This window comes from Pleurodeles waltl, chromosome 3_1, assembly GCF_031143425.1.
Source record: "Pleurodeles waltl isolate 20211129_DDA chromosome 3_1, aPleWal1.hap1.20221129, whole genome shotgun sequence".
In the NCBI taxonomy this organism is placed as follows: Eukaryota; Metazoa; Chordata; class Amphibia; order Caudata; family Salamandridae; genus Pleurodeles; species Pleurodeles waltl.
In genome coordinates, this window is record NC_090440.1 from 434,812,293 (window position 1) to 435,100,650 (window position 288,358).

Consider the following 288,358-nt stretch of genomic DNA (forward strand, 5'->3'; position numbering starts at 1 on the left):
GTGAACTTTGCAGCGTCTCTCCCATCAGCAACAGCTTGAGAGGTGATAGCCCGGGCCTCCTCTGGGATCTGCGGCAAGACTTGTGCAGTCGTATCCCACAAGGAGTAGGTATAGTGGCCCAAAAGGCATGGGGTCTTTACTGACCGCAATGCCTGACTGGAGAAAAAAAAAACATCTCCTTTCAAGTTGGTTCAGTCTCTTTGATTCCCTATCCGAGGGAGCAGAGGGGAATGCGCCGGAAGAAGAAGTCTGAATCACAAGACTTTCAGTCGTTGGGTGTTGGGAAAGGAATTTAGAGTTGTTCGTGGCAGGCCAATGGCAGCGTGCGACTGACCTGTTCACAGGAGCCCCTGTGCTGGGTCTTGACCAAGTACCCAGAAGGACATCAGTGAGGGTTTCATTGAACAGGAACAGAGGCTCTGAAGTGAAGGCCCCAGGCTGAAGCACCTCCCTCAGGAGATTAGTCCTGACTGCTACAGTGGGCAGTTCGAGGTCAAGGACCTCAGTCGCCCTACTGACCACCATTGAAAAGAAGGTTCCCTGCATCATTGCCACAGTAGGAGGGGAAAGCATGCCAGCGTCTGGGAAGTATCCAGACCACTTGCCTCGCTCAATTCCTGTGCCCAGTCCATGTTAGGGTCATCCAGCTGGTATTCATAGGGGTCCAGCAACCCCTTCAGTCCCTCCTCATATTCGTATCCATAGGAAAAAGGGTCCAAATCCGACCTGGGGTGAGTAGACACCATTGAAGTTGAAAGCGGTGTGGGCTGATACCATTATGATTGGGTCGACATCAATTGTGGGCCCCAACTGACGTCCAGAGCGTCTATGACTTACCCGCGGAATGTCGCAATGGCATGACAGGCGTCGGCACAGATCCAGTATCAATCCGGAGGGGCCCTCGGAGGCCAAGGCCGAAGCAGTCGGGCCAGAACCCAAAGGGCCCCTAGCCGAACCCCCAGGCCCACACAGAGCCACAGGGGGGTTGGACTGCCAAAATATGAGACGCATGGACACACAGAATTCCTTGAGTTGGCTAGGGGTCACTTCGGCTTCTGGAAACTCAGGGAGGCTCCTTGGACGTAGGCCTGGAATGTCAACGCTCCTTCCACGTTGCATCAGTGGAGCAACAGGGTGAAGTTGAGGAATGCCTAGCCTTCTTCACCTTCTTCTTTTTATCAGAGTGACCCGAAACCTTGGAAGAATACGAGTGGTGGTGACTCCGCGAGCAGTCTCAAGACATTTCTTTTGAGCAAAACTAGAAGCGATGCGGAGTTGAGCGGCGGGCACCAGGTGCTCTTTTAGGGACCGCTTCCTCAAAGCTTTCGGATGCATGGCCCGGTACTTTACTTTGGGACATGGTCGCGCTCCAAACACCATAATCAGCTATGGTGCGCATCCGTCACAGACATCATGTGTGACAGTTCTCGCATTGTTTGAAACCGGTCTTCGGGGACATCCTTGATGCACCAAAAGTGGTCAAAACGACAAACAACAAAAGGTAGCTCTCTCCGGATCAGCGCGTGGCGGGGAAAGAAAAAAACGGAGGTAACTGCGCCGAAGCAGCAACTATGTATGACCCCGACGTCATCACGGCGACCACAATGCCAACAACAAACGTGGAGTCGACAGATGCCACCTGACAGCTCAAAAAGGGTACTGCTCAGAGAAAAGTCTCTGGATCCAGTCTGACGCCTGGGGGAAATTCTAAGGTAAGGAATCTGCAACTAGACATCTATCAGACAGCTGATTGACTGGTTAGGAGCTGCCGAGTACCTAAGTATCTTTGATCTCACATCAGGGTAGTGGCAGATCACCCTAACAGAAGCAGCAAAGAAGAGGTGAGCCTTCTCCACCCCAGAAGGCCACTATCAGATTAGAGTTATGACCTTTGGATTGAAGAAAACTCCTGTCACCTTACAGAGGTTGGTGAACCAGGTCCTTGTTGGGTTGGAGGAATTCTCAACTGCCTATCTGGAGAACATAGCTGTCTTCAGTAGCAGCTGAGAGGAGCACCTCTTTCACCTCTGGCAGGTGCTTCAGGCCCTGCAATAGGCTGGCCTATCAGGGCCAGTAAATGCCAGATAGGCCAGATGTTGGTGGTGTACTTGGGACACCTGGTGGGCAGGGGTAATGTACATCCTCTCCAGGACAAGATTGAAACTATAATGGCCTGGAAGCCCCCTAAAACCTAGAATGAGGTCAAAGCGTTCTTTGTCCCACTGGGTACTATAGGAGGTTTGTCAAGGGTTATGGCACCAATGTTGCCCCCTTGACTGGACTGACTTCTAAGAAGCAGCCATGGAATGTGATTGGTATGGAGGCATGCCAAAAAGCATTCGACTTCCTGAGGCAAGCCATGTGCACAGCCCCTGTGGTCAAGGCCCCTGACTTCTCCAAGGAGTTTACTGTTCAGACAGATGCCTCAGAGCATGGCATAGGGGCAGTTTTAACACTGCTCAATGAAGAAGGCCTGTACCAACCTGTAGCAATCACCGTTAGGAGGTTACTTCCCCGGGAATAGAGGTGGAGTGCTATTGAGAGAAGCTTTTGCTGTGGTTTGGGCCCTGAAGAAGTTGAAGCCATACCTGTTTGGCACTCGCTTCCTGATTCCGAATGACCACATACCCCTCGGGTGGCTAATGCAAATGAGGGGTGAAAATCCAAAACTGCTGAGATGGTCCATTTCCCTACAGGTTATGGACTCCAGGGTGGAACACAGACCTGGGGTAGAACATGCCAATGCTGATGGTCTAGCTATGTTTTTCCACCTCAGTGATGATAGATTCCTAAAGGCTGGGTAGCTCTTGTCACTTTCAGCTAGGTGGGACTAGTGTTAGACCTGGTATTCTTAGGGTGGTCTTAACCAAACTTTGTCTTTCACCTCCTGTTTTTAAGCTGTATCTTTTTATTGGACTTGGGACTGAGTACTTTAGCACCGCTAACCAGTGCTGAAGTGCCTATTCGTCTTCCCTAAACACATTAATATTGGTGCATCCATAATTGGCATTTTAATTTACTTGTAAGTCCCTTGTACAGTGGTATCCCCTATACCCAGGGCTTGAAAAATAAATGCTTACAGCACTGATTGTGCCACTCACACCATTAGCCCTTAAACAAGTCTCAGGCCTGCCACTGCAGAGCCTGCATGTGCAGTTTCACTGCGACTTTGACTTGGTATTTAAAACCTCTTGCCAAGCCCTGAATTCCCCTTTTCTTACCATTTACCATTTATTTAATTGTTATTAGCCTATCCGGCCTTAACAATAATCACACAATAGATATCAATCCATCAAACTCAATAAAAATCACATTGAATAAAACATCTCAGTAAAAAGGAAACTATGCTTGAATTTTTGATTAAACATGTACCAAAATGTGTCCAATTTACCACACATATCGTAAAACCTGATTTGACCATAATTTACATAAAAACTTAACTTATCCTAGAAAAACGTTATAAATCTAATATTTAAAATGTCTTATTCTGGAACGAATCATTTGGGACCTTGCAGTGCCTTCCAACCATTTAATAAAAGCCCGAGGCCTAACCCAGTTTTACACTACCCTGCACCGATTTCCCAAGCTACATAGCTACGGGATAACATAGGCTATTGTGCCTATGCCAACTGTGGGTGCATTGCTAGACGTTATTTCCATGCTTCCAAGATAAAAGTTGAGACCTTTGTCACAATGTATTTCTCATCTGAACGCATACATAGCGCTTCCGCCTCCTTGCACTTCCTAACTCCGTAAGATCTGAAAAGTGGACGAAGGTACAGTTTACGGAGTTTGAGCGTAAAGTGGCATAATAAAAGGAAGTGGGAAAGTGTTTCCGGACCACCATGAAGGCATGGACAGCATTCTAATCTACCCGGCGAGCGGATTGCCATCTGTTGACCACCGCTGTCACTGGTAGTGTGCCCATACGGAATTTAAAGTAGAGAGCCCTTTTTTCCTCCGGATAAATACGGTCTATGAATATTGCTGGTTTAAGCTCTTGGTTAAACAAAATATACCGCTTGAATAAAGGGCTAAATGACTCGCACGTAGTCTCAGTCTTTCTCTCCCAATATGCCTTTTTTATAACAGCTAGACTAGTCCTTCCGATTTTTTCTGGATGGAGCCAAAAGTCATCCTGGCCGATAGCAGCCAGGATAGTTGAGATATGTTTGAACCAGGGCAGTTTCCGATGGTTTTGCAACTTCATGATGTCCTTAAGTACATCTCTGAATGGTTTGAGAGCCTCTTTTGTCCAAATACGGATCCAGTATCTTACTGGAGCCAGAGCAATGTAGTCCTCAACCTTTCTCATCTGTAAATCAATTCTTATTGCATTCATTGGTGTAGCATTACCTAGACAAAGTAATCGGCGTAAGAATTTGTTCTCGGTTACTTGTATTGATGGAATCTTTCTGAATCCCCAGATCTCTGCGCTGTAAAGTGCTGCGGCTCTTGCTTTTGTTTTGTATGCAAGCAGTGCAGAGCTCACGGAGTGATTGCCTGTAGCTTTTGCAAATCTGAGTACTGCTCCGGCTTGTTGGGCCAAGGAAATTCTGCTTTTGTAGATTTGTGGTTTCCATGTCTGTTTTTCATCTAATCTACAGCCCAGGTAATCATAGGTGGCCACTCGGGCCAAAGGCTTATTATTTGCCCTAAAAGTTGATTGCAACGTCTGTTTTTGGTTGAGAATCATAAACTTTGTTTTCCCCTCATTGATTACCATGCTCCTTGAGGTACAAAAAGATTCGAAGCCCCTAAGTAGTCCATGCATTGCTATCTCTGTTCTTGCCAGTAATACGGCGTCATCAGCAAAGAGCAAGATAGGTATACTTTCATTGGCTAGTTTTGGCACATCCAGATTTAATTCCTTCAAAACTTGACTTACTTTATTTATATAACAATTAAATAAGGTTGGGGCCAAAACGCAGCCTTGTTTTACACCTTGCTCAATTGGAATTTCGGCCGTAAAATCATTTCTTGTAGTATATCTGACCCTTTTCTTACATAACTATGTCACCCCTAAGGTAGGCCAGAAGTAGACAAAAGGGCAGGGTGCCATGTAAGTAAAAGGCAGGACATGTACTTGTCCTCGTAACAAAAAACTCCCAGAGTCACTTTTCATTACTGGGAGGCCAGCTCCTCTCATAAGCCATTATACAGAATTCCTTAATATACTTTTAAGCTGTAATTCCTGGTCAGAAAGGAGTAGCTACATCATGTTTCATATCATTAGAATGGCAATAATAAATCATCTTTACTGGTAAGGTTGGGGATTTATTATTACTGTTTTAGAAATGCCACTTTTAGAAAGTGGACATTTCTCTGCTATCACTGCTCTGTGTGCCTGACAGCCTGTCTCGAATACACGTCTGGTCTGGGCGACAGCAACAGTTGTTTATTTCCTCCAGATACCCACAGAACACTCAACTGCACCTGCATTCATCTGCATACTGATGGGTCTTCCTGGGTTGGAAAGGAGCTCACACCTACACTTCAATAGAGAAGTGCCTGTCCCCACACAATGGGCTGATTACCCCCTACTGGTAGGTTGGAGCGAGGGCTGGGCTGAAAGGGAGACCTGTGCACTTCAGGGAGATCATCTGAAGTCATCCCCCACATCAAAGGCACATTTGAGTACAGGTATGGGTCTCTGACCCACTGAAATCAGTGTACTACTGACAACAGGACCTGGAAGAAACTCTGCTGGAGTAAAGGCTTTTGTGCTGAAGGATTGCCACTCTGCTGTGCCTGCCTGTTCTAAGGAGCTGCTGCCCTGCTTTGTTAAGCTATCCTGTTGCCTGCTAACCTCTGCCCATCTAAAAGGGACCAACGACTGAACCCTAGAGGGACTCCAAGGGCTTGATGGCTTAACCGTTCTCCCTGTGGTCTCAGGGACATCAAAGACCTCACTGTCCTTCTTGCAAGTACTTCATCCATTTCAGAGTTTTCCCTATTGAAACTGGCACCCTGCTCAGAGAGCCAAGGGCCTCATGTGGTAAACCAGCATACCATGTGTAGCTGGCCATTACTTTGCTTGTCCGGCCTATGATCGCCCTTTACTCAGGACCGTAGTGACCAGCACCTCCGATCTGTGTGTAGCAGAATCACCATTTCCCTGCCTAAAGAGCCGCTGCTCTCCGAGGGGAAACCCTTCTCTAGCATTGCCCCCCTCCCAAAAGGGGAGATGTGAAAACCTGTGCCAGAATCCTGTGTGAAGGCATCACCTGGTGGCTCCTTTCATTGTTAACGCTCACAAAATGAAACCCCCCTCAGTACGGCCCCCTCACAACAAGGAGGCTGCTAAGACAACACCAGCACAGTTGCCACTGGCCTAGGAAGAGTCCAAGAGCAAAGCAGTGCTTGCCCCAGCAAAATCCAGCTCGACACCACAGCCCTGGCAGCTTTACAGAGAGCTGCAGCTGTGCCCCACAGCTGAGAATGACATTGGCACCTAAATCATCAAGGCACCGAGACTGGTGGGGGTCCACTGGACAACTGCTATGGGTCCACACCGCCTTGTTTAGGCCTAACTTGACCGGATGACCAGTTCTTTTGCTTTTACAACATTCTAAAGTTATTTTTGACTACAGTGGTAGACAGGATATTCTGCAGTAACACATAGTGATTAGGCATTTACTACAGCAGTAACATTATCACGAATGGGATGACTACTGATATTTTAAGCACTGCTGACATTTATACTTGTAAAAAAATCATATCTTGTTAATATACTAATTGGATTTTTGTCATTTTGGTCTTGATATACTCTGATAAATATTCTCTATTTTTCTATACCCGTGTGGAGTATTTTTGTGGTGTTTTCATTGAGTTAATTTATTTGAAGTGTTGCATAAATACCTTACACATTGCCTCTTAAATTAAGTCTGACTGCTCTGTGCCAAGCTACCAGAAGGTGAGCATAGGGTATTTATGGAGTTTATCTGTCTTTACCTCAACTAGGATTTTGGTCCCGACTTGGACAGGGTTCCTCTGCCAACTAGAGGCCCATTTTCTAACAGTTATTGATCTTAGTTTCATAAGGCTACTCCTTGAAGTTGTATAGAAAACACTGTTGTTCTACTGAGGTTATGGGGTGATTATTTTTTTTAGCCATCAGGAGGTTAATCTGGATGGATAGATTTGTAGCCTTTCTATAGTATGATATAATCATCCCACTCTTCATTACCCACACCATCTGGCAGTCCATCCGTCCTCCTCCAAATCAGACTATACTTAATCTAAGGAATCCTTGGCTCCCATATGTGGGCAGGACTAGTTTTGATGCAACTGGTCTTGGAGACGATCAATCAGAGGTGAATGAGGTGGGGGTGGTGTAGGAGGTGCTGGTGGCGGCAGAGGCAGGGAGGAAATAGGTGGGCCTGGCATCTGTTGATGGTTCAGTCAATGAAAGGTGTCTATCATCTCTTGCAAGGCTGTCAAAAATACAATAGGTACTTGCAAAACCTCAGAGTCCATATAGCCACAATGAGCTGGAAAGGGCGCAGGGTGACCTGCTATGAACGTCTGTAGCTGGGAGTCATACTCCTGATAAGATGCGTAATCATCTAAGGTGTCTTCTTCATTTTCTGTGATGTAATGTACAAACAGACATCCAACTGCCTAGGGCAATAAGCTGTCTCAGAGGTGTCCTGGTCACAAAGAACACCTTCCAATACAGAACCCAGAATCTGGTTGGCAAGGCTTGCTGTCATTTAAATTGGCAAAAATGTAACTGGTGTGGGAAAAACTGTTGTTGTAGAGATCCTCAATGAGGTAGTGATCGATGTGGGGAGTAGTGATATCCCAGGGTCTTAGTTAATAATGTTGTCGATGGCTGTCCTAAAGTCAATGATGATGTCATTAAAAAAGTTCTGGTATTGCCCTCAACTGTGACGCTGAGGGTGTTGTTGACGACGAGGATCTGGTCGGATTATGACAATTTTCTTCTTTGCCAACGACAACAATGGATGAGGCTAGAGCTCACTGAGGTTTATCCACGTAGCTGGAATTTCACACAGTCTGGTGTTCATTCTGCCTAGAGAGTTATTTTCTGAAGAAACTCCAGTTTTTCTGTGAGGAGGTGGCTGCAGGTGCTTTAGGATGCAAGCCCAGCTCTTAGAAACCTACATGTATCTCCTATTGCACCATCTTTGTTAAAGCGCTTGGTGGAACACTTTTCACAGAATCATCCCCCGATGAGGGGGCATCCATTTTTCAGCACATATAGTGCAAACCTCCTCTCTCTAGCCTTCAGAGCCTTTGATGGAAAGGTATTGTAAATGTCACAGTATGCTGGATAAAGACAATAGATACATGGGCCATCAGTACAGATTTTCTTCTGACCACAGGTAGAGCAGGACTTAAATAGTGATATAATATCTGTCAGTCATGCTAACAGTTGGGGGCAGTGATAGGTCTAACTGGTCCAGAAAAAAAAAGGAACCAAGGAATTTACCACCAAAATGCAGTGTCCCAAGAGCTGAATGTGGGGATGATGAAGCTCCAGGATAGACCAGAAAATACTAAGGTAAGGTCAGTGAAAGTTTAGAGCAGAGTTTTTCACAGGGACTGCCTAGGGTGAGAAGGGAAGCTAGCACTCACATCTCACTGGCTGAAGTTCGGGTTGCTTTAAATGAGGTGGATGTGTGCTACTAAACAAACATTGTTGATGCCTAAGGCTATTTCAACAATTAGATTACTGCTATTTAAGATTACTAGTGATTCCCAGCCTGACTGGAAATGATTAAAGCATGCACATTTATTAAAAATCCAGTGCTGGAGAAGTCATGCATCTAAGCATGTGCTTTAATGTGCATTCTTACAGCTGGAATGAGGTGCCATGCGCCAGACAAGCATATCCTTTATAGTTCCAAGTTCCTGCCCCCAAATTAAATTCTGGGCAAGGGAGGCAGCATATGTTTGCTGAAAATCATTCCAATAGTTACCAGCGCTGGTAATCACAGGCTTTCAAACATTGTGGACCTAACCTATCACTGTGCCGTCCATTTGAATTTCTCTTGCATTTCCACAGGGAAATACCAGGGTCAGAATTAACAATTCAGCTCCGCATCTCCTTGTAAAATAACTGGGATCAAAAGCTAAATACATAAGAATGGTAAACAAACAGCTGGATGGGAATTAACACGTCCTTTTGCACATGTTTTCCCAGATTCTTGGGGGTTTAACGCAGATATTCACCATCTGCTCTGAGCAGGTGGTAAACATTCATGGGAGGTTGGTGGAGTAGGGCGGGTGTCAGAATAGGTGTCAGAGAGTGTATACTCTCCAGAGGAGCACAGGCTGTTTCCACAGAAGTACCTGAGTGGGCAGGCTGGGTATGGCTGTACCTCTGTACTGGAGATACTGCCCAGGTTTTCCTGAGTGAAGACCTGCACCAGGTAAAAACAACTGTTTTTTTTTTTTACCTGGAAAGTTTGGGCAAGAAAAAAACAAAAAAACAGACCACTAAGAGCTGCTGATAGCTTTATCCCCTGTGAGGCTACTGCTCTGGGCAACAAATAAGGGAGATCCATGGTTCAGAGAGAGAGGAAGATCCTGGTGTAAAGGGGTATTTAGGCAAATGTGACACATTCACACCAAAAAAACACAACAAAACACTTTTCAAATGAATTTAATGGAATGCATAAATCACACCCCACAATGACTGAAATAATGTTATCATTTTATTCTTTAAAGAAATTCAATCCAATTGAATCAGAGTTAACAAAATTATAATTATTTTTTTGTTTGTGGTCATCAGAACACCACAACATATACAAAACAACGAAAATCAAATGCATACAACACTTTAACAAGAAAACATAAGCATATCTAGAAAAATTGCATTGCTAGTTGCAAATCTCATTCTCCAGATCTGCCAGGTCCTATGGATTGCTCCGATAAAAACTGGCACTGTTAGAGGTCTCAGAACACAGCATACCTTTTCAGGGCAACATTTAAATTAGAACCAGGAATGTGGATTGGAAAACAATGTTAATCCCTAAAGAAGTTAAACTGACAATGTGCCCAACTGTGCCACTGAAAGACGCACCACTGAGGCTCAATGCATGTATGTCTTCAAACAAGGCTAACACACAGACCTCTAACTCAATGTCTTAAGGCAGCTGCAGTGAAAGAAATCTGATAGTAGACATATATATTACCATTTTCTTGCTCTCTTTGCAGCTGCAAATCTGCAAACACTATCGTTCATAAAGGAATTGTTTCATAGCGGTCATGGAAAATTCAGTTATAGAGAAATAAAATTATCTCAAAAGGAAATGATAAAACTGAATGGAAAATACAAGATATATTTCAAAGATACATTCAATAGCTTGGGATCTATTGGGTTACAAAAACAGATCCACGCTGTGTTTTACCAACATCACAACATTCCAACAAACACACTTAGCACCTGGACAGAAGGTAGTTCTGTGTATTTATGGCTTAGTAATTCACAACACCCCAGTTTTGATAGAGAAAATATGTTGTCATGATTATCTAATAACCGTGCATGAAGTAAAATCCTGGCCCATTAAAGTGTGTGGCTATACAGCAGAGGTATACCACAGTTAATATTTGACCAGCAACTAGAAGTAAAGTCAGGTGAGATAAACACATTTTAAGGGGCTAGGATTCTACTGCAACTCGTCAAACCTCAAAGCCATGCCCAGGCACACAGCACAATTTACTGTGTGAAGAAATCAAATTTCTTCAGTCAGACAGCTTAAATAAGGGAAGGATTACCTATGGTCCAAAAAACAGTAAAAAAAATGATAAACATAAGTCACACCGCAATTGTAAAAAGATTTTAGGAGCCATTTTCATTAAAACAACAGTGCTCCTTATGCAGATGGTCATTACATCAAAATGATTTTCGCCACAGGTCCAACCAAATTGAAGTGCATAATGAAAGGGATGCCATTTATAGTATTCTAATATCTGAAGCTACAGCCTTTGTGGCGATGGGGTTTAAATTGCTAGCAAAAAAGATTGATTACTGGGCTCATGTTTTTTTTTCCTTTTTCTCAATCTCACCAGAGTGAAACCATGAAGTATTCATCAACATTAAAAAAAAACTATTCATTGTTTTTAATAGAATTATTTGTCCCTGGTCTCACCATAAACGTGTGCAACTTCTATACCAAAAAAACAGTGTTTGATCTGAAGTCAGCATGGTGAGGGATCTTGTATGAAGACAACATTTCCTGCTCAGATCTTATATCTATTAGTAATGTACACATTTTCCTGTGGACATTTGAGAGGACTAGATTGAATTTATTGATATTGAAAAATGAGAGAGAATGTAAAGGCCTTCTGCTTCCAAACAAAAAATGTGTCTGTATAAAGTAGTGTACAACTGCTACCTGGCTTGCAGGGGTGAGGTAAACTGGCAGTAAGGTTAGCATTTAATCAAACTTATGCCACAAGCAGAAATAAAAAAGAGAAGAATTGTATAGGATTAGCATCTGCTTGGGTAGTGGTATCTGATCCAAAGGTCTTGCAAATTTAGAGGTCCTAGGCAATGACTTTTTACAGAGTAGTACTCATTACATATGGACAGTTAGTGAAAAATCCCTATGGAGTTATACTGCCACTCTATTCTTTTAGGTTGATTTTGTAGTAGACTTCTCTACACTATGCCTCACTTGCTGAAACACCTGATTTCCTTCCTGTGGGGTCATAACTGGATAACAGTACAAACGGTCTTAGTTAATGTAACCGTCTATGCGTTGGTTTGTAAAGAAGTAAAATGACTGCTTCAAAGGAAAGGCCCAGGCAATTTGCTATATTAGTACCAAATTGAGTTATGTTACACAGAAAGATTCTTCAATAACTGTAATTAGGGTAGGCTAAAACAAAGGAAACTGACGTGTGGCACATAAAATCACGCCTTGACAAATCTGCTTGAAGACAAGTGATGTGATAAACTCTACTCAAAAGAAAAATAGCATTGTCTCAATAAGCACACAAAGCATTGGAAAACAATACCACTACCCTCAGAATGTACTTAAGATTTGTATAAATTGCACTAATAACTCATTTGGCGGTAGGGTCAGGTTGAAAAACGTTAAAGGCAAACTGATTTCTCGCGTCTGCCATTTAAGGATAGAGCTATTGTATGGTGGCAATATATGTGGCATGAAATAAAGCCACAAGCTAGCATTATTTCATGCCACTTATATTGCTATCTGCAAGAATGGGTGATTAAGAAAAAGGTACATAATTGTAAAAAAAGAAAATTACAAAAAAAAAAACTATAAACTGCCACCAGGTTTTAGGACTGTTAAAGAGTTTCATCACAGAAATGTGCTTTAAACTCTTATTATGAGTGTCTTGTTGTGTCCCATTTATAGATAGGTTACAGAGAAAAGATGCGTAAAAAATAGCAGTATCAATTACCTTTACATAGGCATTTATAATAATAAGCTGCTAATGGCAAAGTAAAGAAACACATTCCTGCGAATAAATTTGCACCCTGACCACTCAGTAGATATTCCATTAAAATGGGTGCACACTAAATCAGTTAGTGACTGGCTATCCATCACAGGGACAGGCTTTTCCATTTATGTGTATGGAGTACTTGTAGACTGCACAAGAGCTGTGCTGAGATCTCTAAATGCCAGAACAATGTCACCATTTGTATACCTTTTATTAGCCTGCATATTAACAAAACTAGTTTTATGTTGCATGCCTCAATATGTCATCTATTCTGAAACAATGTAAGTGAATGACTAACATCCAAATTCATTTTTAATATTACAGTAGGGATCATAAGATATCTTAAATCCCTATAACGTCAATACTTATGCTTTCAAAAACTTGGGTTACAAAGGCAATGCTGCTGCTTAAAGTCCACTTGAAAGTAGTACCACAACATGCCAATATTAGTTCTAAGGTTATTCTTTGGGTCTCACACAGGTATGTAAGACATAATGCCACTTCAATATAAATATCACAGATGAACAACTGTGCCTTAAACTTGGCATTTGGACTCCACCTACAAAACCAGTTTCTATGTGTGCCTAGAATGAAAGATACAGAGGTGACAGTGAGTTATGCATTTTGCAATGAATGCTTAAGATTCACAAATGTAATAGCTTGTTGTGCACAAGCATTCTCAAGTGGTTGCAAAACGACATGACATTTGGGAGAACCTTTCTCGTCTTGAACCTTTGACAAAAATAAAGAAATAAACAGTGGGACAATGGGTAGGGAGATGTAGTGCTAGGGTTTTAAGAGGAGTCAATATACTTCTGTATCTTCACATACTTAATTGCTTAATAAATTGCTTACTGAATTCTGATGAGACTAGCCTGCCACAGGTGTAACCAAAAAATTGAAAGCAGGCGGGGGAACAGAGTGGATTGTTGGCATATTCATGAAAAGTGTGGATGACAACCTATTTATAGTATTCAAACAAATTTGTGTTCAATCATTTTCCACAGCACCACATACTGAATAAATGGCACCAATGAACTGATCGAGCAAACGTGCTATAAGAAGGCAGAAGCAACAGACAACAATTCAATCAATGGGAGTTCATGGCATTAAATGCCACTTGTGTCGAACTAAATGTGAGTTTGCCTAATTTATTCTCACAGATGTTTAAGGGCAGCAACTGCCAATTCACTCATAACTACAGTTTATGGGCACATGGCAATTTGGAAGAGAACATCAAAATGCAAGCCAAAGCAATATGCATAAATTAGAAAACCATCTTTCCCAGATTGTGCTTTATGCTTGATATAGTAATTCTTTGGTGCCGTGACATATTAGCTGTAGATAGGTTAGGTCCACAGAAAAGATTAAAAAAGGGAGCTTGGCAGAAAAGAAATGGCAGATATCTAACATTTCACCTTTTTGTAAAAGATCTAGAAATTACTTAGAAGAATGCTCTGATATCTTGTAACAACATCTCTGTTGTCAAAGTTTGAGAAAATCTAAACATACTTATCAAAAAATCTTCTTGCTGCAGTGTGTTAAGTGCCTGCAAATCTAGGAAAGTGCACAGCCAAATGATGGAAACAGTGCACTGCCTGTAAATCAGATAAATAAATAATTCACCTATATATTGGAAATCTTATCAATTGTGGATACAATTTTAAGTGTAATGTGACTAAAATGAAAATACATACAAGACCAAAGCGGTTCCCACTAGATCTGTATTGTAAAGAACTTTATGTGCTCAGCAAAAACTCAATATAGCACACCCAACCACTAAATCTGCCACCAATGTCTTGTTAAAGCTTTTCCAGTTTGAATCTTCAAATTAATTTGTGTCTTCTGGCCAATGTGTTTCTCTTAAAATGTGATTATGTTCTGTAAGTAATGGGATTTAAAAAATATACACCTTGCACCCAAGCAGTTAATTTTCTTATTACCTTACAAAAATACTTTGTCTTACATATACTGATCCTAAAGACTGAAACCACCAACTGGCAAAGTATTCATAAACTCTACCAGCAGCTATCCTTGAAACTGAAGCATTCAATTTAATATAATTTACTATAACTTAACTGTATATTTGCCTCAGTGGGCTCAGAACCACAATGGTGCATGCCAGAAGTGCTATCCCAGAGTCCTGAATGAAGGGGCAGACAATCCACCCACACAAGGCTAGTTTTTCTTAGAAATAAATGTGGCGTAACATGTTGTTGGAGGAATACATAACTGGAACTTAACCATAAAGCTACATTATGTTTACCAACCCATTAGGAATAAGCTAATAGTAATATTCTTATTTGAATCTACAAAAGACGGGAGCACTCAAGACAAATTTACAAATGTAAAATTGATATGAACTGCTTCCCCTAGGTATGAGAAACACAGGGAATGCACATGGGTATCTCAATTTCGAAATGTCAGTGTGCATTATTTTGTCTCTATATTTGGGGTTTGAAACATTGCTTACTACTTAAAGTCATGGACAATTGTTTCCCAATTTTAACCAGTAAAAAGCTGGCATGATAACAGATGTATTCTTACCCTTCTCACATTTGCTGCTGAACAGCAGCAGATAAAATATTAAATCTTATTCAAAATATACACCAGACTGTTAACGGGAGACTGTCTGGAGAATATTGCAGAAAAGGAAGGTAATAATTATATTTACAGGTTTAGGAGAATGTGCTCTATTCAATATGTGTTCCCCTAGCCAGAGTACAACAAAAAAATCTAAAATTCTAATTTTAAATGACAATAGAAGGATTAAAAAAAGATTATGGAGGAAAAAAGCAGAAATCTAAAAATGTACAAACATTGGGAAGTGGATGTTGCCAACTTAAGTGAAAATCTAAACTGAAAGTGCCTGGCATTTTAAAAGTAAAGAACAAAATGCTTATGCTCATTTACTTGGTAGCTTAGTGTATGTCTACAGCATCAAAAAAGCCAAAAAGCATACTCACATACAGATTTGTATAGATATTCTTTTTATCCAATAAGAAATTATGACCCCACAAATGAAAACCAATAAAAAGTGCAAACAAAATTGGAGCTAAATGTGCATGCTTCAAATTTCACTATGCATCACCTAAAATTGATCAGAAGTTTAAAGTTTCTGTGTCCATTACCACAAATGTGACTCTAGGTACAGTAGAACAAAAAGTAACATGCACGGAGAAGCGAAAGTAAAATGATAAAGGAGAGACATATGAAACAGTGCTTGTTTGCAGCCAGGAAAATGTAATGGGCATGTCAGCGCACGGTAAGCAGTGTTCTTTGTAAAAGTGCTCACTCTGAAGGCCAATATTTGCATTACTGCTCAATGTTAATCCACACAACTACTTGAAAATTATACAGAATTTGGTGGGGTACTTTCCAATTGTTTTATGCAGGGATGTATTGACTATGATGTATGTAAGAATAGATGAAAGCACACACACACACACACACACACACACAAACATACATGGCAGACACTATGAAAACCCAACCTATCAATTTGGTTCAAATTCAGGAATGTAAATGCTGGACAAGATGAAGGTGTAAAAAGAATATCAACGGGAATCTCCAGCCCCACACTTTTTTGATATTAGCCTTGGTTACTAAAATTCTTTATGTACGTTCCTGGTCATCTTGGCCAGTAGGAGTTTCTGGCTTTGACACATCACGTAAAAAGATGTCTCTATAGGAAGTAAAGTGTCCAAGTTAAAGTGAGCCCTCCAAAATTTTGCAGCCCAGAACATGCACCTATGGGATTTTGTGAACTGTTGGGCGACATTTTAAATGTAAAATTCAAACTAGGGCAGTTGTCCTCATGTACGATTACAATTTTAATTAAATGGGCGTCTGGAACTCTTTTGCTCAAAAAAGTAAATCAGATGTTACTAAAGAACACAAGTGCATGTCGTTTACATACGCTGCTGTTAATTATAAACAAGCCAAATTTGCGGCATAAGGCAAGACGGAAGGAGATCATCACACCTGCTATGGTAAAAACCTACCAGCAGAATGAACGTTAGCTACAATAATTCAATATTGCTTTGCTAAAAATGTTCCTAAATGTTCGCTCATAGGTGGCATAGGCCGTTTTCAATATTAATCATATAAACCAAAAAGCTGAAATCTTAACTTAGGCCAAAACTCAAAGTGCAAATCATAAGAGGAGCGTCAGCGGAATAACTGCTTACAATATTGTAGTACTGCAGGAAAAAAGGCTGGATTATACGTTAAGCAAGTTAAATTTGACCGCCAAGTTATATTCTATTACTATATTAGTGCCACGCTATATCATGGAATTATATTTACAAACTGTTTTACCGTTAGTACCACCTCAAGTGATTGTCAACAACTGTGTAGATACTATTCTTTCTTGTATATAGAGTGGAATATATGGAAGCAACTTTACAACTGAACGGCCAGGCTCGTTCAAAAGCTGTATCAGTGTACTCCACAGGAGCCAGAGAGAGGCTCAAGGTGACAGGTGATAACAAGTGCTAGAATGAACTTCTATATTGCACTTCCATCCAAAGATACTAAACGTTTGGTTTTTCAAATTCTAATCCCTCTTTCCTCAGTCAGAATAGTCAAATTTGTCACTGATCTATTATTATCAGGTAGACCAGAAAACATATGGAAAAGGAAAAAGTATTTACATTAAGTGAAAAAATGAAATCTACCATAACTTGAAGAGAACACATGGGGAACCACTTCTGTGTAGATTCATTTTAAAATACACAGCGCATGAGTACTGTAGTTCTCCAACAACGTTCAAAAACGTGGCTTAAAAAGTGCTACCCTGTAGGAAGAGCTCTGTTCACATATTCCATCATACAACTTACTAAAGTTATTAAAGTGTGGTAACTACCTTCGACAAACATTTCAAAAGACATCACGATAATTAGGTATGCTTTTGCTATAAGGCGCAAAAGGTTTAGTGCAATGGTATAATGAGAATAAACTTTACAGCACAGAACCATTTTACTTCTCTGCAGTTTTATCCATCCAAATGTAACTAAATATGGGTACTATTTTTGATTAATACATTCGAAACTGCTGGTGTCATCGGGAATAGAACTGAATATAGGCTGCTCAAATCTATAAAGCAATGGATTTTGGAAGGAACAGTACATCTGATGTACCCCAGCAACTCCACAGAAACAACCAAGAGGTACATCACGTTACAAGCTGATTACAACTCAGAAAGTGCTCTACTACTTAGTAATATAACTGCACAAAATAGTTCACTTCTACTTTGCTTTGTACGCAATTCAACTATCAAAAGCAACTATAAGTGCTCCGTTGTCAAGAAGACTCTAGCAGCAAGGAGTGCCACTGATTAGAAAGCCTTGCACTTCTAATGTAGTTCACAGTGGAAACATGGCCTCTTCCCTGTACTTCAACTACAGGAAAATTTGGTCAAACCCAGAATGTGAATGCAGAGAACGGCTGAGAGTCAAACAGCAGGCGAAGAAAAACGATCTGTGCCTTGAAAGAAGAACCTGTGGAGTTTTTAGATAGTCTTTGGTCATTCATATTCAGCCTCTGAGGACTCCACATCTGTGCACTGCGATTTGTTTCGTTCCCACTGACAAATGGCATTGGCATACTGCACTATAAGCTTGTCCATCCAGGTTAACGGCTCAGGAAAGAGTACTGCCCCTTCGAAAAATCCAAGGTGGCCACCGTGAAGAGGTAGGACCACCATGACATTATCTTTCTTTTCTGGAAGAAAGTAAAACAAGAAAAAGATTTTAAAGTCTCATCGGTAAATATCAATTGAAAGGTAAGAGAAAAAAGATGGTGGTAAGGATTGAAACAAATTGAGTGTGTCTAGGGAAGTGGGTGCTAAGTACAACCTTCATGCTGCCAAATAAGTAGTCGAAAGGTGCATTTTACAATATCTTGCATCTGGAACAAGTGCTCTACCCAGAGCACTGCCATTATCTCACCACTAAGCAATTTCAACATATAAATAAGCACCTCTTTCTAACATAAATGACCTCCTACTTAAACCCAAACATGCTTACCGATAAGAATGGTCATCAACATCCCTGACTCCATCCCTTCTCCCTCAAAATTAAATTCTACCACCCTCAACTTCAAAAGGGCAATCCTAAACGTTCCTACAGAAGTATAACTGAACCCCCATATGGTGTATTGTCTTGTCACAGAAGGCTCCCTCTGGGTACAGAATTGAACATAACAATTCTTTCCCGCACTCCAGAACGGTGCTGCCCACCGACTTTCTTCTCATTCACATTTTTTTTTTTTTACACTTCACACATGTCCACTTACGATAGAGACACTGGCTCAGTAAATGCCTCTTTGTGTCATGGTATGTTTTAACCGTATCACAGGGCCCTCTTAATAAAGAACTGGGTTAGAGTTTGCTGGTGATATATATATATATATATTTTTCGTTTGCTGTCCTAAAATCCCGTTTAGAACATAGAGAATATCACAGTGCTCCCTCCCACTGCGAGGCTGAGCACACCTGGTGGTAAGCACCTTACCAGGAGAGGGCCCGATGCTGAAGTATGCCACATGATTAGCATGAGGGTGAGAGTTCTATTCGAACACATGTACTATGCCTGGTGAGCACTAAGGAGCAGGGCATAGTGACTGCTTATTTTGGGAGACACCCCCCCACTTTTGGTTTATGTATATTAGTTCAGAGAAACCGAGGCCTTTCCCACATAACTGTTCGCCTCCTCTTCCGTTGGTTTTGGCATTTGTGTACCTCCTCGAGGGGTCAGGCAACTAGCAATATTCTACTCCTTGAAGCAGGGGTTTCTCACCACTATAACTCGTACACTCAGTCCTACTTGCTTGTCCTCCAATTAGGACATTATGTAATGGCACACAAAAAGGAGAGTAGGTATTTGGGTCGTCTCGAGGAAGGAAGGCTAAGGACTAAAGTACTCACTATCTTACCAGCAATTACTTACTAGCAACACACGGCTAAGTCATTTTGCACATTTTTAAGATCAAAAATAACCAACAAAAAAATCATAAATATGTAGAAGTCTCGAGGTGTTTGACTTTAGTCGGTTGATGGGAGAAATTAATGGAAGGGTCTGAGAATCACCTTACATTTCTCCACTCTCCTCTTGTGCCGATAACGGTATTCAAAGAAAGCTCATAGGCTACTCTCCTTCAGCTGTATTCTTAGAGAAGGAGAATTCCACAAGGCACACAAACTAACGATTTACGTTATATCATGAAATTAACTTGCTTTCACCATTTTAAGCATACAGATATTTAGATGGGCAAAAACATTTTTAGGCATGACATGTTCAGAGTCTCTATGCCACAACATCCAAATTACGAAAAACGACCTGATTACCAACAACCTACTATACAACTTAATGGAAAAACAAAGGAAGAGTCCAGAAGACAAATGTACCGTATGGTTTACCAGCAGACAGTGTGCAATTCACTTTCATATCTGCTTTATTTAATTGCAAACAAGCTCTAAAAAGACTTCTGCCACACCAGGTGCGAACACTGTTATTGTGAAAATGAAAAACAAGACATGTTGAAGTATAAAACTGGATGGAATCTTCCAATCTGAGGATACAGGCGAAGGATTCCTTTTAAAAACACAGATCCACTATAAAGTGCCAACAATGCCAGTTCCACCAATCCTTTTGCAACTCACTGAAATTAAGGATGTAATAGGCTTCAGGCAAATAAAAAGTGAAACATAAAAATCATAGCAAGTCACTAAGGAACGGAGTGAGACGGGGAAATTTGTAGAGTGACAAAGGAGCTATGGGAAATCTTTATATCGAACATAAAGATTGCCAAAGTAAAATTGCTCCTTTGTTAGGAGAAACTTGTTCCCCAGATTCTAAAACAGTCTGTGAATGGAGGCGGGTTAAGGTCCAAGTAGTTATTTGTCTCAATAAGAGAGCTCTGGAAGGCAGCCCTACCAAATTGGGAGTCTGCTTTATTGGACTTGGCGAATGTAGAATGCACTACGGCTCATGCAGCTGCCAGAGAAATCATGTGAAGACGTCAAATTGCAGCATTTTCCTCCGGGGAACGAACAGTAAAACCCTTCAAGGTTCTTTCCTATGTGCTTGCAAATAGACAGCCACCTTCAAGTTGCCGCTTAACTGTTTTCCTAGATTAGGCACTTCATTGCTCACAAACAGGCAAATTATTATCCACCTCGATTTTATCTGTTAAATGTATGTAACAAACTAGTTGTCTGGGCTCGAACTCGTATTGCCTCTCCTACTTTGAGGAGAGAGAAAGGTCCACTGGCTTTGATGTCTTCAGATAAATGGAAAACAAACTACTTTTATAAGGAGTGTACTCCTTGTTAGTTTCTCTTTACTGAAAATGTTTAAGGGAGGCCGTAATAGTATATAGCTCTTCAATCCTCCTAACATAAGCAATGGGTAAAACAAAAGCTGTCTACCAAGCCAAGATGTTTCAAGTAGGAATGAATGGAGTCACACAGGACCTGGCGAGGAAAAGCTATACTAAATTTAGATTCCGTGGAACAACCAGTAAAGTTACTGGTGGAACATTAATCTGCAGGTATTTGAAACCCCTAGCTAGATATGCAGTGTGACAAAAGTCCTGGTTTGGTGAATAAAACAGGATTCACAGCAACCAATTATAGTTCCAAAGTCTTTGTATACAAATTCTTCAGTGCAGCAGGACCTGCAAAAAGAAGTATCACCACTACCTCAGCTTTCAGTGAGTCCACTAATCGACAGTGGCACTGTTTGGAAAATACAGTCCTTCAACTCAAGTATGCTGCCTTTCTTGGAGGTTTATTAGCTGCCCAAAGAACACGAACATAAATAACTCCGGAATTACAGAGATAAGGTCACCACTTAACATTCTAGGGATATCGACGTAAAGTATGTAGGCTGAGGAGTATATTCTCCCGCCTGTACTGCGATAGGAGGATCTCTGTGGCAGAGGCCAGGCAAGTCGAAGTACAAAGGATGTCTGGCCCATTTGAGGCAACTATGATCATGTGCTTTTTTTGGTATTTATTCCCTAGTGTGCTGAATTAACTCGACTTCAGGCACAGTTGGCAATAAATGTTTTGCAGCAAACAATATGACATGCTCGGACTCATCAGGGTTTTTGCATTCATACATTTGACCTTTGCACACAAGTTAAAAAAGACCAACTAAAAAACAACTATTCTGATAGTGTAAAAGAATGGTTAATTAAAAGAGTGGAGAAATGGGTCACAGAAAGAGAAAATACAATAGTCTCTAGATGTGCCAGACAGTTGGTACACAGAGTCTTAGCACCTATCTGAACGGAAATAGATCCAGGCTGTACCTGAAAAACACACAAGATCGGCCTCAAAGGCAGTGGTTGGGAGACACTTTTTTTTATTTGGTAAAATTTTCCTGCAGCATGGATCAACTTAGTTAAAGACTCACTTGATTACCTTTACAGACCACTCTTGGTAGAACTTCTCGTCCTCCAGAACCTTTTTTATTTTGTTTTAATTCTTCCCACTTTGGAGAACATATGTAACCTGGGTGGAAGGGGGATTCGAAGCAGCACTTCATTCATATACACTCTATATAGATGACAAAATATGCAACAAGTAGCCACCTTGGCCTAATGATACTCCATGGAGTCCAAGGATTTTCCCGGGGCACGCTGTTCTTCATTCACTTAAAAAACCATTCCATTCCTGATTAACACGGATGCTACATTGGAGACCAAGATGTGCCAGTCACATAGTAGAAAGGATACTGGTAAAGCGCTTCCCTTTCATCCCACTTGTAAACGTTCCACATCTGGCAAGACAGCAAGAAGCAGTACAGGATTTGTTATTCCTTCGCCATTGCACCCATAGCGGTTACTCGATTTAAGTTACTGACCTGTAAGGAAAAATTACCTTTGATTGCAGTTCTCCAACCTTGGTACCTTTTACAAACTCACATGCTTGAATGTTTACCACCATTGCGCTGGTAATCCTCAGTGGTCAATGCAAAATTATTAATGCCCAAACAGACTCAAATAACAGTGAAACAGTCAGGGGTATTGTAGTCAATTCATCTTATTAGATGATCTCAACCCCGGCCAAAGCGGTAAAAGTAATCTGAACTCGAAGGGGTGAGAGATGCTCAGATTTTCACAGCTAGTCAACACACAGCACAGAAGAGGGCTCATTACCAGGGAAGTGGGCAGGTCGCACATGAATCAATGGAAGAAACCAAGATGGAGAACTCGAGACACAGGTAGGTACGTTTATTCTTCGACATTAGATCTTTCAAAGATTCACATATTTACATGATTAACATTATAGAAGTAACAGTATATCACATAAAATGAAAAATCAGTAAGGAGACTTATATTAAACAGGTTGAGCTTGGCCCACTGCATTCTCAAGGGAACGTCTGGAGGACAAGGCAGTAATGTTTTGCAAAGGTGAGTGTTGAAAACCAAGTTGCTTCCTTATGGGCCTGTGATGGGCACACTGGTAAAGACAGCAGCCTTGGTTGCCATACCTTTGGTGGAAGGCGCTCAGACATTGCTTTTGAGTTGTCCGACAGAATGTTTATTGAAAAAATGATGTATGCAGAAATTAAACGGGGCGTGGGAAAGTGATTCATATAGAAATACAATACACTATGCCATGCAGGGTCGACCCCTATGGTAGGACTGCCGTATGATACAAAGAGCTGATTTGGTGTGGTTTGTCCTGTCAATATACAATGTACAACTTTGTTTCAAATCTATGAGCAAAGCCCCTTCAGCCAGAGTCACTGGCATCGTAATTCCAGGGGTTCATCGTAACGATCCTGACTTTCATAATAACCATCCTCGATGATGTGGATCAGACTCGAGCTTCATTACATACTAAATCTTCAGTTGACTTGAATAGTCAGCAGTCAGGGATAAGGGATTGGTCCCTGTCTGCAAGGACGTCCTCAGTCTTCTTCATCTTTTGTATCCAAGATATGGTAGTGGTGGAAAGGGGTAAGCAATTCTGTGATGTAGGTGCCTACCCATACTAAAGCTTTAATAACGGAGTACAGCGCCAGACTCTAGCAATTTTTAAAAAATAAATCTTCAGTAGCATAAAACTGTCATTGCGGCAGATCTCGCCCTCCCCCAACCCCCCCCAAAAAAGGACTCCCAGCCCTCCTCCCCCCAAGACTCTATAGCAATCTTGAGCATTTAAAAAACTCAGCATATGTTTGAAGAGCAACAAGAAAGTAAAAAAACAGAAACCCCAAGAGAAGAGGTGGAGGAAAGCAGGAAAGAAAATGGGGAACGCAAAACAAAAGGGGGAAAGCAAAACCAGGGAAAAGAAGATGAAAAGCAAATGATTTAAAAGGAGAGAAAACGGAGGTAGGAAAGTAGTACAGGAAAAAGAAAAGTGGAGAGAGAAGAGCAACAAGGAAGAGGGAAAGAAAGAAGGAAATAGGAGAAGAAAGAAGGAAATGGGGGCAGTAACAGCAAAGAGAAGAAAATAAAAAATTAATAAAAAAGAAACTCACTGAATTAATGTTCTTCCTTAGAAAACCTGCACCTGGGGGAACGGCTGAGGAAAGCCTGAATTTGCTAGAACTGAAGAGGGATATTGTGGAAGAGGGTACCATAACTAGTACCACGCAGGGTCCTGGGGGTCTTACCAATAACAAACTAAGTATACAAGAAAGGAAAAAACTAACCATCAATTGTCAACAAAAAGGTTCCAGAGACACTTGACTCTGCTGGATTTAAGCTAACCGCCTCAAATTTCGTGACACCACAGGCAGGCAATACAACAAAGGGAGCTCTAGAAACCGACGGTCGGCCACAGGAAGAATCAAAGAGCCATTCAGCTCAAAGTTAGCAACTGCTGCTGAAGGAATACCACTCGAAACCAGAGTTGCATCTCCCAAAAGAGAGATTTCAAAAGTTAGCAGCAAAGAAAGTATTTAAAGACAACACACTGTTCACAATTTTATCACAGTCACCTTGGGGGCAGGCAAATAACTAAAGTTTCCTCTTCCCAATGAAGAATCCATGTGAAAACTCAGAGACATAAAAGGAGTAGAGTAAAAACGAATCAAGTGAACAAAGCATACTCCAACCAGGTTTGAGATCGATTTCCAAAAGGTAAATCAAAGTTCGTTTGTTAGCTTTATTTCGGTAAAAGTAAATACCATAAAAACACACCACAATTCACAGTTTTACAAAGCAACAGGTTGTGTACAAAAAAGTTTCAAATATAAGAGGTTGGGTTACATAAAAAAATATTAAACATAAGGATTTTCATTCTGGAAGTTCAGATCGTATTATAAAATCATATAATAGTGCAAGATTTGGTATGTTAGACATCAGAATTCAAATACAAGCCTAACCGAACATGTCACAAAAAAGGGACATTTCTATTTAAAAATATAAAATATCTAAACATAAAAAATACTTTTAGACAATAAAAGTATATATATTAAACATAAAAATATTTCCCTTTAAAAATTCAAGCCAAATTATAAGATCGTACGTGAATGCAAAATTTTGCATAATAAATATCAAGAATCGGATGCAGACTTAGCCAAAAATATCTAGACATAAAAAATACTTAAAGCAATAAAAGATATTCGGTGCCTACATTGAAATTCACGGATGAGTTCATCAACAGCCACTCCCCACGTCTATAGTTGAGTTTACCTCTATTTTTTTGAGTATGTTCAGTCTACAATGCCAGATGGAATCTAAATATTTTGCCAGACAGCAGGCCACTAGAGCGGATGGGTCGGATTTAAAAATTCTCAGGGCCAGTGGACAGTTCTTAAAACCTATTTTCCTACACAAGGGGATAATCCAACGAACTCTCTGACTATGGTATGCAGGACATTGAAAAAGAACATGGGTTATAGATTCTTCGCTGGCACAACCCATTGGGCACATCTTCGAAGTGCAGCTAGTGTTGGCCCATTTGTGTGTTAAGATGCGCAAAGGGAGAGAGCCTATCCTAAATCTAATATACAATGCACGTGCACGTGGAGAGAGAACTATGTCCATGTATTGCGCGGATTCATAATGGCATTTTATTTGTAAGAAACTGCCCGTCATGGAAGATGGTGAAGCAACAGCCAGTTGTATAAGATGCATATGGAGCCAAAATGCATCCTTTAGTGTCTGTGTTGCATTTTTTGGAATAGATAGCGGATCCTTCCAGTAAGACCCCAAGCCAAGTAGTGTGAAAGTCCCTTCTACGTACGCACACCACTTGATGGCTAGTTTTGTTGGCCATCAGGTTAACTAGCCCACATCTATAGGGAATAAGAGAGTCTAATGACCATAGGCGGATCCAAAACAACAAGGGCCTGAGAGCAGCAATCTGGCAAATGGGAGGCAAATTTAGGTCCATTCGTATGGGAAGCATTGGGGTACTGGAAGGAACTCTTAGCAAAGACCTTAAAAAAAGAGTTTTCCACCTTTGTCAAATTATCTAAATTACAGTGGCCCCACAGTTCGGCTCCGTAGAGGGCTCCCCCCCTTGCTTGTAATTTGTAAATTTTGATTGCGGGTGTCACAACAAAGCTAGGAGATCTAGCTGCAAATCTTACAATACCGCTCGTCCGTTGTTTCAAGCGGAGATTTGCTTTCTGGAGATGAGAATACCATTTGTGCAAATCTTCTAGTTTCAGGCCTAGATATTCGAAACCACCAACTCTTTCCAATGCAGCGCCCTCTAAATAAATGGGGCGCTGCATCCTACCTTTTTTTTTCCCCAAACACCATACGCTTAGTTTTGGATCGGTTGATTACTCAAAGTTCATATTCAATTTGGGCTGATATGCTTGAGCGTGAACCCAACTACCCTCTATATGCTTAGTATTCCTGCTCACTTAAAATGGGCAGCTCATTAATCAACCCTCTCAGATGCCTGAAACAAATCAAATACTTGAAGAGTAACAATGGAGGAAGTGGTGGGAAAGGAACATAGGGGGGGGTGGGGGGGGAAGGGTCGTTAAATCAGAAAGAGCCAAACACTAAATTGATGTTTATACAGGGCCCGCCTAATATATCAAAGGTTGGGGTAAAACACAACCAAACTCCGCTCCAATACTTGTCATATCAGGAAGCACGATCTGCCCTGTACTCCACTGCACCTCTTCACTTCTGCCTAGCCACAACAGAGCCAAGAACATTGAGAAAAAGGCATATGGAATGGATCCTCTTCAGAAGACGAAGCATGCCATCCTACAAGCAGAAACCTGGGAGGGACACTATTAAGATGAAGAAAAACTCACAGTAAGCGGGCTATGCCACACGCATATTGAAACAGGGATTAAGATTTAGTATACTCCACCACTCTCTGTACTTAACATGCACCAGAGATACTGAGAAGTCCAAGGACGAATCTGAAGCCTCCCAACCACACAATAAAAAGTTGTCAGGAGGGAGAAAATAGGTGACTATCTCCTCACATGAAAATTGGTAAACAGTCTCTAAAGGAGGCTTCAAGAAGTGATAAGAGAGCCCCATCAGTCCAGACACTCTCAAAGAATAAGTTACTTAACTTTGGTAAACATTGTTTCTGGTGGGCACTTTAACTGCAGATTTCTTACCATTAGAATTTCCCAGGTGACAGACTGGATCTGTTGAAATTCAACAACAGTGCTCTCACATACAGATAAGTGGGCTTGTTGTGGCTCCTCAGTGGATACGACCTCGAATGTGACAGATTTGAGCTGCACATAAGCGCCACTGTTGTGCACTGACATCAGTTTGTCTGTTTCCTTTTTTGCATCCTCAGATAGAGTGTAGAAAACTGTTTGTGAGAGTGAGGTGAACAACTGGTTATATGTTACACAGGGCAATCTAGGTGGAAAGACAGTGATGAATCGGCGTTTAGAGTGATCACCAAATCAACGTTACTGAAGCTAAATAAAGTTTTTCTTCTGAACCTGTGAGATCAAGCAATCAAACCAACCTCTTCAGACTTGCAAATTAAGTTGCGCTACATGAATGTATGTACCAACTCCCAGGTCGCTGCTTGAGAGGTATCATCAACTGTCACCCTTCATACCAATGCAGTCATACCAGCGTAGGCCCTGGTGGAGGGCTGCTTTTCGGTCAGTGAGTAGCAGATCGTAATGAGGAAGACATCCACCTTGACAGGGTTATCTTTTGCAGTGCACGTCTTTGCACTTGACAAGCCGACAAGAGCTGACTGTCTACCCGATGACCTTTCATCTGGTTGATTTAAAAGCTCAATGCCTTCTTTGGATCAAGCCAGTGCAGATTCTCTTTCCTCTCCTCTTTCTAGGGATGAATCAGAATGAAGAATGCAGGCTAAGAAAGGCATCACAACCTTGGGGAGGAAAGCTGCTGGGATTATCAACACCAACTTGCCCAGGAAGAAGGTACTGTTTGGCGCTTGTATTGACAGCGAGTGCTCTTGGCTCATCACTCACACTGAGTGCCGACAGGATGGGAATAAGAAAGACTGCTTCAGCGTCACCAGATTTAAGGAAAACCTGTGCATAGGCTCGAGGGGCATGCCTCATCCAGAATGTCAAAACCAAGCTGAGGTTCCAAAGGTGCATCACAAATGGTTTGGGAGAAAACATCGGTCAAACCTTTTATGAAATGTATCAAAACAGTGACTTAAATAAGGACGTTGGTCTGTAAACACAGTTGGGCAGTCAGGGCTGAAAAGTAACCCTTCACTGTGCCTAATGCAAGGGCTTGTGGGACTATCAGGGGACAAATAAAAAGGACCTCAGAAAATTTAGCATGGAAGGTGTTTGTGTCCCAGGTACCATACAAGGTGAGTAATTTGTGCCTGCGCCCAGCATAGATGGACTTAATGGAAGGGTGTCTGGCAGCAAAGATAATATCCACCAGCTCGGTCGGCAATTCAAATGCATTCAACAGCCAAGCCTCTGAATGATTTGTAAGACCTATTTCTCTGATTTAATGGATCTCCAGCCGGGGTGAAGATGTTGAAACCTGTCTCCAACAGCCTGATAGGAGCCACTGAGGAAAAATTTAAGTAGATTGGTAGCTGCTGCAGAGTGGGAGGTGGAACTGGATGACTTAACTCTGCTGCCCTGTGGGGTATCTGTGTGTGCCATATCCACAGCCTCAAAAGGACTGGACTGTCTGCTCTACCACTGTTTGGGAAGGCTAATCTTTCTTATAGGCTAGACTCCTCAAGTAGCCTCTGAATTTCCTGCATTGATAGTGCACCTTTGGACGAGTCAATAACCCCAAATAGCATACCGTGGGTTATCTGTCTTTATATCTCTCAAGTGCTGAGCCTGCTTTTGCCGCAAAGAGTCGGGAACACAGAAGGAAACCTGGTCATCTCTGGGAAATATGTGGTGAGTCAAGCTCCATTTTAGGGGAGGTGTCTAGCCTACTGGCATTTTGTAAACCAAGTACAGCGCATCATGAGCATGGTGAAAGGGGAGAAAACCATCACCCTACTCATCATCATTATTATTATTATTATTATTAATCCCCTGGGGCATCTCGAGTATTTCTTGTATATGGTCTGCGTCAGAGCCAACAAAGACAGTTGCTGATAGTTGCCTTGCGGCAGAGGCACCAAGTTTGAGTTAGTATGGGTTTAGGATTGGATCTCAAGGGGATAAACTGCATCAGGTAAGGTCCAGCTGGCCATACATTTATTGTAGGCCCCTGCTTCTTTGTGAGGCCAAAAGGTGCACCCGAAGCAGTTAAAATTGCACTTGATATGCAACATGGACATCTTGAACACTGCTACCTGCTATGGGATTAACAACAGCCCAAGTAGCTCAGAGCATATAGGGAAAAGCTCTTGTAAGGACCCTTGTATCTCTACAAGACTGGTAGATTAGGGGTGGCAGTATCTCTGATTGAAGGTAACTGAGTCACTTCCACAATAGATGGCAACACACACACATATCTATATTCATTCATTCATATTTCTCTCTCTCTCTCTCAAAGTGCATGTACTCTCTTCCCAATAGCATGCTAACATTGGTTCATACCCAATTGGCATATTTAATTTACTTGTAAATCCCTAGTAAAGTGCAGTACATGTGCCTAGGGCCTATAAATTAAATGCTACTAGTGGGCCTGCAGCACCGATTCTGCCACCCACATAAGCAGCCCCTTAACCATGTCTCAGGCCAGCCATTGCAAGGCCTGTGTGTGCAGTTTCACTGCCACTTCCACTTGGCATTTAAAAGTACTTGCCAGGCTTTAAACGCCCCTTTTTCTACATATAAGTCCCCCCTAAGGTAGGCCCTAGGTAAACCACAGAGCAGGGTGCTATATAGGTAAAAGGCAGGACATGTACATAGGTGGTTTATATGTCCTGGTAGTGAAAAACTCTTGAATTCGTTTTCCACTGCTGTGAGGCCTGCTCCTTTCATAGGATAGCATTTGGACTACCCTCATATGCTGTTTGAGTGGTAGAGTCTGATCAGAAAGGGGTAAATAGGTCATATTTAGCATTGCCAGAACGGTAATATAAAATCCTGCTTATTGGCGAAGTTAGATTTTATATAACTATTTTAGAAATGCCACTTTTAGAAAGTGAGCATTTCTCTGAACTTAAAATCCATCTGTGCATTTCACTCAGACACCCACAAACACAGGATACTCAGTCACACCTGCACTCATTCTTCCACACATCTCCTCCTCTGCGGTCTCCGTGTGTGTTATTTTTGATGCAAACCAGGTACTTTGTGTAATCAAGTAACGACTGTTGATTTTTCAGATTTAAGACTTTTTAAACTTGCAAAAGTGATATCTCAACTTGTACTTATTGGATCTTAATCGCTTTTTACCTTATTTTACCCAGTTAAATATCCTATATTTTTCAAAACCTGTGTGGTTTATTTTTGTGGTGTTTTCACTGTGTTACTGTATGATTTATTGCACGGATACTTTACACATTGCCTTCTAAGTTAAGCCTGACTGCTCAGTGCCAAACTACCAGAGGGTGAGCACAGAATAATTTGGATTGCGTGTGACTTACCCTGACTAGGATTGTGGTCCCTACTTGGACAAGGGTGTATACCTTTGCCAAATAAAGACCCCATTTCTAACAAATCCACAGCAAATCTGAATAATCAGTTAGAAAACTGGAGACTTCTTAGGAGTGAGATGTTTATCTTGAAGTTCTTCCACCTTATCTTTTGAGCTACGGTGTTAGGACACGTTTCAGTCCTGTTTGTTTTTTCGTGCTTGTACCTGGGCTTAACTGAAGACTTCGAGCAGCAAGTGCATTATTTGTGCGAATAGCCCAGTATCGAGGACAGGGCCTGCAACAGAGAGAGGGAGCAAGACCTATGCTTCAACACAACATTTTTTAGTGTTGAGCGATATAGAGTTCCCATTCTCCCAGTCCTAGATTGCCTTTGGGTGCCTGAGAGCACTTATGTCCCACGGCTTGAGGTGTGACCAAAGCTCAGGTATCAGAGACACACCTCAATTCTCTAGTCTGTGATCTGCCTCCTGCAGTCTTAAAACAGCTTGAAGCCTGTAGTTTTCAGTGGACATAAGCACATCATCACCATTTCCTGACAAGTTCCCAAAGCAATCTAAGTACAGAGCAGAGCTCCAGATCCGCAATGGAAGAAGTGAAAAGAAAGCAACATGTCAGCATGCATGGGTGACACCTATATGCCGGTACACTCCTTTACTGTAATGGTGGTAAAAAGCCAAAGCAAAGCCACATGATGCCACCTGTCGGCACGCAGGAGCTATATAGAACTTTCAGCGCACTGGAGCTTTTATTTTTAAAGGTGAGGAATCTACAGTTTGAAATGTCCATCAGAAGAATATATCAGAAGGGGTCAAGGACATTACAACCTACCAAAACATACATATGGCCAATTTAATTAGCTCTAATGAGAAAGACAAGAGAAGACTGAACTAGGATGCCAAACAATGTATGGAGGTAATATCAGTACAGCACAAACACCACGCTGAGGCTTCATCAAAGGGGCATTCTGTCCAAATTTTCATGAATCGGAATGCAGACAGATGACAAAAAAGCAACATTGATAAACTGTCAGTCCTGCAGTAACCTCAGAAACATCTTACACTTTGCCTGCGAACAATGCCAACCAGGAACTGCTAACCAGATGCAAGAAAGAGCACTGACACCATCCTTAGGAGAAAAAGATGGCTATAGATAGGACATACCATCAGAAAAGAACAAGACTATCACAAAAACAGTTCTCCACTGGACCCCCAGAAGGCAAACAGAAGAGAGGCAGGTCAAAGAACATCTGGAGGCGAACTGTGTAATCACAAATGAAGGCCTTTAACTACAGCTGGAGCCCCGTACAGTACCATGCCCAAGACAGAAGTGGAGGGCCTTCAATTCTGCCCTACATGCCAGTCAGCAAGATGTGCAGTAGGTAAGCAACAAGGAAGTGGACAAAGTGGATGAGAAGGGAGACAATTTATCTGAGCGTAGTCTGCAATCAGAAGAGAAATCTCAAAGCTGGAAACCCTGATTAAGACAGCTGCCACAAAGCATGATAGCAAAATTAAAACCATGCAGAGAAAATATTTAGATTTAAAAAATCATCTGGAAGAGCCACATATCTATAGCAAATATTCCAGAGGATACTGAAAATGCTGCTTGAACCACAAGAGTAACCAGTGGTAAGACAGTAATACCATCAAATGGATTACAGAACGTCTGCAAAAATGGGTCCTGGGCAAAGTAAGTTCTATTTCTGGAGGTTCTTAGCAATGCTCGTGCCTATCGAGTACCCGTTTCTGCCTGCTAAGCAGGGTGCTCTTCCACTGTCATTTATTGCTTATTTCCAAGGCTATCAAAGAGACTGTCCTGGCCCATGCCAGAGAGGACAGACTATTACCATCACTATCAGCATGATTTTTTAGTTTTTGCTGATTAATCTCGGCTCCCTGATATACCTCTGTAAAAAAAAATGTTGTCCAGACATTTTGATTTTTGATCATTAGGGAAGTAATTTACCATGGGTAGACAGTGCTGATTCAGGACATTTTTCAGAACCACATTTTTAACAATGACAGATGTGTTGCAGTGATGGTGTAATATTTCAGGAACCATGAGACCTATATACTTCATTTTGGTGTCAAAACATAGCTTTTGGGGGTCGAGACAGAAAATAACTCCTCAGAGCAACCCGTCTGCCATTTTTCAAAATGGCACTTATAAAAGGAAGATACATATACAGAAATGAAACCCAAAACAATGGTTTTTAATCATTTTACATATACACCAAACAATGTTTATGATCTGAATATGAAAACAAAATATTTATCACTCCAGTTTTGGGCATATTTTCATAGTTCACTTTGTTTTGGCAATCGCACAGGGTACATTTGCAGAATGTTGAACATTTGAGAAGAGGATATCGACAGGGACATCTTTTTTGTAGCACAGGTTTTACAAGTACATGTAAGTTCTGTGGGTAGGGGCTTTAGAAATTTTGTAGGTTTTAGGACCCCATCAATATCTTTTCAACCAAATTCATACAGGTCTTTCTCTACATATGCATGATCCAAAATAATTACACATCTTCTGATCAAGAAGAACGCTCTTTTAATGTGTCCACGCACAAAATATGACAGTAGTGGAAGGTCACTTAGTAGGACTGATCTCTTGATCTCACTGTGCCTAAGATCGTCCAATGTGAGTCAAGATTGTTTTCCACACACACAAAAGGTACTTTTCTACATCTTTAAAGTCACATTCTTCTTCTGTCTCAGTAAATCCTTTTAGAAACTTCACAGATTCAGCAGCTCCAAGCTTAGTTCAAATTTTGCTCGTAGTATCACCACCAGTAAGAATATGTGCCTTGCATAGGGGCATCTCTGGGGCAGCTCTAAAGTGACGGATTTTAGGCATCATATTGGTAATTTATTTTAATATCGTTTTTCTTTCAGATTCTCTATTGATTCAAAGTCATTAACATGAGTGAAGCAGGTGGTAGCAGAGGATCTTTACCTCCTGAGTGTTGCTAACTACAAAATGTGAGGACTCCTTCAATAAAGAAAAATTTCATATACCAAACTAATCTGAAAGAAATGCAACCATCAAATGCGTCTGGAAGGAAGAGATTTCGAAATGCTGCAGAAATAAGGCAAGACGAAGTTCACAAAAGATTAAGGATCAAATATTTTATCATTGTAACAACAAGTGTTACAAATAGTATATACAATGGAAAAAAGCCTGGAAAAATATGTTAAAAAAATAGCAGAAACCAGTGAATCAAAACAAACATTTGTGTCTTCTGAGAAAGCGATGACAACCATACTCAATGCCCATCCACTTAGAAGATCGATGGCTTCCCCTCGTCCAGCTCCAACAACTGATCAGAAAGCAGAGGATCTTCAATGTGTTATCTGTGGTTTCGCCAGACAAGGGCAAAAGGGACTGACAAGAGAACTAAGTACAGAGTATGAGTCTCAAAGGGCAAACGTGTAATTTTTTTGGATCATGCATTTCGAGAGAAAGACCAGTATGAAATTGGTTGAAAAGATATTGATGAGGTGCTAAAACCTAAAAAATTTCTAAAGCCTCTACCCACAGAATTTACACGTACATGTGCTTGTAAAACCTGTGCTACAAAAAGGATGTCCTTGTCAATATCCTCTTCTCAAATGTTCAACATTCTGCAAATGTACCCCAGGCGATTGTCAAAACAAATAAACAAATAAAGTGAACTATGAAAATATGCCCAAAACAGGAGTGATATTTTGTTTTCATATTCAGATCATAAACATTGTTTTGTGTATACATAAAATGATTAAAAACCATTGTTATTAGTTTAATTTCTGTATATGTGTCTTCTTCCTCTGTTATAGCCGTCATTTTGGAAAATGGCAGACGTGTTGCACTGAGGAGTTATTTTCTGTCTCTGTAAGACTACGTGACCCCCAAAACCTATGTTTTCACACCAAAATGAAGTATATAGGTCTCATGGTTCCTGAAATATTACATCACTGCAAAACATCAGCCATTTTTAAAAATGTCGTCCAGGAAAAAAAAAAAGAAAATCGTCCAGGATTAGCAATGTCAAAATGATACAAAACACAAATCAAAAATGAAAATCTATAGACAACATTTTTTTTATGGAGGTGTATCAAGGGGCCAGGACTATACCTAGAATTAAACACACTTAAGAGAAAATACATCTTTAATAGATTTCAAGCACCAAGGAATTCTAGCTTGGATGATTGTGAAAAACCTGACAGGACCCATTCCATAACACTTTCAAGTCTGCTATACCAAAGTCGAAGGCACCAGAGAATTAAAGAACCAGATTTTGAATATTTATTTGAACCATGTTACCAAGGTTGGATTTGAAAGTTATGACTAAGCTTTTTGATTTTGATTCATTTTCAATTTCCAAGTAGATGAAGGACAGTGGAATTTAGAGAAGGTGCTTTTTTCTTAGTGATGGGTAGCTGTAGTCAGCACAACATTGCAGACATTCTCAGACACGAAAGTCTCAAAAACATTTAGGAAAGGGCAGATTGTGGAGGGAGAACTTGAACCAGAAACAATCTCAAAACACCTGGCAGATAGTGAGAGATACAGGCAACGGCAGAGGAGTAGACCTCTGCAGCCCTAGAAATTGTGGCTCTTCATTTCAACCTCTAAAGGTAACTGGTGCAAAATCCTTATGTTGCAGGACAGATATATATTTAGAAAGGGTCTAGGGCTTAACCTGAAAGAACAAAAAGGAAAGACAGATCTCAAGAGAGCTTATGGTCCTGTGCCTTGGCAGCACCTAAAGGATGTGCCATTATTTTCCTAGGCATACTGGGGGGCTACAGATCATAATGCATGAGACTGATCCTGAGGTTGCTGGATCACAGCCCATATAAACATTCAAGGGGATCCTTTGACACTTGTTATTATGGCCCTAGACTTCTCCACAACACATAACTAGATAAAATCCTCAAATCAAATGGTTATGATGAACATCCAGGAACAAATACGGCAAGTACAAACAGATAGATATTTGGACAGCTAAGCATCCACATACTAGACAATATAATAATAAAAAAAGTGTAATTGTTTTTAAATACAAATCTATATACGTTAAGTTTATAGGTATACAACATTTCACAACTAGGTGGCCTCCATACACATGCGGGAGTCCCATCACACGTGAATTATCAACTGTACAATTTCCATCAACTAATCGAAAAAGTTACTTACCTTCGGTAACAAATTATTTGGTAGAGGCTCTATCTAGCTGCAGATTCCTTATCTTAGAATTCCCTGGCGTGAGCTTCGAATCTGGAATTTTTCTGCTGAGCAGTACCCTGCGCGCCATCGGTCGGATCCACGTGTGTCGTCCCGCTCCATGTGGTGTCGTCAGCGTTGTTGGAGCCGCCTGGGACGTCACAGTCTTCTACATAGGCACCACCCCGGCGTGCGTACGGCAGTTCTTTATCACATCTTCCCACACCAGAAGTGCAGAGTCATGGAAAAAACAACTTTTAGCTTTTTTTTCTTTCTTTCTGATTGTCTGAACAAAAAGTCATGCCTTGGAGGAAGGGTAAAAAATCTGAATAATATATAACCGCAGAGTAGGGAGGCTTGGGTGGGTGTAAGTAATCTGCAGCTAGATAGAGTCTCTACCAGATAATTTGTTACCGAAGGTAAGTGACTTGTTAATCTGATAGAGACTTCTAGCTGCAGATTCCTTACCTTAGAATAGATACTCAAGCTATAACTCCTGGTGGTGGGTTGCGAAGATATACTTCACACACGGAAGTCCTTCAGGACCGAGAGACCAAAATGCTCCTCTCTTCTAACCTGGCTATCCAGGCAGTAGTGTCCTGCAAACGTGCGCAAGGAAGTCCACGTTGCTGCCTGGCAGATGTCCAGCACCAGCACGCCTCGAGCTAACACCGTAGTAGCAGCTTTCCCTCTGGTAGAGTGAGCTCTCAAGCCCTCAGGATGCTGCTGCTTTGCCAAAGCGTAGCACATTTTAATGCAGAGAACGACCCAGCACGAAATGGATTGTTTCCGGACTGCCCGCCCCTTCTTTGCACCAACGTACCCCACAAAGAGTTGGTCGTCCACCGGTACTCTTTTGTGCGGTCAAGATAGAATGATAACACTCTTTATGGGTCCAGCCGAAGGAGACGCTCCTCTTCTTTGGAGGGATGCGGTGGAGCAAAGAAGGTGGGCAGGGTGATACTTGACCCGGATGGAAAGGGGTCATCACCTTGGGGAGAGAAGAGGCACTAGTTCTGAGGACTACCTTATTAGGATATATCGTGAGATACGGCAGTCTCGATGATAAAGCCTGCATCTCACTCACTCGTCTGGCAGATGTGATCGCCACTAATAAGGCTGTTTTGATAGTGAACAGCTGGAGAGGACAATTATGTAAGGGCTCAAAAGGAGCACACATCAGAAAAGTAACCACTAGATTAAGGTCCCACTGGCTCATGACAAAAGGCATAGGTGGAAACAGATGTTTCAAGCCCTTTTAAGAACGGAGCCAGGCGTGGCGACGGAGGGCCACAGTCGAAGAAATCGCCCTACCCAGCGAGTCGGTCGTGTCCAAGCCACACCTGATAGTAAACGTGGCTGCATCTCTCCCATCCTTGACAGACTGGATGAGAGTGTCCCGTACGCCCTCTGGGACCTGGGGCAGCACCTGTGCGACCGTATCCCATAAAGTATGGGAAAACCGTTTCAATAGGCAAGAGGTGTTTACTGACCTCAAAGCCAGGCTGGGAGACAAAAACAACTTCTTTCCAAGTTGGTCCAGCCTCTTGGATTCCTTATCTGTAAGAGTGGAAGGGAAGGCACCACGGGCAGTGGAGGCTTGGACCACCAAGCTCTCCGGGGTGGGGTGTTGGGTGAGGAAACTAGGGTCATTTGGAACAGGCCTATGGCAGCGGCCAATTGTCCTATTCACAGGAGCCCCTGTGCTGGATTTGGATTGTTCCCAAAAGGACATCTTTGAGGGCCTCATTGAAGGGTAACATCGGCTCCGATGTAGCAACCCCCAGCTGAAGCACCTCCGTCAGGAGATTAGTCCTGACTGGCACCGTAGGCAAATCTAGGTCCAAGACCTTAGCTGCCCTACGCACCACCATGGCATAAGATGCACCCTCTTCCTTGGCCACAGCAGGAGGAGAGAGCATGCAAGCATCTGGAGAATTATCCAGTCCACTGGTTTCCCCCAGATCCTCATACCAGTCCTGTTTGTGCTCCAATCTGTACTCTAAAGGGTCCTCAGACCCCTCCCATTCCTCTCCTCTGCCTGGCTGTTCTGAATAAGCCTCAGGCACTGATTTGGGCCTAATCGACGCCGCTGAAGTCAGAATCGGCGTTGTACAATGTTGTTCCAGCTCCGGATCATCTGGAATGAGGATGGGGCTACCACCACCAGTGGGCGCCGGTGGTGGAGGGAGCATCAACTTCAGGCCCGGCGCAGGAGGAGGTTGACTATGAGACAGGCGCCGGTCCGGATCCGCTCGGGGTCCCCAACGGCACTGAGGCCGAAGCCGCCAACGTCAAATCAGATGGGGCACCTGCTGACCCAGCGGGGCCCAAAGACCCACCAGAGAATGCAGCCTGCTCAAAAACAAGGCACATAGCCGCGTAAAATTATTTAATTTGAGCGGGGGTCGCTTTGGTCCCTGGAAAAGGGGGAGGACGCGGCGTCGGCCCTGGTGACGGTTCCGCAGAACCGCGCTCGGAACGTCGACATTCCCTGGAGGCCTCGTCGGCCGACAGGCATGACAGAGTCGAAGTTCGCTTGGACTTCTTCTTCTTGTGCCTATTACCTGAATGCCCCAAAGACCTAGAATGCGAGGAAGATGACTTGGGGCTGTGCCGCAACCTCCTCCTAGAGCAGGACGTGACCTCCTCGGAATCGCGCTAACCGAAGATTGCTGCCGGGACGCTAGAACCTTGAGATATCTCTCTCTCAAGGCCTTCGGAGCTATGGCCCGACAGTCGGAACACGACTTCAAATCATGGTCCTTTTCCAGGCAACAACGTCACACCTGGTGTGGATCCGTAACCAACATGGTGCAATGACATGCACCACATGGTTTGAATCCAGTCTTCATTGTTCAGACAATCGAAAAGCTTCGACAAAGCCGTTGAAAAAAAGGGTAGCTCTTTCCGGATCTGCGCTTAATCGGCATGAAAGGAAAAGAACTGATGCATGGGCGCCAGGGTGGTGCCTATGTAGAAGACTGTGACGTCACAGATGGCTCCAGCGATGCACGGATCCGAACGACGCCACCCGACTGCACATGCAGGGTACTGCTCAGCAGAAAAATTCTGGATTCGAAGTGGGCACCAGGGCATTCTAAGGCAAGGAATCTGCAGCTAGAAGCCTCCATCAGATAACCTCTTTTTGTGCACAACAATTGACTAGTGCTTGCCAGTATATATATATATATGACATATTTTACTAGGGTCAACAGAATCTTATTCCTGCCGCCTCATCATTTAGAGGAGTCAGGTGGCTGGCTACTGATTTGAGTCCCAAATGTCCTGTCAGATACCCCATATCCTTTCAAATTTCTGTGAGCAACATCGTGCTCTGTACACTGCCTCTTCAGCCTACATACAACAGTTCATATTTTGAACCCACTGTGCCACTTTAGGTACTTCAACACAACCCAAATGTCTTACCACATCCCTTTTGCCCGGATTACACAACCGTAAGTGCAAACCTTGAATGTTTTTTTTCTCCCCATATCCCTAAACATACCACCTGTCTAGTCAGTTCCCACTTTAAGTCCACAGCTCTTGCTATTGTTTGCTGCAATCTGGACCAAAATCACTGCAACACTGGACATTCCAACAATATATGTACTAGCAAACCTGTTTGATCACATCCTCACAGGCATCTGTCTATCAGTTTCCATCTGACCCATTTTAAACAGGAAAGTGCAAGTGTAGTAGGCTCACTGCAATATGTTAAGTTGTATCAGGTGAAACCAAGATCTAACGGCCATCTTCCTTGGGTATTTACATTAGCTTCCAAGATTCAAAGATCTTGCTCCCATTTATATTTTAGTGTTTCTAACATTTTGTAGATTTGGGGTATTGGCTGCTTATGGCAGGGCGCATCTAACAGTTCTATACTCTAATGGTGATTCATCTGCCATATCTTGCAAGAAGGCTGTCCAGCTGGACAGTGCTAGTCAGATTTCAAGTATTTGTAACACTGGAACTCAGCTAGTTCATGCTGCCGTTTAAGTGCATCAAATGCCAGCATGTCTTTGGTTCCCATAGTACCATAGTAGTGTCTTCTGGGTAAACTGAACTCCCCACCACATAGCTTGGTTTGCCCTCTTTCAAACCCCCAATAACCGTTATGGTCTGCGTATACATTATCCCAGTGCCCCCTGAGCCATACAATTACCTCCAATATCTATGCAAGTTTGTTGCCCTTCTATCAGCCAACATAGAAGGTTGCCTTTGGTCTGAATATTCCCACTCCTTTATCAACAGCAGCTGCCCTGCCCAATAGTACAACTTTAGGTGACAAAGCTATTCCTGTCATTGTATTACACTCTTTTCAAAAGTAGATAACTCAGTCCTTGTACCAGACCAATAATCTAGTGACTGCACCTACAGACTAAAAACAGATGTTGGGTATCATGTAAGATATATTTTGCAGCACATTCAAACATGTAAGTAATGTGACCCTTTTTTATAATGCTGCCTTCCCCATTAGTGGTAACAGAAGCTTTTTCCAATGTTCTATGTCAGATGTATATTCTGCAAGCTTTCTCTCTACATTTTGACATATCAATTACTTGGGGCTTTAAGTAATAATGTTTATTAAGTATTTGAATCTCTCTCTTGCCCACTGTATTGTCCAGGTCCTACTCCTCAGCATGGATGTCGGGTGGGAGGGCGATACGGGGTCCGGATATGCCTCTGTTTTCTGCTAATTAATATGTATAACTGTCTATCGGGCGAATGTGTAAGATTTTTAAACAAGACAGTATATTTTTTGTATTTTTATGATTCCCACCTGAGGCTTGATCATACTTCGGTTTGGAAATTCCTGATATACAAGTGGCACAAACAGCCCTTAAACCTGCCACATTTTTTTTTACCACTGTAGTATCATAACGTAAGTACATATTACTAAGGCTTGAAACACAAAAACATCACAATGTTGAGGTTTAAAGGTCCATCAATGAAACAGACCACACTTATAGATAGGCCATGAAACCTAGCCAGGTATTCGGTGAGGAAAAGACAGGAAGCAATATGGTACAAATGGTCTGAGACTGCGTTAAGGCTGGTCCATAGGGGTCAATGCATTGCAAGAGAGGTTGCAACAAAAATAGAAAATGGAGACTAATCTATAAAGCTCTAAATTAGATAGTACAAATATGTTACAAGATGCTTAAGAAGCTCTGGCAGTACTTTTTATGATTAGGAATAAATCGTAAGCGCTGCTTCGTATAGACAACAGTTTTATGAAGAAGGGAGTGAAGTCAGAAAGTTCCTTACTTGGAGGGCTAAAGATAAAGAGAACCAGGAAGAAACTCATGAGCACAGAGGAGTCCACATGTAAGAATCTGGTGATAGGACATGCTAAAGTAGCAGCCATGTTCCACCAATTTAGACATTTTTAATGAAATGCCCTATCCTTCTACCAAGTTTGAGCCCCCAATCAAAGGAAAAGTAATCATACGAGGTATTAAATACCCTGTATACCACACACTGGGTCCAGATACATTTGGATAAAAGTTCCTAGAGGTACTTCTTCGCCCCATTTCTGCAAACTATATTATTCTAGTGGGACTCTGGTATCTGTCTTGACTCTTCCACAGAAGGTTCAATATGTGTTTTTCTTAAGACTCACAAACATTTGCTGCAATGTAGTTTATACCAACCCCTCACGCTGCTAAGCCTGGATTATACATATTTGATGAAGATTTTATCTAATACATTTGCATCCGTGGCTGGGAATGTGGTGGGCTCAAACTAGTTTTATTTCAGACCACAATCATTTTTACTTGAAGGTATTTGTTACCTGTGCAAAAACGATAAACCCAGTTTAATAACTTATGAATCCAGAGAAGACATTTGACCTGGTGAGCTCAGATTTTCATTTTTATTGGGTAACTTTAATGGGAGCCCCACCTATTTCATCAGGTCAACATCTCAACTTTAAACTGGCCATGAGCTGCATTGACCATCAATGGGAAAACTGGAGAGACAAGCTTCATCCCATGAGGGACTAGACAGAATTGTACTTTGTCACCATTATAGTTTGTGCTGTGAATAGAGTCTTTTGCCATCAAAATAAGGAATTATCATATGTTACAATAAACCTGAGGCAGCATCATGATTCTGAATGTCCCCATCCGGAGGGAAAGGTAAACGTCTCGGAGTTCGAAACCAGATCTCAGGCATGTCTGTCTGTCTCAGGAAGTACATGGAATAGCAACCCAGGGTCCTCTCTGCTACAGTTTCAGTTCCTCTGCAAGCAGCATCATTTCTTCTTGGGACGAAATACAAGCAGAATCCACAGAAGTCTGAGCTAAACCTGGAGGCCATACTTTAGCCAAAAAGTCTGAAGGACCCATTAATTCAGCCCATACTGGCCCCAAATGGCAGAATGGACTTGGCAGTGCAGAAAGAAGGGGTGGAGAATGACTGCTCTCGTGGACACTGGATGCAAGAAAGTGGTGAATGGGTTGCGATAGATGCATCCCACAACATAAAAAGCCCCTCAAACAGCCTTGGAACTTGAAATATTGAGGGAGGAACTGGCTTGGGGTGTGGGAGGGTCGGGGGGGTTGGAGAGGGGGAGTAAGGGAGATCCGGGAGTTCACCACTAGAAAAATGCCCTGGTGGTTCAGCCACTTCCAGAGGTGCAGTGCCTTCTGGTGCACGGTCCGAGTCCCCATACTGCATGGTTTATTACAATACCACATGGCAGTGGCAATGTCCATGAAAATCTGAACCAGCCTCCTGTTGATGAACGGAGGGAAGGCTTTCCGCACCAGCGGATGGTCCTCAGCTTCAAAGGTTTGATGTGGAGCCAGGACTCTGCCAAAGACTAGAAGCCCCTGACATTCACCTCCCCAAATGGTAGCCCCAACCAAGAAGCAATGCAGTAGTCATCACTTTCCGTTCTGGGTGGGGTACAGCGAGAAAGATATCTGCTGTTGACCTAGTCGTGGTTCAGCAAACTACCACTGCAGGTCTTTTGCAGTCTCTTCCAAAATCTGGACGTGGTCGGAGAGGTTACACCTTGATGTTGGGCCCACTGGGACTTCAGATTTCACTGCAGGCCTCGCATTTGCCGCCTGGCGTGCTCCACTAGCAGGATGCAGGAGATCATCAGTTCCAGCAGCCTCAGAGTTAACCTCACTGAAATCCAGGGCAGAGGCTGAAAGATTGGGATCACAGCCTGAATGTCCTGACCTCCTTTTTCTAGGGACAATTCCTTAAAACGAACTGTGTCCAGAATGGCTCAGATGAAGAGAAGCAGCTGAGGAGTCAGGTATTACTCTGGCACATTGATAGTGAACCCCAAAGATGACATGATGTTCCTCATAGTCTGTAGGTGGCAGACGTATGCCTAGGGAGAGCCAGTCTTCAACAGCCAGTCGTCGAGTTAGGTGAAGACGGACATCTAAAGGTGTGCTGCCACTACCACCATCACTTTCATGAACATCCGAGGGACGCTGATGAGAGAAGGGGAGCACAGCGATCTGAAAAATGCACCTGTCCGACCACAAAATGCAGACTGCGCTGGTGGACCAGTAGGAATGGTATATGGAAAAATGTTTCTGCTAAGCCAACAAGACATGGGTCAGGGTGAGCATTTTGAATTTCTCCTTCCAGAGAAAGAAGTTGAGAGGGAACAGGTCTAGAATATGGCAAAGGGCCTTGTCCGTCAAGGGCAACAGAAAGTAGCAATAATAACAACCATATCCTACTTCTGGCATCAGCACTCTCTGGACATACCCTTTTGGGCAAAACGGCTTGCACTTCCTGCTGCAAAATGGTGAAGAAAATGTAGGTAATTGTCTCTGAGATCATGAAGAAAACTCTGAAACAGAGTCTGGAAGTACAGAAAGAAAGGAACTGACGTCAGTGTGCATGGGTGCCGCCTATGTCATTTCTGGTATGAGACAGCTTCAATGCACAATTCAACCTGACAACTCGCTGAGATACTGCTGAAGTGTACAGATCCACTTTGACACCTGAGGATTATTCAAAAATTGGGGAATCTGCATCAAGACATTTCTAGTAGAATAGAACAGACAGCATAGAGCTCTGTCCAGGGACTCCATCACATTACACATTCTGTAGAAAATCTGAGCTTTGGTGGCTTCTATAGGGAGTGAAAGTGCATTCACCTCATTGGCCAAAGTTCAGGTGCATTTAAATAAGGTGAATGCACTACTAAAAGAAACAGTGTTTTTGGTCGATGGCCATTTTAACTACATTAAATGCTGTTTTATCTATACTTATTGTTGTTTTAAGCTACCAGAAGTTCCCAGTCTGACAACTGGGAATAATTCAAGCATGTGAATCTATTAAAAAAGCAATACTACAGCGCTACTGTTGTTTTGCATTGCCTTGCTCTTATCAGTGGGTAGAATGCAGAATATCCAGTATTGGTGAGGAAAATCTACCTTGGTCGCCAATGAGGTTAAGTAGTTTATCATTTAACCAGTGTGTTACGAGTTTCACATCAAGCCAAATAAGATGACATTATAATTGTTGCCTTTATATTTTACAGCAGGTGCAACTGCTGTTTTAATGAAGATCCAGGTATGAATATTATCTTAGTCAGACTAACTCTGAGATGGATGTGCCAACCCTAACTTCATGTTTGACAATTTTTCTGTGTGGGTGAGAAGATTCTGAAATAAGGAATTCAGACCAGAACGTGTCAAGTAGCTCATGGGGAGCAACTTCTTTGTAATGCAAAGCAAGCTACAGCCTTCTTGCATTTAGTGGTCTTAGAATGATAATGGATTCCACTTTCAGAAGCTCTGGTTGAGTTGACTGAAGGAGTGTTAGGGATCCTTTTTAAAATGTCCTTCACACTATTTGACCAGTTGCGATAAGACTCAAATTTCAATTAATTGTTCCACTATACCACCTATTTGGCATTAAAGATATTTTCCAAGTAAGTTGCTCATTTTTATTTACTTTAATAAAGACCAGTGAAGATGATAAACAAATTACTTATCTATTATATAAGTTCACCAGGGTTTGCATCTTTCATAACATAACTTTTATTTGTAAAGGGCATGTTAATCCTGAATGGTAACGTGGGGCTGAAGAAAAGTTTCTTGGTGAAAAGTTCTACAGTGGAGAGCAGGTTCATAATGACACTGAACAATCTGTCACAATGAATGTAGATAGTATTACATTCCTGTCATTTTGGTCGAAAAACACCAAAACTTCAGGCAAAGAGAAGTGCTCTGAACTCCACTCCCCGCTAAAGATCATGATAGCACAGATTTCAACAGGCGAACGTGAAAATTCCAGAAAATCCTCTAAATTTGTGATCATGGAGGACTGCATGCATATCTGTGAAAGATAACAATGCAGCATGATTGCAGTTTAAGTAATGTGCTTCTTTTTCAGCATTGGGTCTTTCATCCATTCTGATGGCCTTCAAGTAAATGCGTCGGAGACGCAGGTACAGGAGTCATGGTGTTACCCGAGGCACCTGAGGCAGATGGAATGAGGGTCTGTAATGGACATCTGTTCATCATAGTCCCTACAGGGTTTAAACCCTGATTTTTTTGGTGAAGAAATGGTACTTTACAAATCAATTTTCAGTGAGGAAGATCTTCTCAGAGACAGCAAGCTCGGAATCTGCATTGAAGGAGCAGAAAACAGAGAACTGATGTTGTTATGCCAGGCTGGGCACTATATGGCTTCAGTGGCGTCACCTGACACCACTTCTGGCATCAATGAGACGCTATGGGCCCACACTAGCCTCATGACAGCTTTGAAGTTTCCAGATCCAGTCTGATTCCTGGGATTTTTCTACAGGTAAGGAATCTGCAGGTGGAAGTATCCTCAGAACAATTAATACTGGATTGTTGTTGGACCTGGCCCTTCATACAGGGTCCTCCCCAAACTTTTTGCCTTCCTCCTCTCCTCCTAGCTTTTCTGACTTTTTGTTGGCTCTAGGACTCTGAGCACTTCATCACTGCTGATCAGTGCTAAAGTGCATGTGCTCTCCCTTCTAAATTTGGTATTATTAGCTTCCACCTAATTGGCACATTTAATTTACCTGTAAGTCCCTTGAACAGTGGTATCCCTATACCCGGGCCTGTAAATTAAATGCTACTAGTGGGCCTGTAAATTAAATGCTACTAGTGGGCCTGCAGCACAGCTTGCGCCACCCACAGAAGTAGCCTTTCAAACCTATCTCAGGCCTGCTACCACAGGGCCTGAATGCGCAGTTTACTTCCAGAGGGACCAGGTATCTAAATTGACTTGCCAGGCCTGGAACTCCCATTTACTACATATAAGTCACCCCGAAGGTATGCCCCAGCTAGCCCTATGGGCAGGGTGCTGTGTATGTAAAAGGTAGGACATATATATGTCTTTATGTACTATATGTCCTAGTAGTGACAAACAGCCTATTTGGTTCCTCACTACTGCGAGGTTTACCTCTCTCATAGGATTGCATTAGAAATGCCCTCACATATGTTCAAGTAGTATTATCAAATCTATGAGGGGTGGTGTAGGCATGTTTGGTATGGTTGTAATGGTACTGAGAAATACTGCTTACTGGTGTAGGTGGATTTTTATTACCAGTATAGAAATGCCACTTTTAGAAAGTGGGCATTTCTCTGTGCTTATGACTCTGAGGCAAAGTGACTGCAGGGCTTTGTGCATACTTTTCAGACATCTTGTACACAGGGAGGGTGGAGGTGTCATAAGAGTGCATCTGCATATTGAATGGTCTTCCTGGGCTGGGAGATGGAGAGGCTGGGCACACCTGCATTTGTAAAGGATGTGCCCTGACCTCAAACAAAGGGCTTGTTTATCCCCTATGTCTGGAGTCAGTGCTGGAGGAGAAAAGGGACATTCCTGGAACCGGTTAGTGCTGGCTGAAACCCCCTCTCCCCCTTTGTGGAAGCTGTGCAAAATGAGTACAGGGTTTTTCCCCCCACATTTTTAGACACTAATGGACTAATGAACTGGGCACTGAATGCTGCTAGAAGGACTTGCCAGGAACCGCCTTGGGACTGCACTGCTGTTGTCCTGACCTGTGACCTGCTGAGAGGTACTGCCACTGCCTGTGAACCCTTGCGGAGGCCCGCTTGCTTGGGCCCTGCGACCCGTCCTCCCATTGCTGTCTCCAGGGGCTGGGTGGTGTGTCCCTTTTCCCCTGCACTACCCCTTTTTCAAGCACAGGAAGGGTGCTTCAAGATTCATTACTTCAGGGTGAGGGAAGCGCTGAACTTGTCGGATCAGTAGCGTGGAGGGCACTCCTTTCCCTCATCGCAGCGTGTGGTGAGCGCTGTGCTTTGCTGCTTAGTATACATGCCTGGTTGGGGCTCAAACGCTCCCTCCTGTTTGGGAGGTAGAAGCTTCAGCATTTTGCTCAATTGAGCGCCGAGTGGGCCTAGAAGAACCTGTCCTTGTGTGCCTGCAGTAGCCTGCAACGAGGAGAGGCCCCGAGGAGCCAGGTATAGCGCATGGACGAGCATACTCCCCATGATGTCCCCAGGGCACAAGCAGGCCCGAGCCGCAACAAAAAGAGACAACTCCTTTCCTGAGACACTGAGGAGAATCTTGCTGGCTGGGCTGGAGGGCTCAGTTTTGTGCCCCTGAGCCAGGAGACGAGGGGTGCGGGGAACGGTGGAGCCAGTAAGAGACGCCTTGCCCACCTCGTGTAGCGCCAGAGAATCTCTAGATAGTGATGACTCACCATTTGGGGAAAGTTTCACTTTGCGTGCATTCAGGATGATGCCTTGGCAGTTATGATAATGTGTTTATTCTGATGTGCATCTTCGGTGATAAAGACAACATGAATACTGCTTGTGTTGAAGAATAACCAGTAACCTATATGTTTACCTGACTACGTCTTATTTTCGCAGAGTACTAGTAACCTGTCCTCACAACTGCTGGTATAGCAGGGTATTAATGATACATGTTGCTTTTGGTCTAGTGATGTTTTATTCAATACAGTTTATTTTTATATAACTTTTTGTTGTGTTTCCTTTGTGGTGTATTTATTGTGTCACATGTGTTGGGCGTGTTGTGCAAATGTTTTACACATTGCTTCTGGGATAAGCCTGACTGCTTGTGCCAAGCTACCAAGGGGGTGAGCAGGGGGTATCTTGAGTGTGTAACTCCCTCTCCCTGACTAGAGTTGTGGGTTCTGCCTGGATGAGGTGCATACCCTAGCCAACCAGAAACCCCATTTCTAACAATTGTCAAGACTGGAGCATAACATGTGGATGGACAAGGGCGCTTGGTAAAGACTGGGAAACATTTGATTAAAAGGATGTCAAAACCTTGCCCAATTAAAACTGCATGCTTAGTCACTTGGCCTGCTCGTCAAAACATTCAGATTCTTGCATCCGTGGTTGGTTCCTAGAGAATTCTCAGGAAAAATCACACAGCCCAAAGAATGTGCGCCATACGAGTATTGTTCCTTTTCTACCAAATGAGTGTCAGGAGAGCAGTGTCTCCTTAGGTAAGGATTACATTATAGTAGTTCTATAGTGTTACGAAATACCCATAACCTGTGTGGTGAGTGTTAAGAATATTTGAAGCAATATTTCCATATCCTGAAGTGAAAGGTGAAAATTAGAGTCCGGGCCATTCAATGTACAGAAAGTGATCTGCAGGTTCAATAGAGTCAATTAATGTCAAAACCAGAGAAGCCACTGTAAGTAATTTGTTGAACTGCATGACACATGAACGAGCACCCAAGGGAAACTCTTCATTTCACAACTTAAATTTCACTTGGTAGGATCACACTAACCCAACTCTAGACTAAAAAGGAACAACATAACATGCAATACACCCTTTTTTCATGTGTTGCCGTTTATTATTTTGGGACTGAATTACTGAAAACCTGAAAGTTTGTTTAATTTACTATGAGGGATACATGACCTAGCATGAGGCTGTAATAATTAAATGCTTGTCCAGGAGGTATCCTGTAATAATGGATATGTTAGGAGTAAGAAAGCAAGCAAGTAGTCCAAATTGCGTATTAAGCGTTGCCTGTACCTCAGGGGGTCTGCTCAGTGAGTCAGCTTCACATCAGGTTGTGAAGCAATCAAACCTATCATCTGAAATGGTGAAGTAGGGATGATGTATGAGCATCAAATATCAGTTTTCCTTGTGAAGCATGAGCACTGAGGGGACGTTTACAAATGCAGTCAGAATTATTTGTAATCTTGATGGGCCAAATTCGTCTGGGGACTCAGACTGCTTGAAGCAGACAAATCTTTGGTTCCAAATTTAGGCAGGAGTGAAAGAAGGGAATTTGCCTTTTCTGTGTGGTCACCGCACGTTTCACGTTTTGCTGGACCATATATTTTAGGTGGCTTATATCCTCTGTGTAATTTACACGTGCTAACTAGCAGCAAACCTAACTGGTATATTTAACTTATCTATAACACTCTAGAATATGGAACAAGGCGTTCCCAAGCCCTATAAGTTAAAGTTAACTCGTGGACTGTAGCACATGTTCTGCGATCCACTACAGAGGCAGTGCAAACATGGCTTCAGACCTGCCATTTAGCCTGACTGTAGCAATGTAAAAACTGAAATTCTATCTGTCAAAATAAACCCTTTGACATGTCAAAACTTTCCTTGTAAATATTAGTAAGCCTCCCCTATGTAGGCCTTTAGCCCACAAGGCACAGTGCATGTTTTCAGATTGCAGAGTACAGATTAAAAATCCTAATGCTCTATCTAGGAAATGGGTTCAGCTACAAAATGAATTGAATAACTTCTTAAATCAATGGTTGCTTCAAATTGGATGCTAAGTGTTAGAAGTGGAGGACACCGATTACAATCGTATGCTCCTCACACGCAATCTCGGCCTTTAAGTTTAGTGAGGCTGATGATTTTTGCCATCCTGAAACTGCCCAGAGTGGGTATGGTTGGCCCCAGGAACTGTCACACCATTAGTTATGCCATGACCAAGAGTCACTCCCACTTTCTAACTGGTGCCGGGAAAATATGTGGCATTCCCAGCACCCACTTCAGGATGTTTTCTGGTACTGGGGGAGATCAGAAGAGAACAGGAACCTCTCTGTGACCTGAGACCTCCTTTTTCTACCCAGGATTAAGATGTGTGTGGCTACAGGGAGACAAGCTTTTTCTGCAAGTACCCAGCTGACCAGTGGTGACTAGATCCGGACTTGACCATGCTGCTGGCTTCTGCCCCACACTATGTGAGTCTCTAAGTGCCTCCCCTGATGTCCCTGGAGGGTTTGGAAGTGTACTCCTCTGGTGGATTGGTACTTAAAGGACAAAGTCAGAAGGTAAAATATTTGACCAGGACAAATTTGGTTTGTGAATATGCGCGCTGTGCCATTTCTTGTACGGGTAGAGTTAAGGGTCATTTAGTGAATTTGAGGGTTCACCCTGAAAAGGGTGAGTGTTCCTCGAGGTGAACAGTAGCCCACCCCAAATAATAATCCACTTACTTCTTACCATTATTTTTTAATCTGATTTCCCTGGTTATTCCCTATTCTTATAAACTACTGAACTGAAAGTATGAAATGGACTATAGGAGCTCCTAGTCTTCTGTAACAAAACTGTATATCTACTGAGTTAAATTATGGAGTTTTTATAGTACTCCTTTTATTTACAGCATGATTCCCTCCCCCACAATCCTTTCACATCTACATTTTATATAAGCTTATAATATGTATCTTTGGAAGGGGCTGGGATGGTATGCCTGGGTGGGACATAAATGCAGGAAATACGGGAGAGAGCACTGGCTTAGAAATGGCAGACCTATTGTGCATCTGCCCCTATTCCAAACCATCATTCATACTTAAAATGTGAATAGCGCTTGATCACCTAGTGTTGCTGTATCATGTTGAGAGTGTGTTTGGTGGTGTCCATATTAAACCACGGTTCATTATTTAAAAGTCTGTTGAATGTAAAATGTTCCTGTTTGTAATGAGTCATCAGACTAGCAGTTATATGGACACAGCAAGTGTGGTATTTGTGTTCTGTAATCCACATACTTATGCCACATAGCATAGCTGCAGGGCAGGACAAAAATGCAACTAGCAGTCATTATTAATATTGTGTGGACACCCCTATATCGGAAGGGCATCTGAATGATGACTTATGTTTTTCCAAGTTCCTATGCTTTTCCCCCCACTGCAATGGCCATATCTGTTGTGTCCATTAAAGGGGTTGGGTAGTGACTATATTGCAAATTGGCAGGGCCTGCTTTTGTAACCGGAGTTCTAAGATGCACCAGCATATCCATCATATTTTTAAACATTGTAAAGTCAAAAAGATTTTCTTACACTTGTTCACTGCAATTCAGGATTCTCCAGTGCTTATAGGAGCGTTTTTGAAGAGGTTGAAAAAGGAAATCAATGTGGTTACTTTGTATTTTTTTTTCTTCTGTGCACTCTAGTAGATGTCTTTAACAGGCCCTATGTGCCATTTTCTTACCCCTTCAAAGGGCACGTTTCAGGTACTATCTGGTCCAAAGTCTGCCAATTAGCCATAGGCACTGCTGAAAGGGTAAATTTTCTTGTAGTGCCCTTGCGTGTTTGTCAAATCAGAATAGTGTATGAGGATTTACTGTACATTAGCTTAACAGATACTTACTGGCAGGCGATATCAACAAGTCCATGAATTAAAGTACTTTCCTGCTCACAGTACTCGTAAATCATAAATGTAAGTCTTCTTTATCAAGACATAACATGAACTGAGACTCATTTTCTTCACTGCCTGTCAGAAGTACTACGATATGGCCAATGTGTTTCTGACACAGCCTTATATTGCTTGAAGAAGGTATGTAATCAGTGGACATTTTGTCAAGTTCAAAAGAATGAACACACAAATATGCCAGACTTGGTGAAAATGTGTTGCCCCTTAAAGTCCAGCTTATTTGATTTTTCTCGAAGCAACATTTTTTTTGTGATCGCAATTTCTTTGCACTGACAAACAAATTATATTGGAGTTTGATATGGCCACTTTGCACCCCTTATTCCATCTTAATATTCTCAGAATGTATTCTTGGGGGATAATAACATACAAAACCTCAACGTCTATGAGGATCACTCTAGCTGGGTTAAATGCAAGTTTCTTTAGCGGATATAGGTCATTCTCTGCAAATTTTAGATAGGCCATTCATTTTTTTTTTTTTTTAATACTTTGGACCAGTGCTTACTTTGTGATTGTTGTTTCTGGTGCTGAGCACCGGCACTTATTTTTGAGGGCCTGGGCTTATTCTTCTGTTTCAAGCATTTGCTGCAAGCAAAAGACACATATGGGAAAGACGGAGGGAGGGCAAAACGAAAAAGGATAAAGAAAAAAGCTGCTAGGATGGGCTGAAGGGGCAGGGAGTGGCTTTATATGGATTGGAGAGGCCTGAGGTGGCTTCAGGATTATGCTGCCTCAGTATTCCCTGCTCGCACATTTGATTGCAGCAGCTGCATGTTTAAGAGGAGGGCTTTGGGCACCGGCACGTTATTATTTACAAATAAAGCACTGCTTTGGAAAGAAGGAATGCTAACATAATTGAGACAATCGCCAGTGCTATTGGGCTGCCAAGCTGTCCCTTTATGAACTTTGGGCACAGAAGTACTAAGTCTCAAGTTTGTTGGTTATCAAAAATTCAGACTCCTGTTTAGAAATCCAACATGTAAATTCACATTCCTCTACCACCCAAAAAATAAAAATAAAATAAGAGTTCCAATTTCCTCTGCATGTCCATGCAGAATTTTGATTTAGCGAGTCTTAAATAGTAAGAAAATGAGTTACTCACTTGTAACTACAGTTCTCCTGTATTGGTATCTACCACAGATTCACATGCTTGCATCATTCCCCGTTGTCGAAGTGAGAGTCCCACTGTATCATTGGTAACCCCTTATCTGGCAGAGACAATATCTAGTTGCAGATTCCCTACCTTAGAATTTACCCAGGCGTCGGTCTGGATCCAAAGATTTTTCTCGAGCAGTACTCAGGGAACCGTTAGGTGGCATTGTTCAGCTCCGCGTCCGTTGTCGTCTGTGCCGAATATAATGTTGCTGGTCCTATATAGGCGCCACTCTGCCTGCTGACGTTAGTTTCTTTTCAGGACTTTCCATGCCAGAAGCACAGAGCCATGAAGAACACTGACCACTGGTCGTCAAAACTAAGGGTGTCCCTGTCCCTGGAAATCAGTTTGCAGAATGGATGGGTGGGTCGGTAAGGAATCTGCAACTAGATATTGTCTCTACCAGAGAAGGCATTACAGAAGGTAAGTAACTTGTCCATCTGATAGAGACATCTAGCTGCAGATTCCTTACCTAATAATAGATGCCCAAGCAATACCATCCCCGGAGGTGGGTCTGTGAACTAAGATCATACTGGAAAGTCCCTACGGTCCAGGCAGTGATGTTTAGTAAACGAGTGAAGAGATGCCCACACATTGACGCCTGACAGATGTCACGGACTGGAACTCTGTATGCTAACGCAGTGGTCAAAGCATTAGCTCTGGTAGAACAAGCATGCAAGCCCTCAGGGGTGTTGCTTCTTAGCCAGTGAATAGCACATTTTGATACAGCGTACAACCCATCTGGAGAAGGTTCTCTGCTGCACTGCCAGAACTTTTTTCGCACCCACATAACCAACAAAGAGTTAATCATCCACCCAGAACTCATTGGTACGATCAAGGTAGAACGCCAACAATCTTTTTGGGTCCAGGCGGTGGAGTCTCTCCTCGTTCTTAGAAGGATACAGTGGTGCGGAAAAAGCAGAGAAGGTGATGGATTGGCCTACAAGGAAGGGTGTAACCACCTTTAGCAGAAACTAGGTCTGAGTGCGAAACACCACTTTGTCAGGGTATATGGATAGGTAGGACGGCATAGATAACTATGTCTGCGGCTCACTCACTCTGCGGACAGATGTAATGGCCACAAGTAAGGCTGTTTTCAAAGTGAGAGGCCTGAGATGACAACAGCGGAGAGGCTCGAAAGGAGCGCACATCATAAATGTCAAAAATAAATTCAAATCATATTGGGGCATAATAAATGGAGATGAGTAAACATACGAGTAAGACCTTTAAGTAAAACATTTACGATTGAAGACTTAAACAAGGAAGGTTTAACAGGATACCTAAAAAAAGACAGAAATGGCAGATAGATAACCTTTGAGGATGCCCATAGCACAGCCATGCTGGCCCAGAGAAAGGATAAACAACGAAACCTCAGAAAGGGGGTCAACAGACATACCGTTTTAGTGGAGGGACGGCTGGCTGCCAAGATTACATTACAGACTTGGGGCGGAAGGTGAAAAGTTGTCAACTGCCGAGCGAGGCTCAATCCCCACAAAAGAAGGCAGAGACAGGACAGGTTTGGCTGGAGAACCCTCTCCTGCTGAAGCAACAGAAGATCCTCCTGAAGAGGCAGTCTGATCGGAGGATCAATGCTAATTTTCAGGAGCTCAAGATACCAGACTCTCTTTGCCCAGAGTCCGAAGCCGCAAGGATTACTTGGGCCCGGTCGTTCTTGATCTTCTTGAGAACCCTTAGCAGAAGTGGTATGGGTGGAAAGGCATACAGGAGCACTGAGTTCCACCTGAAATGAAAAGCATCGCCGAGCAATGGCAGCCTTGGAAACTTCCAGGAGCAATACTTCTGACACTGTATGCTCTCTGCAGAGGTGAACGGATCTAACCAAGGCTGTTCCAACTGCTGAAAAACACCTTGCACCACCTCCGGATGAGACACCATTTGTGATCCACTAACCATTGTCAGCTGAGTTAATCCGCTCTGGTTTTCAAGGAGTCTGACAGATGTTGAGCCACCAGGAACATGCCCTGTTGTTCCAGGCATGTTCAGAGGCACAGAGCCTCTAGACAAAGTGTCCTTGACCCCTTCCGACCTGCCTGTTGCAGTACCACATGGTGGTGGTGTTGTCCGTGAACATCTGCACTACCTTCCTCTTGAGAGGGAAGAAATGCTCTCAATGCTAGTCTGATCGCCCAGAGCTCCAACTGGTTTGTGGAGTCCAGCCTCCGCCGGAGGCCAGATGCCTCCGATCTCTGCCTTTCCTAGGTGGCCGCCCCATCCCACGAGTGACACATCTGACACCACTGCCATATCTGGTTGGGGAAGGGAGAGGGATCAGCCTCTGACCCAATCGCAGTTCGTTAGCCACCACTGCAGATTTCATGCAGTTTCATCTGAGATCTGGGCATCTGAGATGTTGACATAGGGGAAGACTGAAAGCCCTGATCTGCGCTGATGAGCTGGGACCATCGCCTTCACCTTGGTGAACATCTGAGTAGCGCTGGCAAGACCAAAAGGAAGCACAGTGAACTGAAAGTGCTTGTGGCCTACCGTTAACCGCAAGTAGCATCTGTGGGCAGGCAGGAAGGAAAACTGGAAATACACGTCCTCAAGTCAAACTCTACCATCCAGTCCATGGCAGATAGTACTTGAGCCAGAATGAGCATTTTGAACTTCTTCTTGAGAAAGAGATTGAGGGTCGGAAGGTCTAGGATAGGGCAAAGGCCTTTGCCCTTTTTGGGCACCAGAAAGTAGCAGGAATAACCACAACATACTTCTGGCACTGAGAACCTCTCTATGGCTTTGGCCAAAAGAGCTGTAACTTTCTCTCTGAAAAGTGTCAAGTGATCCCCCGTCACCAGATAGTAGGATGGTGGCATAGATGGAGGGGGAGTCTCGAAGGGGAGGGAGTAGCCTCTTTGGACTATCTACAAAACCATCAGTTTGATGTGATGGACTGCCAGCGGAGCAGGTGATGGCATATCCTGTCTCCGACTGGTCCCTGTTGGAGAATCGTCAGACTAGAAAGATTTGAAGGCAGCTGGAGAGATTGGCCAGAGTGTTGGCTCCCTAAACCACAAGGTTGGTGGGTCCCACGTAGAGGCTGGGCAGCATGCGCAGCATAGTGGCTGAAGGGAAATAGAAGTGAGGGGTACGAGGGGCGCCGCAAGGACAAAGGGCCTGGCCGCAGTACGAGAATCTTTGAAGTGCTCGAGCACAGAGTCTGCTTTCTCTCCAAAGAGATGAGTGCCATCAAAGGGCATGTCCATAACATTAGCTTGGACATCCCCTGAAAAGCCAGGCATCATTAACCAGGTGTGGCACCTCAAGGTAACAGCTGAAGCAACCGCTCTGCCCAGTTTGTCGGTTGTGTCCAGCCCACATCGAATCATGAAATTTGTGGGGCTCTCTGGTCAGCAACTACTCGGGAAAGTACAGGCTGGGCCTCCTCCGGGAACCCTTGGAAGCACTTGTGCAACTGTATCCCACAGCGTGTGAGAATACCGACCCAAAAGGCATGCAGTGTTCACAGACCGCAATGCCAGGCTTCCGGAAGAAAACATCTTCTTTCATGTGAGGGGGTGCAGAAGGGAACGCGCACTGGGAAGTGGAGGCTTGGATAACCAAGCTCTCAGGGGTAGAGTGTTGCATCAGGAACCCTGGGTCGCCTGGTGTAGGACGATGATGGCGGGCAATTGTCCTGTTCACAGGAGCCCTGTGCTGGGTTTGGACCAGGTACCCAGTAGGACATCGGTAAGGGCTTCATTAAAGGGAAGCAGGGATTCAGGAGATGAAGCTTCAGGATGAAGCACCTGTCAGGAGGTTAGTCTTGACTGCCACTGAAGGCAGCTCAAGGTCCAGGACCACCAGTGAATACAAAGCTCCTTCTTCCGTTGCCACAGTGGGAAGAGAAAAGCATGCCAGTATCTGAGAAGGTATCCAGTCCACTGGTTTCACCAGGTTCATACGCCAGTCCATGGGGTCTTTGAGCTGGTATTCCAAAGGGTCCAGTAACCCATTCCATTCCTCAATGTAACCTAGGCCATATGAGCAAAGCTCAGGATCTGATGTAGGGGGCAAAGCCCTGTCAGTGCCGGATTCGGCATTGTACAACGTTCATCCAGCTCCATGTCAGAATTGGCAATGAGGATGAGAGCATCGACATCGGGACCGGCATTGGGGAAGGTCGAGATGGCATGAGCAGCGATAGTTTGGATCCAGGGACGGATCCATGTATGACCCTCTGAGACAAGGCTAAAGGAAGCTGCTAGCGTGGAACCTGAAGGAGCCCCTTCCGACTCTGTGTGGCTAAGAGGTAGATTGCCCAAAAATGAGCCCCATAAAACTCATTAAGTTGTGCAGGGGTTGCTCTGGCTAATGTAAACTTGGGGAAGGGTGGAGTCTGCCCAGACACAGGCTCTGCAGAGGGAAGCCTTAATCAACATCACCCCCTCGTCTCGTCGGCCAAGATGAAGTCAAAGAATGCTGCACTTTCTTTGACTTCTTATGCCTCGACTTACCCGATCGCCCTGAGGACTTGGAGTGGGACGACAGAGGGGAGGGGTTCCGTGACTGATCCTGAGACTTACGCGGAGTCGTGCGTCTAGCCGCCATCAGCTTTAGGGACCACTCCCTCAAAGCCTTTAGATTCATGGCCTGGCACTCTGAGAACGACTTCAGGTCATGGTTGTTCTCCAGACACCAAAGGTACACGAGGTGCGGATGCGTCACGGACATCGCACGAGGGCAGGATCCGAAGGGCTTGAACTCGGCCTTCCGAGAAGACATCCCTCGACACACCAAGGGTAGAAATACTTGACAAATGTAAAAAAAAAAAAAAAAGACCAGCCAAAAATAAATGAACTGAAATCAGGGTGACTGGGTAGCTCCTATATAGGAACCACCAACTCATCTGGCACGGACGACGGACATAAAGCCAATCAATGCCACCTAATGGCACGCAAGGTAGTGCTCGAGAAAAAAAACCTGGGGGAAACCCTAAGGTAAGGAATCTGCAACTAGCTGTCTCTTCTCAGATTAGCAGTATAAAGAAAACGTTCATATAAGAGAATGTTAGCGTACATTCACTTTTACAGCTTCTTCACATCATTTAAAAATTCCTGAGAATCCAACAATCAGGGGACAGCATCCTTTAAATCCGTTACCACAGAAGCTCCAGTCTCTCAGATTTTTTTTTAGCACAAGTGAGATAAAGAACAAGAATTCATAAGCGGAGCCTCTATGGGGAGGAGGGTGACTTGCATGTAAATATGTGAAAGAATCCAATACTGGAGAACTGTAGTTAGTTTTGTAACTCATTTTCTTCTCCAGTATTCGATCTTTCATAGATTCACATGCTGGAATCAGAATAGCAAGCAGTTATTGAAATTTTACATTCGGGGCATTATTACCCTTGTGGATGGTGTGTTGTATTATAATACACATATCTGAATGTATACATTATATATATATATATCTGGGAGGAAGCATTGGTGAATAAAGGATTTTGGACTTCCATTTGGTGTCCGGGAACTCTCTGCATGTAACAGGAGGATTTTTGGCAATAACATGTGGATGGCTAGGTCCACGCCTGGATGTCTGGCAATGTTGGTGATTATCGTCTAGGTAGGGGAATACCTGGTGACCTTCTTTCCTGAGGGCGGGTGCAACTGCGGTCAGGCATTGGGTGAAAATGCAAGGGACTGATCTGAGGCCGAATGGAAGAACTAGTAATGGCTGCCAGCTACGGTGAAGCAGAGGTGTTTGTAATGCTTAGGAATGTATGGGGATGTGGAAATATGCACCCTGCAAGTCAAGAGTTGTCACATAATCTTCGTGGTTTAGGAGATGCAAGATGTTCGATAGAGTGAATATGAAGAACAATTGTTTTTGTAGAAATTTGTTGAGCTTCCTGAGGACTAGGATGGGTCTCTGCTTTACTGAATTCTTCTTGATGAGGAAATAAAAACAGAAGTAGAAATATGCCCTTCAGAACTTGTTAGTTTGTTCCCTTGGCAAGCATAATGAGGGCAATAAGTGAAGATGAGGGGGGGGGGGGTGCGCTCCCCTTGGTGGCATGTTTGGTGGTCTCTGTATAAACCCCAGGGTATGATTATATATATATATATATATATATATATATATCTTTTTGTGTATCACATAAAAGTAGTATTCAAAGTAATAGAGGCTCATCTTACTGATAAAGATGCTGTAACACTGCTGCATCACTGCAGTCTACCGAATCCAGGTAATAGTGCTCTGTGAAAGTGTAGATGCTCTTCCACGTTGCAGCATGAAAAATCTTTTCCAGGGAAACACCTGCAAACAAAACAGCAGATGTGGAAACCACCCTCGTTGACTGTGCCTTTGCCTTAGTGGGAAGTGATTTTCCCGCTTTGGAGTGGCAGAATTGTATTGCTGCAAAGATCCATCTTGCAATGGTGGCCTTTGTTACTGGTTTGCCTTGTCTAGACTGTCGATAAGCAACCAAAAGTTGCTCTGTTTTACAAAACTGTTTGGTACGGTGCAAGCAGAATTTAAGACATCTCCTAATATCCAATTTATGCAGACATCGTTCTACCGGGAATGTTGGATTTGGAATCTTTTTTGCAGAATAATGGGTTTATTAAGATGAAACTGCAATGGTACCTTAGGAATGAATCTTGGATTAGTCCTCAGAAAGAAACAATCATCCGTGAACCGGAGAAAAGGCTCTTGGGCCATTAATGCTTGTATATTCCTCACTCTTCAAACAGATGTGAGCTCCAACAGCATAGCCATTTTCCATTTAAGAAATTTCAGGTCCGCTTTGAGAATTAGTTCAAATGGAGGTTTGATGAGTTGGGAGAGAACTACATTAAGGTGTCATTAAGGTGGAGAAGCTTGAACTAGAGAAAAGACTCTGAACAGCACCTTTATGAACTGCAGGACTATCCTTGTGGAACACAATGAAAGAGATTGTGAGAAGCGTCTATATCTAGATTGCTGCAAGATGTACCCTTATAGATGCATGCACTAAACCTGAACTAGCAAGGGAGAGAAAATAAGGTAAGATTTGTTCCAGTGATGCCTCCAATGGGTCCAGGTTGGATTGTTGACATCATAAGCAGAATCTCTTCCATTTCAATTTGTAGGATTTGTTAGTTGACTTCGCTCTTGCTTTTGGGAGGATATCTCTGCGCTCTTGGGGAACAGTCATATTCTGGAATTCATGGAATTCAGGAGCCAAGCATATGATTGGAGAGGTCCTGGGTTCGGATGAAGAACTTGACCCTGGTTCATGGTTAGCAGTGTTCACTTGGTCTAAAGACAAACAGGCGGACTCCGACAGGAGGAGAAGCTCTGTGAACCAGTACTGACTGGGTCACTTGGGACTGATCAGGTGGCACCTCCCCACTTTCATCTTGCTGAGAACTCTTATTATCATGGGGATGGTGAAGTGTATGCATATATCCTGAACCATCTTATCAAAAAGGCATTCCCCCACGACCCTGGGAGCGGGTGTCGACTGACATAGAAACAGCATTTGCTTTTCTCATTTGTGGCAAAGAGGTCTAATGCTAGTTTGCCCCAAAGCCGAAAAATCCAGCCGAGTTATGCCTGGTTCAGTTCCCATTCATGGCAGCTCTTTAGGGATCTGCTGAGCATATCTGCCAAGATGTCGTTTGCTCCTGCTACATCAGAATGATGTTGTGTGTTGCTAGCCAGTGCCATAGCTCATGGGCTTCCTGAGAGAGGGCCAGTGACCTTGTACCTCCTTTCTTGATGACTTACTGCATGCTGGTCATATTTTCTATATGCACCAGCACTGAAGAACCTGCTATGAAAGGTAAAAAAAGCTTTGAAGTTGAGAAAAATATCCTTGAGTTCCAGGTTGATTATATGCGTGGACTTTTGGACGGCAGACCATTTCCCTCAAATTTGCAGGTCCTGTAGATGTCCAACCCAGCCTTCCAGGGAAACGTCCATTGTTACGATAAAGATGTGTATTAGGGGCAAAAACATGAGGCCCTTCGAGATATCAGAGATCTGGGACCACTACATTAGCACTTGGACCATCTGTAGTGTGATATTGATGAGGTCGTTCAATGACCTCTTCCTGTAAAGGTCTCATTTCAGATGTGCTAAAGGTACCAGATTTATTGCAGATTACATCATCCTTAGCAATGATTTGTACAGAAAGCACCGAATGGACTTTCTTTTGGAGACCTTGAGAGCCAGCTGAATCAGTTTTTGTTCTCTTTCTTGGGAAAGAACTGCTTTGTCCTGTATGGTATCTAGGGTGGAGCCCACAAATAATATTGTCTGCTTTGAAACAGTAGATGACTTCTGATGATTTATTGTGAGACCTACTTTGTGAAACAATGTGACTCAAGCCTGTGTCGTTTTGTAAGCTTGCTAAGGTGTTTGTGTTTTTAGAAGCCAGTCGTCTTGGTAGGGGAATATCTGGTGACCTCCTTCCCTGAGGGCAGCTGCAACTGGGGCCAGGCATTTGGTAAAAATGAGGGGGGCTGATCTGAGACGGAACGGAGGGACTTTGAACTAGTAATGGGTGCCAGCTACAGTGAAGTTATTTGTGATGCTTAAGATGTATGGGGATGTGGACATTTGCATCCTGCGATGTTGTGCCACTTGCAAGACCACCAAGTCTTCTTTAGGATGTCCTGTTAGGCAAACGGAGAATCTTCAGGGGCTTTTTACTTTTTATCTATGCGTGGTACAACCGCTGTTACTGTTGCTGGATTTTGCATAAGTTTGATACCCTCTTTCCATTTGTATTCCATCATTGAGATACTATGAAAAGACTTTATGGTCTGGTCCTTAGTCATATAGGAGGCAGTCTGACTGCTTCACTGAAATAGGCAAGTTAAATCTTGCTGCAGCCCGCTACATTAAATTATTTTAAAAAACAATTTCCTTTAGATGACAGCCTGCAAGATGAGGTGTTGGTGACAATGGACTAGGGTGCAGATAATTATTCCACTCATCACGGGGAGGATGGGTATCCGGGATCTCAACTTCTTCTCTGTCATCTTCTGATGATGATGGATCTTCCCTTGGGGCTCTGCGATATTGGAAGCCAATGTCATCCTTGGCATTACTGGTGGGTGAATAGGTCTTAGTGCTGCTGGAGTAGATGGAGGTAGTGGAGCCACTGGCTGGTCCTGTGGAGTTTCTGGGAACCTTCTACGGCAGTACTGCAGGACAGCCTGTAAATCCTGTACATGGGAGAAAGGTATCTGAACATCACACTGTCTGCGTGGTGGATCACGATAGTCATTATAGTATGGTGAATGCCTCTATTAGTCCTGCGGATTCTAGTAGTGCGCGTAAAAAGCCAGGATTTGTAAAGTGCGGCAAATCACCCGTGAGGGTCTCAAGGAGTAGAATTGCAGGTATGGAGAGATTAAGGTATTTGCCCAGAATCACAGTAAGCTGAGCCAACGATAAGAGTCAAACCTTGTTCCCCCAGCTTCGAAGTCAGCTTCAGGCCGTTATGCCACATCCTCTATTCACTACAACTCCTCTTCTTCGTCATTGTCTTGGTATTTCACCTGGAATTCAGGTAGACGGTGTGCTAGCAAAATGGGCCATCATCCTCTGGTTCCTCTAAATCTAGTGGATGGCTTGGAGGGTATGGTGAAGCCTTGCTTGAGGTGGTCTCCTGAGCCATAAGAAGATCTTTGAAATGTTCACTATCATCAATAGTGTTGTCACAGAGGCAATGGTCGTAAAGGTCGCCAGCAGGATTGTCATAGGCAGTGGCGTTGACAATCTTCATCGGATAAATCTTTGTCAACTAATAAATCTTCCACAGGAGTGGTGACCATCACTGTAGTGGTCGAGGACAGCGCTGCTGATGGTGAAGATATCGTCGATGGTGTATTTGAATGGGTTTTTGGCCTCGTTGTCAACGGGTCTGAAGAAGAATGCAGGCGGTCTGTAGTCTTGGTACATGTCGTGCTAGGCTCAGAGGAGGTCGTTTGTGAGGAGAATTAAGGTGTTTTCTCTCTTTTCTGCAGATCTTTTAGTGACCCATAATGGGAAGTTTTAAGGGCCTTCCTGCTTCCTCAGAGGCCTCCTAACACAGGACCTTTCTCTTTTGCGGGACCTAGTAGAGGTGTCACTATCTTCCTCCAAAAATGTAGGTTTCTGTGTTTTGACCTTTTGTAATCATAAAAGAAGCCTCCCAGCCCCTGTCCTTCAAGGTTTCTGATGAAAAGGTGCAGCATACCTATCAATCCTTCACCTTGAGCTGAGGGGAGAGGCAGTGCTTATGTGGGTCATCCACATGCAGTTTGTTCTCCCCACAATATTTGCAGGATCTAAAGAGACCTTCCTTTGAGGCATCAGACACTATAAAGATTTCCAGAAGCTGGAATGAAGAAAACTGAGCAGAGTTCAGGGAGACTCCCTTCACATGACGTGCGGTAGAAAATCTGAGAGACTGGAGCTTATGTGGTGAGGGTTCTAATAAGCTGTGAAAGTGAATGCACTGTAAAAATGTCTCTATACTGCTATTTAATGATAAAGTGGGACTTCCGCTTTGACCATGGGAATGTGAATCTATGAAAGATCCAATACTGGAGAAACCAAGCTCGTCCAGATGACAGGACTCCTTGATTTGTATGACCACTGAATCCCTTTTGTCAGTCTGTTTGATGACAAAGCCATTTTTCTTCCTCTGGCAAAGACTCCCTTTCCACTCCATGTTTTGTTATATAACCTAGGTTGGGATGTTGGGATGTTTCAAAGGAAAAAATGCCTATCTGTTTAGTAATTCAGTCTCAGTGGTACACTCCCCCCTTTTCAAGAGGTAACCAGATTGGACTACATGAAATGAATGAGTCAACAATAGCATGAACCAGCCATTTATTAGTGACCTAATCACACCTCAACCAGCAGTGGTATCATTGTCCATTGTTACAAAAAAATTGTGTCAGAACATCTATTTCAAATGAGAAGTCATATATTTTCTCCAGTGCGCATGAAGCTGAGGACACGCAGCATTATAACCATGAAAATAGAATGTAATGGCCAATGGGTGTTTGTAGCTCAGCCCACTTTGGGTTTGGTAGAGATAATGAGATATAGATTCAGGGGAAGTGTCCTACAGGTCAATAAAGTGACGTAAACTGTGTCACACATCCAATCTATTCTAATCTAAAATGATGCGCATTTAAAACATTTTGCAATTTTAAAAGAGGTTCACCACTTGTTGATAAAGAGGGATTGAAAACCATAACTCAAATATTGTATTTGGAATTCAACAACATAAAATACATATTACAGTGCACACAAACCTGCAAGGGTTTTTGGGATAGACAGCAAACTATCATGTACCAAAGGGTCATCTGAGGAATTAACCAGCATAAGCGGAACATGGATCTGTACAAGAAGAACAGAATGGTGGAAAGAAGTTAGATGCCTTGAAACGTTTGGTTAAAATAGAGAGTTATGAACCTTTATAAATGGAATCACTGACAAGAATAAAAATGAAGGGAAACCTGTTTACCTGACATTCTCGTTCTCCCCTTGGGAATGTTCACTAAACACAGAGTATACAATACATGTGTATTTGAATTTTTGAAAGCAAAGCATATACATCCAATGACTAATCAAATGACTGAACATTGTAGGAAATGCCCATCTTTTCCCCCCAGATTTTTGCCTTGACTACTTCTGCTCACAGCAGAATTGTGTGTACTTTATGGCTGCTAACCAGTGGTAAAGTACTAACACTAATCCTTTCAACATGATGAAATATGTATTGGCTACCCAGTGACTATGAGTAAAATGTCACTATTGGTCTGCAGCGCTCATTTTACCATCTACAACAGTGACTGTGAAAAATATGGCTTTAGGCTTACCACTATAGTCTGACTAAAGCAGCTGTTCAACTGCAATTCTACCTGTCAAAATAAACTTCTCCATACCACGGGGTACTTAGTATTTAAAAGCAGGACATCTGAAGGGGGGGCTGAGCCAAGCCCTGAGCGAGATGGCTGTTCTCTAGGTCAGCTCGGTTATGCCCAACCTGAAAACAGCTATGGTAAGGCGTGCCGGCTGTTTCACCGACAGTCATCCAGGTCCCTGAACCCCCTGTACCTTAAGGCACACCAAAGTGCCTGCTGGCACACACACAACAGCCTGTGCACCCACTGTAAGGGGCTGGCTGCAACTGAGCCTATGGTCCTGAAGCGTCCTGGAGCTGATACATATGTGCCTGATGAAGAGATTAGACCTACCACTACAGGGGTTGCCGGGTGAGGTGGCAAGCTCACCCTAAGTAGTCCACCTGCATACCCCCACTGCTATCACGCTGCCGACGTGTATAACACGGCCACCTGGAGACCGCGGATGGTGGCAGTTGGCACCAACTTGCCTGGACTTTTCCTTACACTGTTTCCAGGGTTGCCACGCAGGCGGCTCCCGCTGCCCCCAAGAACCATCTTGGCTAGGGACCGTCGTTCCGGAGTGACACTTTGGGCCACATGGGCACCACCATCTTCTTTCCATAGCGTTACCTCAGTGTTCCAGGCCTCTACTGACAAAGCGTTTCTTGTACACCAACACAGCAGCCCCACCCCTGCCACTGTATTACTTAGTAAGTCCCTCAGGTCTACTGCATACCCTGTTGTGTACTCTTTCCTCCTCTAATTCTCGTATTGTACCTGGGAGGGCTATGCCCAAATCCAACATAAAAGCACTACACCAACTTTTTTTTTTTTTTTCAGAGGCCATGTTTGGCCAATACCTCAAGCATCTGCAAACCCTGCCTCCCACCATGTAGTATGCTCTACTGGACACAATTCTTCTGAGCTCAAATCCATTGAGATGTCCACATCTTCAATGGAGCAATTAACGGCATCTGTTTGCGGAGCTCAAAAGTCTTTGCTGCGACCTCCTGTCCTTCCACTCAGTGACGCTAACTGATGAAAGGGGATGAGACCTGGAGGCGAAAATGGATCAGGCCTGGACTTGGGCTCAGAAGTCAGAAACCTGCAATGGAGGGTGATGGTCTTGGCGGACCAAAGCCAGGGGGACAATGTATGCATTTTCAGGGGTTGAGAGAAGGAAGAAGGATCAGACCCCAAACGGTTCCTTACTGTCTGGATTCCAACCCTCTTGTACACAAATTTTGACCTGGAACTGGAATGCCAGAGACTGGCTGAATACATGAAAAGAATCCCTAGCAGGTACCCTTGCTCGGTTATAGTCGGTCTCGTAAGCCATAATTCAGCGTGTAGTATTTTTTTAATTGTTTTGCAGATATGGCCATTACCTTCATAATGGACAGAAAACTATAGCAGATGCTGTCTAAAACTATCCTCCGCCGATGGCAGTTCCTGGCGCTTCACAAAACGTTAAAACCAAAGGTATACACTATGGTCTCTGGAATCAGACTACCATGATTATCACACATTACAGCATCACCCATGAGTAGCCCACCACTGCGGAAGGGTTCCCGGTGATGGTCAATGAACATGTGATGGACACTGCTGACAGCCTATCTACTGCCTTCCAGAATGCACCCATCTCTGGCACTCCTGTTCCTTCCGTTGATTTCCAGGAACACAGACAGACATCCAGGGACCATATCCATCAGTGACCAACTCTTGGTCCCGCTAAAGCTCAAAAGGGATGATTTCAACAACAACTATTGATTTATCAGGTGCACCCACTGCACCTCATCCTCTTGCTTCAAAGTTGGGTGCAGAGGATAATAATGACTGAAATTTACTCAACTACACTCTCTACATCCGTAGTACAAGAAGACCTCCTGACACTGATCTACTGTAGGGCCTACTGTGGACTTTTTCATTCCCTAGTCCCCTCTAGCTGCCTCACTGTGCCCATACGACTCTTCACCGACAATGCCTGCCCTTGGCTTGGCAGTGCTCTCCCTGAATGCCCAGGGTTTGGACTACTTCAAGTGCAAAAAGTGCTCTTTCCTGGCTGCCCATAACCTGGATGTGACCCTGCTACTGGAAACTCACATTTCGGAAGCAGCAACCTCGAAGATCCAAAAGGACTGGGTGGGGAAGCTGATATCTGCCTGTAGCACACCCAATAAGAAAGAAGGCACATCATTTCTGTAATCCCAGATGACTCAGAGTTGTTTCAACCTGGTTGGACAAGGAGTGCAGATACGTGGTGGTCAAACTGGCAATACACTCCACACATCTTATTATGGGGAGAATTTATGCACCTAATGACTCTAAACTCACTTTCTTCTCCCAACTCCATCAGCTTCTTACAGCCTCTGGGTGTACCACAGTCCTTCTAGAAGGACACTGGAACACCACCAAGGAGGGTCCCCATAAACCAGCAGAGACAGAATGCCATTACTGGATCTGCCCAAAGATCAGTCCTTCCTGTATCCTTGACGACGTTTACATCTGTTGGGTAGGGACTACAGTTTCTACAGCTGCCACAGAATCGATTTCTTTCTCATTTCCTGATAGCTGGTTCCCAAAATCTAGACGTGAGATATTGTAGATGGCAACGTCTCTAAAATCGCTTACTTGGACGATTTTGGACCTGATCATTGTCTGCCTGAATAGGGGGCCTCTGGAAGAGAGTGACCTAGAAATTCCAGGACCCAAAGATGAAGCAAACCCTGCACCACCCAGCTGCAGAATAGCTAGACTCCAAGGATTGATCTGTAGAGCCCCCACAGACACTTTGGGCTGCTTGCATGGCCTATGTGCGGGGCTAACTAATGAGGGAATCTGCTATGTAGCGCCGGAGACTAATAGCCACAAAACAGCAACTGGAACAGATGATCCTCACTTTCTTCACATTTTACTGCAAAGACCAGAAGAGCGAAAGCTTTCACTGGTTTGCACAAGCTAAACTGGACTTGAACTCCATGTACACTTCCTAGGAGCAGATAGCACCTGTATGAACCAAGTACTGCCACTATCTGCATTAGCCTCTAGGTGCAGCTCTCCAAGTGCTTAACCCTGAATGAGGTGTGAAATCTGCTCTCAGAGCAGTAGACAAAGGATGGATGGGGGGGGGGGGGGGGGGGGGTTCTGTTCCTTTGACAGGATGACCATACGGGCTGCCTTGTCACAGGCAAATGTTAGAGGGTCTTTGCCCAGGTGTCATCTGTTTCCCCAGTTAGACAGGCTTTAATCACAGTGGGAGTTGCGCTGCCCTCATACCGTGTTATAGAGTCTTCCGATAGAAGTGATTGCTTATTTCTCTGACCACGCCTCCAGGCTGAGCAGAGAGGCTCTGCAAAAGGGAAGAAAGGTTTTTCCATCTTAGATTTATCAAAGAGGTGCACTGTGGGATTGCTTGCAGCAAGACATACAGGAAGTGCTGGCGACTTATGTTAGGTTACCTCTGGGAATGTTCAACCTACTGATTGGTGAGGGGCCAGGACTCCGTCACCCTCAACATGCTGGTACCACGCATAAATGTGGAACCCATAGTACAATCTCCTAAGAATACTACTTGACCTGTGGAAGGCCAGTAGAGAACTGAAGCTCCCATCTGAGAGCTGTTACAATCCATGAAAGACTGGGCCTACTCTCCCTCTTGTACCCTGAAGAAGGAAGTGGACTCCAAGATTTATAAGGTTCAATGGACACGACAAGCTACAAGAGGACTTTCCTGCATCTGCCTAGCTAACCAGTACTGGAGTCTTGGCCCTTAAGTGCTGTTCCTTCAGGTCCTAGAACACTAGGCAGTGCCAAAGTGCATTCCTCGGAATATCCTGAAAAACCTCAAACTTAGAAACATTTTGACTCCAAAGACCTCTGGAGGTGCTGGACAAACCTGCCAAGTAAATCTGACAAAGGTCCGTTGCTGCTGAGCTGCAGAGTCCGGTTTCCCCGCATCAGAACTTTTCTGTAGAAGCAAATCAGATTTACTTAGAACTCATGGAAAAGGTATCTAGCCCCTCTGAGCCCTCTTCAGCTGCAGCCTACGACCTTGCCCCGCTGGAGGAATCAGAGCTCCAAAAAGTGACTAAGTCCAAACATACATATCTTCATTGGGTGAAGGTGAATGAAATATCCAGCCTGCAAAGTCAAAACCATAAGTCAACAGCTTTACTGAGACTTCGTGCAGCAGCTATCCAACTTTGTGGAGTCCTTCTCAGCCAAAGCCTGCTGCCTTGCCCTGTTGAAGATTTTGGACTTCCATTTCAGAGACTAAGACAAAGGGTAAAACTTTAGCTGACCCGCACTCATTCACAGTCGAGTTCAAAATGCACCTAGTGCCTGGTCTATGGTGACCAGTTGGCTGTGGATGTCCTTTTGGAGTGACTTTTTTTTTTTTACTTGTAATCATATCTCTGGTTCCCCTTATTGGGTTTTTGTTGTTTTTATCTGCCAGGTAGATTAGCTCAGGTTAATTTTTGCAACTTTAATAGTTCACACTGACAAGGACTGTGATTATTACTTGAGGTGGGTAGTTACCTCAACCAACACTCCCAATTTCTTACACACATGCATAGAAATAGCTATTTCTGACACAACATTCTTTATTACTATTATAAATAAACGAATGCAGTTGCTCTTAACTTATTGTTATGCGTCAATGGACAATAAAGGTCTATGATCAATTTTATAGTTATACATTTTGTGAACTGAACTGGAAAGAAGAATGGAAGAGAAAGTAAAATGAAAAGTAAAAGAAAAATACCCTGAGTATACTCACATAACAGGAAAAGCCCTGTTGAGGAACTGAGATACTATTGCTTTGCAAAGCCAAAAGCATATGGCAAACCTTTACATGCAGATAATTGCAGATAATTATAATAATTAGAATTCCATTTTTCTATGGAGGTTTTACCCTTGTTATGTAACCACCTAGTCTTCTCCACAGGTGTTGAGAGTTCAAAGTCCTTCCTTTTAACATCTTTTTTTTCCTGTTAAATTATCACAACTACGAGCATCAAAAATCAAAGCCCATCATGAACCGCACATTAATTTACTAATATGTTAGTTACACATTGTGTATATACTGTCTATGGTGATCTGTAAATCTAGGAGATGCTTTCTCACACAAAGTCTAAGATCAGAGACATAAGAATAAGTGCCTTCACATGACCAAATTGGTTCGAACTGAATGTTTGTCTGAGATATTTGATTGATGTTAGCCATTACATTAGTCCACAAGGGTTTAAACTTAATTCTGCTATCATTTTCAAAAGGAATCCCACCAACTCTTTTCCAATGCCAAATTTCATGATCTCCTTTAAGCCTATTCAGTGTAATTTATGTAATGTTCAAGGACAGTTATGTAGTAAATGAAAGTGTCCAGTTTTTGTCCCTCACAAAGATTTCAGGATCATAGCCAAGGTTCTGTTTTGCCCGATTCAAAATCACCAAACCTAACATAGGTTTTCTAATTTTGGGGTAATTATACAGCCAGTGATTGCCTCAGTATTTCTAGCAACTAGTATAAATAGAAGGAAAAATTATTTGTTTCTGTAGTGGAGAAATGGATAACAAGTTTCTTTCCTTCAATAACACTCTGGCAGATACTCTTAAGTGCAGATTCCTCACTTTCTGAATTACACCTCACAGAAGACAGTATCCATAACTTTTCCTAATAATTGCTCACATCTGGTGATATGTGAGACCAGCAGACTTTGCAGCAACCTCACACCACCTCCTAAAGTGATGACTAGAGCTAGGTACCACCACTGATCACATATTTCAGTTTAATTTAACCTTGTCCATGCTCTCAGGAAAAGAGTTAATGAGCATAAGTTAGTGTTTGAATGCCTTGGCAGGTCTGCATGATTGGGTCTGTATGAGCTAATGATGAAAGCTGTGCCTGTGGAAGTGAGCAAACGTCCTGTGTGATTAGTAAGAAGTGTGTGAGTCTAGGGTGAGTGGTGTATAAGTGCAGGGTAAGCGATGTACCCATTTGACTGCATGGTGGTCAACTGCCTGTGTGACAGTATTGTGAGCTGTGTACATGAGGGCAGGGTGAATGATGTGTCTGTCTGAATGTAGAGGTGGATCTATAGTAGTGCAAGTGTGGTGTCTGTGTGAGAGCAAGATGAAACTTGTGCCTGTGTGAGAGAAGAGTGAGTGGTGCCTGAGTGGTGTATGCAGGGTGAATGGTGCTTGAGTGGGTTGCAGGGCCAATGAAGTGTGAGTGCAGGGTGAGCCACGAGTGGTGTGTCTGAGTGAGTGCAGACGAGCTGTGTGCTTGAGTGAGTGGAGAGGAGTGGTGTGCATGTGTTTGTGAAGGATGAGCATAATCACTGATTACAGGGGACAGTCTGTAAGAGTGCAAATTGAGAGCTGTGCCTTTTAAGAATACATGGTGTGTGGTATGTGAGTGCATTGGTGAGTAGTGTGCGTCTCTGAGAGCAGGTACAGGTTTGTACGATTACAAGGTGAGATGTGTGCCGGTGTGAGTGCTGGACATGCAATGTGTGATTGCTGAGTGAGCAGTGTGCATGTACAGTGCTAGCACTGTGCCTGTGTGGGTATGAGGCAGAGTGTGGTACTTGTTTGAGTTTGTATGCATACAAGGTGACAGTTGAGAGAGGGCAAGTGATATGTGAGTGCTAGCATGCAATGTGTTTGTGTGAGTGTGGGGTGAGTGGTGTGTGTATGCAGAGTGAGCAAAATGCCAGGGTGCTCAGATCTGATAAAAAATAATCATGAGGAAAATGTTACTTTCCCAGTAAGCAACTCTTTGTGAACCATGTCGGAGAGATTCCCCTGATGCTGCGCCCACTGGAACTTCAGGTCCCACTGCAGAGCTTGCATATGCCATCTGGCATGCGTCACCAGCAGGATGCAGGAGGCCATGAGGCCCAGCAGCCTCGTAGTCATTCTCACCAAAATTCAGGATAGACGCTGAAACAACACTGTCATAGCTTGAATATCCAGGACTCGCCGCTCGGGAGGATAGGCCAGAAACTGCATTTGGTCTATAACAGCTCTGAAGGAAGGAAGAGTCTGAGAAGGAGTCAGGTGTGACTTTGGCATGTTTATAGCGAACCCCAGCGCATGCAGGAGGTCTTCTGTAGTCTGGTGGTGGAAGACAACAGCCTGGGGCGAGCCCCCCTTCAACAGCCAGTTGTCGAGGTAGGGGGAAGACTGAAACCCCAAATCTGGGCAGTTGAGCTGCAACCACCGCCATCACTTTGGTGAACACTAAGGGGTGCTCGTAAGGCCAAAGGGGAGCTCGATAAATTGAAAATGCTCGTGACCTACCAAGAACCACAAGTAACGTCTGTGGGCAGGCAGGACAGGAATATGGAAATATGTGTCCTGCACATCCAACACTACCATCCAGTCTCCTGGGTCCAAGGCATAGAGGACCTGAGCCAGAGTCAGCGTTATGAACTTCTCCTTTTTGAGGAGGAGATTGAGGGACTGGGGGTCTAGGATGGGGCAGAGGCCCTTGTCCTTCCTGGGCACCAGAAAGTAGCAGGAATGACAACCACAACCTACTTCTGGCACAGGGAGTCTCTAGGCTCCCTTGGCCAAGAGAGCAGTAAATGTCCTCATGGAGAAGGGCCAGTCTCGGAGGGAGGGAGAAGCCCCTTCAAACTATTTGCAAACCCCATCTGTCTGACGTGATGGTGTGCCAGCAGGGCAGGTGATGGCGAATCCTTCCTCCGACTGGCCCCTAGTGGGAAAGCGGCAGACTAGGAAGGTTTGAAGCCTGCGGCTGATGAAAAGGGGGTGGATGGGAAGGAGGAGTGTACTGGCAAGAATGTTGGCTCCCTGATCCACATTAACGCTGTATCCCACGTCCCTGGCCACGCACAGGCTCGGCAGCATGCGCAGCACTGTGGCTGGCGGGGATAAGCAGACTGAGAGGAAGCTGCAAGGCCTTGGGACCGGGCTGTAGCCCGGGGCTCCTTAAAGCGCTTTAGTGCAGAGTCTGCTTTGTCTCCGAAGAGACAGATGCCATCAAAGGACATGTCAATCTGAGTGGACTGCACATCCCCTGAAAAGCCAGATATCTTCAACCAGGCATGGTGCTTCAAGGCCCCTGTTGAAGCAACCGATCTGCCCAGAGTCAGTCGTATCAAGCCCACATTGGATCGTGAACTTAGCTGCATCTCTCTTGTCAGCAAGAGCTTGGGAGAGAATGGCATGGGCCTCCTCCAGGACCCGTGGCAGCACTTGTGAGACAATGTCCCATAAAGTATGGGTATAACAGTCCAAAAGGCATAAGGTGTTGACGGACGGCAATGCCAGGCTGAAGGAAAAAAAACGCTTATTCCCAAGGTGATCCAGGCCCTTGGATTCCCTATCTGGAGGAGCGGAAGAGAATGCAGGATGTTGAGGCTTGGATAACCAAGCTCTCAGGGGTAGGGTGTTCGGTCAGGAACATCTGGTCCTTAGGCGCAGACCTATGGTGGCAGGCTATTGTCCTGTTCACAGGAGCCCCTGTGTTAGGTTAGGACCAGGTCCCCAGCAGGACATTAGTGAGGGCAAAAGGGGTTCTGATGTGGTAACCCCAGGCTGAAGCGCCTCAGTCAGTAGGTTAGTCATGACAGCCACCAAAGGCAGGTTGAGGCCCAAGACCTCCGCCACTCTTCGCACCACCATGGAATAAGATGCCCCTCCTACATGGCCACGGTCGTGGAGAAAGCATGCCAGTGTCAGGGAAGGTGTCAAGACCACTGATTTCATCCAGCTCCCTAGCCCAGTTCATAGGGTCTTCAATCTGATATTCTAAAGGGTCCAGTGACCCCTTGCATACTCTCACCAAACTCGTACCCATAAGATAAGGTTCAGCATCCGACCAAGGGAGCAAAGTTCCCGCTAAATTCAGAATTGGCATTAATCGATGCCACTTCACCTCCGTGTTGGCATTAAGTATGGGATCCTGACGACGCCGGGGCCCATGCAGCGTCAGGATCCCATACTTATTGCCAACACGGAGCTAAAGCGGCGTCAATCGATGCAGATTCCGACATTGGCAGGAACCTTGCTCCATTGACACCAGAACCATCGTCGGGGAAAGTTGCAGCAGTAAGACAGACGCCGTTCGGATCCAGAGGCTGATCCATGGGTGCCCTTCGGAGCGGAGGCAGAAGCCACCGGCACAAAACCTGAGGTGGCCCCTGCCGACCCTGCAGGGCCTGAGGGTGCTCCGACAGGGGCAGGCTGACAAAGATGAGGCGCATTGCCTCGTAAAATTCCTTCAATTGAGCAGGGTTGGCTATGGCTCCCGGAAACTCATGGAGGTGGGGAGCAGACCCGAAAGTAAGCTCCGAGGACGGAGACCTATACCAACAAGGCTCCTTCTCCCACGTCACCCGACCAACGGGACTGAGTCGAAGAACAATTGTGCTTCTTCGACTTCTTTTTATGCTTATCCAAGTGTCCAGAAGATTTTGAATGGGATGACGACGAATCAGTGAGCGGTCTCAGGACCTTCCTCTCGACCAGGAGCAATGCCGAGCCGGGCCGCGAGTAGCTTTAGGGATTGCTCCCTCAGAGCCTTCAGGTTCATGCCCTGTCACTCAGAGCATGACTTCAGGTCGTGGTTGTGCTCCAAACGCCACAGACACAAAAGGGTGCAGATCCCTCACGGACATCATCTAGTGACAGGAGTGGCAGGGCTTGAAGCCGGTCTTCCGTGACGACATCCTTGATGCGCCAAGAAGTAAAAAAACTTAAACCAAAAGGCCAATCAAAAAGTGACTGTAGGGATACTCTTCGTATCTGTGTGTAGGCTGGAGTGGGAAGAAAAGAACGGACGTCAGTGTGCCGGGTTATATTTGGCAACAGCAACACCAACGACAGACGTGGAGTCGACCAACGCCACGAGATGGCACGCAGGGGTACTGCTCGAAGAAAAATCTCCAGAGCCAGACAGACGTCTAGGGGAAATTCTAATGTAAGGAATCTGCAACTAGGAGTCTCTATCAGAGAGTAATGTTTTGTAAAGATATGTGGTGTAGACCATGTAGCTGCTTTGAATAAGTCAACCATAGGGCTGTTTCCTGGGCAGGCCACTGACATCCATTTTTATAAGTGGAATAGGCTCTAGAAGGAGTGGGTAAATTTCTTGTAGCTTTAGAACAGCATGTTTAACTGCATGTAACAATCCATCTTGGAAAGCCCGATCTAGAAATGGCCCTTCCCTTGTGAGGCTTGAATAAACTAAAGGTTGTTGGGTCTTCCAGAATGATTTAGTCGTGTCACTGTAATACATGAGAGTGTTTCACATCTTATGTGTGTAAAGTTCCTCTGCTACAGAGTAACGTTGTGGAAAAAAGTAGTAAGTTCAATGGACTGATTTAGGTGGAACTATGAGACCACCTTTGGGAAGAATTTGGGTCGGTGCAGAGTACAACCCTGATCCTCCTGATCTTGTGTATTTAGCAGAAGGGTTCTTCCAAGTCTAGTGCCTGAAGCTCACTGACACATCTGAGCAAAGTGTAGGGACCAGGAATGTTATCTTCCAGGATAGAACCTAGACAGGGCTGGAGTGAAGGGGCTCAAGTGGAGGGCCCATTAGTCTAGTTAATATAATATTGACATTCCATGTTGGAGCTGTTGACACCGAGGAAGAATTACTGTTAAGACTTTCCAAGAAGGCTTTGATGACGGAATTCTGAATAGGGAAGAGCGTTGCCTATTTTGTAGGTATGGGGCTACCACCGCTAAGTGTAGCCTTAAGGATTTAAAAGCCAAACCAGAGGTGTGTAAGAGAACTAATTATCAGGCAATTTGTTTGGAGTGGCAATAGAGAGCAAATCTTTTCCACTTAGCAGTTTAACAGGCCCAAGTAGTAGGCTAGCGCCTCTTTTGGAAATGATCATACATTCTTGTGGGAGATTAAGGTAACTAAACTCTAGGACTTCAGGAGCCAGATCACAAGTTTGAGGGATCTGGGATCCGGGTGTCTGATTTTTCCATGGTTCTGGTTGAGAAGGTCCTGACTACTGGGGAATGTTTTGTGGGGAACTACTGACAGTTGAAGGAGTGCGAGGTTGTGCACTTTTGGGAACCACCGGAGAGAAGGTGAGAGCTGTCTGCTTTAATTTGCGAGCCACAAATGGAAGTAGTGTGAGAGGTGGGAAAGTGTAAGCAATTTTCCCTGACCAACTCATCCACAGTGTGTTACCCTTGGACTGTGGGAACCTGGAGGTGACATTTGGGCAGCTGGAGTTTTCTGCAGTGGCAAAGAGGTCTCATTGTGGTAGTCCTCAATGCTGGAAGTATTGGAGGAGGACTTACAGGTGGAGTTCCCACTCGTGGGCTTGTTGCAGCATCCTGCTGAGGAGGTTTGCGAAGGTACTCCGCTAACAGGTGAATGTTGGGTTATAGTGCCCACCTCCAAATGGTCTGGCCTAAATGAGAAAGTGGAGGGGACATTGTGCCCCCTTGGTTTAGAAGATAATACATGGCTGTCATGTTGTCCGTCTTGATGAGGACTACACCTTGCCAATCATGTGATGAAGGAAGGCTTTCAGCGCTAGGTGAACAGCTAGTAGGTCGAGGTGATTTATGTAGAGACCCTATAAGACTTGATATTCAGTGTCCTTAGACAGTTAGATGTTGCAAATGTGCTCTCAATAACGTAAGGGAGGCGTCCTTTGTTATGGTCCTCTATGAAACTGGATCTAGGAAAGGCCTTCCTTTTTGCTCCACCGTTGCAAATGAAGCAAGCTTGAAGGCTGACCAACACTAGATCTTCCGCTTCAGTCCACTGGTGAGCTAAGCACTCCTGCAACGGACAAATGTTTAGTCTGGCATGAGGCACTATGGCAATACATGAAGCCATCATACCAAGGAGGCGCTTAACAGTACTTAATGTTACTTGTTGACCTGGTTGAAATTGGGGAATAAGTGCCTGTAATTACTGTATCCTGGTGGTATTCGGAAATGCTATTCCTAGTTCGGAGTTGAGAATTGCTCTTAGATAAGGTTGATTCTGAATTGGTTGGAAATGGAATTTCAAGGCGTTGATTGTGTAGTCTAGTTCGTGAAGTGGGTTTATGGTCACCTGAGTGCGTTAGTAACATTTTTGATGCGCCTGTCATCTAGGCATGGAAGGAAGTGTATGCCCTGTCTGCACAGGTGAGCAGATACTACTGCAAGATATTTGTCAAAGACCCTGGGTAAGGTAGTGACCCCGAAGGGGAGCCCCTTGAACTGGTAATGCTGGCTGTTTATTACAAACCAGAGATAACAGTGATGGGCTGGGTGAAAAGGAATATAGAGGTAGGCATCCCTGAGGTTAAGTGCGGCCAAGAAGTTGCCTTGTTGCAATAATGGGATGACATCTTCAAGGGTAACCAAGTGAAAATGCCCTGAGAGTATGTTTAGGGGGTCTGAGATCCAATATTGGTACTTGGGACCTGTCCTTTTTGGGAATAGGGAAGTATAGTGAGTAGACTCCTGTATCCAATTAGAGGAGAGGCATGGGTTCTATAGCTACTTTTTTGAGAAGTGCTTGTACTTCTTTCCTGAGTTTGGGGTTGTGGGGAAAGTCTGTGAAGTGGAAAGTTGGGAGATGTGGAAGTGAGCTCCTTACAATCATGTTGGATAATATTCAACACCCACTGGTGTGAGGTGATGGGGTGGCAGGGCGAATAGTGAGGTAAGTCAGGGCTTAGTGGTAGTGGTGGTGGTGGATGCCTTTGGAGTTGTTACCCCTATATGAGCATCAGTAGTAGCCTCTAGGCGAGGTGGTTTGAGTTTGTGGCTGTTGGTATGAAGTGGAGGTCTCAGGGGAGGTTGGTTTGGACCCTCCGCAGTAGGATGAGCGGCAAAAGGAGCCAAATGAGAAAGTATTGCAGCGCTTCCATGGCTTACACTGTTTCGTTTCTGGCAGAAGTTGACCTTTTATGTAGAATAAATCATTAGGACGCTTTTGTCCACCCTTGGTGTTATAAACATAGCCCTTACAAAGTCATTGAATATATTCGGGGTGTGGCGGAGCATTGGTAGGTACGGAACACAGTGCAGAGGAAGTGTTCCAAAAAGGAGTCTTCCTCGAACGGCTCCTTGTGTAATTGTACCTTGTGGAAGGTGGAAGCCCTAGTCTGTAGTGTCATCTGGGAGGCATGTCTTTGCGGGATACACATCAGCCTCTGTATCCAATGGTGGGTGTGTGTTACAAGTATCCCATGGGATATCAAAAGTGTCCCCTTCATTTGGTCCCCTATGTATGAATGGGTTGACCCTTCAGGTGAATATGTTGTGGGGTCAGCTAGCCAAGCAGGTGGTCAGGGTGAATGGTAGGCAGTCGGCATGGGCGGTCGGCTAGTATGTAAAGGGCTTGTGGCCTTGCCAATCTTCTTTCTGTCTTTGGTCGGAGCTGGTATTTCCAGATCCTTTTCAAAAGGCAACTGCCTTTTGGAAAGTGGAGCACCAGTCTGTAGAGGTCAAGTAATTATCCGGTCTGTGTCTGGGTGGATCATTATATGCTTTTGTAAGTGTTGATTTCCTCAAGCAGTTTTTCAAGTAGGGGTTCCACTGGCCCGATCCATAAGGGCTTTACTGTGCTCTGACATTCTTGTCTCTGATGACGATATTTTTGGCTCAGAGCATCTCTGCTCCAATGGGGCACGTTTCGGTGCCAGCGATGGCCTGTGCTTCAACGCTGAAATTTTCAGCTCCAAAGCTCTGAAGGAGTAGGCTTTGTTCTTTTCTTTGGCATCAAGATAGAGCTGGGCATTTCCAAAAACATCGGTAGGTGCCAACCATGGCCCGAAGGCAGTGGTGGGCCTGCAAACTGCTAAGAGCGTTCATGAAGGGGTAGTCGGCCCTTTCTAGTGGTCTGCTGGGGATAGATGTCTAAGTGGTGGGGCCACAGTACTCACAGCTGGCTGAGCTTGAGGCAGATCCTGCAGGTCTTCACAAGCACCTGTTTGTTACCTGGCCATCTTAGGAAAATGTCTTCAAATGTATCTAAAAAGTTCTAAAATCTTTAGTACAATTAATGAGGTTCAAGATAAATTCTTCCTCGAATCTATGCATAAAGATTAAACAGCGTCTAATCCTGCATTGTGAAGGATTGAAGGATAAAGAGTTGGCGTTTCCACCAACTGATTATGGATATGATAATCTAAGCATTAAATAGAATTCAGTCTTTAAAAAAAGCATTATATAGGACTATGAGCAGCAAGCATTTTGAAGTTGTTCCAGAAGCATTTGTCATTTTCCAAAAAGAGAGTAGCATTCAAAGCATTCAAAGCCAATGGACTGGTAATGAAAATTGTTACCGACATTTGAAACATTGCATATTACAAACAAAACAAACCACAAGTCTGATTTTGGCAAACAGAATAGCCACAAAAGCAAAAGATTAGGATCTAGGAATACACATTGAGCTAGTTAGGGAACAAACAATATGCAATCTGGTTAAATGTGCCTACCCAAGAGTGGGTCCTGAGACCTTTAGAAGATGTGAAGAATGTATTACTAGACCGCATTAAATACCTAAAGCACTAAGTTAATGGCCACATACTCTTGGAAATCTTGGCTTTTGTTTTAAAAAAAAAAAAAAAAAAAAAAAAAAAAAAAACTTTTCTTATCTGCATTCAGAATCGAAATTTAATTTAGGTTTGATATCCAGATTGTTTGAATATGTGATTTCGGTTTACCCACCCTGCACAGTGTTTCCACTGGCGTTCTTGGAAAAGCGCAAAATGTATTGAGCATGAACTTTCAACAGTAAAAACGCATATGTAGAAAATTAAACTGGAAATTTCAAGGTTCATATAGATATAGAATGTTCAAGCCAAAATCAATACACATTTACTTTATATAATTTTTTTTTATTTTTTTAGAAAGCATGGGAGGCCTCCTGCCTTGGCATGTGTAATCAGGTGTGCAGACACAGCTGATTTCTAGTGCAGTGGTTCCCAACCTGTGGACCGGGGACCCCTGGGGGTCCGCGAAGCCTCCTCAGGGGGTCCGCGGCTGCTTAAAACATTGAATAATATTAGGTCCCAGCTATCAGTAATGACTCCTCGGGGGAACAGTATGATTGGTGCTTTGTTGTGTCATTTCTTTTATTCGTCCATGTTCTTAAAGAGGAGTAAAGAATTAAATTCCAAGTCATCTTGCTACTTTCCCCAACTCCTGCTATAACCAATGAAAGGCAAATCAGGTTAGGGCATACCACTTAATGTTCATGTAAAATAAAACTGAGAAATGCCAGATATTGAAACCATTAGGGTACTCTTCCTGTAAAAGATTCATTAGCACGTTAAGAGAACTCACATTGTTCAAGTAGTGAAGGCAGCTTTCCGCTTCATAGTACTCTTTCAATGTTTCGTATCCATGAAACTTCCTAATAAAAAAATAAAAAAAGACAATTTAATTGTTACTATTTCATCATATTTATATTTTATTTTGCTATAAGTGCATTACTAGAAAACACAGATACCAACGTGCATGCTGTCATCTCATAACTAATGCTCATACCACACTGATTAATTCAAGAATTTACATTTCTTTAAAAATTTCCATTGTAATCTCATTATTTTATGAAGGATTTTGTCAAAGGCAGAAGCATGTCAAATAGTTATGTACGGGAAAAACATATTTAGCGTGATAACTGTTCTTGTTTTCTTTATTTCTTCACAACTGGCTGGCCCACCTGATCACTTACTGATTGAAAAATATATTAAGCAAAGCATTAACTTAAATTCTACGAGACAGCTCTGTGCGCCATGCAAGTTTAAACATGAGCTCAGAGGGAAAAAAAACAATGTTTGCTTGAATGAAGGAGAGCAATAACTATCACAATTACCATATACCTGACCAGTAACAGGCACCAACAAAGAGAAGCCTTTATAAGAATAAATGTGAGTATACTAGTAGAGCTGCCTTAAGGCCTATTGTAAATAGGCAACCGTGAACTGACGTTGGTGCGCAGCTATATGTTTTAACCATCAGCCTTGCAAAAATTGCACACACATACTTTAAAACCAAAATAATGTATTTTTGTACATATGGGACAAACCATACACTGCTTCATTCATAGCAAAAATGTTCTTGAAGGACGGAAAACGCATGGCTCAATGAAGTATGAAAGTGTATAAGAAATGAGTCACTTACCTGTAACTTCAGTTCCCCAGGGTTGGTTCTTCGTCATAGATTCAAATGCTTGAATTATTCCTAGTCATAAAGCTGAGAATTCCTCAGTAACTTTAAATGCAGTTAACAGTGTTACAATGGCCAAAGGCTTAAATGCGTTTGATTAATATCACCGCAACCTCCTTTTACCCAAACTTCAGCTAGTGAGGTGGAGATGCTGGGTGCCCATCCTACCCGAGGAGTCATAATAGTTCAAATTTCAAAGCACAAGTGTGATAGACGCACAGAATAACTAGATCCTCTTCCTGCGGAGGGAGGCTTGCATTGTAATGTGTGGGAGATACAAATGCGGATGAACTGGAGTTACAGGTAAGTAACTAACTTCTTCTCCAGCATTTGATCTTTCATAGATGTACATACTAAAGTCAGAACAGCAAGCAGTACATGTAACTGTGAATAAAGTAGCAAGCAAAATAACAGGTTCTTCATAGCTTCTAACAAAGCTAGCTAATTAGCGTCTATTAGTGTTTATCCATTCTTGCTTCTTAGTCTTTATTAACTTTTTATAGTCCACACAATATTGCTTAATCTGTGCACGATTACCTTGCCTTATAGCCTCAATTAGTTGTGCTCTGGCTTTACAGCATTCACCCGAATACCATGATAGGGGCACTGTTCGTTCCTTAATGGAAGGCATTTGCTTTGTGCAAAGTTGGTATAATGCCAGAAACAAGTCACTATGTAAGTTATCCATTAAGGTCGTGCTTCTTGGTTGATCACAAAAAGGTCCCAAATAGGATTAAAAGCAGCATATATCTGTGCTAGAGTGGAGACACAGATTGATTTTATCCCGTTTAATTGCTTTCCTATTATTAGAAAGAGAAATAGGTACCTCAGAGTAAGCAACTAAACGCATTCCTAGTATAAATTGATTTTTCCTAATGGTCAGTTTTATTGCATTGTGATCACTATTATTCTTACTGATTATCTCAAAATCCAGGACAAGATGCCAAAAATCAATATCTAAAATTATTTAGTCTATACGACTCTCTCTGCTTCCTCATTTGAATGTAGGGGCAAAATGAAAATCTGAGACAAATCTACTGTTACAAGCGCGTAGACCATGGGTCGATGTAAGAGATAACAGCTGAAATGCAGGCGCTGACCATGTTCTAAGTGGACTAGCCCCAGCCTTTGGTGTGCCCCTTATTCCATCTTCCCCTTCCGTTATAGTTGATAAACCATACAACGTCTCAAATGTGGCATTAAAATCATCTGCCAAAATGATAGAGGACTTGCTAGGACCCTCAAAAAGATGCTGGGCTACCACTTTCAAGATCAATAATTCATTATTCCTTGGTATATGTTGAATATATATATATATATATATATATATATATATATATATATATATATATATATATATAAAAAAATAAGGAAAATGTCACTTACCCAGTGTACATCTGTTCGTGGCATGAGACGCTGCAGATTCACATGCTGTGCATATCCCGCCATCTAGTGTTGGGCTCTGAGTGTTACGAGTTGTTTTTCTTCGAAGAAGTCTTTTCGAGTCACGAGATCGAGGGACTCCTCCCATTTCAGCTCCATTGCGCATGGGCGTCGACTCCATCTTAGATTGTTTTCCCCGCAGAGGGTGAGGTAGGAGTTGTTTATATAGTAATAGTGCCCATGCAATGGAGTGAGTTTGTATGTACATAATGTGACTAAAAGTGTTATATTTACAAATTTACAAGTTTACTTTTAATCAACTTATAACGGCTACAGGCTCCCGGGGAGGTGGGAGGGCGCAGGTGAATCTGCAGCGTCTCATGCCACGAACAGATGTACACTGGGTAAGTGACATTTTCCGTTCGATGGCATGTGTAGCTGCAGATACCAGGCTGTGCATAGACTAGTAAGCAGTTATCTCCCCAAAAGCGGTGGTTTAACCTGTAGGAGTTGAAGTTGTTTGAAATAATGTTCTTAGTACTGCTTGTCCTACTGTGGCTTGTTGTGTTGTTAACACATCCACGCAGTAATGTTTAGTGAATGTATGAGGCGTAGACCATGTGGCTGCCTTACAGATTTCTGCCATTGGTATATTTCCTAGAAAGGCCATTGTGGCGCCTTTCTTTCTAGTGGAGTGTGCCTTTGGTGTAATAGGCAGTTCTCTTTTAGCTTTAACATAACAGGTTTGAATAAATTTAACTATCCATCTGGCAATGCCTCGTTTGGATATTGGATTCCCTGAATTAGGTTTTTGGTAAGCTACAAACAATTGTTTTGTTTTGCGAAACTGTTTGGTTCTATCAATGTAGTACATTAGAGCTCTTTTTATGTCTTATGTATGTAACGCTCTTTCAGCTACAGAGTCTGGTTGTGGAAAAAACACTGGGAGTTCCACAGTTTGATTTAAGTGAAAGTGTGATATAACTTTTGGCAAACATTTAGGATTTGTGCGTAGGACCACTTTATGTTTGTGTATTTGTATAAAGGGTTCTTGTATGGTAAAGGCTTGTATTTCACTTACTCTTCTGAGAGATGTGATAGCTATTAGGAAGGCTACTTTCCAAGTTAAGTATTGCATTTCACAAGAGTGCATGGGTTCGAATGGTGGACCCATGAGTCGCGTTAATACAATATTGAGGTTCCACGAAGGAACTGGTGGTGTTCTTGGTGAAATTATCCTTTTTAGACCCTCCATAAATGCTTTTATGACTGGGATTCTAAATAGTGAAGTTGAATGTGTAATTTGCAGAGAAGCTGAAATTGCTGTGAGATGTATTTTAATGGTTGAAAAAGCTAAGTTTGATTTTTGTAAGTGTAGTAAGTAGCTTACAATGTCTCTAGCGGATGCGTGTAATGGTTGAATTTGGTTATTATGACAGTAATAAACAAATTGTTTCCATTTATTTGCGTAGCAATGTCTTGTAGTAGGTTTTCTAGCCTGTTTGATGACCTCCATACATTCTTGTGTAAGGTTTAGGTGTCCGAATTCTAAGACTTCAGGAGCCAGATCGCTAGATTGAACGATGCTGGATTTGGGTGTCTGATCTGCTGTTTGTGTTGAGTTAACAGATCTGGTCTGTTTGGTAGTTTGATATGAGGCACTACTGACAGGTCTAGTAGTGTTGTGTACCAAGGTTGTCGTGCCCAAGTTGGTGCTATTAGTATTAGTCCGAGTTTGTTTTGACTCAATTTGTTTACTATATACGGAAGGATTGGGAAAGGGGGAAAAGCGTAAGCAAATATCCCTGACCAACTCATCCATAACGCATTGCCCTTGGAGTGAGGCTGTGGGTACCTGGATGTGAAGTTTTGGCATTTTGCGTTTTCTTTTGTTGCAAATAGGTCTATTTGCGGTGTTCCCCAGTTTTGGAAGTAGGTTTGTAGTATCTGTGGATGAATCTCCCATTCGTGGATCTGTTGGTGATCTCGACTGAGATTGTCGGCTAACTGGTTTTGAATTCCTGGGATGTATTGCGCTATTAGGCGAATGTGATTGTGAATCGCCCAATGCCAAATCTTCTGTGCTAAGAGACACAGTTGTGATGAGTGTGTGCCTCCCTGCTTGTTTAAGTAATACATTGTTGTCATGTTGTCTGTTTTGACAAGAATGTGTTTGTGGGCTATTAGCGGTTGAAATGCTTTCAACGCTAGAAACACTGCTAGTAGTTCTAGCTGATTTATGTGAAGTTGTTTCTGCTGAGTGTCCCATTGTCCCTGGATGCTGTGTCGGTTGAGGTGTGCTCCCCACCCTACCATGGAAGCATCTGTTGTGATTACGTACTGAGGCACTGGGTCCTGGAAAGGCCGCCCTTGATTTAAATTTACATGATCCCACCATTGTAGCGAGGTGTGTGTTTGGCGGTCTATCAACACTAGACTTTGTAGTTGACCCTGTGCTTGTGACCATTGTGTTGCTAGGCACTGTTGCAAGGGCCGCATGTGTAATCTTGCGTTTGGGACAATGGCTATGCATGAGGACATCATGCCTAGTAGTTTCATCACTAATTTTACCTGATACTTCTGGTTTGGGTGCATGCTTTGTATTACGTCTTGGAATGCTTGTACCCTTTGTGGACTTGGAGTGGCAATCCCTTTTTTTGTATTGATTGTTGCTCCTAAGTATTGTTGTATTTGACACAGCTGTAGGTGTGATTTTTGGTAGTTTAGTGAGAAACCCAGTTTGTGAAGGGTTTCTATGACGTATTTTGTGTGTTGAAAACACTGTTCTTGAGTGTTGGTTTTGATTAACCAATCGTCCAGATACGGGAATACGTGTATGTGCTGTCTTCTGATATGTGCCGCTACTACTGCAAGGCATTTTGTAAATACCCTTGGTGCTGTTATCCCGAATGGTAACACCTTGAACTGGTAATGTACTCCTTGGATGACAAACCTTAAGTATTTCCTGTGTGAAGGATGTATGGGTATATGGAAATACGCATCCTTGAGATCTAAAGTTGACATGTAGTCTTGTTGTTTGAGCAAGGGGTTACGTCTTGAAGTGTCACCATGTGAAAGTGATGTGATTTGATGTAAAGATTTAGTGTTCTGAGATCTAAGATGGGTCTCAGAGTTTTGTCTTTTTTGGGTATTAGAAAATACAGGGACTAAACACCTGTTCCTTTTTGATGGTTGGGTACAAGTTCTATTGCGTCTTTTTGTAACAACGCTTGAACTTCTATTTGTAATAGATCTAAGTGCTGTTTGGACATGTTGTGTGTTCTTGGAGGCACATTTGGTGGTAATTGTAGGAATTCTATGCAATAACCATGTTGGACAATGGCTAGGACCCACGAGTCTGTTGTTATTTCCTCCCAATTCTGGTAATAATCTGTGAGTCTCCCCCTCCACTGGTGTTATGTGTTGGGGATTTGTGACAGTGAAGTCACTGTTTAGTTTGAGGAGTCTTTGGAACTTTCCCCTAGTTTTAGGGAATCGTCCGCCTCTGTATTGTCCCCGAAAGCCTCCTCTTTGATACTGGCCCTGGTATGTGGGTCTGGTTTGTGAGGTTGAGGGTTCTGTGCTTTGGGCCCGAAACCCCCCTCTAAATTGTGTCTTCCTAAATGTGCCTCTGCCCTGTGGGGAGTAGAGCGCGCCCATGGCCTTGGCCGTATCAGTGTCCTTCTTCAGCTTTTCTATAGCTGTGTCCACCTCCGGCCCAAACAACTGCTGTCCATTAAAAGGCATATTAAGCACAGCCTGTTGGATCTCTGGTTTAAACCCGGAGGTACGTAGCCATGCATGTCTCCGAATAGTGACCGCTGTATTCACAGTTCTTGCGGCTGTGTCCACTGCATCCATTGCTGATCGTATCTGGTTGTTTGAGATAAATTGGCCCTCTTCCACCACTTGTTGTGCACGCTTTTGGAACTCCTTGGGCAGATGTTCTATGAAGTGCTGCATTTCATCCCAATGAGCTTTGTCATATCTTGACAATAAAGCTTGTGAATTGGCAATGCGCCATTGATTAGCCGCTTGTGCTGCAACTCTCTTTCCCGCTGCATCAAACTTTCGACTTTCTTTGTCGGGTGGTGGTGCATTTCCAGATGTGTGTGAATTAACCCTTTTTCGTGCTGCGCCCACTACTACTGAGTTAGGTGTCAGTTGTTGTGTGATGTACACAGGGTCTGTAGGGGGAGGCTTGTACTTTTTCTCCACCCTAGATGTGATGGCTCTGCCTTTGACGGGTTCTTGAAATACTTGTTTTGCGTGTTTCAGCATCCCTGGTAACATTGGGAGACTTTGGTACTGACTGTGTGTCGACGACAAAGTATTAAATAAAAAGCCATCCTCAATGGGTTCAGCGTGCAGTGCCATATTGTGAAAAGCCGCTGCTCTGGACACCACCTGCGTGTAGGCAGTACTGTCTTCAGGTGGTGATGGCCTTGCTGGGTAGCAGTCAGGACTATTGTCTGATACAGGCGCATCATAGAGATCCCATGCATCTGGCTCATCCTGGCTCATCCCTGTGTGCGTTGGAGATTGCATCATAGGGGGTGTTGCAATTGGTGACAGTTGCGGTGAGTGGTGTGGCGATGGTTGTGGCGAAGAGTGAGGTGGAGTTACTGCTTTTGCCACTTTTGCTTGTGGTTGTTTTTCTTTGTCTTGGAAAGCAAGTTTCCTTTTCATCCTTATAGGAGTGAGTGTTCTTATTTTCCCTGTATCCTTTTGAATATGGAGCCCTCTTTGTGTATAATCTGGCTCCCCTGCTTCTAGCTCTTGTTCAAATTTATGGCCTTGCAGTTGTGCTGAAAGGCCTTGTTCCTCGGAGTAGGAGCTTGTTTTCGGCTCCGAAGCTAGATGTTTCGGTACCAAAACCTTTTCTACAGTCTTTTTCGGCTCCGAAGCCACTTTTTTCGGTTTCGGTGTTCCGATCTCTCGGTGCCGACTTAGCTCGGTGCCGGTATCTCGATGTCGAGTTTGGTCAGAACCAGGGTCTCGGTGTCGAGTATGTTCTGTGCCGGTATCTCGACCGGAGTCGGATGACTTCGACACATGTGTGCCCTTTTTCGGTGCCGATGGACAGTCACCAATTTTACGGGTTAAGCCATGGCCTGCCGGCGGTGGCGTCCCCCCTGGGCCTTCATGATTTTTGCGTGAGTTTTGGCCAGGGCGGTTTTACTCACGGTTTTCGCCGTCTGCTCTGTTTCGGGCTCGCCTGAGTCAGCAATGGAGAAAGTCTCTTCTTCCTCGATGTCATGGTGTCCTGACGGTGCCGACGCCATTTGAAGCCTTCGTGCTCTCCGGTCCCGTAGCATTTTCTTCAATCGAAATGCCCGACAGGCCTCGCAAGTATCCTCTTTGTGTTCGGGGGACAAACACAAATTACAGAACAGATGTTGATCTGTGTATGGATACTTGTTATGGCATTCGGGGCAGAAGCGGAATGGGGTCCGTTCCATGAGCCTTGAAGACGCACGCGGTGGGGCCGACTAGGCCCCGTCGGGGAGTAGAAGCCCAGAAGGGCTACCGGAGCTCTTCTTGAATTCGGTGTCGATCTGCGTTAACTAACCCGATACCGAACGCAAACAATACCGTCAAATTTTCCGAGATTTAACTAACTTTCCAAACCGAAACACGGAGCGAAGAGGAACATGTCCGAACCCGATGGCGGAAAGAAAACAATCTAAGATGGAGTCGACGCCCATGCGCAATGGAGCCGAAATGGGAGGAGTCCCTCGATCCCGTGACTCGAAAAGACTTCTTCAAAGAAAAACAACTCGTAACACTCCGAGCTCAACACTAGATGGCGGGATATGCACAGCATGTGTATCTGCAGCTACACATGCCATCGAATATAAGAAAATATATATATACACACACACACACACATATATACATACACACACTGTCTTTCAACCCCTTGATACACAGACCAGGAATATCATTACAATCTATTTTAAGCTGTTTTATAGTGATATTTGCCAAATCAATAGACCCCCTGATGGTGGTGGGGGGGCCGCCTTAGATGGAACAGCTTCCAGGCTGTAATTATAATACCCCTGCATGAGCATCTTATCCAATACCCAGGTTTCTTGTAGTAGAATTATATCAAGTAGCCTAATGTACAAGTTACTTACCTTCAGTAACGATATATCTGGTAGAGATATATTCTAGTTGCAGATTCCTTAACTTAGAATTTTCCCAAGGCGTCAGAATGGATCCGGAGATTTTTCTTCAAGCAGTACCCCTGCGCACCGTTAGGTGGAGTCAGTCGACTCAGTGGACACTGTTGGCATTGTGGTCACCGGGATGACGTCGCAGTCGTATATAGGCGCCACCACGTTGAGCTGATGTCAGTTTCTTTCACAACTTTCCCTTTCCAGTAGCACAGAGCCATGAAGAACACGGAGAATGGTGCACCAAAACTAGGGCCATTAAAGGGAAGTTCCTGTCCATAAAAATCAGTTCACAGTGCAGAGAGGATGAGCGGGTCAGCAAGGAATCTGCAACTAGAATAGGTCTCTACCATATATGTTGTTACCGAAGGTAACTTGTACATCTGATAGAGACTTCTAGTTTCAGATTCCTTACCTTAGAATAGATACCCGAGCAATACCCTCCCAGGTGGTGGGCTGTGAAATAAGATCACACCAAAAAAGTCCTGCAAGACCAAACAGCCAAAGTAGCCGCCCCTGCGGACGTGACTGTCCAGGCAGTAATGCTTGGTGAAAGTAAGCAAGGATGCCCACGTTGCAGCTTGGCAGGTATCCAGGACTGGAACCCCGTGTGCTAACGCAGTGGTAGCAGCAGTTGCTCTGGTTGAATGAACGCGCAAACCCTCAGGGGGTGGCTTTTTCACCAAAGCGTAGCACACCTTGGAGCAGAGGATTACCCTTTGCAATATGGCCCTCTTCTGCACTGCCATTCTTCGCACCCACATAACCCACAAAGAGTTGATCGTCCACCAAGAAATCTTTGGTATGATTTAGGTAGAACGCCAACGCTTATTTTGGATCCAGACAGTGGAATCTCTCCTCCTCATGAGAGGGATGTGGGGGTGCGTGAAAAGTAGGCAAGATAATAGATTGGCCTACGTAAAAAGGTATCACCACTTTGGGAAGAATGGAAGCCCTGGTACGAAGCACCACTTTGTCAGGATGTACTGCTAGAAATGGTGGCCTCGAAGAGATCCTGAAGCTCACTCACTCTGCGAGCAGAGGTGATGGCAATCCAGAAGGCAGTGGGGCGGCAGGACGAGAATGTGAAAATAGGTGTCCTGTAAGTCCAACGCTACCATCCAGTCTCCAGGGTCAAGGGCAGAAAGGACCTGAGCTAGGGTTTGCATCCTGAACTTCTCCATCTTGAGGAAGAAATTGAGGGAATGGAGATCTAGGATAGGACAAAGTACCTTGTCCTTTTTGGGCACCAGAAAGTAGCGGGAATAAGAACCACAACCTACTTTTGGCACAGGGACCCTCTCTATTGCTCCCTTGTCCAGGAGAGTCTTCACCTCCTCGCAGAGAAGCGCCATATGATCCTATAACAGATGATTGTATGATGGTAGCATGGCTGAGGAAGTCTCGAAGGGGAGGGGGTAGCCACTTCACACGATTTCTAACACCCATCCGTCCGTAGTAATGGATTCCCTGGGGGGCAACTGATGGTGAATCCTGCTGCCAACTGGTCCTGGATATTCCAACGGACTAGGAAGGTTTGGAGGCAGAGGAGAGAGTGGGGTGACTGGGCAGCCCATTGCCTCCCTGATCCACAAGCTTGTGGGATCCAGCGTCCGCGGCCACGCAGGAGCTGTACAGCATGCAAGGGTCGATGGCCAGGTGGAAAAGAACGCAGTTGGGTGCTCCGTCCGAAGCCACGAAAGGGGCGAAAGGCAGACTGTTGAGGGCAAGGAGCAGCTGCGAGTCCATGGGTCCGAGCCCGGGAATCCTTGAAGCGTTCGAGCGCTGAGTCTGCCTAGTCTCCGAAGAGACAGGTGCCATCAAAGGGCAAGTCCATCAAGGATTGCTGGACATCCCCAGAGAAGCCAGATGTCCTCAACCAGGCATGGCGTCTCGATGCAACCGATCTGTGCAGTCCCAATGAATCATAAACTTCGCTGCATTTCTCCCATCTGTAACGTTTGGGGAAGAACGTTCCGGGCCTCCTCCAGAATGCGAGGCAGCATTTGCGCGACTGCATCCCAAAGAGTATGGGAATAACGGCCCAAAAAGCAAGCAGTGTTCACGGACCTAGACTGGTGGAAGAAAACACCTTCTTCCCCAAGTTGTCCAGTCTTTTTGATTTCCTGTCCGAGGGAGCGGTAGGGAATGCACCAGAGGATGATGAAGCCTTGATGACAAGGCTCTAAGGCGTAGGGTCAGGAATTTTGGGTCGGTTGGTGCAGGCCGATGGCGGCGGGCAACAGTCCTATTCACTGGAGCCCCTGTGCTGGGTCTGGACCAGGTACCCAGAAGAACATTTGTATGTGCTTTATTGAAGGAAAGGAGGGGTTCAGAGTTGGAGGCCCCAGGCTGAAGCACTTCAGTAAGGAGGTTAGTCCTGACCTCCACATAAGGATATATGTTTATCCGATATAAAGCAGACACCAGTTGATCTGTCTTCTGACTGGAGATCTTTAAGTCACATATCTCCTTTCTTAGACTGTCAATAACTGAAGAATGATCTCTAGGCATTTATTAGGAGGTTTGTGCCTCGAGACAGGGGTGTGAAGAGTAACCCCCCCTTTAAGTTCTGTAACAGGGCAAAACAGCATTACACAATATAGCTGATTCATAAGTTAATTCATCACCCACTGACCCCGCTTTATCCAATGCAACCTTCTGGAATGCTTGGTTGCTACTGGCTAGAGACTGAGCCACCGGAATGCTTGATACAGCATTTGCTACACCATTTGTAGTTGACTAAACTATAAGCTGGGGGTTAAGGCAGGGAGCACCACTTTTAATCAGTTTATTTACTCAGGAATTTAGTTATTGCTGCTTTCCCATTTGTACCCCTTCTTTGTCACAGCTTGCTCCTCCTCCTTGTTTAACATTTCCTCCAATTCTTCAATAAGATTGTCAATATCAACAAGTGTACCATTTTCCACCACATGTTTCATTGCAAACACTACCTTGAAGTGCAGGATACTTTGAGGCTCGGAAGCGTTTCTCTTACCCACCTTAGCCCCCCACCCCAACAAAAAAACATAACTGAGGCAGGCAATAAGTTGTTACCTTCCTACTTTAATAGCAGTCACAAATGCAGAGGTAGATACATCCAATCAAGGGGGGTGGCCCTGCTCTGCCCTCTCCTGGCACTGACTGGCTCGAGACCGGCCCGCCCTTGGCACGGGCTTTCGGCCACGTCCCCTGCAGCGGGGACACAGACTTGAATTTAAAGCCCTGATGGGCAGCAGCTGTTGCAGGCCTCCTCTCACGGACAAAGGTACCCTGGGACAGATAGTGCCCTTCGTCGGCTGACTGGACTTTCCCCGCACAATGACAGCTCACTCGTTTCATCTCGCACAGTGGGGATGCGGACTTGAATTTAAAGCCCTGATGGGCAGCAGCTGGTGTGGGTCTCCTCTCATGGCCTGAGGTATCCAGGGCCAGATAATCCCCTTCGTCGGCTGGCTGGACTTTCCCCACACAATGACAGCTCACTCCTCTCACCCCCAGCAGCGGTGACACCAACTTGGATTTAAAGCCCTGATGGGAAGCAGCTGTTGCGGGCTTCCTCTCAGGGCCCGGGGTATCCTGGGACAGATAGCCCCTTTGTCGGCTGGCCGGGCTTTCCCCGCACAATGACAGCTCCCTCAGCCACTCTACACTCAAGCTTGTAACTAATGGAGTTGCAAGCAGAGCTATGTCGCATAAGACCATTTTATAATTTTAGTTTTGTTGCAGAACAGATGGATAGTCTTCGCACATTCATTGTTAGTCCCATCTGTGTAAATGGTTATTAAGAGAGGCTGGCAAGCATGTGCCTCTTCCTCTAATGAAGTCTTGACAAGCCAGTTTTCCAAGTATGAATATGTGGGAAAACAGGGCTGATTGCAGAGGCCCCCTAACTTTTTGCCCCCATTTTCCACTTTTTGCTGGTGTTTTCCTGACTCTGATGGTGCCCTGGGTACTGCTAACCAGTCCCAGGGCCTGTGCTGTGTAAAATGGATATGCAAATTAGGCTATTTATAATTGGCTAAGTTAACCTACCTATAAGCCATTAGTATATGGTAGGGCATGTAGGTTTAGGGACCACAGCATAGGTAGTGCACCCATAGGTGCACTGCTGAGGTGCCCAGTGTCATTTTAAAGGCAGGCCTGCTTTGCTGGCTGCTTTTAAATTAAAGTTATATGCAAATTCGACTTTGGAATTAAAAGTAGTTCCAAAGTCTTAAACTACCTTATATTTACATATAAGTCACCCCTAAGGTGTGCCCTATGTGCCCCCAGGGCTGGGTGCCATGTAACTATAAGCAATGATTTTATAATAATAGTTTTATAAGCCCTGGTGAGGTAAAAAGAGCCAAATTCGTTTTTCCCTCATTGTAGTAAATGGCCTTCATAGGCTAGAATGGGGAGACTTCATTTTAATTTTTAAAGTCTTCTTAAATGATGGACACCAAGAGTTTGGTATCAAATTATTTGTTGCAATAAATCCCACAACTTCCAGTTGTGGGATTTAATATAACTTGCTCAGGTAAAGAGTTTTAAACTTTACCTGAAAAGTTGCCAATTTCAGCCCTGCATTGTTTTTGCTGCTGTGCCCTGATTGGCCAGCCTCTAGCAGCCTGGCCAGGCTGCCTTGATGAGGTGTGAAGTGGCCTGGCTTCACACAAAGGAATGTGCCTATGGGAGGGAAGCTCCCCTCAGCAGATGGTGAGGCGGGAAGGGGGAGGGCTGCCAAACTGGTCTTTAAAGGCAGAGAAGGACATTTGGAGCAACCAGCAACACCCCCACATCCTGCAACCCCAGACAACTAGGTGCCCCCTTGATTAGATGAAGAGAGGGGTGTGTTTATGATTTTTAGCCACACCAATGGGTGGGCTCAGCCAGATGTAACCTCCAAAAATCAGATTCAGCCATGATGGATTTTTGGAGAATGTTGCCTCCTGGGATTGATTTTTGCCACACTTCCCAGGAAGTGGTCATCACAGGGGGAAGGACCCTGCACCTGATTGGAGAACCAGGACCCCCCTGCTTTTCACCCAGGAGCAAGGATAAAACTGGCAGACCTGCACCCACACCTCAGTTCCCTACCACATCCAACAAGGAAGAACTACAGAAGAAGGACTGCCCTGCTGGACCCCTGGCCTGCACCTGGAAACTGTACTCAGGACTGCACCAGCTGCACACCTGGGCTTCACCACAAGAAGGACTTTGCCTGGCTTCAACTGGTTCAAGGAGGGACTCCCTGTTTGCTACAGGTGAAAAATTGCTAAACAAAGTCCCCTGCACCAACTCCTGAAGAAAGCGACCAGCTGGCCACTTTCCAGTGGCCAAAAAGGAGTTTGGGACAGGTGCATTCTGGGAGTTGTAGTCCGCACCCCCAAGGACCATCTCAGAACTTCTGGACCCTTGGGGTGAGCTGTGGACCTCAAAAGAACCTTAAAAGGACATCTGGGAGAAGCCCCAGAAGTTTGGAGATGTTTGGAGAACTTTTGAAAAAAAGCTCCATGGAGTGACCGACCCGCAGCGGCAACTCTAGCCGGCTTGCCTCAACCGCGACTCGGCCTGATTTGCTAGTTCGTTGGTAAAGAAAATCTCCGTAAAAGAGATTAAGTCCGAAGGTAAAAAGTTGACCGGGACCTCCCAGCCAGCGTATCCGAGGAGGGCTCCATGGACATCGGATCAAGAATTAGGTTTACCCCGGTCGAAGGATTTTCATCTCAAAAAAACGACTAAGTCCGAAGGTAAAAATCTCCACTGAGGATTCCCGCGACACGTATCTGGAGAAGGGCTCCAGGAGGTCGGATTGGACTGGCAGGTTCGTCCCGCTGAAGAAAATCTTCAAAAAAGAGACTAAGGGCCTGATTACAACTTTGGAGGAGGTGTTAATCCGTCCCAAAAGTGACGGTAAAGTGACGGATATACCACCAGCCGTATTACGAGTCCATTATATCCTATCGAACTCGTAATACGGCTGGTGGTATATCCGTCACATTTGGGACGGATTAACACCTCCTCCAAAGTTGTAATCAGGCCCTAAGTGTGAAGGTAAACTTTTAACCGAGGCCTCCCGCCGCCTGTAGCCGAGCAGGGCTCCATCGCGGTCGGCCTTAAATTTTGACTTTGCCCCGGTCGAGGTGCAACCAGATGATCCGATTGGCGCTTTTTGTTTCTAGGCGCTAATTTTTTTTATAATTCTTTAAAAATTCATATCTCCGGTTCCGCTTATCCGATATTATTCGTTTTGGTGTCATTTTAAAGATAAAAATATAATCTATTGTTATACATTGTTTTTGGATTTTTAAACAGTTTCCTGTGTTTTATTTAAATACTGTTTTGTGATATTTGAATGCTTTACACTCTGTCTCCTAACTTAAGCCTTGACGCTCGTTGCCAAGCTACCAAGGGTTGAGCTAGGTTTAATTTCTGAGACCTAACTGGACCTTAGTGGAGGTTTGTGGCCTATTGCTAAGTGTAGGTACCTACCTGCCCTTACCAATAACCCATTTTCCAACAGAATACAAATTATTCTCTTGTTAAGAATACAGCCATGGGTACCAGGCACTTTGTTGGTGCATGGGGAACTGGCTTTTGAGGGGAAGAGTTTTGAATTTGTAGTGCTGTCCTACCAGGGAGAATCTGATATTGACTTGGATTTGGACACATTGGTGCATTCTCAAGAAACGGAGGTAAGGAACTCTCCTTCCAGAAGCACCAGAAGGACTTATTGCAGGAAAACTATCCAAAAGGACTTCTTCTTCAGAAACATGTTCAGTTCTTGAACATCTAGAGTTGACCTCTACAACCCCATTCTTTGCTGACCAAGAAGAACTGGGAATAGAAGCCCAAGTTCCTTGGGGATTTTGGCAACTTCTTCAGCTTTTATTTCCAAAGAAAAACTTCTTGTTGCAGTTCTCGGATATGTAAATCATATTCCTTCTTGGGTGGATGACTGAGCAGCTTTATTGTCATCTTTAGCACTCCAATGCTGGTTGTGCCGCCCTCTGTAAACTTGAGAACATAAGAGTATCTGGCTAGCCAGATTCCTAACAAGACTGCTGCATTACATTGTTTTTAGACTTTGCAATGTATCAGCCATGTGCTTGTCAAACATGGTTATGTCCGTCGAAAGGCATATCAAGAATGCAAGCCTGCACTTTCTGATGGAACACCATGGACCTGAACCGACCGGTCTTCTCAGTGCCACCTTTCCTGAAAGCTGAATGAAAACCAGCAAGGGATCCATGTTGCATCTATGTTAAAAAAAAACAAATAAAAGTGATTCAATCTAGGACAGGCAAAATATTCTACCACATATGGCGGTGACAGAAACGCAGCCTGGCCAAGGCTTTTGATGCTTTTTTTGATGTCATTGTCATGTCAGTGATTCTGGAACCTTTTATCAATATGCCCTCCATTTCTATCCAGAGGAATGGAGGCTGGAGCTATAGGATTCTTTGACGGCCTCTGAACCAATGTTGAAATAACTTAATTTGGCCAAGGACAGCCAGTCAAACAAGCTTGTGTAGACTTGTTTCCTCTGTATTTCTTTCTGTAGTATTGTACCATTGATTACTCTATGACCGGTATCGGCAGCAGTCTGAGTCCTTTCCAGATATAATCTAGGGCAGGGATGCATTTTCTTAGGCTTGCTTAGCTGTTCCTTAAAATAATATAAGCAGCTCAGCTGATCCACTGAAGACTTTGGAAGGTCAAATTTCTTCACTGCTTGTTCTAATAGGGTATAGGATAGTGTGATATAGCTCGGAGAAGAATCTGGTTGTGGAGTGGTCTTAGTGCCTTCTTTAGACAGAATGAAGCTCCTCCATTTTTCCTCATTTTACAGTCCTCTTTATGTGGTTCTTATGTGACTTCACATTTCTCCTGATCTTGGTATGAGTTCCAAACACTATCAGGAGAATCCCCTAGGTGAACGGGTTAGGGACGTGGCACCAGGGGAAGCGCTTACTGTGGTTGAGGTTGCAGTGGAGGTGGCAGAAGCAGTGTTGGTGGATGAGGCAGAAGTAGGGGCAGTGAGGGGCGTAACTGATTGTAGGAAAGTACCATCTTGCCTGGCATGTTACCCCCATATTTCACTGTATATATGTTGTTTTAGTGTATGTGTCACTGGGACCCTGCCAGCCAGGGGCCCAGTGCTCATAAGTGTGCCCTGTATGTGTTCCCTGTGTGATGACTAACTGTCTCACTGAGGCTCTGCTAACCAGAACCTCAGTGGTTATGCTCTCTCTGCTTTCCAAATTGTCACTAACAGGCTAGTGACCAATTTCACCAATTCACACTGGCATACTGGAACACCCTTATAATTCCCTAGTATATGGTACGGAGGTACCCAGGGTATTGGGGTTCCAGGAGAACCCTATGGGCTGCAGCATTTCTTTTGCCACCCATAGGGAGCTCTGACAATTCTTACACAGGCCTGCCACTGCAGCCTGACTGAAATAACGTCCACGTTATTTCACAGCCATTTACCACTGCACTTAAGTAACTTATAAGTCACCTATATGTCTAACCCTCACTTAGTAAAGGTTAGGTGCAAAGTTACTAAGTGTGAGGACAACCTGGCACTAGCCAAGGTGCCCCCACATCGTTCAGGGCAAATTCCCCGGACTTTGTGAGTGCGGGGACACCATTTCAAGAGTGCACTATACATAGGTCACTACCTATGTATAGAGTCACAATGGTAACTCCGAACATGGCCATGTAACATGTCTAAGATCATGGAATTGTCACCCCAATGCCATTCTGGCATTGGGGAGACAATTCCATGATCCCCTGAGTCTCTAGCACAGACCCGGTTAATGCCAAACTGCCTTTCCCGGGGTTTCACTGCAGCTGCTGCTGCCAACCCCTCAGACAGGTTTCTGCCCTCCTGGGGTCCAGCCAGGCCTGGCCCAGGAAGGCAGAACAAAGGACTTCCTCAGAGAGAAGGTGTTACACCCTCTCCCTTTGGAAAAAGGTGTCAGGGCTGGGGAGGAGTAGCCTCCCCCAGCCTCTGGAAATGCTTTGATGGGCACAGATGGTGCCCATTTCTGCATAAGCCAGTCAGGGATCCCCCAGTCCTGCTCTGGCACGAAACTGGACAAAGGAAAGGGGAGTGACCACTCCCCAGACCTGCACCTCCCAGGGGAGGTGCCCAGAGCTCCTCCAGCGTGCCCCAGACCTCTGCCATCTTGGATTCAGAGGTGTGCTGGCACACTGGACTGCTCTGAGTGGCCAGGGCCAGCAGGTGACGTCAGAGACTCCTTCTGATTGGCCCTTACCTGTGTTACTAGCCTATCCTCCTTCCTAGGTAGCCAAACCTCCTTTTCTGGCTATTTAGGGTCTCTGCTTTGGGGAATTCGTCAGATACCGAATGCAAGAGCTCACCAGAGTTCCCCTGCATCTCTCTCTTCACCTTCTGCCAAAGGATCGACCGCTGACTGCTCAGGACACCTGCAAAACCACAACAAGGTAGCAAAGACGACTACTGCAACCTTGTATCGCTTATCCTGCCGCCTTCTCGACTGTTTCCTGGTGGTGCATGCTCTGGGGGTAGCCTGCCTCCTTTCTGCACCAGGAGCGCTGAAGAAATCTCCCGTGGGACGACGGAATCTTCCCCCTGCAACCGCAGGCAACAAAAGACTGCATCACCGGTCCTCTGGGTCCCCTCTCAGCGCGACGAGCGTGGTCCCTGGAACTCAGCAACTCTGTCCATGTTACTATCACAGTCCAGTGACTCTTCATTCCAAGTTTGGTGGCGGTAAGTCCTTACCTCCCCACGCTAGACTGCATTGCTGGGTACTGCATGATTTGCAGCTGCTCCGGCTCCTGTGCACTCTTCCAGGATTTCCTTCATGCACAGCCAAGCCTGGGTCCCCGACACTCTAACCTGCAGTGCACAACCTTCTGAGTTGTCCTCCAGCGTCATGGGACTCCCTTTTGTGACTTCGGGTGGACTCCGGTTCACTCCTCTTCCAAGCGCCCTGTTCCGGTACTTCTGCGGGTGCTGCCTGCTTCTGTGAGGGCTCCCTGACTTGCTGGGCGCCCCCTCTGTCCCCTCATCCAAGTGGTGACATCCTGGTCCCTCCTGGGCCACAGCAGCATCCAAAAACCCTAACCGCGACCCTTGCAGCTAGCAATGCTTGTTTACGGTCTTTCTGCGTGGGAACACCTCTGCAAGCTTCTTCACGACGTGGGACATCCATTCTCCAAAGGGGAAGTTCCTAGTCCTCTTCGTTCTTGCAGAACACAAAGCTTCTTCCATCAGGTGGCAGCTTCCTTACACCCTCAGCGGGCATTTCCTGGGCATCTGCCCACTCTCGACACTGTTGCGACTCTTGGACTTGGTCCTCTTGTCTTACAGGTACTCAGGTCCGGAAATCCACTGTTGTTGCTTTGCTTGTGTTGGTTTTCCTTGCAGAATCCCCCTATCACGACTTCTGTGCTCTCTGGGGGTTATAGGAGCACTTTACACCTACTTTTCAGGGTCTTGGGGTGGGCTATTTTTCAAACCCTCACTGTTTTCTTACAGTCCTAGCGACCGTCTACAAGCTCACATAGGTTTGGGGTCCATTCGTGGTTCGCATTCCACTTTTGGAGTATATGGTTTGTGTTGCCCCTATACCTATGTGCTCCTATTGCAATCTACTGTAACTTTACACTGCTTGCATTACTTCCTTTTGCTATTACTGCATAATTTTGGTATTGTGTACATATATCTTGTGTATATTTGGCATCCTCATACTGAGGGTACTCACTGAGATACTTTTGGCATATTGTCATAAAAATAAAGTACCTTTATTTTTAGTATATCTGTGTATTGTGTTTTCTTATGATATTGTGCATATGACACCAGTGGTATAGTAGGAGCTTTGCAGGTCTCCTACTTCAGCCTAAGCTGCTCTGCTATAGCTACCTTCTATCAGCCTAAGCTGCTAGAAATACCTCTTCTACACTAATAAGGGATAACTGGACCTGGTACAGAGTGTAAGTACCCCTTGGTGCCCACTACAAGCCAGGCCAGCCTCCTAAACTGATGACCAAGCAAAGGGTAGAGATGCTACAGTGAAAAGAAATCTTTGGAAAGATTAGATCATCTGTGGCAACAAAGGAAACTAGTACCTGCATTACATGAGGTTCACTGCAGTTACCTCAGCTCGTATGGAGCCCTATAGCCTCATGAACGACTCTCGGATGGGAAAACAGTCCTGAAGAGTCAGTGTCTCTTTTCTCCTCTTGATAATCTTCCTCCTAGTCATCTGGAATGTAGCGTACATCCAGCTGCGTAAGACGGTGCACAGTATCGAAGGCTTGTTCTTGGTTGCTGACACCAGCCACTAGCTCATAAAACAAGGCAAGCATTTGTAATTGAGCAGAAACCTGGGTGGTCATCAATGGGACAGTTAACATATAATTGCTATCACTAGTGTGACGACCATGGTAGTTACTGTCAATGATGCTGTCTCTGGAGCTACTCTTCAGTAGTCATCAATGAGGATCTGGTCGCCTACAGGGTCAAAGTCCACAAGGACCTGGCCACTCTTGGACGATGACAAGGCAGAGCCTGAATGAGTCAATGGTTGTTTTTTCATGGATTATTATTTAGGGGGGGGCGGGGGAAGGTGCTATTAACAGGGTGTCAGAGGACCTGGCTTTTGTGGTATATTCAGCATAGGTTATTTGTCTTTTTTAATGCCTTTCCTGACGAAGGATGGATCTTGTCCTAAGAAGTGGCGTATGCAGGTGCTTCGAAGGTAAATTCCTGCTGTGGAAGCTCCACATGCTTACTTATTTGCAGCACATTCACTGAAGTGCTTGGAAGAGCAGTTTTAACTGAATCGTCTTCAGAGGGGGCATTACTTTTAGAAGAGAGAATTTTCTGACCCGTAGCAAAAGCGCCTTGAGACCCGCACGGGTGAGTAGCACGCTTTATAAATGTTAATGATTTGATTTGATTTGAAAAGAAGCTGCCATTTGAGTGGCTGAGGGACCCTGCCAAACCTGTGGAAAAGACTGTATACGAGGCAGGCCCGTGGCCCCTGAGCAACAATCCACCACTGCAGCCCTCATGGCAGAAATAAGCCATGGATTCCGTGCCATGGATGCGCGTTTCAATACCATTACAGGTAGAATAGATGGTATGGGACAGCATTTAGATAGGCACCAGACCCACTTTGAAGGCACTGAGGAACATCTCTCGAGGCTTGCAGATGGCAAGGACACAATGGCAAATCGAATAGAAAAATTGGAATGCTGCGTTAAAACAGTTGCTATAAAAAACGAAGGCCTGGTGGCGCGACTGCGCCGCAATATTCTACGAATAGTTGGCACCGTGGAGTCTACGGCCACTGGAAGGACGGATCACTTTGTGGTGCAACTCCTAACGGAGTTATTTGGCCACAAGCACTTTACTACTACCTTTGTGGTTGATTGCACTCATCGATCCCTGGGTCTGCGCCCCTTACCTCTCACCACGTCTCATAATATTCTGTTAAACTTCCGAGACTGCAGCACTTGCTTGTGTGCAGGGTTAGGTGTAATACAAAGACTCCAGCCTCTCCTTTTTCCTGGACTTTAACCTGTGGTCCAAGAGGCACGCCATAAATACTCCAAAGCTAAAGTTGCACTCTGCTGTTTGAGTAGCACAGCACGGTTCTACGACACCCCAGTGGGCGCCCTTGCTTTTTGTAAGCCGTATGCTAAGGAATGCTCACCTCATAGGCACAAATTATACACTCACTTTACCGAAATTCACTAATTGCAACACGCAGGACGTTATTTATTCTATTTGGTGTCCCTGCGGCCTACTATACATTGGACAGACTACACAGAAAGTCAAGTGCAGAATCTTACAACACAAAAGCAGGATCAACACTATGAAACATTACAACACAAGTGCGAGGACTTTAGATGGCAAATAGTGGAACAAATCTCCTTGGGACCAAGGGGAGGAGACAAAGAATACATCTTATCAAAACGAGAGCTATTCTGGATAGAGAAATGTGGCACTATCAGAGAGGGACTAAACTCAATTGAAGATTGGAGTCACTCTTCCCTTTGAGATGAGTAATAGACACGCATACACAATGCTTGCCTTGTGTATATTCACCTTCTGTGACTTTCAGGACCCATCTCCCCCAGCCCACTTTAAACCTCCCCCGGGCTTCACCTGAGCCCAACACACAGAGACCGGACCGTTAGAACATAGGTCGCCCCACCGCATGGCCACCACATCCCCGCCAGGTTGAAATACCGCACACAAGGACGCATACATTCGTATGTCCCACCACCTTCTTCCCGACCATCATTTGGCCGCCCCGCGTAACATATGCGCATATGACTACCTTTAAATCACACACATCGCACACAATGCAACCCCCACAATTACACATTTTTACAGATGCAAACTGCATATTATCCCACGCTATGGTAACACGCACTAATATGTATCTTGGTATATGCTTTAACACAAGGCATTAGGTATGCCTGCAGTTGACCAATACGCCCATCTGCGGACTAATTTTAAATCATATACAGCATATGCTGCGTGATTTTTTTTGTTAAACGCTATGAGCGCGTTGGTTTCCACGCGCCGTTTTTATACTGTAGCGCTTTCAGTGGGCGCTAATTAGCATAAAATTCCTTTATTACCACAGTCGAGCACTGATTACATAGTGTTTCCCACTTCCGTGTATAGTTAACACGGCATCCCTCACGTACACAAGTATAGAGGACCAGAAAGGGAACCTTTCCTTTCTGGTCCTCCGGCTGGCGGCCACAAGTATTCCTTGCAGCTCGACGTTCTATGCCCCAGCGTTTTGATTGGCTTATTTTTAGACCAACACCTAGCGTGAATGCTCGTTCCAAGATGGCAGCGAAGCATTCTTAAGCCAACACGTTTCAATTACGTTTGTTTTGTTTTTGGATAACACATGACTTACCGATTCATCGTGCTTAGCCTGGAGCTCCAGGATGACACGCCCTGGCCCGCGGAAAGTAATTTATCGGAGCCAACCTGAGTGAGTAAGTAGCAAATACCCCTTCTTAGATTAATACACCTTTACAACACTGGCTAGCTCACACATCCATTGTTTTTTAGCGATAACGTGAGCCCTGTATTCCATTCAATGACCGGTGCTCTAAGGATTTTTTGACCAGGAAGATACAAATACCCACTATTGGACTATTATTTGAACCCCAGACTTCGGGACACATTGAATAACACCGCATGTAAGTGTTCCCTAGCTCTCAGATTATTACAATTCATATACTTATCGTTTTAAATAGAATACTATATCCCTTGCCATTTTCCCACCAGGAAGATGTCCCTAACCACCAGATTGTGTCATCACACTGGATTTTAGGTGAGTGCTTATCCCCGCCATAAATATAATAAATTATTGACTCAGAATAATTAGACTATTAGTAACCTCGATATTTAAATTACCCATAGGTGCTACCGACTTGAATTTCCCTGTCCTGATGATGACCCACTTTTGATTTATTTCTGCAACTGGGTCGAAACGTCGACATAACGGAGTGTGAAATATAAAAATTTAAAGAAACTTTGTGATTTCAGGGCTTCCTGGACTGACGGAGCCACTAGAAGTCCATAATATTCTAAAAACCACCCTTTGTACATACTGTATATATCACCTTCACTTCCCTGCACTTTTTTATCACCTTCACTGTTTTTATTAGGAGCACCTATTTAGACAAATGCGAAGTTTATGTCTATAATAATTTATTTAAAGAAATATATATTTTAGGTCTGGAATAACAGGTTTATAGAAATGCATAATCTAATAAAATTCTATAGATTTCACATTGTTTGTACGCATAGAATTACCTTAGCCATAGGATCACCGAGGAAGTCTAGGTTACTTCCCTTTTGCGTTGACCATTACTCCACTTATACCTAATAGGCACAACATTCCAAAGTCATCTCCCCTGGATCTGCATGCTACGAACAGCTCATACCTTTTCCCACCCGAATGACTTTTTTTTTTTTTTTTTTTGCAGCCATAGAACCCTGGCCCGGCGACTGGCAAGGTCTGACAGCTGAGTACTACGTGGTGGTTCATCAATCAATCATTAGTTTTATAACGAGCGGCTTGTCAACCTGGGGGATTATCCAGGCACTGGAGGTTGTTGCTGTACCTGGTAATTATTCCTCAAAGAGCCATGTTTTGAGCTTTCTCCTGAAATTAATGAGTGTGTGACTGGTCTGCAGATGGGAGAAGGCACGTCCTCTGCTGTGGCTGCAGCAAATTATCAGGGATGTCGATCAGAGCTCCCTCGCAGCCTGGTGGAAGGAGAGTCTGTGGTTGGTGAGTCTAGGTCCGATGTTGGGAAGGGCTTTGTATGTGATGGTGAGTACCTTAAATTAGCATCTCTTGTGCACAGGCAGCCAGTGGAGATTCCGGAGGACTGGGGTGATGTAGGTCTGCCTGGGAAGGTCCATAATGAGTCTTGGGCCTCCGTTCTGAATGTTCTGGTGGCAGCAGAGGAGTTGGGTGGAGAGCCTGACAGAGTGTGCTGCCGTAGTATAGCCTGCTGCTGCTGATAGCTTGGGTTACTGTTTTTCTGGTTTCAAAAGGGATCCAAGTGAAAATCCTCCATAGCATGCGTAGGTTGTTTAAACAGGCAGCGGTTATTACGTTCATCTGTTGTTTGAAGGTGAGCTTGCTATTGATGATGATGCCGAGATTGCAGGACTAGCAGGTTGGGGCTGTGGATTGACCGAGAGTGGAGGGCCACCAGGTGGACGGTGGTTTCCGAAGATGATCACCTCTGTTTTGTCTGTGTTCGGTTTAAGGCAGTTGGATTTTGTCCAATCGGGACGCGAGCCATGAAGTTGCCTCGAGGAGAGGTATGGTTTTCAGAGAGGGAGAGAATAAGTTGGGTGTCATCGCCGCATGAGATCATGGACCATGGAACGGACAATCTCGGCTAGGGGCGTCATGTAAGTGTTAAAAAGAGTGGGGCTGATTGAGGATTCCTGAGGTAAACCGAATATAGTGCTCTTTGGTGCCAATGTAGAAGGATTGAGGCAGACTCTCTGGGTGAGTCCTGTGATGAAGGCGTAGATCTATTTGAAGGGTGTTGTTTCAGATCCCAATGTGGTGGAGCCTTGAGGGGCGGGTGCAGTCGGAGATGGTGTTGAATGCAGCGGAGAGGTCGAGGAGGATCAAGGCTGCTTTTTCTCCTTGGTCGATGAGGGACCTGATGTCAGTTGCAGCAATGAGAGCGATCTCAGTGCGGAAGCAGTATTGGGAAGGGTCCAGTAGTTGGGTATTTCCAGGTGTTTGGAGAGCTGTTTGTTGATGGCTTTTTCCAGGATTTTAGCTGGGAATGGGAGCAGAGAGATGGGGCGATAATTTGAGCTTGTTGTGGTCCGCTGATGGTTTCTCTGCTTGCTTCTAGATTTCGGGAATGGTGGCAGTCCTGATGGAGGTATTGAGGATGGAAGTGAGGACGTGGCTGATTTCCTTTTGGCCCAGGGCAGTCAGGCAGTTCCTCTTGACCAGTTACAGGTTCAGGTCCAGAAGTGTCTAGTTTGGGAGGGGGGGGGGGGAGTCAGAGACCCAGTTTATATATCCAAAAATGCCTTCGAAGTGGGGGAAGACTTCAATAGTGGTTTTGAAGTGCACAAGTTCCCCTTTCAATACAGGGCTGTCTGCCAGAGTCCCAGTAGGGGGTTTGGCAGTCCACCGTGCGAGGGCAGACCACTAGCCTTTGAAATATAAATGTCAGGCCCTCCACCCTTCCAACCCAGAAAGACCCATTCAGTATGCAGATGAGTGCAGGTTTGAATGAATATCCTGTGTTTGTGGTTGTCTGGGTGAAACGCTCTAAGAAGCTGTCTACCAGCCCAGCCCAGACATTGATTGGAGACAGGCTGGAAGGCACAAATGGATATTAGGTGCAGAGAAATGCTCACTTTCTAAAATTGGCATTTCTAAAGTGTGTAATATAAAATCCAACCTCACCAATAAGCAGAATTTTCTATTACCATTCTGGCCATACTAAATATGACCGGGATACCCCTTCCTGATCAGAACCTACCACTCAAACAGTATGTGAGGGTAGCCCTAATGCTATCCTATAAAAGGAGCAGGCCTCACAGTAGTGGAAAACGAATTTAGGAGTTTTCCACAACTAGGACATACAAAACACACATATACATTTCCTGCCTTTTAACTACATATCACCTTGCCCTGTGGGTTCCCTCGGGCCTACCTTAGGGGTGACTTATATGTAGAAAAAGGGAAGTTTAAGGCTTGGGAAGTACTTTAAATGCCAAGTCAAAGTGGCAGTGAAACTGCACACCCAAGCCTTGCAAATGGTAGGCTTGAGACATAGTTAAGGGGCAACTTATGTTGGTGGCACAACCAGTGCTGCAGGCCCACTAGTAGCATTCAATGTACAGGCCCTGGGCACATGTAATGCACTTTACTAGGGACTTACAAGTAAACCACATACGCCAATTTGATATGAGCCTATGTTACCATGTTTTTAGTGAGAAAGCACATGCACTTTGGTCACTTTACAACTGCTAACCAGTGCTAGAGTCCTAAAGCCAGCCAAAATGAGGTTAGAAAAAGAAGAAGAGGAGGAAGGCAAAAAGTTTGGGGTTGACCCTCAGATAGGTCATTTCCGAAACCTCCTTTTTTTTCTTACCCTCTCAGACTGGGGACCAGATGTCGTAGCGCGGCACACCCCGTGGTGAAAACTGCCTAGCTCCTTACGTAGCTCTTTGGGTGTTGTACTACTATAATTATTATTATTTTTTTTCTATTGCAATTGGCTAGACATCTTTGGGCCTGAAGTGGGTGGTGAGTAGAGGTTGGTGAGTTTATTTTGCCTAAATGTATTAGTATGTTTGTTTCCCTGAATGGACAGAAAGACTTACCACATTGGCAGTCAGAAGTCTGCTACTACACGCTAGCGCTTTATGGTCAGGTCATGTAATAATACTGAGCCACGGGTCAAGATCCCACCCATGACATGGAACATCAGGGACAATAGCAACCCCTGTAAGGGAAAACAGGCATCGCAATACCTTAATTGCCACAGTGTGAAAATATCTTTACTGCAAGAAACTCACCTTGCTCCCAACAACCCCCACATATTTGCTTCTTATGGGGCCGCACAGATACTTTTCTACATACAGCACCTACTATTGTAGGGTCTGCATACTAATACATCGATCAGTTCCTTTTACCCGCATGGTTAGCTATACTGATAGAGACGGCAGGTACACAGCGGTCACAGGTGTCTTGGCAGGCCATAATGTTCTGTTACTCAATGTGTACACCCAAATGTGGATCCACCAGACTTTTTCCAGGAACTCCAGCTGGTGGTGGAGCGAGCTGGCATTGAAAACGTTCTGGGTGGCGACCTTCATATCTGCTTAAACCCCCCCCCCACTTCTGTGGCACCCTGTAGTAAGGCAAGGTCACTCTGTGTCCTTCAGGACATCTGTAACAATTATTCTCCATGGGATGCATGGCGCTATCTTCATGCTACAGACCTACGGCATATGTTCTACTCTGCGCTGCATAATTCCTGGTACCACTTATAGTATTGGCTATTATCAATGAGAACTACACTACAAAAACTGCGTTCTGCCTCCCTAATGGACGAGTTGCGTGAACTGGTGGAATGAGAAGTGACGCATCTGGGTAAATACGCCAAAGCCCGGAAATATGGTGAAGGCGAACACCCGGGCCGCACACTGGTGCATCTACTGCACCCACAAGCGGTGGTGACTACATAGCCGAACTACTGCTTGACGATGGTACCTGAATTACGGACAACACAGCCATACTTGCGGAACTCTCAGATACTACGTCAACCTATACATCTCTTGCTATACAGGAGGAACCAGTGACATGACGAGTTACCACTCGGAGATAGCTATAGTGTGACTTTCCACTCCTCAATTCCTCAGTGAAACAATCTCTGAGGAGGAGGTGCTCAATGCAATAGAGTTCCTTGATGGATCCAAAGCCCCCAGATTGGATAGCCATATGGGCTTTTTCTATAAAACCTATAGAAATCGTCTTGCTCCTCATTTACTGGCCATGTACGACGAGTCACTTGAACTCTGGACTCTACTTCCCACCCTCCAAGAAAGCAGTGATAACGCTAATCACCAAACCTGGCAAAGACCCACATCACTGCCAATCCTACCGACCAATCTCACTGCTAAACTTTGATGACCTATTTGGCCAAAATAATTGCATCCTTGCTTTCCCTCCTGCTTGAGACCATTATCTCACCTCTGCAATCGGGGTTCGTTCCCCACCATTCTACATCTTTAAATCTGCCTACTTTAGTCTTGGTCCTGAACAGAGTCTCTCCTGAAATTCCAGCAGGGGTGGCACTTCTAAATGCGGAGATGGAATGGCCTTTTCTGCTAGCTACACTCAAGAAGTTAGGAATTTTCAGGGGGTTCACCTCCCTTATTATGATTCTTTATCACAACCCACAGCCGTATCCTGCCAATGGCTCCCCTCTGGACCCATTTACAATAACTAGGAGGACAAGACAGGGGAGTTCAATGTCCCAGATACTATTTGTTATGGCCGTATGCCCGCTAGTCCAACAGTTACAAGAAAAACACCTCTACCGAGGTCTCTAACACACGACAGGCCCATTACTTCTCTCTTCATATGCAGATGACATCTTGATGTTCATACAACATCGCACAATTAATCTTGTCCCCAATCACTCAAGAGATCCAGAGATTTGGTCGCTACTGAGGTTGAAATTGCAGCTCTGCCTATTTATGATCAGTGTGACACGTAACACTGTTTATTAAATAGGTAATGAGCTACTGACTGAGATGGGCAATGGGTGCGCTACATCCAATTTTTCGTCTAATATACTTGCATTATTGTTTCCAGATGCTTTTCATTGCCTTCTTTGAATAAGTGCTTTTGTTACGGGTATCATACTTTGCAATTTATATTTGTAACACTGCTCCAATATGGCGCCCACAGTAAAGGCACTGAGTTGGTCTTTTTACTAGTTTTGTAAATATATATGCACTTTGGTCACTCTACTCCCATTACCGTGAGTAAGGTCCTGTGGGACCAAAACGCATCAGGTGAGGCCAAAATAAACTGACATTCACACCTACAGCGGGGTTTTAACATTCTTTCCGTGAGTGGAACCCACAATGTCTTCTTGTATAATGCATTTGTAGGACAATTTTGCCTATGTTTTGTAATGTACACAAATTTGTGTCCCCTCCCTCCCTTGCCTCTGCAGGATCTGTTTTCAAGCCTCCATCATGGTTTGTTCTTTATGTACATGGAGGAGTTGAAATGCTTTGTCTGTTTTCCCTTTTTACTGTTTTGGAGCACATTATATGGTGTAATTGCACTTGGTAAAATTAGGCTGTGAAAAAGACCGTACTTCGAAACACGTTGCCAATAAAGCTGCCTTGAGAACGCCATACTAGAGTGCGACTCTTCTTGTGTCCCAGACTGTGGGCATAGTACTCCTTTAATATGTATATGTCATCAAACCTAAAAAGCTGGAGAGGGACTGCTTGCCCCACCCCTGTACCTTTGGCTGCTACAGCATTTAGGGAATAGTGCCTCATAAAGGTATGTTTCTTCTTCCATGTGGCATGTTGAAGCTACCCAGAAGGGGCACTACTGCTTACAGTGCTGCTGAAGTTGCCCTATTTCTTGAAGAGTGAATAATGACCAGCTGTGTAAGCCATCTTCTCACTTTCATATATCCCTTTTGTAACTGCCGCTACCGATCTGAAACGTTGGTAATACAGCCAACAGGCTGGCGGTAACAAAAATGGGATTTTGACCATGGCAGTTACCGCCATCCAAGACCGCCACATTAACACACTGACCGCCAGGGTAGTAACGGCCACTGGGCTGGAGACTTCAGTCTCCAGCCTGGCAGCCGTCACAATCCCACCCTCTGGATTACGACCCGACCTACTGTCATGGTTTTTGTGCCAAACTTACTGCCACACAAACCATGGCAATAGGCACTATCAGTGCCAGGGAATCCTTTCCCTGGCACTGATAGGGGTCTCCCTCGCCCCCCTCCCCAGAGTCCGCCCCCACCCTCACCTGCCCCCCTGCACATATGCACAGCCACACACGCATACCTAACACCACCCACGCATGCACACATACATACACACCAACATACCTTGTCTCACACATGCATTCACAACACACAACACACAACACTCACAAATCACTAACTCACGCATGCATCCTACGCGACTCATGCACGCATACCAAAATATAATCATTTTCTCTCTCTCTCTCTCCTCCCCTCCCCCCCCCGGGTGGAGAAGGTCCACTGCGCTGCTGTCAGCAGCAGCATCCGCCAGCAAAACACCGCCAGGCCGTATCATTGCTCGTGATACGGTCGGCGGTGTTTTGCTGGCGTGGCGGTGCTGAAGTCAGCAGCGTCGCCTTACCGCCGTCATGACTGTCGGCAGTGTCCACCAGCATTCTGGCGGAATACCGTCGGCAGTCATGATACACATAGATGGCTGGTAGCCACGGCTGCGGTATGTTGGCGGCCGTCGCCATGGCGGTAAATACCGCCAATGTTGTAATAAGGGCCTAAGTGTTTCATCCTGCCTATGCACAACTTGAGGCAATTCTGAACAATGTGCAAATGGAGTGCACTTGCTACTGCATCCAAAGAGTTTTAGAAGAAAGCCTTAAGCACAATAGGTTCATTAGGATAAAAATCCATAGAGTTTTGGATAATTGTCCCAGGTGAATTGTAGGTAAGGTTCTCTGATAGTGAAAGGTTGTATCTCTCAGACTCTTCTTGCAGATAGAATAGCCAACTGACACAGCTACTTACCATGAGAGCTATTTGTATTTCTTTTGTGAATCAATTCAAAAGAGCTTATCTTCAGTTGGGACAATATTGTATTGATCTCATATATTTATGGTGGATATGCTGAAGGAGGGAAGGCTCTAAAGAAACCTTTCAAGACATATAATCACTCGTTGGGATCATCAGGATGGTTAGTTTGGAGGCTGACAGTACCAGGATAGGACAGCAGGACTGACCTTAATGGAAGAGTGCTTCAGTCCCTAAAAATTCAGCTCCAAAGCTTAGGCAATTGTTGATGAGGCTGAATGGAGAGGGGAGGTAGACTCTTAGATGAACACCACACACACAGAATCTTTTCCATATGGCTTTAGATGCTATTTGTAGAGCGTGCCTTGGCTCCTTCTACACTGAGTCAGAATGTTTAAGTTCTGGAATTCACCGAATGCAGGAGCCAGGAAAATGACACAAAGATCCCAATTTGTGATGTAGGTCTTGTCCTCAGTACTTAAATATGAGACGTGGTCATGGCTCCAAAGAAATGGGTGGTCGTCTCGCTAGATGTAGAAGGCCCATAACCATTATTAATTTGTCCCAGGCATTGTGAATAAAAACACATCCCTCCATAATCATGTCTGCGTATCTCTGCATGCACTGTACTGGCATTTCTTATTTGTTTGCTTTGCAAAGGGGCTGTTCTTGAAGTTCCCTTAAAAAATGAATACGCTCTTCTGGAGGTTGCTGTTCACTCCCCTTAGTTTTGGCAATCATGAGTTGCATGACTGAGTCTGCTTGAGTATTCTCCACTCCTAAATCTTCCATGGGGAAATGTGAAGCTGTGTGGCAGAGTGTAAAGGTTTTGAGTTTCTGACAAAAGTACCTGGGACCTTGGGCCTCTTGGTTTGTTACAGAATATCACCTTGGATCATTGACCTCTGGTTAACAGTTCTTATAGAGTACCCATCCATTTATCGAGGCATCAGAAGTTATTGCAAAATATGGCTGAGTTGGAAAAAAACAATTGACTTGCCTTCATATTTTTGGCTGACGTTTACCAGGGAAGAGCATTCTGCAATCGGGTACTATCAGGCCATTGAACACACCTGATGTTTGGGTCTACTGCTTGTTTCATTATTTTTGTATTGAGCGGATTTTTAGCAGACCAAAATGTTTTGCCATATGCAGGATGACATAATGCCAGAAAAAGTTTCATTAAGCATACCTTAACCTGTGATTGCTTTTACCTTTGGCTTGCTAATTCATTGTGGGCTGTCTCCCCTGTGAAGGATCTGTATAAGAAATTGAGTTATTAGTAGTGAATAAGTGCGGGTGCGGGACAGAGGTGAGCAGCATCGCATGCTTTCTTTTTCTCTTTTCCTTCTGAATCTGGGTGCCCTGGGTCCACCTGGAGCACCCACAGACTGTCCTCTGCTGGGGGTCAAAGAAGAAGCCCCAAGGGCCGCAGATCCTGCAATGTGCTCGGCTAAAGTGTTGCTGCCTTAGGGGATTGGGTCCCTGAAGCATAAATATAATACTGCTACCCATGCTCCCCTCTTCTAATGAGGAGATGGGGGACCTCAGTGGCAGAAAACCGAGTATGGGGAAAGAGGCCCACACACATACCCTTCCTAAATGGGGTAATTTAAACAAGGATGCACCGGGATCTAGCCCAACCTGGTTGTTTTCGAAGAAATAGCGGTGGAGCGCTACATGCTTAATATCTCATTCTTCCTTCAAACAAAGCATCTTTGAAGGTGTATCTCTCAGGCAACTACTGCCATCACCTTTGTGAAAATTCGAGGTGCAGAAGTGAGGCCAAACAGAAGGACCAAGAATTGTTAGTGTTCGGATCCTACAATGTAGCAAAGAAACTTCATGTGCGACTGCACAAAAGGAATGTGAAAGTAGGCATCCTGCAAGTTCAGACACTATCCAGTCTTCCACCTCCTGCACCAGAAGACCCTGAGCTAGGGACAGCATCTTGAACGCTTCTTTTTTTGAGAAACCACTTAATTATCCTGAGGTCCAGGATTGGAAATAAACCACCATCCTTTTTGGGAATCAGAACGTATTGGGAGTAATATCCCGGACCCCATTCCTCTCTCGGAACCGACTTTATTGCGCCTTTTTAAAGAGTAAAGACTGAACTTCCTGTTGTAGGACACTACATAGTCTTGCAGCAGTGTGTGGCTGGAGGTGCAGGGAGGTGTTATTTGTTGGAAAGGTAGGGCATTCCACTTTCCATAATTTGCAAAAACCAAAGATCTGAAGTGATGGTCCTCCAGTGTTTTAGGCAGTGTGTGTTCCAACAAGGTGGAACTAGGACTGCTTCCCTGCTGTGGCTGGAAGAAGAGGAGGAGGAGGAGGTAGAAGAGGAAGAGGGAAGGCTAAATGTCTACCTCTGCCAAGCCCTCTGTCGCTCTTGGAGATGGGTCTTGCTTGTCGCTGCTGTTGCTGAGCAGCATACTGTTGATGTCCTCTAAAGGGGAAGCCTCTACTGAAGTCACAAAATTTCTTGTACTGTCAATAGCCTCTGCGTTGGGATTACAGACCAAGAGACCTAGCTGGGGCTTTGCTCACCTCTCTTCAGTGCTAAACCTGCATTAGCTCCAAAGAGATGTGAGCTGTCAAATGCCAAGTCGATTTTAAGTATTTTGGACAGCTGGAGAGAAGCCTGAATTCCTCGACCAGGGATGACATCTGCCTATGAAATACTGATGTGCTTCTTGCTCTTGCCACAGAGTCTGTTGTATCAAGGCCAGACTGAATTACGTGATGTGCTGCAGCAGGACCATCACACAGTAATTCTGTAAAATGTAAAAAGAGACTGCATGTCAGTTGGTGAATTGGGGATGACCAATTAGGCAGAATCCATTAAAGCATGAAAATATCTGCAAAGGAGGGAGGTTGCACTGACGAACTTAAGCTGCCACACGGCCTGCTGAGAACATTTTGTGGCATAATGCTCCATCTTTTTAGACATCTGGTCTGATGGCGTAGAAGAAAAAGAACCTGGAGTAAGTTTTGACGAATAAGATGCATGCACTAAAAGGCTTTCTAGGGACGGGTGCCAAGAAAGGAAGTCTGTCTCCAGGAGCAGGTTTATAATGGTGTGCAAATAGATTATGAGACTGCCATCAAAGTAGTTAGCTTTTCCCAAATGCCCAAGAAGAATTCTGTCAGGCCCTCATTGGTGGAGACAGGTCTAACATCTCTGATGCTTTGCGTGTTACAAAGTAGTAACAAGTTACATCTGATGGAGGGAGACATGTAGGTTGCAATCAGACCTGTGGGATAGTAATTCCCATTCGGGGGAATTATCTAGGTCACTGGCTTCTCTTGAGCCTTTAAAGTTAAGAACCACTGTAGGCAGAAGCATTAGAACCTTTGTCTGCTCAGGAAAATACCCAAAGAAAAAACATTCCTCTTCCAGCAATCTTTGTGCCTCTCATCTATATTGGGAGTCATCAAGAGAAGTGAGTCCAAGAATACTTGAAGCATCGCTACTGGCTCTGGAGCTGCGGAAAGCGACAGAGTTAGAGACATCCGTGGCGCTGTTGGTTGAATCGCCAGTGGGACGGAGTCTGGCACCAGCAGCTTCAAATAGGGCACTGGAGTGAATGCTGATTCTGGCCCCAAAGGAGAAGGAAGCACCAATGGAGGTGTTTTCATCAGTGCTTTGGGCACCGGAGCCATCCAGCGTAACTAGGGCATCAGCAGAAATGGTGTGAAGGGTGCAGATTGGTAGGGTGTTGGAAATCTGGCCAAAAAATAGGCCATAAGTCCCATGTGGCCAGCCAGTGCACCAGATGAAAGTATGGTCCTAGTAACAATATTTAACTCTGCATTCCCATACTGAGTCAGATCAATAACTCTGGGAACTCTAGATATGGCCAGAGGAGATGGTGCCACTGGAGGATTTGGATTCGGAGCCAGCACTGGGTCAGAAGAAGCCGCAGGCGCTATCTTGTTGGAGTCAATGGTTATTGGCATATGGTTGATCTTTTCATGCTCCTCATCGGACAGCTGCTGCAGAGTGGAATGCTTCAGTGACTTATCCTTCGAAGAATGACAACTTTGCCATTTGTGATCTGCTAGGCAAAGGCGTATGCGTTTGTCTGCCCTGGGGTTCAAAGATCCTGCAAGATGCTTTGCAGACAGGGAGCTGCCCAAAGCGTTCAGTCACATCCAGAAGCACAGAGCCTCCTATAAAAGATACCACGACCCCCACTCTGTTTGTTGCAATATTTATATATAGTACTAAGATCAACTGTTTAGCCTTCCGATTATTTTTATGTGGCACTACCCACTCATCGCATACACCATGGAGCAGTAAGAAATTTGTGTCCCTGCTACATTTCCAATCAACAATATGTGCTCAATGGTCAAAGTCCTAGTGTGGAGGAATCAAGCGACAATCTTATATCTTTTTGGATTTAACAAGTGTGATTTAGAGGACCTTTCAAGATATTCACTTTATCACTTCAGAGGTAATTCATCAAATTTGATCAGGCTTTACACATCTTCCACTTTGTCCTGAAGTGGCCTGGAATGTAGGGGCACAAATGCGTCATCTACTTTACAAGAGCCACCCAGGCCTAAACTGTGCTGAAAGCAATAACATAGGACATATACCTGGTTAAACTACTAGATGACAGCTCTGTCATTTATGTGATATTGTTCCAGTGGACTACCTCCTGATTAGGACTGTACTTAGAAAATAGAAACACAGCTACATATACATCATTCGGAAGACTGAACAACAATTGAACTCATTACTCTAGTGGGAAGTTGCTCGTTTGTTTTGTCTTTGATTTTTGTGTCAGTGACGTACAACTAACTTGCATGTTTATATGTTTGCAATCTAAGTTATGCTGATAACGTACGAATGGCTCTTATCATATTTGCACCATTTAAATATAAAGCACCTTCAAATTAGTTGGAACTATGAATGTGGATTATTCATTTTTTGAAATTATGACGCAAAAAACATATTTTCTAAGTAATTTCTAACACTTGCCAGTGAGAAATTAATACGCTCACTCACACAGCCAAATCATATACCAAGTGTTTGCCACTTCGTACCATTTCATATGTACAATATTTGTGGCTCAGGTATAGTGGGGTTTTATGGGCATACCCCTAAAGGTACTCAGAGGCCTGTGGTAGATAGTTCTTGCACGTGAGCTCCCTAGCAGACTATGCATGGATCCGTTGTGAGGATCGCTCTGCATGGTAGGGGATAGAAAGAGAAGCCTGTATAGAGATTTGAAGAGATCTCCACCATAATAGTACCAGCTCCTGTTGTCTTGTACTTCAGACTTTGTTGTCCACTAGCTATCTACTTGTTTCCACTGACTGTCCAACTCTTGTTGGATGGGTCTCATTCAGAGCCTGCAAAAGGGTATATTTAGAATGACATTAGGTCCAGCAGACTTTCATTGTCTGACCACGACTGATTGTGTGGTGGTGAAGTCTTCTGCCAGGACTTGGAGCTTCTTCATGTCCAGTGAGTGAAAGGCCTTCCCCAATGGTGTGTCTACTTTCGCTCCCAGGAATTGAACTTCCAGTTTTAGTTTTATAAAGGATATGTTGATGTTTAGTGATAGTCCCAACCTGTGAAACAAACTGATGTTTGCAGTTTTAGAAGTGTTTACCTCTTCCCTTGTTGGAGCATTGACGAGCCACTCGTCCAAGTACTGGTACACGTGGTGGCCCTGTCGTCTGAGGAAGGTAGCAGCTGGTGCTAGGCATTTGGTAAATATCTTAGGTGCTGATAGGAGGACAAAGGTAAGCACCCTGAATTGGCATTGCTGACCCACCACTGAGAAGTGGATGTATTTCTTGTGCTTCTGGCATTTAGGTTTATGGAAATAGGCATCTTCAAGCTAGGGAGGCCAGGTAATCTACTTCCCGGATCATCAGAAGGATTTCTTGGGGCATAACCATGCAAAAAGACTGCTCTTTCAGGAACTTGTTCAGTTCTCTGGGTCTATAATTGGCCTACATTGTCCAGTTTTTTTTCTTTATCAAACAAAAGTTGGGAGTAAAATCCCAGGTGACTATTGCTCCCTTGAGGAGGAGGAAAATTTCCTGTGGCAGCTCCCTCAAGCGAAGACAATGCTCGTTTTAGGGCAGGTAGACAGGTGGCTTCTGTACAAACTCGAACATTTGTCCCAAGTGTACAATCTGCAACACCTATTGGTCTGATGTTGTGGACTCCCATGCGGTGGCAAAAGAGGAAATTCTCCCTCCCACCTGCTGAGACTGGAATGGTGGAAAAGGTTGCTGCAGAAAGACAAGCTCTATTTTAGTTGTCAGAGGACAAACTCTGAGAGGCATTCCTCTTTCACTCAGACTGTCTGCCCTACCCTCATCCTTGTATTGGGTTTGCGGTGTTTCCCTGTTCATGGAAAGTATATACTGTAAAGATTCCAGGGATATTACGTATCCATATCGATCTTCATGTTCGGTAGGGCCTCATACATGTTTCCCAGAGTGAGACAATCGAAGGGCATATAGCGATTTTTGCTTACACCCCTGAATGGAAAGCTGTAAATCTCAGCCATTTCTGTGTTGTACTGCTAGTCTTGTCAGCTGACAGAAGGGTGCACTGGAAATGTTGACTGCAGCATCAAAGATTGCTATAGAGGATATTAACATTGTTTGATTATCACTCTTAAGGCTTCCTTCTTGTACTCTTGAATTATGTCTAATAGGGGCCTGATGTCAAGCCACAACAGGAAATCATAACAGCCTAATACTGCTAAAGTATTGGCAGCTTTGATTGATGATGCTATCATTGAACTAACTCACCAGCCTTAATGATCAATTTGAGGACAGTCTTCGTTTGAAGGGGCTGATGATTGCGTGATTGGTTTCTTTGATCTGCATTAGGGTGCTGATGAAATAACAGAGTCTAGCTTCCGCTGACCCATAGTCAGAGAGGAACCAAATCATGTACTTTCTCCAGACATGGAACATCAGTTTGAACTGTGGCCGGAGTCTTCATCAGTTTTAGGCCTCTAGGCCAGACACGTTCAATCATAGATATCTCTGTGGATATTCTATAAAATTATAAAGAAAACATTGCTGTGCTGCTGAAGCCATTGGTAGATTGTACTTTTTAGCCATTCTCTACATTAAAGAATGAAACGGGGATAGGCTGTCAGGAGGGGAAAATGTTGGGTAGGAGAGTTCTTGCCTTCTTTTGGGAAGATGCTGTTATCCCATTCCAGATCACCTCAGTCATCTCTCTGTGGGGAGTTCCCCTTCTTCCTCCAAATCTGATAAGACAGACTGATGGGTTTTAATCCCACATGTCTTTAGAATTCTGTGGGACAAATGGTTGTTTGACATCTCTGGAAGGGGTCCATTGGAGGAGGTGCAGCGGAGATGTAGGTTGTGGAGGAAGGGACATAGGTTTAGATAGAATAGGTGCAATAGGTAGTAAGGGTGGGGCTAGCGTAGATTGCCTGTATATTTCAAAGAATGTAATCTTTGAAAAGTGTCCGTTATTTGTTGCAATGCTGACAAAAACATGCCAGACACCTGCATGTCCTTTGGTTGTCTATCATAATAAGGAGGTCCTAAAGAGAGAGGAGGGATGTCCAATACAAAGTTCTGGGTTTTTCGTATTCTCCAGGACCCAACACACATTCAGATGAGTAGGACTGTAGGAAATCTGAGGTGTTTGACAGAAGGCCTGCCTCCAATTCAAAGTCCAAAATCTGGGTAGGTAGGCTTGCAGCCACTCTTGGGGTGAAAACATAGCCTGTGCAGGAAAACCCACCACCAATGGCATTATTGGCAATATCCCTCAATTTATTATTGTTGATGGTGTCATTGACTGTGGAACATCCTTGGAGTGGTACTCAACAGTGTAGGCAATGGTTCTGCAGTCTACAGAACTGTTGTCATCAACAATCTTCTCATGGTCCTTGATGAGGCTTGTCCCGTGGATGGCAATGGGAATGCCTTTGCCAACTATGTTTTTTTAATTCACTCTTAAGACGGCAGTTGACACAGGACATTATATGAACTGAATTTTCGTGCAGGTTCGAGTCTGTCCTTTCTGGAGTGTTTTGCAGAGGAAATTTCAGTTTGTGAGCAGGTGGCTGCAGATGCTTTAGACAGAAAGTCACTGTATGTTCTTTGTAGTAATAGCTCAGCTGCGCTCAAAAGGGTATATTTTCTCCAGGCCTTTTGTGGTCTATGAATACAAATACAACTTCTACTTAAGTAACATATTAGATCATATACTATAAGGGTTTGGAGGGAATTAATAGGGTTACATGATGGAACGTTTGTATTTGTAATCAAGGTTACAGCAGTTTTGCAGTCTGTGGAGTTGGCCCGTAGGTGACCGCCAGAAATTCCAATAGGGCAGGAAAACAAAGCCTGGAACATCAAGCAGGCAGAACGCTAGATCACCAAGGTGACGCTCACCTGCAGAGTGAGTTTGGTGAGGACGAGGGGAGGAGCGAGGGAGTTGAAAGAACTATCACGGAAAACCTGAGAAGAGTTCCAGAGCAAGAAGTACTCATTAGAGAAGATGCCGGAGAAGGAGGATAAAGGCACGTTGCTAGGACCCTTTTCTATTTCCTCCGAGGGCCAGCCTGAGGTCACCCTAGACGACCAGCTCCAAGTCTAGACGGTCATCCGGGGGACAGGCCAAATATCTCATTACCCATTCTTCATTTTTTTTGTTTTGTCTCAAAAGGTCACTGTTATGTTATCACAGAAAATGGAGACTATTTGCAGCAGGGCGAAGGGATAGTTAAAAAAAAAAAAACTGCTATCTCTTACCTCTGGTATATAGTCATGCTTGAGGAACATGTTTACAGTATTCAGATAACATGCAACTGATTGTCACCGAGCTGTACAGAGTGCCCACATCATCCACTAACATGATCAAATGCCTTTTTCGTTGTTTAGTCACAGATGGCTCAAGACACCCTTAAATTGACCAACAAAAAAGACAGATCATTGTGGTAGATAAAGACAAAAACCAACGCCAAAATGACGACATGCCTTTCCCCTCTGTCACCACTTAATGTCAAAATTGCTCAGAGTTATCCTTAGCAGTGAGTTTGCCTTAAAAGTGCAGCAAAAGCCACTTCTACATCCTGATTTATAGCCTAAAGCTCATGGGAAATATCCTACCCCTTCTACTGTCAAAACATCATGCCAAAAAAGTCTAGGCTTCGGTTATCTTAAAAATTGACCTAGACAACCTGAGGCAACTATCAGTAAAGGACAAATGATACATTATTTTACAGTTAGATAATCATGGCCCCAATTCAGAATCATTCTCCACTGACTGTCTGTTAAACACATGACTGACTTCAAAACACTGTCTGATGCATAGCCAATATTATGGAACAAAAGTCTTTCATTCAGGAATGCTTCCGCCAGTAGAGAGAACTATACCAGCGCTCTTAACTTGTTGTCTGGGGACCCTTTGGAGTCCGTGATGCCTACCCAGTGGGTCCACGACTGCTTATAAGAACAAGTTACTTACCTTTGGTAATGCTTTATCTGGTACATATTGTATCTAGCTGCAGATTATTCAACTTAGAATATTCCCAGAAGTCAGACTGGATCCGGAAATCTTTTAGCAATCCCCCCTTGCATTTTGATAAGTAGCATTGTTTGGCTCTGCGTGACATCGTTTCTGTTGTCCGCAGGGTATATATAGGTGCCACCCCAGTGCGCTTAACTCAGTTTATGACTTTTTTTCTGCACCAGAAGCATGAAGCCGAGCTGAGGAGGAATGACAAGTGTGCCTCTGAGGTCTGATGTCCAAAAGGATCTCAGACCATGTGAGTGCAGTTTGCAGAATGGGGAGGATGGGAGGGACAGTAAGGATTCGGCAGTTAAGAGTCTCCACCAGATAAAGCATTACCTAAGGTAATTAACTTGTCCATCTGATAAAGCCTTCTAGCCACAGATTCCTTACCTAAGAATATATACCAAAGTAGTCTCTCTCCGAAGGTGGGTCAGCACCTATTTTAAGCTAACAAGTCCTAAAGTACCAAATAGGCGAAATCCCAATCTCGCCAGACCAGACTGTCGAGGCAGTAGTGTCTGGCAAACATGCAGCGATATGCACGTATCTGCTTGACAGATGTCCAGAAATGAGACTCCTCTTGACAATACAGCAGCCGCAGCTGTGGCTCTGGTGGCATGAGCTTTTAACCCCTCAGAGGGCTGTTTCCTGGACACTGCATAGCAGATCTGAATACAGAGTATGAACCATTGAGAGATGGTCTCTCTTCTGAATTCCCTTCCATTTATTTGCCTCTGCAAATCCAATAAAAGAGTACCAGTCAGCCAGCATTCTTTGGTACCATCTATATAGAATAACACTCTTTTTGGGTCCAAGCAGTGGAGTCTCTCCTCTTCCTTAGAAGGAAGGCAGAGTGATGCTCTGCCCGACATGAAAAGGTGTAACCACCTTTGGCAAAAAGGATTCCAGACTTCTAAAAAACAGATTGTCTGGGAAGAAGGACGTGTAGGGAGGGTTAACAAAGTGTCAGCAATTAGCTAGCCCTCCTGGCAGATGTTATCACCAGATATTATCACCACAAGGAAGACAGTTTTAATTGCTAGAAACCACAGAGGGCAGCTGTGCATCGGCTCAAAAGGGTAGCTATGAGGATGGTATAAAATAAATTCAAATGTATTTGGGGCATAATGAAGGGTGTGGAAGAAAACATATGCTGCAAACATTTAAGGATTCTAGTCACAACAGGTGACAAATAGGGAAGCTTAATCAGGCAACAGTAGATAGGCGGAAAAGGCAGACAGATATCCTTTCACTATACCGAAGGCAAAGCCTTGCTGGGCAAGGGAGCCACAAACCTGTCCTCTTCGTAGGCACAGATGATGCTGGGAGAATAACGCCTGGCTGCCAGAATGACATCACATTCTTCGGGAGCAAAATCAAACATTTTTAACTGTCGGTCAATGTCCAAGCAGCAAAGTGGAGAATGGACAGATGTAGGTGCAGTACACTGCTGTGTTCCTACAACAGAATAGCCTCCCAAATGGGCAAGCTGTCTGAAGGACAGATGCTCACACTCAGAAGTTAGAGATACCATACTTTTCATATCCAGTTCGGAGCCGCTAAGATGACTTGGGCCCAGTTGTTCTTGATCTTCTTGAGAACTCTGGACAGGAGTGGTATCAGCGGGAAAGCGTATAGGAGCCCTCAGCTCCACTCAAGACTAAATGAATATCTGTGCATGAGCAGCCTTGGAAACTCCAGTGCCCAGGTGTGCTGACTGAGCATTCTCGGAAATGACAAATAGATCTAACCAAGGCTCTCTAATCTCAGAAGAGACCTTACACAACCTCTGCATGAAAATGCCATCAGTGATCCGTTAGGCACTGACAGTCCAGCCAAATGTTGAACCAACAGTTCCAGCCATGTACAGCGACACAGGGCCTCTTGACAAAGGGTCCACAACTCCACCTCGCACTGTTTGTTTTAGTACCACATGGTGGTGGTGTTGTCCATGAACACCTGCAATAGCCTTCCATTGATCAGAAGAAGAAAGGCTTTCAGTGCTAACTGGATCACCCAGAGCTCCAGCAAGTTGATATGAACCCCGGACATCACCAGAGAACAGAGTCCTTTGATTTGCGCCTCTCCCTGATGGCCGCCCCAGAGCAGGAGTGACACATCTCATACCACTGTGACCTCAGAATGGAGAAGAGAGAGAGGTCTGACATGGACCCAACCAAGGTCCATGAGCCACCACCGCAGGTCTATTAGCAGGTCCTCTAATATTTGCACCTGGTTGGACAAATAAGCAGCCTCAAAGTCTTATTGAAATCCAAAGGCTAAAACATCGGAATCATAGCGGGAATATACAGAACTTGCTGTTCCGGAGGTTAAGCCCAAAACAGAACAGCTCAGATGAAAGGGACAGCAGCAAGTACTGGAGGTCTGCTGTAGTCTGGAGGTGTGAGACGACTGCCAGGGCTGAGCCTGCCTTCAACAGCTAATCATCAAAATAAAGGAAGATTGGAAACCCTGACCTCCGCAATTGTGGTACAACCACCACCATCACTTTCGTGAACACCTGACGGGCACTAGTAAGATCAAAGGGGAGTAAAGTAAACTGAATGTGGACCACAGGTAGCATCTGTGGGCAATCAGGACAGGAATGTGGAAAAAAGTGTCCTCAAGCCCACCGCTACCATCCAGTCTATAGTCTCTAGGGCAGATAAGACCACTGTGACAGTGAGCATCCTGAATTTTTCCTTTTCCAAGCAGTAATTGAGAGGGTGTAGAACTAAGATAATACGGAGACCTCAATTCTTCTTTGGCTCCGGAGTAGCAGAAATAACAACTACACCCTATTTCTGAGTGGACCTCTGGCTTTGGGAGCAGTATCCACAGCCACACAAAAACTGAGACTGCTGGGGAGGGGAAAGCACACTGCTGATCGAATGCACAATATAAATTAATTCAATACAGCTTTATCCACCAGTCGTATCACTCATCAATAATGTCACCATTATTTCTTTTTATTGGTGTATACAACCTTATGGAAAATGTATGCTGTTCGGTCTTCTTGTGAAAACCAATAAAGAATATAAAAAAAAAAAAAAAACGCATGCAGTGTTCACGGACCAGAGTGGCAGGGAGGAGGAACAAAAATATCCTCTTTCCAAAGATATTCAACCTCTTGAATTCCCTATCGAGTGGTGTGGTAGGGAGCACACTGGCATTGATTCTGGAAGTTGAGGCCTGGCAATGCCCCTGTGCACAAGAATGCCTATGCACGACTTGGCCCAGGCCAGTCAGGGCTTCCTTGGAGGGTAGAAAGGATTGTGAGGGAGATACCCCCCAAATGAAGCACCTCTGTCAAAACAAATGCTTTGACTTGAAACAGGGGCACAGCCACCCTCCGGACCACCATCGCAAAGGAGGCCCCTTCCTCTGTAGCCACTGTGCGAGGAGAGAGGAGGCCAGTGTGAGCCAGACCACCGGCATCAGACAGGTCCTCATACCAGTTGTCATCTACTATGGACTCTGCTGGGGGGGCTTAGGGGGTAGTGTAGGAATAGGGACCCTCAGATAGTCACCATTTGTGTTGCTCACTGAGCCCTTGGATGAGATAGGGCTCTATCTCCAATTCAGGCTGGGTGGTCTCGATGTGCGGCAGAACCGACGCCATGTGATGCCAATCGGGATCAGTACTTGAGCTGGGAATCACGATAGGTTGGAGCTGCTGATGGGCGTTGGCAGAGCAAGGAAGGCGTCACTGGAATGCTCCCGGGAAAAGGTCATGAAGTTGCAGCCGGGGTTGATCCTAATTTACCAATGAATCTTAAGGTGTTGACTGGCACTGAGGGCGAACTCGCCAGTGGAGCTCCAGTGAAGGCCTTCCGGAACCTGAGTGACCGGAAGGTGCTCCAAAGGGGTATAGCTCCCCAGAAATTAGGTTCATGGCCTCATTTAACTCTTGAGGTGCGCAGGCGTTGCTCCGGCTCAAGGAAATTTGGGGAAGCGTGGAGCAGACCCAGTTTCTGAAACCGGCTGCACAGTAACCAACTCAGAGCAAGGTCGTTATTGTGGCATTGTTCCCTCGCGTCATCCAAAGATTGCGACATGGGCTTCTTGTGAGATTTACCAGATGTCCTGGAGTGAGACGAGGACCGAAGAGAGCGGCTCCAGAAAGGAGTCCCTAGAGCTATCACTCAAATGGGACCTGAAGTCTCATGACTAGCAGCAGCCAAAAGCTTCAAGGTTCCATTACGTATGGCCTTAGGATTCATCATCTTGCACTCCGCACATGATGTGGAGTTGTAGTCCCTCTCAAGTAACCACAGACATACAAAGTGGGGGTGTCTGTCACAGATATCTGTCAAAGACAAGTGCCAAAAGGTTTAAACCCAGTGTTTTTTCCAGGAACATCTTTAAAAAAAATACAAAAAAGCACTCTAGTCATCAACAAAAAGGTCGAAGTCAGTTAAAAAAAAAAAAAAATATATATATATATATATATATATATATATAACTGAGGGGAACTCAATCTGGATCCAAGCTGAAAGGATAAGTTACTTACCTGTAAATCCTAGTTCTCTTCCAGGGGTATCCTCATCAAAGTCATAAACATTGAATATTCCCGCCCTTGTGCGGGGACCCCGGAGCATATATAAAATATACACATATTATACATGTGTAACAAACAGTCATGCAGGCTATCATGTTAAAAACAGGCTAAAATGCTTTATTTCTATGAAGTTTTTTTTATTTATTTTTTTATATTAAATACTACAATAGAGCATAAATATGTACCCAAGCTCCTAAAACTAGGCTTAGGGAAGTAAGCAGTAGCAAACTCTAGAGAAAAAATAGAAAAAACTGCATTGAAAAACAATGAAGCATTCTTAGCCAATAGGCTGCATGCAGGTTAACACAGGAGAACCATAAAAACTTTGGCACCGTGCCTTTAAGACCCTGAGCACCTCCAGTAGCCCACCATGCCTCAGGGGTGAAGGAAAGGTGACAGTTGGTTCACAGTTAGGTCAGTTCTTTTACAGTGACAATTTGTATAACTGATTCCAGACACAGTCTGCCCTGCACTTCTAGGAGACGTGCGTCCGGGGAGGAGGGTGGGTTGTTTATGACTTTGATGAGGATACCCCTGGAAGAGAACTAGGATTTACAGGTAAGTAACTTATCCTTCTCTTCCAGGGGATCCTCATCAATAGTCATAAACATTGAATTGATTAGCAAGCCCATCCCTAAACCCAGCGGACTGTCCGATAGAAGTGCAGGAATAGATATGTCTTACGCAATAGATTTCTTAGAGAGGCCTGCCCCACTTGGGCATCCGCTCTTGCATCTGAGTCTAAACAATAATGTCTTGTAAACGTATGGACAGACTTCCATGTAGCAGCCTTACAAATCTCAGATATCGGAACATTGTTAAGGAGAGCAGCAGTAGCCGCTTTACCCCTTGTGGAATGCGCTCTAGGCCGCGCTAGTAATTGTTTATTAGCTAGCTGGTAAGTATTAACAATACAAGAAACTATCCATCTTGATATTGTTCGCTTAGATGCTGCCTCTCCTGTCCTTAAATGACCATAGTTTACAAACAAGCGGTTAGAGTGTCTAATCGATTTTGTCTTGTCCAGATAAAATTTCAGCACTCTTTTTAAGTCTAATGAGTGCAATGCTTTCTCTGCCGGAGTCTCCGGATTGGGAAAGAACGTCGGTAAAGATATGGTCTGATTAATATGGAATTCTTTCACCACCTTCGGAAGGAAAGATGGGTGAGTTCGAAGAACCACTCTATTGTCATGAAAAACCGTGTACGGTTCTTTTGAAGACAAGGCCTGGATTTCACTGACCCTCCTCGCTGAAGTAATGGCCACTAGAAAAGCCGTCTTCCACGTAAGGTGTTGTAAAGAGGCCTTATGTATAGGCTCGAAAGGAGGGCCCATAAGTTTTGCCAGGACTATGTTCAGTTCCCATGGAGGAGAAGGCCTCCGAATTGGCGGAAAAACTTTCTTCAAACCTTCTAAGAAATCCTTGACTACAGGTTTTGTAAAGAAGGATTCCTGAGAAGGTGACTTGCGATAGGCTGTAATAGCAGACAAATGTACCTTAATAGATGATACCTGCAGACCGGACTTCGCTAGATGAAGCAAATAGGACAGTATGACATCCTCCTGCGCCCGTATGGGATTATGACCTTTCTGACAGCACCATATGTAGAATCTCTTCCACTTAAAAGCGTAAGAACGCCGCGTGGAAGGCCGTTTGGACTCTTTCAAGATGTTCATGCACTCCTGCGAGAGCCCTAGGTGCCCATACTGCAGGAATTCAGGAGCCATGCTGTTAAGCTCAGAGAGGGTAGGTTGGGATGTAGAATCCTGCCCTCCATTCTGCTCAGAAGATCCGGTCTGCACGGCAGCCTCCTGTGAGGTTTTTCCGACAGGTTGAGGAGATCCGTGTACCAGAATTGTAGGGGCCATTGTGGCGCTATAAGAATCATTCTGGTCCTGGATCTGTAAAGTTTGCTGATCACTGCCGGAATGAGGGGAATCGGCGGAAAAGCGTAAAGAAATATCCCTGACCAGTCGATCAACAGGGCATTCCCTCGAGATCCCGGACGGTAGAACCTGGATGCGAAGTCTGGGCATTTCTTGTTTACTTCGTCTGCGAAGAGATCCAGTTGAGGCCGACCCCATTGCGCGAAGATGTATTCTGCGACTTCGCCGTGTAGGACCCAATCGTGAACGTCCTCCAGGTGTCTGCTTAGAAAATCTGCTTCCACGTTCTGCTGACCTGGCAGGTGAACTGCTGTAATTGACATTCCTCTGGCCAGGAGCCAATGCCATATCGCTTGGGACTCTCGCGATAGGGGTAGGGACCTCGTTCCCCCTTGTTTGTTCAAGTAATACATCGTGGTTGTATTGTGCGTCTGTATCAAGAGAGTTTTCCCCTGAATTAGCGGTATGAAAGACTTGAGAGCCAGATGGACCGCTCTGAGTTCTAGCAGATTGATGTGGTACTGCTTTTCCTTGTCTGACCACAGACCCTGCGCTTGAAAAGGACCCAAATGAGCCCCCCATCCCTGAAGAGATGCATCCGTTACTAGGGTGTCGGATGGAAGCACCTGGTGAAACGGAGCACCCACTGACAGGTGAGGTCTGTGCATCCACCATCTCAATGACTGAAGTGCTACCGCCGGTAGCCGCACCGTGTAATCCCAGCGACCTGTTCTTTGGCTCCAGTTGGTCTCCAATGCCTCTTGGAGGGGTCTCATGTGGAGTCTGGCATTTGGGACAATAAAAATGCACGATGCCATGGAGCCCAGCAGTGATGTCACCTGACGTGCCGTAGGTGCGCTGGCTCTCAACAGGTCCTGGCACTTCCTGTCTATTGAGGATAGTCGTTCCTCCGAAGGATACACTTTTTGGAGTTCTGTGTTTATGATAGCTCCTAGGTAGTGAAGATTCTGCGTTGGAATCAAGGTTGACTTCCGGTAATTGACCTGAAGACCTAGAGCTTCGCAAACTCCTAGTACAATGTCCCGATGGCTTCTCGCCTGCTCCGGAGAAGAAGCCTTCAGTAGCCAGTCGTCTAGGTATTGATATATGTATATCCTTTGTCTTCGGAGATGTGCCGCCACCACTGCCATACATTTCGAAAAAACTCTTGGGGCAGATTTCAGGCCAAAGGGTAGAACTCTGAACTGGTAATGCTGTAACGCTACTCGGAAGTGCAGGAATTTTCGATGTTTGGGAGCTATCGGGATGTGAAAGTACGCATCCTGTAGGTCGATGGAGCACATCCAGTCTCCCTGATGCAGTTGAGGGAAAATCTGGTGAAGCGCTAGCATTCTGAACTTCTGCTTCCTTATGTATTTGTTCAGCAGCCGTAGGTCCAGAATTGGCCTGAAAACGCCCTCTCGACCCTTCTTTGCCACTAGAAAGTAACGGGAGTAGACCCCCTGTCCTCTGTGTGCAGGTGGAACCTTTTCTATGGCATTCTTTTTTAGGAGGGCGAGAGCCTCCTTGCGTAGCAAGCTGAGATGAGATGGATTGTCTTTGGTTGGTGGCAAGCGTGGTGGAGGCTGTTTGAAAAGAAGAGAATAGCCATGTTCGACAATATTGAGCACCCATTTGTCTCTTGTGATAGAGTGCCACTCGTGAAGATAAGCCGTAATACTTCCCCCCACCGGAGTGGTGTACAGTGTTGAGGGAAGCGAGATTTCATTGCTTGGTGGGTGCTTTCGGAGTGGACTGTTGAGGTCTACTTGACCCTCGCTCCCTTGTGTTTCTCCGTTGAAAAAGAGGGCGTCCCTGTCGTTGCTGTGACCTTTGCGACCAATGAGGGGTTTGAACACTCTGCTGGAAAGGGCGCCTGTCATACAGCCTGTACCTCCGCCTGAAATCTTTCTTTCTTTCGAGGCCCACCGCCTTCATGGTATCCACCTCTGTCTTCATGCGGGCCATCTCTTCATCTGCATGGACACCGAATAGAGAGTTCCCGGCAAATGGGAGATTCAGGATGCGTTGTTGTGCTTCCTGTTTCAAGCCAGTGAGCCTCAGCCAGGAAGATCTCCTCGCACAGATACCATGTGCGTATCCATGAGCAGCCAAATCCGCCCCATCTGCTGCCGCGCTGATAACCTGGTTGGATACCAGGCATCCTTCTTGTAGTATCTCCTGGAAATCTTGTCTGTCTTCTCTGGGCAATTTTTCTGTAAATCTACTGAGGGAGTCCCACAGAGAACGATCATACCTGCCCAGGAGCGCAGACGCACTGGAGACCTTCATTGCTGAAGCCGCTGTCCCGCATATCTTTCTCCCTAGAGAGTCTAGATGCCTGCTCTCTTTATCCGGGGGCACCGTGGATGAAGATGCCACCGAGTGGGTCTTTCGGGCAGCAGCTATGATAACCGAGTCCGGTGGCGGATCCTTTCTAAGGAATAAAGGGTCTTGTTCTGGAGCCTTGTATTTTTTGAGAATTCTAGCCGGGGCAGACTTAAGCGAGGCTGGGGCCAGAAAAGTGTCCATGGTTGGCTGCAACAAGCCAGGCACTAGAGGCAGCAACTTTTTTGACGCTGATCTCTGTTGTAGAGTCTCAAAGATGACCGATGAGGAGGTAGATGGTTCTGGAACCTCTATGTTGAGTTTCTGCGCTCCTCTTAGCAACACCTCGTTGAATGTGGTAATGTCATCCACAGGTGAGACTCTAGCAGGTGGTGAATCTGTTAGGGTGGGTGAGTAACGCCCGACAGATGAACCTGATGAAGACCAAGAGGGTGATCTTCTTGACCGCGACCTGGATCTTCGTTGAGAGCGAGACCTGCTGCGAGACGCTGTAGCCGAGCGTCTAGGCCTCGCGGTCGGTTGGCGAGGAGCTGAACGAGCCCGTTCTGCCCTGACTGTCGGTGATGGCGTTCTTGGCAGGGAGGCAGTAAGTGAATACATTCGCGAATATTGCGAATCTGGGGAGGCCGCTGGTCTGTTGAGGCTCTCCAGCCATCTCGGAGATAGGTTGATGGGCGAGACATGCCCAGATGATGCTGCTCTTGACCGAGAAGAGTCGCTCGGTATGGAGACCACTGGAGATGGCGCCTTGTCTGGCGTGGGGCGATGTTCTGCTCCCTGTGGGACAGGTAAAACCTGTGTCGACGTTGATGGCTGTTTCGACGTCGAAGGGCGCCCAGCCGGTTGCTCATGCCTCGACGTTGAGTGCCTTGACGTCGAACGGCGATCCTTGGACCTCGACCTGCTCGCCGTCGTGTGCCTCGACGTGGAGCGGTGGGAGGTCGACGGCGGATGTCTCTCGTGCCGTCGTGGTGATTTCGACGTCGCATGTCCTGACGTCGGGGGGCGCACAGCCTTTGGCGGCGACCGGGCACGCCGGCGATGGCTCGACGTCGATCGGCGGGCTGCCGTCGACGGAGACCTGCCCCTGCTCTGATGTTCCCCCGACGCCGTTCCCTTTGACGTCGGGCGTGTCGCCGTCAACGGCGATCTATGCCGGTGAGACGGTGGTAGCGACGACGTCGACGGTGAACAAACAGGTACTTTCCTACCTGTCGACGTCGACCGGGCCATTCTCTCCTGAGAATGGCCTTCTGGCTGTCTGGGAAGTGAGGAGGACGATGTTCTTTGCCTCTCCTGAAGCCCATGTAGCCGGATCTTCTCTCTGTCTTTCAGAGTCCTCCTAGACATGTTCTTGCAGTACTTACAAGTGTCAGGGCAGTGACTCTGAGGCAGGCACACTATGCACAGAGGAACGAGTTACTTACCTTCGGTAACGACTTTTCTGGTGGATACATTAGCTACCTGTGGATTCCTCACCTCATGAATACTCCCATGGCGCCAGCATTTGACGGAAATCTTCTTACTAGTCTCTGCACGTCGACGAGGACGTCACTCTAGCCCACGCGACGCCGTCTGACGTCATACAGGCAATAAGAAGTCCTCGCCGACGTGCCGATGACAGTACCAACATTTTTTACGTGCATGAGAATAATAATAATAACCCAATGCAATGAAAGAGCAAAGCAACATCTCTTAATATTGTAAATCACACAACATTGCAATAAAATAGCTGTAGATTTAATATAACCTTTTTTTTTTTTTTTTTTTTTTTTTAAACAAATAAATATATTTATACATACGAATCATGTATATACCCAATATATATATAGATTTATATATACATATACACATATATACAAATATCATACATGCAAAATGTATTGCAACTTTGAAGACCAAAAGGAGCACACTCAAGGATTGCTTGGAGAGACCAAAAAGGCAACGGGGAGGCGGGTGGGACCGTGAGGAATCCACAGGTAGCTAATGTATCCACCAGAAAAGTCGTTACCGAAGGTAAGTAACTCGTTCTTCTGATGGATACAACTACCTGTGGATTCCTCACCTCATGAATAGAGTCCCAAAGCAGTACCACGCCCGGCGGTGGGTGCCTAAATGGTCAAACCAAGAAATCCTGCAGCACTGACCGTGCAAAATGACCGTCCCTTCTGACCTCAGAGTCCAAACAGTAATGTTTCACAAAAGTGTGAAGGGACGACCAAGTTGCGGCCTTGCAGATGTCAACCACAGGAACACCCCTGGCCAAGGCCGAAGAGGCCGACTTAGCTCTGGTGGAGTGAGCTCTAATGCCCTCAGGCGGATCCTTCTTTGCCAAAGAGTAACAGATTTTAATGCAAAGAACAACCCACCTGGAGAGTGTTCTCTTGTGGACTGCCTTTCCTCTCCTCTTGCCCACGTATCCGACAAACAGCTGATCCTCCAGCCTGATATCCTTCATTCTGTCGATATAGAAGCTCAACGCCCTTTTTGGGTCCAGGCGATGTAGTCTTTCTTCCTCCTTTGAAGGATGAGGCGGAGGATAAAACGTGGACAAAGTGATTGTCTGAGCCAAATGGAAGGGTGAAACAACCTTCGGAAGGAAAGCAGCCTTGGTCCTCAACACCACCTTATCCCCATAAAACGTTATATAAGGGGGTTTAACCGATAAGGCCTGCAACTCGCTCACTCTCCTTGCAGATGTTATAGCTACCAGGAATACTGTTTTAATAACCAAATACCTTAAGGGGCAAGAATGCATAGGCTCAAAAGGGGACCCCATAAGGAAAGTCAGGACCAAGGACAAATCCCATTGAGGCATAACGAATGGTTTTGGAGGATATTGATTCAGAAGACCTTTCAAGAATCTGAGAACAATAGGGGATTTAAATAACGATGGTTGGTCTGGAAGACAAATGAAGGCTGACAAGGCCGACAAATAACCCTTAATGGTAGCTACTGCACAACCTTTCTGCGCTAGAGACAGTGCAAAAGACAAAACATGTGACAGATGAGCATGTAAGGGATCAATCTGTCTCTCTCCACACCACATAACAAATTTAGACCACCTATTAGCGTAGATAGATTTAGTGGAGTGTCGCCTGGCCGCTAAGATAACATCCACTACATCAGGCGGGAGAGAGAAGGAACTCAGGTTGCCCCGTTCAATCTCCAAGCATGTAGGTGCAGACTCTGGAGGTTGGGGTGTAAAACCTGCCCCTGCGACTGCGAGAGGAGGTCTGCCCTGAGAGGGAGACGGAGCGGAGGGCACAGTGAGAGTTGGAGAAGGTCGGAGTACCATACCCTCCTTGGCCAATCCGGAGCTATTAAGATGACTTGGGCCCGGTCTTGGCGAATTTTCCTCAACACTCGAGGAATCAAGGGTATGGGGGGAAACGCGTAAAGCAACTGGTCGCACCAGGTTATCTGAAACGCGTCCCCCAACGCTCCCTGCATCGGATACTGGAGGCTGCAGAATAACGGGCAATGCGCGTTCTCCCGAGTGGCAAACAGATCTATCCGAGGAAACCCCCACATCTGGAAGATTAAACAGACTTGATCTGGATGGAGACGCCACTCGTGGTCTGCCGAGAATTGGCGACTGAGACTGTCCGCACGTACATTCAAGACCCCGGCCAGATGATTTGCCACCAAGCAAATCTGATGGTCCTTTGCCCAGGACCATAGCCGAAGAGCTTCTCTGCAGAGAAGGTACGACCCTACTCCTCCCTGTTTGTTTATGTACCACATCGTGGTAGTATTGTCCGTCAGGACCTGTACCGACTGACCACGAAGGGATGGGAGGAAGGCCTTGAGAGCCAAACGTACAGCCCGTAACTCCAACAGATTGATATGAAACACCTGTTCCTCTGGAGACCAAAGCCCTTTGATCTCCAGATCCCCCAGATGAGCTCCCCATCCTAGGGTGGAGGCATCCGTTATTACCGTGGCCACTGGTGGCGACTGCGCGAACGGCTTCCCCTGTGAAAGATTGTTGCCCGCAATCCACCACTTCAATTCCACAGCAGCATCTCTGGAGATCTTGACAGTACCTTCTAAATCTCCCTTGTGTTGAGACCACTGCCTTCGGAGGCACCACTGAAGAGCCCTCATGTGCCAGCGAGCATGCGTGACCAACAGAATGCAGGAGGCGAACAGACCGAGCAGACGAAGGACCTTGAGGACTGGAACTACCGCTCCATTTCGAAACATTGGAACCAATTCCTGAATATCTTGAATCCGCTGAGGCGGAGGAAAGGCTCGACTCAATGTTGTATCCAGTACTGCCCCTATGAACAGGAGGCGCTGAGAGGGCTCCAGGTGAGATTTGGGCACGTTCACCGAAAAGCCCAGGTCGAACAACAACTGGGTTGTTGACTGCAGATGATGCGACACAAGCTCCGGGGACTTGGCTTTGATCAACCAGTCGTCCAAGTAAGGGAATACTGCTATCCCCTTCCTTCTGAGCTCCGCCGCAACCACTGACATCACCTTTGTGAAGACTCGAGGTGCTGAAGTAAGACCAAACGGGAGGACCGCAAACTGATAGTGCTGCGACCCTACCACAAACCGGAGATACTTCCTGTGCGACTTGAGTATCGGGATATGAAAGTAAGCATCCTGCAAGTCGACAGACACCATCCAATCTTCCTTGTTCAACGCCAAAAGCACCTGTGCTAGGGTCAGCATCTTGAACTTTTCCTGTTTGAGGAACCAATTCAAGATCCTCAGATCCAGGATTGGTCTCAACTGACCATCCTTTTTGGGAATCAGGAAGTATCTTGAGTAACAACCTCGACCCTTTTCCTGCTCTGGGACCAACTCTACCGCGCCCTTTGAAAGGAGGACTTGAACCTCCTGTTCTAGCAACAGGAGGTGTTCTTCTGAACAATAAGATGGGCGGGGCGGGATGAGGGGCGGGAACTCCCGAAAGGGAAGGGCGTAGCCTTTTCCCACAATGCCGAGAACCCAAGTGTCCGTTGTGATAGACCTCCACTTGTGGAGAAAACGCTGTAATCTTCCCCCTACAGGAGAGGAGTGAGTGGGAAACGGTGGAAGCCTAAGGCTGCTTCCCCTGCTGCACCCCTCCAGAGGACGAGGAAGAGGCAGAGTGCTGTTGAGAGGCTCCTCTGGTACGGACCCCACCCCTCCCCCTCCCTCTAAATGACCTATAGGGGAGGGAAGAGGCGGGTTGCTGGAACCTCCCCCGAAAGGAAGAGGAATAAGAGCCACGCCCAAATCCCCGAAACCTCCTGAAAATTCTAGAAGAGGCAGAGGAAGAAGGAGCTTGCAGTCCTAACGATTTGGCTGTGGCTCTGCTCTCCTTAAATCGTTCCAAGGCCGAATCTGCCTTGGCTCCAAACAGTCTGTCCCCATCAAACGGGAGGTCCAGCAGGGTCGACTGCACATCCGCAGAGAACCCTGAGTTTCGGAGCCAGGCCTGTCTTCTTGCCACCACAGCCGTGCCCATCGCCCTGGCCACCGAGTCGGTCGTGTCCAGCCCAGACTGGATAATCTGGGTCGCGGCAGCCTGGGCGTCCGAGACCACATCCAAAAGACCCTGGGGAAGCTCCGTGAATGAAGACGAAATATCATCCATCAGCGCATGGATGTACCTCCCCAGAATGCACGTGGCGTTGGTGGCCTTCAACGCCAAACTGCATGCCGAAAATATTTTCTTGGACTGCGCATCCAGTTTCTTGGAGTCTCTGTCTCCAGGCACCGTCGGGAAGGAACCAGGCGCTGACTTTGAGGAACAGGAGGCTTGCACCACCAAGCTCTCCGGCGTAGGGTGTCTAGAGAGAAAGCCAGGGTCAGATGGTGCAGCTCGATACCTCCTGGCCACAGCCCTATGAACGGCCGAGGAAGACACCGGCTTCTTCCACACCTCCAACACCGGATCCAGCAAAGCCTCATTAAATGGCAAGAGAGGCTCAGCTGCAGCAGAGGCCGGATGCAATACCTCTGTCAGCAAATTCTGCTTTGCCTCTGCCACCGGCAAAGGCAGGTCCAAAAAGCTCGCTGCCTTCCTCACCACAGCATGAAAGGAAGCAGCCTCCTCCGTATATTCCCCTGGAGATGAAAGGTCCCACTCAGGGGAAGTGTCCAGCCCACTGGCTGTATCCAGACCATGCAGTCCGTCTCCAGAGTCCTCAATCTCTCCCTCCTCTAGGACTCGCTGGTACTCTTGCTCTTCTAAAAGACGGAGAGCACGCCTCCTCGAATGAAGTCTCTCCTCGATACGCGGAGTCGACATGGCCTCCGCCGACGTCGAAGAACGGCGCCGATCTCCAGAAGCATCTGACGCCGCGTCCGGCGCCACAGGCAGCTTCGGCGCCGAGGCAGGAGCCGGAGGACGAGGTCTTGGAGCCGATGGACCAACCGGAGTCACAGGGCAAAATCCTGACTTCGACGGAGGGGCAACCTCCGGGGCCGAAACATCCGAAGCCACCGGAGCGGCCACCGACGCCGGCACCGGCGCCGAGCCCACATTCCCAAAAGGGAGAAAGGGCATAAAGGGTGCCGGCCGAAGAGGCGCAGGATCACCCAACGAAAAGGCCAAGGGCCCCGAAGGACCAGCCGGAGCAGCTCCTGGAGCCATCTGCTGAAAGATGGTATACATCGCATTAAGAAACGCGGTACTATCGGCTCCAGGAGTGGGAAAAGCCGGATACTGGGGTGCCTGGATCGAAGGCGACCCCGACGCCGGCCTCGACGTCTGCGACGCCGGAGAAAACACAAGAGGCTGCACCACCTCAATCACTGACGCCTGACCAGGTGAAGTCGGTGACGCCGGAGAGGGCAACGGCGTCGATGGATGCGGCGTGACCGTGGGGCTGACCTCCCAAGTCCTCCGACGCCGAGCCGAAGGTGACCTCGAATGAGACTCCTTGCTGTAGTGACGTCGTGAGTCTCTACGGCGCCGGGAGTCTCGATGACGCCGGTGAGACCTTGGCGAAGAAGACTTCTTATGATGTTTCTCCTTCTTCTTTGACTTTGCCATGAATAACTTGGCCTCGCGCTCTTTGAGGGCCTTCGGATTCATGTGTTGACATGAATCGCAAGTCGAGACGTCGTGGTCGGAGCTCAAACACCATAGACAGTCGGAGTGAGGATCTGTAACTGACATCTTGCCCCCACACTCTCGACAGGGCTTAAAACCCGACTTCCTCTGAGACATTGTTACCGCAGAGAAGACTACGCAGCAGACAATACACTGTAACCACGAAGGTAACAGTAACTCCCTCGAAGATAACCGTTTCGAATGCACGGAAAAAAGGGAACTGTCATCGGCACGTCGGCGAGGACTTCTTATTGCCTGTATGACGTCAGACGGCGTCGCGTGGGCTAGAGTGACGTCCTCGTCGACGTGCAGAGACTAGTAAGAAGATTTCCGTCAAATGCTGGCGCCATGGGAGTATTCATGAGGTGAGGAATCCACAGGTAGTTGTATCCATCAGAAAGTGGAGATCTGACTGGGCCTTCTTCTTCCCACAAGCAGGGCATTTGACAAAAAGTGAAGGCATTTTTCTGTCAGAAAAAAACCTGCATAGCTCAGACAAAGGTGTTATTTGTCGAGTGAAAAGTGAAAAAACGCTTTTTTAAAGAATTTTTCTGAGAAAAACTCAGAAAAAACTGAGAGCTCAATGCTCCAGGATCCTCTCAGAAGAAGCCGGAAAAAAGAACTGACCTAACTGTGAACCAACTGTCACCTTTCCTTCACCCCTGAGGCATGGTGGGATACTGGAGGTGCTCAGGGTCTTAAAGGCACGGTGCCAAAGTTTTTATGGTTCTCCTGTGTTAACCTGCATGCAGCCTATTGGCTAAGAATGCTTCATTGTTTTTCAATGCAGTTTTTTCTATTTTTTCTCTAGAGTTTGCTACTGCTTACTTCCCTATGCCTAGTTTTAGGTGCTTGGGTACATATGTATGCTCTATTGTAGTATTTAATATAAAAAAATAAATTTAAAAAAAAAACTTCATAGAAATAAAGCATTTTAGCCTGTTTTTAACATGATAGCCTGCATGACTGTTTGTTACACATGTATAATATGTGTATATTTTATATATGCTCCGGGGTCCCCGCACAAGGGCGGGAATATTCAATGTTTATGACTATTGATGAGGATCCCCTGGAAGAGAAAGAAGGAACCAAGGTCAGCGCAGTGTGGTAGCACCTATTTAGGCAGCAAATTAGGCAACATTACTTCCAGCGCTGACAATGCCAAGCGGAGCCGAAGTATGTCATCTACCAATGTGCAAGGAGGGTTGCTCAAAAATGTCTGGATCCAGTTGGACGCCTGAGAATATTCTAAGCTGAGGAATCTGCAGCTAGAAGTCTCTATGAGATAATTAAATAATATTAACAGATGAATAAAGTAAATGTAAATAAAGAAGTAAAATATAAGACTGAACATTTCAATAATATCCATAAACATTAAGGAATTTGAAAATGGAGGCTAATATTTAAGGTGATGTCCTCGGATTTATTCATAGGAGCAGTGCAATGCATCAAACAGAATGTAGTATGGCGCATGGGTGGCTTCAGTTGAGTTTAGAAAAGGCCCAACTTTCCCAAGAAAAGTAAAATTGACATTTTTTTAAATATTTGTGACTACAATATTTAATCATTTGTGTAATAGTTATCAAGATTAAATCTGGCAAATGAGTGCAACCTTTAAATTTGCAACGGTCTATCTATCATAGAATGTTAGTCACACAGGGAGTTACTGTGTTTAGTAATAGGCCTACATCCCAGTCAAATATCACTACCAGAACATACTTCGTGAAGGTCATTTAAATGGCTCCAGATCGTTAATTAAAATAACACAAATAATTTTACCAAGTATAGCCACCCCTCCTTACTGGACATACCTCATGATATTGTCATCGATCTGCGTCAAAGATGTTGCAGTGTAGAGGCGGCTTAAGTCGGTATCTTTAAGGTTTTGCATCTGCCCATTTTTTTCTCCAAAGAGAATGTCTCTAAAATAAAACAAAAAGAATCACCTCTCTTCTGCACACAGTTGCAAATGTTCTTTCCTAGATGTGAGACAGCTGGTGACTTTAAAGAGAACCATAACATTTTGTACTAAGACATAGGTTTTGTATAGTCCATTGGCATACAGTAATTTGGCAAAACTGGCATTACAAAAGTTCTCCCAACAAGAACACAGACCTGTGCCCAGCGAAGTTCAACCAGACACTGCCCACTCAGCTTGTGCAAGTTCAGCCCTGCATAACATTTTTAACAGCACTGTGGATTAGAGCGCTTGGCTGGTGCGGTCACTGACCTTGCACCCTCTGTGTCACCATCTTCTGATGCCAGTCTTACAACTCCCCTCGTCACCGGTGTTTAACAGTATGTTAGATCTGCTCAGAAGGTACTTATCTTCAGAGCTGCAGTCTCCGTGTCACTCCATGCAGGTGCTCGTCTCCAGCAGTTGTGCCACCGACGGCAGTCAGATGCAACATCAAACCTCCGAGATCACCTACTGGACTGCCAGAGACCAAAATGAAGCTTGAGTGAATAGCTTATTCATGCACCTCTGTACAGGACCTGCTCTGGGAGAACCCTCACAACTCAAATCGGCAGTGGTTTCACTCCTGGAACAACTTCTGGGTGTTCCACATGCCAGGAACATACTGGGCTTCCGTTCCTTCACAGGTATCTTCATTGATTTTCTAACTGTATCCTTGCTCCTATCGTCCCTCACGTCAGTGTCAGGGTCCACAGTCACCAGCCACACAATGTGGCTGATACACTTCTATTGTCTGGGGCAGATGTATCCACTCTCCTTCTTGTGAAATGCTAAAACATGGGCCATCCAAAATGGATCCCACTGGTGTTAGTACCCAGACTGTCCCAAAACAGAGTCTCCTACTACCACACATTCTCCTACACATACATGTACAATGAATGTCAACACCAGTGACTGGGGTTCATATTAAGTAGGCTCAGCAGGCCATCCTCTAATCTGACACACAAATGATCTAGTCATAATGAATGATTCACAAAACTCGGCACACTGCCATCACTTCTTTATGTGAGTAACCCAGGGCACAGATAGTCTTCTGCCCGCTACTGGGGCATGCCTGGTGTATTAAATCCAAGATCTCTGTAGGAGGGCTATACAGGATATCCTGAAGCAAAGTAGCAGAGAAAGGCAAGAAGGACTTCAGAAAAAGACCTATAATTTTAAGCAGGTTTTGTTGAAGGCTACTTTTAAAGGACATCAGTGTGTTCAACAAAAACGTAGACAAGTAAATCATCCAGCAGAAACTGCCTAACGTCCAGGCATTTGATATAGTCACATACTACAAACTTTTTGTCTAAAAGAACATACAAACTTATTGCCTGCAAGAGGGCAATAGGAGAACAATGCAGAAAAGTTATAGGCGGATGATGAGAAAAGCAGTAGCAGAAACCTGGGACCTAAGAGAATTAAATTCAGCACACCATTCAAAATGAATAAAAATGCAGGTGATTAATAACTTAGGGGCATATTTATACTCTGTTTGCGCCGAAATTGCGTCGTTTTTTTTGACGCAATTTCGACGCAAAACTAACTCCATATTTATACTTTGGCGTTAGACGCGTCTAGCGCCAAAGTCCATGGAGTTAGCGTCATTTTTTTGCGTGGACACCTACTTTGCGTTAATTATATGCAAGGTAGGCGTTCCCGTCTAAAAAAAATCGACTCCGAGGCATGTGCGTGGGATTTATACTCCCGGGCAAAAATCACGCCCGGGAGTGGGCGGGTCCAAAAAAATGACGTACGGCCGCTTTTGCGCCGTTTTTTAGCGCCTGCAAAAGGCAGGCGTTAAGGGACCTGTGGGCTCTGAAGGAGCCCAGAGGTGCCCCCCCCGTTCCCCCAGGGACACCCCCTGTCACCCATGCCCACCCCAGGAGGACACCCAAGGCTGGAGGGACCCATCCCAGGGACATTAAGGTAAGTTCAGGTAAGTGTTTTTAAAAAAAAAAAAAATTGGCATAGGGGGGCCTGATTTGTGCCCCCCTACATGCCACTATGCCCAATGACCATGCCCAGGGGACATAAGTCCCCTGGGCATGGCCATTGGGCAAGGGGGCATGACTCCTGTCTTTGCTAAGACAGGAGTCATTTCTATGGGGGTTGGGAGTGAAAAAAAAATGGCGCAAATCGGGTTGAGGCGCAAAAATTGCCTCAACCTGACTTGCCCCATTTCTTGACGCCCAAGCTCCATTTCCCCCTACGCCGGCGCTGCCTGGTGTACGTCGTTTTTTTTAACGCACACCAGACGGCGCCGGCGGCTAACGCCGGCTAACATCATTCAATAAATACGGCGCCCGCATGGCGCTTCAGAATGGCGTTAGCCGGCGCTAATTTTTTTAACGCAAAACTGCGTTAGCGCAGTTTTGCGTCAAAAAGTATAAATATGGGCCTTAGTGTCTTCACCATCTTGCAGACTGTCTTGGTGGCCTTAGGGCTACATACTATACATGACTAGTAACAGCAGGGTAAATGTTGGCTATTAAATATAGTAAGAAGCAGATTTTTCAGGCCTACTCTGAGAAATTGGGAATAGGAGCGAGCCAGGAGGAGTCCCATAACCAAGTGGATGTAGAAGACTAAATTAATTTTGTGCTGTTATAACCATGATTCAGAGTGTGTTATACAAAGATTTCTCAGTCTCCCTGAAATTCATTTTCGTAATAATATTGCAGCTTTTTGTGGTCTCGCTTAACACTGTCCCAGATAAGAGTCCATTGTCATATTAAGAAAAAAGAAAGTTAGGCAGATCTTTATACCAGTGACTACGAGATTGCTTTCAGCGTACAGGCAAAGAACACTTTGGAGGAGCCGTAGGTTGATAGTCTGAAGTGGCTTTCTCTGTCTTGCATTATGGGTAGACATAAAAATTAAGAAAAACATTTATAAAGCAATAGTGACCATTTTGACACAATGAACCCCTTTAACAAGTTTAAATGGGCAGAAACCAAGTTGGGTTTGAACACAATCAATCAATTAGTATAGCACAGCACGGTCACCCTTAGGGGTATCCTGGTAATGTGGGTGTGAAGTCCCTGTCGAAAAGCCAGGTCTTGAGTGTCATCCTGAAATCTGACAGGGAGGATGCTGCACGAAGATGGAGGGGTAGGTTGTTCCAGGCCATTGAGGCAATGTAGGAGAAGGCGCAAACCCTGCTATGGAAGCAGGGTGTGTGTACACAGGCTCGTGAGGCGGAACGCAGGTGCCTTACGTGTAGGTGGAAATTCAGTCGATGACTGATGTAGGCCAGTCTTTGATCATGCAGAGCTTTGTAGACGTGTGTGAGGATCTTGATCTGGCATCTTTTCTGGATGGGGAGCTAGTGGAGGTTTCTGAGGTGGGGGGGGGGGGAGGGGGGGGGGGGCGTGATGTAGGTCTGTTGGGCAAGGTTGGTATGAGCCTGGCTGCAGCATTCTGCATGGTCTGAAGTCTTTTGAGGTGGTGGGTGGATATGCCAGCATAGAGAGCATTGCCGTAATAGAGGAGGCTGGTGAAAAGGGCCTGAGCGACTCTTTCTGGAGTTAACTGGGATCCATCAGAAGATTCTATGGAGCGTGCAAAGGATATGGAAGTAGGAGGAGTAGGCGACTACGTTGATTTGTCGGTTCATGGTCAGTTGACTGTTGAGTCTGATGCCTAGGCTGCATGCATGGTCTGTGGGTTTTGGTCTAAGTTCTGCTGGCCACCAGCTGTGGTCTCCTATGGAGACATTTTACCAGATGATCGAATTTCTGTCTTGTCGGAGTGGATTTTAAGGCAAGTTGTCGCTCCTCCAGCTGGGTACTTTGGTCATGATGTTACAGAAGTTAATTCTGGTGGTGGGGGGGATCTTTGGTGAGCACTAGGATGATTTGAGTGTCGTCTGCATAAAAAATTATGTTGAAGCTGTGAGATCTGAGGATGTCTGCGAGGGGGGGGGGGTTCATGTAGGTGTTGAACAAGGTGGGGCTGAGGGTGATCGTTGGGGTAAACTGCATAAGATGTCCTCTGGTTCGGAGGTGAAGGGAGGCAGCCGGATGCTTTGTGTGTGTCCCATGAGGTAGGAAGTGATCCACTTGAGGGTGTTTTCCTGAATGCCAATGCTGTAGAGTTTGTTGGTGAGGGTGTGGTGGGAAACTTTGTTGAAAGCAGCAGAAAGGTAGAGCAGGATCAGGGCCGGAAGTAGTCCGAGAGGGTGTCGCAGAGTTCTTGAGAGAGGTGGATGGTGTACTCCGTGGCTGCTGGGTTGGAGAATTCCTTGACTATTCTCAAGAGTTCTTTCGTGTGGTTGGCTGCTATGTCGTTGCGGGCAGTAACAGCTTTTAATTTTGGCTTCCTTGAGGTGCTGGTGGTAGTTGCTGAGGGCTGCTTTGGAAGTTCTGTCAGACTGGCTCCTTGTGGTACGCCATTGTTTCCCGAGTCTAACAGTTGTGTTTTGGTGATTCTGAACTCTGAGGTGTAAAAGCTGGCTTGTTTTGAGGCTTTGTTGTTTTTAATCGGGGCCACTCTGTCGGCGCATTTTGTGATCGATGTGGAGAAGTTCAGGACAGCCTGCTAGAGGCTTGACAAAGTTTTGGGTTGGATAGACCTGATGGCCTGGGTCCATTGGGTCTCCGTTACCTTGCATTAGCTGCAGTGGGGGGAGCTGTGACGTTTGGGGGTGTTGTGCTGAACATCGGAGATTGGTGAAGTAAACAATGGCGTGGTCCGTCCAAGTGAGTTCTGTGATGTGGCTGATTTAGATTCTTTTGCTGAAGGGGAAAATGGAGTTGTGTGTGCGCATGGATTCGGTGACTAGTTAGGTGAGGCTGATGTTGTTCAGGTTTTCCAGGAGGGAGGTGGAGTTGTTGGGGTTGATGTGAAAATTGAGGTCACCAAGTAGGACGAGTGGTGGGAGTCTATGGCTAGGGGAGCGATGAAGTTGGAGATGGCATTGCAGAAAGCCTGTCGGGGACCCAGGGGTCTATATATGAGGGTGCCTATCATCATGGTTTTGGCGTAAATCTGTATCTGGAACTTAAGGTGCTCCAGTGAGACAGTACTTTGGCAGTTGGCTGATATCTACAGTCCAAGCAAGAGATAAACATTGATGCAAGAGTTAAGTGTTCAACAGAATAGCCGGATAAAGTCCTTCATACACTCCTTAACAGTTTTTCACTTTAAGCTGGTAGACTGTAAAGAAACATGGCCATTGTGAAACTTACAGAAGCCACTCAGTAATGCACAAAATTACAAAATGAGGTTGAGCATAAGGCGAACATTGCAGAATACTATCACTACACTAAATAAAACGTAAACTCCCATAAAAATTCCAAATATACATAATATATATCTTAATTGCGTTAACAAAAGAAAATATTGTCTTAGGCAGTCAAGTGTCCTGAGCGGTGAGACCATGCATTAGATAATTTCCATAGGTTAGCAGATTTCTCCGAGTAGAAACGTGTTAACATATAAAACAAAATGACTATAATATAACATACCTGTGAGAGAGAATAATTTTCTTCATGTTGTCTGCCATGAGGAAATTATAAAATCTCCGGCATTGGTCCCATTGTTGGAAAGTTTCTTGTGCCCTAAAATATAAACGAAATGCAAATATTAGCGTAAGGAAGGTGGGAACAAGAAAACATTGAAACAAGCTGCTGAAATCAGATAAGAACCCATATGCAGCAAGTAAGATATTACACAGTGACCAGGTAATGAAAGAGTGAAGTGGACCAGAGGAAGGAGAAGGATATAGTGCATTCTCAAAGCATAAAATGTGCAGAAAAGGCTTTCATTTTCCAAATTTAAATGTGTGCCATAAAGCATGTTATTTACTTCACCTGCCAGAGTCTAGATAGCCTTGGGAAGGAAAAGCAATTTGGAAGTTTGATGAAAATTTTGCATTCGGTCCCCTGGACCTAGAGTAATTATTGAATATAATTAAACAGTGGAAATAATATAATATCCCTTTGGTTCCAAGAAATCTTTGCTCACTTGGATAAAGCGATGAAGGACCAGGATCACAAGCAAAAACTTCAAGTTAAGGGGGGAATCCATTATAATGGACAAAGGGAAAATAGAAAAGGTATTATTGAACTTAATCAGGTATGGAACGTAATAATGGTTGAGTTTAGAGAACTACAAGCTTATTTTAAATCCCAAAAAAGGAGTTGGAAAATATGATAGTTTATGAAATACCAAAACACTGCCTATTTTAGTAAAATAATGAGATCAAGTAGGCTACTTCAATTTGGAGGAGATCCACACAATAGTGTTTGATAAATGTGTGTGGAGTTGACCATGTATTAGCTTTGTAGATGTCAGCTACAGGAATTTCACTCAAAAAAGCCAGAGCAGCACCTTTTTTCCTAGTACTATGTGGTTTTAGAGGGACTGGTAAAGTCCTTTTGTCTTTGATGTAACATGTTTGGATCCATTCAACTATCCATCTAGCAACACCTGTTTTAGAGATTATATGGCACTTTCTAAGGTTGGAGAAGGACAAACAAGTCTGTTTTTCGAAAAGATTTGGTTCTGTCAATGTAATAAAATGATGCTCTTTTAACATCTAGTGTGTAACAGAGAGAGCACTTCACAGAGTCTGGTTTAGGAAAGAAATCGGTAGTTCAATAGTTTAAGGTAAAAAGATGGCACTATTGTAGGTAGAAATTTTGGATTAGTCCCAAGGACTACCCTGTCTTGACGTATTTGGAAATAATGCTCTTGCAGGGTGAGCACTTGTATTTTACTAACCCTTCGTAACGAGGTAGCTGCTACTAGAAAAGCAACTTCCCATGAAAGATACTGAAGTAGACATGAATGTAATGGCTCAAAAGGAGGACCCATGAGTCTAGATAGTACCACATTAAGATTCAATAGTGGAGCAGGCAGCGTTTCTTTGTAGGTATTGTTCTTTTTAAATCTTCAACGCTTTAACAACTGGGATTTTGAAAAGCAATTGCTGTTCCCTGTTGTGTAGGTATACCAGTAATGGTTGCAAGATGTAGGTGTATAAATATATGCTAAGCCTGCCTTTTCTAAATGAAGCAGGTAACAAACAAGTTACTTACCTTTGGTAACGCCTTATCTACTAGAGACATTATCTAGCCGCAGACTCCTTATCTTTGAATTTCCCCAGAAGTCAGATTGGATCCGGAGGACTTTTTCATGAGCAGTACCCCTGTGTGCCAGTAGGAGTCCTGCTCACAAAAAATCTTTTAGATCCAGTCTGACACCTGGGCAAATTCAAAGGGAAGGCATCTGAGGCTAGAAGCCTCTATCAAATAAACTACATTTTGGACGGTATGTTTGATAGGGTCAATGTGCTGTGCGATACCATGGTGTACAAATCCTTTGTACTTTGCAGCATAGCAAGCTCTGGTAGTTTGTCTTCCCTCTGTAAGGATGTTCATACATTCCAAGGGCAAGTTTACTCAAATTCTAATATTTCAGGAACCAGATTGCAAGATTAAGTTGTCTGGGATCTGTGTCCTTGATTGCCCCTTGATTCTGTTTGAGAAGGTCCTGCATGTTGAGGAGCCCCTCATGGGTGACTACTGACAACTTTAGCAGGGTACAACAGCTGCTTTGTCCATGTGGGGGCTATCAGAATTAATATAAGCGAGGTATGATTTAGCTTCCTCACCACATATGGAGGTAGTGGGACAGGTGAAAAAGCATAAGCAAAGATCCCTGACCAGTTCATCCATCGTCCATTACTTTGGGACTGTGGGTGATGAAACATGGAAGCGTAGTTTTGGCATTTTGCATTCTATGCTGTGGCAAAGAGATCTAGGTCTGGTGTTACCCATGCACAGAAGTATGGCAACATGACTTGCAGGACAGTTTCCCCATTTGTGGACGTGACGCTGCATCCTGCTTGGGAGGTCTACTAAATTCTTTTCCACCAACAGGAGATATTCTGCCTGGAGGTACATGTAATGTTGTATAGCCCACTTCCACATGCTCTGGGCTAGCTAAGGGAATGACTGCCTCCCTGTTTCTGAATGCAATTTCCTGCTTTCATAGTGTCTGTTCTCATAAGGACTACTTTGTGGCGAATGTATGTGAGGAACGATCTGAGCGCCAGCTTTACTGCCAGGAGCTCCAAGAAACTGATGTGATGTCATCTCTGTTGAGTTCACATTCCTTGGACTGCCATACCCAACATGTGTGCCCTCTAACCTGTGAGTGATGTGTTTGTAGTCATTTTCACATACAGTGAAAGCCCTTCCTTTCAGCAGGTTTTTGCTGTTGCAACATTGAAGGGAATGATGTACTATCGGCTGAATCAACACTGGATCTTGAAGACTGCCTTCCACTTGGGACCACTGTGACGCAAGACATTCTTGTAAAGAGCAGATATGTAGCCTCACATGGGGTACAATGGCTGTTACCATCATGTCCAGGAGAGACACTAACCATCCTGACTAGGAGGCAATGATGTGGCTGAAAAAGAGCCAGTTGGTTCCAGAAATTGAGAACCCTCTAGGTACTTGGGTAAGCGTTGGTTGTGGCAGTGTTGAGAATCGCTCTCAGATAGTGTTGTATCCAGAAGGAGTTTCAAATGTGATTTGGTGGTATTTATTGAGAAGCCCAACCTGTGGAGCTGGTCAACTGGTGAATACGGTTGGTGCTGTTGCGACTCCAGAGGACAGAACTTTAAATTGATAATGATATCCACTTACCATGAACCTTCGGTATTTGTGGTGAGCAGGATGATTGGGAATGTGGAAGTACGCATCTTTGAGGTGCCTTCTTGTTACAGTAGGATGGTATCCTGTAGGGTAACAGTATAAAAATATGTATCTGTTGAGAGGCCTGAGATCTAGTATAGACCTTGGAAAACCATCCTTCCTTAGGAGTAAGAAATAGAGAGAACACCCCCCCCCCCCCCCGCCTTGATACTGCTTCCGAACTGGCAAGATTGCCCCTTTAAAGAAAAGCAACCTTTACTCTTCTTCCAGAAGATACGAGTTCAAAATAATAACTGTGCTGTATTACGGATAGCACCCATTGGTTGGATGTGATGCCTGCACAATGTGTCTTGAACCCTATAAGCCTGCCCCCCCACAAGTGTTGTGTAGTCAGAGGATGGGGAACACGAAGGGGATCATTGCTTAGTGGTTGAGGCACCCTTGGCTGGAGGACCTGTACTTTTACCTCTGGCTCTATTGCCTCTATACGACCCCTTTCCATAACCTCTACCTCTCTGTTGAAGGCAAGCCTGCAGTTGCCTCAGAGGTTGACCCTGATCTGAGGTGGATGGTTTACTGCCTCCTCTACCTTGCTATTTATGAAAGGGAGTGGTGTGGTGTACCAGGTTGTAGTGCTCCCATTGCTTTAGCTGTTTCAGTGTCCTTTTTTAAATTTGCCTAATATTTCATATCGTGTGCCGAACAAGAGTTCACCATCAAAAGTAAAATTAAGCAAGTGCTGTGCACCTCTGGTTTAAAACCTGAAATGCAAAGCCACATATGCCTCTTTAGAAAAACAGCCAAGTTGATACCTCTGGCAGCGGTGTATACTGCATCCAGTGCACACGTAATGGCTGCACTGAATATGAGCTTTCCCTCATTAACTTGGTCCTCTCCTTTCTTTTTTTATATTTGTCTTGAAGACACTGCAGAAGCTCCTACATCTTATCCCATTGTGCTCTACTGTATCTCAAAAGTAGTCCCAAAGAGTTGGTAATCCACCAGTGATTGGCGCTGCCTGCTGCCACCCTTTAAACCGCAGCACGTATTCTTCTCCTTTTTTTTTATCAGGTGGAGAAGCATCTCCTGTTGTCTATGCTGCAGCTCTTTTGCTTCCATTAGCTACACTTAAGAGTCAGGGGAAGGTTGTCTCTTGATGTAGAGTAGGTCTAAGGGTGATGGTTTATACGTCCTCTCTACTCTAGGGGTAGTACTCTGGTTTTCACTAGGCCTTCGAATTTTTTGGTGAACGGTTTTAACATAGCCTTTATCATTGGTAGCTATTCTACAGTTCTGTCTGTTATGGATAAAGTGTCCACTAAAAAAAAAAAACTCTTCTCCATTTTGTGGTATGCTGTGGCTCTCTGAAAGACACTATGGTCACATCGCCGCTACTGCGTATCTTATCTTACCTTATGAATCTAATTTTGTACAGAGATGGCACCGACACACAGTTGTATATAGTAAGAACTGGCTAGTCTTCTTTATTCTGTCTCATATCGTACGGTGCTTTGAAACACATATGGGTTTTGTCTGTGCTTTAGTAAACAAGTATAAATAAAATAAAAATTATAGCTTTCAACTACCACCAGTGAGCATTTACTCGTAAGATGAACTGGTCACCTCAGCCTATCATTTCAAGGTTGTCAATACCGAATTGTAAAATGAGATCGCAATCAGAATAAAAGCAGTAACTCATTTCTCTTTATGGTTTGCTGGCAAATGACTCCTAAAAAACATTCATAAAGAAGCACTGACAAAGCCAATAGTATTGACTCTTTTCCTAGTGGAAAGAGTTTGCCATTTATTTTAAACAAAGGTCACAGTATGGGCTGCTGAAGTTCAAGATAGACAGACACGCATACACACAAAACAAAAACAAGAAGAGGCAAGCTTCCCCATACAGAGAACATTATAGCTAGCAGCAGTACAAACTGCCCGTAGAGGAGTAAAATAAATTCATAACAGGCAGCAGGCATGCCACCTACTTGCATAATTGTGTAAAGCTTAACCGAGCTTGGTAATTACTTTGTTTTCCAGGCTGACCAGAGGGAACAGTAGAAGAGTAAAAAGGTGTTACATATTGATTACATTTAAAAGAGAAACATGGCACATTATTTAGAGAAGTACATCACATACTGAAACAGACTATGTAAGGTAGGCAATGGCTTTGGCAAAACATTAGACGGCATAAAAAAAAAATACTCCCCGGAAGCTGTATGTGTTGTTATTTGCCAGGAAGGCCTTTTGAGGGAAGAACAAACACATACTGTCATTTTAAATGCATCTGTACACTCCGACATAGTTAAAGCATATTGCTATTAAATACTACAACACACAAGCATTAGAGGGGTGTCTCCCTTTCAGACTATAATAAAATAAAGGAAGAAGCAAAAATCAAGCTACGTTATCAGAAAAAATGTTTTCATATTTGCCAAAAGAACACCAAAACAATAGTGGAGTGATGATAAATCACTGTTTGATGCAAGGGAACTAGAGTATTGTAGGCTAGATGATAAAAATAGCCAATGTGGACATGAAGAAGAAGAAAAAGGAGCTAAATATTCATGGGTTCTTATATTCGTGGATAAATGTTTAGCACCAGGAGGCTGCAGAATAGTGAAGGATGGCAAATGCAACATTAAAGGGAGCTGGCATGTAATGGTAGCTCCAGCAAGAGCTGGCAGCATTGGCAGATACTCAAAAGCACCAGGCATGAGTACCTCCTCAAAAGAAGCAAAGCCAAGTTGTACAAACTATGGCATGATATTGAACTGCATAAGTTTAAGTCATTTCCATGAAGGAACAGCCTTTCTCCAGTTGCATCTAAATTAATTTGTTTTGCTATTGTACTCCGTTTTACTATGGAAAGAGATTTCAGGCCACAGGTTAAAACCAAAAATGCAAGTTATGCTCTCTGCAAAACAAGCTATTAGGGTCATTTAAACAATCCCTCTTAAAGGCATTAGTTTTAACTCAACTGAGTAGTTAGGTCTTTACAATACAAGAATGTTGAACTCCTAATGACTGTTCTAACAGAAACTCAAAAAGCAAAACTTTTGACACCGCACGTTCTCAGCAGAAGCCATGGTTGTCCTTAATGCCAGAAGATGCCCTGTGCCACCTCAGAGTGTAGGTGCCATTTGTGATCTGCCAGACGCCGTCGGCTGAGCTCATCTACCCTGGCATTTAAGGATCCCGGAAGGTGGTTCGCTATTAGGGAAATGCCGCTCCAGCCAACTCCAAAAGTGCAAAACCTCTTGACACAGGAACCATGACCTCACTCCACCCTGCTTGTTTCACTACCACTTAATAGTGGTGTTGTTCTTGTGGACTGCACCAGTCTTCCATTGATGGATGACAGGAAGGCCTTCAACACCAGGTGAATGACCCGGAACTCCAGCACATAGAAACTGAGCAGGGTTTCTGCCAGAGACAAGATGCCTGCAACTCCAGATGACCTCCCTAACCCAGCAGTGACGCATCCGTCACCACTGTCAACTCAGGGTGGGGAAGAGAGAGGACTTTGCTGTCAGTCTAATTGCAATCAAGAAGCCACCACGGAAGATCGTGTGCAGTATTCTCTGAAATCAGAATGACATCAGGCAAGTTCACTTTGTGCTGGGCCCACTGCAACTTTACATTCCATTCCAGGGTCAACATATGCCATCTGGCATGGTCAATGACAAGGATGTAGGAAGCTAAACAGCAAAGCAGACTCAGATCTGCTCTCTGTGAGATCCAGGACTGAGGCTGATATGTTGGTCGAATGTCATGGACTTGTGGAATGGAGGAAGGCCCTGAACTGAACCGTATCTAGGACAACAAAGATGTCAAGAAATTAGCTGTCATCTGGAGCTGGTCTATATTCGCCTGTAACAGCCAGTCGTGTAGGTAGGGCAAAAATGGAATCCCCCTACCTTCAAAGAAAAGTAGCAACCACCGCTATCACTTTTGTTAGCAGCCAATGGCCACTGGTGAGGCAACAGGGGTGCACAGAAAATTGAAAATGCTTATATCCGACCTTGAACCACAGGTATGGTCTGTGGGGCTGTTCGAAAATGTACATCCTGCAAGGTCAACAACACCATTTAATAAAGCTGATCAAGGGCAGACAGAACCTGGGCTACCATGAGCATTTCAATTTCGCCCTCCAGCACTAAGTCATTCAGATGTTGAAGATCTAAGATGGGCTTAGGACCCCCATCCTTCTTCAGTACGAGGAAATATTGAGTAGCAACCCTTCCCTATTTCTGAGTATGGAACCCTCTCGATGGCTCTTTTGGAGAACAAAATATGCACCTCTTGCAACAGAACAGATAGGCGTTTCACTCAAATTTGCTCAGATGTAGGGAGACGATTCGGCAGGGTGAAAGGAAGGGGAGCGTATAGTCATGCCAAACAATTGGGAGGACCCATCTGTCGGACATGATGGATCACTGCCCTTGGAGAAAATGCTAGATTCTGCCTTCCACAAGGTAGTTGTGTGCTACTATTATCAAACTAAAGCTGTTTGGCAGCTGATGTCGCAGGAGAAGGGGACTGGGAAGACTGATACCCTTGATGGATGGCACAGTGTCAGCCTCATCTTCGTCGCCCACTTTGAATGGACAAGGGAGTTTGCAGCAGAGGCTGGAGAGACGGATGCTGCCTATGCACCTGCCCCTTAGAATAGCCTCTGAATGTTCAGAATTGGTGAAGAAATTGTTTGGCAAGGGTCAAGACACCGAGAACGCACTATGACCCTACCGTCTTTATAGCAGTCTAAAGCAGAGTCAGCTTTTTTTATTACAAACATGCGTGAACCAATGAAAGGCATGTCTGTCTTCAGAGAATCATGTAGAGCACATCCACACAAGATGGTGGAGTAGCACAGTAGTGCTGATCACCCTTTCAGACATTCAGTAGTATCAGGGCCAGCATTCATCATTTACTTGGCCACATTTTGACCATCCTGGATGGTTTGAGTCAGTGATACCTTTTTGTCCTATAGTCTCTAATGACCACTGACAAGATCTGAATGGCCATATCCCAGAAGATCTGCAGACTGACATGTCCTGACCAGGCTGGAACCAGTAGGATGACACTTTTTCTAACTTTTTAATGAACTACCCCACCAGTACAAGTATATTTAATATTTTATTTCATCACACAGTCCATTCCACATTTTTCATTTATTTAGAACTATTATTATTTTATAAACGTAAGCACCTTGTACATGTCACCTGTCTTTGTATTCGGATGAAACAATGTATGACTGAAATTAACAAGCATAAGGAATAGGAAATTACCTTAAATTCTGTCAAATGACAAACTATATATTCTGATGGCAATTGCAAATCAGTTAAATATTAAAATGTATTGATTCCAAATGGGAAACTAGTAATAATGATAGTATGGTCAGTAGTCTTAGTGGTAAGCTTTGATATCTAACCCTTAAAAGGCAACATCAGAATACAGTAGTGTGATGAGAGAGAGGTAGTGCAGTGCCATGCTCTTATCCCATCTCTAAAAGTAACAAAATCTAAAGATAGGAAACACGGGACAGAAGAGTAAGCACAAGTCTGCTTAAAAGAAAATATCAAGGTAAAACCATTCTAACTAGAGTGAGGTACATTTAAAATTTGGTTACGAACAAAGAGGCAGGTCTGTATATAAAACAAAAATGCTAAAAAGTACCCTACCACCATTTCCATCACCATTTTAGCTAATGCAAAGTCCTCACCGAAGTGCACTGTATCCTTGGCACACACTGACACAGCATATAACTCGCTCCTGGTTGGCTTGATCTTCGCCAAGATATTTACACACAATGTTGCCTCCCAGGCTGAACCCCACCACTATTAACTGAGTCTGAGAATAGGTCTTCTTAATGTTGCTGACCATTGCTCCGAACTCCCATGTGCAACCTGTAAGTAAAAAACATTAAAAATCAAAGGTTAAAACTTGTGTCACTCAAACAAACAATATTTATGCATTACTGATAACACGTACATCCCCTAAAGAGAAAATACTAGTGGAAATCAAATTGCAAGATTCTTACCGTAAGTAAACATGCGTGGAGAAGTGAGCTCTATGGTTGGCAGAGCTCCGAGGTGATTCAAGACTGCACATCTGTAACCATTCTTTTGGGCGTAATCAACAAAGGTACGGATATAATGTTTCTCACTGTGATTGGCTATTCCAGGGCAAATAACCATGGTGATGTTCTCTGATAAACAATGAGGAAAGAATAGTACATAAGACTTTAAAGATCTGTCAGTCAGTGTGTGCTTTAGCAATACAATCTGCTTACAAAGGGGCTGAAAATTTGGTCGGATTCACCTTCACCCCAGGAAGTACCCCTGATAATCAACAAGAGCCTAAGACTTCCACAAGGATTCTACGTCTTGCCGGTAAAATTGCATAAGAGTAAATATGTGTACACAAAAGCTACTTGTAATTCTAGTTCCCCATTGTGTGAGTCTTTACTGAAGTCCGGATACATTACTTAGGAGTTATAGCGCACATAGAAAAATGGGAGTACCACTGCCATTCATGTTCTGTGCCTTATCTATCTTATTTCATTTTTGGTTTATTGAGACCACTAATCCATTTCTGGTCTTAGACTAGAAGGAATTTCCAAGTGAGTGCTAATGATAAGTTTAGAAGGTAGCTTGGATTGGTGGCAAACAGGTTGGTTGCCCTTGGTAGGGCTGGTCAGCAATCTGTTTACCCATCTATTGAGAGTCTAACCATGCATACAGGATTACCATAATTTTATGACAGCAATTCAGGCCCCCCTTCATATTGTATATGGCAGGTAATAACAGAGCAAGATACAAAGTATGCAAAATGAGTTTTGCATTGTAGGTTACTGAAAATACTCTTGAAGTTAGGATTTCATCACTGCTGTCTACTATGTCGTAAGTAAATCATTCTCAAGCTCAGTTCCAAGCATATTTGTGAGGGTGGTGGGGAGGGGGAGTTGGGTAGTGTCCTCCAAACTGAACCACACATGTAGATCCAATTCAGGTTTTTTTCAGGGAGCTGTGGCTTTAGTCACTTGCTAAGTCTAGCATAGAAGCCCTTATATGGATACTTCACCAATTCAGGTTTACAAGAGAGTAAAAACGATTTGAAGAAATGTTTTCAACTTTCCTCTGCAACCTACTTAAATTGCAGACCATCATGTGTTTGGACATCAATGAGAGGGAAGCAAATATATGCCAACCAGTCTGACTGCATTTCCGAAGACGAAGTGTGGTACCACCTGCTAAGCTTCATGTTCTACAAAAAATGCACTGCAAAACCAATGGTTGTAATTGTTTTTATACATGAAATTGCTTTTTCATTAACTGGCAAAATTGTGTGTGTCCGTTTGTTGATGGGTCAATCTGAAAATGAATCAACAAAACAATGAGAACAAGATGATGAACGCAGTGCCCTAAAAGATCAAGCAACTTAAAGGATGAGCCCAGTACTCCAAAAACGGGGTGGATTTGGGATGAGCCCAATGGCCATAAACAGAGGTCACAACTGACCTGATATGTTCGCTTAAAGAAAGATCGTGTAGCAGAGTATCAGCATAGCTTGAATGATTGCTGTTAACATCTGTTGTCAAAAAAGAAGATGGTGATGATGTTATGTACCATACCAAACCAATATAGGGCACACAAACTTGAGCATAAGGTTGGGCGGTAGCTGCAGGGTGTGCAGGCCACTGTGTCACCACTGTCGCAGGACAATTTCCATGAGAGGAACCTCTATACTTCTCCTGAAGGTGAAAGAGTGGAAGCTGATTACTGGTGTTATATGGTTGCTTGTACGGGGTAGTGGTAGCAAGCCTAACTCTTCTGCATGATCACACTACTCCTACATGATGACATGTATGGAAAAGATCCTAGTTCATCACATGAATCTTCATTGAAGTCCTAAGCACTGAAATATTTCCTGCTGCCGGCATGGACCTGGAAACATCTTTTCACATAATGTTCTAAATGAAACTAACGTTGCTGAGGGTCATAGGTCCACATGGCAGGGGGGATTTATTCGGAGTTTATGACTATCAATGAAGATCCTATGATGCAGGGGGTGTGGCCTGACCGCCGACCGTAATGGCCGCACAGACCTGAAGCTCCTGGGGAACGCTGTCCACATCTGGGCTCTGCAGGCAACCCATACAGAAGGAGGGCTCTGTGTTGCCATGAGCCACTCCCCCAGACTGCTGGAAGCCTGCTGAAGGAGACGCTGGGGGGCAGGAGTTGTTGGCCTGGCCGCAGAGTGTGCCGCCACAGCCACAGCCCGCAGCAGCCCTTAGAGGCCCTGCAGAGACAGGGGCCGTGGGCTTCCTCCCTCTGGCATTGCGAATGTGGGTGAGGTGGGGGGGGGCCCCCTGAGGAGATCAACTCCCAGACCAGGTGGAGTGAGCTGATCAGCCACGCTGGAGCAGCGGATCCACACCTAGTTTGTTGGGCAGAGCTGATGGGCCTCTGTGGCTATGTGCTGGGCTGTTGCTGGGTGCCTTGGCCGGGGTGGGCTGCAACAGGACTGGAACATGTGAGCACAATGCAGGGACCCCGGTCGGGGTAAGCTCCCTGGAGTCCCCTTGGACAACGCGCAGCTTCTGCGGCAGGCCCCTACTTACATATAATCTACATGTACCCGTGACCGGACCGGCCTGACTCTTGCATCAATGCTGCCGGGTGGAGTCACATCTCTGAACATTTGCCTACCTGACCTGGAGCCACACGTTAAGGACACTGAAAAACTGGAGGCCTAGAGCACGACCGACTTAACAACTGCATAACGTCCTAAATCCACACAGTAAACTAGCCAGTTGCACCGCTGCCCCACATGGACTGCAGATATGAGGCGAGGCAAGGTGATCCCAGACAGATGCAACTCTCATTTGAGAACAAGAAGACCCCCAGGACAACTCCCATGGATGGTCCCTTATTGGCAAGTTCTGAGGGGGGTACTGCTACTACCTCACCTACGGATGACACAGCTGCTATAATGGGCGAGCTGGATTTCAGGCCATAGACCCACGTTTTGATGCCCTGGACTCGAGATTCAGCCGCATGAACGAATGTATAGACCTACAAGCGACTAGAATGGATGGAGCAGAACGTCAGATCTCGGAGGTAGAGGATGAATGTATAGACACAAAAATGCGCCTGTGAAGGGTTGAAAACCTTCTAATAACTGACATCCAAAAATGAACATCTGAGGTGTGGTCGGGCCGTAACAATGTGCGCATCACAGGTGTGGCAAAATCAACGAACACTGGCCGAATTGACAGCTTTGTGGAAAAACTACTGGTGGACCTGTTTGGCAGCGAGGTCTTCACCAGCACATTTGTTGTAGAAAGGGCACATAGGTCCCTATGCCAGAGGCCTGCCCCGGGGGGTCCCCCACCCTATAATTGCTAGGGGTCCTTAATTTTCGTGATTGAGATACTGCATTGCGACAGGCTTGTGAAAAAGGACATTTGCAATATCAGGGAATGTCCATCTCTATATTTCCAGACTTTAAGCAGCTGGCCTAGGATGCATGTCGTAAATATACTGACGTAAAAGCCATACTTCAGACTGTATGCCATGCTATATCCCGCACGACTGCACATTGTATTGAAGGGCCAACATCATATCTTCTCCACACCTGCCGAGGCCACGTTCTTCTGCAAAATGCATGACTTGGGAAGGCGGAGACGTAATCAGTCAGGCTTCATGGGTTCGGTCCCCAGGACCCTCCAACTGTCGCAGGAAACTGGGGCCGTGGACGATGGACCACAAAACTAAACCATTCGCACAGATACATTGCCATGACGTATGACCTGTTGGCCGGGTTCCAGGACATCACCCTAAGCAGTGACATGCATAGTTTAGCATACGGTCTGCTCTTATATAATGTCTTTGATATTTGGCCACTTCCCCGCTTTGGAGCGTTTCCACACCCCAATGGTGAATACCACTATAGTTACTTATTCGGGGTTGTTCTGGGAAATGTGTTCACCGGTGTGGGGGGGGGGGGTTTAGTTGGGCTGTTCATGTTCTGCGCTATCACAGGAACTATTACCATGTACATTTTGCGGACTACCAGGCTGTCTAACATATCTGAATGATCCACCCTCTCAAACCGCCCTAGACTTTTTTTTTTTTTACACTACCCATAGGTCTGTGACACTGGTCAAATGTGTGACCTGGAACATTCGGGGATTGAATAACCCTAAGAAGGGGAAGATGGAACTTTGATATTTACATCCGCATAGCATCAAGGTGGCGTTTCTCCAGGAGATGCATCTGGCCCCTCCCTCGACACACTCTTACGCTGCACAATGGGGTCACCACAGATTCTTTGCATGCTATAGCTCATACTCAAAGAGGTGGATATATTAATACATAAGAGTACCCCATTCAGTTGCAGAGACGTGGATGTGGATACGGAGGGGCACTATTTGCTGGTGTGGGGGAACTGGCTTGGAGGCCGGTTCTGCTGGCCAATGTCTATGCCCCTAACACAGACTCCCCAGAATTATTTTCTAATCTTTAGACCAGGTTAGACCACATGATGGTGGATCATATTATTATGGGGCGAGATTTTAATATTGCCTGTGACCCCCTGCTAGACACAACTGGCCACGCTGGGGTAACTAAACCACAATCCCTTCAAGTACTGGCAGGCCTCCTGGAAAGGTTTCAATTGGCCGATACATGGCATGCCCGGCACCCGCATATCTCGGACTACACATTTTACTCTTCACCACACAACACATGGACCTGCATGGACCACTTATACCTCCCCACCACTCCCTCTGTGCTACTGTGGGTGAAGGCTATTTTTCACCTTCCCCGCACTCTGTCGGACCATTCGCCTTTTGTGACCCTCCTAAACATACCTACTAACATGCCAACCGCTACAACCTGGCGATTCCCAGTGGACGCACTGCATGATTAACTATTTCACACCGAACTGGGGGTAGCTATCATTGATTTTTTTTGCATCAAATATTGGCTCGGTTCAGCAATATTCCACATTATGGGAAGCATTTAAAGCATACATAAGGGGTGTCTGTATTGCTAAGCAGGCTGGTGTGATCCAAACCCTGCTCGGAACTAGCAAATGTCGAGAAGAAACTCATGGACGTAGATACCCAGACGCGCCTTTGGACTGACGCCAGACTCCCCTTCAGACTGAAGCCACAGATGTGACTGCACAGTCGGAATTACCACAGCAGTTTAATGACCTGGCTGCTCGAGGGGCTATGCATCACCCGCTGGTATGGAGAAGAGGAGAGACCTGGGCAGACACCTGCTCGTATACTACGCCCTTAATATCAGGCGTCATATCACCTCCTTGAGATGTGCCGATGGCACCGAACTCACAACCAATGAGGCAATTGTCTCAGAGTTCAACGCGTACTATCGTTAGTTATATGCTTTGCGCATGGACCCTTCTGCAGTAGATATGGTGGACTACTTGTCAAACATTGCCATGTTGTGTTTGGAGGGGGGTCAGTAGCAGTTTCTGGCAGCCCCTACTACCTGTGAAGATATCGCCCAGGCCATAGATTCCTTGAGTGGGTCAAAAGCCCCAGGGCTAGATGGTTTTACTGGGGATTTCTACAAAGCGTATAGAGATATTCTGCCCCCCCCACCTTCTTGAGGTACACATGAAGTCACTGGAGCTGGGTGTGCTTCCCCCAAGCCTCTGAGATGCCGCGATAACATTATTGTTGAAACTTGGCAAGCCGTCTGATGTATGTGCCGCTTATAGACCACTGTTGTTGCTGAACCACGATAATAAGATATTGACAAAGGTCATAGCTACTCGTCTGTTCCTCCTTATGGACAGAATCATCTCCCCAATGCAAACTGGGTTTGTTCCTCATCGCTCAACCTTATTCGCAGTCAACCAGGTTTCTTCAGACCTCCCAGCGGCAGCAATACTTTTGGATGCCAAGAAGGCATTCAACTCACTTGAATGGGCTTTACTGTATGCTACTTTGTCAGAACTAAGGATGCCAAGGGGATTCAGGGACTTGATTCGGCTGCTCTACTCCACCCCTACTGCTCGGCTACGCATTAATGGTACTCTTTCGGAGCCCTTTCCCCTAACACGAGGCACACAACAGGGTTGCCCTCTCTCACCTTTTCTATTTATTATAGCTATGGACCCACTGGTGTGCAGTTTTCAGAAGCGCCACCTGGATCGGGGCTTAAGGTTTCCTAATGGCCCTCTTCTGGCCTCTCTATATGCTGATGATCTTCTTGTTTGTCCGACAACCCTCCCTCAATCTTCCCTCCCTTATAAGGGAGGCGATTCAATTTGGCGCCTTTTCTGGGCTGACTATAAACTGGAGCAAATCGGAATTGTTTCCGTTAACGGATGCAACGCTACCCTGTCCTAGGGAATATTCGCTACATTGGTGTGAAGAGCCACCTAGATACCTGGGTATTCTTCTACATACACAGGACTGAGGTGGTCCACCCGAATTACGGGCCAGTGATAGATAAACTCACATCCCAAATAGAACGCTGGATTACACTCCCTCTTTCAATGGCTGGCAGGATAGCCATTATCAAAATGGTGGTCCTCCCCTGCTTTTTTTAAACTTGTTTTTAAACATTCAGATTCAGCTATATTACCGTTTCTTCGATACGCTTCGCAACTTACTCATGCAACTTGTGTGGGCTGGCAAATGCTCCCGGGTGCGTTGGGATACACTGATTCTCCAGTATGACCGGTGCAGTTTTTCAGTCCCTGATTTCCGACTCTACTATTAGGTAGCCCAGGCACGCTTTGCTTACTTCTGGTACCACTGAGATGCATAGCTGCAATTCCTTAAACCTGAATATACACAGGCTCTCCTACCCATTCTTTCGGTGCTCTTGCCACTGGGCTTCCCTAGGACCACTGCGGACATCCACACAATTTCGGTTACATGTTGGGCTTGGCTCTTACTGTGCTGATACCTGGGCTACGATATGCTGTACTCCCCACACCTCCCAATTTTGGCACACCCAGGGCCTGACTGTACCGAACTTCTCAGCAGTTAAAATCCGTAGGAGTGCAGAACTCTAGATCTGCATGGGAACAGGACCTGGGTCAATCTTTATCAGATTAACAGTGGTACTATTGCTGTGCACAGACTAGATTTATCTCCAATAACCAGAGGCACAAACTATTGCATTATAAATATTTGCACCGCACCTACATGACACCACTACAGCTTACCAAATTTGATCCCTCTCGATGACATACATGTCCAAAATGTTCAGCAGCGAATGCTCACTTGACCTGGAACTGCCCCCCCAAATTTGCGCCTTCTGGGACTAGGTGCATACAATTCTCACACAAGTGATAGGACATTCACTCACTTCTACTCCATTGGTCGCTGTGCTGGGCTATGATCAGACACTGCCTCAGTCAACTCGGCGCTTTGCTGAACTGGCCTTCATTCTCGCGAAAAGACAGATTGTGCTCCAATGGAGTAGTAATGTCATCCCCACCACGTCTGCATGGCTGACCTTTAGAGCCGCCGGCTTCCAGACCGAAGGATACACAGCAGCCACTATGAAATTATTTAGCAACCCTACCCTCCCAACAAACAGAGGACTTCAGTGGCACAGCTACAACACGTCACCATGCAACCTTCCAGACCCCTCAACTAGGCGGTGAGCTTCCAGACAGTAATATTGAGGGGTCAGAGGCTGTTACATGAACTATTCTACATTTTTCTAATGGATGGCCCACACTTCCTATTGATGTGATGTGCAGATGTCCCGCCTATTCTGTCCTGTCTACCTTTATTCACTACATAACAGGTATGACAATTTTGCTATGTGATGTCAGATATTGTCACAATTATATATTTTTTCAATATGACAACTGTGACAGTGCCCATGTTCGTAATGTTTGTTGTTGATGATAATGCAAAACCCAAATAAAGTTAAAAAAAAATTTAAAAAAAAATGATGCAGAACTGTGTTTCTTGCTTTGATTTGTGCCCTCAAGGAAGCCGTGGATATGGCGGATACTTTTGGTTACATTTACTATTCAAAATCAGGCCTAGAATATTTTGGGAGAGTGCAACTTTCCCCATAATAGACCAAGAGGTCTATTTACTATTCTAATGTGGGCCTGGAATATCTTGGGGAAAACTGAAATTGCAAGCATTATACGAGCGAGTTAATACATGAGAATACATTCTCATGTATTAACTCGCTCTTAAAATGCTTGCAATTCTCCAAAAGACTTTTGGAGAATCAGACTACAACTAGAAATTGCTGAACAGGGTTTATGCAAAAAAAAGATTAGCTTAAGAAGCTGACCCAAAGAAGAAGTTACTTAATTTCAATGATAAGGTGTCTGGTGCATACTGTATACACCCGCACATAACTCATCTTATGAATACGTCCCGGGCACCAGGTTAGATCCTGAAAAGTTTCCTCAAGCATTAGCTTTCCGGCACTGCTCTCTGGCACCAAGTAACTCCATTTGTATTCTTCGCATCCACACGGTGGCCAAGCCCACAAATACAGGGCACTGTCTGGTGGGCTGGCATCAGTTCATTACATGTTTTCCTTGCCTATTCATGGTGGGCAAGGTCACTGAGAACGGGGCGGTGGGGAGGACAGGCAGTGACGAAGAATGAGAGGAGAGAGAAAGATGAAAGCATGATAATCTGACCCCTTTGGTATTTCAAAAAAATAAATAAAAAAAAATAAAAACTGTGGTGAAACAGTTTCAGGATTAAAAAAAAAAAAACAACAACAAAAAAAACACACCATTAAAGAGCAGCTGAACCGAGAGAACCTGTAACACTCAGACTATGGGTCCTCAGAATCTCAACTAGAACAAATCTTGACAGTCAGAAGGCAACAAGAACAGTGAAATGGTTCAAACAGCAATGTCATAAGAAATGCCAGTACTACAGTCATATCTCACTATGATAAATATTGTGATCAAAAGCTTATAAAATAAGCTTATCAAGAAACACTCTACTAGAGGCTACCTGAACAAGGACGTTGGACAAGAAGACAAATTCAGAAGCCAGGTAGTCTTTGGTGGCAGAAACCGCTAAGAGCTGTTGTGCCAGGGTAAGCACAAAATGCAGCATATGAGACAAGCTAGCAAGAAAGGGGTATAACTTAATCTACCACCTGACAGCAAGAAACAAATTTGTTCTAGCAACCTGAATAAAAATACTTGGTAGTTGGTTTCTGAGTAACTAACTTGACATCCACTACCTCTAAGATTCTCCCTGTGTACTATTCAGATCAAAAGGCTTTAAATGAAGACAAGAGAGTATGAAAAGTATGCCTGTGGTTAAGAACACCTTACTGGTAAGTTGGCTATCCACTCTAATCAACACAAACTGTGTAACAAACAAAATGCTTACTTGAAGCAGCATCTAAATAAGTATGGGAAAAAAACTACAATAATTCTCAGGTCTTAAAACTTGAGAAAAACATCTTTCATTTTAATGTAGCATTTTATCACACAAAAAAGAAAAATAATATCTGGGATTTATTTTTTTTAATGTTTTTTTATTGATTTAAAAAAAACGACAGACAGACAAGGAATACCAGCTGGACTATTTAACAACATCAATAGTCGACAAAGAGACACATTAGCTGTACTCAAACACAAGCACACGTAACAGGGCAGTAAATTGCAGAAGCACTACATGACAAAACAGTAATGAAACGGCGCAGGAGGGGTTATGAACCAGCAGATACAGATGATGAAGGGTCAAAGCTAGTATGAAGAGCCTTGTTTAAGGGTATAGAGATAACCTCGGAGAGGCTGCCAAATGTCTATGGGTCGAGATGTGGGGGAGGGTCGCAGGAGTTCATAATCTTCGCGGGCTATCACAATATGTTCTGCCCCTGAGCCACTCCGAGGAAGTGGGGACCCTGTCGTTGTCCCAGTGCAGAGCAATCTCACGCATGGCCAACAGAAGGGCAGGACCAGGTGAGATGGGCACAATCTGCCCCCAGGGAACGGCATTTAAGGCAGCTGTACGATCTATCGGGGTCAAATTTAGCAATACCAGATGGTGAAAGATAACAACAATTGAGGAATTTAAAGTGTAAAGTCTGTGTCAATAGGTCGTCATTGCACCTATTCTCAGCCCCTGTTCTCGGATTCCTAACATGGGTCAGGAGCCAGGACAGGTTTGGGTAGCCAGAATCACCTGCAAGAAGTGAGGGCACACATTAGCCCTGCACAATGGCATGGGGTATGGCTCCTGAAGGCAAACACTGACATACATTGGATGGGGACTCAGGATCACCTATAAGCCACACTCTGTGCCTCTGTAGTTGTGCAATCAGCTGTGGGACACTGCTGTTCCTCAGGACAAAGGCATCATGCACTGACCCAGGATACTTGGCAGTGACATGGGAGATGTACTGGTCAGCAAGGCACAGCATATGGACATTGAGAGAGTGGAAACTCTTCCTATTTAATACACTTGTTCTGGCCCGGGGGGGAGGGACGCTAAGGCAATATGGGTCCCGTCAGTGGCCCCAATAACATGTCGTATATGTCCCATTCCAACGAATCCAGTCTTCACAGTGTGTAAATCATCTACCTGGGGGAATGCGATGTAGGTGCACATGCGTTTAAGCAAGGTTGCCAAAACCCTTGCAAGCAGAATAGAGAACATTGGCTATGACATTCCTGCAGCTAAGCCCACTGTCACCTTGAAAGAACAAGTTGCCAGGAAATGGAGCACAGAGTACCTGCACAAGGGGGGGGGGGGGGGGGGGGGGGGGGGAGAGAGGGGAGGAGGGGGGGTTACTGTTGTGCAACGGATAGCAAGTAGCAGATCAGGCTCCAATTGTGCACACAGCTCTGTGACTGTGGCACTGTCCAGACGATAGGAGAGTATGATGTGCCTGTCCTCCAGTGTAGTCAAGTCCACAAGGAGACTGTACACAGGTCCTTGCAACCTCCTATTCCTCTGCAGTGGGTGGTACCCAGGGGACCAAAAAGTAAGAAGAGAGTGACAACAGCAACCATGAACACACTACAGCAGTGTACACAAAGCATGCTTGTATGCTCGACACTGGAATTGTCTAGGTGTGTACATTCAACTACAATGACGCACTTATTAATCTGTACATGTGTACTAGCATTAGAAAATGGGAACCGACTGTCCTGTATGCAGGGACAGGTGGAAGTGACCTCACTCTGCCGACGTTCGCGTCACGGCGGGAGGCGGTCTGCACCCTGTGCAATTCCTCATTGGCTAACCTGACCCTTCATGGAGTATGGGAACCAGTGATTATCAACGCCGGGGATGACTGTGTTCACCGCCACGGAAGTGAACACCATTTTTTTTCTACCACTTCACTTGATTCCTGACTTTCCACAGGACGACATCTCCACTGCATGTGCTGCTGCGACCTGTGTCTGGAACCTGCCATGGCCTGTGCAACAGTGGAAAGGGCCCCAGCCTTCATGTCGGGCGAGTTGGAGAGGCTCGTGGATGGGGCAGTTGTATGGGCCTCCAGACCAACAGGTGAGTACACCATGGGTACGCTGCATGTGATATGGCTGCATGGAGATGTGTGTGTGCAGTGTGTCATTTGGGGAGGGGGGATGGCTGGTGGCAGTGTTAATGCAGAGGTACAGGTCATATGAGTGCCTGATGAGGGGCAAATGAAGTTTGTAGGCCATTTGTGGGACAGGCTGGATTGTCCGATTCATGGTGTCCCACTGTTTGAGTTTCCTCTGCAGGTCCGCGCCCATCGGAAGAAGGGGTTGTGGCGTGCCATCGTCAAAGACGTGCGGACCCTGGCGGTCTATAGCAGGCGGAGCACCCACTGCAGGAAACGGTGGGAGGACCCGAGACACTGGGCCCCGAACACCACGGAGACCCAGCCGGGGACGGCTTCCCAACGAGGGAGGGGTGCCCGTCGGAACCTGACCACCCTGATGGCCCCCATACTCAGTGGCCAACCCAGAGCTGAATGGGCGCTTGAGGCCCTCAGATCAGCCACAAGGTGGTGAGTACAGTGTGTTTGACAACCATCTCTGATGCCTGGCATGGGATTTGTGTGCAGGGTACTATTCAGTGGATGCCCAAATATGCCAGTTTAGACACTGCTGTGTGGTCCAGCTTAGGTTAATTGGATGAAATGCATGTTTTTGATAGCTAGGTAGCTGGCTTTCTGTGGCAGACAGAGCTTAGTTGGTCCCAGTTGTTTTTTCAGATGGCAGTGTTTGGCTCCTACCTGCTGTGGTATTTAGCCAATGGTATGCCAGTGTGATCCATACTGCCCATTCTCAGTCTCAGTGTGTGACAGTGAAGTGTATGCCATCTGTTCTGTTGGCGCTGTGATTGACCCTGTGCTCCCTTTCTACCCCTGTCACCCTTTCCATGTGTGCATTAGCATGATGTGGCGAAGGAGCAGGGGCAACGGCGAGTGAGGGAGCAGAGTCCACCAACGCAAAGAGGACCAATGGGACGGAGGGCGAGGGGAGCACCATGGCGGGGGCTGGAGGTGATACCACTGACTAATTTCTCCTCCGATGGGAGCTCCCCGGTGGTGGCCGGCCCCTCTGGGACCACCCCAGCTACAGGTTCTACCACCACCCCCGTACCAACAGTGCCCTCCCAGTAACCCCCCCACTGAGTTGCTCATGCCCGCTCACCCAGGAGGGTGGGCATCTCCTTTGTCCCAGGCACCTCAGGCCCTGCCCCAGTCAACCCTGCTGCCCTCAGTGAGCAGGCTATTGAGATCCATCTCTGTAGGGCAGTCAACCGCAGTGCATGCCATCCAAGGGCTGGCATCCCAGATGCAGCAATGCAATGTCTTCCCTGGACGGCATTCACGGTGGCTTGGCATCTGTACAGAGATCGTTTCAGGCTCTGGCCTCTTCAATGACGGCAGCCACTGTCCCTGTCTCTTCTGCCCCCCTCCTCCAACTACCACTTCCCAGTCTCCTCACCCCAAACCCATCCCACACACATATCCAGACAAGCATGCACACAAAACAACACACAGACAAACACAGGCAGCACACTTCAGTCCACAAGCACTCACACAGCCAACACCCAGATGCACACACATCATCCACTGTCTACCCCTCCTCCTTCACCGTCACATCCCCACTCACAACTGCATCAACAGTCCCTGAACTTGCCACCTGCACAGCCTTGCCCAGTCACCACAACAGCAGAACCGCAGACATGCACCCCACACACCACATGCAGTCACCATCTCCAACTCATGCAGCACACCCACCTCACTTGCAGACACGACCACAACATACATACGCATGTCCTTTTTGATCTCCCCCACCATGTCTGCCCCCTCCAAAGACACACTAAAGCTCGCACTCAGACCCCCAACAGCCATCCACCTCACACATTGTCCGTGCATTGCACCCAAGTCTAGCACACCTCCTCCTCCTAGAATCACTCCCTCTACCTCCACTCTCATCCCTCCTCCCACATCCCATCCCATTGGTCCTAAGAAGCTTTTCCTTGCCTGCCTTGACCTCTTCCTTCCCCCTCCCCCGTCCTGCCCGTAAGAGGAAGGTCCAACCCCCCCAGCCCAGTACCTCAAGCACCCAGTCTGACACTGTTCCACTCCCAAAGTCTCCAGCTGCCACTAAGGGGCACATGAGTGCGACCCAGCCCCCACTGCCCCAAGGACACTCCTCCGCCCCAAAAACGGAGGGCTAAAGAGCCGACCCTCCCAAACACACAACCAAAACCATGGAGCAACCTCCAAAACCAAAGGCCTAGGTGCCCCCTCAAGAACCAGAGGCGAAGGAGCCCCCTACAGAATCATTGGGCAAGGAGCCCCCTACAGAATCATTGGGCAAGGAGCCCCCTACAGAAGCAGAGGACAAAGAGCTCCCCCCTCCAGAAGCAGAGGGAAAAGGGCAAAGAGCCGCCCCCTCTAGAACCAGTGGGCAAAGAGTCCCCCCCTCTAGAACCAGTGGGAAAAGAGTTCCCCCCCCTCCAGAACCAGTGGGCAAAGAGTCCCCCCCCCCCTCCAGAAGCAGTGGGCAAAGAGTTCCACCCCCTCCAGAAGCAGTGGGCAAAGAGTTCCACCCCCTCCAGAAGCAGTGGGCAAAGAGTCCCCCCCCTCCAGAAACAGTGGGCAAGGAGCCCCCCCACCCCCCTCCAGAACCAGTGGGCAAGGAGGCCCCTCCCAAAGAGAAGTGCCACACACCTGCCCCCTCAGGTGCCTGCCCATTTCCAACATGATGCCCCTGAAGAGTGGATTCCCGATGTTGTCAGGAGTCAAGTTGGGGCTTGGACTTTGCCCTCTGGGCATTAGAAACTTTGAACTGGCCTTTGGGCCTGCATGTAAATACGTAGTTGTGTAGGTTTTTGGATTTGGGCTTTTTATCCAACAGGATTACAGTGGTTAGAACAGAGGTATGTGTCCTGGCTTTCTTTGCTCCTGGGACCTGTTACAGTCGATTTACTCTGCAGCTGGTTCTGGGTGTGTGGTGTGTGTATGTTTGTATGGAGTGTGTGTTGTGCGTGTTTGTCACTCTCCCCTCCCTCCTTTGTGTGCTAGGCGGCTGTACTCACCATCATCATCTTCGTTGGTGTTCCAGGACGGCCATGGCGTAGTACAGCATCGGGAAGACCTGCAGTTCAGGTTCCATGGCGGCTGCAGACTCCTCTGTGTCCCTAGAGGGGAGTGTCTCCTTTTATGTGATGCGTTTCTGCCAGGCTTTTGGTGGTGTTGGTACCATCCCGGAAATCCTGGTGGTGTGCTGTCATAATATGGTGGGTGGATCCTTGTCTTCTACCCGCCTGTAAGTGGCTACCGCCGTGTTCGGTGGTTCTACAGCACTGGCGGTTGGTGTAGTACACTGGCTGTCTATGGGAGGGATATCTGGCATGGTCATTATTTGGCTGTCATTACTGCCGGCCTGGTGACCGTATTACCGGCGTGGTGGTCACCTGACCGCCAATGTCATAATGTGTGTCTATGTCCTCCGAGCCTCACCCACACACAGAGAACAGCATTTGCTTGACCTATTGGTACAACAAATCTATGGATCATACACAAGAGACTAGCTGGATCCCAGGCTGCAACTTCTGAATGGTACCTGTGCAAGCAGATGTGCTGTTGAGTAAAGGTCAGCTTCTCATCATAGCCTCTGGAGTGAGAGAGAATTTGGTTTCCTAAGGGCCCTCACTACTGAGCCTGGTGCACTTTTCCCTGATCTGTGACAACTGGATCCATCGCAAACCATTTGTCAGGCTGCAGATAAAAAGAAACTACCTCAACAACCCAGTAATTTTGCCTTCGCCACGGTTACAAGATCAGTTGCGAGGGCTTAATGGAGTACCTAGAAGAAAGATCAGAATGATCACTGATGGCTTGGGGAGGGCTTCATATCTCAAAATTGCAAAGGAAAGTCAGTATTGTATTAAGTGGCTAAGACTTTGTACTTTCCCCAAGATCTTTTTCCTAGTCATGAAGTCTAACTTTCGAAAGGGCTTGTGCACCCTTAGAGGTGCAGGTGAAAGAGGACTACGCACAAGGCTTAAAACTGGGAACTTTGCAGCATGTGTCACAAGAGACAAAGGAAAAAGCTGGAAAGGTATAAACAGCACAGTAAAAAAAATAACAAAAAATAAAAGTCTAACTGGTACCAGGCTGCCTGAAACTGCTTTAGTAACTTGCTGAATGTGAGAAAAAGTAGGGTAGGTTCTAATCCATACCATGCAGAAGAGAAAACAAGTGAAACTGCAAGAGCGCACTCACTTAAAGGGAAGTAGCAAGCAACCAGCAAGGTATACCTCAAAACTGACAGCAGCTTCCTGTCTCGCCACCAGGTGTTAGGAGACGCAGAAGTTGAGAATGGCAATGTGCTGGGATGTTAGAGTAAGACATGGTACCAAGAGCAGAAAAACATATATGGTAATGCTACAAGAAACCACCACAGCTTTTCTTTATCCCTCCAAGTTTAGTGACATACAACCTAGGTAACATTTTCTTAAGTCTTTTCCCCCTGAAAAAGTAAACAGTGTGGTTAACTATGAACCCCCAGAATTCTTCTTTCCTCTCACGTTTCAATGAATTCTTTGAATTTTTAAGGGGACCTTTTCCCATTTATTATACTCCTCTTCATATAGTCTGAGCATTTTGGTTTCTAATACCAATTATTTACTTATAAATATAGAGCCCTGAAGAAGTCGCTGGGGACTAGAAGAATTCCCCTTGACGAAACAAGTGTTGGCTCGACGTGGAGTGTACCTTCGTGGAGGATGCTGTAAAATTTAAAATTGTGACCTATTAAATTTCTGGACTGAATTGGACTTTATATTATTTGATGTGGAACCTCTTGATTGCATTCCTTTGAACATTACTCACTTTAATTTTTGACTTGTGTGATTTGAACTGTACTCAATTGAATTTTGACATACTTAATTTTACGCATGTAATAATTTCGGTAGGGGGGCCTCACCTTGTTTTAAACTATGAACCCCCAGGGTGCCTGGGGCGAGCTAGTCTCATCCTGTCACACGGTTCCTGAGTGCCCGGGACGAGACCCACTTGTCCTGCACCCGGCCCACGGGGGAAGCGCTAGCGCTCCCCCCGGGGGCCTCCCTCCCACATCCCCCAGTCAGGGATGGAAGGGAAATCGCTTCCCCTTCCACCCTTTCCTCCCCCCCCCAGTGACATCTGATGACGCCAGAGCGCAAATCGCTCACTGACCTCAGAGGACACCTCCGACTGTGCTTGAAGCATGCTTCCAGCGCAATCCCGGAAGAGAAATGCAAAAGCATTTCTCTTGCATTTCTCTTCTGATCAGGATGTGGGGCGGGAGAGGCATGAAAGAAAAGCCCTTTCCTTTCATGTCTTGCTCAGCATTTCTGCTGCCCGATCGTGATGCGACCAGGCAGCAGAAATGCCCACTTATATTCCAATAAGGGGAGCGGCTCTTGTCTAAGGGGCAAAATCATTTTTATGCCATTTCTGCCAACCCGAGACCCCAGGGATATATATATATTTTTATGTGTGGGGAGCGACCCCTTAGGCAAGGGTCGCTCCCCAGGGGCCAAATTATTTATAGGCCATTTCTATCACCCCTGGGGGCAGATAGGCATAATATAATTAGGCCTATCTGCTCCCAGGGGGAAGAAACCACTAGATACAAGGATTTTTTTTTTTTTTTTTAATCATACTTACGCATAAGGGGAGCGGCCCCATAGGCAAGGGCTGCTCTCCAGGGGGCCAAATTATTTTTGGGCCATTTCTGCCCCCCCCGCGGGCAGAGTGGCCTAATATGATTAGGCCAATCTGCCCCAGGGGTGGGGCAGAAACCTCTAGACACCAGATATATATATATATATATTATTTTTTTTTTTTTTACATTACTTTATGTTTTTATGTATGGGGAGCGATCCCTTAGGCAAGTGTTGCTCCCCTGGCGGGCAAATTGTATTTAGGCCATTTCTGCCCCCCCCCCCCCCTTGGGGGCAGATCGGCCTATTTTTGTTACGCCAATCTGTCCCCAAGGGAGGGGGGGGGGGGGGCAGAAACCACTAGACACCAGGGATTGGCGTGTGTGTTTTGTTTGGGGGGGGGGGGGGGGTAGCCCCTTGGGCAAGGGTCGCTCCCCATGGGGCACATTACTGTTGGCTCTATCTGCCCCCTTTGGGGGCAGATCAACCTATTTTTGGAAGGTCCATCTGCCCCCAAGGGGGGGGCAGAAAGCCCACCAGAGACCAGGGAAGATTTCTTTTTTCAAAATAAGAGGGTGGGGGTTACAGTCTTTCAGCTCCCCACCTGCACACTAAAACATCTTATCCCACGGCAAGCAAGAGGACATTTGATTCTTTTGGGTTTTGGTTTTATATTTGGGTCATGAGAGCTTGGTAACTCTCAAAATCGTCCCACTTGGAATGGTGAGGGCTGCACTTTTTTTTACTTTGGGACGCTGTCATGTAGAATAATCTTGATGTGTCCAGATAGTGTTTTGGGGCATTCCCGGTTGCGGGCGCTAGGCCTACCCACACAAGTGAGGTACCATTTTTATCGGGAGACTTGGGGGGGGGACACTGGGTGGAAGGAAATGTGTGGCTCCTCTTAGATTCCAGAACGTTCTGTCACCGAAATGAGAAGAAAAAGGTTTTTTTTGGCCAAATTTTGAGGTTTACAAAGGATTCTGGGTAACAGAACCTGGTTTGAGCCCCAAAAGTCACCCCATCTAGGATTCCCCTAGGTGTCTAGTTTTCAAAAATGCGCAGGTTTGGTAAGCTTCCCTAGGTGCCGGCTGACCTGGAGGCCAAACTATACAGCTAGGCACTTTGCAAAAAAAACACGTCAGATTTCAATGTAAAAATGTGATCTGTCCATGTTGTGTTTCCGGTCGCGAGCATTAGGGCTATCCACGCAAGTGAGGTAACATTTTTATCTGGAGACTTGGGGACAAAGAGAATAGTAAAACAAGTGTTATTGCCCCTTGTTTTTCTCTACATTTTTTCCTTCCAAATATAAGACAGTGTGTAAAAAAGATGTCTATTTGAGAAATGCCCAGTAATTCACATGCTAGTATGGGCACCCCGGAATTCAGAGATGTGCAAATAACCACTGCTTCTCAACAACTAATCTTGTGCCCATTTTGGAAATACAAAGGTTTTCTTCATACCTATTTTTCACTCTTTATATTTCAGCAAATGAATAGCTCTATACCAGGTACAGAATGAAAACCCATTGCAAGGTGCAGCTCATTTATTGGCTCTGGGTACCTAGGGTTCTAGATGAACCTACAAGCTCTATATATCCCCAGGTGTCCAGCAGACAAAACGGTATACTGCTTTCAAGAATCTGACATCGCAGGAAAATGTTACAGAGCAAAATGCGGAGATAAATTGATGTTTTTTTTCACCTCAATTTCAATATTTTTTCATTTCAGCTGTTATTTTCTGTAGGAAACCCTTGTAGGATCTACACAAATTACCCCTGACTGAATTCAGAATGTTGTCTACTTTTCAGTAATGTTTAGCTTTCTGGGATCCAGCATTGGTTTCACACTCATGCCTGTCACTAACTGGAAGGAGGCTGAAAGCACAAAAAAATAGTAAAAATGGGATATGTCCCAGTAAAATGCCAAAATTGTGTGGAAATTGGGGTTTTCTGATTCAAGTCTACCTGTTCCTGAAAGCTGGGAAGATGGGAATTTTAGCACCGCAAACCCTTTGTTGAGGCCATTTTCAGAGGAAGAAAAACACAAGCCTTGTTCTGCAGCCCTTTTCCCCCATTTAAAAAAATAAATAAATAAATAAATAAATTATATATATACACACACACACGTATATTTTCGCTGTATTCTGGCCAATTTATTGGTCTCCTTCAGGGGAACCCACAAGTGTGGGTACCTCTAGAATCCCTAGGATGTTGGAAAATAAAAAAAGGACGTAAATTTGGCGTGGGCAGCTTATGTGGACAAAAAGTTATGAGGGCCTAAGCGTGAACTGCCCCAAATAGCCAAAAAAAGGCCTGGCACCTCAGGGGGAAGAGGCCTGGCAGCGAAGGGGTAAAATTATGTGTACCCAAAAAAAAAAAGAAATCAAATAAATGTTTTTGTACAAAAATGTTCAGTCTGTTTGCAAGGGCATCTTCATTGCAAGCAAGAGGCTACAGATGTACACTGAGTCGGTGTGTATGCTTACCCCCAGTGCAATTCTCTTTTAGTGGCTCAAAGAGATCGAAAGTAGCTGTTGCTCCATCTGACATTGTGAGGAACTTGCGCAACCCACTTGGAGTTGGAGAGTTCACACGTCCCATCTTTCCATAGAGAGCAGTTTGAATATGTCCACTCTTTCCCCAAATCATAGGCGGAATGTACCTAAAATGAAAACAAAACAAGAATTATCAGCATTTGACAATTAAGTTATCAATACAAGCTATAAGTGATAAAGGGTATGATAGGTTAAGTGTGGCATAGCAGCGCTACTGATCAATGGGTTCTATAAAAGTGAAGAATTCTAATTTACTTTGGGATGTTATAGTCAAATCTCCTAAACTAATGAGGGAGACATTTTCAAATATTCACCACTCCTTTCCTTACCTAGCAATACCATCTCACCCTTTCTTCAGTTCATCTGAGAATGGAATGCAAGGATATCACCAACATCTGTTGCATTTTAGAGGGCACTTGACTTAGCAGTTCATGTTGGACTGCTGCCACTTGTGTAAGACCAAGACAAATAAGCAAATGGTTGACCCTCTCCTCTAGTGCAAAGCTTTTCCAACTAGCAGCTTATGAGTTACTGGTAGCTCTCCTACACAGAAGTAGCTCTACTGTGTCCATTTTCACAATCGTTTTGCAGAAGTCTTGTCCCACTGATTTTACCTCCCCCTGACCGCCTAGAAAGTGAGAACTATTTCAGCATATTTTCACATTTGTCTTACAAATCAGACCTCTTTTACCAATAACCCCATTAATTGATCAGGTGAAACGATCGGCAGTGACCAAAACATTTAGCTATTCCCCTCCTAGGTCTGGGGAAATGGGCCAAAAAAATGTAATTGCTTCTATTTGAATGTGCAATAAGAAGCTCTTTGAAAACTGTCAGCAGTTTGATCTAAATACCTGTTGACACCGACTTGGTCAAACCACAACTTAGCAAGCATTTTTCTAAAATCAAGTAGAGCTCCTTGTAGTCTCCACATCAGTACCATATCCTATACTAACGTACGTCAAGAAAGGAATGCAGACAAAAACGTCATTCAGCAAGATTTGCACTACTTCACTCTGAAAATGTTAATGAATCATGCCTGCTCTTGCAAATCCATTTCAGGCAACTGCTCTGCCTCAGTCACCACATAAAGGCACATTTTAGGCAAGCTCCACTACAAGACCTTTACAAAAGAGGGACCATATCAGCCTAGATGCTCCTTTTAGGAAACGCATCTCTCGGAGATTCGGAGATGTCATAAAGATGCTATGCTTGGAGACTTCCAAGTCAGAGCAAGCACTTGTGTTTTAATGAAGTTAGTATGTCCCGAGTTTCACAAACAACCTGTAAGCTAAAGTTGCTTGCCTTGCTCATCCTTCCATACTAAAACTTGTGTGTATGGGAGAAAAAACAAACTTGTTTCAAAGGAAGTGGGAGAACACAAATACTGCTACAGACCCCCGTAGCAATTTGGGTGTTACATTAGATAACACACACAAAGCCATAAGGAATGCTTAATACTTTAAAAAGCAAAGCAACAACTTACAACTTTTGTTTTAGAAAATGTTTTATGAATGTACATAGCTGTATTATGCAACCCAAACATTGACGGTATTTAAAAGCTAAATTTGCTCGTGCAGTGTCTTGTTGTTCCATCATATTTGGGTACAGCCTTTTTGCGTAGTTTAAGAAGACAGACTACCTGTATGAGACCGGTATTTGCTGTCTGATTTCAGCTCCCTCAGTCAAATTCACCTAGCGTTTGATCCTCTGAGGCACTCTTTCTTGCCCTGTTCATAAAATATTTAAGCTCAGAAAATCATCATCTGGCTGCCTGAAACATCTGACAAGGCTAGAGGGGTGAGTGATAAAAAGTTCAATTAAATCTGTGGAAAGCCAATTTGGATAAAACTCTAATTGGACAGAGTTTTAGTGAGCTATGGAGTACTGAAACAGATTACACCAGATTTAAAATTACGATACCAGTTTTGCTTAAAAACTGCTCCTTTTCTATGCACAAATACATTTTTCATAAAACGAGATTTACCAAATATATAACTGAAAACTACATTAGCTTAAATCCCCCGATTTATGTAAACCAATCAATGTCATACTGGATAACACAAATTCTTACCACAGCAACTAATGCTGCTCCCAAAAGCAAAAGTGAGTCTTTCTTAGTTCAAAGGGACATTTGAAAGGGACATTTATTCACTCACACGGCTGCTTATACGAAGCACTAATGAGAATATTTTTCACCTGTTCTCCATGTGTTGTTCTATGTAAACTGCATGGAAAGATTGGGTGAAACAACTGTTTAAGTCACACGGTCTTCACTCGAATCTTTCGAAATGTGTTCTAAAGGGAGGAGGGGATTCATATGTTGGACAGGAGTGTATAATGTTTTGGATTACGTGTAAATGCAATGGTAAACTACAATATGCACGCCACTTTGTTATGTTTTAGTAGTAAATCCCAAAGAGAAATTATAAATGGCGGATAAATTAGATAATTTTTTTGGCAGCTGCGTCTTGATATTGTGCATCCCTAATTCGATTGAACCACAACCTCGCTCTATTCTAAATAATATGGCAAAAAGCATAAAACTGCCTAAAACTGTGATCTGTAAATACCTTTCACATAAACGAGACAACCTAATATATTTTTATTCAAATATTATTCTGATGTGATGCATCTCTATTGATGTAGTGTATTTTATAGATGTGATGATGGTTTTATTTTTGGGTAATGTTTTAACATGGGACATACAATAGTTTTGGCTAAACGTGTACGAAAAATAAATGTATGTGCTGACTGGAACGGGAAAGTAATTATTGTGAAATACGTTAAAGCCCATGTTGAGCTATTTGATATTTAATGAAGTGCAGGAAAAATCTAGGTCATCGTATAACATATGCCACGGTGGTAACTGGACAGTGGTTAACAGCAAAAAGACATGTATCGATTGCTTATTGCAAATCTGTTCTAATAGACTGTAACAAAGTCCATCACTGTCCAGTTCAATAACTCACAGGGGGAGATGCGGGATTTAGTTCACGCACCAACTGAAAATTTTAGCGCATTTCCATCGTAAGATACGTAAAGATGCAATTAAAGCAAGTTTGGAAAAAAATATTTTAAAAACATACGGCAGAAACTTACTCTTTGGTCAGTAGAGGGCAGGATTTGAGAAGAAATCGGGACAGAGGTGTATCTTGAAATACAAGTTCAGGTGGAGCAGTTGGACTTTTCAAATTCAGGCAGCGAACAATAAAGTAAAGAACAGTAGCAACTGCTGCCAGTTTCACGCCGTCAAAGACAGCGGGCATTTCGGGCGTTTCCATCATCGCACTCATTTTGACTAAAGAGAAACAAAGGTATTATTTTGTGAATAACAGGAACACGGTACGAAAAGGTAGGAAGGCATTCAATAGCAAAATGTGCTTTACTAAAGTACAGTGACATGATACTCTCCAAATTTCATGCCAATTAGTATCAGAAGATTTATTCAAATATGACATCGATCTGAAAGACCAACATGGAGTACACAATTTCCTCAAGAGATAATGAGAATTCCCTGAAACGTTAATGACAAATTGGCATAGTATTATCTATTGCCATCAAACATTCCACAAAGGTTTGTTTTCAGAGTATTACCACACATGCTAATGCAGGCCTTAAGAAAACAAAAAGTTGATGGGTGGAAGGCTTGACGATCACATCCACTGGTAATTACTTGGTACATTTCTTGCCCACTATGCCATTCAAGACAGAAACCAGGCATATGAAAATCAGCCTTGGTCCTTCTCTATTTGGAGCAATCCAGAAAGTATCGCCAGGCCCGGTTCTCTTCAGAAGGGAACAAAAGGAACACCAGATCAATGTAGCCAATCTACAGCTCATCAGTGAGGTACAGACTGATTCTTAATGTAGTGAACCTGGCACCCACGTACGAGCCTACACTCGAATAGGCTTCACCAGAAGCACTCTATCCGCCCATGCCTAAATACTGCAGCCATGTGGCCTGGGCTGGTAGTGATAACTGCTGTTTATTACAGCTGGGCCGTGGAAGGCATATGGCAAGATGAAGGAGGGCATCACATGATGAAGCTAACACCAGAAGGTCTCTTTTCCCCCCTGGGGAGCGCTGCGAGCTGCCTGATAAGTATGATGCCTTTAAAGGAATCTGAATGCGGTGAAATCCAGAGATAGTCCCTTGCCAGTATCGCAACACATGTGATACTGGGAATGAAATCCCTAGTGACTACCCATGGCTGGGTCCCAATGGACAGTCAAGGTTTACCTTCCCTAGTGTGAGTAAGCACACATCCTGGAATTTCATTTAGTAACGTGCACACGAGTGGCGAGGGTTTGGCTGGAATTACCCTTTTGTCAGGTGGAGGGTATGCATCGAGGGGAAAATAATTCTTGGGAATACCAGTGCACCTTGCTGACATATCTAGGAAAAGGGGAAAACAACAAAGTAGCTAATAATTTAAACTGTGACTAAAATATGGATGAAGGTAGATTTACTAGTAAAAGCAAGAGTTACCTGCACACGAACCACTGAAAGAACAAGTTACTTACCTTAGGTAACACCTTATCTGGTAGAGAGACTACTTAGCCTCAGATTCCTTCTGAAACGCAGAGGGAAGACAATACTGCAGCTAGCCACCCTGGAGTGAATCCCATGGGGGTCGCAAAGAAACTCTGCACACACCACAGGCTTTGTTTCTAAATAAAGAATACTGGCAGCTGCATCTTATGAGAATCCTGCTGGGATATTTTTTTAAACTTTTTACTTTTGGCAATCTCCGCACATCTAATTTCTTACCACTTACATTCAAGTAGTTCTCAGGGGTGTCGAAGTTATTAAAATATCTACTTGCCCATGGGGCAGGTTCCTTCTTAAATCTACTTGTCCCTTTGGTGCCATGTAATGCAGCAACAAATTATGGCAGTAATCGCATTATGTAAGAGCTCTGATAATAGCCTCTCTGATTATGTCAGGGCTACTACTATAGTAGGGCTTGAATACTTTCAATTTCAATCCCTACTATAGCAATTCCCTTATTTTGCCACCTTCCCGCAGAGCTACATACTGGGGCTGGAGGAAGCAGTAAGCAATAGTTCCGGGGCTGGAATGCCTTTGAGTCTGCAAACCTACTAACTTGCAGGTTTAAGGATTTCACCAGCTCTTCTCTAATCTTTTCCCATAATGAGAAAGGTTGGAAATTTACACCTAACAAGGGCAGAAGCAGAAGTTCTTCCAGGTTTGGATGAAAAAAAAAAAAAAAAAGGGAGGTTGTTGGAGGGAAAGTGAACTTGTAAACGCTCAATATATTTTCACATGAACAAATCTTCACATGCATATTTGCCAGTACTAAAATATAGTTCACAAATATTTTCTAGGAGTACGATTTCCTGGTCTACTTCTGTAAGTTCTTGTGAATTCATGAAAGCCACTAATTCAAAGACATAGACCATGGGGGTACTTTAGTGACATTCTTTAAGAATTGGGTCCCTAATTAGGTCTGGCGTTAACAAAGACATTTTGTCCCAGATTCAAGAAAAGTGGTGCTTCACATCGTAAAACAGCACTTTTCTTGCACCCCCCCGTAACGCTACTTCTAAGATACAGCGCACCATGATGGAAATAGGTACAATAGTGTCAAACTTTTTATGCTATTGTGGTGCTTTGCTTCACTAGCGTCAAAACTTCGGACGCTAGTGGAGCAAATTGCAAGGAGGTCTATTGATTCCAAAAGGTGCATTCTTTTAATGTCTGCTTTAAGCAGGTATTAAAAATGACACCAAAAATGGCACAATAAAATCTTGTAGATTTCATTGTGCCATTTTTGCAGGCCTTCTTGTGCCACAACACCCCTTTGCATACATTATGCACGGCGCATGCATAATGTGGCACAAATGGTCACAAAGTGGCACAGTGATATGGTGCAGCATTTTTGGCAAACTAATGCCACATTAGCATCAGAAAAATTACGCTAATGTGGCGTTAGATGGCGCAAGGCCATCCTTAAATTTGGGCCTTTGTTTTTAATACACATCTATTTCTCTATCTATTGGCTGGCTTTACTGTGAGTGATTGCATTCTGCTCTTCAAAAAAGAGCATATTGGCACACAAAGTCGTTTTGTGCAGTGCAAGGAAACACTGTGGCAATCAGTGTCATAAAGAAACAGAAGGAGGTCCCCTTGCAAAGAATATGGAGGGCCCCTCACTCCAGACTAACTCACGGCAGGTGCTGTGCTGAGGGGGCTCCCTGGAAGGGGGCTGGGGGGGCTTTGTTATGCCACTAGTGGCAATGTGTGCTTTTTGAGACCAAAAATCTTTTCATTTTTGCCAGTGTTTGTTACAATTGTATGGGCCTGGCAGCTCCCACAACAATAAAGTGTTACAAAAACCATGTCAAAACAAGGCACGCAGAGAAAACCAAAAGACAGACACACACACACACACACACACACACACACACACACAAGTCAGATCGGTCTGTTTTGCCAGTGCTTGTTTATTTTTATGCTTCTCATAATCTTGTTGGAAATGGTTACACTGACTTTCCATTAGGAATATTTTTGGGAAATACTAGCAAGCTTCAAAGAAATAGCATCTTCCATAGAAGCAAAACATTTTTTTTCCCACTTGCATGTTTTTTCAGAACACTGAATTTTGAAAGCAAAAAAACAAAAAACAAAAAATCACTTTTGCTTACAAGCTGCTGCAAACATTTGCATCTAATCAGAGAGCATTCTGGACTAGACTTAGTCTTATACGTTAAACTTTTCAAACAAGTGTGTACACTTCTTTTTTTTTTACTGTAGCCACTGCCAGTAGTGCAGTGCGACCTCAAAACATTTATTTATATCACTCACCCTAATAATGAAGGCTTTTAATTAATGAACCATAAATACAAGTTCGAACAGCATTCACTTTTGGACACACATATTACCTCAACTGCAGACAATTCCCTTCTCTGTAAACTGGCAGCCAAAGGGTTTGTGCTGCAGGGGGTTGGTTGGGCCTACTTGTCCCAAGGACAAAATAAACATGAAAACGTGTTGCCCTTTACCCCAAACAATATGTCCCGGGCGTCGGGCAATAGGAATTCCACATTCCTGAATTCTGGATAGAACCCTGACTCCTAGATGTTGCACTGATCATTTGTTGGTCTATATGAAGGTGTATGACAGAACCACCATAATTACACACAAAAATGCACTTCCCAGTAGAACTCAGTGTAGCCTTATAAAAACGTCATAAGATGGTGGCAGGGGAGAGGAGTAGTCCCAATGGGGAGGGAGTAGCCCCTTCAGACAATCTGCAAAACCCAGCTGTCCGATGTTATGGACTGCCAGTGGGGCAGGTGATGGCAAATCCTGCTGCCAACTGGATGCCCATGATGGTATTAGGGCAGATTAGTAGGGTTTGGCTGTCGGAGGGGTGGTGGACTGACCTGACCACTGGCTGCCCAGCCCACATGCCCTTGGCCATGCAGATTATGGGAGGCATGCACGGCACTGCCAGACTGGTGGAAGAAAACATCTTCCACTAAAGCGTCTTTAGGGGAAACGTCCAGAATGCAAGGGGGGGTAATGTGCCATGAAGTACGTGTGACACAGAGGCTTGGATTACCAAGCTCTTTGGGGTAGGGTGCTGGATGAGGAAGTTAGGGTCCCCTGGAGCAGAGCTTTGGCAGCTGCCAATCGTTCTATTCACTGCAGGCCCTGTGCTGGGATTGGACCATGTCCCCAGTAGGATGTCAGTGAGGGCTTCGTGGAATGGCAGTAACAGTTCTGAAGAGGAGACTCCCAGTTGCAGCACCTCCGTCAAGACATTAGTCTTGACTTCCGAGGGTAGGCCAAGATCCAGGACCTTAGCTGCCCTCGGTAGCACCATGCCAAAGAATGCTCCCTCCTCCACTGCCACAGAAGGGAGAGAAAACATACCAGTATCCGAAAGACGAGGCGAAGTCGAAGATCTCTTCAAATTCTTCTTGTGGTGGTGGGACTTACCAGAGTGACCCAACGACAAACTGTGATAAAGATTTTGGGCTCTGCAACCGCTCCCAGGACCTTCCTCTCGATCGGGATCTGGATCATTTCAGAGTTACATGGCGAGCTGACAGGTGCTTTAAGGATCGCTCCCTCAAGGCCTTTGGGTTAACGGAAAGGCAATCAATGTAGGCCTTCGGGTCGTGGTCGCGCTCAAAGCACCTGAGGCATACAAGGTGCGAGTACGTCACCAACATCGATCGGTGATAGGTGCTGCAGGGTCTGAAGCTGGCCTTTCAGGAGGACATCCCTGATACACCAGGAGGAAAACACCTCAAAAAGGGTTGACAAAAAAAATCTAAAAAGTGAGTACGGGATAGTTCTCTTGATCTACTCTGAATGGCACAGAAAGGAAAGAACTAATGTTAGCGCACCTGGGTGGTGCCTATATAGGCACCGCGATACTCATGGACGATGTTGCCACACAGAGCCAAACAATGCCACCTACTGGTGCTCAGAGGTACCGCTCACGAAAAATCTTCTGGGAACCAGTCCAAAACCTGAGGATAATTCTAAGGTAAGGAATCTGTAGCTAGAAGTATCTATCAGATAAGGTCATTACTCCAATTGTTCCTTAGGTTGAAATAAAAAAGCTTTTAAACCACCCTGAATTCAGGAACATTACATTGAGCAAGTGTAACCTATGCACAATTTGTCACTTACTACATCACATAAACAAAAAAGCATGGTCAAGATACTAATTAGCAGTTTTTAAGTATGAATAAAAGTGTAGGTGTCTTGTGTAACACTGAAATACTGACAAAATGTTGCATATTTTGTATAATGTCTCTCCTTTCACTCACAAACAAGATAGAGGGCTGTAGTTTGATACTACAATGTAGCCTTTATTCCTTGGAAATTTAATGTAGGTCTACTGCACCCGTCGGTATTAAAGTGCTTTACATGGATCAATCAAGCACGTTAAAATTGAAAGTTCAGCTGGAATTGTGATAACTAGAGAGGTTAGAGCTAACAATGTCAAAGCTGAGGTCATTGGTAAAAAAGTGGAGATAGAAAACCGATAATATGCAAGTTCAGGATTAGTTCAAGCGAAGAGAAGTGTTTTCAGCAACTTCCTGAGAGAAAGCAGGAAAAATTCTTATATGGGGAGGAAAGGAGTTCTCCGACGGCAACTGAGTTTGAATTTTAGCATTTCTAGCTTTTTAGGTGTCTTTACTGCCGATTCCCCTTTTTCCACCAGGTATAGTCAGCAGTTTGGTTGGGTAAGGTAGATTCCCCTGGTGGAGAGCCTTACATGCAAGACAACATATTTAAGTTGCAACTTCAATAGAAGTGAGTCAAGTTACTCAAAAATAGAGAGATGTGGTCACATTTTGTCTTGATATAATGAGTTTGGGACGTGAATACCATCTTTGTTTGGGGCAAGCGATCCACGAGGAACACTGTTCAAGAAGACATGGTTGAGGTCTAGCCAAAACAGGATTATTCCATGCAGCTGTTTTCAAATGGTATGGGGAGAGAGGGTGCTCAGGAGGGGCTTGATTTTTTCACAAAGTGAGGAATAATTGGACAGACTAGGCTAGTTTACTGATGAATGGAGATGGCAATATACAGCTATTAATGGTGAATCCCAAAAATTTGACTTTGACAGAGAGGGGTAGAAAGCATCCAGTTTGAGTTAATCAAACTCTGTTCGATCACATTTTTTGTGCTTCGGTGTGATAAGGATCAGCTCTGTTTTTTCCACCTCTATACCAAATCTACAAAGTCAAGCTGCACGCAGTAGTACATTGAAAACCCTATGATTATAGTCTGAAGCAGTCAATCAAAGGAACGGTGCTGTGTTTTAGATAAAGATTTCCAGGCATAACTTCTGATTTATCAAGTGGGTGTTGAGTTTATTGCCTACAGATGACATACTGTCATGTGGTGCCTGGTTCGATCCAACTTGCCGGTCGAGATACAGAAGACGAACAATCTATTAGTCTAGCAACTCATCTCTTAGAAATACTTTATGCAAGTGCTGTGGGATATGTATTTAAAGTAAATTGTACCTTTTTTATGGAACATAGGCTTGGGCTGCAAGCACAGTCCAAACACAGATTGCAATGTATAGTAGTGTTTTCATCCAGTTACTGTCTAATCTGTCAGGTTTTATACTTAAGTAATGTATTCAGTGCTCAAATATATTACAGAAAAAAAGAGGTGAGTTGGTGAGAAAGGCAGGAAAGATGCATTTGGCATAGCTAGGAAAGCTTCACAAAAATCTTGGTTGAGATGTGGGGGGCTAAAACGGTGAAACGGAAAAGGGATTGGTTAACATGGCGAAGGATTAGAAAACTGGAAATTGATATATGCCAGCTCCAAAGTGAGATCTCACAATCCTTTGCATATGTACCCTGAACCGTGATCTCTACCAACTGTAACATCTACTTAACCTTGCTGCCAGGATTAAATGGGTTTTCCCTAGGGCGGCCCTCACCTGTGGGTGAATCAATCTTGGCAGCACCTATATTTCAAAGAGCAACTTTTCTCCAGAACAGAGAACCCCCCTTTTTGAAGGTCCTAAATTTGATGAGGATGAAGGGAACAGTAAATGATAGCCAACCCAGAGTCACAGTGATGAAATGTCCTCTACATGCATGAAAACAATTTTTTACTACCAAAGGAACCGAACCCTACTTTTTCCAGATCTGTACATAATGACCACTGCTCAAAGGGAGGAACTAAGAAAAGAGGCTTCAAAATTGTGGTGCTGTAGCTCCCGTCTCATTTTCTGTCCATACAGAAGTTGTGGTAGGAGTGAATTCATAGTCAATATTTCCTTAAGTTGAAGCAGTAAAAGTATTTGTGGGCAATCTCAAGCACCAGGCAATCAACAACTTCAGAGATGTGGTAGTGCGGAGACATTGTATCTTTGGGATTAATTCCAGATCTGTGGAGGTATAATTAATGTGAAAGAATATGGTGTCTGGAGCACTTTAGAGAGAAGAACTATTAAAGCCTACAATAAAAAGGAATCATCTGCTACGTGACTGGTTAATAAAACTGGAGGTTTTGGACCCTTGTTGGGCCTTTGTCCCATCTACCTCACACTATTAGGACTACATCAGTAGGCTGCATATTGAGATGAATGATTCATAGAAATATAGAGTGGACCCAGCCACCTCTTTTAAAACCACCATTGCCCGTGTCTGCTGTGGACACTCTTTCCATACACGTGCGGAGCCCTTTTAGTCACCCTCCCTATCTCTATTATAGCATTCTTCCAGTTAGGACAATCACCCCATAAGTTTGTTTTCTCTTTCTAATAGATGTCCAGGGCATTCTCACTATCCAAGCTAGGATGATGGAACAAATATTTCCCTTCTCATTTCGAGGACTTCTCTAATGACCGAACTGTGGTACAAAACAAGAACGCTAATATGGGTACATACAGAGCTCAAGATGTACTGCTGTGTGAATTGCTTTTATTGTTTGATGCCATTTAAATGAGGGGACATGTACAAAAGAGCCAGTCTAGTGCAGGATCCAAAATGGTTGGAGTTATTTTTTCTTCTCAAGATGTAAGTGCAGAGACCATGGACACCATACCATGTAAGATTCCAAGTAATTGTAAATGCCCAGGAGGTACTCCACTAACACTGGTCCTAATGACATTTGAATGACAACTGGCGAAGGATGCCTGGGCTCAAGATATGGACAGGTTTCCACACTGAGTGTAATGAGTCACCAGTGAAGTAGAGTTCCTCACCCCTTTCCAAACGAAGAATGCAACCTCAGATCAAGAGTGGAGGCTTTGGAAGCAAACTGTGCCACAGGCATTTTCTTAGGATCACCCAAGATGATTCCAGAGCAATCTGTTCTTTATAGAGTCAGCCCCTTCCCCATAAACACAAGTGATTATGGTCCAAGCTTAATGTAAGGGAATGGCGGTATGCGCTGAGCCAGTTTCTACTCTGAAGGGTGACACACTGGACAGATAAAAAAATCTTTGTGAACTGGCTTACTAATACCCTGGAACCCAGAGTTACCCAAAAACTTCCCAAATCAAACAATACCAAAATCACAGCCCCATGGTATACACGACAATTGATCCTGCTGAAGAGAGATGCTAAAAGAAGGAAAAGTGAATGGAGGAAGGCTGTCATATAATGACAGCAACATTTTATACAGACCATCCATAAAAAAAAATAAAAAAATAAAAAAAAAATAAAGACAAAAGAGCCATATGGCAGGCCAGATGCAACCATTTTAAGGAGAAAAAAGAAAATGCCCCTAATTTGTATAAGAAATTGCTCAAGGTAGTAAAGGATCTAATGAGTCTCCCTTCCTGCTGTAGAGCCCTCTCACCTTTTACTGAAGAATGCAATTAGTTAGCCAACTTCTTTCTGGATAAACTCAACAAAATCTGAAATCTATTACCGCCACCTACTACTCTTAATATGAACTCCCTGGTAAGGCAGTGGTCAGCCCCAAGCCTGGCGGCTTTCCCCGTCCTGAGTCAAGAAGATATGGAAACTACACTCGGGTCAATTAAGTCAGGATCCCAGGTAGATCCGGCCCAAACTGATATCCTAGCTCAGCGCAGCCCTTCTTTTATGGTCACTCTTCTGGACATCCTCAATAATTCCCAGAAAACGGGTTGTATTCCACAAAAATGGAAACATGCAATGATAAAACGCTCTGAAAAAAAATCTACAACAAATCCCCTGCTAGTTGAGAGCGACGGGCCTATTTCATTGCTTCTGGCAGCCAGTAAAATAATAGAAAAGCATGTTAATAAAAACCTGTCCAGTTTTTTGGAATCCTATGATATTCTTCATCCTACGCAGACAGACTTCAGGACAGGCTGTAGTACAGAAATGGCTTTGGTGATAGCTACAAAGGAACTTCGGCAATCCTAGATCAGGGAGGTTCAGCTGCCATAGTCATGCTGGATCTCAGTGTGGCAATAAACACCATATCACATCCTACCCTCATCCAGAGGACGATGGAATTTGGAATCATGGGAGATGCCATCAAATGTCTGAAAGCCTTTCTAGAGGACAGGAGTTTTCAAGTGTGTGAAGGGGCTCTGAATTCTGCCGTTCACTCCCACAAGGATACCCCCTTATACCCACACTTTTTAATCTGTATGTTCTCCCCCTTGCGGAAACCATACAGTCACATGGCTCTGCCCTAGTGTCATTAGCAGATGACACTCAGATTATCATGGTCCTCTCTCCAGAAGTAAGCTATTCTTCCACTCTACTTAAGACATGGCTTCACAAGGTTACATACCGGATGGCCGCAAGCAGTCTAAAACTTAGCGGCAACAAAATGGAGGTGCTTGTGACAGGCAATAACAGATCCACAAGGGTGTGGAGTTTAATAAAATATCTACTTGTCCATGGGACAGGCTGCTTCATAAATCTACCTGTCACGCAAAAAAATCCACCAATAAATGATGGCAACAATCTAATTACATACGAGCTCCGATAATAGCCTCCGATTATGCCAGCGCTCATACTACTTTAGGGTTTCAATTCAAGCAATTCCCTCATTTTGCCACCTTTCCACAGATCTACAAACTGGGGCTGGAGGTCGCACTAAGTAATAGTTCCAGGATTACAATGTTCGTTGGAGTCTGTGCAAATGAACTAACTTGCATGTTTCAGGGGTTTTCACCAGCTTTTCATATTGAGAAAGGTTGGAAATTTACTCCTGACAAGGGCAGAAATAAAACTTCAACAGTCGGAAAAAAAAGGAGTTGGAGGGAAAGTTAACCTGTAAACGCTTAACAGATTTTCAAATAAGCAAATCTACTAATTTATATTTGCTTGTGCTAAAATACAGTTCACAAATATTTTCTAAGAGTACGATTTCTTGCCTACTTCTGTAAATTACTGCAAATTCATGAAGGCTGTAAATCGGCACAAAAGCAAGGGCATATATCATAGGAACACTTTTGTGGCTTTATTTAAGGATTGAGTCCCTAAGAAGGTCTTGATTTAACCAAGAATTTGTTTTTATTAAAAATCTCTCCCTCCCTAAAAAAAGACTAGCTTCACTGTGAGGGACAACATTATGCTCATTCACAAGTAGCATATTGGCACACAAAGTAGTTTTGCTCAGTGCCACAGACTACTGTGGCAATGTGTCCTTTTTGAGATCAAAAATATAATTCCTTTTTGCCAATGTTTGTTATAAAGGTGCGGGCCTGGCGGCTCCCACAACAATAAAGTTTTACAAAAAGCATGTCACAACAAGCCACACATTGACAAAACCAAAAGGCTGACCACCAGCATCACACCTATTGACTTTGCCAATTATTGATTATTTTCATGTTTCACGTTGAAACGAGTTGCACTGATTTTTCCATTATGAAAATTTTTTGGGGAATACTAGCATGCATCAATACACTTTAGGAGATGATGCTTCAAAGGAATGGTACCTACATTTTCGTTTAGCAAAATGTTTTTTTCCTAGTTGCATTTTTTGTGAGCATTTATTTTGAAGCAAGGACTCAATCTTACTTTCAAGCTTCAGTAAATATTTGAATCTAATCAGAGAGCATTCTAGGAGCATTATACATACCCAATATTGTTCAACTCTGCAAATGTGTGCACACATTTTTATACTGGGACCACTGTTAGCAGTGCAGTCCGAGCTTACAATAGGGCCTTAGAGCGCTCACCCTAAAAATAAAGGCTTTTCATTAATGAGCCATAAATACAAGTTCAAACAGCATTAACATACAGACACGAATATTACTTTAACTACATACAATGCCCTTCCATGATCCATACTTCAGTACTGTAAACAGGAAGCCAAAAGGGCTTGTGCTGCTGGGGGCTGGGCCTACTTGTCTCAAGAACAAAATAACCATGAAAACTTGTTGAACTTGACTCCAAACAATATGTCCTAAGAGTTGGGCTATAAAAATTCCACACACCTGGGTCTAGATGTCTTACATTATCCTGGCCAGAGCATCTAGGCGAATTACCCAAGCCTGCGCCCAAGCAGTAAAGAGTTTGGGTTTTTGGACTGATGAATATCCTTCAAAGGAAACACGCCAGAAAACTGTCTGGCTCCTGTTTCAGCCTTCTAAGATCCCTATGGTAACTCCCTTTATCTAGGGCATCCAAAATTTGTGATAAGAAGGCTTCAAGCTAGTTCAGAACGCCGCAGCCAGAGTAAATACCCAAACATCAATCAGCCAGTCCGGCCCTGGCAGCGCTACACTGGCTGCCCGTTCAAAAATAATCTATTTTAAGGGCCTCTGCATCGCGCCTTTTATGGAAAAGACCCTCCCATCTTTCGAAACCTACTTACCTCATCTGTCCTCAGTAGAGACCTCAGTTGAGGCAGTTTAAAACTCCTGTCGGTACCTAGGGCCAGGAAAGCATGAAGCAGCAGCCGTTCCTTTGCTCATTTGGTGCCTAAACTATGGAACAGCCTTCCTCTCTCCCTCGAAGTCAGGAGTCAGAAGGATGTTTAGGAAACGTTTAAAAACTCACCTTTTTTAAATGGCATGGTAAAACCTACTAGATCATGTGGGAAACCATAGTGGTTGCTGCATTAAGCGCTGGGAGGCCTAGTTGGGTAGCTATGCGCTACATAGATACCTGTTCATGATTAGCTTCTGAGAATTGAAGGAGTGGATGGTCTCTCCAAGATTAAGAGAATTCATCAACTCAAGACCGTCGCCAGAAGACTGGCTGGTGCACATGTGTCTGAAAAATGTGTATCTCATAACGTTTTATCCCTCAACACAGTTTCTTAAGATCATCTGAAAAATCACATATTTTAAACTTGTGGCTCTTCTATTCAGAATATCCTCAGCACTTGGTGCTTAATTTTGTGAGGTAAATCATGGAATTCCACACAGGTCGAGTGATCATGTACCTGGTCATCTGCTGATGGATCCAACTTCACAACAACTGCTTGACACTTGAACATGGCAACAGATCTTTTGCACGGGCTGGAGCTCATCATCAATGGGGATAAATTAGCATGGATTCCCAAGAAAATGATTTTGCTAGCCTTCTTCAACAACTTTCTGGCAGCTACTCTAGATTACTGCATAAAGGTGAGGGACAGTTGCAAGGAATTGAGAAAGTGTTCTCGATGTCCCTGAGGTACCCAGCCAGGACTGTGGGCTTCTTTAGGCTTCCATCCAGGCAACCACAGAACAAGGCCTCTCATCTGAGAAGAAGTCTCACTTAGTTGGAGATGGTAGAGCTTGCCACCAATATTAGGTTCGGAATCAAGTAGTGGATGCATCACAAGAGGCCTGGGAAGGAACAGCAACTTTGATAACTACCCCAGAAGTAATAGATGCCAGCCGACAGGGCTGGGGCACCCAATGTGCGGATTTGTCCACAGATTTTAAGTTGTGAAAAGAAGAACTAAGCCCTTATTGTACAAAACCATCTTTCCTGGTCTCTGTTTGACGTTTCTGCTACCACATATACAACAAAGGATGACTCAAATGATGGATTCCCTTTGAGATGGGTACCATCTCAGCATGATGTTATATTATGCAGGGCTTAGGTGGAGCTGGCCAAAGAGTTCTGACATTTCTGCTAGGACAGATATTTCTGTGCAAACCAAGTACTTTCTAAATTGTAATGGCAGACTGCCACTTCAGACTGCAGGTTTCAAGAAACTGGAAACTAGACCAGGGAATTTTTCCAGGTACTGATGGACAGGTTGAATCAGTGTTCAATAGAATGTTTTCCCAGTTGGAAAACAAGTATCCAAGACATTTGAACTGGTATCCTGATTAACAATGGAGGTGAATGAAGAGCAACCATGATCCCTCCAATCTTCCCAATTCATAATAAGTTAAGGAGACAGCTGGCGAATCCGATATCGATCATGCAGACTTAAGTTCTCAAATTAGGTTCCCATTTCTTCTAAGTTTTCTTACAATCTTTCCATCCTTTTTCGAAAGTCCTACTCATCTGGGTCAGAGAAACCAATTGGTGCCAGAGGGATCCTTCTAACTGATGGAATAGATGATGAAAGAGAACACTGGGTGGTTCAAGGACTTTTGATCCAGGCTGACAACTTCATACAATAAGCTTGGGCTGAAAGTACAGTCAGTCGGTACAATCAACTTGGCAATATTGGTTAGGGGTGTGTATGGGTTAGTACCCATAGAGCACAAATTATTTCGAATTTTTGTTAAAATTACCAGATTCAGGTCTTGCTAGCAGGATAGTTAGCTATTTCTGTTGGGCAATGATGTCCCAGTCATAGAACATCCACTGATGTAAAGACTGATTAAGATGGTGAGTTTCTTGGTATCAGCCGCCCCCAATTATATCTTGACTATAAGATGCAAACAAATAGTCTTACAAATGGTTTTGCCATCGACCCACAAAACGTTTCTCTCTCAAAACAAACGTTTAACAAAGTAGGAGATGCTGCTATGTTTAGTCTTTGTAGAAGAGTCTCAGATCTGCAGGCTTCTGAAATCTCAGTCCGGGTAACATTTATCATTGCTATGAAGACCAAGTCTAAAACTCATTTCATTGTGTACTGCGCATTTCCCAGTACATCTAGACTCTGATGTAATATATCACATTTTATAAAATCATGCCAAGTAAGCTCTGCCCAGTTAAGAGTTAACTAAAAGCCAAATTTGAATAGGATAACTTTTAGGTTGGTCTTGTATTCAACCATATTCAGAATGGTACAATGAGTGTTGCAACAAGCGGACATTGATCTGACAGCATTCAAAGCTCATTCACTAAAGGGGCAATGGCTTTAAAGGCTTTTCTATTGTTAATTTATTTAACAAATAATAGTGATGCCATTGATTGGTCAAACCAGTTCCCCCTACAAAACATTTTACTTTCAGCAGGAGCAGATTCTCTGATAGTTGGCAAGCCATGGACATGAATTATCCTCATCTCAGGTTCATTATATAAGATATTATAAATAAAAATATAAGAACTTCCCCTTTGTGAAGGACAGTTTGAGTTCTCATCCAGCATTATCTTAACCTCACATTCCCGTCCACAACTATGCAATAAATAACAGTTCAGTCATAGCTTCTGCAATAAATGCACACTGTGCAAACTGGAGAGCCTAACCCCCCTGAGTGCTAAGGATGAGATAGTCTTGTCCTCGCACCATTGGGGCTGGCTGCACTGAGGATAATACCAACTCATCCTTAGCACTTAAGTGGCTATGAGAGGTGCTCTTCTAATATACACAAGATGCAGGAAAAGACAAAATAAACAGAGGGAGAGGGAGTTAGAAAGACAGAGAAAACAGGGACAGAAAGAGCAATAAAGTCATAGTGAGAGACATACACAGAGGTAGAGATAGATAGAGGCAGACAGAGACAGAAACAGACACACGCAGTCAGAGAAGAAAAGAGACAAATACAGATAGAGAATTAGAGACCATAATAGAATATATAACGAACACGATTTATGCCATGCTAGTGAAAATAAATGAGGATAAAAAATGTAACATGGAACAAGTACATTAATAAACACAGATTCACACATTTATTACTATAGTACAAAAGTCAAATTCCATGCTTTACCACAGCGCATCATAACAGACTAGAGAAAACAATGCTGTTTTCTCACAGGTTGCATTCTAGAATCAGCTTACAGAGGAAAACAACTTGGGCCAAAAGTCACAAAGCCTAGCAAATGTGATTTTCTCACTGCACAGATTTAACACCTAGTGCCATGGTTATGGTTAAACACCTTTGGGTATAACTACTGCATATGGAAAACCAGCAGGACTTGCACAACAGATGCAGACTCCACATTATTACTGCTGTTGAGATAGAGAAGTGACATCACAGAGCATTCATGGTGTCTACGTTCAGTAATCATGGCCCCTCCCAAACTCAATATGGGATTACACTCTGTGCACTTGAATAGTTATTAAATAGTCATATACGTTCAGTTAAGTGGAAAACAAGGATCCAGCTGGGCTGCAATACTCATTCAGATGAGACCTTGCAGAAGTAGTCAGTCCCTCTGTAGTGATTGTCTCATTTGTACTGAGAGGGCTACAAAGCAAAATCAGGAAGTTACAGGAATAGTATTCTTTTATTTCATTTTTCAAAAGTTCATACAAGGGTTTTTTTTTACCTGAAAGCAGATGTGACAGAATTCTACAGGCTGCCTGTACTCCCCGACAAATGCTTATGGGGCCCTCTGCTACTGCAGTTCAAGTATTCAAGCATTAGGGTGCTCCAAGATCTCTTATGACCCCTCTCCACCTTAAACACGCAGTGTGGTTAGGTAACTTGGAGTCTCAAAGAGTAGAATTTTTTGGACAACCTAACACGAAGACTAAGAACCTAGTGCAATCAACGATGGGTGTCGGACATTCTAGGAAGCAGATGGCATTTACCGCACCATGACTGAACAGTTAGGCTGTGAAGGGGAGAGACTACTTTCAAAAGCAGCCAATGTTATGGTGGATGACAGAATTTAAAAAACTGAGGTACACCATGCAGAAGAGGTGAAGGCTTGGAACAGGAGTCTGAGATTTATTGACTGACTGTGGTTGCGACCAGTATGAAATTAACCAGTTTAAGGGCCAAATCATAGTCTCTGTGCTGCAGACTAGCCTAAGACCTGAGGAAGTCCTAAATATTATTTTTTCCAGCTGATAACTGTTTAGGCTGTTTCCAGACATAGCTAGCCAGGGCTCTGGACAGACACTGTAGGTTTGACACAGTCACTAGCTGCTCATATCTTCAGGATTATCTAATTGTAGGCAGTTTTCAGTCTAAACTTGTTTGGGCAGCTTTCTGCCTAAATAATAATAAAAAGATCTGATCCGTGAGGTTTGACGGCAGATTAACGGATTGTTCAAACCACATCAAATAGTTTTGTTCGGGACAAGTTTTGAGTACAGCTTGTTCCTGCTCACATACAATTTAGTAACATTTTTATACATTCTCAGTTCATAGCCTTTCTAGATCATTCAAAGATGGTTTCAGGCATGGCCTGTATCCAATTCCATTCATTTGCTTTAAAAAATAAATAAAACATACTTAAAAACAGAAAGGTCAGCAGAAAAACAAACGTATCTGACAATTAAAATACCTCTTTCAGACACCTTTTCTAAAGTGAATGAAGGCAGAGGAATTATGGCAATGTACCTTTAAGGGCTTCAATCCATCCAGTGTACCATCATGCTCTGTAGATGTCAGTTACCACAGTTCTTTTTATTGGTGCAAGCAAAGGACAAAAATTCATATGTGAAAAATAATCATTTTTATCCCTTCCATTATGGAGAAGTACGCTGCTTCAGGTTCCCTCAAAGAAGATCTAGAACTACAGTTAAGAAACTATTCCTTTGCCTTCAGATATTCTTTGCCGATGATCATAAGCACTGATTGGAATAGCAAGCACATTGTTTTCTCCTTCTGCTAAGTTTCTTAGCAAAAACAAACATTAAAACTAAGCAAAAGGATTCCTGAAGGAGGCCTAGCCTACTTGAGCATTTGCTCTAGAATGTGAATCAAGACAACAGTGCCTCTTAAAAGTGTGAACAGACCTGCAGGTGGCTGCTTTGCAGATCTTGGAAATTGGAAATTGAGATATTCCTTTTTTCATTATATTGGCTTTTTCGGTTGCAAAGTAGAAAAAATCTGTCTGGACAAGGATTATTTGGACATGGCTGGACCTGTACGCAATGGACCATAACTAACAAACAACTGTTTGGACTTTATGTACTTAGTCTTTTTCTAGAAAGAATTGTAGGACTCTTTTTATGTCAAATGTATGGAGGGAACTCTCTGGCAGAGTAGAGAGGTTCTAAAAGCCCATTGGTAAGGTAACTTTTTGATTCCCGTGAAAGTCCATAAATACCTTAGGTATGAATTTAGAATGAGTCCCCATGACAACCCTAGTACTATGAAATACAGTTCATGGGAACACAAATCTTGAATACCGTTGATCCTGCATGCAGATGAAGGCTTTCCTTGACAAGTGTTGTAAGGAAGGCTTATGAACTGGATTGAGTGGTGCACAGACAAGTCGTTTGAGAACAATAATATTTACCTAAGGAGATGAAGGCCTCAGTGTTAGGGAAAAACCTTTAACGCTACCCAATGTGTCCTTAACCTCTGGGATTTTGAAAAAAAAGAGGTTTATGGAAGACATTTACTGTAAGCCGTAATGGCTGATGGGTGGACTTTCATGGAAGGGAACTAACTGTAAGCCTGATCAGGCCAAATTAATCTAATGTGGTAGAAAGGCTTCTTTCTTGAAGGTAGTAGTATCAAAACTGTTCTGAGAACACAAGATACAGAATCTCTTGCATTTAAAAAGAGAAGGAAGCTGTTTTGGGTGGATGTCTAGCATCTCAAAATGTCAATCCAATCCAATAGGAGGTTCAAGTGTCCAATTTGAATGCGTTCAGGAGCTTGGCAGCAAATTTCAAGGATGGGAGGTTGGTATGCAGAAGCTGGCTTCTGGGTTTGTGCAGAAGGTTCAGTGTGCCTGACAGTTTCATGTGTGGTGGTCTAATAGGTGAAGGAAATCCATGTCCCACCACTGAAGGGATTACCCTGGTGCAACTGGAATAATCTTTGTTCTTGAGTATATCACCCAATGATTAATGCTGGTGTCAGGGGAAATCAGTAGCAAGGAATGAAGAATTTGGCAGGACCATTCGCTTCACAAGGCATTCCCCTTCGTCCCTGGTTGGTAAGATCTCAAGACTAAGTCTGGTTCTCTGCGCTTGCAACTAAAACCAATTGGAGGAACCATAATCACAGAAGATGCCTTGAATGAAGGAATCACACAGACCCCACTTAATTATCAATCTGCTTAGGATGCACTATTGAGTAATCTGGACCCAAGTCATGTGGTCTGCTGTAATTCTCAAGTTCCTGGCAATCAATCTGGTGGTGCCTGGTGGTTTGAACGTCCAGGGAAAAGGCTCTGGATCTTGTTCCTCCCTTATGCTCAGGTGATGCAAGGTTGTGATATACTTTCTCTGAACAAGCAGGGTGTTCATCCTGAAAGATGGGCGGTAGGCTTTCAGGGCCAAATGCACAGCCCTCAATTCCAGCAAAGTGATGTGATATAACTGCTTTGAAGACCTCATTCTTTGGATCTGTTAATGATCCATGTGAGTGCCCCAACCTGTTAGAAAAGCATTGTCACAAAAGTCTAGGTCGGAACATCTTCACAGAAGTTCATTCCACACAGAAGGTTGGACAACACCACCAATTGATTGGCTGGGTAGCATGTTAAGGAGGTAAAGTCTTAAAGGCATTGTTATAACTAAGATGGGAACTAAAAAGTTGTAGGTCGCCACAGACACAAGAGAGGATATCTGCCTTGCATTGTTGGATGTGCTGTTGTCTGAAGTCTGCAATATTTGAGACAAACCATTAACAGTCTACCCCCCGAAGGATACATTTTTGTCTTCAAAGTGTCTAGTGCTGCTCTTAGATAATACAATTACTCTGCTGGAGTTGATGTTGATTTTGACTTATGCAAACCCAATCGGTTGAGAGTAGAGATTGTTAGATGGAAATGCTAATGGGTATGCTGAGATTTTGAAGCCTTGATCAGCCACTTACCTATATATCGACAAACTAAGATGTGTTTCCACACAGCCTTGCATTTTAAGAATGTACTTGGTACCAACTTCAGGCTAAACTGAAGAATCTTGTACTGAAAAAGATCTGCTGCAATGTTTCAGCGCAATCTGCACATGAAAACATACGTCTTGGGTATGAATTCATTCTTGAGTCTTTTCTTTTTAACCAGACAGTAGCAAGCATAAATTTCAAATCCGTTTTTGGAGGAGGGAAAATAGCTCTACGGCTTGGTTCTGAAACACTGCAAGAGGGTGTTGATTTCTTGCTGATGGTCATCCTAGATGTTGCAAGGACGACTTCTTCACCAATCGCGGATAACTGAATCTGAGACAGTAGCCATTCTAAACAATATTCAAAACCCATGTGTTGCCTGTGATGATTGCCACTCTTTCCTGAAAGAAAAATGCTTCTACTTACTGAAGTGGGTAACAGAAGAGAGAAAGGGGAGAAGGAAGTTAGTAGTTGCCCTTACAGGAGTTTTACAAGCTGCCGCTAGTGACTGATGCCCTCATTTTCCTCTGGACTGTCTGACACCTGTGGTGTGGAAAAGGCCTCTGTTGCTGCTGCAGACGATGACGCCCCTTTAGGAAATAATGGCTATCATAAATAGCTATTCCGCCATCCCGCAGGAACCACAGCACCGAGACCGCCCTCATCGCCGCAACCGTTGACATCAGGACCATGCACGACAAAGGCGAAACGGCGGCCCTAATCTACCTGGACCTCTCGGCCGCTTTTGACACCGTCTGCCACCACTCCCTCTGCACTCGCCTCTACGATGCCAGGAACCGCCACAAGGCCGTGGACTGGATCACATCCTTCCTCTCCGGCAGAACTCAGAGTCTGCCCCCCCCCTTCCTGTCGAAAGCCACCAAGACCATCTGCAGCGTCACCTAAGGGTCTTCTCTCTGCCCAACTCTTTTTAACATCTACATGGCACCGCTCGTCAACATCATCCGATCCCAAAACCTCAACATCGTCTCCTACGCCGACGACACACAGCTGATCCTCTCACTCACCAAGGACCCCGCCACCGCCAAAACCCACCTCCACGATGGACTGCATGCCATCGCCAACTAGATGGAGAAGAGCCGCCTCAAACTTAACTTGGGCAAGACAGACATCCTCATCCTCAGCTCTAACCGCCCCGCATGGGACAACTCCTGGTGGCCAGCCACCCTAGGAACCTCACCAACTCCCACGCACGCAATCTAGGTTTCATCCTAGACTCATCACTCACCATGACCCAGCAAGTCAACACAGTCTTATCTTCCTGCTTCAACACCCTCCGCATGCTTCGCAAGATCTTCAGATTGATCCCCACCGAAACAAGGACGGTCACCCACGCCCTTGTCAGCAGCAGACTGGACTACGGAAATTCACTCTACACAGGAACCACAGCCAAGCTCCACAAGAAACTACAACGGATACAGAACGCCTCTGCGCGCCTCATCCTCAACATCCCACGCCGCGACCACATCTCAGCCCACCTTAGAGACCTACACTGGCTTCCCATCACCAAGAGTATCACCTTCAAACTCTTCATCCACGCCCACAAAGCTCTTCACAACACAGGCCCTGCCTACCTCAACGAGCGACTCACCTTCCACACTCCTGCCCACCAACTCCGTTCCACCAACCTTGCGCCGTCCCTCACATCCATCGAACTACAGCCGGCAGCAGATCCTTCTCCCACCTCGACACCAAGACATGGAACACCCTGCCTGCCCACCTACGACAGACCCAGGACCTCCTGACCTTCAGGAAACACCTCAAGACCTGGTTATTCGAGCAGTAGCAGTCCCCCCCCCCCAACCTCCTTTTCAGCGCCTTGAGACCCTAGCGGGTGAGTAGCGCACTTTACAAATGATTGATTAATAGGTTCTATATGTATGTGTCTCCTTCTCAGACTTCACTCAAACCATTCTGTTATCAGTACAGCTTCCATTCTGTTATCAGTACAGTTTCTGAATATGGTGTTTCCAGAGAATGGTACATTTAAATGTCTTTTTTTTGCCTCTAGATTAAGACCAGCAAGTCTGCACTATGAAGAATATCTCAACGCCAGACAATGACAATATCCCTGGCCTTCTACTAAACATTTGCCTGCTATTCCACAGATGATTTAATACCATTACATCATCTACCAGGGACATCAATGCCTCATATGATGCATTCTCTTCTTGGAACTTCCCTGTATGGGATCGAACACTGGTAAGGGGAATGGCCCTCTCCTCACTCCACTGACCTTCTGCTTTTCCCTGACACCAACTCTTGCTGCCTTTGCTTTTTTCTTTTCTTTCACTAAGGTGAGTTTTCTCTCTGTCTCTCAGAATGCGGTTGGAAAAGGCTCTGCATTGTTCACATCTGTCAGGGACACAGGCTTCTGGAAGGCAAAGAATACACACACAATGTCGGTCTGCTTTTGCCATTGTCCTGTCACAAGCAGGACATTTGTCAAAAAGAAATTACATTTTGACATATGAAAAATATATTCTGCCAGAAAAGGATTACAAATCACTCTGAATGCCTAAAGCCGTCAAGTGAAGAGGTTTTAAAAGAAAGATGGATTGATTTCGAAGGAGAAAAATCTTTAAAAAGATTTCAGTGCTCCTTGATCTTGTCATTATGAGATGGAAAAAAAAAAAAAAAAAAAAAAAAAAAAAAGAACTTTGGTAACTGCCATCCACAGGGCATGATGGGACTTTGGAGAGCTTGGAGCCCTTACAGGTGCAGTATCTCTTTTCAGCTTAGCATAGCTGCAGCCAATGGCTGCATTGCTCAGATTCCTCCCTTCATTCACTTAAATCAAGTTTATTTAATAAGTGCTTTAAATATCACTTACTTTATCTAGTGACATTTGTTTTGAACTATTTTTTAAAGCAAATGAATGAAATTGGCAATGCAGCATGCTCTATAGGCTACTACATTATTTATTGTTCAATAAAAAAAAATCTGGCTTTTCCAAAGTAAGGAGATTTAACAAATATACATTTGGAAGATGTTCTCTAGGATCTCAGTATGTGGACGGTACCTTTTAGTGCTTATCTAACTATCAATGGATATCCGTAAAGGAGCACCATAAGTTGTCCAATCACTTAAAGTGGTACAACAAGGTTAAATAATGACAAGTTGCAGAAAATCAATATGGATAAATACATCAGGAACTGTTTAAAAAAAATCATTCTTTACACCAGAAACTCTATTTGCGGTAATTCGACCACAGGAAGGCATTGGGACTTAAATTGTTGCCGACCAATACTTTTTTCCTTCTCACACCATTAATATTTCACAGCCCTGTGACCAGCAGCTATGCATGTCAGTCTACTGTATCTAGCTATTCTTTGGTAGGCAGAAAAATCTGTATATCATGATCTGAGTTGTACAAATAAATTAGAATTATTCTGGGTAGCAGAAGCAGAAGCTTTTGTCAGAATTCTATGCTACCTGCCCCAGTAGTTGTGGTGGAGTGCCCACCACAACTTGGAATAGATGCTATTGCCAGTTTTAAGTCTAAAATGTAACAACTTGATATGCTGACACCCTACCTAACCCATTGCACCTCTGCTCAGATCTGGTCCAACAAAGAACACCAGCACAGAAGGTTTATTTATTTCCTTCAAGTCACATGCTGGTTAATTACGATTCAGTACCATTCTTTTTTTACGTAACTGTGCCAGGAATCACACCAAAGTCTTCGAACGTCAACCATTTTTATGTCAAAGATAAGCACAGTTTGATGAGGTATATGAGATAATTGATCACTCATTTGAAATAAAACAATTACGCAACCCTTCACAGAGTGTTCACTTTTATGTTCCCAGACCAAAAATAAGTCCTTAGCATCTCTCTCAGATGAAAGAAGATTAAACAATATTGCGCTTACCAATGTGTTCAATGTTGTTTAGCAATTTCTTGTCTCTTCAGAGGACTAGACCATGTTCAGTTAACAATGAATATGCAAGAGACACTATCAGTGTCAAATAAGTTCTACAAACAAAGAGCATAATAAGATTTACAAAGAAATTACAGTTGAGAAACTGGTTTCTCAATTCTAAAACATCACTGTAACAATTTACAGAATGGAATCATATTCAGTTGTGGAACCACCATCACTCTGCCCGGATACAATTATAGGAGACACCTGTACTCCATGAGCATGTGGCTACTACATTTCTGAGTCCATGGGTTTATCATCCGTTCCTGAAGACAGGGCACCCATATTGTTATGAAAGGCTTCTGTTGTAACTAATTTAAGTGAACTGATCTGGGGTTATACCTTCAAATAAAGGATTATTAAGATGGAGGTAGAAATATTTCACAGGACCAACCCAAGATTGGAATGGTTAAAGAAGCTGGCTTCTGTGCACTCAATAATGAAGTGCCTTAACAAAAGCGAATGGTCGCTTCAAAATCAATGCTAACATTTTGAGCAGTGTGCAATTACACTTAGGTGCATGCATCTAAAAGCAGGTAAATAAGATTAAATAATACTAAGATATGAAACTTTCTCACTGTCTCCACTCTTCAACCTCAGAGAGATTCTGATAATTAAAAGTGTAATTTCACAAATGTGAACAATACTTTAGGGAAGCTGGATATATGCCCGTACATTATTGCAGATTTACAGCTTACATTTATTCACAATGATTTACAGAAGTAGGCCAGGAAATCGTACTCCAGGATATATGCCCGTGCATTAGTGCAGATTTACAGCTATTCACAATAATTTACATAAGTAGAACAGGAAATTGTACTCCTAGAACATATTTGTGAACTGCATTTCAGCACAAGCAAATATGCAGGTTTAGATTTGCTTAAGTGAAAATCAGTAGATCGTTTACAAGTTCACTTCCTTTCAAACCACTTTTTTTCCCAACCATGGGAGAAGTTTTATTGCTGCCCTTGTCAGGAGTAAATTTCCAATCTTTCTCAGTGTGGGAAAAGATTACAGTAAAGCTGGTGAAAACCCCTAAAACATGCAAGTTAGTAGGCTTGCAAGCTCCATAGTTCTTTCCAAGCCTGGAACTATTGCTTTAATCTACCTCCAGACCCAGTATGTAGATCTGTGGAAAGATGGCAAAATTCGGGAATTGCCAGAATTCAAACCCTACTATAAAAGAAGTCTGGCATAAGCAGAGAGGCTATTATCAGAGCTCTTATTTAATGAGATTGCTGCCTTAATTTATCGCCGCACTACATGGCAAAAAAGGGCTAAGTGGATTTTTTTGTTTTACAAGACAAGTAGATTTATAAAAGCAGCCTGTCCCATGAACAAGCAGGTATTTTATTAAATTCCCTACCCCAAAAAAAAATAATAATAATAATAATAAGAATTCCCTACCCCTGCAGATTACCTGGAAAGATGGCAAGTCCAAGGCCTTTCACAGGAAACAAAGCATGCTGGCCAGGGCCTAGGCAAAAGGGACCACCAAACGGTACAAGTCTGGGTGGGCCAGATGGATACGTTGGTGTGTTCAACACCAAGAAGATCCCATAGGGTGCGAAACTGTTCTAATCCTGAATTTCCTGGCATCTTTGGCATCCCAAGGCTTAGCATACAGGATAATTCATTCTTATTGCTCGGCTATCTCTGCAGGGCATTGGCCAATAAAGAGGGCTCATGTGGAAGGGACACCGTTTGGTTTGTAAGCTGATGAGAGGAATCCGGTTGTCCCTGCCTCAAGAACTCAGGTAGTCCACCCTTTGGGATGCTTATGTGGTCCTGAACCTTTTTCAATCTTGGCAAAGGAATGAGTACCTTTCACGCAAGGAATTATCTGCAAAGCTGGCAATGCTCCTCTGTCTGGTCTTGTGTTGTAGGTTGTCTGATGTCAGAGCCCTTGATGTATCGAGTAGAGCATTCACCCCTCATGGGGTCAAGTTTCAAATTTCTAGGCAAACTAAAGCAGACTCACGGACAATCTCTTACCATGCTTTTAATTCCCATCCGAAGGTCTGTGTGGTGAGGTGCCTTAACGCATATGAAAACCTGATGGAGTTCCATCCACCAAGCGAGAGACAATTGCTGATATCAATGATAAAGCCTTTCAAAGCCATCTCTTCCCTCACCATTGCTCGCTGGTGTGCTGGGTCATGCTTGACACAGGCGCCCATTCAGTGAGAAGGACAATGGCCTCAAAAGTTTTTTCTCTAGGGGCGAGACTAAAGGATGTTATTAACGCAACAGGCTGGTCTTTGGACTATGTTTAAACGGTTTTACTTCAGCCTGGTGATGGACATGACGTCTCTCTGGTGGTGGATAGGCTTTGAAAGTGCATAATCCACGCCTCCCGTCCTGTCCCAGAATGTAAAATTTCCTAGCATTGGTATGTTTCAATTCTATTAAGGACACAGAGGGGAGGAAATAATCCTCGCTTCTGTTTTTCACAGTTTTTCTCCCACCCGAAATAATGTGATTTTATAGTAGGTGATTAGATGATATTCGTTCTATGTAAGTTAATCCTCTTGATTCATTATGGACCCACAGTCATGAGGTAATGTGGTTGCAATGCCCTACAAGTTCAAATTTACAGATATGAAGTATGGTAATGTCTCTTGCTGTTTCATGCGGATTTTCAAAGCATTCTTCATGCATGGTTTTTGTTTCCCAGGTACAGATTCCAATAACGGCCAATTATTTATGTTGATTCTTCAGGTCGCACTCAAGAGAGAGGAAGTGCCTTCAGGGATGTTTGCTTATACAGACTGTAGATCTGATGTTTGATTGGTTGATATATTGTTTTACTATACTTCCTTCCCAGTGATTTCTCGGGAAACGTAGTTTGTTGCTAAACATTGTTGGAAGTATTGAAAGATAAGAAAGTTTGAGCATAATCCTTGCCCCTGAATCCTTAAAAGAATTGAAACCTTCCTTTATAAAAGCTAGAAAATTTTACATTACCACACACCCACATTTTTCAATGAAATCATCTGGGGAAACTGGTCAAAATATAATTAAAAACGGAGGAAACAGTGTAAAATATTAATATCGCACATTAAGTGTCTTTCCCATATGATCAAATCTGACTAGTTGATAATGCTTCCCCCGCCCCCCCAAAAACAAATACCAGAGCCAGTAGTTCAGATATTTATGGGATGAAGCCATTACCACTTATTTACACTCAAAATCAGAGTGAAACTATTGTAATCGAGAGGACCTATCAGAATTTGAAATAAACAATGATACACCAACCCATTTATAGATTTTAGGCAGGGCCAAATTATGTCAGATGAAGTACCAAAATAGTTGAGAAAAGGGAAAACTCATAAAATTAGAGGGAACAACAAATTTAAAATTAACTTCCTAACACAGCATGATGAGAACTAAATCAGAAGCAGTACATTTCTTTAGTTTAAACTATGGCAATCCAAAATGGTGTAGAATTTGTTGGACTCATCACACATTGGTGAATCAGTAACAGAGAATGTCACTATATCTTACAAATCAGTATAAGGGGTGGAAAAATATTGAAGACGTTGAGACAAAGCAATTAAATACAAATGACAGACCAAAATTAGATTACCCTAAACAAATGAAGAAATAACTAAAACAATTAAGCGTCACAAAAACAACATGTTGAGTCTCGTGGACAGTATACCTAGTAAATTATATTTTTTATTTAATAAATTATGTTTACCAATATATATTTTTTTTATAATTCTTAGGAAACCAGCTGTTGAAGAGCTACCTGGGGAGACACTGGTTATATTTCAAAGCTAAAGAAGGAATAAAAAAAAAAATTACTTCTTACACAGGAATTGTTTTTGGGACACAATTTCCAAAGTATGCATTAGTATGGACAAAGGCTGGAGCAAACATATTAGAAAAACAGGGGCTTAAATAATGATAATTAGAAATTTATATTTTATTTCCTTGAGGGAGAAGGGAAAAGGGGATGGAAAAAAATCAAGTATCAGAGTGTGTTAGCGTCTACACTCACAATACGGTTTCACTTATAAATCAAGGACAACCATATTGTACTATCATTATTAAATTACATTGTACACTATCTTGAGCACATTTCTCCTTGTTGGAGAAAGAGTAGTAGATAAATATTTATATTAAGCAATGGTTAATTTATACTTATGTCATTATTCATGACTAGGATGTGTACGGTACATTTTTCATATCCTCATTTTTATGGGCTTTTAAATGTATATTTTTTGTGGTTAAAAAAGTACTTTGTTATAAACAATGATAAAATAATAAAAGTGGAAGCATTGATGATACCAGTTAATTGGCAGCACCATGGATAACAAAAAGATTTGGCCTGGGTCAGACAATTCAACATACTAACTCTTTGTAATATGGTTGTTACAATGTAATACAAATTGAAAGGGCTAGAGAAAAACTGTAATGACAGGAATTCTATTTAAGAAGCATAAGTTTAACTGTGAATGATACCCTGAATGACTTGACACAGGAACTGGAGAACAGTTGGTGTCCCAGTAAATAAACGTTTTCCTTAAGTAATATAGCATCAACCTCAAATCATGGTCCTTTATGGCTTGCGTTACAAAAAAAATATGTTGATCATTTAAAAAAAAAAAAAGTTAACAATTGCTTATCAGTTAAATTGGCATCTGAACTACTATAGTCTAATGTAGTCACAGAGAGAATGTAGTTATGTTGCTTTTCCATTACATACCGTAGTCCTTTCCAGCTGCTTTTTGTTAAAGCTCTTGCTTTTTGAATGTGTTCTTCACAACTGAAATGAAATGTTCCTACTGACTAAGAAATTGCCAAACTAAAAAAGCATATAAATAAAAAAATAACAGGAAGTATAAAGAAAGTGCCACCTAACTCTAAGATTGGATAAGAACTTCGACACAAGTGTAAAAACAAAAACAAAAAAAAATTGCAGTGCAAACCTATTAAGTTGGTTATATTACACAGGAGTAGCCACTGTAGTACCAAAACATCAAACCAAGGGTACGATACGGAAATAATAATGCTAGATATGAATTAAGAATAGTAAAGTATATGGAGTGGTGATTTGTAGAACATGACAGGGGACCTCAGGTGAGAACAGGTTATGTTATGTAGATTTATAAAGCGAATAGCTACACAAAGGCTTCCCAGCGCTGAGAGGATGAGTGTGTTCCTTTTAGCCTGTCAGTGTTAATAAGAAAGTTAGTTAGCATACAGCCAAGTTTTAAGCAGCTTTCTGAATTTAGTTCTGTTCCATTCAGTTCTCAAACCTTTTGGCAAGGAATTCCTCAATTTGGTGACAGACAGGAAAAGGATCTGACAATGTTACGAACGTTTCAATGAAATAATTGATGCACTTTTTTTTTTTTTTAATAGCTCCAAACAGTATCTAAAGTTTAGTTCTTCTGAGATACATTTCTTTAGGATGTTTTCTTTTTTTTTTGGGAATTGGTCATCAAGGAGTACAGCTGTGCAGCGTGTTGCTTTTGGCAATCTGGCAGCACCCTTTACAGTCCATGGAATAGGAAGGCTGCCAACAAGGTTTGTTATGGTGTACCAAAGCATGTCTCAAATGAGGGACTAAAGAGGGGAACTGTTCTGTTTGATTTTGGATACGATAGGTCTGCTTGCCTGGGCGTTTTCTCAGGCAGTATGCTATTTTATAATGACAATGCCACCAAAATGTTTTTTTTTTCTGGAAATAAAAAATGATGGCGAGTTAGAAAGCTACTAAAAACTTTACACCACAAATTGGTATTCGGCAATTATTTGGATTAGGGAGCTTGGGCTGCAACTCACTACCATGTGGTTTGGCCCCCAAATGTAGAACACACACTAAATAGCTATCACATAAATCAACCTAATCTAGGGTATTAAATGTTACATCCCAGAGCTCCTTCATCTCAGAGAGGGGGTTGAAGCCGGTACATGACTAGGCATTACAATACGAGGAGCTTGCCAATAATGAAGCATGCCATCTACAGTGGGTGATGGAAATCGTCCTTTTAAAGGGATTTCACCTTAGCTATGTCTCCATTTGTAACAGTTATCCCTTTAGACCCAAGTTTCTTTATTGTGGTAGATGTAGATAAACTTCGCCAGGAGGGAGAAAGAGGGAAACTAAGTCACAAGATTAATCCAATTGAGGCATCTGGGTGAAAGACAGATGCATTGCTGGTATGCACTGACAGAGAGAAAGAGTTGGGTTTTTAAAGCTCTTCTGAACTTCAGTCTGTCAAGTTTCAGGTAAGGGAGGCAGAGAACAGCCTACAAAGAAGTGCCTTGGCAATGTAGGCATCTTCCCGCAAGGTATAGGCAAAGAAGATGAAAGAAGGCCAACCTTAGGCATCGGGACAGCTGTGTGGGTAGAGGCCTTTGAAGTCAACTTGATCCTTATCCAATTGCCTATGTAAAGCTCCTGTAATGGGCTTGGAATACATTGAAATAGCAGTTAGTAAAAGCCCTAGCAACCAAATGCACTCTGAAAGGGGATGGTAATAAAGAGAGGTCGAAAGTTGTGGAAACATTGGGTAGGAAATTGAGTAATCTTACAAATCCACGGCTGCATCATCAGACTGCTGCTCCTGCGGCATAGCTTGGTTGAGTTTGAGAATGTCAACTAAGATAACTGCAGCACAGCATTCGTTTTTTACAGTTCAATTAATTTCTATGAAATATTTGGTGTAGACAACGTTCATACACTACATTTATCTATAATAATATAGTAAACATTTCAAGTTACACAAAAATATTAAGCATTATTAAATAAATCGTATGAAAAGCGTTTTGTCTGCACCTCCCATGATTTTCCAAAAGAAAAACAAAGTTGGATAGCTTTGTAAAGGGACTAGCATCACAGTTTGGGAAAATAGAAAGTTTAATATAAATGTAACTCTTTAAATTAGCACGTAAAAAATATGTGACTACCACAAAGACTACACAATCTTTGATACAAGGGGAGGCAGCACTTAGGGCCAGATGTAGGTAAGTATGGTTTTGCGACATGCAATTTGCGAGTCATAGCGACTCGCAAATTGCAACTAGCAAAACCAAATGCAGAAAGGTGTCTCAGACACCTTCTGCGACTCGCTATGGGGTCGCAAGGAACCACCTCATTAATGTTAATGAGGTGGGTCGCAATTTGCGACCTCATAGCGAGTCTGGCCACTCACGGGGATGGTGGCATGCTGGAGACAGCAGACCACCATGTCCGTGACTGCTTTTAAATAAAGCAGTTTTTTTTTTTCAAAGTGTAGCCCGTTTTCCTTAAAGGAAAACGAGCTGCACTTAGAAGAAAAAAAAACGAAATCTTTTGTTTCGGATTTTTTCAGGGCAGGTAGTGGTCCATTGGACCACTGCCTGCTCTGAAAAAATATTTTTATGTCCAGTCACAAAGGGGAAGGGGTCCCATGGGGACCCCTTCCCGTTTGCAAGTGGGTTACCATCCACTTCAAGTGGATGGTAACTGCGATTCCATTTGCGACCGCTTTCGCGGTCGCAAATGGAATTGCATAGCATTGAGAATCGCAAATAGGAAGGGTACACCCCTTCCTATTTGCGAGTCGGAAATGCATTTTGCGAGTCGGATCCGACTCGCAAAATGCATTTCTACATAGCAGAGGCATTTGCGCCTCGCAAACGGCAATTTTCGCCGTTTGCGACTCGCAATCTCTTTGCTACATCTGGCCCTAATTCTCTAATATCGCCCTCAGAAGAAGTAAATGCCATCTAAAGTGCAATTGAATGCAACACAAGGGTGCACCAATATAGCCTTACCGCCCACTGCCAAGGGCTATACCAGTTGTCAGAGGGCCTATAATGGGAAAGAGGGCCTTAAACAACTTGTAGAGCCTGAGGCAGAAGGGCTATAAGGCCATCAGAACAATCCACCCACTAGGTTTTAAATTAAAAAGAGAGAAACATGAAGGCAAACATTGAAATGTTGGAGCACCTGGCTTACTTGAGCAATTATAAGCCTAAAGCTACTCCATTATCATCAATAAAGCTCTCAATATTCCAATGTTTTAATATAGCCTTATAGCCTGCCACAGCAGGTTATACTGTTCATTAAAGCCCGCTCTAATGTTAAAGGCCTGAGCCAAAAGCGAGCTACAAGGCTATTAGGACATTCCGCCCCTTGAGGGCAGAATGTCCTAATTATAAAACCAAAGGCCTCTCGGAGCAAGAGGCTTTGAGGCTCTGAAGCCTTTGACTGCCAGCTGTTGCTTGTTCAACAGCAAACAGCCACACACAGGGTCACAGCTGTTAGCTGTTGAATATTCACAGCAATAGCTGTAAAAAGAGGCTGAAGCCAGCCCATAGTTCTCCCTGGGCTCAGCTAAACTGCTATTAGTCATTCAGTCAGGCCAGGGAGACCCAGGAGCTAAGCAGCATTCTCCCTTCCTCCATCAGAGACTCAAGCGATTCTATGAGCTATGGGAGGAGGGTGGGAAAGGGTTCGATGTGCCCTGCAACACAGCCTCTGCATTGTGCTTTCCCCTACCCACTCCATATATTTTTGAGGCAAGGGAAAGAGAAAAGCAAAGGCTTTGTATTAAGTCCTCTTTTTTACTTTTGCCCAAGTGTTCCGCTCCCCACATATTATCTAACTGGCTAAACTGTAGGGTATCCCTGTGCCCAGCCAAACTGAACTTGGTGATTTGAATTGCCTTAATGCTTGTTAAAACTGAGCAACGTTTGTTTTCTATACATCAAATTATCTTATTGATGTTTTATATTGTCCTTTTTGAGTGCCTAGTTCTCTAAATGTTATTGTTCCTGAACTTATTTCATCACCTTGGTCAGCCCTTGGGGATTCTGTATCTTTATAAAACTTTGTCTTGCAAATTGTCTACATGACTCTGAGCTTACGTTTGTAATAAACTCCTTAACTTTATTCCTGACTGGAGTTTTTCTTATATGGCCACATGGATCAAATTCTGTAATTTAATTGGATTGCACTGAAATTTGTTGTATGGTTCTACTGCATCCTATTCAGAGTCCAAAGATCCGCTGACCTCATTGAGCATAGATTCCTGCTAAGGATGAAAATGCTCAAGCACCTTCTTATGGATTGCAATACTGTAACATTGTAGAGATTAGGGTTTTAAACAGAGTACAGTGGAAGTTGGAGGGAGACAGGTGTTTAATGCTGCATGGTGTTCGTGAGGTGGTCTTCAAGGGAGTGACTGGATAAGGGTTTAAAGTGATGGTAGACTGTGGTAAAGAGGTGAGTGCTATGGAAGGTGAGCCATCAAAGATTGTAAAAAGAGTATTATTAGTGGCAAAGCAAGTATGTCCTTCACAAATAAGTCTGCAACCTTCTGTCTTCTAGGAACTAAGAACTCTAGCACTTGACTCTCTCAGGGTAGCGAGGCAGAGCAGTCAAAGGCCTACTTATAAGAGGTAGTTTGGGCTAGTAACCCAGACCGGAGACATGCAACAAACAGTAACCAATAATCCACTCCAGTCAGTGCTTTGCTTCTAAAAAGGAAAAGTATATGACACACACACTACACAAAACTACACATTAATTTACAAATATATACATGGAGGCAGGTGAAAATACCTATAGTGACACCCACCTCACAGTTCACGAGCCCTAAACCCTATAACCGCAATACCCCCTATCTGTATATGGAAACAATACAATGGAGTGTATTAAGATTATCAAAAGGCAAGTCTACTGGCTTTGCCAGGGTGTCATCACTTTAATAAAAGCAGAAATGTCACATCAAACCAATGTAAAACCGTTAAAATCACTAAGGATGGCACTATCTTAAATGGAAGTTTATTTATACCTGTAGTGATTCACTGCATGAAGAAAGTCGCAACCCCCCAGAGTCCCCTCAGCAGGTCCATCCCTCTGAGGCAGTAGGGGAGTCAACATCATAGCCCCTGGTGAAGTAAGGCCTAGTAACTTGGAGCCAATTGAAAACAGAATTCCTTGCAGTGTTGCCATGTGTCTTTCCTCCTCTAGCTGTGAAACCTCTCTGGTGTTGCTTCCCTCCTGGTCCAGACTTTTCTCAAAAGTCTTTCCCTTGAGTAGGGGTTTTAGGTGGGGGGTGGAAAGTTCCAGAAGCTAGGCACCTGAACCCATTCCTAGAAGGGCACATCATCACTCCACCCCTGCTCCAGGCCACCTCCACAGTGTTTTTAGAATTTCCAAGATGGCCCTGTCAAGTGGTCTGTTGAAAGACATACTCTGAGAGGTATCGTTTTTATTGAAAGGCAGAAGGTAACGCTGGGTGGTGGGAAATCTGTGGCGGTGCAGTGATACCACACAGAAATGTAAGTAAAATGTGATTCTTTAGTGAAATTTGAGGTTTGTAAGGGATTATGATTAACAAGATGTTGGGGAATTCACGCAAACCACACCTCCCTGGACTCCCCCAGGTGTCTAGATTTCAGCAATGTCTGGGTTTGGTAGATTCAATGGTTTGCAAACAGCTGTCCTTGCACGAAGCTTGTAATGCTTCTGCAGCAAATTTGGCCTGCTATCTGAAGGGAGTTCCTGTCCCCTTGATTCGACCAGTGTTACAGGTGCTCTCAAATGGAAGTTATATGCTTCTAAACAGCGACAGCTGTTGTGGAATGCGAGCCAGAATTGCCTATGTAGCTTCAGTCTCCAAAACTGTAACTTGTTGCAGTAACGTCCTTCCCCCTCCCCCCCCCACACAACAGACGAAAGTAGCAGACATTTGGACTCATGCTGCTATGTTTAATGTAAATTTTGATAAGCTGAGAAGACCGAAAGCTCTAATGTTTCAGAAACATGCAGTGGTGACATCTGCCCACGAGACCTACGCACTCCAAGTAGCAAGATCTTCTGCGGAAATACAAGCTTTACAAGACACTTTGGTGAACTTGTGGGGCAAATTTTTAATGCATACAATACTGCTGGGATTGTACACTTCTTTGAGGCTGTTAGTTCAGGGTTTGTCATCATCTTTTCTTCTGTATTTGGCATAATACCTTCAGCTATACACTCAGTATTTTCGGTGTATTCGGGGGATTCCCAAGTACTTTGGCCTTAATTAGTGGCATTTTACTATTGCTATTTTTTATTCACAATGGCTGCCCCATCTCAAAAAGGAGGACTGTGTCATGAACGCATGATGCAGTATTTCGGAGCACCACTTCTTGAGAAACTAGAGTGCAACTTGTCCCTATCATTTAGACCAGTACTGGACTGTGTGCAACCAGTGTTTCGTTGTCTTTTCGAATGTGCACTACAACTGTGTCTTTCTACACAACGCTTATTTTCACTGGATGCTGATCTGTTGATGTTTTTGCTGAGGGCTCATTACCAGACATGCACGTTGACGGTGCGTTTAGCAAACGGGAAGCCTCCTATGAGCCGCCCTTTGTGTCTCAAGTGGCTCTGGGCACTTCAACCTTTGGCACTACAGAGAATGTTGCTGCCGTGGCTGGGGCTGAGGCTTTGGAACACAAGTGCTCTTTGGTCTTCCTTGGCACGAATGTGGTTGTATTAACACCTGCCGAAGTGGGATCTTTCCTTGATCAATTGTCCTAGGTATAAATGCCAATTTTCACAATTAAAATGACTTTTAAATGTGACATTCAGCTGTTAACAATGACATTGTTATATTTTAAATTGACCGTTTTAATTTGGCCTACTTCAGTGTGCTTTGCTAGTCAACTTAGACATTTATATATTTTAGTTTTTTTTTTTATATATAGTATTAATTGGGTCAACCTGTATACTTTGAACCAACCAGGGTAGGGAGTCATGAGGTTATTTTAGCAGCTTTTTCTGTACACGTTATTTTAGACATAGGCCTGTAACTTGTGCCCTTTAGCCTACTAATACTTCATTTTAATTCATTTTATTTTCTGAGCAGAAGCTTCATCCTGCGGTGATGTTTCTATTTCTTTTATCTAATACACCATTAGCCCAGAAACTGTTTTTAATCTTTTGAGCCTGACATTTTTGTTCTGTGCTTTGCTCAAGATTGGACACAATATAATTGTTGGTGTACCTATACGTTAGAGGGAAGTTCCAGCCGGAAGCTGCCACCCCATGCTGTTGCTTCACTGCAGCTGTCTGCTGAGACTGGACGTCTTTTTCCGCCTGCATGGGAGAGGACTCTCTGCAGACCAACAGCCCTCTTCGCTACTACCATATTCAGGTATGGGGGATGGAATGTTCTCAGGGGTTGTGAAGGGCAGATCAGGGCTAACACTGCTATGCTCTAATATAGTACTTTAGTGGCTTAGGTAGGAATTCCAATACTTAGCATTGTGACACTATGGTGAGACTTTTTTATGTTTCACTTTCTTGGTCATCCCTTTGCTATTATTCTGTTTTATTATCCTAATAATTGTAGTACACGCCATTTTATCTAGAACGCAGTTGATTCAATTAAATACATTGACCCAATTCCTGCTTCCGTTTGTCTTTAAATGTGAAGGACGAATGTAACTGAGAGAAAAGGATAACATCTGTTCCACCACAATTTCCCTGAGAAAACAGAATGTCATGCACATGGGTGCCACAAATCACCACCACTTTTGGGTGCTGGTGAGGTACTGCTAGCTGGCCGGAAGGGTTAGGCTAACAGTTGTCACACGGTGTGCGATTAGACTCAGTTCCCTACAATCCGGTGGTGCTGCCGCCCGAATCCAGCAGACTCACTGGTATAATGAGAGCCAACACGACAGCTCTGCATCCTCAAAACACTAGATCTCAGTACTGCCTTAGGCAAAATTTCCCTTAAACTTGACTTCTTAGACAGATCTCTCTAGACTTTCAGCAGACCGCTTTTTATTAGAATGCTTCTTTTCTAAGAACACCGGCTGAATATATTTCCCTCTTTCATTCAACACCCAAACAACCTATCTATGGTCCTCCCTAAGTCGCACTCTTTTCAGCTGTGATGTTACTCATCTAGCTGACATCAAATTATTGTCTCTATCAAAGATTATCTTAAATGTCTTACAGAAAACTTTTGTGGTTACCTCCAAGCTGTTGTATCTAGGATGCAAGATAAGTTAGTAAAGTTTCCTCTACCTGCTGATCTTATATGGTACTGCTTTGCAAAGTTCACCCAACTCTATCATTTGATTGAAAACATTAATTTGTCCAGAATCGCCTACTGAAAGTCTTTATAACTGGGACTCTCAAAAAAGTCTCATTCACTAGCTGAAAGACATCCTAAATTGTGCTCTATGTCTCCCAAGGATTATGTCTGATTAAAAGGTACTTCTTTCCCACTTTGGACATAAACATTGAGCTTAGGGTTCATTGAAATGGTGATAAATTGGTTCAACAAGCATCTTTCGAGTAGAAGGAGGTCTGATGGCCAAGACAAATATATAAAATATTGCACAACTGAGCATCTCATTGGGGTACAGTAGGCTTTCTGAAGTACAATGTTTTTTATTTCAAAATTCCTTACAAGAAAATTTTAAATCAAATTTAAAATGTTTTTTCATGCTGCTCTAGTTAACATTCTATTAAAAATAGTTACTCACAATTGCTAATCTCAAAGAAATGGGTCCACGACTCCGCCAAACTGCGTTGTGCTTCGGGTGTGCACTGAGATGCTGTCACAGTAATGACTTGCTGGTTCAGCAGCACTAACTTTTTATTTATTTATATACAAGGTTGACGTACTGGTATTCTGAAGTACTCCCTTCAACACAACACTCTTCTGGAAATGAGCCTATAAACACAATTGTAATTGTAATCGTATTTATATAGCGCTTACTACCCCTGACGAGGCGTCAAAGCGCTTTTCGATGAGTAGCACGCTACTCCGGTACCCAACAAGAATTAGTGATGGATTAGTATAATTTAATAAGGAGTACAGTTTTAGTATTATTATGAGTTAATTTGAGTTGCAGATATGAGAGTTTGTTAGTTAGATTGACTGGAGTAATGGAGGGGTGGAGGAGGAAAGAAATCCAGAAGTGTTAATTGGGAGTTTATCCTTCATTTACTCAATCCAAAGGCTTGAGATGAATAATAGGGGAGCGGAGGGGAAAGAGGATGTGGATGGGTTAGGGAAAGCATAGAAGTAGGGTGAGAAGAATGCAGGAGAATTTAGTAGGGTTGTGTGGGAGGTCACAGAGGTAGAGTGAGGTTTGGTGAGTTAGATGTGGAGGTGGAGGGGAAGAGCTTAGGCAGAGATATTTAGGAGATGAAAGTGGTCGAAGGGATTTGGGATGAGTCCGAGTGAGAATGGAGGATAGTTTGATAGAGACATGACATAAGAGTGATGGGTAGATAAGTGTGATAAAAAGAGAGCAGAAATTCATAGATATCAGGAGCCATGCAATGATCCACAAACATGCCAGGCACAGAAACAACATATACACATGCATACACATATATATATATATATATATATATATATATATATATATATATTTATACACACACACACACACATGAATAAAACACACATATGCACATACAATACATAATTAGAATCATGGGTAAAAAATACTTAGTCAGACAGGTTTATAAGAGTGTGTGTGTATTTTATTGTTATTGGTTTAGTTTCTGTAAAATGAGCATCGTGGCCTACCCAACCAGAGTATTTTCTACGAGTATGTCAGTAAGCGTTACCTAGCATGTTTTATACGCCCCGTTTATATTGTACAGTAAGAGTACGTGATGGGCCACGGGGAAAAAAACGTCTCCAGCAAACCTTGTGTGCCATTGGCAATGTGATTGTTACTAGTGCGTCTTTGTGGATATGTCCTCGTGCTTCTGAGCATCAACAACGCACCACCGGAATCGGCGGTAAACGCAGTGGGGTCGTTTGGAAAGCTGTCCATCATCGTGGTAAAAGGCGGGGAATTCCTTTACCTACTTCGAGGGTGGGCGGGGCGTATAAATAATAAAGAAGAGAAGTGTAATAGGTGAGAACTTTATCCGAAAAAACAACTTTACAGCAGGAAGGGAACAATGTCTGTGTCAGCACAACAGATACACTTGAAAGTTCTAGTCTGAAGTCTGTCTTCCTCCAACACCAAAGTCAGCAGCTGCTCACAACAAAAAATGTGTGAGAAGGATGCCAGGAAGGCATCAGGTCTAGTGCAAAAGTGTCTCTCTAAAGATGTAGAATAATTCCCTAGTGGAGCTATTTACAAGTAGATTTTCTTCAATAACATTACAGCATTTCGGCAGCTCTGAAAATTGATGTAACCAGCAACATGGCCATAAATGGGTTACTTCTCCCACCCAAAATATGTAACCAAGGTTAACCTTAAAATGTGAGCAAGCTGTAGCCCATGCTATGGTGCTGCTTTTGATAACTTTCTTGCCAACTGAACCGAATTTCTTGATATGGTGCAATAATATAGTTATGTAGCTCTGGAGACATTTAAAAACCACTCAGTCATTGGCATCCAGAATTATCATCATGTTACTAAACCACACAACCGTTCCTCTAAATGCCATTTAGGAATATTATATTTACTACTCTATATAACTCTTTATAGGTTAGCCAATGTTTATATGTTTTCCAATTTTTTAATTGAATTAAATATCACCAACGCACAAGGTTCCCCTTAAGAGCTATTGATATTGTCAGATTTTGCAGAGTAAGTACTCCCTACCATTTAGACTCATTTTCTAAAGTTATTTTAGCATGATTTCATGAATCAGGTGAAAAAAACAACATTAAAGGATGACACTTAAGAGGATTAATGAAGGAGGAACAAATCTGCATAAACATTATTAAGGACTACCTGTGGAGGGAGGCCTAAGGCGGTAGAAATTTGTAAGTGAAAGAGATTAAATCCTTTCACGGAAACAACTGTACCTCCTCCCTGTGTTCACTCACAAGTGCTACAATACATGCATATGTGAAGGAAACCACGTGAGGGCATATCATTAACATGCTTGGTAATAACACACCCTAGAAACACCGCCTATGCACAGAATCCCAACAAATATTAATTGTTCAGGTCCTGCTACCTCTCTGATATTGTGAGAGGCTCTATCACTTTTCTCCACAGCTCTTAACATTTCTCATTTGCAGGACCTCCACCACTACTCACTCATGCATGCACAAAACCTTTTCCTTTATGTAACTGTATATATCAGATACCCTTTAACATGTGCACTCAAGAGTAAGCCGTCTGCCATGTTCAATACAGTCAGTTTTGCTATAAATTACCGAGTCATGAAAGAACTGAAGCCAGAATCAAATTTAAACTGGCCACCATCTCTCTCAAAATCACATGTATGCTCCATCATTAAATTTTTTCAGAGCAATAACCAATTTTAGTGCAAATTCACATATTTGTCCATGTTTCGGCTTCTTTCTGCACAGGCCCTTTAATCTTGTAAACCCGTTGTGAAGATATGCTGTGTCAAGAAGATCCATTTTGGACAGAAATTGAAAACCCCCAGTTACTAGTGGTATTTCAAATTGGGACTTTCTACATCTAACATCCCTTTTCTTGTACACATTGTGTCATGACATTCCTGCTTTTTTCTATGCCCATCATTCTTCATTATCCCTCCCCTTGCTAATTCCTTTCTGATGGTAAACAATTTTACCATCTATGTTCCAATGTTCTTCTTAACTATCAACCTGCCATGACTCCTTGCTTTTACCCTTTCTTCTTTCCCCAGAAAACATTCTTCGCTTCTATCCATCAGATCTGAGGCAACACGATTTTTGCCTACAATAGTTGGAACTGACATCAGAACTCTGAAGCAAATTCTCATAATTTAACCAGAGACTTCCGTTGCTATAGTTGTTCAATGTAACGTGCACGCATCCCCATCCTGGTACAGGAATGCCAAGGAAAAATGTGATCTAACTAAATAAAAATACACAGGCCTATGACATTTGCTGACATATACTCGTTCCTCATGCACAGGTGAGGTAGTCTGCAATCTCAAGGTTAGGAATCCTCCACAAATTCACCAAATGTATAAGACCCTTCCGTAAAAGCACACCTGCTCCATCACACATTCACAACTCACAGGATGCCGACCATGCCTCACATACAGGACCGTTCCTCCACACCTGCCCCCCTCATATGTCTCTTCGTTCTCCTGCCAATAAGGTGCCACAAAACCAATGTCTCTCCCAAGCATAAACCTGTGTTGCAGAGGTTTACAAGATCTGGATCTTGAAAGAAGAAGGTGCAGCTAAAGGGCCAAGAACAAGCAACGTGAACATGTTTTCTTAAGGTCATGACTTGGCAGAAACACATTAAATAAGATTCTAACTAAATAAGATGCCTTTGGTGGGAAAGATGTCGAGCCCACATATCCCCCTCAAATAACTCATGACTACTTTAACAATTATTTGCCCAAGTGCAGAACTTCATACTCTTCTGACAAGCACATCACCAGTGCAACAGTCTTTTACAGAAGTGTACTTCCACGCATCCAAGAATCCCATTAACACATTTCAACAGATCAAAACTGTGTCCAGCAATCCTCTGTGTTCATCTCCTCACCTCCAGCTGACACCCCAATGCTCAAGCCCTTCACTTGCTCCCTGAGGCGGAAGCTCACCAATGATATTATTCTTGTTCACAACCCTACTCATAGTCCGTGCCCTGGATCACATGCAAAATCCATCTGTCCTGTTCCACCTTTAACACCCCTCATGGCATCAACCACCATAGCATCTGTACTAGGAATCTCAACCAACACATTGCCTTAGCCCAGTTCAAGTTAGTTATAATATAAATCATGCCTATAACAACAGCCAATGCCCTGTGGAGCCAGATTCTCAAATATTAATGCCCTGTGAGGCCAAGACATCATATACTGATGTCACGCATGGCTAAGACAACCACACACTAAAACTGTTAGTAGGTCAGGTCTCCACTAACTTCATGTATGCGCAAGCAACCCTACTGCCTTTGTAACTTATCTCTTGCTTCAAGTATTGCTAATGCCCTACTTGCCTAACAACCCACTCCACTTAAACAATTTTCCCAAATTCCACCCACAATAAAGACCATCATTCATACTATCCCCCCTACTGATACTCCATGCTCATCATCGAAACCCATCCATGTTCCACAGTCTCCACTGTGGCCCCTTGGTCCCAGCATCCCTAGGCTGCCAGTGTGCCAAGGCCACCTACTGTCACCACTTGACTGAGAACCTCCAAACCAGGCTCAGTTCTAGAAGGGGTGGTGGTTTCAGGTGAGCTAGCCTCACCCCCAAGGTAGCCCAGTGTCACACCCAAGGCAATTTCCTGTTTTTTTCGTTAATGATTCACATGGTTCTTTTATTAACCAAGTTGCCAACAATGCCTTGGGCTACTTATCTGGGGACCTGTGTGAAGTAAGTGGGGATGGTTGCTGTTATCATGCATAGGATTGGTTTTATTTTCTTCCTACTTTTAACTATTCCTAACTACATGAAAAAAAATGCCAAACATTTTGACTTTTCTAAAGTAAAAAAAGACTTTTGTCAAATTTCATCAACACAATACAGACATATCATGGACCAGAGAAGTACACCTTTGCATCATACAAAAAACAGGTAGAGGGCAACAGGAGTACAACGTTCGATTGTGTGCACACACGTACCCACACAAGCTCATACATCTAGCTTGTATGGTACCAGTTCAAGTTGAGCGAGAGAGCATGTGTAATTCAGTGCAATCTTCAGACACTGGCAAAGTGTGCAACTGCCTAGGGCTCCACCTCCCAAGGGGACCCTTGATAAAGTGATGGGGACAGAGAAAAAACCCATAATAGAGTATATACAATACAGATTCATTTTTAATTTGACAGCTGGGCATGGCTGCTTCTGAGAAGCTTATTGCCCATGCTTGGCCTGTCCAACCTTACACCTCCCTCTCTCAGGGACTTTCTGTCAGTCTCCTTACTTAACCTCACCTTCTCTACCTGACTCCTAAGTCACTACATCTCTAAGTTACTACCTCTTATCTAGCTGAAAATCTCTCTACCTGACCCATGTCTAACTCGCCTTTCTCAATTACTCACTACTCCCCCTATCCTTATCCATATCACAATACTCTTTTCAAGACCCCATTGTTCTGGCCCAGTCTTAAACAACCTCACCATTCTTGCAACCAAACTCTGCACCATTTTTACTCATCTACCTCTCTATCACCTCTTGCTACCTTCCCTCTCTGCACCTCGCTATTTCAATTCCACCTAAATGTATGTCTCATTCATCTACCTCACCGCTATTACAAACTCCTTCTCTCTAAGTAATCACTGCCTTCTCCATCCCTCACCTATCCCGGTCTCCTTCAGGGATATCAAACCCTTATTTGCTTCACATGTCTCTACCTCCCCTCACTTAGTACCTAACCTACTTCTTGCTAACTTCTCAATTTACTTCACCATGCATTCATTTCACCAACTCCCTTCTCTGTTTCTTCTACTTCACCTCTCTCACTACCTGAAAATGCTGACCTCTTTTCAGCTACCTATATGCTCTTCTCTCTCTCTCTCATTACCGCCTCTCCCTGCACCTCCTTTATTTAACTCACCCGCCCCACCTCACCCCTCTCTTTCTTTAAAGATCTCTATAGTTCACCCCTCTTTCTGCCTCTCTCTCCTCCTCCTCATAATATAACAGAAAGATTTTTTGTCCCTCCAGGGGGAAGACTATAAATTAAGTTCCCATAACAGTGGTTGTACCATAAAGAACTTTCTGTACCGATGAAGTTTGTGAATAATATATCACATTCATTAGAAACTTAAATTCCACAATTTAAAGTAAAGTAATAAAAGTGCTCCTGAATGATGGCGCAGTGTGAGTGAATTATGTGTTAGTACAAGTGTTGCAGTGCTATTTACATAAAAACTAAAACCAAACTGTGGTTCAAAGCATGAGGTCGTAGATAAGCACCTATAACAATAGGTAACTGTGAGCCTGCTGAATTTTTCAAAAGCCAATCCACATTTTCAAATACAATGTCAACGTTTCGACCTCAAAAAGAGAAATTAATATAGGTGGGTCATCATCAGGACAGAATATTGAAATAGGAAGCACCCCTATTTGATAGCAATCAGACACATTCTAGTAACGATAAAACTTTGCCAATCGGCCTTCTATTTCATGTAGCCCTGGTGGGTTATCAATAATACCACTCTTTTACTTTACCATCTAAGGGCTTCAGGAAGGTCATAGGTCATTCCATGAAAATGAGCCAATTGTTTAAGGTCCTTTTTAAAAACATGTTGGCAGGGTCCTATGTTAGAGTTAAGGATCTGCAGTCTTGATTTAATAAGGATAAATACTTTGACTGGTAGTAAAGCAGCACAGTAAATCTCTCTCCTCTATTTTTTCCTACCTCACCTTTTTAAAAAAAAAAAAATCTCTACACCTATTTTTTCTCCTTTTGACCCTCTACCTCACTATTCTCTTTACAAGATTGGTCTCTCTCTACTTTGTCATTTTTCCCCTCTCACAATCCAAACCCTTACTCTACCATGCATCTCTCTATACACCTATCACTACCTCGAGTTCTCTTTGCCTCCCTTCTCTTTCTGCCACACCTCTTCCTACCACATCCCTCGGTGGCCCCCAAAGCGGTCTCTTGAAGCATCTTCTTTCATCTCCAGTTCTTTCTATGTTACTCTAAGGCCTTAATTATGTTACTACTTCTCTGTCCAACTAGCCCTCCCTCTCTCTTTCTGGCTAGCTCACTGTTATCTCTGCCTGGCATCTCTCCCCACCTCACCTCTTTCTCTCCCTCAACTGTGTCTTTGCCTCCTTTTCCCTTCTATTTCAGCTCTCTCACTATAATGCTCTCTTTACTTCTCTGTCCTCCTCCTGTGTCAAGGCAAGCAACCACTCCTTTTAATCCACAGTCAGTGGTCACAGGGTAGCCAGAGATCTGTACATACAAAAAGAAAAGAGGAGGAACAAGGCAGGAGAAAAAATGAAAAGAGAACATTATCATATTTTACCGGAAAGAATATTGCAGTGAAAGTGTCAATTGTAAACAGGGATTTATTTGGGACTACGAATATACAGAAATTAAAGCCAAAATGTCAGGTTCTATGTACATAGGTTTTACATTAATAATGCGCAATAGTCCACTAAAAATGAATAAAATCACTCTGTCTTTCCTAGAATGGTAGAACAGACTGGTTAGACAAAGAAGTTCACATACATCATTCAACAAAGGGTCTAATAAATGGTTTAATCAATGTTTGATTAAGGTTTCGTTTGATATCCTTTGGCTGGCAGTTAATGTGCGGTTTTAGCTTTCCGATGTGTTTGCCTAAGCCCATTTGTGAGACTTTAACCTATGATCTAATATTGTTTGGCATCACGAGAGATTGCACAAGCTAAAAATTTGTAAAAATTCAAAGCTGATCCGAAAAGGCGCCTCAAAGTATGCCTTGCCCAGTGCTTCAAAATAAGACGGTGCTGTATTTATCTTCATGGTTTTTTTCCATTGTACTCCCAGATCCTGAATACTGCTGTAGGAGTGTTTTTAAAAATAAAAAATAAAAATCATATATTTAGCAGGACCAACAATCATAACCATCACTCAAGCTTTCTAGATCCCAGCACTATATTGGGGAATCTCACTTTATAAAAGCTTACGCAACGGGGTAGGTCGAGCACATATCCTGAAAACAGAAGCTGATCCTAGCAAGTCGTGACAGGCAGAGCGCAGCACAAATATGGAGACGTACTAACGGCGATTACAGCACGCAGCAGACCTAGCCACGAGCAGAGGGGAAAGGTACCGCTGTCAGAAAAAAATAACAGGTAACACGTACCTGTCCCGACAGTCTGATCTCGCCCAACGCCCGTTCCTGACACCTGCAGCTCTTGGTCCAGCCTCCGCCTCACAACTGCTGGGCCGTCCTAGGGGATGCCTGGGTCTGACCTCCCATGGGTAAGGGGCGCTGGTATCTGACAATCAACACCGCCTCAACCCAGCCCGTTCCTCTAGAACACTTTTCTTCCAGTCTGTAGGCCGCTTCCTCTTTCTCTCACACAACAAACCGGCAGAGTATCGTCACTCTCAGCATCGTATCTCTATTAGCGAATAGAAACGCCACTCTAAATCTGTGAGCGAGGATTGGGCAATAGTCACAGATTCCGCGTTTTTCCGGTGATTAACCGTTCATTGGTCAAGCATCAACCCACTTAACGTATTTTTTTCTGTTAAAGACACAGGCATATCCCCGCCCTCTCTAGAATGTTCCCGGAAAAGGTATACAATTGGTCCGTCTTTACCGCCACTCATTAAAAATCCCTCCTCTTGCAAAGTAAGCCTCTCTCTCAGAGTCAAGGCACAAGGCATAATATTTATACTTCATGTTGATGGCAGGTCGTGCAAATAATTATGCAACAGAATCAACGTTGTTTAGTGAGCTGTCTCTTCTTTGTGTTAAACCTCCCATTTGGCCAGGTGAAATAGCCTCGTCTGAAGTGTGCTGTCTTCTGCCAGCCTTGTCTTTTTTTACAGCTGCAAGTTTTCAGATTGCTAACGTGTAACAGTTCCATGGTTTCAGTGTACTTAATGATGTTTATTAGGAGTCTTATATTGCGCGAACATGGCCGAAGGGTATTAGAACGCTTTACGTGAGCACCAGATTGATTACATTCTACAGCTAAATGTGTACCACTTCAAGTGACACATCTTATACTGACTTGCATATTCACAGTGCTTTCTCAGTCTCACCTGGGAGCTTGCATCCCTATAAATACACAATTCCCCACTGGACCAACCAAGACTCAATTCTGTTTCTCTGGTTACACCACACGGACATCTGCAACTAACTGAGGTTTCGTAACCTAAAGGGGTATAGAGCATTTCCTTTGATTAATTACATTTGAATTTATCTTTCATATAAGATGTGTGCAGTATCGTATATGCAGTTATCTGAAAGACCAAAAAATAGTGACAAAGTTAGTTTGTCTTTTTAAGCCACAGCTTTGATCCCCAGGCCCCTCACACTCTGATACTGCCTGCAATTGCACCCAGTTCAGTGCTCTGCTGCCAGGCTAGCCAGTGGCAATAAGAAATAACCGCCAGGGCAGACTGAGCTAACAGAGAGCATCTTTGAACTAGCGCCATGCTGAGTGCTACTGGAATACAGAAGACAGTACTCAGTGTTACCAAAAATAAAGGTAGTTTATTTTAGTGACACAGGGCCAAAAATATCTTAGAGGCAATACTCCTGGAGGTAAGTATTATACACAATATATACACTAGACACCAAAATAAGGTATGTAATTAGACATAGGATAGTGCAAACAACAGGGAATGCTATAGAATGCAATAGGAGAAAGTAGGTCTGGGGCAACACAAACCATATACTAAGAAAATGTAATGCAAATCACAAATTCCCCCCTAGGCAAGTGTAGTGTGTAGAGAATCGCTGGGAGAGTAAGAATACCACAAAGGTAAGTAAAATACCCCACCCCAGAGCCCAGGAAAGTAGGAGTAAAGTACTGCAAGTTTCCTTAGGACACACTACAAATCGTGATTAGAGTTATTGCAAGAACCAAGCAAGACTGCAAACAACAAATGGTGGACTCCTGGACCTGAAGACCTGCAAAGAGAGGAGACCAAGTCCAGAAGTTGCAAAAGGTTCCAGGAAGGACAGGAGCCCCTGCCAACCTAGAAGAGGGTGTAAAAGAGGAGTCTCTGGTTGAAAGAAGACTGCAGCAATGCACCAAGCGAAGATGGCTGCGGGTTCCTGCATGATGCAATAAATGTCTCACGTGGAGTTGTTGGATGCAGGTGAGTTTCGGCGCTGGATTCGTCCAACAAGCCTCGGTTCAAGCAATGTCGCGGATTGCGTCAAAGTGGAGCTGCCTGGACCCAGGATGGACCTGGGGGCCTCAACTTGGACTGAGGAGGCAGAGGTGGCTCCCAACATTAGAGGGAACCCACAGTTGACTAGGCAGCACCCACAGAGGATCCAGGACATGGGGACAAAGAAGGTGCGTTTGTTAGAGCACTACAAAAGAAGGTCCCATGCCACCGGAGAACCACTCAGTGAGTTGAGCAGCCACAGGAGAGAGTGATGGGGTCCTTCGCCAGGCTGTGCGTGAAGGATTCTTGCAAATAGTGCACAGAGGCCTCAGGAGGTGAAGATGACGCAGTGCACCGGGGTACTGAGGCAAACGGGGAAGGCAAGTTCTTACCTCCTCTAAATTTGGACAGCAGAACCTTAGGACAGTTTGTTTTGAAGGGGTCCACCACCTGTGTTCCAAGGAGCACGCACGTTGCCAGGAGAGGAGTTCAAGAGAAACAGTTGTCGACTTTAAAGGTGCCTGCTGGAGCAGGGAAGTGACTCTGTCACTCCATGGGAGATTTCTTCAGTCCTTCTGGTGCAGGGTGAAGACAGGGAGTCCCCAGCGCGTGCACACCATGGAAACTGTTGCAGTTGCTGGCTGGAGCTGAAGTTGCAGAGGAAAAGTAGCCCTTTTGGATACTTTGTTGCTGTTACCGCAGTTCCTGGAGTAGTCTGCGGTCAATCCGAGGTCAGAGGATGAAGTAGTAGTTGCAGAGGATTCCTGCTGGAAACTTGCAAGCAGAATCTGAAGAGAAACCCACAGGAGAGACCCTAAATAGCCCTGAGAGGGAGACTGGCTATCTTATCAGGCATGGACCTATCAGGAGGGGTCTCTGACGTCACCTGCTGGCACTGGCCACTCAGAGGCCTCCAGAGTGCACCCACAACTTGGAAAACAAGATGGCTGAAGTCTGGGACACACTGGAGGAGCTCTGGGCACCACCCCTGGGGTGGTGATGGACAGGGGAGAAGTCACTCCCCTTTCCTTTGTCCAGTTTTGCACCAGAGCAGTGACTGGGGGTCCCTGAACCAATATAGACTGGCTTATGCAATGAGGGCACCATCTGTGCCCTTCAAACATTTCCAGAGGCTGGGGGAGGCTACCCCTCCCAAGCCTATAACACCTATTTCCAACATCCTCCTCCCAAAGGAAATACTTTGTTCTGCCTTCCTGGGACTGAGCTGCTCAGACCCCAGGAGGGCAGAATCCTGTCTGTGAGGTGGCAGCAGCTGTAGCTGCAGTGCACGCCTCAGAGAGCTGGTTTGGCAGTACTGGGGGTCCCTGGTGGAGCCCTGAGGATGCATGGAATTGGCTCCCCAATACCAGATTTGTAATGGGGGGACAATTCCATGATCTTACACACCTTACATGGCCATATTCGGAGTTACCATTGTGAAGCTATATATAGGTATTGACCGTCCCCGCACTCACAAAGTCCGGGGAATTGGCCCTGGACTGCGTGGGGGCACCTTTGCTAGTGCAAGGGTGCCCTCACACTTAGTAACTTTGCAACTAGCCTTCAGTAAATGAAAGTTAGACATGTAGGTGACTTATAAGTTACTTAAATGCAGTGAAAATGGCTGTGAAATAGTGTGTGCACTATTCCACTCAGGCTGCAGTGGCAGTCCTGTGAAAGGTTTTGTCTGAGCTCCTTATGGGTGGCAAAAGAAATGCTGCAGCCCATAGGGATCTCCTGGATCCCCACTGCCATGGGGACCTAGGTACTATATACTAGGGACTTATAAGGGGGGTCCAGTGTACCAATTGAAATTGGTAAATGAAGTCACAAGCCTATAGTGACAAATCTAAAAGCATAGAGAGCATAAGCACTGAGGTTCTGGTTAGCAGAGCCTCAGTGACACAGTTAAGCACTACTGACAACACACACATTAGGCCACAAACTATGAGCACTGGGGTCCTGGCTAGCAGGATCCCAGTGACACAGTGAAAAGACACTGACACACACTCACAAACAGACCAAAAGTGGGGGTAACCATGCTAGAATGAGGCTACTTTCTCACAACTGCCACTTGACTGAACTACATGGACTCCCTTCTCCACTGATGCCTGTAGTATTGGCCCTCGTTAGGGCCAGCCCACCCACACCGGTTGTGCAGGGGGTTTACCTCGGTATACCCCTCATGCGTGGGCCAAGTGACTGCGCCCAGGCATGACCTATCCGAGGGGTTAAAAAGCAAACTGGCAGGCGGGAAAATCATTTTTTGAGGTAGAGATAAATAATAAAGCATGCTGTTACCTTTAATATTGGCTCGGCTTCATTCTTCACTAGCGGTGCGCCGACCTTACAATTGGCAACGAGAGTGAAGATCCCCGCTGCCTCCAACGCCTCCAGACATGGCTCCACGGCCCTCAGGCACACCGCATCCGAAGGCATTCTGAACGCTGCCTACGCCATGAGACGCATGCGGCCTCCTGCCCGGCAGCATCAAGGCACATTCCTTCACGGCCAGACGCTATGGCCCAACGCCCACTGCCCTGCTGTCCCCAAGACAGCCAGTGGCCCCGCCGTCCCCGATACAGCCCGCTGGCCTTGCCCAGGCCACGCAACGCAAAGGCAGCAGGCCCGCCCGCACGACCTCAAGGCAAGTGCACCCCCTACCTCTCCTGCTAACGCCACACGCTGGCTGATATCGGCCAACCACAGCACAGATAAGCCTGAAGCACAGGACCAGCTTATCCCATGGTGAGTCCTCTGCTCCCAGCCAGCTATTGCTTACCGGTCACACCCACACCCCCTGAAAGTGGCAAAGTGAGGAGTTCGTCTTGGTGGGCACCCAGCCTGTCGCTGCACCGACCGTTTTGTTAAGGTGAGGAACTTTGGCCTGAATTTTCTGCACACCACCACCACACCCAGAGCACAGTGTCCTGCACCATAACTCACATGCGTGCCAGATGTACACATGCCCCTAGTGCCATGACGGGCATTCCTGCTCTAGAAACATTCACTATCACCGGTGCACCCCCCGCCCAGGCCGCAAGGTGGAAAGCATGTATGGAACGCCTCAAGACCTATTTCGAGGCTCCTGAGGTGAAGGATGAACGTAAAATGCCTCTCCTTCTCCATTTGGGCGGGGCGGACGTCCACAAAATATCCAAATCAGTGAATGAAGCAAAACCCCACACCTACAACACGCTAAAAGGGGTAATTACGGCACATTTCGAACCATTCACCAATCCCTACTATGAAAGATTCTTGCTGCGCCAAGCATGCCAAAAAAACGACGAATCTGTAGATGTGTTCTAAACATGCCTACAAAAGCAGGCCATCAATTGCACATTATTATACGAAGAAGACGAAATAAGAGCTTAATTAATCCAGGGATGTTCCTCGTCAAAAGTTTCAGAGCGCATCCTACAGGAGCCAAACATGCAGATGAGAGACATCCTTACCCTAGGACGATCCCAAGAATTATCAAAGGCAAGGGCCGCGCATATGGAGCAGATGGCAGGTGTCCAGGTAAAGACGGAGCCCGTCAATGCAGTAACCCCATATCAACCAAAAGGTAGAACTGAAACCCAAAAAGGAAAACCAAAAGACAGGATCTGCAGATGGTGTGGGAGCCATCTACCGCACCCAGCAGGCTGCCTAGCCCGAGGAAGACTTGCAGCGTGTGTGGCAAACTCAATGATTTCGCAAAAGTCTCCCAAGAAAGCCATCCGAGCCGTAACTGCTTCTCCCACCCCTGCGTCAAACAGCGACATGGACAATGACCAACCAGTGGTCCATGTCATACATGCCATTGGTAACCGACGGCTGCCCACATGCCAAGTGGTGCTACATTACCAACCCGTCTCAGCCCTAATTGACACCAGAGTGTCAATTAATCTCATGGCTGAAGACGTGTATCAGAGACTTACAGACCCACCGCCGCTGAGACCCACCTTAGCACAGGTCAACGCTTTTGCGAACAGACACCCTGTCGACATAGCCGGCATTTTCACAATGGACGTCACCAATGATAGCACGAAGATGACAACTAAAATCTATGTGTCAGAAGAAGTGACAGGATTCCTGCTAAATTGTCGCGCTGCTCAAAGTCTCAACCTGTACACTTCCTATTCAGTGTTCACGCCAGCAGTTTGGGAGACCTTGTGAAAGACTTTGGCTTGCCGTTCAAGGGCATTGGATGCCTAAAGGGCCCACCTCTCAAGCTCCACATAAATGAATTGGTGGCTCCCGTCGCTCTCAGACACAGGCGGGTGGCGTTGCATCTACGCCCCAAAGTAGAAAGAGAGCTTCAACTACTAGAGCAAGCCGGCATAATTGAGAGAGTATCAGGATCCAGCCCGTTGGTATCCCCCATAGTCGTTGCCAGGAAACTCAAGCAACCTGATGCCATCAGAATCTGTGTGGACATGCGCCTCCCCAATCCAGCCATCAAAAGGAAGAGACATCTGACCCCAACCATCGACGACATCATGGGAGAGCTCAAGATGAACCTCCGGACAGGGTACCACCAGATCGCCGTGCATCCAGCTTCACGCCCGATTACCACTTTCTCCACACACACATAGGTCTCTGGAGATACACTGGCTAAACTTCGGTATCTCCAGCGCTGCTGAAGTGTTTCAGCACATCATCAAGGAGGTCCTGCGAGGGCTTGCTGGGGTCCTCAATGTAAGCAACGACATTCTAGTGCGTGCCCCCACCCTAAAAGACCACCTGGCAAGAGTATGAGCAGTGTTTGTAAGACTGCAAGAGCGAGGTCTGATGCTACCCAGAGAGAAGTGCAAATTTCTCAAGAGAGACATATGTTTCTTTGGCTATCGCTTCTCCGAACACTGCATCTGTCCAGATCCCCTCAAAGTGAGAGACATCCAGGAAGCCTCAGTGCCCATATCTGCCTGGGTTCAGATGTTTTCTGGGGATGGTCTTCTATTGTGGCCGATTCATAAAGAATCTGTCGGACCGAACTGGCCCCCTGCAAGTGTTAACTCGAGCCGATCACCCATGGGTCTGGAATGCCGAGCAAGAGAAGGCTTTTGAGGACATGAAGAAGGCCCTATCTGCAGAAACTACACTCCCCTTTATTGACCCTCCGTGGGAGTCACAGCTGGCGGTGGACGCCAGCCCCAACGCGCCGTCCTGACCCAGAAGCAGGCTTGTGGAGACTGGGCACCCGTCGCATTCGCCAGTCAGAACCTTACACCAATAGGCAGAAGTACTCCCAGATAGAGCGGGAAGCCATCGCAATTCACTGGGGTGCCGGCACTTCCACCTCTATCTCTATGGCAAGCCCTTCACCATAATTACCGACCACAGGCCACTAATCCCACTCTTCAAGGGATTGTCCCCAAAGCCGCCGCCACGGATTGAGATGTGGATATTAAAGCTGCAGGAGTTCGATTTTAGCATAGAGTATCGACCAGGCACCCGGAACCCTGCAGACTTCTTATCCCATCATGCTCGCCCAGCAACCCCGCAGGAAGTGGAAGAAGCATTGGAAACAGAGGAATACGTTTGGTTGGTAATTGACCGGGCCTGTCCACTGCCCATAACGCTCACGTAAGTGGTGGAAGCTACCAACAAGGATGACTGTCTGCAGATAGCCATAGAAGCACCAAGTCAGGAGACTGGTGCCCGTTGCAACACTCAGCGGCCGTTCATACTGCAGATGTCTGGGTCAAGCTTCAGGCATTCTTCAATGTCAGGCATGAACTTTCAGTGAGCGAGGAAGTGTGACTGCTGCAAGGGTTCCGCCTTGTGCTGCCCACTTGCCTGACATCTCGGGCTGTATCCCTGGCACGTGGAGCCCACCAGGGCATCGCCAAGTCAAAGAATCGGCTCAGGAGCAAAGTCTGGTTCCCTGGCCTAGACCAACAAGTGGAAGAAGTGGTCAGAGGATGTGTCGTCTGCCAAGCCAGTGGGCTACCTGACCCCCCCCAGCACCGGAAATCACAGAGGAAGGCCCTACTGCCCCATGGGAGAGAGTCAGTGCAGATTTTGGGAGCTTACCCGATGGGTCGCACATGCTTGTGGTGGTGGATGATTACTCACGATACCCAGAGGTAGAGATTATGCAATCCACCTCAGTTGCCACCGTTATCCCGAAGATGGAAAAACTGATGGCCAGCCACAGCCTGTTCGGCGAAGTCCGCACTGACAATGGGCCCCCCTTCAACAGCCGAGAGTGGGCCAAGTTCCTAAAGTCAAGAAACACAAAACACCGCCGGATCACACCCAGGTGGCCACAGGCAAACGGCTAGGTGAAACGTTTTGTAAGAACACTAACCAAGGTGATTCGTATAGCCATGGCAGAATCGCAGAGCATTGAAAGTTCCATCTACACATTCCTCTGAGAATCACCGGGTCACACCCCACGCCACCACCGGAGCCACCCCAAGCCAACTCTGTTTTGGTCGAACCATAGCCGACGCCATCCAACACCACCCGGCATGGACAACCCAGCCAGTGCCCAAAACCAGTCTGCACGGCAGAGATCCCGCACAAACGAGTACGTGTCCTGGAAGCAGAGGGCTTGCACAATACCAGTCCAAGTAGGGGATACCGTCCTTGTAAAGGATCGTCACCCAGGCGGAGAGTTCTGGTTGCCGTTTGAAGCCGACGCATGGACAGTAACCACTGTTAATGGAACAATGGTAACCGCGAAGAGAGGGGCAGAGAATGTGACCCGAAATATATCCCTGTTCAAACGATTCTCTGCGGTTGCCCCGTCGGTGCAGAATGGAAGAGGTTCCTGTAATCCAGAAGACATTCACTCTCATCCTGACACACCAGGATCGCCGGAGCACTTGACGCTGGTAGGCGCGGCAGCCAGCCCACAAGGATTGCCGGGTACCTCACAGTCTGAGCCGTCAAACACCAGTGGAAGCCCACGACAACCAGCTGGGAGGTCCGAAAGTGGGCTATATCACCTAAGGCATAATCCCAGCCCTTCTAGACGTTATATGCTGATTTTGTGTCTGACTGATGTGGCCTGCACAAGCCATCCCTGAGCTGATGCATCCCATGTTCGGTGTCCTGAAATTTTGACTGTATCCACCCCCTAAAAAAAAAAATAGGGTTCTGAGTTTTGCTTGTTTACCTCCAGTTGGGGAGGAATGTAGTATTGGCACTCATCGGGGCCAGCCCACCCTGGACTGGTTGTGCAGGGGGTTTACCTCAGTTTACCACTCATGCGTGGGCCAAGTGACTGCGCCCAGGCATGACGTATCCGAGGGGTTAAAAAGCAAAGTGGGAGTCGGGAAATTAATTCTTAGAGGTAAAGATTGGAGTGTCAATAAAGCGTGCTGTTACCTTTAATATTGGCTCGGCGTCAGTCTTCAGTAGATGCGCCCCAACCTTACAATGCCCACATGACTGGAAATTCAAGGGAAAGTGAGGAATACAACTTGTTGGCTTTTAAGTCAACAACATCCAGCAGCCAGGGCCATATGACTGGTGGTCGGGGGTTTTTGGGGGAGGGAGGCGTTTGGGGTGGTTGGATAGAAAGAAGGGAAACAGTGTCAGGCGGCTGTCTGTGAAAACATCATGAGTTGCGCCTGCTGCCCAGTCTTCTAGCAAAACCACCTGCACCAGTACGACATAGAGCCTAGGGGTTGTGGGGCACCACTGTAGAAAATGGATCACACCCTTTAAGATCACCAGGATTTTTTGCTTTTGACTCCAATTTTTGGACCTCTACTGTGGGTGAGCTGTACTACCTGAGTCTCACTAACAGTCCACCAAGACATTTTGCTTTTGAGGTTTCGAGATGTGGACCTTTACTGTGGTGAGCTCCATTACCTGAGTCTTACTAACTGTAAATTCACTGTAATTGGACTACACATGTGAACTACCAATGTCCACCTTTTAAGATGAGGTTGCTGCTGAGCAGCTAGGGTAAGAGGAACTGAGCTGATAACACATAGACATATGTACATACATGTTTGAACGCATGTGAGTGCTGAATGTGTCAGACTACCATTGTGCGCACCCTGGTATTTGCACACAGGTAGTCTGGTGCAGAAGGGATTCAGCAAGGACTGGTACTGACCTAGGGTTAGGCATGATAGTATTAGTCGGATATTCAGATTGTAGATATGTAGGGTTCACTGGAAAATTTGTATTGCATTCACTGTATTATAGGTATAGGCATATCCTGCCTTAAAGAACAGTTTTGTTTCTTCTAGGTCTACCAGGTCCAGCAAGATGTCAAACTAAACTGAAACATACACGCCAAGTATGAATTTGCAGTTCCCATCATACTATATAAATATTGTATAGGACTTCAGGAATTGTGATATTTCTCTGGCTCAGCTCACATTCCAGGCCTTTGTCCCCCATACTGGGTCACATTGATTACTATGCTCCCCATTATAGGAAACCAAGACCTCCCACTATAAGAAAGGGGGCGGGCCAGACCTCTCAAGCCAACACAGTAGAGGCTCACCTTTAAAGTTTTTAAGAGAAGGGATCTGGCTGTGATGTTAGGTTGGGGCAGAGGTGAGACTCTCAGAGATGCTCTTTCCAGAGAAAACCTAAAGTCGCAGCGATGGATTGTCCCAGAATGATATACAGGAGGGTTGTGACAGAGGTTAAGGGATGATATAGCATCATAGGATTGATCAGGGGTGCCTGTCATCGAGGACTTTCCACTCCTACATAAAAATCCCTAAACAAGGGAGGGACAGTTGGGAAGACTCTGGCCCGGGAAGGCAAAGGCAAAGAAAGGATGCCCAGCTGGAAAGAGACACTACCTGATGCCTTGCAAATGGGCACTAAGGACTTTGGGGGTCATTACAACATTGGCGGTAAAAGCCGCTTACCGCCGTGCAGAAGACCGCCAACACACCGCCGCGGACGCGGAATTCCGCCGCAGCTATTATGACCCACATCTCGGAATCCGACAAAATTCAGACTCCCACACAAGTCGGCCACACCAAAGGTTAGTGATAAACTGGCGAAAACAAAACCTCCACCGTCACGCCAACAGAAATACGCCCACGCTATCACGACCCACGAATCCACGCGGCGGTCTTTCAACCGCGGTATTCCATTAGCGGTACACACTGCCGCGCTCAAAATACACACACTTCTACAAAACACCGCCACATTGGACAATTCGAAATACACACAGCTGATACACATACACACACCACTCCCACACACCCATTACAATATAAAATACACACCCACATCACCCACAAACCCCTACTACCACTATTACAGAGAGAAGGCCAGAGAGAGACACCACCATCCACAAACTAGCATCCACAGGCACTCAACACCATCACCCACACAACTTCCACGCACAAAACACCACACACCACTACATATCACCACACTTATCACCACACACACCACCCCACACATCACCCACACCACCCCATGGCACGGCAAAGACACCCCAGGTTCTCGGAGGAGGAGCTCAGGGTCATGGTGGAGGAAATCGTCCGGGTAGAGCCACAGCTATTCGGAGCACAGGTGCAGCACACCTCCATTGCAAGGAAGATGGAGCTATGGCGAAGAATAGTCAACAGGGTCAACGCAGTGGGACAACACCCAAGAAATCGGGATGACATCAGGAAGAGGTGGAACGACCTACGGGGGAAGGTGCGTTCCGTGGTCTCAAGCGGACTGGCGGCGGACCCCCACCTCCTCACTGACAACTAACAACATGGGAGGAGCAGGTCTTGGCGATTCTGCATCCTGATGGCCTTGCAGGAGTCAGTGGAGGAATGGACTCTGGTAAGACAAATCTTAACTATTACATCCCCCACCCTACCTGCATGCCAGCACATACCCCCACCCTCACCCTCACCCCCATCACTCCAACTCCTCACAAATGTCCCAATATCACAAACCACCCATCCCAACACCAATCCCTGCATGCAACACCAAAGCATGGACACCCATCAGTAAAGCATGCCCACTGCACATACCCATACACCCCCCTAAACCATCATCACACAAGCCCCCACACAGGAATGCCAGCACTGGGGTACACGGTCACCCACCCATTGCACACCATGACACACACAGATGCAATAATCATGCTTTTCCACCCCTGCAGGACCACTACCCAACGTCACCAGACAGGAGGCTCCAGACATCTCCACCCCACCCACAGAAGAGGCCCACAGTGATGACAGCAGCTCTGTCCAACTGGATCTAGATGACCAGCCCGGACCATCGTGGGCTTCGGGACAGTCGGTTCCCCTCACACAGGCAAAGGACACCTGAGACCTTCCACCCTCTGGTAACACCAGCACGGCACCCACCCAGTGGGCCCATACCTCCATCCCCAGGACACGTCAATCAGCTGTGTGTCCACCACTACAGAGAACCCAGGATAACCCACCACCCCAACAACAACAGGGACCTGGGGGCAGTGGCAGTGGGCACACTGTCCAGGGGACGGAGGCCCAGGAACACAGGGGAACTGGGAGGGCTGCTGTGTGACGGGGGCGGACAGGCCACGGGAACCCACTCTCCACGAGGCCCTCTCCTCCATCATGGGAGCATTCCACCACTCCCAGGAGACGATGGCAACGTCCTGGCCAAGTTTCAGGAGACCCAGCGCATGCAGGAGGAACAGTATTTGGGGTTCAGGGAGGAACTCAGAACCATCAGCTCCGCCCTGGGCACCATCGTAGGGGTGCTGAAGGAAATACTCAACACCAGGAGGGACACTGTGGCACTCCAAGCGGCCCCTGACACTAGCATGGACGATGAACTGCCCACCACCTCCGCCGGCGCTAGTGGACAGGAGGCACTGCCACAGGACCACCACACCAGCACCCCACCCCCTGCAGATGGAGAACCACCCCGCAAGCGGTCCCTGAGATCTAGGAACAAGACAGAGAACGATGCCAAAACCCCCGCCAAGAAATGAGACCACCCTGATTGTCAACCCACTGTCCCACTTTGTCACCCTGTCCATATTGGAACTGCCCCAGCTCCACTTCCTATGCCCATATGGGCAATGCACCTATGAGACAAATAGACTGGACTCTGCCATGGACACTCCTCCGCGATCACCCCTCACCATTTAACTTCCCCCTCCAATATTTTGTATGTAAATAAACACACCTAAACCACCAAAAGATCTGGAGTCTGTCTGTGATTTTGAAATAGTGTATTTGCAATTACAGTGACAAAATTTCCAGGAAATAGTAATGTCAACATACCTATGTCACACAGCTCTAGTCCATGAGGAATCTAAGCAGATGACACACGTTGGGACCCGTTGGGACCCACACCCACATTCTAGACAGAACACTATTCATACACAAAATCTGGCCTGTATGTGTGTTGAGAGTAGGCCTAGGTATGTGTGACGCAGTTGGTAATTAGGCCATGTGGGCCCCTGAAATGGCGGCTACCTGACCTCTAAAGCGGGACAATGGGATGTGAGGTAACTGCGCTGACGTTGTACACCGTCGCGGTAGGCGGTCGAAGACCGCAGCGCAATGCTGCATTGGTTAACATTGGACCCTATGGGTCCCAGGAGCCAATGACGATGTACGCCGGCAGTGATGGTACGCACCGCCGCGGACGTGACCACCGCGGACGTGTCCACCATTTTCTAGCTGTTGAATCACTCAATACCTGATCTTCGACAGGAGAGGACCTACACTGCAAGTGCTGCTGTGACCTCGGTCTGGAAGAAACAATGACTTGTGCGTCTGGGGAAAGGGCCCCTGCCTTCACATCGAAGGAGTTGGAGAAGCTCGTCGACGGGGTCCTCCCCCAGTACACGCTACTCTACGGTCCTCCAGACCAACAGGTAAGTACACAGGGAACATGCTGTATGGGCTATGCCTGTGTGGAGAGGGCTGGTTGTAAGAAGGAAGGGGGCAGAGTTCTGCGTGCATGAAAGACGGTGGGTGCATGTGCCACATGGCAAGGGTAGGGATGGGGGCCACTCACTTTGACGGTGCAGTTGGTAATAACTTCTCTTCTTCCCCTGTACATTTCATGTAGGTCAGCGCCCAGCAGAAGAAGGATATTTGGCGTGCCATCGCCAAGGACGTCCGGACCCTGGGGGTCCACCACAGACGGAGCACCCACTACCGGAAGAGATGGGAGGACATTCGCCGCTGGAGCAAGAAGACGGCGGAGGCTCAGCTGGGGATGGCCTCCCAAACGTGGGAGGGGTGCCCGTCGAACCATGACCCCCCTGATGTTCTGGATCCTGGCGGTGGCCTACCCTGAGTTGAATGGGCGCTTGAGGGCATCACAGCAGACACAAGGGGGTGAGTACACTCTCATTCTGGTGACTTTGCACGCAGTGGAGGGGGAGGAGGGCTGTGGGTTTCCCTAGGCTAGGACGAGTTCCGTAGGCTAGGCCCCTTCGTAAGGCATGGCCCAGTGGCCCCCACCCCACCTCTGTAGACTGCCCCTGTGTCAGCTATGTGTGCAGATGTCGTCCATAGCCTTGTAGGCCATTTCCCAGGAATTGCACTGTAGAGCCCAACAGCGCGACGTAGTGCAGGGGGCTGCTGTGTCTGTCTTGTCCGCCAACAATAGCGGTAATGCATGCACTCAACATGTCTTTCTTCTGTTTCCCCCCCTTTTTTTGCAGTCTCCCTGTTCTTGTGTGCATTAGCATCATCAGACGGAGGTGCAGTGGCACCGGAGCACGAGGGAGCTGCATCCCACATGGGCATGGAGGCCCACACTACAGACTCTGAATACACCAGTGGGATGGAGGGCGAGGGGAGCACCACGGTGGTCACAGGATCTGCAACCAGCGACACGGACTCGTCCTCTGATGGGAGCTTCCTTGTGGTGGCAGCAACATCTGTGCCCCACACTTCAACAGGTACAGCCACCACCCCCCTACCAGCACCGCCCTCCCAGCAGCCCCTCAGCCTTTGCCCTGTGCCCGCTCACCCAGGAGGGTGGGCATCACCTTCGCCCCAGGCACTTCAGCCCCTGCCCCTGTCACCTCTGCTGCCCTCAGTGAGGAGGCCATTGACCTCCTCAGGTCCCTCACTGTTGGGCAGTCTACCATTTTGAATGCCATCCAGGGTGTAGAAAGGGAGTTGCAACACACAAATGCATTCCTGGAGGGCATTCATTCTGGTCAGGCTGCCCTTCATCGAACTGTTCAAACTCTGGCCTCAGCACTGATGGCAGCCATTGTCCCTGTGTCTAGCCTCCCCCATCCACCTTCCTCTACCCAGACCCAATCCCCTGTACCTCTGCCTATCCCAAGCACACCATCAGACCAGCCTGCACACACCTCACCACACAAGGAAAGCTCAGGCAAACATAAGCACCACACATCCCACAGGAACTCACGCAAGCATCACACAAATATAGACACAGCAACATCCACTGCCTCCACTGTGTCCCCCTCCTCGTCGTCTCCCTCCTCCATCCCAGTCTCGTCTACACTCACACCTGCATGCACTACCACTACAGCCACTACGTCCCTCTCCAGCACACCCACCACCACACCCCGCACACATGCAGTCACCACCCTCACTACCATTCACACGTCCCCTGTGTCCTCTCCCAGTGTGTCTGTGACGCCCCATCCGAAGATACACAAATGCAGGCACACACCCACCCAACAGACATCCACCTCACGACAGCCTCCAGCACATGCACCTGCACCCAAATCCACAAAAGTTACACCTCCTACAACCACCACCTCTTCCTCCACTCCCACACCCCCTCCAGCTACCCGACCCAGTGTCTCCCAAAAACTTTTCATGTCCACCCTTAACCTATTTCCCACCACCCCCCGTCCGACTCATAGGTCCCGTACTAGCACCTCAGGCACAAAATCACCGGGACCAGTGGTGCCTGTTGTCACAGGTATGTGGAGTGCACCGGCCACCAGGCCAGCCAGTGTATCACAGAGCCAGAGCACAGCCAGTCACCCCCCTGTGAAGCACCAGAAGTTGGCCAGTGCCCGGCCGGAGAGGGGGAAGACTCCAGCCACCCAAGCCGCTCCCAGGGGTCCCGGGGGGAGTGTGGACTCAGCTGTGACTCCTCCCAAGGTGGGGAAGGGGCAGAAGAAACCCGCAAAGTCTGGGAGGACCAGCACGGCGGAGAAGACCACCATCATCCGCGCTGGGCGGGAGGCCACCGCCAGCCCCATCGTCGCTGTCCAGGAGGGCCCCTCCAGCCACAGCCCAGCTGCCCAGGATGGCCCCGCCAGCCACAACCCAGCTGGCCAAGAGGGCCCCGCCAGCCACAGCCCAGCTGCCCAGGATGGCCCAGCCAGCCACAACCCAGCTGGCCAGGAGGGCCCCGCCAGCCACAGCCCAGCTGCCCAGGAGGCCCCCGCCAGCCACAGCCCAGCTGCCCAGGAGGGCCCGCCAGCCACAGCCCAGCTGGGCAATGAAGGACCGCCAAGTCAAGCACCGCTGAACAGGGCAAGCACCGCTGAACAGGGCAAGCACCGCTGAACAGGGCAAGGACCGCCAACTCAAGCACCGCTGAACAGGGCAAGCACCGCCAAGTCAAGCACCGCTGAACAGTGCAAGCACCGCTGAACAGGACAAGGACCGCCAACTCAAGCACCGCTGAACAGGGCAAGGACCGCTGGACAGGGCAAGCACCGCTGAACAGGGCAAGGACCGCCAACTCAAGCACCGCTGAACAGGGCAAGGACCGCCAACTCAAGCACCGCTGAACAGGGCAAGGACCGCTGGACAGGGCAAGCACCGCTGAACAGGGCAAGGACCGCCAACTCAAGCACCGCTGAACAGGGCAAGGACCTCTAAGGACCGCTGGACAGGGCAAGCACCGCTGAACAGGCCAAGGACCGCCAACTCAAGCACCGCTGAACAGGGCAAGCACCGCTGGACAGGGCAAGCACCGCTGAACAGGGCAAGGACCGCCAACTCAAGCAGCGCCGAACAGGGCAAGGACCGCTGGACAGGGCAAGCACCGCTGAACAGGGCAAGGACCGCCAACTCAAGCACCGCTGAACAGGGCAAGCATCGCCAAGTCAAGCACCCCTAGCCCCTGAGCGGCAGGGGCAGTGACGCAACAGGGACCGTCACGGGGTGAGTGATGCACTCTGGGCACTAGTCCCCCTCCAGAACCAGTGGAGACATGCATCCACTCCGTCTGTCCTGCACATGAAGAAGCAATCTGGGCACCAGTCCCCCTCCAGAACCAGTGGAGACATGCATCCACTCCGTCTGTCCTGCACAGGATGAAGCACTCTGGGCACCAGTCCCCCTCCAGAACCAGTGGAGACATGCATCCACTCCGTCTGTCTTGCACAGGATGAAGCACTCTGGGCACCAGTCCCCCTCCAGAACAAGTGGAGACATGCATCCACTCCGTCTGTCCTGCACAGGATGAAGCACTCTGGGCACCAGTCCCCCTCCAGAACCAGTGGAGACATGCATCCACTCCGTCTGTCCTGCACAGGATGAAGCACTCTGGGCACCAGTCCCCCTCCAGAACCAGTAGAGACTGTTATCCACTTGAGAGACTGTGGCTTTACACTCCCCAGGATAAAGCAGTGGGCAACCCACCCACTGGAGAGACTTGAGAGACTGTGGCCTTGCACTCCCCAGGATAAAGCAGTGGGCAACCCACCCACTGGAGAGACTTGAGAGACTGTGGCTTTGCACTCCCCAGGATAAAGCAGTGGACAACCCACCCACTGGAGAGACTTGAGAGACTGTGGCTTTGCACTCCCCAGGATGGTACAGTGGGCAACCCACCCACTGGAGAGACTTGAGAGACTGTGGCTTTGCACTCCCCAGGATGGTACAGTGGGCAACCCACCCACTGGAGAGACTTGAGAGACTGTGGCTTTGCACTCCCCAGGATGGTACAGTGGGCAACCCACCCACTGGAGAGACTTGAGAGACTGTGGCGTTGCACTCCCCAGGATAAAGCAGTGGCAACCCACCCGCTGGAGAGACTTGAGAGACTGTGGCTTTGCACTCCCCAGGATAAAGCAGTGGACAACCCACCCACTGGAGAGACTTGAGAGACTCTGGCTTTGCACTCCCCAGGATGGTACAGTGGGCAACCCACCCACTGGAGAGACTTGAGAGACTGTGGCCTTGCACTCCCCAGGATAAAGCAGTGGGCAACCCACCCGCTGGAGAGACTTGAGAGACTGTGGCTTTGCACTCCCCAGGATAAAGCAGTGGACAACCCACCCACTGGAGAGACTGTGGCTTTGCACTCCCCAGGATGGTACAGTGGGCAACCCACCCACTGGAGAGACTTGAGAGACTGTGGCTTTGCACTCCCCAGGATGGTACAGTGGGCAACCCACCCGCTGGAGAGACTTGAGAGACTGTGGCTTTGCACTCCCCAGGATAAAGCAGTGGGCAACCCACCCACTGGAGAGACTTGAGAGACAGTGGCTTTGCATTCCCCAGGATAAAGCAGCGGGGAACCCACCCACTGGAGAGACTTGAGAGACTGTGGCTTTGCACTCCCCAGGATGGTACAGTGGGCAACCCACCCACTGGAGAGACTTGAGAGACTGTGGCTTTGCACTCCCCAGGATGGTACAGTGGGCAACCCACCCACTGGAGAGACTTGAGAGACTGTGGCTTTGCACTCCCCAGGATAAAGCAGTGGGCAACCCACCCACTGGAGAGACTTGAGAGGCTGTGGCTTTGCACTCCCCAGGATAAAGCAGTGGGCAACCCACCCACTAGAGAGACTTGAGAGACTTTTGTTTTGCACTCCCCAGGATACATCAATGGGCATGGAGCCCCCTCGTGGATCTGGTGTTGTGCACTCATCCGGCTGAGGTGCCCCCCCTTCCCTTCCCTTCCCCCTGAGGTGCCAGTTGTATTTCTATCTGATGCCCCTGCAGTGTTCTCTCCGTCATGTTCGGGTATCTTGTGTGGGCCTCGCCCATGCCTTTTGGGCCCAGTGGTCCACGGACTATGAATGGTGCATTACCTGGACTACTATTCGTGGTGTATATTTTGTTAATAGTGTATATATGTATATTTTTGCTTACTCTATTTTGATATATTACAATGGTTACACTCATTTCCTTTTGTATTTGCATTCTTCCGGGGGCTTTGGGGGGTGTTACTGTAATGTTTGGATATGCATTGGTGTGTGTGTTGTAGTGGGTGAGGGTGGGGGTGAGGGTTGGGGTGTTGCGCGTGTGTGTCCCTGTTTTTTGCCTCCCCCCTCCCCTATGTCGTAGGTGCAGTACTCACCGTGGTCTTCGCCGCCGGCGTTGGTGCTCCTGATAGAGGAGCAGGAAGACTAGCGCAGGAAGAATATGGAGTTCCGGCTCCATGGTGTTGTCGTTCCTCGTGGAGTGTGTAGAGGTGAGCGTTTTTCCTTCGAAATGCCTGTTTCCGCCGTGTTTTTATCCGCGGTGAATCCGCCCTGGAAAAGGTGGCGGACTGGCCTGTCATAATAGTGTGGGCGTTACATTGTCTCCCACCTGTCTGTTGGCGGTGACCGCCGCGCTGTTTGTCTGTACCGCTGTGGCGGTCGGAGTGTTAAAGTGGCTGTCTTTGTTGGCGGTTTCCGCCACGGTCGTAATTCCAAAATGTTTACCGCTGGCCTGTTGGCGGTTTTACCGCCGCTTTAACACCGTCCGCCAGGGTTGTAATGGCCACCTTTGTCTCCAGTTGACCCCCAGGACTCGGATGGGTCACTGCAGGGCCTGTGGTGCTAGCCCTCTTATATTCCCTCAGGAGTAGCTGAGGGAAAGACCTGAGCTTCACGCCCCCCCCCAAACAGGTGCTCTGCAAGACAGCCAATAGGCCCTGGGGAGAGAGGAGTACAAGCAGGAGGAGGTTCTGCTGCTTGGTAGTGGAGGGTCTGTGCTTTTAAAATTCTCAGTCCATGTGGGAAATGGCCCACTTCCAAGTACTGTGGAAGCGACTTACTTCCCCACCATTTTGAGAGTTCATTTTGTTTTAATTTTTCCAGCTTACTTAATTTTGTCAACCCATCATCATTTTCATAGACTGTTTCTGTATTTCTACTATGCTTACTAAATATGTCATTAATTGCATCTTCAAAGAATTTGGGACCAGATGTACGAAAGGATTTTACCCATTCTGTGTCTATGGGAAAAAGCTTTCGTACATATGGCCCTTAATCACTTCTTCTTACCTTTCTTCCAGCTTGGTAGCTGACATGCTCATTTCTCTTCCTTTGTTTCACTCCACATGTTTCTAAATTTTGGGCCATACCCCATCCTGTCTTTTCATAAACATGCCCCTCTCCCACTATTGTTTCTTTTTCAGCAGCTTACTTTGGGGTTCTTCCAGAGCACAGGCGTCCTCCGACCATGTGTTCTCCAGTTTTCCTACCAATTTGGGGCTCGGCGGCAGAGCAATTCTTTATCTTAACACTGCTGACCACCGCCGTGCTTCTAGTGAAAGGGAGTGCAGCCTTGTTTTGGATTCAGCAATATCTGCGTAAATCTCCAAAACATCTTTATCACATCCGTCTTCAAATAAGGTGGTTGTCACACTGGAGTAAAAACTTGTTTTATCCTTTATTAAAGTGCAACTGTTCGACCCGTATCGGCTGATATGTAGCCTTGCTCACAATGTAGGCTACCATTGTAAAAAACACATTTAAAAGGCATACGTGCTATGTAACAGAAAACATAGAAACATAATTCTAAAAAACGCTTCATGCATGGTAATCAACCTTTTCATTTCAGCAATTGTATGCACCTTAAATCTAAAAAAAACCCAATTAATTTAAATAAGACAAATCTTGGGCAAAGATAATTATGGCCCCGTACAGACATAATGATCTTTGACGATGATTTGATATATTGTTTTGAATAATGCTCTGCAGCTTTTTTGAGGCATTATAAGTAGAATACCCTAAGAGAGATTAATATTTGTGTTGCAACTGTAGAAAGGTTATTAAAGAAGGAGTCACAAAAGTGGTGGGATGCTGTTACACTGAGGCAATATTTAGAGGTAAATAGGATTCCGAGAGGACTCAGAATTAACTCCTTCCCTGCAAGACTCGTATTCCATCCAAGCGGAGCAGTGGAACAGAAGTTAAGCCAGACTTCAAGTGATTTAGTGCTCATACTGATTGAGAAGGCGGAGTGCAAAATTGGTAGTCTTAAGAAAGAAACTGAGGAAACTAAAAACAAAATTTCTAATTGAAACTGGGAGATGGTACCCACAAGAATTATGAGATTCTTGAACAAGTTCTGGATAAGTATCAGGAAGAGATCAAGGGGAGAAAGAAATCCCAAATCCAGAGGGAAGAGAGGAATTATGAAATGAGAACAGTGTATATTCCTATGTCAGAAAGTTTGATGCAACTTTTAGAATTCAGAAACCAGTAGAAAGAACATTATCTGTTGAGCGTGTAGCATCTTCAAATGTATCCAACCGGGGTTCCAGGGATTCAGCTACGGCAGATAATTCTAGGTGTCCAGAGTGAATTATTTTTTAAAATAACTTTAAACACGCAGCTGTCAGAAACAGCACTGAGCAGACAACGCATGATACACCAGTCAAAAGAAGGGCAAGAGGAAAGAGAGGGTACAGCGAATCCCAGAAGAGCAACCAGAGGTCAGAATACGATCTCAAGTGAAGAGTTCTCAGAAATAACACCAGACTGTGTTGTAAATCTGTCCAATAGGATACTAACGGATCAGAGGATGAGTGTCCTAAACAAAGACCTGTCATTTGCATGACTCGACATTGCAACACGTTTGCGTTGAAAACAGATTTATGTAAGTTTGCGAGAATTCTTAAACTTCAGAAATTCTTTGCTTTGAACCCTAGAATAACTGTTCCAATTTCAGAACAAAGAGTTAAGATTTCAGATATGACAATTAAATACTTGGAAGGCACACAAACACTTTCTGGAGCGCCCGCAGAGGTCTTTGTCCCACCTTGGGTTCAGAAACCGCAAGCACTCGGGTGAGATACCATCAGATAATCTCACCCTCAGAGGTCGACCAAACCTTTGGACCTGGTGACGGACTCAGTAGTCAGAATCATACAATCCCACAAACCAGTGCACAAAACGAAGGGCCTCATTACAAGTTTGGTGGTCTCAGAACCGCCATGTTGGTGGTGGCGGTCGTACAATCAACAGGCAGGCGGAGAAAACTGCCAAATTATGACCATGGCGGTATTCCCAACTGAGTACAGTCAAAGAACCGTTGGCACCACCACAGCGATCTGGCCGCCACGGACGACGGTAGTCACCTGCAGACCGGCGGGGACCATGTTTCCGCTGGACAGATTACGAGGTTGCACACCATCAAGGTTTCCGCTGCGGTTGACCCACCACGGAAACCCAGGTGGTAACCAACTGCATAAAAGGAGGCACTCACCTTCAGGAAGCCATACTCGCCTGGACCCGCCATGGAACCTGAACTAGCCGTCTTCCCGCTGCTCCTGCTCGCCCAAAGACTTCGGAATCTGCGACGACGACGCCAGCCGTAAGAACACACTGTTGCTATTTTATATTGTCATATTTTGTACTCTCACACAACATTAATTCGAGAAGGGTGTGCAAGGGTGACACTCACACGTAACAGCACACTAACACGCACACTTACATACAGCCACACTCACAATCGCATATACATAACAAACACGCCACGGCCACCACGCACACACATGTCACAAACACACAGGTATGCACGGGAACACTGCATAGGCCCACACTCACACAGTACCACACACAACACGTCAGAACAACAACACACCCGCACCATCTCCAATTTCTTGGCAGGGACCCACAGGGCATACTACCCAGGTACACATCACACACACATCACAACATAACACCAACAGTCAAAAAATACATACAAATACACAATCATACTACTTACTGATCGACTTACAAAGAACACCATATCTAACATTTCATGCACATAACACGCACACAGTCAAAGCACACAAAGCCACAAAACACACCAACAAACACATTTCAAAACAAACAACACACAATACCAACACAAAAAAACACTTGAACACACCAATGTCGATCACACAACACGCACCCTACCGCTTTCAGACAAAAGCACTGCATACAACCTCACACACTGGTTAAACAACACAAGTAGCCCAAACAAAACACACACACACACACATACCGACACACAACTGTCAGCCTGGAACAACTCCATACTAGGGAAAGAAATGCATGACAGTGATTTAACCAGAACACCAACTACATGTTGGTTTAAGTAATTAATAATATCAAAATTGTTGCAAAAAAACAAAGGTCATAGGCCAGTCCATTATGTAAATAGTCTGTTTGCACACAGTGCATAGATGTGTGCCTGAATTTGACTCCTGACTGCCATGTAACCTCCACAGGTAGGAGCATCTATGGGGCAGGCATTCACCTCAGGGGGTATCGGGTAGGAGGTTGGGGTTAGGTCTTGGAGGGGGACCTTTCGAAACTGGCTTGGGAGGTGGGGTATGGGCTTGGTCTGAAGTTTAGGAGAGGGTTGTCTTTTTGGTGGAGGGGTTGACTTCTTGGCAGAGGGAGGGGCATGGGTACTTTCAGGGGGCAGAGGAGGTCTTGGAGGTGGAAGGGCTGAACTTGAGGCATTTAGGGGTATCACCGGTTGGGAGAGGAGTAGGGAAAAGGGCAAACTCCAAAAGGAAAGCTTTTTTAGACACATGGGAATGGTCATAGCAAAAGGGTTTGGGTGTGAAGGGAGAGGAAGTGGTTGTCTGAGGTGTTGGTGTTGTTGTCTTAGGTGCACGGTTGTGCAAGGTATGTCTGTGAGTGGTGGGTGAATGGGGGCATTTATGTGTCTTGGGAGGAGGGGAGTGGAGGTGCTGGGGGATGCTGTGGTGGGTGGGTGACTGTCTGTTGTGGTGGTGACTGCATGTATGGTGGATGTGCTGCATGTAGGCATGTCTGTGGTTGTGGTGTCTGCAGGTGTGGTGACGGGTGGATGTCTGATGGTCTGCTGTGGTGCTGTCTGTTGATAGGATAGGTGTTGTGGCTGGATCTGTGAATGTTGGTGTGGTGTCTGCAGGTGTGTCAGATGTGCTGTCAGTGATGCAGGGGGTGGCGGGTGTGTCAGGGCAGGTTGTGGCTGTTGCTGTGTGTGCAGGTGTATGTTGCTTTGTCGCATAGGCTCTCATTATCCTAATGAGACTACTGGATTTTTTGGGCAGCAAGATCGTTCGCAGTGTGGGGGACTAAGTCTAACCCACGGCGGAGGACCCTTGTCACCCCAAATCCGGGTTGAGCTCGGGCTAACTAGCAGTGCCTCATCTCTCCCTAAGGGAAGAGACAATTGGGCAGCCGAGCGCATGACATCTTAGTGCTTCCCAGGGAAGTCGTGGTCACTCAGATCCCAACCAGTTCTCTCATACACAATGTGGTCTCATATATAAATGACAAAGGCAGTTTGAGTTTTATAGATTGGTTTAATAAAACGACTGCATTTTAGATAACAAGGCTTGAGCCACAATAACCAGAACCATACAACACAGTAGGATTGAAATAGTAACGAGGAGAGTAAAACATAAGATAAACGCTATCATAGGGCAACTAGATTATGTTCTCTCCCCTAAGTTCTATTTTGAGCACAGCATGTTAAGCTCTAAACCTGTCTTTCAGGTTCCCCCGGGAGGACATAGACCCTCATACCTGAGCAAAGGCCTGTGATCGGGAGCAACATCTGCAACAGGGCAGTCAGCGTCTAGTTGTGGGTTCCTGGTCGGAATCTCCCTCTTACGTGTACTGGGACTAGAAAGTGTTTTTATACTATTGATGTGAACTAACACCTTGGAAGTAGCAATGTGAGGCCAGATATCTGCTACCTCCCTTAATTTAGTGGGGGGAAACAACACATTCCCGCAGCAAGTAACGACCTTGGTGACCGAAACAACGTAAACTATTCCGGCCCGCATGCCACAACAGTCTTCACTATTGAGAAGGACGTAGCTGCCGTTTGAAATCACCTGGAACGTGCGTTTAATCAAGGGGACCGGAACTCCCTTCAGATGGCAAGCCAAGTTCGCAACCGAGGCATTACATGCCCCATGCAAGGACAGCTGCTTACAAATCATCGAATGGCTGACTGAAGTCTCACATTCACTGCCGCTAAGAAAGACCTCTTTCATGCCATTGAGGCATTTGTACACGAAGGGAAGCTCCCACACCTCATGGATGTAACTATCTCCCAGCTTCTCATATCTGCCTACCGGAACATGTTTCAAACAGGAAGTGAATTGTAATGTAGAAATAGGCAGATTAATAACCCTGTGTATTAACCACTCCGGTGAGGGAATCTCGGCCACGGTAAAAGGCAATCTTTCTAATTTTTCGTGTTGAGCATGACATAAGTCGCCTCCTTCTTAGCCATTAGTTGTTGTTGTCGCGTTAAATTAAAGGAAGAAAAGATCTCCCTGGCACTGATGTGCTGCCACGGAACGCGACCCGCCTTCAATGTCTGAAGTGTCCAACCCAACTGCATAATGAACCTAGTCTGACTTTGGCCATGACATAAAGAAGATATATCAGATTGTATAATTTCTATGGCAGAAGAAACGATGTTGTTAATCGTATATATTCGGTCGGACAAGGTGTGAATTCCATTATCCACGACAGCTAATGCCTGTTTCAAATTTTCCTGATCTATTTGCCTTAACCGGGCTGCAGCCTCCTGTTGGGAAAGTTTCCATATTTCATTGTACACTTCGTACAAGAAACGCTTCCTACGTGGTGTCTTCAGGCCTGACAAAAAATCTTGCAAGTCAGTGTTATTAGACAGGAGAGTGAGATGTGTCTTGACTGCATCTAGTGAGGATGATTTTAACCATTGTTGGCACAATTTACCCACACTATATGTAGTAATTATTTCAGCATGTTCTGGTCATATATAGCGACGGTCTGGCCGACTCGCCCTGAAACCCCCTGATGCGGTGACAAAATGGTGATGACACTCGTTGGTGTCTATAGGCCATAATAACCACCCGCCCCGACATGTCAATGAAGTGTTAAATGTACCATTCAGGACCCAGTCAGTAAGTTCACTAAAAGTGGCATTTATGTATTTCTGCCAGTTATTAATTTTCGCAGGGGCAGGTATACTAGGCATGTTCAATTCTCTAATCGTTGCTAAGCCCAAACAGCTAGTCTGTTGTACTGTTTCATTTAAAAAAATCATTTGGACTGGGATGAGACATGCTCTAAACAATGTTTCTCTACCCTTTGTCTGCCAATGTTTTGTTCCCCAAACACTTTTCAAATCAACATTATTTGACCAATATTCGTAACCTTCATTCGACAGTCGGGAAACAAAGGAATCTGAGTATATGAATTTCGTATTAGTCAACAACATTTGCTTATCTTTAGACGGAGTTAACTTAAAATAATATGACTTAGCATTCAATCGATGTTGCCCAGAAAAATACGTAAATTTGTCAGAATAAGTTTTGGAACTCCCTTGAGGGGGAGTTGGGCAATGCTCTCATTGCGTATAGTCAAATATCGTTTTTGGACTACTGGCTTTATGTATAAAATGGTGCCCATAATAATTATAGCAAAACATGTCACCATAATTGTCTCTAAAATGGTAAACATCTTCATTTTCATTGACAGTATAATATTGTAATTCAGTCATCATAGAATCAACTGTCTTCACATCCCAATCATCAGATACAATGCCTGGTATTACGATATCATTCATTGATAACTTTAGGACATACTGTATTTGAGTTATCTCAGTGGGACCGTATATATCAAACATTACGTTATCCCACACAATCCCATCCGGAATTGGCACTGCAGAAATGTTCACAGAGGACAAGTCTCTTCGAACCTTATGTGATGAAAAATGTGGCTTCAACACCTCCTCCACCTGTTCAACCGCTGATCTCTCAGGAAGAAAATGACCATGTATCAACAGAAAAACGGTCATAACAAACCCTATCCAAAGAAAGAATGTTGATATAGTCAATAAGAGCCATAGATAGTTCCAAGGAAAAACAAAATACGTATCTTTAAGCCAGCACATCAGCTTACGTGGACCTGGGTCAGTAGTTGAAGAGGCAAATGAGTCCGATAGACCATCGTTGTTGTTGGCAAAGTACCCAGAGGCAGTTCGTTGAAAAGTTGTCGCCATGTTCAATGGAGGAATTGGTGTTTCCCGCAGTGGTACACTGTATATAGCACTAGCCGCCACTTCAGTAGTCATGGTGACTCAATAAAATGTTTCTAAGTTATGTGTTGTCAGTGGAACTAAAGCGAGATCATCGTCCACCCTCCCCAAGCTCGGAGAGGCAACAGTGTTGTTATAGATAACTTGAAGCGGAACATCTTCCCCAGTAATGAGAGGTATTCTGGAACTACTGGACGTTCCTCTTGGTCTGCTGTGCAGAATCGGCCACATGTTGTAACCTGACATTGTCAATAGAAACAAAGCGATTTTCTTTGTCCCCCGGCCACGGTGGTGAAATAACAGTTCTCATTCCGTGTATTCCTAACACAGGGACTGGTGCTCGATAAGAAGGGCCAAATTATTTTTTCACTGCGGCCTTTTCACGCACAAGATCCCCGACTCTGGGAATCCAACCAGTAGGTGTTACTGGTCGATCCTTAATTCCTGTGGAGGCCGCACTTTTAGAAGAGTTATCTTCACGGAACTGTTGTAATTCCTGTAAAACAGTGACACAATCATTTATGTCAAAGGGCGTTTCCGCCGCCTCCACACCAGGACCATCAAGATCCGGAACAAACATTTGTGTTCCGAACAGGCACTCATATGAAGTATGACCCCCCAAGGACCTTCTAGGCAGGTTATTCAGTGCTCTCTTAACTCCATACAGGTGGGTTAGCCAACTACGACCCATACCTAAAACTCTGGCTGTTAAGGATTGCTTTAAATCGTGGTTTAATCGCTCCACAACAGAATTTCCCTCGTGATGAAATGGAGACGAGAACTGGAGCTGGACCCCCAACGAAGCCATGGTGTCCCTGAATGCCCTTGAGGCAAAAGCAGGGCCCTGGTTTGAATGGAATGCCGCAACTGCATATGTACCGATAAAGACACGCAAGTCTTTAATAACAGTTTGAGCGTCAGCCGAGCGCTGTGGCCACACCCACACAAATCTGGAGCAAGAATCAACAGCGACTAGTATATATTTGTATGCACTATCCGGTGTGAGTGGACCGCAATGATCCAAATACACACATTGTAATGGTCTGTTAGATGTTAGGAGTGGGGTCTGTGGCGGGCGCTTAGCCATTGAAACTTTAATCTGTTGACAGATGCCACAACAAAGGACATACTGCTTAGTCTCCTTATAAAGACTAGGCCACCAGTAACGGGCCTGTAATAGCGAAATTGTGGCGGCAACGCCAGCATGTGCAGACGCCACTCCCTCATGCGCTGCATTAATCAATTGTGGTCTTACAACTTCATTGGGGATTTAGCGTATGCCTACGCCTGGAATTTTAACTTCAGCGTTGAGCATACTTCCCATGAAGTATTGATATTTCTTAGGAAATCCTTTAGGAAAAGGCGTGCCATCAACCGTAGCTTTTATGGCAGCCAGAATCTCTGTGTCTGGTTTGGAACTCGAACGAGTCACTGCGGCCACAGTGGCAACTGCCACTGCCAACTTGGCGGCTTCATCAGCGAAAGTATTCCCAGCAACGTGTATTCCAACGCGCTGGTGTCCAAGAGTATGTACAACATGGACTTTGGGTAGCGTCTCCTTAAGGTCCGTTACCTTCCCCCATAGCAGTCTGTGTTTAATGGTGTTACCCTTTGAATCTCTGAACCCATTCAAGCGCCAGCAATGGAGGTATTCATTAAAAGACTGGACACAATAATACGAATCACAAACAATCAGTGTGAACTGTGTCGGATTCCTATGTTCTAATGCCATCAGTAGAGCTTTCAGCTCAGCCAATTGTCCTGTACAATCCCCTAATGTTTGTGTATAAGTATGTTGGGGGCTGAATTCTTCCCCCTCCATATGGCCACTCACTACAGCACATGCAGCAGAATATTGGTGTTTTGTCCCCACCGCCGGTTGCGCAGAGCCATCGGTGTACATGACTACTTGATATTGATCAATAGGCAACGTGTCAGCGGGAACTGGATATTCAACTTCATATTGCAGAAATTCTTGAGTTCGTAATTTTGAGTCAAAAATGTAATCTACATCAGTGGCTGTTAAAGACGTAGCCCATTGTATCCATCGCGGGTGTAATGCTTTAGCGTTAGGAACGCTCGCTTTTGTAACAGCCTCTAGAGCTGGAATAGGGGAAAAGACTATATTGCGTTTACCCTGGGCAAGAGGCCTTTCCTTAATAACAGCCATTTGTACGGCAGTGAGAATTTTCTCTGTTGGTGCGAATCGTTGTTCAGCAGCCGAATACAAGTGGGACTTGTAGCCAGTCGGGACTGTCTGAACCTTCATTAAATGTGACATACGTAAACCCAATGGCCCCAGCTATCACCCTGATGACCAAATGCGTCTTATTGTCCAGTGTATGTAAATGTTTAGCAGCTAGGAGATCCGTTTGTAACTTCCAAAGAGTATGTGTATGTTCAATCGTCCAGAATTTGCTTGAAAAATCAGGACGTATTAATTCGTATACAGGTTTTATGCGTTTTATGTTCTGCCAAAATTTAGAAAGCCCAGCAATGATTGGAGTTTCTTAATCGTATTAGGTGGTTGCAATTGTGCAAATTTTTCTAAAAATTGTGGCGCTAGGCTCTTACCTTCATTCGACAGCTCATATCCCAGGAATATGACACTGAGGAAGGCAATTTTAGATTTTTTGAAGTTAAATTTGTAGCCAATTTTGGCAAACCCTACAACAATGCGGGCTACCCGTCGTAAATGTTGTAGTAACTCGTCATCCGTAAGATATATATCATCTACACATGACAATGCTTCAGGGTCTAACTCGTGTAAAATTTCAGTCACATGAGCCGCAAACAGTCCCGGGCTATTCTTATACCCCTGAGGTAAACAAGCCTAACGAGCTAAAACTTGTGAAATCCCTGCGTTCGGGTGCTATATTCTGGCAGAAGAAACCATTAGAGATGTCTAAAGTCGTTTTGTATTTTTTCCGCACAATGTTATTCATCAGTGCGGCGCTATGTGAATTTTGTATAGCATATGCACGTGTATGTCCGTTCAAATGTCTGTAGCCTAAGACTATTCTATATGAATGGTCCGGTTTAGCTACAGGGAACAAGGGATTATTCATCGGTGAGACACAGGGTTCAATTACTCCCTGGTATTCTAGTTGTGTAAGTATTTCCCTCACCGGTGCCCTTGCTTCATGTTTTATGGGATACTGCGGTTGCGGCTGAGGTTCACCTTTAATCGGAATTACATGATATGGAGAATCCCTATCCCACCCTACGTGATTTCTATATAAGGCAGGTGCTTGTGCTAGAGCCCATTTGATGCCATAGGACTCAGCGAGTTCCCCTGGAACAAGTGATGAGAACAAAGGTTTAATAACCTCCTCCCCAACTGGGCAAGTGCGAACAAAGTCAGGTGGCCAATACTGCTCAGCCAGCAAAATGTCATATATCTTGACTACACAATCCCAAAAGATCGCGTTTATAGTGCGTTCAATGTCTCCTTCCAATTGTAAAGTCACTGTATACACCCTAATGAGTTCAGAGACACGCATATCTGCTGTTTCAACTTGTATGAAGTCATCAGTTGCTTTCACCTCCAGATGCTCTAGAATAGTCCGGCGAACTATTGTGACCTCTGCCGCGCTGTCTAGCAGTGCTAGTGCCCAGGTTTTGTTCTTCAAGAGAACTCTCTTCCTGAGTGGCATGCCTAACTGAGACTGCCGCCGCTTTTTTCTTTTTAAACTGTTGTTTTTGCTGTATCGGTTTCTCTTCCTTCTTGACAGAAACCTCAGAAGAGCGTTGTGAGTCCTGTCTCGGTTTCACGTACTCTGTTCTCCGCTCTGACCGCCCACCTCTCTCACTTCTCTTTTCCGATGAGTCCTGAAAGGAACGAGATTGGCGTGTATCAGTGTACTGATATCTATCAGGCGTTTTCAAATTATCTCTATTTCTGAGATTATACCTAGTCTGCAGGGTCTCCGTGCGCGGAGATTCTCCCCTTTCTTTTTTAGGTGTCTGTTGTTTTTTCTCCCAGTGCTTCTTATTACCCTCAGGTTGTTGTTTAGCATTTTCTTTACTAATCTTTCCCTGAAACTGTGGTTTTTGTGATCTAGCCCCTAGGCTATCTCGACCAATACTGGAATATGTTTCTGCTATTATTTTAGGCAGTTCCCGCTCCTGATTTAGTTGCGGGACGTCACGAAGACGCATACGCAACGCAAGTGCAACTGCCTCTCCTTTAAGATTACTTAGTATTATTGAAGAAACCGTGGCAAAGTTGCCCATCAGTTGCATTCCTAAATCTAAGGCTGGGGCAGCCCCGCATTCATCCTGAATCTGTTTAAGCACTTCCGGTAGGTTCGCTAATGTTGGTGTACCGTATACCGTTGTGTAGAGCGCGACAAACACTGTGCCCCATGTATTACAATGTTCCACTGTGGGAACCATGCCAAATGGTAAACACATAGTTAATATTCTATGTTTGTCCTGAGGTCCCGTATGGGGAAACACCGCCTCCAGCGTATTAATTTTCTGTGCCAGCCAAAATGGAGTCTCCTCCGGTTTTGCTGGAACTTTACCCATGATAGAGTGTACAGTCGCTGGGTTTATACCTGGAGCTACTGCATGTGGTTGTGCTGGAGCAGCACGCGCTGGGTTTGTATTTAATGTCTGCATCACAAATTGTACTAAGCGTCTATACTGTATGTAGCCGTTAAGTCTGTATATAAATGACGAACTTCAGCCACCTGCATATTTGCAACCGCAGGATGTGGTGTATATGTGGCCAATAAAGGCCAGGTCGGACCATCATTACTCAGTGGACCTAACCTTACTGGCAATATAGTATGGGGTAGGGCCCCATCAAGCCAATTATTATGTTCTTGGTAAGATAGAGGTATCTCTAGGTATGCGTACGCCCTGTACTGGCCAGGCGCGTTCGCAACCGTATATGTGGGAAATGCATTTGTATTCCCATCAACTGCTGGAAATGTGACCCAAGAGTAAAAAAGTTCCGTTCTATAGTCTGCATTGGCGGCCACCACAAACGTGACTGGACCACCCTGGATCGTAAGACCATGTGCAAGCAAATGTGCCCTGAGCGGCTGTCTCATGTTAAGAGCTATTTGTATTACCTGGGGATTTGCCATTAGAAAAACAGCACTGGTTCAGAGAGGGCACACCAATACGGGGGGCTTTCCTTTTAAGGTTCAAGCTTGAACAACCATCTGCTATATTTAGGGTTACCTATATCGCGGTGGTGGAAGTCCTCTGTGCCACGGAAGTCTCCGTTAAAGGAACTGAGGGATCATTATCATATATGAGACCGAGAAAGACTGGTGGACCCGAAAATTAGAGCCAGACCAAATGTTGGCGGCGCCATGTCGCGTAGGCTTTCATCCTAATGAGACTACTGGATTTTTTGGATGGCAGGATCGTTCGCAGTGTGGGGGGCTAAGTCTAACCCACGGCGGAGGACCCTTGTCACCCCAAATCCGGGTTGAGCTCCGGCTAACTAGCAGTGCCTCATCTCTCCCTAAGAGAAGAGACAATTGGGCAGCCGAGCGCATGACATCTTAGTGCTTCCCATGGAAGTCGTGGTCACTCAGATCCCAACCAGTTCTCTCATACACAATGTGGTCTCATATATAAATGACAAAGGCAGTTTGAGTTTTATAGATTGGTTTAATAAAACAACTGCATTTTAGATAACAAGGTGTGAGCCGCAATAACCAGGAAACTGGTTATAGTAGAATAACAGTGCAAGGCTAAATAAAATGCATCTAGGGCAAAGTGCACAGAGGCCTAATACGTTAAGCACACGCGCATAAAGCTACATTAAAAATGGCTACACTACAGCTGGTGTGCATGCCGATGGTGTGTATTGTGATGCTTCTGTTTGTCTTCGTTCCCCTTGGATATTGAGATGGATGGATGCTTGTCTGTCTGTGTGCTTTGTCTGGGTCAGGGGAGAGGCGTTTGGGATTGGGAAGAGGAAGGTGGAGGGGCGACAGGAGACAAAGGATGACTGGCTGCCATCAGTGTGGAGGCCAGAACCTCAAAAGATCTCTGTAGGCCAGCCAGTGCACCGTGAATGCCCTCCAGAAATGTATTTCTCTGTTGTATCTGAGTTGCAAGTCCCTGGCTGGCATTCACAATGTTCGACTGACCCACAGAGATGGACCTCAGGAGATGAATAGCCTCCTCACTGAGGACAGCAGGGCTGACAAGGGCTGGGGCAGAAGTGCCTGGGGCCAAGGAGATGTCCACCCTCTTGGGTGAGTGAGCACGGCCAAATGGGTGGGGAGCTACAGTTAGGACGGTGATAGAAAGGGGGGTGGCAGATAGAGATGGTGCTGGGGAGGTCCCAGATGGATCCGCCAGGGAGAGTCCACTGGAGGAGGATTTCAAAGATGAGGAACTGGATCCTGTCGCCCCAGTGTCACTTCCCTCTCGCTCTGGGCCCCTGGATCCCTCAGTGTCCTTGGTATCGCCATTCCAGGTCCCGTGGCCAGCAGCTTCCCCAGTCAGCTGTGCCCTGTCTCCTTTGCCTGCCAATGCTGATGCAGAGAAACAGAGAGAGAAAGAGGGTCATCACATTCTTAACATACACATACATTACACCATTGTAGACTTTTCATCCTTGGGGTGGTCTCCCTTAACTTTTTGCCTCTGTTTCCCAGGCTGTTGATGTATGCTGGACTCTGATTTTGTTACTCTGGGCACTTTACCACTGCTAACCAGTGCTAAAGTGCAAGTGCTCCTTTACAAAATGTCTATGTAATTGGTTTATCCATGATTGGCCTATTTGATTTACTTGTAAGTCCTTAGTAAAGTGCACTAGAGGTGCCAGAGCCTGTAAATCAAATGCTACTAGTGGGCCTGCAGCACTGGTTGTGCCATCCACATAAGTAGCTCTGCAATCATGTCTCAGACCCGCCATTGCAGTGTCTGTGTGTGCAGGTTTAACTGTAAATTCGATTCAAGTGTACCCACTTGCCAGGCCTAAACCTTCCCTTTTCTTACATGTCAGACACCCCTAAGGTAGGCCCTAGGTAGCCCCAAGGGCAGGGTGCAGTGTATGGTTAAGGTAGGACATACAGTAATGTGTTTTATATGTCCTGACAGAGAAATATTGCTAAATTCGTTTTTCACTGTTGCAAGGCCTGTCCCTCTCATAGGGTAACATGGGGGCTACCTTTAAATCTGATTAAAGTGTAGATTCCCTTTGGGAGCGGATGGACATGTGGAATTTGGTGTTGAAAATACATCTTTTAGTAAAGTTGATTTTAAGATTGTGTGTTTGAAAATGCCACTTTTAGAAATTGTTTGTGGATTCCCTGTCTGGGTCAGTTTGACAGTTGGGCTGGTTGCACCTCACACTAGACAGTGACACAAAGGGAGCTGGGGTGTAGTCTGCATTTCCTGATGAGCCATCTGTGCTAGGAGGGAGGGGGGGAGTGGTCACTTATACCTGAAAGGGCTGTGCCTGTCCCCACACAATGCAGTCTCCAACCCCCTGGTGAGTGTCCCGGGCCTGGCCTGGGCAAGGCAGGATTTCACATTCAAAATAGACTTTACTTTGAAGTAGGCCTACTTCACAGGAGAAAATGGGTATAAGAAGAGTACCCAAAACCACAGACTTTAGAACACTTCTGGAAACTAAGAGGAACCTCTGCCTGGAGAAGAGCTGAGGAAGAAGAGCTGCCTTGCCTGTGACTGTGCTTTGTGGAACTATCCTGCAGTTGCTGCTTCTGCCAGAATAGAAGGGCAAAGACTGGACTTTGTGTGCCTTCCATCTTGTGAAGATCTCCAAGGGTTTGATTTAGAGCTTGCCTCCTGTTGTTTGAAGTCTCAGGGACAGCAAAGACATCTCTCTGCCAGCACCTGGAGTCTCTGGAGAGACTCCTACTCTGCCCTGTGGTGCCCATCCAGTTCTTGGGACCTTGAAAGGAGAAGATGGCAGCCTAAGAGGAAGAAATCCATGCAGAACACAGAACGCCGCGCGGGGAAAATATTGACGCAGCTCCGATCTGCAGCTGGAAAATTGACGCGCCGCCGGCTTTGCGGCTGAAAATCTATGCTCACCTGTAACGTGACCGAATAATCAACGCACGGAGCTGGAGAAACGACGTGCAGCATCGCTGATGGAGGCTGGTGAGATCGCAACCCATGCTGCGTGGTTTTCAGATCATCGTGCGGCTGGATTTCCGACGCAAGTACCGATGAGCGTGTAAAAACAATGCAAGGCCTGCCCGGACCCGAGAGTGCTGACCGGATCGACGCATCGCTCTCCTGCGGAGAGGAGAAATGACACACCCGACCTGATGAAAGGAGAAACGACGCAAGGTCTCGCTCATGAGTAAAATCGACACATCGCAAGCCCTTTTTGATGCACACTCGCCCCGTGCAGGGTTATTTTTGATGCACCCAAGGTACATTTTCACGCTAACAGTGTTAGTGTGTGTTTAACCTACATAAAGACTATTTTTGCTTTTTAATTGATTACTTGACTTGTGTATTGTGGATTTTTGTCGTTTTGGTCTCGTTTTGTTTAGATAAATATGTCCTATTTTTCTAAACCTGTGTTGTGTCATTTTGTAGTGTTTTCATTAAGTTACTGTGTGTGTTGGTACAAATACTTTACACCTAGCACTCCGAAGTTAAGCCTACTGCTCTGCCAAGCTACCAAGGGGGTAAGCAGGGGTTAGCTGAGGATGATTCTCTTTTACCTTGACTAGAGTGAGGGTCCTTGCTTGAACAGGGGGTAACCTGACTGTCAACCAAAGACCCCATTTCTAACAACCATTCACAACAATAACATCAAATCTATGTATAAAAAAGCCGAGGTAGGAACCATTTAGAGCCTATATCATGTCACAACTAAATAATTCCAACAATTCTATGTGACAACAATCTCACCGACAACATAAGCCAACCATTAGATCACTACATCACCATCCCATCAATTCAGTTGTAACACAAACTATTCATGCACAAGATGATTTGACAACATCAAAAGCCTCTCCCTATACTGATCATCACTGCATAACAACAAAACATCCTTAGCAAATGCTGTTAAGTGACATCACAATATCATGCATACCCCTAATCCAAACTTGCCCAGTCCATCACCAGTAGTCATTTTCTATGAAAGTAAACTCATCTCACTTCAACTACAACACAGCATGTTGCTTTACAATCACATAACTAACATGTGAATGTCCATAACATTCACAATGTCAAATACCTCAGATAAAATCACTACATATGGCATACCCAAATAGTGAGGCTCATTAAATTACATACCATGTCAGCAAAACTTCTATCAAAAAACTTGTAGATAGAGTTTCTGGACCCACTTATCTTACTCATTGACACATAGACAACAAAGTTATGTCCAGCAATAGGGGCCTACTTAGTACACAGGATATACACACACACATCCAGAGGGAGCATACCAACACCTTCAATACAATGGACACCAATCATGTGCGTGAAGATTATATACTATTCCACTATTCATGCTGAGTAGAAACCCCTACATGACAACATAATAAAACCTACATCACTACCAACTGTCACAACATGTGTAACCTAACCTCTTAGGATTAAAGTAACACTGACATAAGCCACTTCTAATTTAACCTTGTTTGATACAAACATCTAGAGTCCAGAAAATTGACTGACAACATTTCCCATTCCACCAACATGTGAATGTCAACTATGACACCTGCTACACTATGAAGTTAGGCTGACAATAGCTGATCCATTACAAAATATGTCACAACAGCCTCAGCTTAGCAAAGCTAAGTATGGCAAAGTAGAGCCCTCAACATAAAAAAGGCATGCAGTACAAATTGACACATGTTGTAGGCACAAACAGTGTATGTTGCACCCATATAGGTACGGTCCTGCAATATGTAGTATGCACAAAATACATGGCCTAAGGGATCAGCAGGCTGGCCACTTACCTTCTCAATACCATGTGCATGGTACAAATTGTATGAACGCTCATGTCAATGACGTCCTGTACTGTTAATGTATCATTACCATCATGCTTTCCATCATGTGGGATGTCCACCCTGATGAAACATCACATTTGCCAATGTGTAGTTTAGGCATAACAATGGGGACACCTCCTCACACCTCAGAGGGAGTGTAGTGAGTATGCCATGTCAAATTCCTGATTGGGATGACAACCTCACATGAAGTTTTCATCTATTTCAAAACACAGGAATATTTCGCCCTGTTACTCATCTGCCAGACACTATGTTAGACATATAGCTAGATCCAGTGGAATAGGAATGGTTACCAATTGGGTATATGAACCGTGGATCAGTAGGTGGGAAGGACGATGCAGCAGGTTACACATATGTATAGCAGTGTAGAGGTACACATATTACACAGTCACATGTGTATCACCACATGCTGTCATACAGTTTGGTCAACATAAGTGAGTAATATGTCCCTATACACAATACAATGTCCACATCTGTGTCTCAATGTTGACAACCGTAGTACTATGATTTCCTAGGAGACCCTTTACCTGTCGCACTTACCACATTGTCACAGCTGAGATACTTAGACATCATACACTTATCTGGCAGAGGTATGTACATGTGTGCAGTCAGTACTTACCCCCTTGTGGCTGCTGTGCTGGCCTCAAACGTCCATCCACCTCAGGGTAGGCCACTGCCGAAATACGGGCCACTGGGGGGGGTCAAGATCCAACGGGCACCCCTCCCTCGTTGGGAGGGCATCCCCAGTTGGGCCTCTGCGGTCTTCTTGGCCCAGCATCTCAGGTCCCCCCACTGCTTCCTACAGTCGGAGCCCCACCGGCTGTGGACACCCAGGTTCCACACTTGCTTGGAGATAGCCCTCCATATTCCCTTTTTTTGTTGGGCGTTGACCTTCATGGATGGCACAGACGAAAGGAAAAATGTATGTCCAAATGCACCATGCCAACACAATTGGATAGAACACTTCAGTTACAGCAAGTAGGCAAACATTCCCATCCTCTCACTTCACACTCATGAACAATTTAGCATCTGTAGGCAGCAAAACCTTCACTACTGGTTTTGAAGGCTGTACTGCGTGCATTGTTGAAACACCTGGACAGCCATATCAGGTTTCCCCAACGTGCAGATTTGGCCTATGTGAAGGCAGAGTTTATGCTATTGGACACATTCCACTTGTGGTTGGAGCCATAGATGGCACCCATGTAGCCTTGGTTCCCCCTACTGTCAATGACCATGTATATAGGAACAGGAAAAACCTCCACTCCATCAACATTCAGGTGGTGTGTTTGGCAGACCAGTACATTTCACAAGTCAGTGCAAAGTATCCATTATCTGTCCATGATTCCTTCATCATGTGGAACAGCAATATCTTACTGCTGATGACACAACTCTACAAAGAGAGGAGCTGGCTGGCTGGTAAGTCAGGTTTAACATGTGTCTTTGCAAAGTTTATCTCCTGCTATCACAAGTGTGTATGTACTTGGTATATGTATGTGTTATTCTACCTAGTCCTTACAGGGGACTCTGGCTATCCAAACTGTCCTTGGTTGTTGACACCAGTGACGTACCCAACCACTCCAGGGGAAGTCTGCTACAGTTAGACCCATGGAAGGTCAAAGCGTTTGGGCTCTTGATACATGATTTCGCTGCCTGGACAGATCATGAAGAGCCCTCCTCTACTCACCCAACAAGGTATGTCAAATAATGGTAGCCTGCTGCATACTCCACAACCTTGCCCTGAAATACCATTCATACCAGATGAGGGGGAGGCAGCAGAACCTCGGGGTGAAAATGCAGATTTGCCAAGTGATGATGAGCCAGATGAAGATGAAGTTAGGGACTTTAGGGCAAATCTCATCAATCAGTACTTCAACTGACTCAAGGTATGTGATGCCTTATTAATGCTGAGATTTCAGTTTGATACCTACAGTTAATGGGTAGCATGTCACCTACTCTTTTACTATCATCTATGAGGCTTTATGTAGAGTGAGTTGTGCATGCAGATTGTACTTTAACATTGTGTACTGAGTGGTCTGCAGTATCATGATTTGTTATTTGCACATGCAAAGTCACACTTGTGATCATGACTTGTCTGAATTGCTGAATGCTTTCTGCTATGTCCTATCCCTTATCTCTGTCAATCACAGATTTGCTGAGTTCCAGTTTGGCTCTTCACCCTTGGCAAGTGACAGACGGTGTGACAAGCAGATGGGAATTGCAGGCAGACATGAGAATTGAACATGGCTGAAACCAGGTACTAATTGCCATGAGTGTGTGGAGTGTAACTAACATGACCAAACTGTCAGGACACTGGGGTGGAAGGTGTTTTCCCATCAGGATAACCTGCTGGTTTCTGGAGGTGGTCAAATGGTGTCATTTGTGTGTCCATATGTGTCAACACCAGGACAGTGCGTGCTCTACGGGCATCTAGAATGCAAAAACCCAACACTCGCAAGATAATGTAATTTATGCATTGTGATGATATGTTATTGTTTAACCTTTTGCATTGCAGAATTCCATCCAAAAGATTCATTTTTAAGGTGCTTATAAATACTGTACATTTGCAATGTATTGCTGCAGACATTCAGAGTGTGTTAGGGTGTGGTCCCTTTCCAGGGCCTTCTAGAGACTTTCCCTGCAACATGCCTGGGCGTGGTTCTAGGCTGGGCCAAGACTCTATAAAAGAGAGTCAGCCCAACTTCCAGTGCTCACTATTCAGAGGTCCCGGTGCAGAGCAGCAGCTTCTTCCTGAGCTCCTGTCCCGGCGGCCTATTTGGATTTTCCAGTCTTCTGCACTCATCTCTCATTGGTGATCACTGCTTCCAGGCGGTAAGACGGTGTTTGGACATTTCCCAACACTGTAATTGAGAATTTTCATATTCTTGATTTTAATTCTTAAATGAATAACAGATTACTTGTGTGCTGGCATTTTTTGACATTTGAATGGTGGTTTGCAAATAGGGAGGACGCGCAATTTATTTCATAAAGATTTGACTTCGTTACTACATTGTTGTTCATTGCGCGCTGATATTTCTTGACATTTACATGATGTTTTACGAGTTGGCAAGACGTGCAACTCGTTTCATGAGCATTTAACTTTGTTGTTCATTGCGCGCTACCTTTTCTTGACATTTACATGGTGGCATTCGAATCGGCGAAACGCGCAATTCACTTCTCGTGTGTAATTCATGCTGTTCATTGTGCGCTACCATTTTCTGGCATTTACATGGTGGCATTCGAATCAGCAACACGCGCAATTTTTTCCTTGAGTGTTTTTTCATGTTATTCATTGTGCGCTACCATTTCTTGGCATTTGCATGGTGGCATTTGAATCGACAAGACGCGCGATTCTTTCCCTGAGTGCTTTTCATGTTGTTCATTGTGCGCTACCATTTCTTGGCATTTGTATGGTGGCATTTGAATCGGAAGACGCGCAATTCTTTCCTTGTGTATAAATAATGTAAATTACTGTGCGCTACTATTCTAAGACATTTTCTTGGTAGCATTTCAAGTTGACACGTTGCGTGATTTATTCCTTGAATCTACGTTGTGTGATTTCATGGTGCACAATCCTTTATGGTGTTTAATACTCATATAAAAATCTGCAATGTGCGCAATTCACTTCCCAATGTTTTTTCTGAGATGAACACAACAATACCAGAGTTCTAGATGTAATGCTGTGTGTTCCTGATATAAATTCTTAAAAGGAGATTCATATGGTTGTTTAGAAATTGCTCAGAGTGTTTCCTGATTCTCATGCTAAAGAAAGTACTTGAATCTGAAAGTCCTATTTAACTTTTCCTGTTTCCTCCTCAGGCATTCGGTCATCTAAAGCCTAGTCAGTTTTAGGACTATTCTAGGGTTGTTCATGTTTTTCGGAAAAGACGAAGCTTAGAGTTGTAGCATGGTACTGATTTCATGAGATGTAATTTTGATGTTGTGTTTTAACCTTTTGCTTCCTACAGGTCTCCTTCCCAGCTGTTCCCGTCCTAATCCCCTTTTCCCCACTTGGACTCTCTTAGACTCTGTGATAAATCTAATCAGAGTATTGGAGCTGTCTTGTGGTGGAAGTGTTGGGAACATGCACAGACCCTGAGGATCTGGTGACTTTGACAGAATAGTGAGCCCACAAATTATTATCCTCCTGGTTTGTGTATGTTCTCAGCATGGCCACACTGGACGAGCTAGTCAAGGCTATCACCCAGCTCCAGTCAGAAGTGGTATCATCAAAGGATTTGACAAATAGTCTAGCTGAGAGGGTGAGTCAGTTACAGAATAAGGTTGAGAAGAAAGAACAAAGTCCCACAGGTGTGTCTTGGCCAGGTACTTCTTCTCAGACTTCTGGAGGTAATCCGACTAACATTTCCCTCAATGTTCCTTCAGCCATTCCTTTAGCTCCCCCAGAACGCTTCTCAGGTGATCCCTTGAAAGCGCAATAATTTCTGGTTCAAGTGGAACTTCACTTCACCTGCAGACCACATACTTTCCCCGATGCCCAGTCTAAAGTAGCTTTCTTGTTGTCATATCTGTCTGGAGATGCAGCTACCTGGGCTATTCCTCTTGTGCGTAAAAATAGTCCCCTGTTGTACAACTGGAAAAATTTTGTTCGTGAATTTGAGAGAGTTTTCGATCGTAGAACTGTAACACAGTCAGCAGATCGTGAATTATTAGACTTACGCCAAGGGAATCAGGACTTAGGGGGTCATTCTGACCCTGGCGGTCATGGACCGCCAGGGCCAACGACCGCGGGAGCACCGCCAACAGGCTGGCGGTGCTCCCATGGGAATTCTGACCGCGGCGGTACAGCCCATGCCACCGTAAGAGGGCCCCTACAAGTATTTCACTGTCTGCTGCGCAACTGCACCCGTCGCACAGCTTTCACTCCGCCGGCTCGATTACGAGCCGGCTTCATCGTGGAAGCCTCTTTCCCGCTGGGCTGGCGGGCGGCCTGAAGGCGGCCGCCCGCCAGCCCAGCGGGAATGTCAGAATTACCGCCGCGGTCTTTCGACCGCGGAACGGTAACCTGACGGCGGGATTTTGGCGGGCGGCCTCCGCCGCCCGCCAAGGTCAGAATGAGGGCCATAGACTTCAAGAAGAAGCACATGTTCAACCCCAAATTTATAGGTCATTACACTGTTCTTCAGCAAATCAATCCTGTGACCTATAAACTACAATTGCCAAAATCATTACGGATTCACCCAGTGTTCCATACTTCCCTCTTAAAAAAGGCAGTCCAAAAGGTCCACCCTCATCCAGCTCCTGTTCTAGTACAGGGGGAAGAAGAATATGAAGTCAAGAAAGTGTTGGACTCTAAACTGAGAGGGCGTAACCTATGGTACTTAATCTCATGGAAAGGTTGTGGCCCTAAAAGTAATTCATGGGTTTCCGCATCTGATGTTCATGCTCCAGTACTTGTGAGACTCTTTCATCGTCTCAATCCAGATAAACCAGGCCCTAGAGCGCACCTGGGAAATGGGAGTACTGTCAACACCAGGACAGTGCGCGCTCTACGGGCATCTAGAATGCAAAAACCCAACACTTGCAAGATAATGTAATTTATGCATTGTGATGATATGTTATTGTTTAACCTTTTGCATTGCAGAATTCCATCCAAAAGATTCATTTTTAAGGTGCTTATAAATACTGTACATTTGCAAAGTATTGCTGCAGACATTCAGAGTGTGTTATGGTGTGGTCCCTTTCCAGGGCCTTCTAGAGACTTTCCCTGCAACATGCCTGGGCGTGGTTCCAGGCTGGGCCAAGACTCTATAAAAGAGAGTCAGCCCAACTTCCAGTGCTCACTATTCAGAGGTCCCGGTGCAGAGCAGCAGCTTCTTCCTGAACTCCTGTCCCGGCGGCCTATTTGGATTTTCCAGTCTTCTGCACTCATCTCTCATTGGTGATCACTGTTTCCAGGCAGTAAGACGGTGTTTGGACATTTCCCAACACCGTAATTGAGAATTTTCATATTCTTGATTTTAATTCTTAAATGAATAACAGATTACTTGTGTTATGCCATTTTTTGACATTTGTGTGGTGGTTTGCAAATAGGGAGGACGCGCAATTTATTCCATAAAGATTTGACTTCGTTATTACATTGTTGTTCATTGCGCGCTGATATTTCTTGACATTTACATGATGTTTTACGAGTTGGCAAGACGTGCAACTCGTTTCATGAGCATTTAACTTTGTTGTTCATTGCGCGCTACCTTTTCTTGACATTTACATGGTGGCATTCGAATCGGCGAAACGCGCGATTCACTTCTCATGTGTAATTCATGCTGTTCATTGTGTGCTACCATTTTCTGGCATTTACATGGTGGCATTCGAATCAGCAACACGCGCGATTCTTTCCTTGAGTGTTTTTTCATGTTATTCATTGTGCACTACCATTTCTTGGCATTTGCATGGTGGCATTTGAATCGACAAGACGCGCGATTCTTTCCCTGAGTGCTTTTCATGTTGTTCATTGTGCGCTACCATTTCTTGGCATTTGTATGGTGGCATTTGAATCGGCAAGACGCGCAATTCTTTCCTCGTGTATAAATAATGTAAATTACTGTGCGCTACTATTCTAAGGCATTTTCTTGGTAGCATTTCAAGTTGACACGTTGCGTGATTTATTCCTTGAATCTACGTTGTGTGATTTCATGGTGCACAATCCTTTATGGTGTTTAATACTCATATAAAAATCTGCAATGTGCGCAATTCACTTCCCAATGTTTTTTCTGAGATGAACACAACAATACCAGAGTTCTAGATGTAATGCTGTGTGTTCCTGATATATATTCTTAAAAGGAGATTCATATGGTTGTTTAGAAATTGCTCAGAGTGTTTCCTGATTCTCATGCTAAAGAAAGTACTCAAATCTGAAAGTCCTATTTAACTTTTCCTGTTTCCTCCTCAGGCATTCGGTCATCTAAAGCCTAGTCAGTTTTAGGACTATTCTAGGGTTGTTCATGTTTTTCGGAAAAGACGAAGCTTAGAGTTGTAGCATGGTACTGATTTCATGAGATGTAATTTTGATGTTGTGTTTAACCTTTTGCTTCCTACAGGTCTCCTTCCCAGCTGTTCCCGTCCTAATCCCCTTTTCCCCACTTGGACTCTCTTAGATTCTGTGATAAATCTAATCAGAGTATTGGAGGTGTCTTGTGGTGGAAGTGTTGGGAACGTGCACAGACCCCGAGGATCTGGTGACTCTGACAATATGTGTCTGACACATGTGAAAATGTAGAACCATAGCCTCTACCATCACAATGGTTTCTCTATGATGTAATCTTCCTTGTACATGTGTTCCTACTTTGCAGGCCAATGTGCATGTCTCTGTGGACTGACATAGGTGAGCGGTAAGCCTACAGGTACATGACCAATGTAAGGGAATGATCCCTGGACTGGTTGGTACCATAGGGTATGATTATTAGGAAGCCAGGGTATGGGTATGTGATAAGGCTTTACCAGGTGATACAAAGGACCAACCTGTATGCATCCTGGCTTATAGGAAGACTGATGTCCCTAACTTCTCTATCCTGTGGTTTAGTAGTGTATGAGACCTTAGCAAACATCCTGATGCTGAGTTATACTCTTTGTGAAGTTTGCATAACTAGCAATAAATGTATGTAGATGTAGTAAACACCTGTATTATAATTTGTCCATTTTACAATCCCAATGTAATGAGTCTCCTGCTGGTAGAGTCCACGTGTGATGTCCATGACAAAGTTTGTACAATACAGAGGAGCATATTGATACTATAGTTGGCATGCTGCTGTGGCTCTACCCTGACAATTTCTTTCACCATGATCCTCAACTCCTCATCTGTGAAAGGTAGATGTTTTTATAGGGACATGGTAGTAGTGGTGAAGATGGTACGGTAGTGTTCAAAGTAAAAGGCTGCAGAAAAAGGTAAATGGTGAGGTGTAGGTGCTGTGATGTGAGTGGGTGATGGTTGTTGTGGATTGTGTGTGGTAGTAAAATGTGTGTTGTGTATGTTGTACAGGTGTGTGATGTGTGCATAGTTAAATGAAAATGGGTGCCTATTCTTTCTTTTTGTATCTCTATAAAATGTTGGTTGTCTGTGGCTGTGTGTGGCGTTCTAATTGCAAAGGAGTGTGTATTGTGTAGGGGTGTGTTTTATAGTGCAGTGAGTAGGTGTGTCAGGTGTCTGGATATGTGTCAGGTGTGGGGTATCCAAACTATCCAATGTGGTGTTGTGTTCAGTGTGATGGGAGTTGAGACTGTCGCGGTTCACACCACCAATGGTTTTCCGCCATGGAAGAACCGCTGTTGTGATATGTGGAGCGTAATATGATCAGAGGATTTTTGTCAGTCTAGCAGTGCTGGTGGTGGGCCCACCTCTTTTCCGTCCTCCAGTGTCCTCGCGGTTTCAGAAATTTGGCTGGTTTTGGCAGACTTCACAGTGTGATTCTTAATACGGAGGTCGGATGACCGCCAACATGGCGGTCTTTTGGCAACCCCCACTGCGGCGATCTTCCCAAAAGACCGCCAAACCTGTAATGACTCCCTAAATTATAAACATACATGAAAACCACAGGGTGACCAATGCGTCAGAAAAGCTTCAATCTACTAAACGTTAATACTGTTAAACACTATTGGCATCAAATAGAAAATAACCCAGTTATTGGCAAATTAGAACCCAAAAATCCAAAACTTACATTTAGAAGAGCTAAATCTCTGTGGGACTACTTAGTAAATAGTAGCCCATAAAACGCAAGAAAAACTACCTGGTTAGATAAGAGTCAGGGATTCAAGAAATGCAGTAAATACAAAGCTTGCCAGTATGCGATGTGTAAGGAGGAGACTGAACAAGTTGTACCCTTTAAGATTGGCTGACACCTTGATCCACGATGAAAGGGCAAGAAGTGCACAAGCAGTCAATTCCAGGCGGGGCAACAAAAGGATGAGGAGTGGTCATCAACACAAGACCTGGAAGTGGAGGAGAATGTAGATTTTTCACAGCCTGGTGGGCAGAAAATCTGGATTTGATTAGAGAAACAGAAGCTAAGATTATGTAAATCTCTTTTTATTGTCCACTCACAGCAGCAACAATAGAAAGAACACAGAACTTTGTAAACATTCCAATAGACTATATAGTTCAGCAGCATGCAGCCATCTTCTTTCTTCAAAGCTGCGAACAAGATAAACCCGAAACACAGAAGAGCGAAATTCTGTATCCAAAGTTTATAAATCTGACACTCTCAATTTCCACTGCTGAAGGCTTTTTAGTCTGCAAGAAAACACAATGTAACCCATCAGGATGGGTTCACATAGAGGTGGAATAATCTTAGCCTCCATGTATTTAATAAAATCCAGATTTTCTACTCACCAGACTGTGGCATATCTACATATCTACATTTTATGGCATGACACAGAGGCTACTATTATGCAAGTTTAAAGTGCATAAAATAGTTTTTGATGTTTTCGTTCTTCTTTTAATGTAAAAGCAAACTCTAAAGACATTAGACAAAGTGAAAGTGTTAATTTATAAGAGATCTGTTTTAATGACAAAGTGGTGTTAACACCCCATCTTACTAAGACTTGTAAAACCTGTTTAACATCCCACAAAGAAATATATTTCACTGCAGCAAGGTTAAAAACTCGCATACTATGCATAACTTTTTTAATAAGTAAATTCTGCCTGACAGATGCACATTTTACCCAGCTGTGCCTAGCTGATGTAGCTGATCTGCACACATTCACTGTTCTGTAGGAAAGTCCAAATCCAAATAATTTAGTTAAATACTTTACTACATGAACTATATCTGTTGAAACAGGATCATAATATCTTCGTAAACACCAACAAACCCACTTCTGCCAAGCCGGCCTATATGCACTTCTAGTTCCTCATGCCCATGACTCTGATATGAGTCTAACAGCATCTGCCAAAAGAACCCGGCATTTCCCATTGTCTCCTGAAATCCTTCAAGCCATCAAATTTAGAAGGCCCAGTTTTACCAAGCTGTGGTATTCTCCTTCTGGCCCCAGGATTACGTCTCTGAATGTTGAGATGAAGACAGGCAAATTTATGGACATTTCCATCATGATTGGAAGACATGCTTGTAACCTCTGAACTGGGGTTGCAACTACCACCATCTCCTTGCACCTGCGTACCTGCAGAAGAAATCTCAGTACCACTGCAAACGGAGGGAAAGCATAAGGTGTTAGGCCCCTCCAATCTTGCAGAAAGGCACCCAGTCCCAAGAAATCTGGGTCTGGTCTCCAACTGAAAAACATCTCTATTTGTGTGTTCTACCTGTCTGCATAAAGGTCTATGCCAAAAGGAACCAATTTCTCTTGAAATCCCAGAAATACCTCTCTATTCAATCTCCAATTGCTCGAGTCTTTCAAATTACTTGAGAACCAATCCACAACTCCATTGGATAGACCAGGGATATGCTCTCTCACTACTGAAATTCCTTTCCTCAAACAATATCTGCAAAAACCTTTCGCCAAATCCACCAGGCCTTTTGATCGAGGGCCGCCCATCCTGTTGACATATCTCACTGCTGAGACATTGTCAATGAGGAGCATCATGCAACATTTCATCATACCCTGGGTAAAAGAGTGAACTTAAAAGAACATGCAAACAATTCTAGGTTGTTGATATGTAACCTCTTCTCCTGATTAACGCCCACCAGTGGACAAATCTCTGCACCTCAAACTCACATCCAACTCTATCACATTTGCCAGGCCCGGCTATTCTATGGTTCTGCATTCCTAAGTCACCACTGTATTTCCTTCCTCAACTCCTGATCCAACGATATCATCTGAGAGTAAGACCCACTTATTTACAAATTCCTCATTTTTAGTCTCTGAAAAGTCCAATAGTATATTGGCCCGGGAAAATGTCCTGAATTGTAGATTATAACAGACCTAAAATCCTCTCTAGGACTCTCAAGTCATTGTTTTCATCTCTAAAGCCTTCCTCAAATCTCTTCAACTTCTCCTTTGGAAGTTTCAATTCTGCTTGAACTGTGTTCACAACAAAACCTAGGAACTGAGTTTTCTGACTTGGCTCTAAGGAAGATTGATTTCTTCCTGTTTCTCATGAAACCCCAAAATTCTAGTAAATCCACAGCCATCTTTGTATGACTCAACACTGCTTCCTTCTGCTGACCCATTATTAGGATATTGCCTAAATAAATAATTAACCTTACACATCTCGTTCATAGCCAAGCTGCTACTGATGATTTACCTTTGTAAAGCACCTAGGTGCTGATGGTAGGCCATAGGAAGACTTTTAAATTGCCATAATTTCCCCATCCATCTGAACTGGATGAACGTTCTGTGTGGTTCTCAAATTTGCATTGTTAAATAAACATCTTTGAGATGTAACTTGTTAGCCAATCTCCTTTCCTCAACACATCCCTTATCAGCAAAATTCCCTCCGTTTTGAAGGGGTGGTATACCACCCACTCGTTCAATTCCTTTAAGTTTAAGATAAGTTGCATCCCTTTATCTTTTTTCTCGACCAAAAACATGTTGCTGATGAACCCTATAACACCATTCGTGACTTCCTCTGTGGCAGCTTTTGCCACCAAATCCTCAACTTCTTGAATAACCATCTTTATATCCTATTCTGAGAAATGTTCTTGAGGCTTTCTTGTTTGAACAGGAGAATCTTTAAACTCCAGTTTGTAACCGTTGACAGTATCCAGAACCCAGGGGTCTTGAGTCACCAAAACTGAGCTAGCCTGCTACCACTTTTATAATGGTATCTAAAAGGTCTTTTGAAAATCTTACCTGATGACATTCCCCTCTGCCTCCTATCCCCTCTGGAGGATCTGCCACAAAACATCTGTTTCTGGGGTTAAAATCCTTGATAGGTTTTGAAACCTGACTATGAATATTTTTCATCACGAGCCAAGAAGGATCTTGTACCATAATGTCTTTGTCAAGGGAACCGACCCTCGTTCTCCCAGCCCTACCAAGAACCCTATCAGCAAGCACCTTTTTGAGCCCTTTTTGGGACTTCTGAATAGAATTGAAGATTCCAAAATATTTTGCCATGTCTTTAATAAATTTCTCACCAAATAACTGAACCTGAGAAGAGGGACCCCCTTCCTTATTTAAAAATGCAGTTAATTTTGGGTTGATTTTAAGTAAAGTGCTCTTCCACCTTGCGTTTGAGAGGGCCGTATTAGTATTTTCCAAAAGACAAATAGATCCTTTGCACCCTTTGGCGTAACTCCTTAGCATCATTCGCATTAAGATAGGCCTCTTCTGTCATCTCATAAATCTAGTAAGTTGTCTAATAACATCCAGGAGGCAATCTTGACAAGATTTGCCGTCCCTGTCTAGACCCTTACTTTGGTCCTTACCACTCCTATTAATTAAAGTGCCAACCTTTGTATCTAATTCTGGTATCATAGTGACTTTATCAGACAGAGACAGATGTGGACATTCAGCTCTTACGTGCAACCTAACTTTTTTCTGTACTTCCTTTCTCAACCAGAAGGATATGTATTCAGCCACATGCTGAGATGGTGTCCATTCTGAGGGAAGAGTGTGTTTGAGCAAGAGTGTCAACCTTTTAACCTACCAAAGGGTTAAGTATACCCATTTTTGACCCCAAGGCCTTACTTGCCTCCTCTTGTGTTCTCGTTTTTTAACTTCCTTTACTTCTTGATCGGATAAAAAATCAGAAGAATACAAGAGATCAATTTCCTTCTGAGGGCCTCCTCACTATCTAGTGACACTGCTGGAACACCCAGGCCTTCATTTCGCCCATCCGCAGTGCATAAAGTACAACTCATGATATTATTGCCATCATCAGGCGGACCTTCCTCTGTAATCTTAGCTTTTTTACCTTTTTCATGATGTTCAGCTTCTGAGGTTCTTTTTCTGAACCTTACACACCTAGCCTAATTATTCTGCTGAGCCAGAATGTCTTTATTTGCTATTATGACTTTTAACAGGGTTGTGTTTTTTAATCAATCCTTGAAACCTACTGTTGATGGAGTCAGATAGCAACCCCATCAACCTATCTACTGCTCTACTGAACATTTCCTCTAACTTTCCCTCCAATCTCTTCTCAGAATGAGTTTCTAACATTTTCTATGGCCAAATAAACTTTGAAATATCTAATTAGAATAAGATAACATCTTCTAGAATCTGAAAGATACTTAGGAATTAACTCTAGAGATGATGAGGAAAAAGGCTATTGTCAATACAGCTGAAGTGTTTAGCAGTCAACGGACTACAACTGCCAAAAAGGCCTTCATATGAAGCAAAGATCACCCAATGAACAAATTTGCCATAAACATTGGAAATATGTGTGAAATCCCAATCTTCAAAAATGGGGGCCGACGCAGGAGTCACGTAATGACCCACACATATGGCTGTTACATATTGCTTTTCCTTAATCTTAGAATCTCACCCTTCTGAATGCAGGGAGCATTTGTGTGTGTGTGGCGTTAGCTGTGAGGATGTATGAGAACTGTGAAAAGTAGAGTGCATCCTCCTTCACCTGGCACCTGCTTTACTCTGTGTAACAGAGCATGGTATCTTGGAAATCAGAAGGAAAACACATTAGAAGGGGAACAATTGCTCCAACCAGGAGAGAGCTCATCCTCCACCCGAAGCTTGTGAGGAAAGGGAGACAGTGCCACCAAACGTGGTAAGTGATAAAAGAGTTTCCAAGGGGGATAAGACAATAAGGTATAAGGGGAAGAACAACAAAAACAACAACAAAACTAGAGAATCATAGTTTAGGAGAAGAAGTATCAAAGCATGCATTTAAACCGGCATGTAAACATCCATTCAACCAATGGTAAAGTTAAAATCAGAAAAACAAAAACATCCCAGTAAGAATCTTTAATGAGAAAAAAGGGTACTTATCTTATGAGCAGCAGCAACAAAAGAAGGAAGATGGCTGCATGTTCCTGAACTATATAGTCTATTGGAATGTTTACAAAGTCCTATGTTCTTTCTTTTGTTGCTGCTAATAGATTTGCAAAATGTTAGCCTCTATGTCATGCCAAAAATCAGGGCACAAGGGAGAGAAGAAGACATGTGAAAGGGAGTTTATGGGAGTGGTGTCAAGAGGAATCCTGGTTGTCGATACCACGGAGCAGGAGACTGAGCAAGTGGACACGGAGACGAGAGGGGACGAATGAGGAGAGGCCAGCCAAGAGGAGTATGTGGAAGGAGGAGATCCAGAGGAACGCCTGGAGCGTGAATAACCCCAGGGACATGAGTGCACCGTTTCCAGACCCAGCAACTGTGGCAATGAAGGCGCTCTGGTCCCCGACCCCATGACCCAGAGGAAGGGGCGTGGCTACAGGCAAGTGTGGCTTTTATAATTTTCCAGCATTTTCAGGTGGTGTTATGGTGGAGGGAAGGGTCAAGAGATAGCCACCAGGAATCCACCCAAGACAGGTCAGAGTGAGAACTAAAATAACATACAAGATACTATGGTGGTGGTAGCCCGGGTGAAGGCAAGGTTCATTAAAATCAGAGTATTCATTGTATATTCTTGTGATTTCTTTTGAGGAATGCAAGCCAATAGGATAGCCAAGGTAATAAATGAAATACTGTACCAGCAAGAGGAGAAACCCCAGAGCCTAGTAAACAAGCTGACCTGGAGATAAAGACTAGGGGGGTCATTACAACCTCGGCGGTCTTTTTACAAGACCGCCGTGCTGAAGACCGCCAGTGCAGGCGGTTTTCCACTCTGCGCATTATGACTGCTGGCAGCCCTCTGTCCTTTTCCGGACGGAGAGCCGCCAGCAGCCATACTGGCGGTCGGCAGGGAAGTGGAGGTTGCTCCACCTCCACCGCCACGTCAACAGAACACCGCCATTGCGGTGTTCTGTTGACGGGGTGCTGGCGGCGGAGCAGCCCCCATGGATCCCGTCCCCTCCCGGAGGATCAACGGACCAGGTAAGTTGATCGTCCATTAGGGGAGGGGGCAGGGGGGTGTTGTGTGTTGTGTGCATGCATGGGGGTGTGCGTGTGAGTGTGTAGAGAAGGTGTGTGAGTGCGTGTATGCATGCGGGGGTGTTGTGTGTTTGGAAATGTGTGCGTGTCTGTCTGTATGGATGTGTGCGTGTATGTCTGAATGTATGTCTGAATGTGGGTGTGTGTGTATGACTGTGTGTGTGGCTGTTGGCATGTTTGTTGGTGTGTGTGCGGGTATGTGTGTTGGTGGTGCCTGCGTGAGTGTCGGGTGTGAATCTGTAATGTGATGTTGGGGGTGGGGGTGGGTAGGGGGATCCTGCCACCTTTGGGGGCTGCCAGGGGGGTGGGGGGTGTCAGGGAAGGACTCGGGGTGGGGGTGGGGATTGGGGGAGACCCCTATCAGTGCCAGGGAAGGAGTTCCCTGGCACTGATAGTGCTCACCACCATGGATTTCATGGCAGTTCCCAACCCCATGAAATCCATGGCGGTCAGCCGGGTCATGATACCGCCAGCGGTATTGTGACGGCCGCCGGGCTGGAGACCCATGTCTCCGGCCCAGCGGTCGTCTCCGCCCTGGCAGTCTGATCTGCAAAGTGGCGGATGACCATGGCAGTAACCCCCATGGTCATAATTCCAAAATTCTTACCGCCAGCCTGTTGGCGGTAGGACCGCCGCTTCAACCAATGGTAAAGTTAAAATCAGAAAAACAAAAACATCCCAGTAAGAATCTTTAATGAGAAAAAAGGGTACTTATCTTATGAGCAGCAGCAACAAAAGAAGGAAGATGGCTGCATGTTCCTGAACTATATAGTCTATTGGAATGTTTACAAAGTCCTATGTTCTTTCTTTTGTTGCTGCTAATAGATTTGCAAAATGTTAGCCTCTATGTCATGCCAAAAATCAGGGCACAAGGGAGAGAAGAAGACATGTGAAAGGGAGTTTATGGGAGTGGTGTCAAGAGGAATCCTGGTTGTCGATACCACGGAGCAGGAGACTGAGCAAGTGGACACGGAGACGAGAGGGGACGAATGAGGAGAGGCCAGCCAAGAGGAGTATGTGGAAGGAGGAGATCCAGAGGAACGCCTGGAGCGTGAATAACCCCAGGGACATGAGTGCACCGTTTCCAGACCCAGCAACTGTGGCAATGAAGGCGCTCTGGTCCCCGACCCCATGACCCAGAGGAAGGGGCGTGGCTACAGGCAAGTGTGGCTTTTATAATTTTCCAGCATTTTCAGGTGGTGTTATGGTGGAGGGAAGGGTCAAGAGATAGCCACCAGGAATCCACCCAAGACAGGTCAGAGTGAGAACTAAAATAACATACAAGATACTATGGTGGTGGTAGCCCGGGTGAAGGCAAGGTTCATTAAAATCAGAGTATTCATTGTATATTCTTGTGATTTCTTTTGAGGAATGCAAGCCAATAGGATAGCCAAGGTAATAAATGAAATACTGTACCAGCAAGAGGAGAAACCCCAGAGCCTAGTAAACAAGCTGACCTGGAGATAAAGACTAGGGGGGTCATTACAACCTCGGCGGTCTTTTTACAAGACCGCCGTGCTGAAGACCGCCAGTGCAGGCGGTTTTCCACTCTGCGCATTATGACTGCTGGCAGCCCTCTGTCCTTTTCCGGACGGAGAGCCGCCAGCAGCCATACTGGCGGTCGGCAGGGAAGTGGAGGTTGCTCCACCTCCACCGCCACGTCAACAGAACACCGCCATTGCGGTGTTCTGTTGACGGGGTGCTGGCGGCGGAGCAGCCCCCATGGATCCCGTCCCCTCCCGGAGGATCAACGGACCAGGTAAGTTGATCGTCCATTAGGGGAGGGGGCAGGGGGGTGTTGTGTGTTGTGTGCATGCATGGGGGTGTGCGTGTGAGTGTGTAGAGAAGGTGTGTGAGTGCGTGTATGCATGCGGGGGTGTTGTGTGTTTGGAAATGTGTGCGTGTCTGTCTGTATGGATGTGTGCGTGTATGTCTGAATGTATGTCTGAATGTGGGTGTGTGTGTATGACTGTGTGTGTGGCTGTTGGCATGTTTGTTGGTGTGTGTGCGGGTATGTGTGTTGGTGGTGCCTGCGTGAGTGTCGGGTGTGAATCTGTAATGTGATGTTGGGGGTGGGGGTGGGTAGGGGGATCCTGCCACCTTTGGGGGCTGCCAGGGGGGTGGGGGGTGTCAGGGAAGGACTCGGGGTGGGGGTGGGGATTGGGGGAGACCCCTATCAGTGCCAGGGAAGGAGTTCCCTGGCACTGATAGTGCTCACCACCATGGATTTCATGGCAGTTCCCAACCCCATGAAATCCATGGCGGTCAGCCGGGTCATGATACCGCCAGCGGTATTGTGACGGCCGCCGGGCTGGAGACCCATGTCTCCGGCCCAGCGGTCGTCTCCGCCCTGGCAGTCTGATCTGCAAAGTGGCGGATGACCATGGCAGTAACCCCCATGGTCATAATTCCAAAATTCTTACCGCCAGCCTGTTGGCGGTAGGACCGCCGCTTCAACCAATGGTAAAGTTAAAATCAGAAAAACAAAAACATCCCAGTAAGAATCTTTAATGAGAAAAAAGGGTACTTATCTTATGAGCAGCAGCAACAAAAGAAGGAAGATGGCTGCATGTTCCTGAACTATATAGTCTATTGGAATGTTTACAAAGTCCTATGTTCTTTCTTTTGTTGCTGCTAATAGATTTGCAAAATGTTAGCCTCTATGTCATGCCAAAAATCAGGGCACAAGGGAGAGAAGAAGACATGTGAAAGGGAGTTTATGGGAGTGGTGTCAAGAGGAATCCTGGTTGTCGATACCACGGAGCAGGAGACTGAGCAAGTGGACACGGAGACGAGAGGGGACGAATGAGGAGAGGCCAGCCAAGAGGAGTATGTGGAAGGAGGAGATCCAGAGGAACGCCTGGAGCGTGAATAACCCCAGGGACATGAGTGCACCGTTTCCAGACCCAGCAACTGTGGCAATGAAGGCGCTCTGGTCCCCGACCCCATGACCCAGAGGAAGGGGCGTGGCTACAGGCAAGTGTGGCTTTTATAATTTTCCAGCATTTTCAGGTGGTGTTATGGTGGAGGGAAGGGTCAAGAGATAGCCACCAGGAATCCACCCAAGACAGGTCAGAGTGAGAACTAAAATAACATACAAGATACTATGGTGGTGGTAGCCCGGGTGAAGGCAAGGTTCATTAAAATCAGAGTATTCATTGTATATTCTTGTGATTTCTTTTGAGGAATGCAAGCCAATAGGATAGCCAAGGTAATAAATGAAATACTGTACCAGCAAGAGGAGAAACCCCAGAGCCTAGTAAACAAGCTGACCTGGAGATAAAGACTAGGGGGGTCATTACAACCTCGGCGGTCTTTTTACAAGACCGCCGTGCTGAAGACCGCCAGTGCAGGCGGTTTTCCACTCTGCGCATTATGACTGCTGGCAGCCCTCTGTCCTTTTCCGGACGGAGAGCCGCCAGCAGCCATACTGGCGGTCGGCAGGGAAGTGGAGGTTGCTCCACCTCCACCGCCACGTCAACAGAACACCGCCATTGCGGTGTTCTGTTGACGGGGTGCTGGCGGCGGAGCAGCCCCCATGGATCCCGTCCCCTCCCGGAGGATCAACGGACCAGGTAAGTTGATCGTCCATTAGGGGAGGGGGCAGGGGGGTGTTGTGTGTTGTGTGCATGCATGGGGGTGTGCGTGTGAGTGTGTAGAGAAGGTGTGTGAGTGCGTGTATGCATGCGGGGGTGTTGTGTGTTTGGAAATGTGTGCGTGTCTGTCTGTATGGATGTGTGCGTGTATGTCTGAATGTATGTCTGAATGTGGGTGTGTGTGTATGACTGTGTGTGTGGCTGTTGGCATGTTTGTTGGTGTGTGTGCGGGTATGTGTGTTGGTGGTGCCTGCGTGAGTGTCGGGTGTGAATCTGTAATGTGATGTTGGGGGTGGGGGTGGGTAGGGGGATCCTGCCACCTTTGGGGGCTGCCAGGGGGGTGGGGGGTGTCAGGGAAGGACTCGGGGTGGGGGTGGGGATTGGGGGAGACCCCTATCAGTGCCAGGGAAGGAGTTCCCTGGCACTGATAGTGCTCACCACCATGGATTTCATGGCAGTTCCCAACCCCATGAAATCCATGGCGGTCAGCCGGGTCATGATACCGCCAGCGGTATTGTGACGGCCGCCGGGCTGGAGACCCATGTCTCCGGCCCAGCGGTCGTCTCCGCCCTGGCAGTCTGATCTGCAAAGTGGCGGATGACCATGGCAGTAACCCCCATGGTCATAATTCCAAAATTCTTACCGCCAGCCTGTTGGCGGTAGGACCGCCGCTTCAACCAATGGTAAAGTTAAAATCAGAAAAACAAAAACATCCCAGTAAGAATCTTTAATGAGAAAAAAGGGTACTTATCTTATGAGCAGCAGCAACAAAAGAAGGAAGATGGCTGCATGTTCCTGAACTATATAGTCTATTGGAATGTTTACAAAGTCCTATGTTCTTTCTTTTGTTGCTGCTAATAGATTTGCAAAATGTTAGCCTCTATGTCATGCCAAAAATCAGGGCACAAGGGAGAGAAGAAGACATGTGAAAGGGAGTTTATGGGAGTGGTGTCAAGAGGAATCCTGGTTGTCGATACCACGGAGCAGGAGACTGAGCAAGTGGACACGGAGACGAGAGGGGACGAATGAGGAGAGGCCAGCCAAGAGGAGTATGTGGAAGGAGGAGATCCAGAGGAACGCCTGGAGCGTGAATAACCCCAGGGACATGAGTGCACCGTTTCCAGACCCAGCAACTGTGGCAATGAAGGCGCTCTGGTCCCCGACCCCATGACCCAGAGGAAGGGGCGTGGCTACAGGCAAGTGTGGCTTTTATAATTTTCCAGCATTTTCAGGTGGTGTTATGGTGGAGGGAAGGGTCAAGAGATAGCCACCAGGAATCCACCCAAGACAGGTCAGAGTGAGAACTAAAATAACATACAAGATACTATGGTGGTGGTAGCCCGGGTGAAGGCAAGGTTCATTAAAATCAGAGTATTCATTGTATATTCTTGTGATTTCTTTTGAGGAATGCAAGCCAATAGGATAGCCAAGGTAATAAATGAAATACTGTACCAGCAAGAGGAGAAACCCCAGAGCCTAGTAAACAAGCTGACCTGGAGATAAAGACTAGGGGGGTCATTACAACCTCGGCGGTCTTTTTACAAGACCGCCGTGCTGAAGACCGCCAGTGCAGGCGGTTTTCCACTCTGCGCATTATGACTGCTGGCAGCCCTCTGTCCTTTTCCGGACGGAGAGCCGCCAGCAGCCATACTGGCGGTCGGCAGGGAAGTGGAGGTTGCTCCACCTCCACCGCCACGTCAACAGAACACCGCCATTGCGGTGTTCTGTTGACGGGGTGCTGGCGGCGGAGCAGCCCCCATGGATCCCGTCCCCTCCCGGAGGATCAACGGACCAGGTAAGTTGATCGTCCATTAGGGGAGGGGGCAGGGGGGTGTTGTGTGTTGTGTGCATGCATGGGGGTGTGCGTGTGAGTGTGTAGAGAAGGTGTGTGAGTGCGTGTATGCATGCGGGGGTGTTGTGTGTTTGGAAATGTGTGCGTGTCTGTCTGTATGGATGTGTGCGTGTATGTCTGAATGTATGTCTGAATGTGGGTGTGTGTGTATGACTGTGTGTGTGGCTGTTGGCATGTTTGTTGGTGTGTGTGCGGGTATGTGTGTTGGTGGTGCCTGCGTGAGTGTCGGGTGTGAATCTGTAATGTGATGTTGGGGGTGGGGGTGGGTAGGGGGATCCTGCCACCTTTGGGGGCTGCCAGGGGGGTGGGGGGTGTCAGGGAAGGACTCGGGGTGGGGGTGGGGATTGGGGGAGACCCCTATCAGTGCCAGGGAAGGAGTTCCCTGGCACTGATAGTGCTCACCACCATGGATTTCATGGCAGTTCCCAACCCATGAAATCCATGGCGGTCAGCCGGGTCATGATACCGCCAGCGGTATTGTGACGGCCGCCGGGCTGGAGACCCATGTCTCCGGCCCAGCGGTCGTCTCCGCCCTGGCAGTCTGATCTGCAAAGTGGCGGATGACCATGGCAGTAACCCCCATGGTCATAATTCCAAAATTCTTACCGCCAGCCTGTTGGCGGTAGGACCGCCGCTTCTCCACCAACCGCCAGGGTTGTAATGAGGGCCTAGATGCCTTGAAAATACATAAATAGAAAGCCAAAATCCTAAATGCTCAATTCGAGTATTTGTGGTCAATCTCACACTGACAATTTACAGGGAGAATACCTGATACCTGTACAGAATAGACGGATGAAAATTAAAGGGTAATATCATTGGAAAATAGAGTACGAAGTGAACGTGCTTAAATGTCCCTACAATTTACTGTATGTAAGAAGCACAACATAAAAGTGATAAAAAATATAGATATGAACTATCTCAACATTTTGAAGAGATACACAAAAATGAGAATAAAATGCTCTCTTTCTCTGATATCGAGGCACTGCTGAGAAACAAGATTATTAGAGAGAAAGTTCTGAGATGTTTAGAGTTGAGATACATCATTGACCTCAAACAAAGACTACAACAGCGTTGAATACCGAAGAAGACCTACCTATACACACTTATGTGCTGTCCCTTTCTTTATAGCTACTGAGGGGTTGCGCTATGGTGTTTAATTACTTAACACTTTTACACTCAGTCACTAAAAGATTTCTTTGTGGCATTTTTTGCAGCATTTTAACACCTACACAGAGCAGGCGTTAAAAGTAGGCACACCATTATTTATAATGGGCCTCAATGTGCTATGCAGGATTAGCGTCAAAACATTTTACGCTAATCCTGCAAAGCACCAAAATAGCGAAAAAAAGGTTTGATGCTAGTTCCCTAACTACTGCCATATCTTAAATACGGTGCACACATGGTAGTGTTAGAGGGGCGCTAGGGGGCACAAGAAAAATGCCACTGCATTGGATGTAGTGCCACTTCTCTTAAATCAGGCCATAAGTCTCAACCCATCGACATTGCAAACCACACCCAGAATAAGTTATTTGGGTATCACTTCTCTCTGGGGACAGACTGAAGACAACAGTATCATTGTTTTTCTGGCTTTCCTTCAAAAGAAGAGAATTTCAATGTTAAGATGTGTTCTGCTGAAGATAGAAGAAAAGGGGAAGAGCAGTACAAAGACAAAGAAGAATTACACCTCTAAAGAATGTCTCTGACTTTTTAAAATGTCTCTCCATTCCTTCAGGAGACAAGAAAGTTCTTCTGAAATTTGTCCAATCCAATACATGCAGCAAAAAACTGTCAAGAGGTACAGTGAAGCAGTATACATATGGCACATCCTCTATTTGGAAACACCTGAAAACCACATATAGAAGGGCGTATTAAAGGGTGATAAGAGAGAGGGAAGATGCATCATCATCAGCAGCTAAGCAGCTATCATCCTTGTTGTTTCACCAAACTGGAAAACATGGTCAATCACTGTGGCAAATGCCATATGCCAGTAACACTAACATGTCATCTGTTTCCCAGTTTATGGATGCTGTCAACAAGCATAATTGTTAATTTTTTTCGTCTCACCGTTCCCTCTTCCATTCCTCTTTAAGCACAAGTAGATATCTGAGAAGAAAATATAGAATACATTTATTTAACTTTACATTACATACAATTAGATTGCATACTATTAGCAAATGAGTAGCTACATAAGTGGTTATGTCAGTGTGTAACAGGCTGTGTAAGTGTCTGAGTATGGGTGTATAAACGGGTATACGAGGGGCTCCACAGGTGAGTGATTGGGTGTGTAAGAGATTGAGTGGATATGAGGGTGAGTGTATCAGGGCTTCTGTGGGTGTGTCACTGGATGTGTAAGTAGCTGTATGGGTGTGTGACTGTGTCTGTAAGTGACTGCAGGGGTGTCTAAATAGATATGTAAGTGGCTGTATGGATTGGTAACTAATTCTGTTTGTGGGTGTGTAGGTATGTAACTGTGTGTGCAAGTGGCTGTGTTGGTGGTGGATACATAAGTGCTGTGTTGGTGTGTGAGTGGATGTGGAAGTGCCTCTGCCGCTGTCTGACTCGGTATGTGAGTGACTGTATGGTTTTGCAAATAGGTATGTGAGTGGCTGTATGGGTGGGTGACGTGGTGTGTGGGTGTGTGTAACTGACTGTCTCAGTCCTGGGTATGTGAATGGCTGTATAGGTGTGTGATTGGGTGTGACACTGCCTACATGGGTGTGTGAATGATTGTGTAAGTGGATGTAAAGGTGAGTAAATGGGTGTGTGAATGGTTCTATGGCTGTGTGACTGAGTGTGTCAGTCACTGTCTGTCTATATGAGTATTGGGTACACTGGTGCTTTTGTAGGAGTGTTACTGGGTGTGCACATGCCTGCCTAATTGTGTGAGTGGATGCAAATTCCATAATAAACATACTAAACACATTCATTCATACTCGCTGTAGGAAAGTGCTTCTGGCACGGTCACCTCCACGTTTTGCCTGGTTTCTGGTGCTATTTCGACTAAAAGTGCACTGGGTCCCTGCTAAACAGGTCCCCAATGCCAGATCCCTTTCCATAAAACTGTACAGTTGTTTTCCCCAATTGGCAAACCTTTAGTTGCTACTGTAAGTCCCTAGTAATGGTACCCATGTCACCTAGGGCATGGGACATTAATTGAAGGCCCGTGAGGGCTGCAGCACAGATTGTGCCACCCTCAGGGACCCTGTCACCTAAGTGCACACAGTGATGCCTTCACAGGCTGCCTGTCTTGGTGGAGACCTAAACTGAAAACACGACATGGAACACCTCATGTGTGCCCTGTCCCCTGCACATTGCATGTAAGTCACCCCTCTGGTGGGCCTTCCAGCCCTAAAGGCAGGGTGTATTATATTACATGTGAGGTCATACCTGCATGAACAGATATGCCCCTGCTATGTCTTTGTTGATTCTCAGACATAGTAAGTTAATATTGCAGCCATTTTAAGTACTTGTGGTGGGCACAGGTAATTAGGATTTCCCAGCTACATGATGGCTTCATTGACAATAAGGATGTTTGGTATCAATCATCTCTTATTACTTGACCCTCGCTGAATCAGTGATGGTTTTATTAATACATGCACTCCTAGAGTGGACATTGACTGGTCAGAACCAGTGCAGCCACTTTAAACAGAATTGTGGCCCCATGAGGTGAGAGCCAATGGAGAGGTGTGACCTCCTCTCCCAGGCAGGATGGACATTCCAGGGTGGGGAGCTTTAAAGGCCTTGCCCCCTTTGAAATCCAACCCTGGCCTCTCCAAATGGTGGATGAGGCCGACCCCCAGTTCCTGACCCTACTTTTGGTGGCGGGACTGGTGGGAGAATTAGTTAAATTAGGAGGAGTGCCTACTTCATGCCAGTCCCACCCCTAGGTTGGACGAGCTGAAGTGGACGCTACTTTTTAAATTTCCCCCAACTTGTGCGGAAGGAATTAGGTCAACAGGGTTAGGGCTAAGCCACGTCCCAAAGTAAGTGTGAAGGCCACCCACCTGGCACTCCCTGTTTTGCCTCTAAATTAAATATTTAGGTGGTACCCCTGTTCCTTAGAATCAGATTCCTGTTGACCTAAGAAGGGCAAAACAGAAGTTGCCCAGCAGAGAAGACGGAAAACATCAACTGACTTGACCCCAGCCCTTCCTGCCTGTCTGCAGCCTTCAAGAAACCTGCACCTAGAAGATGACTGTCCTGCAGCCCAGCAACCTCCAAAGCCTTTGGAGGATTGCCTGCCTTCTATAAAGAACAAGAACTGCCATGGACAGTGAACAGGTCCAAAAGAAACATCTCCAAAGAAGAAAGTAGTCTGCCTGAGGAACTGTGAAACTGCTGCCTGGAACCACCTCTGCACCTCTGCACCCGAGGCCCATGGCAAAAGTCCAAGTGGCCCGCCAGTCCAGTGAAGGTCCCCCAGTGCTTCTGCTGACCCAGAGTCCATCATGGGCTGCCCCCTGCCAGTATCCACAGCAACGCCTGCAACCTAAATCTGAGGTCTCCCCCTGACCACAACCTGCCCGGTAACCTGTTTCAGATGCCAAAAGACACCTGTGCACCCAGAGCCCCTGGGCCTTAGGGAGCTAGACCGTTGGTGTCCCTACGACCCCTGGCATCTTAACTTGACCTCTCTCAGCCCCTTGATGAGAGCCTGCAGCCCGTTTCTGAAAGTGATCTCCTGCATTGACTAACATTGCAAGCACGACACTGTGTTGACTCTCTGCACCCAACCGCCCGTATGCCGCTGAGTGTGTACATTTGGCGCTGCCTTGTGGCCCCCCTGTCCTTGCTTCAACCCCAGGAGATCCACCCCTGACCCTGCTCTACTCTCCTGTAAGCAGCTCTGCATCAGATACCCCCTGTCTCCATTGGTTAGTATTGGGTGCCCAACACTGTGCTGGCACACTGCACCGGCCACCCCCATGCTGCTGTGGGTGTAAGTTTGATGCTGCCTTGTGGCCCCTCAGGTGCTTGCCTCAAACCCCGGGGACCAACCTCTGACACAGCCTATACTTACCTGGGAGCAGCAGATCTTCATTCCTCCACAGTCTTCCCTGACTAACATAGGGCACCAACTCCGACTTTGACCTTGGCACCCAGCCTCCCTTGTGCCGCTGTGGGTGCACACTTGGTAACAACCTGAACCTTGCCCGATGCTAGCCTGAAGCTCTGAAGACTGGGGTTGTAAGTTGTGTACTTACTTGAGAAACTGCATTCTTGTTTTCCATCCATAGGGTAACATTGAAGAATCTGAAAATGGCAATGTTGATTTTTGAAACAGCAAAGTATTTTTTTAATAAAAAAAATGCTTACCTTATAACAAAGTTCTTTGGTTCAGAGCATATATAAAATCAACCTTTATTTTTCTAAATTAGTCTTGGATTTATTCTTCGAGTGTGTGTCTCGTTTATTGTCTCTATGAGCTCACCCACCCTACCACAAAAAGGGCACTAGACCTATCTATTTCTGCATCTGCAAACATTTGGGGATCCACTGGACTCTCTGCACAGTGTACTTCAGTTTGGTAAACTCTATAGAGAGCCAGATTCCTACACTGGCTTAATAAAATAACTATATTTTCAGTACAGCAAGCCTTTCTCCTTTGTTGCTCACTATATTTTACTTAAATCTCATCTAAACTCCCTTCTAGTTTGCCTTTTACTGCAGTGTCTAGAAACTACACATTTTCTTTCAGCTTATATATAGACGTATAGTTTTTTCTAAAAACTATGGTGGTCATTACAACCCTGGCGGTTGGTGTTAAAGCGGCGGTAAACCCGCCAATAGGCCTGCGGAATTTTTTTTTTAATCTCGACCGTGGCGGAAACCGCCAACATAGACAGCCACTTTAACACTCCGACCGCCAAGGCGGTACAAACAAACACCGCGGGGGTAACCGCCAACAGAAAGGCGGAGGACAATGTACCACCCACAGAATTACAACAGTCCATTCTGCCCCCTTTTCCGGGGCGGATTCACTGCAAACAAAAACACGGCAGAAACAGGACTTGGAAGGTAAAACGCTCACCTCTTCACACCCCACGAGGAACCAGGATGCCATGGAACCGGAACTTCAGATTCTCCCTGCCTTTGTCTTCCTGCTCCTCTATCAGGAGCACGAACGCCGGCGGCGAAGACCACGGTGAGTACTGTACCTACGACACAGGGGAGGGGGAGGGAAAAGAGAGTGACACTCACACGCAACACGCAACACCCCCACCCTCACCCACCACAACACACACACTAATACATCATGATACGTTACAGTTACACCCCCAACCCCCTCCGGAAGAATGCAAAGACAAAAGGAAATGAGTCCAATGATTGTAATATATTCAAAGACATGAATCAAAAATATATACATGTATAAAGATATTCACACTATAAACAAATATATACACCAAGAATACAAGTCCAAGGGATTCCACCATCATAGTCCGTGGACCACTGGGCCCAAAATGCATGGGCGAGGCCCACACAAGATACCCTAACAAGATGGATAGAACACTGCTGGGGCATCAGATAGAAATAAAACAGGCACCTCAGGGGGAAGGGAAGGGGGGGCACCTCAGCCGGATTAGTGCACGACGCCATATCCACGAGGGGGCTCCATGCCCATTGATGTATCATGGGGAGTGCAAAGCCACAGTCTCTCAAGTCTCTACAGTGGGTGGTTTGCCCACTGCTGCAATCTGGGGAGTGCAAAGCAACAGTCTCTCAAGTCTCTTCAGTGGGTGTGTTGCCCACTGCTTTATCCTGGGGAGTGCAAAGCCACAGTCTCTCAAGTCTCTCAAGTGGGTGGGTTGCCCACTGCTTTATCCTGGGGAGTGCAAAGCCACAGTCTCTCAAGTCTCTCCAGTGGGTGGGTTGCCCACTGCTTTATCCTGGGGAGTGCAAAGCCACAGTCTCTCAAGTCTCTAAGGTGGGTGGTTTGCCCACTGCTGCATCCTGGGAGTGAAAAGCCACAGTCTCTCAAGTCTCTACAGTGGGTGGTTTGCCCACTGCTGCATCCTGGGGAGTGTAAAGCCACAGTCTCTCAAGTCTCTACAGTGGGTGGGTTGCCCACTGCTGCATCCTGGGTAGTGCAAAGGCACAGTCTCTCAAGTGGATAACAGTCTCCACTGGTTCTGGAGGGGGCTTTGTGCCCAGAGTGTTTCATCCTGCCAAGGACTGAGGTAGTAGATGTCATTCTCCACTGGTTCTGGAGGGGGCTTTGTGCCCAGAGTGCTTCATCCTGCCAAGGACAAAGGTAGTGGATGTCATTCTCCACTGGTTCCGGAGGGGGCTTTTTGCCCAGATTGCTTCATTCTGCTTGTGGCGGCCTCAGTTGCCTCGGAATCTTTGGCGCTCAGTGTCCTGCGATGCTGGTGGCGGTGGTGTCCTGTTCAGTGGTGCTGGTGGCGGCGGTGTCCTGTTCAGCGGTGCTGGTGATGGCGGTGTCCTTGTCAGCGGTGCTGGTGGCGGCGGTGTCCTTGGCAGCGGTGCTGGTGGCAGCGGTGTCCTGTTCAGCGGTGCTGGTGGCGGCAGTGTCCTGGGCAGCGGTGCTGGTGGTGCCGGTGTCCTGTTCAGCGGTGCTGGTGGCGGCGGTGTCCTTGGCAGCGGTGCTGGTGGCGGCGGTGTCCTGTTCAACGGTGCTGGTGGCGGCGGTGTCCTTGGCAGCGGTGCTTGTGGCAGTCTTGTCCACCGTGCAGGTTTTCCCAGACTTGCCAGTTTTAGTCTGCCCCTTCCCCACCTTGGATGGTGGCGCAGCTGGATCCACAGTCCCACCTGTGCCCCTGGGAGCGGCTTTGTTTGAAGATTTTTTTCCTCTCTCTCGGCGGGCACTGACCGATTTTTGGTGTTTTTGAGGTGGGGGACTGTCCGTGCTCTGGCTCCTTGGCATACTGGCTGCCCTGCTGCCTGGCGCACTCCAGAAGCTGGTCATTACGGGCACCACTGCTCCCACTGATGTTGTTGCTGAGGTGCTGGGTTGGGACCTGGAGAGGCGGGCCCTAGGAGACTTAAGGGGTGGGGGTGGTGAGGGGAAGAGGTCAAGGTTGGACAGGAAAAGTTTTTTGGACACACTGGGACAGGTAGATGGAGGGGGTTTGGGAGTGGAGGAAGAGGTAGTGGTTGTAGGAGGTGTACGTTTGGTGAATTTGGGTGAAGGTGCATGGGATGGAGGCTATCGTGAGGTGGATGGGTGTTGGGTGGGTGTGTGGTTGCGTTTGTGTACCTTGGGAGGTGGGCTCACAGACACACAGGGAGAGGACACAGGGGATGTGTGAATGGTAGTGGGGGTGGTGACTGCACGTGAGCGGGGTGTGGTGGTGGGTGTGCCGGTGATGGAGGTAGTGGCTGACAATGTAGTGCATGCAGGTGTGAGTGGAGACGAGACTGGGAGGGAGGAGGGAGACGAGGAGGAGGGGGACACAGAGGAGGCAGTGGCTGTTGGTATGTCTGCATGTGTATGATGCTTGCATGAGTGCCTGTGGGATGTGTGGTGCTTATGTTTGCCTGAGATTCCCTTATGTGTTGAGGTGTGTGCATGCTGGTCTGAGGGTGTGCTTGAGATAGGTTGAGGTACAGGGGTTTGGGTCTGGGTGGAGGAAGTTGGAGGGGGGAGGCTAGAGACAGGGACAATGGCTGCCATCAGTGCAGAGGCCAGAGTCTGAAAAGCTCGCTGATGGGCTGCCTGACCAGAATGAATGCCCTCCAGGTATGCATGGTTTGTTGCAACTGCCCCTCTACACCCTTGATGGCATTCAAAATGGTAGACTGCCCAACAGTGAGGTACCTGAGGAGGTCAATGGCCTCCTCACTGAGGGCAGCAGGGGTGACAGGGGCAGGGGCTGATGTGCCTGGGACGAAGGAGATCCCCACCCTCCTGGGTGAGCGGCCACGGGCTAAATACTGAGGGGCTGCTGGGAGGGCGGTGCCGGTGGGGGGGTGGCGGCTGTACCTGTAGATGCGGGGGGCACAGAGGGGCCCGCCACCGCAAGGGAGCTCCCATCAGAGGAGGAATCCGTATCACTGGTCTCAGCTCCTGTCCCCGCCGTGGAGCTCCCTTCGCCCTCCGTCCCACTGGTGGCTTCTGACTCCGTTGTCTCGACCTCCAGGGCCATGTGGGATACAGATCCCTCCTGCTCTGGGTTCACTGCTCCTCTGCCTGATGATGCTAATGCACACAAGCACAGGGAGACCACAAAAATGGGGGGAAACAGAAGAAAGGCATGTTGAGTGCATGCAATACCGCTACCGTTGGTGGACACTACAGACACAGAAGCCCCCTGCACTACGCTGTGCACTTGGAGTTCCCTAATCAATCCCAGGGACATGGTTTACAAGGCTATGCCTGATTGCTGCACAATGGATATCACAGGAGCCTGACTAGGTGTAGTTGGCTCTGTACACAGCTGGGGTGGGGTGCCACAGGACCTGCTTTAAGAAGGGACCCTGCCTACTAAACGCGCACTGGCCTAGGGGAACCCACAGCCCACTTCCCCCACCCAGACACCTCCACTGCGCGCTGAATCAGCTGAATGAGAGTGTACTCACCCCCTTGTGGCTGCTGTGATGCCCTCAAGCGCCCATCCAACTCCGGGTACGCCACCGCCAGGATCCAGAACATCGGGGGGTGTCATGGTGCGACAGGCACCCCTCCCACGTTGGGAGGCCATTCCCAGCTGGGCCTCTGCCGTCTTCTTGCTCCAGCGGTGAATGTCCTCCCATCTTTTCCGGCAGTGGGTGCTCCGTCTGTGGTAGACCCCCAGGGTCCGGACTTCCTTGGCGATGGCACGCCAAATATCCTTCTTCTGGAGGGCGCTGACCTACACGAATAGTACAGGGGAAAAGGAGAAGATATAAGCGCCCGCATCGTCACAGTCATTGGCCCGCATCCCTACCCTTGCCATGTCGCACATGCACTCACCGTCGTTTCAAGCACGCCTCATTCCCCCCCCCCATTTTTCATCCACACCACTCCAAACAGCCATTGCCCATACAGCATGCTCAGAGTGTACTCACCTGTTTGTCTGGAGGACCGTAGGTTACCGTGTACTGGGAGAGGACCCATCCACTAGGTTCTCCAACTCCTCCGTGCTGAAGGCAGGGGCCCTTTCCCCAGACACACGAGCCATTGTCTCTTCCAGACTGAGGTCACAGCAGCACTTGCAGTGTAGGTCCTCTCCTGTCGAAGATCAGGTATCAAGTGATTGAACAGACAGAAAATGGCGGTCACGTCTGCGGCGGTGTGTACCGTCACCGCTGGCGTAATTCGTCATTGGCTCCTGGGACCCATAGGGTCCAATGTTAACCAATGCAGGTTTGCCCCGTGGTCTTCGACCGCCTACCGCGACGGTGTACAACGGCAGCACAATTACCTTATATGCCCTTGTCCCACCTTACAGGTCAGGCAGCCGCCATTTCAGGGGGCCACATGGAATTCATTTTAAATGCGTCACACAGATATAGGCCTTGATTATACACTAAGACAGCCATATGTCGATTTTGAAAATTTTTCATATAAAGTTGTGTTTACGTACCTCAGTGTTGGTTGACTCTCTGCTAGCTGTTCTCCTCCATAGAGCACATCCGCTGGGGTAGGTGAGGAGATGGCGGCATCCTCCAGTGTACAGACCGCTGGTGGACCTGTCGACAATGGAGGAGCGACATGTGATCATCACCTACAGACTTGATCGTGCCACAATCCAGGAACTGTGTGCCCAGTTGGAGCCAGACCTGATGTCAGCTATCTGCCACCCCACAGGAATCCCCCTCAAGTGCAGGTGTCAGTGCTCCATTTCCTTGCAAGTGGGTCATTTCAAACAACAGTGGCCATAGCATCAGGGATGTCCCAGCCTATGTTTTCCAACGTGTTGGCCAGAGTGTTGTCTGCCCTGCTGAAACACATGCGGAGCTACATCGTTTTCCCTCAGGTGGAGGATTTGCCTGGGGTGCCCAGGGTGGAATTGATGGATTTTAGTTCCTCCCTGAACCCCAAATACTGTTCCTCCTGCAGCCGCTGGGTCTCCTGAA

The 288,358-nt window shown here is 45.2% G+C and overlaps 1 protein-coding gene across 4 annotated transcripts; it reads right to left on the minus strand.

Moving 5' to 3' along the window:
* Window positions 1-9,618: 9,618 nt before the first annotated feature.
* ABHD2 (abhydrolase domain containing 2, acylglycerol lipase) lies at window positions 9,619-220,126 on the minus strand. Of its 4 annotated transcripts, XM_069222705.1 has the most exons (11): window positions 219,864-219,952; window positions 198,087-198,190; window positions 174,741-174,939; window positions 171,570-171,745; window positions 151,959-152,126; window positions 151,641-151,824; window positions 142,715-142,807; window positions 137,095-137,205; window positions 79,577-79,646; window positions 63,689-63,773; window positions 17,833-18,168 (listed from the first exon to the last, which is right to left on the minus strand). In XM_069222705.1, exons 3-11 carry the CDS (start codon window positions 174,932-174,934, stop codon window positions 17,972-17,974), a joined length of 1,278 nt encoding a protein of 425 aa, XP_069078806.1. In that variant the 5' UTR covers window positions 174,935-174,939; window positions 198,087-198,190; window positions 219,864-219,952; the 3' UTR covers window positions 17,833-17,971. The 4 variants fall into 4 exon arrangements, with proteins under 4 accessions (XP_069078807.1, XP_069078806.1, XP_069078809.1 ...); XM_069222706.1 differs by lacking the exon at window positions 198,087-198,190 and having other exon boundaries at window positions 9,619-18,168; window positions 219,864-220,113; XM_069222707.1 differs by lacking the exons at window positions 17,833-18,168; window positions 198,087-198,190 and adding an exon at window positions 18,719-22,316 and having other exon boundaries at window positions 219,864-220,126.
* Between the last annotated feature and the right edge of the window lie 68,232 nt (window positions 220,127-288,358).

Coding starts and splice junctions, on each gene's coding strand:
- ABHD2 (XM_069222706.1), bottom strand. CDS start 174,934: ATGAGTGCGATGATGGAAACGCCCGAAATGCCCGCTGTCTTTGACGGC. Junction 151,825..151,958: donor TCCACGCATGTTTACTTACG/GTAAGAATCTTG, acceptor TTTTACTTACAG/GTTGCACATGGGAGTTCGGA. Junction 142,808..151,640: donor CAAGGATACAGTGCACTTCG/GTGAGGACTTTG, acceptor TTTATATTTTAG/GGCACAAGAAACTTTCCAAC.